The sequence below is a fragment of the Cryptomeria japonica genome, chromosome 6, assembly GCF_030272615.1.
Source record: "Cryptomeria japonica chromosome 6, Sugi_1.0, whole genome shotgun sequence".
NCBI lineage: Eukaryota > Viridiplantae > Streptophyta > Pinopsida > Cupressales > Cupressaceae > Cryptomeria > Cryptomeria japonica.
Genome location: NC_081410.1, coordinates 42,646,825 through 42,935,182, shown reverse-complemented (window position 1 = coordinate 42,935,182; position 288,358 = coordinate 42,646,825). Strand labels below are relative to the sequence as shown.

At 36.2% G+C, this 288,358-nt stretch overlaps 3 protein-coding genes across 7 annotated transcripts in view; 2 read left to right on the top strand and 1 right to left on the bottom strand.

Annotated features, from left to right (window-relative positions):
- The window catches only part of LOC131072145 (uncharacterized), a 19,113-nt gene extending 4,784 nt beyond the window's left edge, over positions 1–14,329 (top strand). The window contains exons 3-4 of one of the 3 annotated variants that reach the window (XM_058008222.2): positions 13,607–13,672; positions 13,867–14,329. In XM_058008222.2, the coding sequence (XP_057864205.2) occupies positions 13,607–13,672; positions 13,867–13,899 (99 nt within the window). In that variant the 3' untranslated portion in view covers positions 13,900–14,329. Of the gene's footprint in view, positions 1–12,395; positions 13,157–13,606 lie in introns of those variants that run through there. The other 2 variants (XM_058008221.2, XM_058008220.2) reach the window with 2 other exon arrangements.
- Positions 14,330–51,726: 37,397 nt separating this feature from the next.
- LOC131072144 (uncharacterized) lies at positions 51,727–224,922 on the top strand. 3 transcript variants are annotated; one of them, XM_058008217.2, is made up of 17 exons: positions 51,727–52,238; positions 52,352–52,567; positions 60,745–60,906; positions 80,204–80,380; positions 80,846–80,903; positions 88,170–88,220; positions 105,249–105,331; positions 143,230–143,317; positions 157,200–157,244; positions 157,374–157,448; positions 157,605–157,673; positions 175,758–175,873; positions 203,389–203,501; positions 203,615–203,694; positions 203,969–204,089; positions 224,125–224,191; positions 224,288–224,922. In XM_058008217.2, exons 1-17 carry the CDS (start codon positions 52,132–52,134, stop codon positions 224,412–224,414), a joined length of 1,755 nt encoding a protein of 584 aa, XP_057864200.2. In that variant the 5' UTR covers positions 51,727–52,131; the 3' UTR covers positions 224,415–224,922. The 3 variants fall into 3 exon arrangements, with proteins under 3 accessions (XP_057864200.2, XP_057864202.2, XP_057864201.2); XM_058008218.2 differs by having other exon boundaries at positions 51,728–52,238; positions 52,367–52,567; XM_058008219.2 differs by lacking the exon at positions 80,204–80,380.
- A 21,148-nt stretch (positions 224,923–246,070) lies between these two features.
- On the bottom strand, positions 246,071–250,383 carry LOC131072143 (bifunctional pinoresinol-lariciresinol reductase 2). The gene is made up of 5 exons (XM_058008216.2): positions 250,102–250,383; positions 249,142–249,276; positions 248,428–248,668; positions 246,483–246,689; positions 246,071–246,347 (listed from the first exon to the last, which is right to left on the bottom strand). Exons 1-5 carry the CDS (start codon positions 250,303–250,305, stop codon positions 246,175–246,177), a joined length of 960 nt encoding a protein of 319 aa, XP_057864199.1. The 5' UTR covers positions 250,306–250,383; the 3' UTR covers positions 246,071–246,174.
- Positions 250,384–288,358: the final 37,975 nt, after the last annotated feature.

The window sequence follows — 288,358 nt, the reverse complement described above, 5'->3', positions numbered from 1 at the left end:
TTTGTAATATATAATTATCATTTGTAAGTTGCTCTAGGATTTAATCATTTTCAGGCTCACCATCCCTAGCTAGACTTTTCTTTGGTGGTTTTGCATTTAATTATATATACTAAATACGAATTTAGATGTTGGAGTTCATTCTAGACTCCATGCTTTTGCAGTTGGCAATACTTGAGACCCATAGACCTGCTTTCGACAGTCAGGAAATTGATATAATTTTTTCTTTCTTTGTTTCTTTGCGTTGAAGACATTGGATTTTTGTGGCATGAAATATTTGTAACCTGTTGGCCTATGAAATAATTCTTTAATGGTGGATGTAAGTACATCAATTGGAGAATGGATGGATCACATGTTTACAATACATTAATCTGGCAACATTCTTTCAGTTATTTGAAGGTTTGGCAGTGGAGTGTATATGGTTATTTGTGGGCTTGCAAAAATAATAGAACATAATATTTTAATGCTCTATTAAATAAATAACAGGATAACTGGATAACAATATATCTCATATAGAGATTGGAGAAGAAACCACCCAAACATAAAGAAAATACTTGTCACTAAGGTGACTTTATCACAACTGTAAGCCTTATCGTCTAATAATTTAATATTAGTCTAATATCTCCCCTGAAGGTTTACTTCACTGAAAACATAACAAACTATAAACACCCTGAACCATGAACATGCCATTCCTAAGAAGCTTTTCTTTGAAAACAGACCATACACCAGTTGGAACTCCATCTAGCTGCCTCAAACCTTTGTAAAGGTGTAGCTCTCGAGCTGAATTACCAAGTTCCGGGATTACCACCTCCCAAACTCTTAAAATCAACCTCCTGAGCCATTGGACAACAATCCATGTTGAGCAACTTCATTGAGCTCCATCAAGCTATCTCATAACACTTGTGAGGGTATGATTCCCAAGATCACAAACTCGGAAGCTAACTAGGCAACCATCCATTTTGAGTTGTCTACACTGGCTTTCTATTTGTTTCAAAGTGTGGGCTTCTTGGAATTCATCATTCGTCTTGGCATAGTAATTCTTTCTTGCTCTTGTGGCAAGCGTCATGAGGATCTTTAGCATGAAGACAAAGTCTGTTGTCATTAACTTCAAGAAGTACCTCAACACATTTTATTTCATGAAGACCGTCCAACCTTCTGAGTTTGTTCCATTAGCCTCTTTTTTCCATGAGCCAATTGTGGCCCAATCAGACAAAAACATATTTGCTTCCTCGTCAAACCGTAACACATGCAAATTTTGTAAAAATAAACCCTTTATTGCTGTATCCCACAGAACATGCCAACAAACAAATCTGCAGTCTTCACGCCTTGAAAACCCCTACTTCACATGAATTCAACACTCTGCAAATTTCTTAAGGAAAATCTCTAAAAAAAATAAGGGACAAATCCTAGAATGAATGCTAGCCATGTGGGAAAAATGGTCCAAAAACATGTAACAAAAATCTGGAAAAATCCTGTGCCCTAGCTGCTTAGAAACTCTACAATTTGGTAAAAAATTGTTAAAAAACAGCTGGTAAAAAACGTTGGACGGCTTCAAAACCCAATGAATCAAATTACTTCAGAAATTTGGTCGTGGTCGGATCTGCTCTAGCTATGAGATCTTTAAAGCACAATTTTTACTTTGCAGAAAATAAGCCTAAACACGAGGAAAAACTCAATCGCAGCTTAAGAAATTTGTGAATACAAGGTGTGATTCCTTAAAAGAAATGATGCAAAAACCTCGATTTTTTTCTGTCATGATTTCACCATTGTTGTGGCTCAATTTCATCTGGAAATCAACGCAATTTGACCAAAAGTGGCATGTGATTTAACTATTAATAAACCAGTGCAATTTTTAGATGAAAATCTCCACAATTTTTGAAATAAAAAACTGTGAGATTTCAGCAGAAAGAAAATGGCAACGTCAAAACCTTGAACCTTGCAATTTCCTAAAAAAGTAGGCCGTGATTTTTATCATGCAATTAGTAAATTTACATAACCCCTGCTCTGATACCATATTGCAAAAATAATAGAACACAATTCTTTAATATTTTATTAAATAACAGGATAACAATTACAAAGAGGTTTATCTTCTTATATAGAGATTGCAGAAGAAACCACTCAAACGGAAAGTAAGCACTTGTCACTAAGGTGACTTTTTTTTGATTGGTAATCGATTTTGACTGGAGCTTTGAACCAGTGGGACCACAGAGGGGGACCCCATCCCCGAGTACATTATCTTTTTTGTATGATGAGGTATTAACACCTCCATATTTGTTCTCTGAAATTATCTCTCCTTATCACTCTGTTCACCTTTATCACTCCATGTATGTTTTGTCTCTCCACTCCTTATCACTCCATTCATTTTCCTTATCACTCCGATCCTTCTCCTTATCTCTCCATTCGATTCTTCGTTCTCACCTTATCTCTCCACTCTTCACCTCATTCCTTATCTCTCCGTACGCCACTTCCTAATCCACATCGCTTGCTTGCCACCTCGCACTGCATTGGTTTGAATACTGTGCGAAGGGAAGCCAGTGGGTACCATGACAGTCACCACAGGTCAAAGTTTCACCGGGAACGATCAACATGGCATGAACACCACGATCATCTAAACCTCCACTGGGAACAAATGTGTCAAGAGGGACTTGCTGAAATCCATGGATCACAACCTGACACACAAACAACTCACTGGGCACACAGACAAATCACCGCAACTGACACGACCAGCAAGAGATTCGAACCAGGAATGCCGTATCAACACGGCTTGCAACGTTGCTATTGCACTGCGGGGTCAACCCCCATTAAGGTGACTTTATTACAACCATAAGCTTTATCTTTTAATAATTTAATATTATTCTATTAAGGCAGACTTAAAGAACATAGAAATCAGAGATAAATATATGGTTGTTTAGTATTTGCATCTAGAAAGAAAGAAAGAAATAATATCAGTGTCCATGGATGACCAAAAGTAGGTGAGCGGGACTTAAGAGTACAGTAATTTGCAGTAGAAAGTTCTAGGCAGAGAAATCTAGAGATGAACGAAAACAAAGAAATACAAAACAGCAGGAGACCACCAACACAAGCAGTCAGAAACTTGTACAAATAGCCAAGAGGGGGCAACAAGAACTTCAAAGAGCAAAAGCTAAAGGAACACCGGAAAAATAGGGAAGTCTCATTGAGTATCACTATCCTATTTGATAATGCTCATTGGGGAGCATAGAAGGTTGGGATAGTTGTCCATCGTACTCCTAGGATGACACAGAACATCCAAGGCTGAAGTAATTCACATTATAGTGAAAATGCTTGTAGTTCCCATTATACAATTCAGGTGGTATCAGAGCAGGGTTTCCCTGTGTCCTGAAAGGGTTTGCTAACACTTTTTCAGATTTGTGTGTGTATTTGCTTCCATATCTTTTCATTGACAAGGAAGCGCAGGATTTTGGTTGCGTAGTTCAGCCTTGGGTAAAAGTTTTGAAGAGGCACAGGCTTCAAGAGATTGAAGAGATAAACCAGCATATGCAAATGGACAACACCTTGAGAATGATGTTGCAGCACTTCCAGGATGAAAATTAAGAGTTGGCAGTTAGAATGCAAGCTGTTCAAATTTTCTTGTGGTACTGCAACAAATGTTGCCCAATAAAGAACGGATGCAAGAAGAAGATAATGGTGAAGGACGAGAGAAGAGTCTACCAAGCCAAGGTGACTATCCTCTACGAAAGATGCAAAACTGTGATAGCTATGCACATGAAGCACTCCATCTATGCTCTTTCATTCTTGTCATTTGATAGTTTTGAGAAGCATACCGAGAGTAAATATGTAGGCATTGCAGCATGGGGGTATAGGCCTAATTTCATCATCAGAGATGTAGCATGCCTTTGCTGGTTTTGGTATACAAGTAACAAGTTGTCACATCTGTAACAGGAGCATAGCATGCATTTTTGAATTCTTATGTCATAGGGAGTAAAGTTTTAGTGTAGAATATTAAAGACTAATATGCTTAGGAACTTGGAGAGAAGGAAGCAGAGTACAATGAAGCCGCTTAACGCAAAACACATAAAACTCATTAACATAGCCATCATATTCATTCACTTAAGATGTCATGTCCCCTCTCTAGCGTCGCTGTAGCTCAGTAAACAACTGGCTCAGTGTAAGTTTTCCTCCAACACTTAGTCGATTTTAGTGAATAAAGAGGAGGTTGTTATCAATAAGGTGGTGGGGTCCGTGTTCAATTAAGTGACTCCTGATTTTCAGTCATGAGGATGGGGCCATGGCAATTCATTATCCAAACATTTTCTTTAGATTCCTTATCCTTTATGGAGGGGGCGCTAAATACATAGTTGATGAATACTTTAAGGGAAAAGTATTATCACTGGAATTAATTAAGAAAGCCGCCTGATTTATAGGAATTACGGTGGGTGTGGATTTTAGGTTTGATTGTCTTCTTAAGGTTGGAGAAGAGTTAAGGCGGGGATATTATTGATGATTCTGATTTTTATTATTTCTCTTTGCCTGCCCTGGGACGAAAACCCCATGATAACCAGCTTGGACGGCCACCCAAGGTCTGCATGTTAGTGTAACTGCGTGGGATCAGCATCCAGCATCCGTTGAGGATCGCTGTAGTTTAATCAGCCATGAAGTTCAGGATTTAGGATTTAGGAAGTCCACTACTCATTCCAGACTTTTAGAAGTCACCGAGTTCTCAAAGTTTCATGAAGATTTCAGGGATACAAACAGCTATCCGAGGACACTAAGTTTTGTGAGTGCTTTGGAGAATATGTAATAAGGTAGAACATGTCTTCAGACAGTAAATTTCTTAATGGTTCTGTTTATTTCATTTCCAGTTATTTCCAGAAATCTGAAAATCAATAAAAATGTATTTGCTGCATCTAGCATAGAGTTTTTGTTTGTTTTTGCTTGTCAAAGGATATTTCACAAGAAAATCAATCAATTATATAGCACAAGGTGGTTTAACCACATTTTCAACCACTAGACAAGCACCCACTAATCAATATGAGCAGGGTGTGGTTAACTAAGAATTTAAGACTAAGGAAATACAAGGATAGGGATATATTGTAATGTTATATGTGATCAATTTCCCCATGTAGTCCAAAATTAAGGTAGACTTGGGACTAAATATGAGATGTTTAAACTTAGCAACTATACTTATTGTAATCTGAAGTCTCAAATCAAGCTGCAAATGATATGGATCCATCTCACCACAATCATGTAGATTTCCAATCAAGTAACTCCAAAATTAAGAACTAGATGTTGCACAAAATTGCAGACTAATGTAGTTGTGGACCTGTTAAGAGTCCTATAACCAAACACTTTTGAACTATTAACGGCACATGTTAACACTGAAAAGTTAGCAACTTTGTCAAAAATGTGTTGATCTGCAACAAAAATATGATGATTTAGCTTATAGCATGAAAGTCAATCAATCACTCAAATAATTCCATACCTCAATCTAATGCAACCATGATTATAGATGACACATTTTTCGATGTTGCCACTCTGATTGGGCTATGTTTCAATTGGTGTATAGAGTCATCCTCCGAAACAATCAATCTGCACTCCCAATCATCAGTGTTGTCACACTCTAATCAAAGATAATCAACTCAAAGGTTTACCATCAGAGAGCCACTCTCATCTATGGTGCTCACTCAAAATATGACAGTTGAGGTATCTTAAAGTCTCTAACCATCTCCTTTCAAAAATCTTGAATCTCAATCCAACATAATTGGAATCCAGTGTCTGGGATCGATAGACTCAAAAAGTCTCATCCTTAAGATACTCAACTGGTTTATCCTATTCTCGAAGAAACCAATCATGGACGTACTATCTCATAAATATCTCAGCTACCATCAGTTTGCAGAAGTTGCAACTAATGTGATATCAAAAGTGGTTAGTGGTCACTGATGGCTACGAATCTTCAACTCTTACTATATCTGGGACAACAGCAACTCAATCATGAAAAAATTCATCAAAAAGGGCCATCTTCCAAATGTGGCCTCTTAAAATGGCCAATCAAGAAGTGAACAGTACTCTATGGTATAACTCTACATCATCATGAAAGTTATCCAAAAAAGATCTATGTTAGTCATTGTGTTGACATCCAACCAAACTTTGAAGCAACAACATTAATACTTCTTGAGGCAGGCACAAGCACTCATCGAGTGTAAATATAGGTGCAAACAACCCAAACAGGGACACAATCAAGTGAATAAGTACACGTCCAATTATCTATGCACTAGCCATCAACAGCAAGCATCAGGTGCACAATCAATGACACAACATCATCAATCTATTTATTAATTGTCTGCCAACACAAATTTCACAAGACATCCACAAGCCAGTTTTGAAAGTTATACACTCAACAAGTGCATAAACGGAGACATCCATATGCAACATCATCAAATGCAATAAATAATTGGATGCAATTGAAATACTCACAATTGTGCATTTCAGGTACATAATCGATCTTAGTCTGCAACAGAAACTTTGAAGAGAACAACAGCACAAATTATTCTCCACCACATCAACTCTGCTCTAAAGTCTCCCTTTGAAGTTGGCATACTCTCAAATTTCGCCCTTGGCATTTGAGGGAGAAGCTCAACAACATCCTCCCAATGGTGGAAAGAGTAGAGAACATATGCCCCAAAAGAGCACATGGGAATTATCATATAACACATCTTTGAAGAAGTGATCAAAAGAGCACAAAATTCAGTGATTCGGACTTTTGGAATGACAAGGTTTATTTAGTTCTTTTTACTTGTAAAGACTTATCTTAGATAATGTTGCACAGAATTTTTTTATTTTTTTTTTCATTTAACATTTGGTAATATTATTTAATTTTATTTTAGGATCTTTTTTATTGCCCTAGAGGGTTAAGGGTACCATTCTATACATTGTACCTATTGTTCTAAGTTTCCAAGCAGGGTCTCTGGTCCTGCTGCTACCTCTTATACTTGTGATTGCATTTTCTTTTTGGAAAAATAGGAATAGACCTAGCAAAACGGATAAAAAAGGGGAATAAAATTAAACAAAATCCCAGCCGTCTAGTACAAACCATTTATAATGAAGGCACACACAAAAAATGTGTACAGTTAAACACCTTTGAAATGTTCTTGAATAAGAAGTGATTTGTTGTCTCCAAATGCTGGCAAGCTTAAACACCTACTGAACTGTAAAAAAACAGAATCAAATACCATGAAGATGGATCATTTTTAGGTTTTTTGGGCTAAATAGACTTAAAAAAATGCGGCTGAGCTTTTAAATGCAAATGACGAGTTAATGTTGAGTTTCTGGCTAGTTTTTTGCAATAGCTCGCTGCTGAGTTATTCTGCAAGTAACTTGCAAGTGGCATGAGTTTTGTATCTAACGCTGTGACAATGTGTGATCCACTTTCTTAACTTTAACATCACTTCTATTGGCCAAATCCAAAGCTAAAACTTGTTTCTCTTTGTTTTGGTACTTGCAACAAAAAAAATTCCTTATGGACAGATTTTACATTGCCACTTAACCAAAAATCACTACATTTTTTGCAAAATGCACATATTTGCCAAAATTTAACAGTCTCATTGTGAAATAAAAATGGATTTCTGAATAATCAGATATACCTATGTATGGACAGATTTTACATTGCCACTTAACCAAAAATCACTACATTTTTTGCAAAATGCATATATTTGCCAAAATTTAACAGTCTTATTGTGAAATAAAAATGGATTCCTGAATAATCAGACATACTTTTGGAATTTTAAAAATTCTCTGCCACAGTGAAAATTTCTAGAGGAGATATACTGCCTTGCCACAATGCAGAATGCTAAAACAGTTCAATATTTATAGCAGATAATAAATGCACAGAGCTATAGTGGCAATCATCTAAGATCCAGGCACAAGCATCTCTTAGTAAATTGGCATCAGTGTACAGGGCTAATAAACTGATTATCCAGCCTTAGATTGTAACATAAGTTGCCAAGCTTTGTTCTGGCTTACATCAAAGCAGAGAATCCCATCTCTACAGATTTAGCTCCATGTAATGCCTCATGGCTGTACAGATATGACACATTCCACACAGGCTTGATCGGCTTTGATATTATTTGTAAGTTGGTCTTGAAGTATTATCCCATATGCATGTGCTCAATGTTACGTCCACCTGTAACAGTTGTGTTTGTCTGGAGACTGGAATGCATACATCGAGACTTTGACAATTTTCAAAGTTAGAATATCTTAATCTACTGGCCTATTTATAAACTTTGATGGGGCCAATCTGAAGAGGTTTAGTATATTGAATGACATTGGGATCAAAGCAGATGGGATGAATATGTATTGGTTAAATGGATTTTCAGCCTCGTTTCACTAAATGTTTGATTTCTTGAGCTGCGAATTTATCAGGGGATCCCCTACTTATTTTGTTTAGTGGATCAACCTTGAGAAGCTAAAAATATATGCTATATCTGTTTGAGCACTTAATTTATTCTAGGAACAAAAGAACAGAGAGGAAGCAAAAAAATGCTGGGGTTAATTTTGCCCAAATGGTGACTGTTTAGTAGTAACCACGGGTATTTGGCTGGTTTAATTGTTGAAGTTTTTGGTCACCAAAGGTACCTTCTGTTAATCTGAACCTTACAGGGATACAATCTACCAGTGATTGGCTCTGATTGATGTAACTGTTTTGCAGAATATGCTTCATTCTTTTTTTTAACGATAAAACAAGAAAGGTTTCATATTCTGCATGGTGCTGGTTTTGCTAGGGTGGTTCTTACACCAATGGTTACAAATCTGATCAAGGTTATGTCATGTAATTCCATAAATAGACTTGAATAGGATAGTCATTTGGTGCTAAAGCTCACTGGCTCAAAAAAAGAATTTAAATATTTTCCCCCAGGACTACTGGTTTCTTATGTCTGGCTTTGCAGGCTAAGCTATTGACACATTTCATACCTCAGGGAATGTATATCAAGTGTATCTCTTTGTGAACCTTTTGAAACTATATTGATAAATCTAAGTATCAAATTTCAATGTGTCCATTTACCATGCTTTTTTAATAACAATTATATTACAGAATGAGGAGGCCTAAATCCTCTGGTTCGGTTTTACTTGAAATAATTGTTAATTGTCATAAAAATATTCATCATTTCTAATGTCGTAATCATACATAGTGATAGAACATGCTGCCAGATTTTATTAGTTGGAATGATTGGTTGGAGTAAGTATTTTCCATGGACAGGCAAAACAGATAAATTAGCTTTCCTCCAAAATTTGAAACACACATTTGAAAATCATGCTTACTGCTTACTATTCTGTAAACCAGCATTTTATCAAATCTCAGTCTTTGTCCTCAATGAATTTTCTTTTTGTCCTCCACTAACACAGTTCAAACTTTCTCTAAGTTAAATTTTGATGGTGTTTCTAAAGGCAGTCCACGAAAAGGTGTCTTTGATGGTTAATGTGTCTAGTGCAGAGGTTGAGACTGACTTTTATGGATTAAAACTTTCAGTTCATCTAGTTGTACCAATTACTAGTAAACAGATGATTTTACTTACTAAGATTTACCTCTTTGGTCCAGGGTTTTCTCAAGAAATATGGAGCCAAATAGTTATTTTTATTATTCCAAATCTAAGTTGCTGGTTTGGGGTTTGGGCACCGGTTTGGGTTCGTTTGGGTTCGTTAATACAAAAACATATATATATATATGCAGCCTATAAGCATGAATTAAGATTAGCATGTCACATAGCATCATTTAAACAACAAAACTAACATAAACTTGTAATCATACCATAATAGCATCATTTACATCAAGTTTAATATCAAAATGACAAAATATTCAAGTATCATTGTTTCAACTTTCAACAATTTAAAGTTTAATCATCAAATCGGATTCTCTAATTTACCATCTGCATTCTCCTCCTCCTCATCCTCCTCATCATTGACATTGATATTAGATGAACCAATGCCAATGCCACTTATCACTATAAGTTTGCTCGCTATCCGAGTCATTTGTTGAGGAGAAATGAGCCAAGTTTATGTTTTAAAACTCACTTTTAGGGTTTTTTTTTTTTTTTTCAAGTGGCAGATTTGAAAAAAAAAACATTTGCAAAAAAACCTTGGTTTTTGGGGCTGCCAGATGCCCGGGTTCGACCTGGGTCCGCCTGGGTTCAACCTGGTCCAAACCAGACCTGTGAATCACGAACCCTGTCCGAACCACAGGTGAACCGGACCAGGACCCCGAACTAGGACTGGACCGGACCAGTACCAGGGGCCTAGGGGGACGAACCCTGCAACTTATTTCCAAATCTATACTACCTTCCTTTCAGACATGGTGTTTAAATGGCCCACAGTTTATACTGAGCCTGATGCACATTCATGTTTTTGTTACCTTGTTCACAGCTTGTGTTGGGGTCTATGGCTGGAATGTGATCTTGCATTTTTAAATGTTCATCTCTCTTTCCATAGGATCATTGGTAGAATCTTACACTGTTTTAGAACTACGGGTTTAGTTCACTTTACAGGACAAGCTTATTTTGTAAACAATATGGATAACTTTGTTTACTTCAGGGTATGGTTTGTTCCAGTATATTACAAATTTCCAAAATTTGTGTTATCAACCTACAGCAAATGATATTCCCCTCCATCCTCATTTTCCATCTGTTGGAGCTTATAAAAAACCTACTTGCTAATTTACAAAGAATAGTTTGGAGGTCTGGGCCTTGGGATGTCTTCTTAGCTCACAAATTATATCCCATACATATAAAGTTTCTACCATTATTCTTACCATGACTATTGTTACTGTAGTTAAGAGCGTCTATTTAAATTGTCTCCTTTCAACGTTGCTAACCTTCCATATTTGCATGGATGTCAAGCCATAATACTTAATTAGTTAAGATCAAGTCCTTTCCAGTTGCATGGCTATAGCCAATTGAGCATTTCCTGCCACGAATTTGGAATACGAAATTGGGGGATGCAGCCTCTCTGTTTCACAAAAGTCTTATATTGTCAATTTCTTAATATATCTCTCGTCTTTGGGACAGAGCAGCCTTGATCTCTAAGGTTTATCTGTAAATACTTTGATGGCAGACATCAATCACGATTGCTTGGTCATATATTGCAAATGAAGCTTTTCACTGCTGGATACATCAAGTAAATGGTACAAGTTTCCTTTAGTTGCAGCTGTCAGTAATGCAAACAAGTTTTGCCCATGAAATCCAAGTTTTCTGCTGTTCAAACTATTCTGAAAATATTGTTCAGTTTATTTGCCAGATCCCTAGTATGCAGCTGCTGCATAGTGTTGTTGCAACTCTGTGTGAAAATGAAACAGTGTTCTCCCTTGGGTCTTAGACTTGCAGCCATTGGTGCCTTCACACAAGGCCCTACTCCTGTGATGGTTTATGAATTCTGTATAAAAAATAGTTTACAAGTACAGCTATGACCATCACTCTCTCTATTCATTGTGTGAGAGGAATGTTTGTGAAATTGGATTCTTAAGCTCCTGGCGAGATGATGATTGTAGAGGCCATTTTACAGCACAGTTAGATTTTGACAAAGTTACTGGAGGGTACCAACAATGATATGGAACCTCAGATCTAGACCTCTCAGCTCAATTAATACTAAGCCTCATCTTTGCACACCTGTTATTAAGAACACAGGTTTACTGAATCTACCTTTGCCAATACTTACAGCATCGTTAACAGGGACAGGTGCTCAGTTATCTGCAATTGTTTGGATCTTCCTGGCACCATGGCGTCTAGGGATGCTCCCTCTGTGGCGAATCCCTTGAATCTCATTAATAGGGACTTTCTCAACTTGTTCTCTGCTATTGAATGCCATCGCTGGCCTTGACAGTTCCATATTTAGTTTCAATTTTTTATCTTCTGCCTTTCACACACTTTCAACATAGTTTCATTCAAGAAGTGGTGCTGCTTATCTCTGTTTCTTTAGATGTTAATCTATCTTTTCTAGTGTATTTTGTAAACAATGTAAATCCTGTCCAAAAGTTTTAACGGTCTATATTGTGGCTTTATTTTTCACTTTGATGCCACATTTTCTTACAGGCTATGTATGCGATGTAGTAATACAGCTTGTTGGCTGTTGCTTCTGATTATAATAATTTCTCCTCGAGCAGCAAAATGCAAGTTACGAATTGTGTAAATTTGATTCTTTCATATTTTACTTTTGGATTTAAAATGTTCCTTAGTGCTATGAGATTTCCTCCAGCTATTTTTATCATATAATGAACCTAAAAGCAAAGAAATCATGAGTCGGGTTACACTGGTTGGAAGATAAGGCATTAGTATGAAAACATAACATCTGGTATGTCAGCAATATTGTTGTTAAATGACAAGTTTGAGGGAACTGATGTTAAGTATTCTGACATTTGCCTTGACCTGAATTTACAGGTGGCGATTCCAATTGTTCCTACAATTAGAGTAGTTGTAACATTTAGTAAATTCGAGGAACTGCAATCTTCAGAAGAATTCTCAACTCCTGTGTCTAGTCCTGTGTTTTTCCAGGATTTGAAAGGGAAAGATGTCGAAGCTCCCAAATCATCAAGTTCGTGGATATCTTGGCTTAAGGGTTCTGAAAATGAATCCACTAGGGAACCCACATGCCTGGAGGATCACCTGGAAGTGGATTTAGATCCATTCCACATTCCAAGTGATTATAACTGGGTTGGCATGAATGAAAAGAAACGGCGAATGAAGTCAAAAAAGTCTAAACACAGAAAAGGTAAGAGGCCAGAAGTGGTAAGTGGGGATGGAAATGAGTAATTGTAAGGTTCAGCCATTCTAAAATGTTAACCTCGGTTTATGTGCTATTGATATTTATCAATGGGAAAAAAATGGTGTTCCCCCAATATTTTATGGGCGTTGGCACATGAGCTATTTTCCTTTTCCTGAAAGAAATCATTTTTGCAAGATAGCCAGAACGAAACGATGTAAAGGGAAAATAGTAAGCAAGTTTGTTATGTTCACTTCCGTTGAGCTCTTGCATGCCTTGTTACTGCTGCTCTTATACACGGGCAAAAGGTTTGTTTTTTTCTGATTAAGTTGGGATGCTCCAACTTTATTGTTGTTTGTATACAAAGTGCTACTTCCCATTATGTACAAGTTAATTGAAATGTATGGTCATGCTATTGCAGTGGCATCATTTATAGTCATTTTACCAAAATTCATCAATCTCTTAATATTTTTAAAAATGCGATTCATCTTTTATGGCTTGACAAGATGAAAACTGAAATACATCAAGCGTACAAACTGCTCAAGGCATCTCTGTTTGATTTGAAATAAAGTTTTCTTGTATGATTGCTTGAACCCAAAAAGAAGAGTTATGATAAATGGGGAATAGGTCACCAGGAGATTGCACATTTTTACTGCTGTTATCTATCCTTTGCATGGTTTTGGACGAAATGACCAGCTTCTGGAAATGAAGTTTAACTAGTTGTATTAAAGGTTTTTATCACAAAGAGAGTAAATTCACCTGAAGATAATGATAAACAGACTTATAATGATTTTTAATGTTTCTTTATGAGATCTATGTTTTCCAAATGCTAATGTTCTTTTGGTAAGAATATTTCCAGTGTTGCCACTAAATTCATTCACACTTACAGGAATTGGCGAAAGGGCAATCTGAAAGTAACAATATCAGCCAAAATAGTCAAAAAAATCTAATTTTGGTAGGGGATTACTCTTTAAAGATGCAACTGCATTTCTTTCTCCGGGGTTGTAGTTAGACTTTCTACACATCATTCTTTAAGGCAATTTATTTACAATTAAAGGACTATTGAGCACTTTTTTGAAGTGAAATCTAACTGTGTTGTATGGATCACTTGTGTATTACTCTGATTGTTGGATGGGCTGGCCGCAAAAGAGAAACCTTGAAGCTTGGTGCAATATGCATTGACTTTGATTTACATTGGTTTATTATCCAATGGAGCCAAATTACAGTTAGTCCCAAATCATTTATTGAGCTGTTAATTTATATGAAAGTATACACGGTTGGTGATTATGCTCGCTTCCAAGTCTCCTTGTTTATTCCCTTCAACGAATTATCGTGACACAGACCCTCAGATTGTGGATTATGTAATGTTTTTGTGAGATATACAATTGAAAGGAGAATAGTTAGCAATAGATCTTTAGCGAGTATCAAATAAAGTCTGCAACAAAGTGTGAAGATCTTCCATGAAAGCTGACTTCCTGGAATGACTACTCCCTACATTCTATGCTGTACGACTGTAACGTTACGGGTATGCAAATGATTCTTTGGGATACAAAATTCTTCTGTCACTCAACGGGGATACCTAAATAGAAATATTCAAAATTACTCTTTTTCATCTCTATTTTTAATATGGAACTAATTTGTTCAATATATTTTTTTCACTCCTCGCTCATCTTATGCATAAACACCTCTCATAAATTTTAACTCTTATTCATCAAAATATAAGATTAATGTGCGTATTATATGTCATATTTAATTCATCTCACGGAGTAATGTCACGAGATTACCCAGAAACTTGCTACATTAGGTTCCCACTCGTTGAGTTTCCAGAGATGTGCCTTGACCCTCAAATTTGGCCTTAATGTGGAAAATTAGAAAAAATGAAATAAAAAAAACTTGAAACCTTAAAAAAGAAATAAGTCACTTCTAAATGCTATTTATTTCATTTGCAAGCACAAATAAGAAGAAAACGAGAGCATTTAGAAAAAAGAAAAAAAAAAACATTGAAATAACAAGAAATTTAAATTAAATGTATGTCATGAAAGAAAAATTAGGATATGTAAATACGTTCAACAAGCATGCATGAACATTTCAAAATTTAAGAGAATTTCACTTTTAATACATAAAAAAATAAACTAAAGGTACAAAAAGGTTATTCTAGGTAAAACATACACTTAGCGTGAGATTGGGTTAGTGTTTCAATTTTAATTAATGTGCTATTTTAATGATATAATTGAAAAAAATTAAACATGTTGTGCTCTATTGAAATTGGAAGAAATTAGGGATTAGCTTGAGATTCCAAACTAATGTTGATTTTAACTTATTTAAGTTGCAACATAGACCTTTAAACTAAGATGTTAGATTCTAGAACAAAGAAATGAGATAAATGACATTTTAGAACCTCAAATCTTACGATGTAATAATGTTGTCTTGATTAATTCTAATTGATGAAGTTTCATCTTAATGAAATGATTTTGTCTTAAGTTGTAATATAGGTTTTTAATACTTTAAAAAAAATCTAGTGAGGCTCTCTATATTTTGCTATAGTTGAGGTTTGCAAATTTCTTAACCCTTAATTAGCCCCTACAAGATCAAGAATAAATAATAATAAAAGATGAACTATGAGATTGAATGGCAATGTAACTACTATAAATGAATGTCACTAAATTAATTGAACAATTGAACTTAATTTGTTGTTAAATATTGATTTAATTGGATGAAGGACTTTATTTGAACATAACTTTGTACTATAAATTGACAATGAATTTTGATTGGTAGTTGTTGTTGATGTGTGACATGAAAGTGGGCGAGGACTAATGTCTAGTTACTTTTGCATTATTAGAGGCTTTAGGGAACTACTAACTCACTCTTTGCATCTCCTTAGGACCCCTTAAGCCATCATCATACTTAGCTCCTTAAACTATCATTTAATCCCTTTAAGCCATTCTCTAAAATTCCCCTAGTCCATGATATAAAGAATAAATTAAACATATTGTGCTATATTAAAATTGGAAGAAATTAGGGATTACCACTAGATTCTAGACCAATTTTTATTTTAAATAATGTGAGTTGCAACATAGACCTATAGTTTACGATGCTAGATTTTAGAAACAAAGAAATGAGGTAAATGACATTTTAGAATTGCAATTATGTTGTCATCATTTATTCTAATCAATGAGGTTTCATCTTAGTGGTATGAATTTGTCCTAAGTTGAAATATAGATCTTTAGTACTTGTAAAAACTTCAAGCATCTAATATTTTATATCCAACTTGTAAGAAAAATCTAGTGAGGTTCTAGCCTATTTTGCTAAGGTTAATGTGTACAAATTCCTTAACCCTTAATTTGGCCCCTAGGAGATCAAGAATAAAATAATAATAAAAAGATAAATTATGAGATTGAATGATAAAGTGACTACTACAAATGAATGCCACTAAACTAATTGAACTTAATTTTTTTGTTAAAGATTGATTTAATCATATGAATGATTATTTTGAACACAAATTTGTACTATAATTTGATAATGAATGTTGATTGGCAGTTTTTGTTGATGTGTGAATAGGAAGTAGATGGGGACTAATGACTAATTCTTTCAATTTCAATTGTCGTAGTTTTTTTATACTGTGTCATATTTATATAATTGTTAAAGTTTCTTGAGATGATGTTTTTATATGCATAATTAAAGCATTTTGGTGCTCATGATAATGAGTTATAAATAGATATTACTGTAGACACCTAAAATTGTCTTGTTTAATTAAATAAATATTTTTATTTATTTAATTATTTTATCCTAAGTCTTCTATTAATTAAATGAATATTTATTTATTTAATTAATTCATTAATTCTCTTCTAAGTCTTTTTCCTCATTTAAATAGATTTATTTATCTATTTAAATTATCCTCTTCCTAAATTAAGTAAATATTTTTATTTATTTAATTGATCCCATTTCTTCTATTAATTAAATAAAGCTTTATTTATTTAATTAATTCATTAGCCTTTTCTACCTATGACACATGTCATTCACCTCTTAATTTTTACACTACCTACCCTCTTATTATTTTCTTATTTCTTCTACCTACCCTCTAATCATAGCCAACCATTTATCATTTACACCTCTTAATCTTATCTCTTCATTTCTTATAGTGTCTTCTATATAGGAGGATGTTTCTCTCATTATCAAACTCCTCAACTATGCTTTCAAACTCTCATATGCGATCAAACCTACTTGCAACCACATTTTCGTTCTTTGTTGAGCTTTTGTGCACACATAAAATCTGAGAGCAAATATATCAAGCAAGATCAATGAAGATAGGAAGAATGGAGATTCAAACCCTAATGGACATGTGATGGTATAATCTTTGTGATTTTGTTGATTTGCATTGTCTTAGGTAATCTTCATATGTTATGGTGGATCTTTGTTGTTGTTAGGCTAGGGTTTTGTGGTTGAATTCATTTAGTCTTTCAATATTGTTGTTTCCATTTTTACCATAAACATTTTGGCACGCCTGGTGGGACTCTTGTCCCTTTTGCATTTAACATCTTTTGTTGTAGATTTTGTGTTTTTGAAGTTGCAGATCTGACATTTTTTCGACAACATTTTGACTTTCCGTGTCTGCATCTTCTGGAACCACGTCTTTGTTTTTCTGTCGCATTTGTGGGCCCTTGAATAGTGTCTATATTTTCGACAATTTTACAATTTTTTTTTCAAGTTGCAGAATCCCGTCTGTGTCGTCGAACCGCGTTTGTGGTCATTTTAACCGTGTTTGTGTCTCGGAATCGTGTCTGTGTCTATGGATCGCATCTATGGGGTTTATAGTCGCGTCTGTGTCGACTATAATCATGTCTGTGTTTGGTTTTGCAGTTTTTTCGACTTTTATTTCGCCATTCAAGGTTTCATTTCGTCATTTTTTATTTCAGATCTGGTTTATTCAAGTTAATATCTTGTCATCTAGCTAACAAATTGGTGCAACTTGTCTTTGAAGTGAATCACATTGTCGTAGGCCCCTATTTCACAAAGTCTTTTGGATCTAAAATTTACCTAACTTGTGTGCTTACATGAGGGGTATTATTTCAAAACTACTAACAAATCTTTGTTGCAGGATCTTGGCAAGGGTTTTCTTTTAATTTTCATTGTGTGCCTTGTTTTCATAGATTAGCAAACACTTCAATTGGTGCACTAAAATTAAACCAGTGTCTTTTGTGTCTTGGGCAATAGGCTCTTTTGTGTTTATCTTTAGAGGGTCTACCTCCCCGTGTGGTCATTAGGACTACTAGTGAGGAGGGAACGACCCAAGTGGTAGCGAGGAAAACCCACCTTTTCCGAACCACTATAAATAATTGTATCCATGGTGAAAGCCATGGGTAACATGTGTTGATTAGTTCATACCGACACTGTGTCTCCCCATAAACCCGTTTGATCAAATTTATTTGATCAATAGTAGCATAACCCCCACCGGCTGGGAGCCTTCTGTATTTACAGAGCTGAAAGTGTCGCATGTATGGCCATACGAGCGGATGCCCTTACTAGCACCTTTTTCTTTTAGAAAGCCAAAATCCTTCTAGTTGTTGGGGCAGGAGGTCGAACCTCTGGAGTGACCCACACACATACGGTTCTTAATAGAGTTACAAAGTTCGCCACGGGGAGTTTTCGTGGGGACTGGTGCTTGGCTGCCCCAAAGAAGTGAGTGTCAAGGGTGGAGCCAGTGGGTTCAAACATCTAAGTATCCACTTTGAATAGCATAGCCTCGGAGGAAACCCCATGTGGGATCAACAACTATTGTCCTGGTCAACCATAAGAATTGTGCTTGTCTTCTTTTAAACATTCAAACATTCAAGATCAAACATCAAAACATTGTGTCTTTTGTGTCTTCAAGAGTATGCAAAACATTTTTACATCAAACAAAACACTTTTCTTTGAGTCATTTTGAGTCCAAACACTTGCAAACATAGAGTCCTCATCAACATTGTGTCCTCTTGTCACGAAAAATGGTCAAAAATTTAGATTTGGTCATAACAGCAACGTTACAAATTGAAAAAAAATTACACTCAGTTCTGGAAACGCGTTTGTGTCTGACAGAAACATGTATGTGTCCGATAACCGCGTCTGTGTAGGACAGAAAAGCGTTTGTGTTATCATAGCAAATTGCATTCACAAAATTCTCAAAAACGCGTTTGTGTAGTATCTAGTCAAGTCTGTGTTGGGTAACCACATCTGTGAGGTATACAGGCACATCTGTGTTCAGTATTGGAAAAAAACTTATAGTCCAGTAAACAAGAGGAATCAATTTCAGCATCCTTGACCTTCCTAGGTTATTTCTCTGGGTTTTCATCTAGAATTCAGCCTATTTCTAGGTCTCACAAATTTCATCATTGCTTTACACCTTGCATTACCTTCACATTTGTCTAAACTTGAGTCAGAAGGTCACTTTCTTGTCCTCATCTTGCTTTGTCAACAAAATACACACAACAACATTTTGCTAAGTGGTCCCTCATCAAGGTCTATCACCTTTGGGTCTCATTTGGTCTTATTTAGAGTCAAGGTCAACTTACCTCATCAAGAGATCTATCATCTCTCTGGAAGGCCCACCTACTCTACTACATACATACTTGGTCTTACACTTTGGACTTTGCAAGTACACCTCTTATTCATTTACATTCCATCCAACTGTTGGTCTTCCATACTCTTTCCATTTTCATCTAGTCTCACACATCTTGGGCAAGACCTAGTTCATGGTTGAAACTCACTTCCAAAAATCTAGGAGGGAAGCTAAAGAGGCTCAAGAGTCTGCAAACATGAGTGGCTATGAGTACAACAACGATATATTTTTCAATTCTGATCATACCACATTTCCTAACATGGACATTTATAGAAACATTCAAAATGTTGAGAACTTGGATAATACAAACAACAATGATGCACAAAATGACAATGTGGACAATATTTCAGTACATTCAGCAGAAGTGGAAGACTCTATCATGGATCTCCATTTTAATAGATTGGTTGAAGAGATCATGAGAAGAGATAGACAATATTTCTTACAAGTGATGGCACAAAGTGGAGCTAACATACCTCATGATTTTGACAGGTCCCAAATAGTGAAAAATCAACCTATTCAAGAAAGTCAACTCAATATGGATCAAAGGAGACCTAATAGTGGAGGTACTAGGGGACCACATTTCGTGCCTGAGTCACCATCATCCTTGTTTCAAAAAACTGAGGTCCCAAACACACATGGTCGAGCTTATGATACTCACGAAAGAACATCTCATGAACAACTCTGTCTACACAGACCTTTATGGAAGTCTTATGCAGATAAATACACTCAATCGCATACCAATGCTAAGGACCAACCTCAAAAGCAATTGGATATCCAGAGGCATACTCAAAATTTGGACACAAGGAAACCCCATGTCAAATTTGTAGGCAATACACAAGAGCAAACTCATGACATGCCTTATGACCCTATATCAAGTGGTCCCTACATGCATTATCCTTATAGACCTCCTCCATATAAACCTGTTTACGATCAATATCATCCATATATGCAGTATCCTCCTCCTCCACCCGGTGGCTCAGGCATGGGATATGGTGGACAAAAAGTCAGTCTCCACCCCAAAATAATTTGGAACAACAGATAAAGGACTTACAAAAGAAGATGGAGGACATCAATACACCAAAACCAACTTACACAATGAGAGATATATGTCCCTATCCATTTGATAAAAGCATTCCAATGCCTCCATTTCCTACACATTTCGTAACACCAAAGTTTGATAAGTACGGAGGCAAAGGAGACCCTAAGGCACATATAAGACAATTTTTCATAGCTTGCATTGAGGTAGCAGAAGAAGAAACATACTTGATGAGATTGTTTCCACAAAGCTTAGGTGAACAAGCTATGAAATGGTTCTCCCAACTTCCACTTGGAATTAAGTCATGGGGTGATCTAGCATAAGCTTTCATACAACATTTCTCATATAACATAGAGATAGGTATACTAGTTACCACTTTGTGCAACACCAAACAGAAAGATGGGGAGTCATTTTCATCATTCTTACAAAGATGGAGGAATTTAGCCAGCATATGCTCTTGTGAAATTCCACAAAAACAAATGGTAGAGATGTTTACACAGAATGTCAACAGAGAAATTGGTTATGACTTGAGGAAAGCTTGTTTGTCCACTTTCAAGGACGTCATTGAGAAAGGCTTAGCGACAAAGAAGGTCTTAATTGAGCAAGGAATCATCAAGATGCTCAAAGAAAATAAAGAGGATTTTAAAAAGGACAAGCCACGATTTTGGAACAAGAACAAGAACACAGTAAATGATGGTGTTGTTGATGCTAACACAGTGAGACCAAAAATCACTTTCAGGATCAAGTTCCTCTACAAGCAATCAAGTAAATACTCAAGCAACTTCAAAACCACAAAGGAAATAAACCCCATTGGGAGAACCACTTGAGTCAGCTTTTAGGAAGCTAGTGGCAAACAAGGTAATAACAATTCCAGACAATCCTCCATATGAGCCAAAAGTCAAACCAAATTGGTGGAATGATGATGAGTACTGCAAATGTCACAAGAGCAAGGGACATAAAGCAGGAAATTACCATCGCTTGAAGAACATTATACAGGATCTTATTGATAGAGGTGACATTGAGATCAAAGGACATACATCTAATCAATAACATGAGATGTTTAAGGAGCCATTCCCTAAACATGATGAGGGAAAAGTCAAAGCCACAGATGAGAAAGCTAACTATACCAAAGTGTCCTATAACTATGATTCAACCGTTAATCACATTTTGATGGACAACTATGTTTCTACTATTATCATAAAGGACAAAACGCCTGAAAGTTATACCCAAAGAGCCAAAGTTGTCCTAAAAGGCATTGGACCTTCTTCTGAATATACCTCCAAATGTAATGTCACAATTCATCGAGGTAAGGTCACCCTGCAAGGTGCTCCAGCTAAAAATACTGCTTCCTGAGTAGCCAAACCTGAGTACGACCTAGTAGAACAATTAGGGAAGACGCCTACGCTTATCTCCGTCCTTGAGATTTTAATGCATATCCCCCGCACATGAAGCCATCCTTGATAAAACTTTGAGAGAAACCTCTATACCCATTGGTCTAAAAGTGGACCAGTTTCAAGCCATGGTGGGATATCTTTCTTTTCCACATTCTCTTACATTCACTGAAGCTGACGAGGCATCTGTAAGCCAATCGCATAATGCACCTTTACACATTGAAGTCTTCCTACAGAAACATCGAATAAAACGAGTCCTGATAGATGGAGGAGCTGGTCTCAATATATGTACTTTAAACAGAATAATACAATTGGGATATTCAGATAAAGTTGTGAATTCTATAAACAAAATTACCATCAACGCATATGATGATGAAGAGCGTTCAGCCAAGGGCACTATCAGTTTACCTCTCAGAGTAGGGTCGGTTACAAAGGATGTGGTTTGTCAAGTCCTAGACCTCGACCTCACATACAACATATTGTTAGGACATCCATGGATTCATTAGATGAGAGCAGTCCCATCTACATACCATCAATGCATTAAGTTTCCTCGTAATGGAGTTGAAGTAACAATTAATGGTGATCCTAATCCATTTATATACTGCAATAATTTGAGGCCAAAAGTTGAGACAATAATGCCAATTAATAGAGAGGTTATCCCATCGTCTGCATATATTAACCCTGAATCATTAAAACCTTCAACATCAAAGCAAGGTGAGCTTAAAGGGAAATATTAGGATAAAGGCATGGGTGAATACACTCTAAATCAAACCATGTGCTTGCGGCAAGTTATGAATTCACTAAAAGAATATGGACGACCACATCCCTTTAAACGGGTATCTATCATTATGCTAACATGGGATCCTACTATATTCCAAAAGTGGGGTAAAATGGAAGAAGAAGACTTATACAAAATGCTTTATAGAGACCCTGAAGATGATACACAAGATCACATCAAGATACCATGTGAAAAATATGGAAAAGGATTCAAGATCCTACAAAATTTTGGGTACAATGGTAAAAGTCCTCTTGGCTTAAGAAAAGAAGGTATCACTCAACCTTTGCAACAAGAATTGACATTTAAAAATCAGTGCTCAGAAGGGCTTGGTTTCATATCTTCCAAGGTAAACACTCGAAAATCAGAAGAAGCATTGCAAATCAAAATTTCCAAAGATCAACAAGAGAGCCGCTATTCCACAGACTCTAATGAATGGGAATGGGGTTTGGACAAATCATCCAGTGATTATGAACTCAACGAGACATTCAGAGAACCAGGTGAACCCACAGAAGAAGAGGAATTTTATAGAAAATGCAAAGTTGGTCAAGAAACAACCCCTAAGGATCCCACACAGTCTTTATTTTTAGTTTCTAGGTCAAAATCATGAAGAATGAGGACACCCATTCCTGAATGTGCTTTTAGTGATGACAATTTGTTCTCGTTCACAATTGAGACAGATGAGGAGAGTGCCAGTGATGACCTCGACAACTACCTTGATATACCTGAATATAATTGTATCTTCACCCTTACTCTGGTTGACTTTGAAAACATTGAAGGCCTTCCCCTTGTTCACCACCAACTTATTGATTGGGACCATGAAGGACCTGTACAATTCGACATATTCCAAAATGATGAGGCCTTCATCGACTATTTAGGCATACGAGATGATTTTGCGCTTGGGGACCATAAGGCGGGATACACTATAAAACTCAACAACGTGGCATATTTTGGTGAGGGTGTTGGGCCTCCCAATCGCAAAAATGTAAAAATAAAAACAAATCATGGGTTTTACGATGAAAACCACATCGTGGCACTGTCTGACCCAAAAAAAGTAAAAAGAAAGGACGTATTTGAGGGTGAAAACCTCTATGAGGCGCCCAAAGATGGAAGGCTCAACATTCTCCTGACATCATATGAAGAAAAATCATCCTTGCTAGTAGAGGAGACTATCAAAACAAACATTGGTACAGAAGAGATTCCACATAACATATTCCTGGCACAATCTCTGACAGAGGGAGAAAGATCGAAGTTCATAAGTTTCTTCACAAAGTGACAAATCAATTTTGCATGGTCATATGCTAATATGCCTGGACTGGATCCGGATTTGGTAATGCATCATTTGACAGTTAGGCCAGGAGCAAAGCCAGTAAAACAGAAAATAAGAAAGATGCATCCACAAGTGGCACTATAAGTAAAGGTGGAGCTTGAAAAATTGTTGGATGTCAGATTCATACGACCAATTGATTATCCTGAATGGATCTCCAACTTAGTACCAGTCACTAAGCCAGATCGCAACATCATAATATGTACAAATTTCAGAGACATCAACAAAGTTTGTCCTAGGGATGACTTTCCATTGCCAAACATAGACCTAAAAGTGGATCTCACAACAAGTCATGCAATGTTATCTTTGATGGACGTATTTTCTAGCTATAACCAAATAAAAATTGCACTTGAGGACTAGCACAAAACAACGTTTACTTATCACTAGGGAACTTACTGCTAGAATGTCATGCCCTTCGAGCCCAAGAATGCAGGCACTACATACCAAAGAGCTATGACTACTATTTTTCATGATCTTATGCACGTAACTATAGAAGATTATGTTGATGAACTCTTAGGAAAATCATTAGACAAAGACACACATTTGGACATCCTTTCAATCGTTTTCAATCGGTTAGAAAAATACAAAGTGAGACTCAATCCCAAGAAGTGTGTCTTTGGAGTAACCTCTGGGAAGCTCCTTGGATACATTGTTTCAAAAAGAGAAATTGAAGTCGATCTAGCAAAAGTCGGAGCTATATTAGAAATGCCACCACCAAGGAATATCAGTCAACTTCGATCTTTACAGGGAAGACTTCAGTCTATATGAAGATTCATAGCACAACTTGCAGATAAATGTCATCCTTTTCGGCACTTGCTACACAAAAACATCAAATTCATATGGGATTATAATTGTCAACAGGCTTTTTAGATACTCAAAGATTATCTTTTGAATCCACCAATCTTGATGCCACCGGTTCTAGAACAACCTCTGTTACTTTACATATCAGCTACACAAACAACACTAGGGGCATTCTTAGCGCAACAAGATGTTGAAGGCAAAGAAAAGGCAGTATATTACATCAGTCATACTTTGGTCGGTTATGAACTTAACTACACACCAATTGAGTGTGTGTGTCTTGTTGTGGTTTTTGCTTCGCAAAAATTATGACATTACATGCTAACTCATAAAACTAAGTTGGTCGCAAGGATCGATCCATTGAAGTATCTTCTCAATAAGTTGACGCTTACGGGCAGACTAGCCAAATGGGTGATGATCTTGAGTGAATTTGACATTGAATATGTGGACAAAAAAGAAATAAAGGGACAAGCTATCATAGATCAGCTGGCAGATGCACCCATGATAGATGATGCTCCTCTAACTTTAGAGTTTCCAGATGAATCCATCCTGACGGTATCACACACAAAGCCTTGGCAACTATACTGTGACGGCTTGTACACGCAGCATGATGCAGGAGTTGGTATCCTCTTTATCACACCTCAAGGGGACTCTATTCCAAAATCATACCGATTGTCATTTCCTTGCACTAATAATATAGCAGAATATGAGGCATTAACAACTGGATTACGAATTGCAGTTCAATAGAAGATCCAGGAACTTCTTGTTTTTGGGGACTCTCAACTTGTAATCGTCAAGCAACCGATGACTACCAAACAAAGGATGAAAAATTAATGCCCTACAAGAAAATAGTAGATGACTTCAAGCAATATTTCATAAAGATAACCTTTGAGCAGATACCAAGAGAACAAAATCGAGCTACAGATGCCATGGCTACTATTGCCTCGCTGATTGATTTACCGCAAAATGAAACCTGCTATGAGTTCTTGGTGGATAACCTTTTGGTTCCCTCGTATGAGATCACTCCTACTGAGATGATATGTATCGTTGGTCCTGATTCCCATTTATATGGTTCCATTTTCACATACCTTTGTAACAATATCCTTCCTCTTGACTTATCCAACAACCAATGTCGTACTTTTATTTGCCAATCTTCCCGATATGTCATTTTAGCCGATATCCTATATCGTTGAGGTCTAGATGACACTCTTCTTAGATGTTTAGAAGGGGACGAAGCTCAAATTGTGTTACACGAAGTTCATGAAGGTATATGTGGTCCACATTCTGGTGGTCCTACCTTAGCCAAGAAACTCATTAGGACTGGATATTACTGGCCCAATATGGAAAAAGATTTATATCAGTTTGTCAAGAAATCTAAACAATGTCAAATTCATGGAGACCTTATTAATGCTCCAGCACAAGAACTTCAACCGATTGCGACTCCTTGGCCCTTTTGTCAGTGGGGACTCGATCTCATAGGCAAGATTCACCCTCCTTCTTCCAATGGCCACTTACACTAGTCACTGGAAAACAAATTACTACATTCATTCTTAACTATATCATTTGTTGGTACGGTATTCCTCTTTCCATCATCACCGATAACGGACGTCCCTTCAAGAACCAAGATGTTCATGAACTTTGTGATCACTTCCATATTACCCATTGTTTCTCTACTCCATACTACCCCCAAGGTAATGGTCAAGCTAAGGCGTCTAATAAAACCATTCTTAAAATCCTCAAAAAGACATTCGATGATGCTGGTTGAAATTGGCATATCCAACTAAATACCGCACTTTGGGCTTATCGCACAAGTGTTCGCACACCTACAGGAGCCACACCTTATTCACTTATCTATGGCGCCAAAGCTATTTTTCCTATTGAGGTTGAGTTACCATCTTTGCGAGTCTCTTTGCACAATACTATTAGTGATGAAGACTACAGGGTCTCTTGCTTACACGAACTAGACCTATTGGATGAACGAAGACAAACTAATTTTAATCAGCTCAAGGCTTATCAACAAAGAATGAGTCATAGTTACAATCATAAGGTTAAGCCTCATCTATTTGAGGTAGGTGACTTGGTTCTCAAGGAAAATCCCAAAAATCGGCAAGACAAAGAGAAGAAGGGCAAGTTCGAACCGAATTGGCTTGGTCCTTACATCATCACAACAGTCTACGGATTAGGTCCATATCAACTTTCAACACCAGATGGAGAACCTTTGGAGGATCCTACCAACAACATGCACCTTCATAGGTTTTACACATAGCTCTTCAAAATATCCTAATTCAAAAATACAAAAAAATACAAAAATATCAAAAAATATAAAAAATAAATTAAAAAATCATAAAAATATAAAAATCGTTACTTGGTGAAAACCTGGCAAACAGGTGCCTTGTGACACAAATTTTTTTTTTTGAAAAATCGAAAAAATTAAAGAGAAATAAATTCGTCCAACGGTGAAAACCACTTCGGTGGTGCCCTGGGCAAGTACCATGGTGAAAATTGGGTTATCGACGCCATGCGTAGAGACATTGCTCCTCCCTCCTTCAGGATTCAATTGCATCCTTTCACTTTGCACACACTCACAACCTATCTATCCATAATAAACTTACCCATTCCCATCATGGCTTGTTATTGATCTACCTAAGATTGGTTAGCCATTCATAATAATCCTTCCTTTTCACCCCTTTCCATCCATAATAAATCAACTCCTATATGTGGCTAAGGCAAATCCTAAGTCTAGTGATGGGTGTGGAACTAAGAGCATCACACGTTTTGAGGAGTGTGCACTTTCTTCCAGTTTTCTTCAGGCTATCCGCGACAATCCACAATAAAGCAACACTTGCATCATGAATCTGCAATAAAGTTCTACCTTCTTTGCAATAAAGTATCAATTTTATGGATTCAGTCAATTTCAGATGGGACACAACAGCAATGGGCTTCAACAAATCAAATCTTTCAGCAAACTCATACAACATTATGGTTCAGTGCTATCTATCCTTTTGTGAATTAAACATTGTGACCACAATCAAATAGACTTATACAAGACATAAGAGACACTAAACTTGAGGACTACAATTGATGTTGATGTCGAGTCTTGGTTTTCTTTTTATTTTATTTTTTTCTTTTTGGTGACATGTCTTTTAGCTTTTCCGGGATGTCTCTGACTAGAGATTTTATCTCCAGGATGTCTTTGACTAAAAAGGCGAGGATGGGGTATCGTCACCTATTTTTCTTTGTTGTCTATGCATTGTCTCTTAGTAATGCTACAACTTATCCAAGGATATGAGGACATTGTGAGTCTAGTGTGAACTGGGGCATTCCTTGTTTGCAACTGTCTAATCTCCATGCAAACGAGTATAATGACTTTCTAGGTCGAACATATACCTGGATTGTCATAACCTATTTGCCATAATAAATCTCAATGATGATAAAGCACAAGAATCTCTTTCACTTCCATATCTTTTATCTTCCATCCCCCTTTCTTGATTGACCTCCATCGTCCTTCTTGAGTCCATGTATCCTGTTATCACATGACTGAGTATAATGACATGCCAAAAATATCTACATTTCATATAGTTTGCACATGCATTACTACATATTAGCATTTCATACATACATATAGATATCACATCTGCACACACCACTGATTAGTATATCATATACATCATGCATTTCATCCTATACATTATAATATTCATTTGCATTTCATACATTCACATTTGCATAACATATTAAAAAGATAAAAGAACAAAAACATATTGCATTTCATCATGGACATATTTGCCTCCATATCATAAGCATCATAGAAGCAACATCACATAGGTGCACATGCATATAGCTGCCGCAAAGATGAATCATATATATATATATATATATATATATATATATATATATATATATATATATATATATATATATATATATATATATATCAAAGTGTTATGATACAATGATGTCAAAATACATATGGCTACACAATCACCCGAAGGTGTCTACATTGTTATGCAAAAATGGTACACAATTGATACATAGGGAGCCCTCTAAGGCTATGATGAACTCCCTCCCTCGAAGCTAGCTGGCCTCAACGGAGTCATAGCCTTGGAAGTCCCCGCCCCATGATCATCTCTCTTGCACCCTTTATCTAATGGTGGTGGAGGACCCATGACCCCACCACCAGATGCCTGTCTCCTGTCTCTCCCTCCAGTGGTCACCGCAGTCCACGATGGTCTCTAGAAGCTCCTAGCCCGCTGATCTGGTGGCACCACTCCATATTATAGGTCTCTCCAGTAGGCTATCTCCTCCCCTGCCCGTAGAACATAGGCATATCCGACCCTTGTGTCCTTTGTTGCTTGCTTGCCCACCCTCAATGTTGTCTCTGCCTCCATGTAGCATTGAATAGCCTAATCTCTCTCCCGCTTAGTATCCCTCAACTATCTCCTAAGCCTAGCCCCATCCCTCTCTAAGTCCTTAATCTCATTTGCCTGTCCCTGATAGATCTCTCTCAAGGATAGTAGCTCATCTTCCTCCTCTCCTCCCTCCTCCCCCTGTCCCTGTGGCTGCTCCTGTGGCTGTCCCTATCCCTCTCCCTGTGGCTGCTCCTATGGCTCTCCTTGTCCCTGTCCCTGTCCTTGTCCCTGTCCCTATACCTATCCGGGAACCTATGCTACTGGCACCTGTAAAGGCAGTCCACCTCTACCCCTAACTACATGAGCCTGCCTCTCCTCTCCGCCATCTCTCCTCTAAGCCACCCTCCTCTCTGCTACTGCCTCTGTCATCGGCCTCTGCCTCCACCATCCCCACTATCATCTCCACCATCACCCTCTATCGGCTCCCCTGGATCCGTCAGTCGCGAAAATGGATGCTCTACCCAATATGCATTGTACTCAACATCCATACCTGCATCCTCCACATCTGCCCAAATATCTCAAGGCATGGGAACCATCTCCAGCATCTTTCACTGCCTGATCATAAGAAATTAACAGACCTAAATGCACCTGATCCCTCACTATCCGTGCATACATCCCTGAGCCATAGGGCATCCGTTGTATCCTGCCAAACTGCCTGCATACTCTGTCAATCAACTGCAGCTCAATCACATATGGTGTCCGCCCAGATAGATACCTATTCCTGAACACATATGGTAGCTCGACTATGTCATCCTCCCACTCCTCACAATCTAGATAAGGCCTCCATACCACACTATCTACCTCATCGATCACTCGACGCCAAGACTCTGGCCTCCCAATCCGTGGCTGGGTAGTAATTATATCATACAAATGCACATAACTACGCCCATGTCCCCTGCCTATAAAGTGTATCGGTCGTGTAACCAAAAGATGCTCATATGCCCATACCTGCAGTAATGTCACTCTGCACCCCAATCTCGTTGATCCATGCTATACAAACTGATGCAACTCATAATACAAGTGTGTTAGCAGACACGGTCCCCATGCAAACCTGGTGTGCTTAGTCACTAATGTCTCCAAATTCCTCCCCCATCCCACAACCAACCCTCGTGTCGTCCTATCTGGACAGAGGAACCCATTGATAACTCCTGCTAGCACCGTCGGTAGAGCCAATCCTATAGCTGTCATGGTATCCCAAGCTACATGTCCTGCCCTCATCTCCAGTCCTGGATCCTGGAACACTTGTCTTAGTGCATCCCTATCTCCCTATCGGTCGTAAGGAACCAGATCCCCATCGATCAGTATCCTTAGTAGATCCTGTACACATCCTCTAAGGTGATTGTCATCTCACCCATCGATAAATGAAATGTACATGTCTCTGAGTGCCATCTCTCAGCTAATGCAGTCAACAATCCCATGTTCGCCCAAAACTCAGGCATATACATAATGTATCGCAAGCCCATGGCCTCCACTGTTGCTTTATCCTCAAATGTCAGCTTTGCTCATAACCCCTAAGTCGAAGGGAATATCTCTCGTGACTCTAGCATAGGTAGGTCCTCCTGCAGTCAAGCAACTCAATTATGTCAATCCTAGTAGTACTCCTTGTTCATCACAAAGTGTTGCTTTTTTATCCTAGTGCTTATATCTAGCATATGCCACTCTATCCTATTAGCATTCCCTATTCATCACAAAGTGTTAGTTTTTATCTTTAAGGGCACCTACTTGAGTGTATCCTTTTGAGTAGCTTATCCAATTGACAATGTATGTTTAATCACAAAATTGTCAATTTTAGCCTAATCCAATTGACAACATATGTTCTATCACAAAATTGTCGATTTCTATGGTACTCCCTGTTCATCACAAAGTGCCTTGCTCTATCCTATCCTAAGGCCTCTGCTTGAGTGTATCTTCTTGAGTAGTTTTTTGATTGGCAATGTATGTTCTATTACAAAATTGTCAATCCTAGCCCTATCTATTATCCTTGTCTTCCCTAAAAGACCTGTTTGAGTGTATCCTCACAATAGCTTATCCAATCGATAACGTATGTTTATCACAAAACTGTCGATACGACCTTGAAGACACAAACACACTTACATACTTCACAGACGCTTTTGCATTTCACAGGCGCGCCTGAAACACACAAGCGCGCCTCTATTCTGCATAGACATGCCTGCCCTGCATAGGCGCACCTGCATTTCGCAAACACACTCACATTTGCCATAGACACCTTTGAAACCATAGACGTGGTTATACTAGACACAGACACGCATGGCACCAACACAGGTGCGCCTTCCTGCTTGACATTTTTTTTCAATATACCTAATGCGCATTTATTGACCTACCTAACATGCATTTATGACAACAATTAATGCAACAAGGTGCAAGGAGGTTTTGTGGTACTCACTGACTCTCCTACATCTATCGGCCTCTGATATCGGTGAACGTGATCGAATCTATGCACCAATGCCATCGCTGCTAACTGCTCTCTTCTCTCTTTGCACTTTGATCTCTTAGGTGTGTGGATGACAATGATGATGTTTTCCCTCGTAGTCTATCTTATAGACTACCCTAGCCCTAGTCTCCTGTGTTAGTCTTCTTTATCTCGTGACTCTGTCACTTTATCCTATCTTGTCGATCCTTTCTAGTCTTTCATTCTTATCGAGAGATTGTCTGTGATATTTTCAAACATTTTCATCCAATCTCTCGAGGGGGCATATCATTCCCGTCTTGGGGCAACTTTGTATTAGTTCATCTTTTCTTCTCTGAAACAACACGACAAACTGCATTGTCTCAAAGAGGGGCAAAATGTAGACACCTAAAATTGTCCTGTTTAATTAAATAAATATTTTTTATTTATTTAATTATTTTATCCTAAGTCTTATATTAATTAAATGAATCTTTATTTATTTAATTAATTCATTAATCCTCTTCTAAGCCTTTTTCCTCATTTAAATAAATACATTTATTTATTTAAATTATCCTCTTCCTAAATTAAATAAATATATTTATAAATTTAATTGATCCCACTTCTTCTATTAATTTATTTATTTAATTAATTCATTAGCCTTTTCTACCCATGACATGTCATTCATCTCTTAATTCCTACACTACCTACCCTCTTATTATTTTCTTATTTCTTCTACCTACCCTCTAATCATAGACGACCATTTATCTTTTACACCTCTTAATCTTATCCCTTCATTTCTTATAGTGTCTTTTATATAGGAGGATGCTTCTCTCATTATCAAACTCCTCAACCATGCTTTCAAACTCTCATATGCGATCAAGCCTACTTGCAACCACATTTCCATTCTTTGTTGAGCTCTTGAGCTCTTGCGCACACATAAAATCTGAGAGCAAATATATCAAGCAAGATCAATGGAGATTCAAACCCTAGTAGACATGTGATGGCATAATCTTTGTGATTTTGTTGATTTGCATTGTCTTAGGTAATCTTCATATGTTATGGTGGATCTTTGTTGGTGTTAGGCTATGGTTTTGTGGTTGAATTCATTTAGTCTTTCAATATTGTTGTTTCCATTTTTACCATAAACAATTACAAATTAAATAACCCTTTGAACTTGTGAAAATTTAAATTTTTGAAAAGTGGATGTTTGAAACTATACCTATAATCTAATGTAGTAGACATAATTGTAGGTGTGCTAGTCCAAGATAGGAAACATGAGAGAATTGATTAAGGAAGGTTTTAAGTTGTGGCATATGACATACCATAGTCATAAGTGCTAGTTTAGGCTTGGACATAGTGAGTATGCTAAAGAAGCTCAAAAATATATTTTAAAATTATGTACATTAAATGCATCAACCCAAAGTGACATAAAAGAGTGGGGAGATTTTTAAGGGTGTTCATTATTCTTCTTTCAATTTTTTGTCCACTATGGCATATGTTAATAAGCTCTACATGAATACATTCAAATCCAATTCTATACCTATTATAAGATGCAAATAATCTAAAAATCATGTCAAGACTAATACTCCATTATGTAGGCATATCCCTGGAAAGTGGTAAAGAGTCTAACTTGGTAGGAGAGATAGGAGGTACAAACTTAACTACCTCGTGCATCCTCTTTTTCTCTTGACGGATACGAGATATGGCATGACTAATAGTCTCATTTCCACTCGACCAAATTGTGTTGTTATAATTGGTTCCCTTTGTGGTTTTGACAATGGCTTCCTTTTCCTTCTTGACCCTGAGATAGCGCTCATTTCCGATCACTAACTTCCTAGCAGTTTTCCTGAGAAGCACCATTCTAGCACAATATTTCCTAACATTAGATTCATTTAATGTTGGAGGGAATGTATAGCGAGCACAAGGTTCCAAAGTTGAACTAGGTAGCTCTAATACCACGTGTAACATGCCCATTGTTCTACCCATTCAATTTACTAAGTTTTAACCCGCATATGAAAGAAATAGATTTCCTACAAAAAAGTAATATTTTTTTTCTTTTTTCATTTCATAAACAAGATGCATATTTGAAATCAATCCTATTTCAACTTTTTCATTGTATCATAATTCATATACAATTTCATGTTCATAATCACATTAAAACATTTTCATATTCATTCTCAAAATTTTATTTTCTTTAGGAATGTGTGAGTACATACATAGATTCCATGAGCTTAATGAAACATAAGAGAAACAAATGGTCTAGATGTCCTTGCAGGCATAAATCCTAAAATTTCAACCGCCAACTGCATGAGGAAGAGCATCACTCACAATTTTCCACCCAACCAAGACTTTACAGTCCCCCATGCCTCTTCTAGCTGAAGCGGCCCAACCCTTCGACAAAGAGATTGGTTTGGTAACCTCATAATAATAGCCTTGTGATCATAGTGCTATGTCCTACATATCTAGAGCTACCATACATTGGTTACAACCTACATGTATGACGTTCCCTGTCTAGTATGTAAAACTGGATCATAGTGAACCGATAGTGTAGATGGTTGTAACCTACACTAATTTGGCCAAATAATTCATCACCCAGTAACTCAAGTGTGAGTCATATGTCCACTCACTTAATTACTCAATTTGGTATACTAACCGTTTATTGTATTTCTATTCCCATAAAGTTAATAGTAGGGTGACTAACTATCTTACTCCCATCCACGGATTATCATAACCCCAGGATTAACCAAATCAATCATTTCCACATACTAGAGATATATACCATTACACAACTTCTATTATAGATATTTTATACTTATACATATACCCAATCATAAAGAATAATAACAAGGTTCTATCAAACTCATGTATGCATATTCTACAAGTAAACATAATTTCAATCATTATGTCATTTAAGCTTCTACAACATATTTCCCTAGAATAATTGCATTCGAATATATTTCAATATTAAAGGAAAGGACAAAATCTTCATGCTTGAATTATAGCTTCCATGAAGGTACTGACTCCAAAACACAATCTCGTTGGCTTCACAACTTATCAGCAATCATAGAATCTCACAAGCTCTCAAAGATAACACCTATCCTACTTCCTCACACAAAACTTGAACTATCCTCTTCCTCTAACAAATTAAGAATACGAATAAGCATTGAGCAATTTGCAAAGTAAAAGATGTTTCAAGAAGAAAGAGAGCTCCTCTATATATACATGAATTTGAGAGACTTAATGCTATAATTCAGTTCTCAAATTCACCACCACTCTCTCTTCCAATGCCACCACTAAGACTACGCGGCTCTCAATCAACTACAAATTTGACACATATAAAGTCCAAGCTAATTCTACTATGAATCACTCATAATTTACTAAGTCAAATTATGATTAGTCATACTTACTACTTACCTAGGCAAATTGATTACTCTTAGAAAAAAAAACTATTAATATCTTTTATCATAAACAAATTCCACTTGCTATGCTTAGCAAAGTGGTTCGACTTAGTCAAGTTCTATATGATAGATTGGCCACGAGCTTGCAATTTAAAAGGGGCTTGTTATGTCGAGAGGCATCTACAATGACATCAAAACATCCATAAACAAAATCCATTTTTGAAACAATTTGACATGCAAATGACAGGTAAGTGCATGAAATACGCCATGTTTCAGTTTTTGTGGAGATGTTATTTTATTACTCCAAATAAAATACAACCCTCGCCACTTGTCTCCAACTAGATTCACAACTTTTTGCATGCATGACTTTAATGGATTTGTATTCTTGGTGTATAGTATTTTACAAATGATTCTCTTCTGTTATAAGATATATCTCGGCATATTTTACATATATTTTTAATATAGGTATACTAGTTAATACATATTAACATCCCCCCACTTGATAAGGAAAAAGGGGGTATGCCACCGTATGTGGTCGGCCCCTACCATATACGTGGTGTGCCATTGGTATTAACTACACCACCCACATGGGTAGGGTGGTGGTGTCTTACTTTCCTATGTTTTCTTGTGAATAGGGTGTGCTTACACATAAGCGCTTGCCCTATTAAGTGGGTCAATATGCACCCTCCCTACGTGGTAAGTATTGTGACAATCACCATTGAACGATTCACATGGTAATAAGTGGAGTCGATAAGAATATACCAAAGTCATTAAAACCCAATCCATATATCTGTATTTATATTAACATATGTGTGTATATATATATATATATACACACCAAATATATACATCGATCATATATATACATCAAACATATATTCGTATATAGCTATGATCATACAAATATTTAAACCTACCATAAAGATTCAATCAAACATTCCAAATCAAGGACATTCAAAACCTATCATTACAAAACATCACCAACTCAACAAAAGGCAACTTACCATTTCCCAACTAACTTAACTCAACTTAACCGACTAGGATTTGAGTGTGTGTGATATTTTAAATAGGCACATATTAAATATTACCGAACTAAGTTCTTCTCTTGAGTGATACTTTTCCTCCCGTCCAAAGGCTTGATCATTTACTGCATCCAACTTAGCACATCACAACATTAGTCATCTATTATCAACACACACACACACACACACACACACACACACACACATAGATTTTCATCTTCAAATACTCAAATAATTGCAATGATTGCACATTTATTCATCATATTTCCATTCAAGATAAATATATTAAGAACATATTCATGTGTTAAAGTATTTTAACTACACAAAGTAACAGTAAATAAGTACTATCATAATGGGGTATAATGGGGTGTAACAGTTTCATATTATGACACTTGCTACTGTATGACATGATATTCTAGTTAGCCACTATAATTTATATTTTCTTTCGAGGAATAGATATGGTAATGGAGTTGGTTGGAATGTTTCTTGCCAAAAAAGTTATGAGTGTCGTCACTATCAATCAATATCATAAGTTGTTGACATGTAAAATATCCAATGACTTTGACGTTTGGAGGGGAGAGAATACTAGAAGACCATAAATAGAGGTGAGAATCCTTTGTTGCCTCATTGTTAGGTATATTTGTTTCTCACTCCTCTTCTATTTACTCCTTAGTGTCGCTAGGCATCCTTATATAATGAATGAGATACAACCATTATTTTCTATATTTGTAGGCTTTCTCCCACTTTTGATCACAACTTAAACATACTGGGATAACCCTTTTATCAACCAACTCGGCTTGGTAACCAATGAATAGTGAGATTTTTTTCAGTCTATCTCTAATATCCTTATTTGACTTAGATGTTTGAGAAGAGGATCCTATAACTTTTTTATGAGCTACAAATTTATCCTTAGTTAAGTGAGCTATCTTGAGAGAATCCAAGAATGTGACAAATATTTAGATTTCAACCCAAATATCTTCTTTAGAGGACCATTAATAAAATAAATATTATAAAATTGTTCATCATTACCACTTGTCTAATTGGCTAATTCCTTTATGTGCTTGGTAATCATAGATTGAATGTGTGGTATAATTTAGTTGAAGCTCTAACAGTCTGCGTACACACCTATAATAAAATGGTTAAGAATATCTTTATTAAATTATACCCATGTGATTAAAGGGTGGGATTTTCCAACCATCAAATATTTCTATGCTTCAAGTGCAAAGAGGCAATAAAGATATTTTGACCTAGGTATAGTGATTTGATGGATTATAAAGTACTATTTTGCTTCATATAACCAATTGGAATGGTTTATCTCATAAAATTTATGAATGTTCATATATATGGCAATCCGAGCACCCAACCTATTATCCAGATAATCTATCTTGTCAAACTTCTTGAGATTGAATAATATCGTATCTATATCAAACTATGATTAGTGAACTTTATTTTTCATCAATTCCAAGTAAATATTTGGCTAGTCATGGGATATGCAATCATTGATCATAGCAAACACTGTGGTTATTGTAAGGGTCATTGTAGTTATATAAAAAATGATGTATAAGAGATTATTATAATGGGGTATGTGCTCGAACAAAGCAGAAAACTACCTATATTGAGAAAAGGGGTCCTTGAGTTATGTATCAAAACAATTAGCCCAAGAGAGGATTATAATAAGGTTTTTGCTCGAATAGGGTAAAAATTAGCTCCTTTTTTTTTTTTTTCTGTTTTATTTTATACATAATATCCCATGGGTTTATCATATAGATAGAACGAGCAATTTTTTATCCAATTGGGAGGATTTTGACTTGGATGTTGCAAATCAGTAGATTGTATAGGAGTTTAATTTGCTACTATGGTTGGCAGAAAAATTGTGTTGGTTAACAGATTTATCACCTAACTCTATATTCTCACACCCATAGAGGTGACAAATGTAACCACAATTGAAACCAGTCTCAATCATATATTTCTGACTGATTCTCTGCTTATTTTAAAAGGTGGCAGCTACCTTCCTCAGATATTCAATGAATAATAATTCTAATCAATATTACTTTTAACTAGAAAGCAAATTAAGGAGATGCTTTTAACCAGAAAGATTTGAAAGGCATACACAACAAGAATCAAATTTAAACTACTCAATCTTCAAAATAAATATAAGTTATCACCATGGAAGCATTATTCACAGACAAATCTTTCACAGTGATAAAACTAACCAAACATTCACCATTCCAATATCAGATAATTTACTGACAAAATATTCAACATGAATAGAATGAATCCATATTCCATAACTCAAACATTACGTATACTTGGAATCCACCATTGTCTTTTCTATATTGAAATTAACAAGAAAAACAAAAAATGCTTAAAAATAACAGAAGCATTTTTTTGCTTTAATGAGAAAAACAAAGTTTGCCCAAAAGATCCTAAACTTAGTTCACACCCCACTATTTAAAGAACATAAAAGTAACGATTTCTTGAAGGCAACCGTTTTAAAACTAAGTCTTTTGAAGTATCATAACAACCAATATTAAAGAAAGCAATTCAAACCATAAAAGTTAAACCACAACTCCATCTCCAACATCCTTGCTCTCGATCACCTCCACTTCCTGTTGGTCTCATGCCGCCTCCTGTGCCCTAATTCTTTGCCTGTACTCTTAGTATTTGGTGACAATCATAGTGATGTTTTTTCTCCCTGGTGTAGTGGTGATCTATAGCCTCGTTTTCCATTTCGAAAGCATACTATCTGCTTCAGCTAGAGTCCTATGTATACCATCAATCTTAGCTTCAAATGATACTGCATAAATTTAAAAACTACTTAAGTTCTTGAACGCATCTGAGGTGGCAGTTTGAGGATCTCTGACTTCCATATCATATACTTCATTATATTGTTCTATCATTTCTTTGAGATCTCGCACATTTTCTTTGAATCCATCCATGAGATATCCTTCCAAGGCATTAAATTTTTCCTTTATTTTCACCAGAATCTCAAAGTATTGTTCCAATATCTTATTATTGTCTTTTATATAATCATCATATATTGGCAGTTTCCATTTTAAGGCTTCAAGCTAGGTGGGATCAATCTCTTTAGGGTGCTCTACCAACTTTTCTGCAATCAACACAACATGATTCAATGCGAGGAATTCCATTGTCTCTTTAGAAAGCACATAAGTGTTGCCATGTTATTTTCTGACCTACTGAATCTCGGTGACCAATTCTCTTCTTTTATTGGTTACATTAATGTAAAACCGTCTGAATTTGGTGAGATAGAGGAGAGCACCCTGATATAGTTCTTATATCCATTCACTAGCAGCTTTGTCATATCTGAGATTCTTTTTAACCCTTTGGATAGTGTCAAGGTCAATTCCTTGAACATTTGAGCTCGAGGCTTCTTCAGTGACCGTGTTTACAATTGATGAAATCAATTTTCTTAGAGATTGAACCTGAGATTGCAATTCTAGATTTTCCTTCCTATGTTCCTTAGCTCTTTTAATCAATGCATTGACCAATAAATTAGAGTGATACGTATCTCCCTCGAGTGTAGATGGTCCCATGTCAACATGGCTGATTTTGTATTCAGTTTCTCTTATTTCATGTTCATTCGCATCCCTCACTGGGTTGGTAATTTCTAATAGTTGATGTCTAGAAACAAAATTAGAGATAATCTGAAACATTCTTTTAGCCTTTTTTGGTTTTTCAGGAGCCTTGTAGTAAAAAAGCGACAGTGTCAATCTCATCTGTCATAAGAGAAGCACTTTTTCTCTTCTTTTCTATTGCCTTCTTCAACCATACCAGAGAAGCAGTCTCAAGTTTTGTATGTTTATTGGTAACATCTACACTCCTCACAACTTCTGTCGACTAGCAGTCACAGAGAAGTGGGAATTTCTAGGAGTTGAGGAAAATAATTATCATCAATTATTTGTTGGTAAATTGCCTCAGAGTCAGTAAGCACTGGTTTCCTCTAAGTCTATAAAGATTCATCATCTTGTTTACAAATTGATTTGAGATTGATTGCAACCTCTTTAGGTTTATCACCATCTCCTCCTGACTAGGCTAAGGCTAGACAATTTTGTTATTGATTTATTTGTTGACACATTCATAGTAGTGGCAAATGTGGCTCCTTGCTCTCTCAATGAAGATTTTTGTTCTTGAGCAGGACTAAGATTTTTTCGCCACTTTCCATTTACCGATCTAAATTTCTTTTGAAAACAGGAGCAGTACGAACCATCAAATCTGAAATCTCATTTTCTGATCAATCAATTTTGAACGAGGGTTTGGTAACAAGGGTTTGATATTTCAGGTCAATAATGACCACATCTTCTTTTGCATCATCAAGAACATTGAAAGAGATGTCTAAATCTTGTATTTGCTTTAAGGTTATCCTCATGAAACCTCTTCTATGCACCTCATCGTCTTCTAAACAATCTTCCCAAAAATCTTCAATATCTGGATGGTGCATATAATTTTTGGCTCTATACAAATTTTGTTTTACATATCCCTTGCTATCGAAGTTGACCCTTGCCAGTAAATGTTGAAAATCAAATTCATTTAAGGTTTTCTCAAACCCCTTGGCAACACTATTGTTTTTGCATGAAAAGAAGGACATAGATAACGAAAATGCATACCCCTTCTTCAACACATTCAAATATTTGACATTAACTACGACCATTTGCCAACACACTTGAAGGAAGATAATGAAATCACTTGGAAATTGGGGTAACTTCAATGGAGCATTTTCAAAACCCCCAATTTTGAGTTAGGTGAACCTATCAAATTGAGTATAAAAACTCCCAACTTTCATTATTAGAGCAGCAACTTCATGCGAAACCCAAGTTCAGGGTTTCCTTTGAGCCTTTTAACAATTTCCATAAGGAATGCATCATTGACACAGGAATAAGTTTTCATCCCAACTTGGCTGGTGAGATGAGGGAATTTTCTATAAACAGGGACATTTGATGAAGGGGGACCTCGTGATTCCAATCTTGCCATACGACTTCTTGGCTGGCTAGAACGTAAATTAAATACAAACACATGTTAAAAGCTACATTTTGTTGAATATTTTTTAACTGTTCATTTAAATGATAGCTAATAATTCTAGCCCAATTGATAGAATCCTTTTCATTACAGATAACCAAGATGAAACGACACATCTAGAATTTAAAAGAGTTTGAGCGAGCACTTCCCACCAAATGATGCAATAAAGTGATAATATCTTAAATTTCTTCTCTGAAATGCAATTGTTTGAGTTTAGTAGGTAATTGAGACTTACCTCCTTTTTCAGACTTCAACCAAGTCTTGGTGATGAAATTTTTACACCAATCCTCATTGGTCTTGAAAAATTCTTCCCCCACAATCACAGACATTTCCTTAGAAGCTTCTTTCTCTGGAATGCACAATGCGCGAGAAATACTCTGAGGGATGATTCTTGCGATCACTGTTCCATCTTCAGCTCTGACTTCTTGAGTTTTTAGATTATATCTTTTTGCACATGCAATTACTAAATCAACACTTGGTATAGTGGACAGAAAACCGCCTGCATGCGCCAAGCTTCTATGTAGAATTTTATCATACACCGAGGCCCTGTTACTTTTCTCAAGATGCTCTAAAAACTTCTCGAAATCAAGATGTTCAATTTCAGTATCTCTTATGCCAGACCAGTAATTTTGAATTCCACTTTTCATGAGCGCGGACTGTCAAAGTGAAACACTGCATGGAAAAACAACAACTGAAAACAAAATGCAGATTCAAAAGTCTTTCGCCACCCCGTCCATGTACTTATCTTGACATGACATGCATTTAATGTGGTATTTAATTTTATCCCTCAAAAAATGGTCTTTTAATTTGCATGTTCCTATTTAAAAGATAGATCAAGGTTAGTCCGTACATATCACTTTACAAGGTGGAGGTGCCCCAAAATCTATGTAGCACTCATAGATTGCGTGATCGTGAGGAATTAGAATTTTTGAACCAATGATCGGAACTTTGGACTTTTTGACAATTTCTGCCCAAGCAAACAAGAGAATGGGATTTAAGGGAACAAGTTGGGCAATCGGGGACTTGTGAAATAATTGAACTCCACGACATGGTTAGAAAATGCAGGGGACTGGCGACCAGGTTCGAAAATGCATGAAAGTCGCGACTTAGGACTTTTATTATTAGAAGTGAATAATGATATTTTCAGAGAAAGAACACAAAAGCCCAAAAAGCAAAAGGAAATAAGACTTACATGCTAATGACATTATTTAGGTTTCACAGATAACAAATTGTAATCTAAATATTGGCATATGGTTTCTAAATAATGCAATGTGTTATCCCATTGATGTATTATAATACATTTATTCAAATTTATGGTGATATACTCACTTGTCTCAAAATCTAATTGTTTATGCCTAGTTTTGTATATAGCGAGGGTAAACAAATTAACGTTAGATTAGAGTGTGTTTCAATCAGGAGCTCTTAGATATACTTTTCTCATTTTTAAATAGTGAATTACCCTAGTATTTTAGAGCTCTAATTACAAAGAGTTCGACTATCCCATCTCAGAGGCATAATAATAATCTAGTGGAGCTAATCACTAACTTGTATACTAAGAATTTTAAATGAGTAATGGAAATTCCTATGGTGAATCTTCTCCTAAGCCTGAATGGTCTTCTAATATAAATAAAGGAATATGGAAGCTCAAATCCATATACAAATATTTTTTGAGGCTTAGGTATCAGAGGTAAATGCTCTTAATTCACTAGACCCATTAAAGGGAATCTCAATTAGCCAATAATGACAATTATCTCGAGGATACTTTAAAATTCTTGACACGTGTTCTATACTAAACAATCTACAAGATATTTTTTTAGGTAAAAGGGATAGTACCTCCTTACTTTAACAACTTCTTGATCACCAAGATCCTATAAGAGTGAGCTGAGAGCATATGATGGGTAGCTATAAAAATACAATAACCATTATTTCTATTACAAAATGTGACACTAGAAAGAACTCAATACCACATGCAAGGAACTTGAAAATAAAATAAACACAATACATATAGTTATAAACATGAAATACCAATAAATTGCTTATATATTGTGTTCACATTCTTTGAGGTGGTAATCCTCAATAATACATAAACTCTAATCAATATTCAAGATGCATTACACTTGAGAAATCATTACAATATACACACTTGATAAAGACAACTACTATTATCTTATTTAGATGAGATAAATACTTTTATTATAATTTATGATATAAGTGACTTGCTGTAATGTCCCCACTCGAGTCAGTATCAGTGACTGATGGGTTAGCCTATTATTTGGACTCTCGTAGGCTAACATGTTTGGATAGAGAGTCTCAGTGGCAATTCCACTTCTTCAGTTCAATCTTGGATTCAATTCCAGGCCTTTGCAGTCAGTATATGGGCTAGTTGTGGGACTTACTATTTATAGTAAGTCAATTTGGCAGTGGTACTATTTTTAGTCAGGGCATATGGACACATGGGGGTTATACAGTGTTGACCCTAGCTTTAGATGACACGTCAAAATACTGAATATTGAGGGAGATATTAATATTTTAGTGGTTAAGTTATTTAATTAACTTATATGAATATTATAGTCATAAAGTGACTTTATAAAAAATAAAAAAGCCATTTAAATGTTATAAAGTGATTTTAAATCACTTAAATCATAAAGTGCATCCAAGTTGATTTATAACAATGGAAAAACAAGTTAAATACATTTTAATGTATTTAAAATTGGAATTGGGTGTACTTTCTTGGAATTCATGCCTTTTGGGGGATATTAGGCAAAACAAGTCAAAATAATGAACATTATTGATTATTTGACATTGCTTGGTTTTTACTTTGTGGATTTTCTGAGACAAGGGTTTCAGAGGGTTTGCTATTGAAGAACGATAATTCTTCATGGATCTATCATTTTGAGTCTGTGAAAGATCAGCTGAATTATTTCAACTAAGAGGGCTTCATTTAGGAGTCTTACTGTGCTTCATAAGAGGTTTATACATTCAGTTATTTGCATATTTTTCAATAAGGAAAGGGTTTTAGCAACAATTTTCATTCAATAAAGGAGTCGTACAATTTCTCCTTGATGGTCGTACAACCTTTGCCTGACACGTGTGGACTTGAAGAAGGGCGTTTGACTTGGAGGGTTGAAACGCTTTCCCATTTTGCATTATGGTTGCCCCATCTTCAATGCCTGACATTTTTAGGCTATTTCATCTCTTTTTTGGCTTGGGGAATTAGCATTATGGACTTGTACGCCTTGTTTGGTTAGTTTCCCAGTTTTGGGTGGCAAACTCTAGAATTCTTTATTTAAAATAAGCTGAGGACCTCCAGGTATGTTATTTGTATTAGATTTATTTGCAACAATTACCAGACTCTTAATATAGTTGCAGTTGATCCTTACTTCTCATCTATTTAGTTTTATGTTCATTTCTTGCCTAACATACGTGTTATTTTTATTTAAAATTATTCAAAACCTTTGGAATACACAAAAAAACAAATCAGTAATAGCATCACATGAGAGTTAGAACCAACAAGGTTCTTACAGTGGTATCAAAGCTCTGTTCCTACCATCCTGGAGGGTTAGAAGTTCTTATGCATCAACATCAGTTTGGGCCCCACATGTTTAATGCACGTAGAAGACCTGGTTTACAAAGAAATCAACACCGATTTGAAGAGATACCATTGGAAATCATGGGAGATAGGTTTGATGGTGAACCACACATAAATCCTGGTAACAATGAGGACAATGAAGCCAGAGACATTATGAGAGGTCTAGTGGCTGGATAGGAACATGTAACAAACGTGTTGCAACAACCTGTTGTGGTTGTATAGTAGTTTACCATGCCTAGGGGTAATAACCAGAACCAGGAAGAGAATGGAAGTGTTGTTGGTCGCCCAAGGGCAAGAGTGGCACCCACACACACCTATGATAGGCCTACATGCCCAACATTTGTGAGAAATGAACCTGAATAAGAGGATGTGGCTAAGGGGGAAGGTGATGTGGTATTTGCAGATAACGTGATGACATTGCATGATGAGTGGGATAGATTACCACAAAGAGTTAACGATCATCTTAACTTTGACATGTGCGTAAGTCAAAAGAGAGAGCATAGAAGGAATTGGATTGACAAGAAACCATGTAATAAATTCAATGATCTTAGATATGCAACCAAAAAGCTTACACTTTTCACTTTTGATGGAAGTGGTAGAGTTACAACCAGAGCTTGGATTAGCAAGTTGGACACTTTATTGAACCTACGTCCAATGGTAGAGGAAGACACCATTAAGTTTGCAGTTTTTACATTTAGATGGAGTTGCCTATGACTACTGGCACCATGGAATGGTTACCTTGCAACATGACCTTATCACTACATATCAGGAGTTCACTGATAGATTAATTGAACGTTTTGGCAAAAGAGATCCAAACTTGTATTTCAAAGACTTAACTCAGATGAAATAAATGGGCAGCTTGGAATCTTATATTGGCGAATTTCAAAAGCTTTCGGTCATGGTCACAAGTATCTCAGAAAGGAGGATGGTCATACTATGTGTTGATGGTCTTTATGAGCCTATGAAGGGTTGGATTAAGGCTTTTGATCCCCCTATCTTGCAAGAAGCTACAAGGAAAGCTCATAGTATGGAACTTACAACTCCACGTAGTAAGTTCAACTCAAACAATTCAAAACCATATTCATCCTATAATGACAACAAATTATATCAAAAGAAATTAGAGAGTGCTGATCAAAAGAAGAAATTTGCAACCCCTTTGGATGGGGAAACAATTAATGATTTGCATAGGAAGAGGTTGTGTTTTTATTGCAAGGGCCCTTGTGATCAAAACCATTATTGTCCTCTCAAGCCTAAAGGTCAAAATAATCATATGGAATGGTTTTATGAGGGTGAAAACATTACCGATAGCATAGATCAACAATCTGATCATGAGGATTCAAGGATTGGAAATGCAGAAAATAAAGTTGAAAATGTAGAGGAAGTGGAGCTACAGGAAGCTCATATATCTAGCATGCAAAGGGAAGGCTCCTTTAAGTTGCGAGGACTTTTGGCTAGTCAAAGAGTCATTTCCTTACTTGATACAGGTGCATCACACAATTTCATAAATACACAATTGGTGAAAAAGCGTGGAAATCAAACTCAAGAGTTTGAAGGAATGAAGGTAAAAGTTGTTGATGGTTACGCTCTCAATTATGAGAGAATGATTTCGTATTTGCCTATGAAACTTAATAACTACGAGTTTAAAGCGGATTTTTATGTGGTTTACACTCAACCTTAGGGAAATGGAAGTGAAATTTAAGGTTTATGGGACAAATCATGTACGTAAAGCCATCAAGGACAACAACTTGAAAGTTATAACTCTTAGAAAAATGGAGAGACTTATCAAACATGATATGGTAGAGTGGGAAACAAAGTGTAAGTTGATGCTTTCATATGAGGAGCAACATAAAACACCTTATCATTTAGATGTTCAGGAGCTTAGAGTTAAGCATACAAAGGTGTTCAGTGACATACCACCTGGTAGACCTCCTGATAGAGGCATAGAGCACATCATTGAAGTGGGGGAGGGCACCAAGCCCATCACGATTACACATTACCAACACCCAAAGAGTTTGAAGGATGAGATTGAAACAACCATCAAAGAACTCCTTGCAATGGGACACATAAGGCCGAGCAATTCTCCTTTCACTTCATCAGTGGTTTTGGTGAAGAAGAAAGATGGTACACTTAGGATGTGCATTGATTACTGGATGTTGAAGAAAAGAACAATAAAGAATAGGTATCCCATCCCTCCCATTGATGAGTTGATAAGCTTCACGGAGCTTGTTATTTCTCTAAGATTGACTTGAGGACAGGATATCACCAGATCAATATCAGAGAGCAAGATATTGAGAAGACAACATTCAAATGTCATTGTGGACACTATGAGTTTTTGGTTATGGCCTTTGGCTTAACCAACTCACCAACTACTTTGCAATCCCCTATGAATATGATCTTTGAGTCTCAGTTGAGGAGATTTGTTTTGGTATTCTTAGATGATATTTTGGTTTGCAATAGATCTTGGGAGGAGCACTTGGATCACTTGGATATTGTTTTGGGCATACTTGACAGGGAGTCCTTGTATGCCAAGGAGTCCAAGTGTGCTTTGGGCATGGCAAAAATTCTATATTTGGGTCACATAATCAACAAAGAGGGAGTTCGCATGGACCCTAATAAGGTTTGTGCCATTATTGATTGGCCTACTCCTGAGACCTTGACTCAACTTAGGGGATTTGTTGGGTTATGTGCCTTCTATCGTCGGTTTGTTAGTGGTTTCTCATGACATGCTGCACCACTTACTGATTTGACAAAGAAGGGAGCATTTGTTAGGACACCACTGGCTCAGGAGTGTTTCAAGAAGTTCAAACAATTGATGACTACGCGTCTAGTTTTAGCTTTGCCAGATTTTACCAAACCTTTTGAACTTCATTGTGATGCATGTGGAGAGGGTATTGGTGTAGTGATTATGCATGATCATCATCCTATAGCTTTTAAAAGTAGAAAGCTAATGGGTCCTAAGATGAGCTACAACATTTATGACAAGCAAATGTTGGCCATCATGCATGCAATGACCAAGTTAAGGCAATACTTAGTTGGCAACAAGTTTTGTGTTAAAACTGATCACAACAGCTTGAAGCATTTCCTTGGACAACATGATCTAAATGAACATCAATAGAAGCGGGTCAACAAGTTACAGTCTTATGATTTTGACATCTCCTATGTCAAAGGGATTCAAAATGTTGTTGTTGACGCCTTATCTTATCATCCCCATTTGAGCTCCTTGGCAGAGGTTTCCAAGGATTGGAAAGACTTGATATTAGTAGAGTATACTAAGAATCTATGGGCTTCTAGCATTGTTGATGGGATAGTACAGGACAACAGGTACTCTCTTGTGAATGATCTCATCATTTACAAAGAGAGAATATTACTAGTCCCAGGTTCAAATACGAGGAATAAGGTATTGAGGTCTTTACATGATTCATCTATGGATGGTCATTCGGGATACTTTAAGACCTATATGTAGGTACAAGAGAGATTGACTTGGAAGGGTCTCAAATATGATGCTCTTCAATATGTCACAGAGTGCTTTGTTTGTCAACAGAACAAGCAAGTGCATACTTACACTGCTGGGTTGCTTCAGCCACTTCCTATTCCTGAGAGGAAGTGGCAATGCGTGTCTATGGATGTTATTACAGGTTTGCCGAAAGCTCAAGGGAGACACAACATTTATGTGGTAGTTGGTTGGTTGACCATGTATGCACATATCTTCCCTATCACGACTACTTATTCAACTACACATGTAGGAGATCTTTTTCTTTCACAAGGTATTCATATTGCATGGATTACCTTGGAGTATTGTCAGTGATAGAGACAATAGGTTCATGGATAACTTCTGGCAAGAGTTACTTAGACTATGCGAGACAAAGCTTACTTCGAGTACTAGATACCACCCGCACACTGATGGGCAGACATAGATTATCAATAAATGGGTGGAGGGATACTTACGAAACTACATTTGTGGGCAACAAAAGGCTTGGGTGAATTGGTTGCATCTTTGTGAGTATTGTTACAATTCCATTCACCACATGACTATCCAGATGACACCATTCAAAGATTTGTATGGTTATGATCTTCCTAGTTTTCTTGATTTATTGTTGAGCGATTACAAAGTACCAAGTGTTGGGGACATGTTATAGGAGAACCGAGATATCATGAGAGCTCTTCGTGAGAACATTCAAAAGGCTTGGAATAAACAAAAATAATAGGCTGATTAGAGGAGGGTTGAGCGATCATTTGAGATCGGGGATATGGTGTATTTGATGTTGCATCCCTATAGACAGTCCTCTCTTAGGAAGAAGGGCTCGGAGAAACTCAAGCCACACTATTATGGGCCATTTAGGGTTATTAGGTGAGTTAGCGAGGTGGCTTATGAGTTAGGTTTATCGATAGATAGCAAGATTAATAATGTGTTCCACGTATCTCACCTCAAAAAGGCATTGAGACAACATATAGCTCCTTCTCCAGACCAACCACTCTTAGATGATGAGGGGAAGTTGATATTAGTACCTGAGGCCGCCATAGAGACTAGAGAGCGTCATCTTCAGAGGCGGGCAGGTCATCATGTAAATTTTGGTTAAGTGGAGAGATCTCCCGATAGAGGATGCTGCTTGGGAAAGTGAGAGTTTCTTATAGCATCCAACATTGAGTTGGCTTGAGAACAAACAAATTCAGGGAGGGGGGATTGTAATGTCCCCACTCTAGTCAGTATCAGTGACTGATGGGTTAGCCTATTATTTGTACTCTCATAGGCTAACATGTTTGCATAAAGAGTCTTAGTGGTAATTCCACTTCTTCAGTTTAGTCTTGGGTTCAATTCCAAGCCTTTGCAGTCAGTATATGGCCTAGTTGTGGGACTTACTATTTATAGTAAGTCAAATTGGTAGTTGTACTATTTTTAGTCAAGGCATCTAGACACATGGGGGTTATACAGTGTTGACCCTAACTTCAGACGACACACCAAAAGACTGAATATTGAGGGAGATATTAATATTTTAGTGGTTAAGTTATTTAATTAGCTTATATGAATATTATAAAGTGACTTTATAAAAATTAAAAGCCACTTAAATGTTATAAAGTGATTTTAAATCACTTAAATCATAAAGTGTGCCCAAGTTGATTTATAACTATGGAAAAGCAAGTTAAATACATTTTAATGTATTTAAAATTGCAATTGGGTATACTTTCTTGGAATTCATGCCTTTTGGGGGATATTAGGCAAAGCAAGTCAAGATCATGAACATTTTTGATTATTTGACATTGCTTGGTTTTTTCTCTTGGATTTTTTGAGACAAGGGTTTCAGAAGGTTTGCTATTGAAGAATGATAATTATTCATGGATCTGTGATTTTGAGGCTATGAAAGATTAGTTGAATTATTGCAACTAAGAGGGCTTCATTCAGGAGTCTTACTGTGCTTCACTAGAGGTTTATTCATTCAGTTATTTGCATATTTTTCAATAAGAAAAGGGCTTTCTGGTTTAGAAGCCCTTATTAGCAACAATTTTCATTCGATAAAGCAGCCATACTATTTCTCCTTGTTGGCCGTACAACCTTTTCCTAGCACGTGTGGACCTGAAGAAGGGCGTTTGACTTGGAGGGTTGAAACACCCTCCCATTTTGCATTCTGGTTACCCCATCTTCAACGCCTAGCATATTCAGGCTATTTCATTTCTTTTCTGGCTTGGGGAATTAACATTCTAGACTTGTACAGGTCAGTTTCCTAGTTTTGGCTGGTAAACTCCAGAATTCTTTATTTAAAATAAGCTGAGGACCTCCGGGTATGTCATTTGTATTATATTTATTTGCAATAGTTACCAGACTCTTAATATAGTTGCAATTGATCCTTACTTCTTATCTATTCAGTTTTATGCGCATTTATTGCCTATCATACTTGCTATTTTTATTTAAAATTATTCAAAACCTTTGGAAAACACAATAAAACAAATCAGCAATAACATCATAGGAGAGTTAGAACCAACAAGGTTCTTACACTTACATAGCAAATGCACCCAGTCTTAGTCTTATATATATTATTAATAAATCACACAAGTACAAAATGACATCATATATATGAAAATGTCATGCAAGAAACTAATCATAGGTCATGATAGTGAAAGCTCAATAAAATGAATGACATGTGACATATTATTGTTACTTAAAAGTTATGGCCAAAGACATAGTGCATATGAAATAAATTTAGGTAAGGGAAATGACTTGATGTAAGATATATCAATAAGTAGTTTGATTTTCTTAAAGGAAGATTTGAAATTACTTGGCTTTTATGACAGTGTTTAAATTAACACCCTAGAAAGTTGCATGTTCAATTTATATTGAGCCCATCAAAGCGTGTGGAAATAAAACACAAGTTATGGTTGATTTAGAGTCTAATTAAATGAACAAACAATAAGCAACAATCAAAACCAAATCAGTGGAGGTAAGTGAAAATATAAATGGAAAGAGAGATAAAAGAGATGCCAACTTATAAATTTGTGATAGATGTGATAATCAAATGATAATCAAACAACATAACATACTATTATTGATGTTTCCTACTTTAGAAACTATGCCAAACTCATTGCATGGTCTTTTATCATTATGAACTTGCAAAATTGGCTTGCTTACAATGTTCCTATCCCTATCCCTATCTTTAAAAACTTGTCACAATGACAAGTACATCTGGAGTCTTACTTAGAACAAAAATGTTGATGGCATTGACTTATCTCAATATTGAGTCAATCCCCATTTTTGATGAATAAATTTGAAGACACATCACACATGCAATAATGTATATTGTGATAGATTACTATGATGTATTTAATAATTAAATGAAGTACCCTTTTTTGTGTTAGTAACAAACTAGGAGATGCCTGTAAATATAAGTCCGTGCTCAACTCAAATTATTTGGTGCAAGGACGATACTTGGTAATCGTTACTTTTTAGAAAATCATTCAAAAAGTAAAATCATTTGTTGAAAAAATGATATACTAAACCATTGTACAATTGAATTTGAAAAATAAGATTACACTTGTAATATAATCTTAATAAAATAATACTATAAAAAATGATTAATAAGAACCACTAAAAATTAGAATGGCAATACTTGATAGATTCAAAACTAAATATCAATTAAAACATTAAATAAATTAGAATAAAAAATCTTAAATATATAATTTAGATATATACACAAAATAATAGAAAACAAAAGTATAAAACGGATATATACCTTTATCCCTCGAACAAGGCCAAAGCAAATGAAATATTTTCAGAGAAAGAGAGGGAATGAACAAGAACCACTACCAGAGACAATTTAAATTTAGGGGAAAAACGTTCAAATATCAAACCTAAACCCAGTTTTACGTCTCCCAATCGAAGCACACCTAAGGACATTCTGTCGATCTCTCAAACCTCTGAACATGTGACAAAAAAGCAACAGCAAAAAGTTCAATAATGAGACAAAATGCAACAGGCAGCGCAATAATAAAATTGCTTTTGGTTCTCAAATCTGGCAACAAAGATTATGCAATACTATATTCAAAGTTTCAGAGTGGGTTGTATTTAAATGCAAGGAAATGAATTTTCTGTGTAAATTCATTTATCATCCGCAGAGCCCATTTCAGCTCATGCTTATCACACAACACCATGACACCCATAATGAAGATTTTGAATAAGGAGGCAATTTTAAGGCCCTTTTCCGCCTCTTTCACCACTGATGCCAAGGTTGGAGGCACCAACTTCTTGGCTAAGAGGTAAAACAATCTGAAAAAGATTCAATACTCCATCATATTTTTGTAAACCTTTGTGATAATTTTTAAATACTACATACATATGTTGCCGTTATCTTTCAGCATTTTTTTTTTAGCTGTCATCGTAACAGGAAGTGGGATGCTTTGGTGATTGGAGGAGGTCATAATGGCCTGACTGCTGCTGCTTACCTAGCTAAATCAGGCCTCCAGGTAGCTGTTCTGGAGAGGCGCCACTTGTTGGGTGGTGCAGCTGTAACAGAAGAGCTAATCCCAGGGTTCAAATTTTCCAGGGGGAGTTATTTGCAGAGTCTTCTTCGCCCTTGCGTTATACGGTATGATTTTTATTCATTGCTTATCCCAACACTGCCCTTAGTTTCAATGCATACGAATTAAGTGTAAAAGACAAAAAGGTTCTCTCATAAACTACAAAGTAAGGGCAATGAATTGTGTCAATGTTGCCGATTACCATCAGAAGGAGTTATGTTGTACTAGAGTGGGTAACATGTGTAGCAGTCTAACTCAGGGTCAAATTTCCCATCACAATGATGCAGACCAATAAGTACATGCGGTGATGTGTTGGTGTAACCAATGAAGCTCGAAAAAGTGGTTTAAATAATTAGTTTATGGGATGGCGTAAATTCAGTCCAGGCTGTTTGGAATGAATCTATATCATCCCGGGCACCAGTTATTTGATCCACTCTAGGGAGATCTGCGATAAATTTTAAGAATGTGGTCTAAAAGTTTACCCCACACTGCATCACAAGTCGACCCATAACCTCGCTCAGTTTAGAACTTAGAAGGGAATTTTTTCTCTTTCCAAATTGTCAATCCAGTCGACCATGGTTTAGTGGTATGGCAGGCGCAGTAATTGTTATAATAATGATGCCACAAGTTTAAGCTCCCACTGCAATATAAATTCCAAGCTAAATGATAATCTAAGCTTGATGATGCATTCCCCTTGCCAATCGAAACAAATTTTAACTAAGGTTACCTGAACTGTAGGTGATGGTGCTAATGATCTTCCAGTGTAGGTGTGTAAAGGACCATAAAATTTCGAATCCAGTGTTGGGCAGTTCTAAGTTGTCAAATATACAATTAGAAAGAAGAGAATCACATATTTATAGCTTGTTTATTCTCGCATAAAGAAGCTCAAGGATAGAAAGGGAAGGTTGAGCAAGAAGTTACAAAGAATCCATTCAGGCTGATGTGAGTAGGGGTAAGCAGATCCGTTGTGAAACAACATCCTCATAGGCAATATCTTGATGACATGTAATGTCCATTATAACTCAGAATGATTACAGCAGTTTGTATTTTAAATTGTAAATTACAGAAATCTTCTTAAAATAACTTAGACACAAGATTCTCTCTCTTCAAATTGGTAAAAACTAGGAGAGTTGCACCTTTATGGATATGCATTCAGACAGATATTCAAATATGTTCTAGAGATCTACATTTTCGTTAGATTATTCATGAAGACCCATTGAACATGAAAGGTTCATCATTTAAACTCTAGTGGATGAAGTCAAAGATTAGCATGAATCTTTTGGTCATTTTTTGCAATTCTTTTGCCTTCCATTTTGAATGCTAAACTTTTTATGTGTCTTAATGTGAGGCTGGATTCTGAAGCTGTTGAATCAACCTGTATTCTTCCTGCTGCAACTGGATGAATTCGGTATGTGCCAATTAGGCCTGTGTATTCAGGACCTGCCAAATTTGTCATTGTAGTTAATTCCAACAATTATTATAGGTTCCACGGTGTTTGGATCATCCTGAGGCGTTCTTGCATCTGTTTTCTGACTCTGTTCAACTTCTTCAGTTGTGTTTGTCTAATTTTTCTTTTATGGTGTATGTTTGAGCATGCCTGATAACAGTTCATTACTCATACATTTTACAAACTATGAAGTTGGTCTGGTTGTCTTATTCAAATTGAGGGACAATATCCTTCATGATCCAGTTGAAACCACACCTCAGCAATTACAAGGCTTTTGGTTCCCAAAAACTTGAGGCATCAAGAGTTGAGGAAATACAGACCCTATTGGCAAAAGCTTCACAGCATGTAAGCTCTGTTATCAACTTATCTCTTACAGTGTCTCCAACTTTGGACATAAATTTATAATAACTTAAAAAATCTTCTCACGGACATCTCAGAGAAAGAACTCTCTCTCTAGGTTTCTAAAAGAATAAAATCTAGGGGAGGCATTCAAACATGACCTATAGATCCTTTTGATTTCCTTTAGGTTATTGATGAACATCGAATGGACAAGAATGATATCTGTCAAGTAATATCCCCAAATGTAATGTTTGATATTGTATCTCCTGCCATGTGCGGGTTTCAGCAATTTTAAAACACTTCCTTTTATGTATTTAGGAAGTGAGCATCTTTTGGACATGTCAAACAATCTACAGTTGATTTCAATGTGAATAGATGATTTAGAAAATCCAAGCAGAATCAGCTGCAGGAGCAATATTCTTGTGAGAATTATCTTGTAGCACTAGGCAATACAATCTCAAACAATTTTTTTCTTTTATCTTTTTCTTATAGAATTTGTTTGATTTTGGCATTTGAAACCCTATTATGCCTTTATGAAATTCTTGTAGTGATGGCATGGTCCAAGTATTAATAAAGGGTTTTTCCTAGTTTGTAGATTTAGCAACATTCAAGGTTTTAGATCATTAAAATCTCATCAAAGTTTCAAAGTTCTTGAAACAAGTTTTGGCAATATCCTTTCTCCACCAACATTTTTAAAAAGATCATGTATCAGTATTCAATTCTTAGAGATGCCCCATTCAATTTGGTTTGTTCCATCTCTAGTTCTTAATTTTGACATTCTTAAAAAGTGTCAGTTGGGTTTCCTTGCAATACATTTGCATTGTTTAGTGAGAATATTGGAGGGTTTTGTTCTTAGATTGCAAATTCTCTATCTATGGAAACATGACCCTTAGCTTTTCTATTTTTCTTGTCAGAATATTGGAAAGTTTATTCTTTTGTACCAGTTGTTTTTAACCTTCACCACATCATTGCAATGATACTTTTAGTCATTAGTGAAAGGAAGTAGAGGTGCAGAAAATGCTGTCTAGACTAATCATCGAGTAGAGTTATGTACAAATAAATTTAATCTTTACAGTTATAGACAAGTATACACAATAAAATACACCATAACACAAGGTATATGTGGGGAAAACCCTTTCAAGAGAGAAACTGCGCACTTCGAAAGCAATATCAATTGTATTATTCAACAACAATGGTTATAATACAATATTCAGGCTATGCCTTTACAGGAGTATCACTAGAATATAAATTTGAAGTAATTCCAGTAGCATAATGGCACTTGCAAAATCAACCATACAACCCATCTCCAAGCTCTAATAATAGATGAAGCACAAACTAGAAGGCCATCAAATGGTTTTGGAACACCATGTGCAATCCCAAAGGAGGCATCGCATCCAAATCCCATGGCACAAATTCCAATGTCTTGTTTTGGTCTTCTAGGATTTTTTTGGCATATTCCTTAGACATTGTCATTACTTATCATATTTGTTCACCGAGTTCCAAGATTGTACTGTCAAGATAGATGGAAGTACATACAAAGTTCCGAGTTACCAAGAAACTGACATGATTATTTATTTTTTATAACAATTGACAAAGACTAATAATTTCAGTCTCAGTTCCTTGGCTGTTATCCTCTACGCATATAAGCAAATCTACATTATATCTCCCTTGGTATGCATCTCCAAGATGGTCACATGTTTCTAGGGCGAGAGATGAATACCAAGGGGTGGGTGCTCGTTCCCATGCTTCTATGCTCACAAGCATCCAGCTTGCATGATTCATAGGCTTTTATCTTCCAAAATGGCATCGGCTTTGCCTAATACCTGCAAAAAGTGTTAGTGCATGCCAAATGATATTGGTCAATAGTGTTGATGTGTTTTTTACACACATTCAAACACAGAATAAAATACCAAGGTATCTTATCCTCTCTTGATCAAAGTCTCTCAAATGCTGAAGATTCGCATGAGGATCACTTGAGATAACTCCAAGGTTCTTCAATGTCGGGTCATGACGTGTGGATAAGTATAGTTGGTCGTTGTGATTGCTATTTCTCCAAGGGGCCTTATGTTGTACATGAATGCTTGAATTGCTGGAACTCAAATTCTAACTACTTGCTTGGAGAATAAAAAAAAGAAAAAGAGTTGGGTTTAGGAAGACTACGCTACTCCTAAGAATGCAAGAGATAATGAATGATTTTTGGGGGAACTCCACTAAGCCTTGCTTTGACATGCAAAGCAACAACTCCACAAAGCTTAGTGCAATCTTCTAAGGAAATTAGATGATTTTCAAATCATTATCAAGCATAGACACCATTAATTGAATGCATATCAATGATTGAATAACAATTGAACTTAAGCTCATTCAAGTATTCCAGTTGACCACACAAGGCACACTTACAATCAACAAGAGGCTAGTGGTATGGATTAGGAGTTTCACCATGAATCACACACTATTCCTTCATTCATCTAATTATTTATTATCTAACATGAAGATCCAACAAGAAACCATGCACTTGTAAAGAAACAACACATTCCACCATAACTCCAATGAAAAGGAAGTTTATTTACAACTTTGGCAACAATTTCTGCCTTCTCCTCCTTCCTATTCTACTCTAGCTGCTATCTACTGTTTGCTATTAACCTCTATTAACTTTCCATTCTTCCCTTCACAAATGAGAAAACTGAGCCTTATATAGAGAGCTCATTACAATTCAAAGGCTCAGATTGATTTGAGATCGATGGCCGAGATTACAAGATAAAATCCCTAATTAGGGTTTGTTACAACAAAGTCTTCTTAGCCAATGAAATAATTGGACCATTTGGACACATGTCCTCTTTAGAATAGTTGACCAATAGGTAGTGGGGGTGGGTACATTGGAGTTCGTGCCCCCATGTATTGGCTTGGTTCATTGAATCAGGACATGTTGATGTGGAACTTTTTGATTGTTGGGATGATGACTAGGACGCCTTCTCAACTTGCTTGTAGACTTGATTCATCATCGTGATTAACTCTTCTGAAACTGTGTGTTTCCTTGATCATGTTTGATGTAGACTCTGTGATGACCTTGATTGATCCTCCCTTGTTCACGATACACTTGATGAATGGTGCACTTGGTGTACTGTCTTTGATTCTTTGATTCCTAAGGGGAATTCAAGGTTGTAAAACTTTCCTTCATTATTAAGCTGTCTCCTTCATGTTTCAGGACCTTGACTTTGATCTCTGCTTTCCATGACTCGAGCTTGATCTTGATGTTGATTTGTCCTTGATTCCTCATTTAATCACCCTTAGAGAGCCGACTCTTCATTGCTCATGTTTTTTGACTTTTAGCTTTTCAACCTTGGTGGATTTTTGAAGGATCTTTGCAACTTTGTTCTAGGCATATCTTTGCAATTCAACACTGAGGTGGATTTTAGAAGTACCTTTGCAAGTCTTGATGTGATCGACTATTTTTGATACCTTTGGAAGTCATATACCTGGGCGGCTTTTTAAGAGACCTTTGCAATCCAACATCATGGCGGTTTTTAGAGAGACCTTTGCAAGATTATGATCTAGGCGGCTTTTGGAGGTAGCTTTGCAACTTGACACTTGGTCAGTTTTTTAAACTCACCTTTGCATCTTGACATCATGGCGGCTTTGAAATTCACCTTTGCAACATTTGATGGAGGCGGCATTTTGTGACACCTTTGCAAGATTAGATGGAGGCGGCTTTCCAAGACACCTTTGCAACTCCATCATGGCGGCTTTTCATGACACCTTTGCAACTCATGGTCAAGGTGGCTTTTTGAATGACCTTTGCAACTCTTAAACTTAGGCGGCTTTTTCAAGTACCTTTGTATCTCATTGTTGATTGTAACTAGGTAGGATGCGGATTCCAATTGCCTTAAGGCAACATTGGAATCCGCCAAGGGCTGGGCCCTTCTCTCCCCTCTCACACGCCACTCTAAGGGAAACGTGTTCCCTCTAATAGGGCCGACCCTATAACCCAAAGGATATATCTCACAAAAGGGATAAAAATAAATAAAAAGAATTGGCACCAATTTAGTCCAAGCCGACCTCAAATAGGTCCCTTGCCACATACAAATAAAGAACAACTTGACCTCATTAATCATCTCATATCTTCCTTCACAAATGCGAATTAGCTTTGAAGTTGAATGTGAATTTCCAGTAAAAGAAAAAGGGCGAATTTAGTCAGTTATCTGCTGTGCATGAATGCGAACTACATCTGCTGCCAAGGTGTAAACATTAGGTGTGGATATCTCCATTGAAAGGTGCGGACTGCTGTCAAGAATAAGGTGTCAAAAGCGCAGACCAGGTTGCTGTTTGATGAAAACAAAAGTGCAGATCTGAGACTCATTTCTAATACTGATTAGCCATCTACATCAGCCCTAAGTGTGGTCATATCAGACCTCTTAAAGAGATAAGTGTTGTAATCAGAATATTGTGTATAATTCATAATCAGATCTGAGGATCTTTTCTTGCTGGGTTTTTCCTCCTAGGAGGTTTCCCAGGGTAATGTTGGCTTGCCTCATTTTTATCTATTTTGTTTGCTTTCTGTCATTCGCTAAGTTGAAAACTCTAACAGAAAATAATATAATTCTAGTTACTAAATCTGTTTTCTGAGTTTACTGTTAATCTGATAGTAAAACTAACACTCATGGTCTAGGCGGCTTTTTGAATGACCTTAGCAAGATTGAATTGAGGCGACTTTTCTTGACACCTTTGCATCTCATCCACTTGATTGGATTTTGGAGATAGCATTGCAACATAACATCAAGGCGGGTTTTTGGAGCACCTTTGCAACATTTGATTGTGGCGGCAATTCAAGGGAGCTTTGCAAGTTTGGATGGTGGCGGCTTTTCTTAGCACCTTTGCAACATAGCATCAAGGCGGATTTTCAACTCACCTTTGCAACTTTTGCTTGAAGGCAGCATTTCAAGGGAGCTTTGCAAGTCACAACTTGGACGGCTTTTTCAAGTACCTTTGCAACCTTCCTCACTTGGTGGCTAAATTGACTTGTTTTGCATCTCCTTCATTTGGGGTGGCCAAGTTGAATATCTTTGCATCTCATTGTGTGATCGGCCAAATCAACTAGTTTTGTAATCCATAAATGAATCGGCTAAATTGGAGACCTTTGCAACTTGCAAAGCTTGGGCGGATTTTTAAGGCACCTTTGCATTGGAAAGCTTGAGCGGATTTTGAAGGCTCCTTTGCAACTTCGACCTTTGCAATATTTGACCTTTGCGATTGAAGACCTTTGCAATTGAAGACCTTTGTGATTGAAGACCTTTGCAACATTTGACCTTTGCAATTCTCTTTCATTTGTAGCATCTTGACTTCATCAAAGCTTCATTTGTTCAAACCTGAAATTGTCAAGCATTTATCAAGATCGATTTTTTGAGTAAACTCATACCTTTGTCAAGTTTCACATCAAAACCCTAGCTCATGCCATCTCAAACCCCTGATGCCCTCTAACTTGCAAATGGACAATCTTTTTGCATCTTGACAATCCTAGCAACTTTGTGAGTTTGACACAACCACGTCCTTAAACTCATCTCCTCTCACAAGCAAGGGCGAACAACTACTAAACCTACCAAGCTAAACACTAAGCAAAGCAAAAAACAGTGGGGGTCCCCATTTGCAATGGGGCGATGTGTGAATACATCACAACAAATAGTAGCATTTGTAAAATGGTCTCGTTTACTAGTCCCTTCTTTCGTGCCTGAAATCTCTCTTCGCACTGCAGTGTCAACTCAAGCTTGTTTTCATTTCATTGCAAAGTGCAAACTGAAATTGTGACATGTTTCATGTATTGCCAGTAAAATCCTATGCTCATTAATTTGTAGTGGAGGATAACATTAGCAAAGAATTTTCATGAGAAGAGGCCATCTTATTGGCCAAGATCTGATTGTTTGGGATACTTTTAGACAATAGTGGTTGTAAATTTATGCTAATGCCAAATCCTAATGCTCACAATCACTCCCCCATAGATGCAGTTTAGCTATTATTTTTTTCTTACATATACCTTAGTAATGATTTCATAAATGTTTTGTGATATATTAGAACCTTCAACTGTTAGAATCACGACACATCCATAACTAGATAGGCTATTTATCAAATAATATGAAATTCCATGCTCGATTCCTTTTGGAACAATTTTTGGAGGTTTCAGTTTTTATGTGGTTGCATTTCATATATTGATATCCATTGGTCATAAATTTATCAAAATAATCTTGGTGGTTATACTTTGTTCTTGTTTTATCTTGGTTTTGTTGTCTTTCAAGGTGCTTCTGCATATTAGTATTTTACTATGCCTATATTTGTGTGCAAGGTTGGAGATATTACTCTTGAATTTTCGCAGGCTTGAACTGGATTATTTTACATTTGACTTGTTCTGTTGAGTTATAATGTTTTTAATCCTTATTGATATGATATAGTTGTTTGGTGAATGTTTATTTACAGCGAGCTTGATTTGGAGAGACATGGGTTGAAGCTTCTAGCAAGGAATCCATCATCTTTCACTCCTGCATTGGATGGGAACTATCTTCTCTTGGGCCCTGATGCAGTGTTAAACCACACAGAAATTTCCAAGTTCTCAAAACGGGATGCAGAGGCCTATTCAAGGTTGTAGGATCTGGTTCACTTGTTATGTATGGACTAGACCTATTGCTAGTTTCTCAAGGTTTCATTTCATTTAAAATATTAGTTGAATGCTGTATGTGTGTGTGTGTGTGTATGATTTGCATACTATGGTCATAGTAAGAGAATTCTCTGGGCATATTATAAAAGATTTCTGTGAATACCATTTTAAGGCTGATATGGAACCAGCAAATTTCGATGAGTCTCTTTGACCTGTAAAAGTGACTAATAAAATGTTAGTTCCATGTTATTATATAGATATGCATACTTTATTAGCATGCTATGAGAAGTCCTTACACATGACACTATGAAAGATTTTTATGGATACCATTCAAAGGTTGATATCGAACTAGAAAATTTCTGTCTCTTTGACCTGTAAAATTATATATAAAATATTTATGTTTGTATGCGTTTCTAATTTGCATTAAAAAATTAGTGCCTATTTCATTTGTCTAAAATAGCTTATAACTTATTTTTCAAGATCTAGAATAATGGCTTGAGCCACAGTTGAAAGATCACAAAGCTTTTGAGTCATTCGGGCTCATGAGATAATCACCAAATAACTCACCAAAACTCATGAAATCATGACAAAAGCTCGGCTGTGGCTTTGTAAGTTGATTTCACCTAGGAAAACCTCATTTTTCACATTGTTTTTTTGAGCATTCGAGCATGTACCACAAAGGTTTGTGTGGTCTCAAAGGCCTTAATTTAGGCTTAGCAGTGGGGGCTTTGCCCCTAGATCCTCTATGAGGGGTGCTACCTTTGGACCCCTCCCAGGGCTGCTACCTCTAGACCCTTGCTTTAGTTTTAAAAGGAAAAATAAATTTTTTTTGGGCCTATGTTTTTCTATGGATGAAATTTGTCAAATATAAATAATCACATGACATTGTGACATGAATTGAACTTGTTTTTGGATCTATAAATGAAAGAAAAACTACTTATGACCTTGTAAATTCAATTTTATGCATGTTTTTAAAGATTATTTTCAAGTATGGCTTAAACTAAAGGCATCTTGTTAGGTTCCTTATTTGGACAAAAAATCACACCTTAATTCACAGGAGTGTGTGCAACAACATAAGAACTTTCAAATGTTTTTATTTAAAAAATTCAGATGAGGGCTAAAAATTCAGAATTCAACGAATTTAAAAGAAATGCTAAAAATTTGTATGGATGAGGGCATATCATTCCTTTTTTTGGTCTATGATGTTCAATGAATAATAACTCAACGAGAACTATTGATGAGTTTTTGATGCATTTCCTTCAATCTGCACTACAAAAGATTGAAATCTGGTGTTGCAAGAGAGTTAAGGGATTTGACAAGGGAGATATTCCAAAAAACTCTTCCAGAACTTGAGTTCATTGGGCTCTTATGCAACTCGGTTGTGAAATGATGTCCATGAAACCTACAATGCGGAACTATGCCTTCACAGTTTCATGTATTGAAAACTTCATAACTTATTGGTTGCCTGCAGTAGCAAACAAGTTGTATTACAAAATATTTTATGCTATGATGAACTACAACATTTCATGTCACCTATTTCTGTGCTCACAGTGAGGCTTCATGCAGCCTTCCTCTCATTACAATGCCCTCTTAATGTTCAGGGGACTCCTTTCCTTTAACACTGCTCAATATAGTTTTGCTCCTCTTGTACAGAGTTTCCCTCTATGCTCGCTGCTCTAAAATATGTCAATGGAGAGTTGTTTTCATATCAACACAAAAAATATATAAATAAACAATGGCTAAGAAAACTCTCTAGCTCGTGTCACCTCAAACCATGAAAGGAAAGATTTGACCACACAATGTTAGTTGCCCGTACACTGAAACTGACTCAACAAGATTTTAAGTGGCCAAGAATGAAGATGGAACACCATATGTTGTCAAAAGAATAGCCAAGAAATCCCAACTCCATAGAACAAGAAAATATCCACGTACAAGTTGAATTGGCCAAAAAAAAAGGTGAACGAATTGTCATGTTTGTGCAAGATTGAACTGTCTAAAAAGATAGCCCAACTTTTTAAATCTGAAACTAGGTGGAGAAAAGTTGGCAACAATCAAATCTTTGCATTCTAACAACCAAAATAGGAAAGACGAAAGGCCCTTAACATAGGGAAACAGTAGCTGGCAGTTAGCAAGAAAAGACAACATATTGAACTAGATTGTCTTGAACAGTAGATTCAATTATTCCACCATCCAACATGTAACTTGGCATTAAAATTTGAAGATGATTCTATTTGGTAAGAGCGATAATAGTCGCTAAAGTAACTTGACCCAATGGCATGCATATTGGTAAATGACAAATAAAAGCCCTTTTTGAAATAGAAATCTACAACTAGCAGCTTTAATAACTTTCTTCAATTCCTGACTTATATTTTGTAATAAATCTTGTATGTCACGTGAATGGTCAAAATTTGAAGTAGCTATTAGCTTTTTATTTATTTTTCGTGCAGTAACTTTGTAGAAAGTATAAATGTCTTTTTCCATTAGTTTTTCCAATGGTTATTCTCATGCTTGGATAACATTTATTATGCTTATCTTGCTTATGAATGGTTATTGTGATGTCTTGTCATGTGTGCTATAGGTTAAATTGCTTCTATGAATTTGCAAGCTTTTTTGTGTAGATGAGCTTGAAGGTGTGGCTTGTGGCTTTGTAGCTAGTACTACATTTAAATTTAACCACTACATTGTGTTTATGTGGTAGCCTATTCAATTTAGTCTTTTCTTTTAACTGAACAATGTAAGCTTGTAGTCGTAGGATTTTAGTAACGGGGTTAGTCCTGTTGCTAGCTATCTAGGATGGAGTTGTAAGCCATCAACGGTTGGGCTTCCAACTAGTATCCAATTACAGTTGTAGTTGTCTTATTGCTCTGTATGTGGTCCACCAACTATAGAAGGTTCCACAATCACTCTAGGTAGTGGTTTGGGTAGGGAAGGTAGTGGCCGATGGGGTCGTCCTTGGGTGGGTATGAAGGTTGTATTTGGACTAGGAGTAGGACTAGTCATATTCCTAAATATCTAGTGCACCAACTATAAAAGGTACCGCAACTGCCACTATAGAGGTAGTTGTAGAGAATGTAGGGGCCAATGTGTGCATCCACAACCATGATCACCACAGGTAGTGGTAGAGAAGACCTCGAGGCCTTACTAGTCCTAGGGATAGGACTATCCCATTTAGTTTCCTTTTGCATTGTATCCTTTGTGTTTTTTGTTTGAGAATTGGAATCCCTCTTTGGGTGGTGTGCCAACTTTATATCGGAGTGTTTGTTCACCTTTGAGAAATATCATGTTTCCCTGTAATTGGTGTTGGTGATTTAGTAATGTTAGGGCTAGGGTTGGTGTGGTTGTTTCCTAACTAGTAGAATAAGGGCTTGGGTTAAAATTCTACCTTTATAATGGGGCATTTATCACCAAGATATTAGGGTTTTCCTCCCCTATCAATTGCTGAGATGACTTGTTTTTCTAGTGGAAAGGGGGTTGGCCTACTATGGGGGGGTTAAGGAGGATTGGGTGTGGTCTAGGAAGGGTTTTGTATTTTAGGTTGGGGTTATACTTTCCTTAAGTGTGAGTTTCCTTGGTTTTGTTGTTGTTCTCTATATAGGTGTCCTTAGTGCCCATGGCCATGGTTGTCAATTTAGAGGAAATCGAGTCATGTAAATGAATTTCTATATTTATTAATATTGTATAGAGCTGAACACACAAGGTTGGGATCTTTAGCAAGTAAAATAAAGGATACATGTTTGAGAATACAATGAGAGATAAGAGTGCCTACAAAAGCTAGACTAAAGCTCAAGTACAAGGAAATAACAAACTATGTGTGTGTGTGTATAAAAGGATACATGATTGGAAGAATACAATGAGAGATAAGAGTGCCTTCAAAAGCTAGACTAAAGCTCAAGTTCATATATATATATATAGACACACACACACACATACACATACACATACACATACACATACACATACACACACACATACACATACCACATATATACATACATAAATATACATACATACACATACATATACATATACATATACATATACATATACATATACATACATACACATACATATACATATACATATACATATACATATACACATATACACATACATATACCACATACATATATACACATACATATATACATGCATATACGCATACACATACATATACATATACATATACATATACATATACATTTATATATATGTATATGTATGTATATATGTGTTGGATATTGTTGGTCATTGCCGCTGCTAGGATATGTTGTTTTCATTGATGTCAACATATTCTTGTGTATTGCTTCGGTGATTGCGAGATTGGGAAGATCTTATGATCTGGTTTGCAGTGTTGTTTTGCTGATCACTGTTTTGTAGAGTTCGGTATTTCTTCCAGTATATTCTAGTTTGATCAGATCTTGTGTTGAGATTTTGGGATATTGCTTGGGATGGTCTTGTGTATCTTCATTTTAGATGGATCGTGATTTGGTGCTCCGCAAGTCATCTTTCTTTGTGATAGTTGTTGATTGGTTATGTTCTTGAGCTTTCAGACGTTGATAGATGAAGATTTGATAAGTGGTGTTGACGCAACTGTTTCTGATGTTTCTAACGTGCTTGTTGGTGTTTTCTAGTCGTGTTCTATTTGTTTTGTCGATCCGCATTGATCGTTGTGCGAGTTTTTGATGGTTTTCATGAACTGATGATGATTTTCGTGTTATGCGGTTTTTCTGGTGGTGTAGCGTGTTGTGGTTGATCTTGGCGTGATTTCCGGTGGAGTTGTGTGTTTGGGGATTTGATTTAGGTCCATGCTATGCTATGTAAATCATTATATTGGTCTGGTAGTCGATCTTTGTATCATGTGATGTAATTTTGTAATTGAGGGTTGAAGGTTTAGCTGACCTTGTTATCAAGGTTGATGAATTGTATATATAGGTGATAAATTCATGTAATTTAGGTGTCGATGTTATGTCTACATTATCAGAGAGTGGTGTATGTGCGAACAAGAGATTTATATTTCGGTGAAGTGTTGGGGAGAGATTGGTGTTGCAGAGCAGACAATTGTGCTTAACCGAAACTGTAATCAGGCATTTGGAGATGCTATTCTTTCAATTCATTTCTTCTAGATTGTAGTCCGAATCTTGTTGTAAGTCAGTGAGACTTCCCTGAGGGTTGTAGCCTTTCGGGTCATTATCTTTTGAGCAGTGAGCTCTAGGCAGTGTGCCTGAATGCATGTGCATTCCCCATTGTAATATTTGCACATACTATTGCAGAGTATCATCTTATTGTGGGTAGGTTCCCACCATGGTTTTTCCCTTAATCAGGTTTTCATCTGTCTTATTACTACAGTTTATCAGATCTGTTTTTGTAGTTAAATTTGCTGATCCGGTGAAGACCGATTCACCTCCCCCCCCTCAGTTTTCCTTCTTGGTTGTTGCAAACAATTGGTATTAGAGCTAGATCCTCCGGTAGAAGCTTAACCGCTTGAGGAGATCCAGGATGGCAGCTCAAGGTGTTATCTTTAAGAAGGACAGTCCGAGGTTTGATGGAAGTAACTATGCTATATGGAAGAACCGAATGGAAGTGCACTTGAAATGTCTTGGAGAAGATTACTGGAAGATTACAAAGAATGCCTATACTGTTCCTCGAAATGGACCAACTACTCCGGATGAGATCAAGGAAGCTGAACATAATATTAGAGCGAAAGAAGCATTGTTTAGTGCCCTAGCTGATTCTGAGATGACAAATGTAATGGGACTTCAGACCGCACATGAGATCTGGGAGAAGCTTGAGATCCTGTATGAAGGTGATAAATAGGTGAAAGTTGCTAAGTTGCAGAGTTTGAAAGGAAAGTATGAGATGTTGAAGATGGGAGATGATGAGAACATACACTCTTTCATGGCTAAGGTGAATGATCTTGTCCTAGGTATCAAATGTGTCGGTGGAACCATTGAGGAAGATGCAATTGTTGCTAAGGTGCTGAGATCTTTGCCTCCTGCTTATAAACATAAGGTTGCTGCTATTGATGAAATCCGGAGTGTGACTACAGTGACAAGAGATATGTTGGTTGGAAAGATTGCTGCATTTAAGCTGGGCAAATTTGGAGAATCATATGGAAAGTTTGAGACAACATTTAGAGAATCTGCATCTGTATCCGGTAAGCAGAAGTATGACCCTGATGAGTGCAGAATATTCAGATATGAAAGAGAGATAAGAGAGATGGAAGAACAAGAGAGAGAGAGCTAGATGAACTTAAAGCATTGATTGCTCGGAGATTGCCCAAAGGAGCCGGTAAGTATGATGGAAAGTTGCCTTTGAAATGTTTCTCTTGCAATAAGATAGGACATTTTGCTTTTAGATGCCCAGAGAGAATGGCTACGTTTGACAAGCACGATAAGTTTTATAAGCATGATAGGAATGATATATATGAAAACCATGAGAAGTATGATAAACCCTACAAGCCTAATCGGAAGTTTAGGAATCAGAAGAACTGTTATTATGCTGCTGATGAAGGTATTATAAATGAAGAATCAGAAGGAGATGAAGTTGTGTTTATTGCTATTAAAGAAGATAGACCTGTACCTGTTGATTCCACTAGCTGTACTATTGAGGAGAAAGCTTTAGCTGCTAAGGTTGAAGAGAAAGATGAATGGGTGATTGACAGTGGTTGTTCACATCATATGACCGGTGATAAAAGCAAATTTGTGAGCATGGAAAGATATGATGGTGGAATAGTTAGATTTGGAGATGACAAAGCCCGTGTGATCTGTGGGAGAGGTTCTATTTCCTTTAATGGTAAGCATAACATTGATGATGTCTTGTATGTTGAAGGTTTGAAGCATAGTCTTTTGAGTGTTGGATAGATGGTTGATAAAGGTTATGATCTACAATTCAAGGATGAAAAATGCAAGATCGTAAATGTCTCCGGTATAGAGATTGCATCTAGAACTAAGACTGAAGGTAACATTTTTCATTTGAATGACAATGAGAAAAGCTGTTTGATTGCTCAGATTGATGAGTTGGCTGTGGCATAGGAGAATGTGTCATGTGAATTTTGATTCAATGATTAAGATCTGTTCTACACAAGCTATTAGAGATCTGCCTAAGATTGTTAAGCCTACTAATCCGGTATGTAAGGAATGTCAGTTGGTTAAGCAATCAAGGATTTCTTTCAAGAGCAAACAATATACATTAGATGGACTGCTAGATCTTGTGCATATTGACCTATGTGGACCTACAAATGTTAGAAGTATGCAAGGCGATAGATATTTTATGTTGCTAATTGATGATTATTCCAGGATGATGTGGGTTGTGTTTTTGAAAGAGAAATCAGAAGCATTGGACAAATTCAAGATATTCAAAGCTAAGGCTGAGACTGAGTCTGGATTGAAGGTGAAGTGTCTGAGATTTGACAGAGGTGGAGAATTCTGTTCCGGTGAGTTCAATTCATTCTGTGAGAAGCATGGGATTAGAAGACAATTATCTGCTCCTAGAACCCCTCAACAAAATGGAGTTGTTGAAAGGAAGAACAAAACTGTCTTGGATGCTGCAAGGACTATGCTGATTGAAGGGAATGTTCTAAAGATCTACTGGAGAGAAGCTATTAGCATTGTTGTTTACACATTCAATAGAGTTCATATCAAAGGTTATACCGGTAAGACCCCTTATGAGCTATGGTTTGGTCACGTTCCTACTGTGAGATATTTCAAAGTATTTGGTAGCAAATGTTATACCAAGAGAGATGAGGATATAAGAAAGTTTGATGCTAGAAGTGATGAAGAAATTTTCTTGGGATATTCAACAAAGAGCAAAGCCTACCGGTGCTACAATAAGAGACTGAGAAAGATAGTGGAAAGTGCAAATGTGAAGGTGGATGAGAACCTTGGGAAAGAGATCAGAGCATGTGGGTATGATGATGGACATCATGTTATTTTAACTCCTATTCAAACTGAAGAGCCTAAGCAGAATGATCCGGTAGAGACAGTTAATTCGGATGTTGTTGCTGCCAGTGAAGAAGTGCAAGGACTTGATAATCAGAACAATTAGAAGACTCCGAGTATGTAAGACTGAATCATTCCAAAAATCAGATTATTGGCGATAAGAATAAAGGTGTAATAACTAGAATAAGGTTAGTTGCTGAAGAAGTATGTTTGATTTCTAAAGTTGAACCTAAAGATGTTACTGAAGCTTGTAAAGATGAAAGTTGGATGAAAGCTATGGAAGAAGAATTAGATCAGATTGAAAAGAATAATACATGGGAACTTGTGCCTAGACCTAAGGATAAGAATGTTATTGGTACTAAATGGGTATTCAGAAACAAATTGAATGAAGTTGGTGAAGTTGTCAGAAATAAAGCTAGACTGGTTTCCAGAGGATACTCTTTAGAAAAAAGGAATTGATTACGAGGAGACTTTTGCTCCGGTGGCTAGACTTGAAGCTGTTAGACAACAACTTGCATATGCTACTTATAAAGATCTCAAGGTATATCAGATGGATGTCAAATCTGCGTTTTTGAATGGTGATCTTGAGGAAGAAGTCTACATTGAGCAACCTGATGGATTTTCATTGTCAGATGATGGGGACATGGTATGTAAGTTGAAAAAAGCTCTTTATGGATTGAAGCAACCCCCTAGAGCCTGGTATGCTAGATTAGATAAGTATTTATTGAAATTGGGATTTAGTAAAGGTGCTGTTGATAGTAATCTGTACTTTGAGATAGAAAATGATAACATCCTGATTGTTAAAGTCTTTGTTGATGATATTATCTTTGGAGGTGATGATGACTTGAGCATGAAGTTTGCAGTGATACGCAGAAAGAATTTGAGATGTCTATGATTGGTGAGATGAAATTTTTCTTAGGTTTGCAGATTTCACAGATTGAAAAAGGTATATTCATATCTCAAACTAAGTATGTGAAGGAATTACTAAAGAAGTTTGGGTTAGATGGCTCCAAACAGTTTGGAACTCCTATGGTGATTGGTTGTAAATTGTCTAAGAATGGTGAATATCCGAAAGCAAATAAGAGCTTGTACAAATCTATGGTCGGTGGAGTGCTATATCTTACTCAGACTAGGCCGGACATTATGCATGCTGTGTGCATGGTTGCTAGATATCAAGCTGATCCGAAAGAGAGTTATGTCACTGTTGTTAAGAGGATATTCAGATATCTGAAGGGAACTGTAGATTATGGTTTGTGGTATCCGAGTAATGATGATTTCATGCTATGTGCCTACACTGATGCTGATTGGGCTGGTGATGTAGATGACCGGAAGAGCACTACCAGTGGAGCATTCTTTTTGGGTAAGAAATTGGTTTCATGGGCTAGTAAGAAACAAGATTCAGTGTCCTTATCTACTGCTGAAGCTAAGTACATTGCTGTTACCAGTAATTGCACTTAGGTAGTTTGGATGAAGCAAATGTTGAAGGATAACAGAGTTATCTATGATGAGCCTACTGTCATATACTGTGATAATTCCAGTGCTATTAACATGTCAAAGAATCCGGTGCAACATTCAAAGACCAAGTATGTGTCAATCAAATATCATTACTTGAGAGAGCAAGTTAGTGAAGAGAAGGTGAAGCTGAAGTATGTATTCACAAGGGAACAAATAGCTGATATTTTCACTAAGCCTTTGCTTGCAGATACATTTGTCTATTTGAGAGACAAGTTAGGGGTATCTACCCCTCCTGTTGAGAACTAGATGCATTGAGTTGCATCAATCCGGTGGATGTAATGCCCACCAAAATACCCTAAAGAAATATAGCTAACTACACACTAATGTTTTTTTTCGTCTATCTATCACAACACTTAGCATCACTCAAGCAATGCAGTGAGCACACATCAACATTTAAGCATCACAAACATAAAATATTTCACTTAAACTATTAGTCAATTGCACAAGCGGAATATAATAAATCATTACAACTACCTCCCTATGGTATCTCAACACCATTACTTATTCTACCTACATAAGCAATAACATTTTACTCTTCTTTAGAATATCACCTAATAGCCTTAATCGTTAATCAAACATAAGTGCAACTTATTAATTCCTATTACTCATGATATGCATCCTACTTAGTCATTCATTCAATATGAGATCCTACCTTTCCATGTAGAATTATTTCCCCTTTTACTTAGGTACATTTTACGCTCCAAGTCCAAATGTTCCTACTACCCTTAACCAACCTTCAACTATTATGATCATCATTCATAAACCAAGATTAACCTTTACCTATGCATTAACATAAGTTCCATTTACATTTAAGAGTCTCATAACTATATATAATTCTATGTTCCTAGCATGTTCATTTCCTTATTATGATCCCCAAGTGCATAATGCAACAATCATAAGGTATTCCTTAATTACTTATTTTATATACTATACTTGTCTTCTTGACTTTCCAACTCAACCATAAGTAGTGAATGCCACTAGCCATACATGATACCGTTTAGCTACCACAATCCCTACATTAGAGCAAATTCATACACTTGAACTTCTTAAACATTATAATCCATGACTCCTATAAAACTCATAGGCTTCTTTCCAAGCTATATTAATTAACTAACACATAATCTATTCCTTTCGAATAACAACTCGTTATAAATCTATTAGCTACATGAATTCAATTCAATACAAACTTAAGATATGATAGGATATGCTCTCATTCATCATCCAATTAGAGATATAATCTTAGTCCACATCAACTAACACAATCTTATTGTTTTCCTTTAATATAATCATCCATTCAACCGTCTACTTCCATGTACTATTAATAAGAATAGTAATTCTTCCATTAAGAACATTTATACAACACATTCTTACAAAACATCCATTTACAACCCAAGCATTACAAGATTTCAATCCACCATTAGATCACAAGCTACGAGGTACAATACAATAAGTCCTAATCTTTTCAATTGCAAATCATAAACATGTCCTAAGATATCTTCTACCAATATACATACATACCATCAACTTACCAAGGGCATAGCTTTTCTCCTACTTAATGCATTAACCAATAATATCATTCCTAAGCTAACACCCTTATCGGTACATTTGCATAATTTCTTTTTAACATGACTCATTGTGAATACCAATTGCATCATCAAATTCCAATCCATAACACATATCTACGTCTCATACATCCATTTCATTTAACTATAAATGCATAATATTATAACTCTATGTTTTATTATTAACCACATATGCTACATCCTGTGCTAACACTGTTATTAGAACAACATAATCTTTTCCATCAGAAAGGTTCTCTTATTACATGATTTCATTTACAGCCATTACAAGATAATTTCGTTACATACACCATGACATCATTTACATTCTTTCTGCAATAATCATCCATAGACTATATTGGAGAAGTATCCACATCCACGCAAGAAGAATCCAAAGATAGGTTTATCCCAATGGTTAAAAAGCACCAACCACCCAACCATGTGGAATCAAAGGAACCACCCCCCGTGCTAGGAGATGACACAAGGTCCCAACACACACTCTGCATCTAGGTTGACACTTCAAACCAAAGAGACTAACAATACAAAGGCTCTTAAAGCAAGGACCAATCACAAGCATACACAAGTAGAAACTCCCAGAGGTGTGCAAAACAACAAGGCATCATCTCAAGTAGGGACACATGTAGGAGTGGAGTGTCATCACATGCTATCCTCCCCATAATACTGCCAACACAACTCTTCAAGGCATAACATAAACCTGATAGACATGTGGAGCCATCTCTACCCATGAGAGAATCAAGTGAGATTTGACTTACCACCGTAGTGGTCTTCCCAAGCTTATCCTAAAACATCCTCCCTAGGACCAAGACATGGGGCTCAATTAATTAATTATCTTGTTTAGGTGAGTCCTAATTACCCAACCCATCTAATTCATTATCAATGTTATCACTTGTTTAACAATAGGAAAACTTCCAATGTGCCTTGGTGATCTAGACGAGAGGCTTATCAACTCACCGTTATCTCTCATGATCCCGGTCATCACATGGAAGCCCACTCCCCCTAACATGTTCCAAAAAAAAAAACCAGAATAATAGAAATAACTAGAGCCCCTAAATCATATACAAATCTGAAACCATAGTCATCATTATGCAACCATAAACATACAAATAAAACATGAACATCCAAAAAGCCATAATAGCAAGTAAAGCAACCTTGAGCCTCATACCTGAAAATAAACATCAAGCCATAACAAGGCAATCAAAACTATATCAACATGAAATAAAAGATAGCAACAAGGCACATCAACTTACTGGTCCAAAAGCAATAAAACAATCCTCACAATCATGACTCATCAACATGAAAGGAGAAACCTCAAAACTCATAGGTAAGGCACATCAACTTACCAAGTTGAAAAATCACATAAAAATTCCCAATTTAGATCAATACCAATACTGGAAAACATCAAAAGATCAACACAAATTGCCTCCGATACAAAGTCAAACCCAGAAAAGTACAATACAGTTGACCAAACTTGACAAACATGAAGAAAGTGCAGATTGGCGCATATACTCAATCCTGTGGCGCATATGTCCAATCCTGTAGCGCATACATGCAATTCTGTGGCGCATTTGTCATAGAGACGGAAATTGTAGAAAAGAGTCTAAGTTACGAATCCAAGTTAAAATTTGCACAAGTAGAGATAAATCTTGAAACTGACTACACTGAAGACGCCCAAAAAATACCTTTAAAAAGACATAAACGAATCGAAATAACATAAGACAAAGCAAGAGATCTTTCCAAAAACATTACTCATCCAAATGACCGAAATTTCACCCAGAACACACAAAAACAACCAATACAACTCATATAGCTTACACGAAACAATCCCAGAAGATAATAAACTCAAAAGCAAGGCTCAAAAATACCATGCAATAGGCAATACATAGAAGAAAAGGTGCAAAATGTGCATCCACAACAATAGCCATCCACAGATGCAAATTTCAAAACCCAAACTATATAGAATGCTGAATAATACAAGTCTTTCCCTAGATATTCATTGAATAAACTATATCGAACTATGTAATAGGAAATACATTTCAATCCCAAGCTGCCAAAACAATATGTAGACACAGAGCATACTTAAACCAAAAATTAAATGTAGAGAAAAAGGGAGCTCCAACCTGCACCCTGTGTGATGGAAGCAAGTCGAAGGAGAGCCCACACACACTCCAGCAAACTCCCGAAGCCAAAATCCCAAAAGCCAAAAGCCAAGAATGAAAATCGTAGAGGAAGCCAAGAGAAAGTAACCTGACAACACTCACAGGCTCGAAAATAAAAAGCCATAAAAATCAAAACCCTAGCCACAATTCTAGCCAATCAAAATATTCCATTTCGGAATATATTTTACCTACCCCTCATAGGTTATAATTTTATTTCTCATTTCAAATCCAACAAATGGGAATAAGTGGTAGGTGGGATTGATATAAAACATATTGACAATTTACAAGTGGGACATAATAATATTATTATAGGCTAAGATATTTGTACACCCAATGCAAATTAATAATCAACTTTATCAAATAAATATACCATAGGCTAGAAATATTTAATTAAATGATACAAAGGGGAAATTAATAAATAAATATATTGAAGCTCCATAAACAATTAAATGACCAAATAAAATATCAAAAACTTGGATAAATAAATTAAGTTATCAACAATTAAATAAACATAAATAAATAAACCACAAATATAAATTAAACAATAAATATTAAATAAATCACAAATCAACATTAAATAACAAATAATTAAATACTCAAAAGACAAATAATCCAATAAATTAAATTAAACATTAAATAATCAAATAATCAAATCGCTATTAATCAAATAATTAAAATAAGCATTATTAACTATTTAATCTCGCATCGATAATCAAATAATTAGTCTCAACACTAATAATCACATCATCTCACACAAATAAATAAATCGATAAACATACATCACCAAGAAGACCAAGCTTACTAACTGACATGGCCAATTACGCCAAGACGCTGACGACTCACAATGAACAACTTAGACCTAGAGGGGGAACTTGTGCCTACTCCGAACCACATGCCATTGGGATTTAAAGACACACTTAGACCCGTGGAGCTACGTGGAGTCGGTGTCTGGTACCTAGAAATTTCTGCATCCACAAAGCAACGATACAACACACACACACACACACATATAATAACAGGCAAGTGATAGATAATTGCAATGACACATCCTGCTCACAATGAGTGATGTGACATCCTCCCTGTCATGAAGACAGTTATACAACAATCAAACACACCATTAGATCAACTCATCATAGGTAATCATGAAATAGGGTTAGTACAACTAAAACATCATCAAGTGCATGATCAGTATAATCCATCAATATAGTAAGGCATGTAAAATCCATCAAGCATATGAATACATATAAGATCCATCAACACCTATACTCATCAAATCACATGATCAATAATGATAGTACCATCATCCACATAAACCATCAAAATGACATATATCCACATAAGTCATCAGAGTATCATATGTCCAAATAATGTCTAGCATCATAATGAGTATCTGAATATAAATAGAGTCACGATCACAATCTAAAACATCATAAAAAAGCATCTATGATATGAATAGAGTCATAAGCAATCATCAAAGTATCATCAATATGTCTAAATAAGTCTTATTGACGCATAAATCAAAAGATAAACTGAGGAGGGACACTATAGTGGACTTCACAGTCTTATCCTTTTATCCGGATTGGTGAGTTGATGCTGCTCCATTGGTGGAGTAGTCTGTGTTTTAGGGGAGAGAGATTCATGTTTCATATTCCACGGGGGAGAGTAAGTTTGCTTTTCCGTTTTGAGATCTTTGGCATTGCTGTCAAAGGGGGAGAGAGATCATGTGAAAAACTGCTTTATATGTCCTTATCTTAGGGGGAGTTTGCTGGAGATATCTTCTTGCTTTGCATTGATTGTTTTTCACATTCATATGTTGCCATCAATGCCAAAGGGGAAGATTGTTGGATATTGTTGGTCATTGTTGCTGCTAGGATATGTTGTTGTCATTGATGTCAACATATTCCTGCAGATGGGGAAAGTCTTATGATCCGATTTGTAGTGTTGTTTTGTTGATCACTGTTTTGCAGATTTCGGTATTTCCTTTGATATATTCCGGTGTGATCGGATCTTGTGTTGAGATTTTGGGATATTGCTTTGGTCTTGTGTATCTTTATTTCAGATGGATCGTGATTTGGTGCTCCGCAAGTTATCTTTCTTCGTGACAGTTACTGATTGGTTATGTTCTTGAGCTTTCAGACGTTGACAGATGAAGATTTGATAAGTGGTGATGGTGCAGTTGTTTTTGATGTTCCTAATGTGCTTGATGGTGTTTTCCAATGGTGTCCTATTTGTTTTGTCGATCCGCATTGATCGTTGTGCGAGTTTTTGATGGTTTTCATGAACCAGTGATGATTTTCGTGTTATGCGGTTTTTCTGGTGGTGTAGCATGTTGGCGGAGTTGTGTTTTTGGGAATTTGATTTAGGTCCATGCTATGCTATGTAAATCATTATATGGGTCTGGTAGTCGATCTTTGTATCGTGTGATGTAATTTTGTAATTGAGGGTTGAGGGTTTAGCCGACCTTGTTATCAAGGTTGATGAACTGTATATATAGATGATATATTCATGTAATTTAGGTGTCGATGTTATGTCTGCATTATCAAAGAGTGGTGTATGTGCGAACAAGAGATTTATCCTTCGGTGAAGTGTTGGGGAGAGATTGGTGTTGTAGAGCAGACGATTGTGCTTAATCGAAACTGTAATCAGGCATTTGGAGATGCTATTCTTTTAGTTTATTTCTTTCGGATTATAGTCCGAATCTTGTTGTAAGTCAGTGAGACTTCCCTGAGGGTTGTAGCCTTCCGGGTCATTATCTTTTGAGCAGTGAGCTCTAGACAGTGTGCCTGAATGCATGTGCATTCCCCATTGTAATATTTTCACATACTATTGCAGAGTATCATCTTACTGTGGGTAGGTTCCCGTTGTGGGTTTTCCCTTAACCGGGTTTTCCACGTCAAAATTTTGGTGTTGTGTATTGTGCTTTCAATTTGCTCATCTGTCTTATTACTACAGTTTATCAGATCTGTTTTTGTAGTTAAATTTGCTTATCCGGTGAAGACTGATTCACCCTCCCTTGTCAGTCTTCCTTCTTGGTTGCTGCTAACAATATGTATATGTATATATATACATACATATACATAAATATAGCACATACATATATACATACATATACCACACACACACACACACACACACACACACACATATATATATAAATTTTTGCTATCAAAGGGGATAGCTCCCATTACATCAAAGAGCACAGAACATGCTTACATCTTATCGGTTTCCTTACATAAAAAAAACAGAGACCAAATCTAACTATTCATTCAGACAGTGAGCCGTAAATCCTTGTTGGTGCCCATCGAAGCTCCACACATTTGTTTGCACCAGCAGGAGAGAGCCAATTGTATTCCGAGTCAAGTAATCTGCAGAAAGGGGACATGTTGTTGATGATGCCAATATGGTAAACTTCCCAAGCATTGTCTATGTAGCATCTTCTTCTATGCTTCTTCTTCTATATATATAGGACACATGATCAGTACAATGAGAGATAAGAGTGCTTACAAAAGTTAAGGTAAAGCCTAGGAAAAGGAAAAGTTAAGCTTATACATTTAGAAATAGGCAGGATCCATAGCAAGTAAATTAAAGGATTCATCACTAAGAATATAATTAGAGATAGGAGTGGTTACAAAAGTTAAGTTAATACCCAAGAACAAGGAAAAGTTAAACTTGTATACATACATACATGATTATATACATATATATACGTGTGTGTGTGTGTGCGTGTATGTGTGAATAGTGAACAAGAAAATGCCTTCTTGTTTGACCTGTTTCCTTCTTTTGCACCTTTTTCTGATTTTGAAGTTGTTGATGATTGTTTGCATGAGGATAGCGAAGGTGCAGCTATTCATGGAAAGAAAAAAGCAGAAAAAATTGTTTGTACAGTTGATGATATTCATTTTGTAGAGTATACACTTGAAGATTGTGAGGTGGGTGATCATGTGGAGGCATATGAGAACCTCTTCGTTTTGTGTGCAACATGTTGTATTCCTAATTTACAGTGTGCTCTAAAAGAGTCATATGGAAGTGTTGTTGCAGAGTTGAATGTGCGTGAGGAGGTGTGCCACAAGTCTGGTATTTGCAGCATATGTGTCACATCAGATTGATAAGAAAAGATTGAAATAGAGAGAATTTTAAGAGTGTAGCTCTTTGCTTGAAGTGTCTCTTGAACCAAATTGTTGTGCTGATAAAGATTACATCAACATAAGTAATCCGAGGTATGTTGGTTGCTTGTTATCCGAGAAGTTTGTGAAATTGAATCTGAGTCTTTTGTTTTTGATGGTGTAACCTGTCATAGTGTAGATGTCTTTATGCCATATGCAGCTTGTGATAGTGTTGAGCAACAATGAGTTCTCCAAGATGATGATCGACTGCTCAAATTTTTCAAATGCCCGAGCTTCAAAATTTCTAGTTTGATTTGTTAGAGGATGATCTTACTATTGCAGATCAACTTCATGAAGTGGCATGAATTTCTTTGCAGTATGAATTGGAAGGCTTTTCCTTTTGCTTTAATTCACTCGAGGAGGTCAACATGTATGAGTATACCAAAGTTCCCAGACTCGGACTCGGCAAGGTCGACTCGACTCGTGACTCGGCTGTGACTTGGCAAAATAAAAAAAACCCTTGAAATTTAGAGATTTTTAATGATTTAAAACTTGTTTCATGCACCCATTATTGAATAAAGCTTAAAGACTGCTATAACATCATCAAATAGAAGCTAATTTGATCACATACATAAACATACATCCATCACATGCGTAGAAATGTAAATTGTAGCTGAAGGAAATAGAAAACATAGATATATAGAGTTATAAATGTTGTCAAATGTATATAAAATCCACGACATCAAATGTTCTCAAACATATATGTAACTGTAAACAAAAACAAGTCTATGGCTTAGGCTCTAGCTCATCCTCAGCCTCAGCCTTAGAGTAGTTTGTCTGCCTCCTACAAAGACGTCTAAGGTAGGTCTTGGATGACTGAGTAGCCATAGTCTCCGCCTGTGAGGTGCCACAATGATCAACATCAGTTGTGCCTGTGCTAGATCGTGCTCTATCCTCCTCCTCTGCCATACCCACAGCCTCAGCCTCTCCGTCTGCCATGTTTGACATGCCACAATGCGAATCCTGGAGCTCGGACTCGGTGAGTTTTATCATAACTCGCCTGACTTGTTCGAGTCGGCAAGTTATGAGCAAAACTCGCTGAGTCCGAGTCACGAGTTGTCAAAACTCGCCGAGCTTGGCTCGACTTGCCTACTCGGCAAACTTGCCTGACTCGCGGCGAGTTTTGATACTCTGGAGTATATATATCTATATATAGAGCCTTTGTTAGTGTTTGCTAGCTATCATTAATGTTGGTAAGAGCTACATGTGTGGCTGTATACTTGGAAATTTGGAATTGAGCTTTGCTTGGAGGGTTGACATTCGGATCAGCAGGATATGGGTCATTATGGGTTCCTTTAGAGGGGATTGCTGAGCTATTATCATTTCAGCAGATTGCAAAGGGATTTGTAGATTTAAGGGTAGATGTGGTTGGGAGTAAAAACCTTAGTTTTGGGGGATGGACATTAACATTTTAATGGCACACGGCTTTTCTTAAATAAGGTTTTCAACACATAAGACTCTAGTGGCTTGTTTAAGGAAGGGAGCCATATTCACACCATAAGTTGAGAAAGCATATTTGGGGGTGTATTTACCGCATGTCTGATAAGATTGTCCACAGAAGTCTGCACATCAGCAAAATCTTTGTCAGCAAACCTGATTGTGGAGAGAGGGGTATTGTGCTCATCCTCATCCAGAATATAAGTACAAATTGTATATCCAATCAGCTCCTAAATAGGATTGTCAACAGGGTTTGGGGACTCCATTTGACCGGTTCTCTTTGTGAATTCTTTGTTCCTGTATAAGTTTTGAGAGGAGCAGATAAGACATAGAGACACTCGCCTTTGTAGTATCTTGAGAGAATTAGCTTAGTTTGATATAATTTTGTTCTTGATCTCTTTTCAATAAGGCATTCATGTGTTCTTAAAATCTCCTTTTCTTTCTGAACGAAGGTGCATTCTTTAATTAAATTTATCTGTTCATGTTTTTATAGGTATGAGCAGCAGCTGGAAAAATTTTCCGACTTCATGGATTCTCTTCTTGATATATCTCCACCAGAAGTCACAAATCAAATGTCAGCAATGGGCAGGAAGATGGATAAACTACAGAGATTAGCATTTTGGGCTCGATTAATGCAGAAATCTATTTCATTGGGTCAAAAAGATATGATGTATGTCTCTTAATTCTATGTTATGATGTCCCGTGAGTTGCATCTTTATATAATGGTGGAATAGGCATCAAGGAATGTTAAATTATGCTGGCAAATGTGGTCAGACCTTTGTGTCAGTGCTTGAGTTTCTATTCCTTGTTAGCTATTTCTCATTAATCTTTGCAACATAGTTTTCTACATTATAAACTGGGTAATTGACAATTTTGTGTAGGATAACATTGTTTGGGAATCAATCTTTTGTTGGTAACTCAATCAGGGTCAAATTTTAATTTCTTTTTCCTTTTCCTACCTTAATGTAGACTTTCTCTTTTGTTTGTCTTACAAGATCTTATAATTGTGGGCTTATAGCTGATTTTTTTTTTGAATGGTGCTTCTATCTAGATGTATTATAAATTGTCTGGTTAGAAATCAAAATCTTTCAAGTTTGTAAGAGTTTGATGCTAAATTATTGATTTTTCTTTGCAGAGAGTTCATTAATTTACTTCTTGCTCCAGCATCAAAGGTTCTCAACGAGTGGTTTGAGGTTTTTTTCTACTTATGCCTTTGTTTTGGTGGCTTGCTTCTTTTACATTCCTATTTTTGGCTTTTGATGTGTATTGTTCTCCAAGCAAACCTTCGTAAAGCAATTGTTTGTTTTACATTTTTTATTTTATACTTTTGATCTGAATGGTAATGCCAGCAATTCTTGGTAAAGTGATTATTGAAGTATTCCTTTGAAACTCATTTTCTGAGACTAGTTTATTTCGTTTATAAGTGTGTATATAAGGTAGATGATTATCGTAACCAATTACTACAACTTCTGTGAATTGGGTTTAAGGTTTGTCAATTCATCTAAAAGATATTTGGACTATTCAGTCAAGATACTAGATCGTTTGAAAAGTGATGGTAACTTTCTTCCTTGAAACTGTGTCCCCTTAAACGTTATTATATGAATGTCCTTATATGTCATTATATGGTGAATGGATCTTTAAGCCCCAACATTTTTTCACAAGAAAATAGAAATTGAACACAAAATCAATCATGACTGCACAAGTGACATGGAAGGTGTTTGAGATTCTCTAAATTTGGATGGATCCTAACTATAGGGATTCGGTTGTGGAGATAAGTCAGCATTGTGATCATAACAGGGTGATGTTGGCCTTAGGGGGAAATTGTTCAAATAAGCTCAATACTACCTTATGCTCCCAAAAATGTGTACCTCATACATGAATATCTTTAAGTCTGTGTAATGTCCCCTACTAGGAGGTTGCCAATTCCTAAACTTATTAATAGTTCTGATCTGATCTGATCGATGATCATGTCACTGGATGTGTTTGACTCCTTTCCTTTATTTCTCTCAATGTGAGGGAGAGGTCACACTTCATTATGGATGCCCTTTGGCAAGAGACACACCCTTTCACCATTAGCACCCTTTGAAAGTGTGCAACTCTTCATTACTTCTGCCCTTTGAAACACAACCTTTCACAATCAGATCTGCATTTCTTATTTAAATCAGATTTGCACTTCTGATTTCCTAATTACCCCCTTCTCAAAATGAGGTACTCTTCTCCCTTTTATATCCCATGTTTGAGGGAGTCACAACTTTCCCTTCCATGTCTTTTGACCATTCATTAAATTAATTAAATTTTAATTATATTATTTTGTATTTTAATTTTATTTTTATTCTTTTCTATTTTAATATTATTATTATTTATTATTAAATTCTATTCCAAAGTGGGGACATTACAGTCCGCCCCACTCAAGATTGCTTGTCCTCAAGCAATGATCATAGAACGTTCAAAATTTTATCCAATATGAAATGGCTTTCCAAACACTCATAGAAATAAACAAGCTGCTATTATTTTGTAAAAACTCTAGTTCTTGCCCTATATCACCATTTTATGTAAAACTCCAAATGGAACAAGATGCATACCTGATTGAGATCCTGCAATAGGTTAGGAAACCATTGGAACTAATAATATAAACCTCTGAAGAAAGATAATTAAGCATAAATTAACTTAAACAGGGTCTGGTCCAACTCCCTATAGGAGCTCAATCATAAGAAAGTGGGAGTAAGAGGAATGATGAGGTGTCCAAGAGACCCTCTACCCTAGGCCCAAGAGCGGAGTGAAAGCCAAAGCCCTCTTGGCCTCATGGGACCATCGTTCATAGTACCATGAGGTGGGCTACCTAGTGAGGTATCCTATCACCTTTCCCCTTCATCACTTCCATCCTTAGCCCCTTGTTAATAATCAATTATGATAGAGTTCAGAAAGATACAATAGGGTGTCCTGAATGTCCTTCCCCTCTAAGTCCAAGAGCGGTGGACTCCGTCTTACACCCCCTTGGCCTCATGGGACCATCGGTCAACTACCATGAGGTGGGCTACCTAGAGGAGGACCTCATCACCGTTCTCCCTCTTTGTACTTACTTATATTACTACCATGGCAGTTTGCTCTATATATGCATCATAGGGTATTCTTCATACAAATGATAATATGAATTACATATACATTTCATAATTATGTAATTTTAAGACAAGTTTTCTCTCATCCTTGTTTCGCATCACTTCTTAAATGGTTGCACAATATCATAGATATCACTTAATGTTAAGAACTTATGATTAGAAAAATACAATGTTCCTAAATAAATATGTCTATAGTAATCATGGACACTCATGGAGCAAACAAACACATCAGATATGAATCAAACACGGAGCATACACTTGAAAACATGAAGCATACACATGGATATCTGCAAACACAAAGCATACATCTGAATACACAAACTGTTAGATTCGTTTTCCTTGACTAGAATGATTCATTGATTCATCTTTAGATTCTTTACCCTGCAGGATGGCAGGATCATTGCTCTGATACCACTGTAATGTCCCCTACTAGGAGGTTGCCAATTCCTATAACTTAATAATAGTTCTGATCTGATCAATGATCATGTCACTGGATGTGTTTGACTCCTTTCCTTTATTTCTCTCAATGTGAGGGAGAGGTCACACTTCATTATGGATGCCCTTTGGCAAGAGACGCACCCTTTTACCATTAGCACCCTTTGAAAGTGTGCAACTCTTCATTACTTCTGCCCTTTGAAAGGGACACAACCTTTCACAATCAGATCTGCATTTCTTATTTAAATCAGATTTGCACTTCTGATTTCCAAATTATCCCCTTCTCAAAATGAGGTTCTCTTCTCTCTTTTATATCCCATGTTTGAGGGAGTCACAACTTTCCCTTCCATGTCTTTTGACCATTCATTAAATTAATTAAATTTTAATTATATTATTTTATATTTTAATTTTAATTTTATTTTTATTCTTTTCTATTTTAATATTATTATTATTTATTATTAAATTCTATTCCAAAGTGGGGACATTACAGTCTGCAAGAAACTATCATTGGCAGATGTACATTTCTCTTTTACAAATGGTAGATATGGCCTCTGCAATATAACTTTTTTTACAAGAGAATTACATAGCTGGTCATCAAAGAGAGCATTCTCTAGGATTTACTTTTATTGATGACTTGCAAATCTCATTCTGCAATGCAAAGCATTCTTGCTATCTCACCTTCATGTTTTTAGACAATTTTTCAACCAATATGATAATTATTGCAGGATAGGATTTCCGGTTGTGGGAATTCTGGATAAGTTTATACATGCGACATGGACAGATTTTTTCATTTCTTTTCAAGAAAATGCAGTTTGGGTCAGTGAATAAAGAGTCAGAGAAGTTTTTAAGCAATTATTTAGATACTAGAAGTAATAGTGAACTTGCTGATATATTTTTGGGGGGAGAACTTCCATTGTAACAAGTCAAACATTTGTGACATGTTTAGACAATTCTAATATTTTTTTTTAACACTTGACTTGGTCGTTCTTTCTATTGTAGACAAACTCGTCCAATGGTCAAAGGTATGGAGTGAAACACTAAATCTCAAAAGAAGTTGCTGGTTTGATTAACAATTTCTACGGATTAAGAAATTTATATCGTGTTAAGAATTTTTTATTAGATTGTATGCCTCTAAGGGCATGGCAATGCTCATGAAATTTTGCAGGTTGGTCAGCAAAATGGCCCGTGAAACATATTAGAGTAGAAACAAATTTTCTAATGGAGCAGAAGGCAAGGGGAGTGGATGTATTGGTATGAGTAATCCAAGTCAGTATGATGTGGACAAGAAGAGGCCATACAATGAGATCGCTAATCAGAAATTTGCAGTTATAAGGATGTAATGTCCCATTCTCAGACCTAGTCAATTGTTGTTTCCTGTTAGCCTATTCTTGGGTTCCCATAGTTTAATTGGTGGTGGTTAGGGGACTCAACGTTCTTGGAGAGCTTGGTTTCAATTTTCTTGGATTCCGATATCTGTGTGGGTGTTCAGTTGGTAGCGATGCTCTTTGTAGAGATTTTGACCTTCTTGGGTGTTCTCCATAGTTCTTGGAGAACACTGTTATTTTTAGTAAGTGCTCGTTTTGGCACTACATTTTTCAACTTCAGTTACACCTCGATGTGATTAGTTTCAGTTTCTGGTGCTTTGGTGGGTTCTCCACCAATTCATTGGGATTATTTTGATTATTGCACTAAAGTTATAATACAACATTTCAATATTCCCTTTAATTTTATAAAGTGATGTTATGTTCGCCAAGTTGGATGCCTAGGGAAAGGACAACTTGGACTTAAGTTGTTTTTAAATTGTTAAGTGGATTTTTTGGAGGGAAATGAATTAATTTGAATTTTTAAATTGCCCTTTTTCCACCAATTCTATATAAAGGCTGTTTAACTCTCATTTTCATTTATTCAGAAGTGCACACATATTAAGATGTTGTTGGAGTGAATGGTGATTTCTTCTCGGAGTTGATTGAGGATGAAAACCCTCATCAATATTCAATAGTTTCGATTGTGAAAGTTCCATTTTAGCTGGTTGGGTGATTTCATTGTTTCAAGGAACAATGAAAATATTCAAGGTATTCTGATAGTTGATTTAGGGGTTTGATTCTTGATCATTGTGTAAGATTTTTGGTGGTTTTGATTGTGTTTTTAGTGCATCTACCAGACTGGCTGTACAGTTACCTAGGGCATGCCGTACTTGCTTTGCTGGGAAGAGGCTGGAATTGATTGCAAACTTTTCTGGGCGATGAGGTTAGGATTGATTTTTGGGGCATTTGTTGCTGATTGGAATTATTTTGGAAGACCATCTCCTTGAGCAGGTTGTATTTGTACTAAGGAGCTGGTGTGTGAATTTGTGGTGCCTGATGATCTGATTTGGGAAGGTTATTCACCCAGCAAGGAGGCGTCTAGGCCTTAGCGTTTGATTGCATGTTTTTACACTTGGTTTCAGTTCAGTCTGAGGTGTTTTTGGAGGAATTTGTAGGTTGCCCCCACCTTGAGCCATGGATATATGACTGCCCAAAACTTTAGTTTAAGCAATTAGACCTCAAAATGATGGTTAGTTACAATCTGGAAGTCATTCTTCATGAGCTGGAAGTATATACTAAGAGTTTTTTATAGCTGGAGGTGTTAAATGACCATTGGAGGGGCTTAAAGCGTCCATGAAGGTCGATATTTGCTGCAGATTTAGGAACAGCAGAGCTGTCCTCAGATTTCTTGATTATTTGTTATTGATGGACTTCCTTGATTAATTGTAATATGAACTCAAGGTACTTCCACTTGAGTAATTTAATGTTATTGTGTTTCTTTGTTTTGGAGCTTTAAAATTGAATAATTAGAAATATGAAATATATGACAGCAGTTTATGTGTTTTGAAACTGATAATCAGAATCAGCAAGGAAATCTATTTGTTTGTGATGTTATGTCCTTTCATTTGACACAAATTCAAAAATAAAAAATAAAATTAGGGGGTGATCTTACAAAGGAGCTTTCCATCGTGTATATAGATGGTTTAAAAACAAATACACCTATTCTGATTGGTGTGGTGATTACTTTCTGGTCTGTTTAGTAATTGAAAATCTGAAGAAGGCTTCTTACAATAGTCATAAAGTATCTTTTGATTGGGTAGTGTTGAAAAAACTAGAAAATTGTGGAGACAGTTCTTTCACCTGAGAATTTTGACAAAACAGGGATGCCTGGTAGCCAATTTGGGATAGTTGGCACAAAACCTGGTCTCAAACTGGGCATATCTGAAGTTCAAACATTTTAGTTACATTTTATATGAGTCAACAAAGATCACTATTGAGTTTGACTATTAACAATTATCATCATATAGTGAGAAATTTTCAGTCCTTATTCAATATGTTTGAGTGAATATAACAATGAAAGCACCTGTAAGGTATTCTTGTAAAATGACTTATCTTTATACTTCAAATAAAAACCTTTATTTAATCAAAAAGAAAATTTGTAATGTTTGAAAGAACCATAGTTGCAGGGAGATGTGTCTCCAAAGACGAGACAAGGTTCTCATCTTTGGTACAGGTGCAGAGACATCCCCAGTTATAAGAATTGTCTTGAGCAAGGCTTTCACCATCTCCTAGTTCAGAAACCATAAGACATTGTTTTCACTGCCAAAAAGGACATAAAAATGTTTAAATTGAAAAAAACGAAAAACCATAAAACACATTATGTTGACTGTATAATTGATAGCAAACGTGGGAAAAACTTCCACAGTACTGGACAATGATTTTCATGACACTGGACATATATTTTGACAGTCGCGTCTCACTATAATATGTTCATAGAGTTGGCATTGCAATGTTTGCCAATATGAGTAAACTATAAAGCAAACAAAATTATTGCACCTGCTGAACCTACATATATACACCTCAAGTACCCATCTACGGGTACCTGTCTCCAGTACCAGTGTCCTGGCAACTATGGAAAGAATATAAAGGGATGAGTGTTACTTTAGTAGACAACTGGATAATTATTTTAGTGATTTGTAAATTAGCAAGGACAAACAGCTACAGTTTTATAGTATTTGAATAAACAAGCAATCCTAATGAAATGTAGTTAAGTGACTGTACTGAGATTAATGTATAAAATTATAAATTGTTGTTTTTGCTACATCAGGCAACTTAACAAAGTGTTTTTGAGTTCCTGATAGGTAATTGCTTACAGCGAAAAGTTAAGATGGCTTTAGAGCATGTAAATTTTGAAGTTATGAGAGTTGAGTTTAGTTTAATTTCTTTTTTGGTTGTCTTCATGGCTGAGAGATGATGGCTGATTACTTGATCAAAGAAGACACGATCAATTAATTGTGTGAGAGTGCCTTGTGCTGCGACCATTCCATGAGTGAGGCTGATCTAATATTTTCAGCATGAGTCAAACCTGCTAATGGGTAGTAGATATGCTGTTGTTTTCTCCTTTAGCTTGTAAATTGTTTTCTGAATGTCCATAGGCTACCATGGTACACTGCATTATAAATGTTTAAAAATTTGATTGTGACAGAAATTGGCTCAATATTAAAATCATTATTCTACTGTTAACTTTGACATGAAAGAAAATGGAACTGGCTGCAAATTATTCTGCTTTGGCCGGGACTTCAGACATACTGTTTTGAATATAATCTCCAAATAGTCCTTGACATTTTTTCAATGGGAAGTTATCAAACTTATTTGATGCTGTGATCATTCAACTGAGTCATATGATTTCATACCAAGGCTGATCTATAATTATTCATAGTGAAAAAGGGTTAATTTGGGGTTATAGCAAGAATGATTCCATTGGAAGTTCACTCTTACAATCTGTGGAAAATATATACCATATTTATGTTTTTGAACCTTGAATATGTGCATTTGAAAGTAATAAAATAAATGCAGAAGACTAATTATCTTCTTTATTTTGCAGTCAGAAATCTTGAAGGCAACCCTTGCAACTGATGCTGTCATTGGGGCAATGGTATTATCTTGTCACCTTTAAGTGCATGTTGCATGCCATTTTTTTCATTAGCAAAAATAATGGGGAATGAATGTAAACATTTATGACGATGATAAGTAACAGGTTACATATAACTAAATGAAATATCACTGAATTTAAAAATGTTGTAGCACAGCCAGCATTTATTAGCTTTTTAAAATATAAATCATTCGGTTTAGGGTCCTCTTACTATCTTTGTTGGTGTTGGGCCCATCACAAAGCCTTTTTTTGCAAGACTAATCACAATCTTTGTGATCTGTGAATCAACATCAACCTAGAAGAATACCTTTAGTTAAACCATGTAGATGATATAAGCTTATATTATTTCATTCATATTAGATCAAAATCATATTTATACAATATAATCTATCTTCATAAGAAAGCTGAAGTTATATGTAATCATCAACTGCTAGCTTCATCATGTTTACAAAGCGCAATACTTCATTGAGGTGTTTCAACATTACATAATGTTTCAGCAGACGTCTAGTTATGTTGTCCCATTACACCATGGTTTTTGTAAACCTATCCATTGGACCTCTATGTTTGGTTATTCACTATGAAGCTCTTTAATTATGTTTTGAATTGCTAAATCACATGATTTGCAGGTTTAACATGTGCTTGTACGTATAATACTCTATAGGACTACTTTTGAATTCCTTGGGACAAGATAACTAGTGATTACGTCAGGACATCTGTCTACATAGATTCAACCTGGTTACTTATGCTCCCAGGGATCTGTTCCAAACTTCCAGCTCACTTGCACACTTGCAGATCCATCCCACAGAGCCATAATTGATCCTGTAAATTTCCAGATTGTTTTTGTAGTTGATCTTTCCTTGAAATCACATTATTGTTCACAAAATTACATGTCTACATATTTTTTTATACATTTTTATGACCCCTTATGGATCACACCTTATTATTAGAGAGGCTTTTGGTCCCACAAAAGCTTTGTGGAACTATGATTGAAGAGAAGATCTCCCCACTTCCTCGTCCTTGGAGGGTGGAATGTTTTCTTTGCTGCCTATGTAATATGTTTGGGCACATGCTTCATCCAAGTCTTGTAGGTCAGTGGTGACTACTTTTCTTGGAACTTTAAATCCTTCCCAATACACAATTTGCTTTCTTTGTTTCTCACAATTCATAGTTATCCCAACACAGATGATCTACCCTTCCGTTTTGAGGCATGCAAAGGAGATTCTGTGTCCCATCAACTTTATGCACTCTAAAATACACTTATAATTGCTTAATACAAGAATCCAAATTTTATGCATTAATCTGTTCATCAAAAGTTTTAATTTTAATTTTAGTAATGGTTTTGGTTCTTATGCATTGAAGTGGCTCTTTGAAGAAATCATAACTTTTCATGTTTTCTTCTTCCTGTATGCCTAATTTCTTGGCTAGAGATTTTACCAATTACCTAAAGATGTTTGTTTTTTCACCATCTTCATTTGCTTTTTCTTGTTATGTGCTGTTGTTGTTGGCCCGATCATTATTGGTTCTGTGTCAATTCTTTCTTATGGTAATCCACTGCTGTTACCTGTGTATTTAATTCCTCCATTTGGACTTTTTGTGCTCTAGTTACTGTCATACACAAACACTTACACAAATCCGACAAATATCAAAACCACTATGATACCAAATATTCCTTACATTCTCTAAAATAACTAGAGTATAAGAACCATAAAGTTGCAACTTAATGTTCTACGTGAATTTTCAAATGACAATTTTAGAGGGGATTGTTGATGAAAACATATTAGAAAAAACCCTTCTTGGGAATAAATTGGCAAACCAAAAGAAAGATTCTTCAAAAGAGGAAAAAAAGGAAAATACTGGATTTTCAAAATATGCAGTGAAAGAGAATAAACTGCTGTTTTTTAAATTTAAAGTCATTTTAATTGCATAGATATGGAGATATTATGAAAAGTAAACATAGAGAATGATTACCAATATAGTCGATATTAACAAAGGAGCCAAAGTCTCCTTAAATAATAGTTACAAATCATTTATCCATAAAGGATAAGATCAACAACTAAGAAAAGTAGAGGATAAAAACTTATCTAAAAGAATAAAGAATATTCCTAAAGTCTATCCTAATGATTTAATTGATGATTATAACTAAGTTTTACAATATTATTTTAATATACTCCTGTTGACGTGGCTAAAGTCGGATTATCAACTTTCTTTGGTCGACATAGAATAGAATGTTGAGTATCCTATCCTCTCTTAAATAAGGAAATCCATAATGCTGTTTTGGATGATCAAAAGGGACAACCTCAAGGTTCCAAATGTCAGGTCTTGGCTGTGGGATAGCTCAGCGGTTGATGTATTTTGCTAGTAATACAAGGGGGATTATGTTTACAACAAGCTGGTCTACATCTGACTATGTTGCGATTCTCGGACTAGGAAATAAATAACAAAAAGAAGCGTTTAGGGATCCTAGGTACAGTGATGGTACCAACTGGTGCTACACGTAGACAGATTTCCATAAACTAATCCTTGTTTCGCCAGAGACACCCTCACAACTCAACAAGAACAGTGCAAATTCCTAGGAAATTAAAGATTTTCAGACTATGGACATTATTCCAGGCACCCAATTCTGGCGCAACCTGAAACAAATACCCACGGTTGAACTAAGCATAGTTCTGGGTTCAAACTAACCATACACAGTGACCTGCAATTAGCAGGCCCCCAATTGTATGAACTGAAAATACATCAAATACCCTCACACTTCACTATTAAAATCATTGAACTCTGATTCTAACTAGCTGAGGGGAAACCTTGCAAACAAAAGAAAACAAAAATAACAAACACCATATTTCAATGTTCATATATTGATTTCAATTGTCATTACAACAGCTTCTTCCAACAATTCTATTCTACTCCTAATCTGCTAATTGTTGAAACATCTAACTATTCTAACTATCTAAAGTCTAAACTTTCTAATGAATTCTTACCCTTTACAAGAGAGAGGCTCTGCTTTTTATAGATTTTACAATTTGAATCAAAGGCCAAGATTGACTGTATCCAAGGGCTGCAATTTGCATTGTAGAAGCTTGGCAGCTTTAGCCCATGCCTAGTAACTTCTTATAATTTCCCAATTGCCACATTCAATCACTTTCTCAGCTATTGACAACTATTTGATATCAATTTGGTCAATCAAGTAGTTGAGGAATAGTTGACTTGTGTCCCCTTGTTTTAAATGCATTAAACGGGGCCCACAGGTAGCTATTTACAATAATGCAATTCAATTTTTACAAACTGATTTTCTGGAATCCTCTGCTGTGTGATTTTTGAGTGTGTATTTTTTTGCAGCATTCTAAGTGTTCTTCTGTCTTCAATCTTGTTGGTGGAATTCAACTTGTTGTCCGGTGGTGGTGCGCATCTCTGTGCTTTGATCCTATGCGTTGCATCTTCATTTCCCGGCTTCGATTGTGATCATATTTTCAATTTGCGCCTTAGGTTTTCCCTCAGCTCTTTCCAACGATATTGATCTACAAAATTGAATTTAAATTGAATCAATCACCTTGAAAAATTAAAGGAATTTTGACAAATATTAAATGTTTTCAAGGTGAGGCTTTGAAAATGAAAGATAATTGCTTTTAAAACAACAATTTGAATCCCTTTTACTTCATTTCGCTTTTTGATTTAAAATCGCGCCACTTAAAGGGAAAAGCTAGGCTTTGAGAGGCAAAATTCGAAAAAAGTTCCCTTTTATGATTTCACTTAACATTTGCCATTTTAAAGGGAAAACTTAGGCTTTGAGAGCAAAAGTGTCGAAAGACACTTAGCAACTTTTTAAATGCCCTTTAGCTCTTTGTTGAAGAAAACTTGGCTTTGCAAGCCTAATTGCGAGTTTGAACGCCCTTTATTTTTACTTGATTTTGCCCCCTAAGATTTTTGGAATACAACTTGCCGAGTCGGTGAGGGAAGAATTTCAGCTTTTTTAGGGAAATTGTGAAAAGTCGACTCCCTCTCTCCTTTTTTACTTAGCTGATTCGAGAAGAAGGGTGAAACTAGGCTTTGTGAGGTAAACTGCAAATATAAACCCTTTGGATTTTAAAACGCCTCCCTTAGAATTTATTTTCACCCCCTTGGGGAGAAACTCAACTTTGCTAAGAAGAATGTGAAAAGACACTTAGCAGAAAACTTTAAATGCCTTTATTTGCCACTTAACCTTTGAGGGAGAAACTCGGTTTTGAAGGCTAAAGTGCAACTTTGCTTTGTAACATGGAGCTTGCAAACCTACCAAAAACCCCGAATTTTCACCTTTGGCAAGTTTGCTTTAATTGCTTCTTTCTGTTGTGCGTTGCACACGCTCCGTGTCGCCGACAAGGTCCCCCTCTTTTTTTTTTTTTTGTCTTTTCGCCTTCGCCCTATTGAGTTCTGTGCAGGGTGTCTTGTGTCCTTTTTTGAGCATGCCTGTACCAATCCAGGGGATGATGATGTCATGAGGGGAAGCTTGGGAATCCGCAAGGTGAGTTTAATGTTAGGGCGTTAAAATTCCAAGAAGATCGCTTAAAATTGTAAAATCGCCTAAGTTAGGTGAGAAATGGCAGAAGCTTGCAAAATTCCCCAAGTGATAAGGCGTCTAAAGGTCGCAAAAAGACCCAAAGTGCCGATTTTCGCCAAAAGGATATAGAAGGGAGAAAAATTGTTTAAGTGTCAAAAGCTTACAAAATGCTCTAAATCGCCGAAGTTGGCAAACCTCCCAAAACCCCGAAATTCGCATAAAAGGGTGAAAATTGCAAGAGTTTTTAGAAGTTTTCAAAACCCCCCCATTCTCCGAAATTCGCCACAAAGGGTTGTAAGTGTTAAAATTTTAAAGTTTCCAAAAGCTCTCAAAAGGCCCGAAGTTTCAACTAGGGGTAAAGTGCGAAGTCTTTAAAATTTGTGTCTAGGCTAAAATCACCGAAATTCGCAACTTGGGGAAAAGTCGCAATGTTTAAAAGTTTACAAAATGGTCGAAATGCCCGAAGTTTCAACTAAGGTGAAAATCGCGTCTTTTTTGTAAAGTTTAAAAAGACATTCCAAACCCCGATTTTCGCCATCTAAGGGAATATTGCAAGAAATGAAAGTTTGCGAACTAGTTGAAATCTTCGAAGTTCGCACTATAAGGAAATCGCGGAAGTTTTAAAGTTTGCGTAACCCTGCCAAAACCCCGATTTTCGCTGGCTAAGGGTAAATTGCAACGTTTTTTTGAAAAGAGCCTCTAAATGCCTTAAAACGCCAAATTCAGTAAAGAGGAAAATCACAATTTTTTTTTTTACTTTGCAAAGCTCTTCAAAACTTCGAAATCGCGCCACAATGGTAAATCGCGAAAAGTATAAAGCTTGTAAAAGCTCTTCAAAACTCCGAAATCACGATCCAAAGGTAAATTGCAAAGTTTAGAGTTTGAAAAAAGAGCAGGTCTTCGTCGAAATCGTGCCTCAGGGAAATCGCGAAGTTAACAGTTTGTAAAACCATCCCATTTTGCCGAAGTTCGGCAATAGCACAGAGCGAAAGGGCATTAAACATTGCAATCCCTCCAAAAACTCTCGAAGCTTGGCAATTTCGCGCGGTTTAAGAGGGTTTTCAAAAGCGCCATAAACCCATTCTCAATGCCAAAGGCAGGATCGTGGAGGAGTTTGAATTTTGTTTGCTGAGAGAGTAAAACGCCCAAGATGCCATAGAGGAGAGAAAACGCAGAGGTTAAAGTTTGAAAACATTCCAAACCCTCGAAGTTTGCCATTAAAATCGCAAAGTAAGAGCTTGCAGCAGAAGTGAAATTGCCGAATTCCAATAAAAAAAAATAAAATTGTTAAGTCTAAGTCTTTAAAACGGTATTCTTCTCCAAACTTAGGCGCGAAATAAGAGATAGGGAGTTAACCGTTAAAATTTGAAATTGCAGAAACCCTCCCATTCCAAATTTGCAAATAAAATTTGAAATTGCAGAAACCCTCCCATTCCAAATTTGCAAGCTGTGCATTTGTCTTTTCAAAAGCATAGGGCATAAGAGAGGCATTTTTATAAATTTCGAAGGAAATCATTTCTGTAGGCCAGATTTGTGTAGATTGGCACCGTATTTTGCCAGGTAAGTTTGCTTTGTCTCTCTTAGAATCGTTTAAAATGTATGCAAAATTGGATAGATGTGTTTATGCAAAATTGATTAAATGATTAAGTCATTAAACCGCATCTTTTCCCGAAAGGCATCAGACATGCAGTTAAAATCAGAGTCTGTTCCTAGGAGTTAACTAGAAATGCATTTTCGGACTTAGGGGATCTTAAAACTCATCCATTTTTGAAAATTGATCTTAAAATGTCTAAGTGCAAATTTCAGCAGTCGAAATCCCCTAAGTCCTTGAACCGCAGCCGAATAAGTAAATTTGTAATCAAAGAGCTTAGTAATGTTCATGTTCAAATTAATCAAGCTTTTTCGTTGGAGTATCATGCTTTCTTCAAAATTCGGTTTTCAATCAATCCTTGTGCGCTAACATATCCCTTTTATCTAACCCGTTTTGTTTCCTTTATCTCGTCTCGTAATCTGCGTCCGACTGTGCAGGATAGATGCCTAAATCTGCGGTAGAGTCCTCAAAGACACCTGGTGCAGCCGAAACGTCCCGAGCATCCAAATCAGACATCCCTCGTAGAGTCGAAAAGGTGAAATATCAGTATCAGAGAGGAGGACTGAGGGAATCAAAGGTTCAAAGCGTATGGGAAAATGTAGGTGATACTAACCTAGGCCACATTGATATTCAAGATTTCAGAGACAGAGTATTCTCCCCTAACGCCTATGGCAGGCCTAGGCGGATGATGGAAAGTGGTATTGCCCAGGCAGCAGGATTTCCCCCGTCAGTGCAAAATTATGAGCTGGTAGTAGAGGCTGCCCAACATTACCAACCAAACACCAGATTGGTGCTCCTTGAGAACATGGTCCTAGCTAACTTCACTCCTGAGGCCATTGGCGACGCATTTGACATCCCCTTCCCGAACAACCCCATAGGAACAACTATAGATGAAGCGCAAGTGGCTTATGATATGAACCCTGCCAAATGCAGGACATTAATAAATGAGGAGTGGTATAAGGAGAGGACCTCCCAGCATCAGAATTGAGAAAAAGACCCCCAAAAGCGATTTTCACAATGAGCATGGAGATTTGGTCACATTGCTTAGCAGGGTTACGAGACTCCCCCAATCTAACTTCTTTGAAGAGTGGATGTTCTACTTTACAGAGCAGGTCTTCGCTGGGAAATCCAAGTTTGATTGGGCCCAGATCATAAGTGACAGCATCCGTATCCAGTTGGTCGAACTTGAGGAGAAAAAGTACTTTACCATGACATCCTATCTAGTCTATATGTTCGCCCGAAACTAGCCACTGCCAGGTTTGATCATGAAGAGTGAAATTGGGAACGGGCCCAATCAGGTGAAGGTGTACGATTGCTATCCACAATTACATTATCAGGACATAGCTCAAAGGGAAAAGAACAGCTTTGCCTATGCAGTTGGTCAGTATGAGCGTGTCAATGACACCTTCACAATGCGCCTGGTCAGGCTGATGCAAGGGGGACTACACATAAGGCTCTCAGAGCAAGCTACCATTTTGGTATAGAGGTATGGCGCCTGGTTCATTCAGTTCCCAAGATTATCCTACATCCAAATAGCTGGCTTTGAAGGCGCTCCTTTCTGACTTCCACGATATCCAATCGACAAATTAGTTTTTTTGGAAGTCGCAAGGCAGGCACGTCCGGTGAACAGTTTACTCAAAGACAAGAAGCAGTCAGGATTCGCCTTCCCTATGATTATAGGTAACCTCGATGTCCATTTGAAGAATCCAGCCCATGCAGAGGAATCCCTTACTGAGTTAGCCTCCTATGGCTTACAGGTACATTTCCCAAGGAAATGTTTCGATCATGACAATCTGGCGAAGAGAGCCTACGATAAGTGCTACAGAGCAAAGGAATCAGTTGAAGATTATTGGAAGAATTGCTCTGATGACTATGAAGTCCGACAACGCGAATATTCAAGGCTAAGTTTGCAGCAAATGCGACTCTATGAATACCATCGAGTCCCGGATCAGTTAACGGATTCTGGAAATTGCTTACAAGTCCGGGAATTTGAGGCAGTAAGGCATCTCTTGCCAGGCATGGATTGGTCATAGGATCCAATCACTGATTTTGAGGTAGTCATGGCAGGCCTAGGGAGGTACACTGATCAGTGGTTACACCAACAGATTGAACGACTGATTCATGAGGGAGTCCAGTTCACCTACCACATGATGGGTAGCCTTGATTCTTAGTCCTCTGAAGATGAGGGAACCTCGAGTGCACCAAAGGAAGAGGTTGAAAAGCCCGAAAAAAGGAGGAAGACCAAAGCCAGCAGAGGGACTCGGACATCTAAAAGGACAAGAAGGGAGAAGATCCCTATTAGGAGACCGGAGGTCACTTCGTCATCAAAAGACCCCAGTTCATTTGATGATGTAATTGAACTAGATTGTATACCTACTCCGCCTTCCCAGAGCGATATTGATGCATTCAGAGCTGATGACCCTCCTGCACAAGACAGGCTAAATACAGAGGTGAGGGTCATTGAGTTTGCGGAACCTGAGAATCAAGTTGAGGAAGGAGAAATTCCGTCCACTCAAGGGCTTGAGGTGCATGAACCTACTCAGGGGAGCCGCCATGAACTACAACTGCACTGTACCAGCAAGGATGACTCCACTGTTGAAGGAGAGCAAAAGACGGATGAGACCAGCGAGCATGATAGAACTGAAAAACAACCGTCACATGAAGATACCAAACAGTTGTTCAATGAAGTAGGAGAGAATTTAGCTGCAAGCAAAGGACTTGACACTTCCTCGACTCTTGTAATAGAGTAGTTACAAATATGCAATGAGCCAGCTGAAAACATTAAAGAGCAGAGTGGGAATTTAACCATAGCATCAGGGCAGACTATACCTCAAGATTGGTTACTTGCTCGAGCTCAGCGGAAGGCATCCACCAAGCCACCCATCGACTTGGAGGACATTTTCTTGCGCATAGGCGAAGCCAATTCCAAGGGGAAGAAAAAGCCTAAAGCCTATTCCTGAATAACCAAAGATGAACAAAGGAACCGTACCCTCCATATCGCCACCCCGCCTGTCGATAAGCTAGCAGATCAAATTACACTGGCTGATTATAGCAGCACAACCGTCCCAATCAGACGAGCTACCAAGGAACAGGAAAGGGAGGAGTTCAAGGACTCTGTGCAAAACTTGCTCAGGCAACTCGAAGAGATAACTGCTGAGAAGGACATGTATCAAGTTCGTGCTGAGCAAGTCGAGGGGTACATAGATCAGCTACTGAGACCATTGCATAATGCCCCTGAATCCCATGTTCCCCCTACAGCATTGGTGCAAAGGACCACCACAGAATTTGAAGGAGTACGAGATACCGCCAAGGCCGTCAAGGAATGGATGTGAAGCATTAAAGAGAGGGGAGAGGAAATCATTGAAGAGGTAAAGGAAATGGCCCACTACCAAGAGACCATTTTGGTCATTTTGCTCAAGGTGAAGCGGGAATGCCTCAAAGTCCATGAGGTGGTTGCCACAACTCTTCCTCTCGTAAGGGCTCTTTTCTGGACCCAAGCACAGATTCCTACATTCTCCGCCATCCTGGACCCCCATGACATCAACGTTTTTAAAGAATGGTATTGGACCATCACCATGAAAAGCAAGACAAGAGAAACCATTGACAAAGAGCAGGCGGAATGCAATCAAATTTTGAAGAACATGGCGGAACTTGGCAAGACAATCCTCCGATCAATGGTTTTGGGTTGGAAAAATGATTTGTCCGATGACGTAGTGCAACTGGACTAGGAGGAAAGATTGAGAACAGATAAGATTGCCTACTTCACTGAGGACCTGGATTTTGCCGGTAAATTACATTTAGACATTTTGTGTTTTGAGGCTAATCGGTCCAGCTGGCAGGATGGTTTAAAACACGTAGATCGTTATTTGGAGGGCATGCAGTATAAAATACGTCACCCCCCTATGCCTCAGTTCACGGTGCTATTCCAATTGTGCATCAGGTTTCAAGAGTATGTTCGTGAAGAACGTGTAGCAGGTCGGGACCTTTGGAAAGAGTATTTGCATGGCGAGGATCACTTTTTAGTAAAGGGATATGCAGCTGGAAAAGAAAAAGTGCTTTCATAAAATGCATTTTTCTTTTAAATTTGAAAAAACACTTTCTGGCCAAAATTTCATATTTGACTGCCAAGTCAGTTGTAAACTTTAAACTCTGTGCATATGCACTTTTTGAGTTGTTATGGATAGTTTTTAATTACCTTTTTTAGGTAGTTATTGCTCCCCTTTGGGTGGTTGTTGATATTTACCTTCTATTTATGGGTATGGGTACCTTTTTGTACAGGTGAATCTGGGCCACTTGTTTAGTTTAAATCTTGGCCATTCATCTATTTTTGGAAATCTATTTAAAGGGACTGGTTTTCCCTTTATTTTAGAAGAAGTTCAAGATTGTTGTTGAAGCTCTGGCGAAATTTACACAAGATTAATGGAAAATTAAGGCTGTTTCATTTCTTTGTGAGTGCATGGTCCCCTTCTTCATCATTTAAATTATTCTGTTATGTCTTTTATTTTTCAATAGCATTTTTAGGATAAACATCTGATAGAATCCTCACTGTTCATACCATTAAGGACTGACTGATTGTCATTCCCTTTGCATGGTTAATTTGAACCCTCTCATATGCTTAGTTCGGTTATCAAACAGTTAGTGAATGAATGTTAAAATTCTGAATTTATGTTTAATAGCATGAAAATCTAGTTTTCCTTGAAGATCGCACTAGATTCTTACAAACATTGTGCTTAAATAGTTGATAATGTTAAAATCTGGTTATTTGGAGGTGTCTGTCTGTTTTCCCTGAACATGTTATCTTAGTTAAGTAATTAGATTTTCTGTATCTCTTTTCCCTATCCCTCTTTCTCCCCTTTTTTTACCAAGAAGAAACCACAGTCTAGCTGAGTTAAGTATCGATCCAACTGAAACCAACCGATAACAAGACTGTTAAATTTTAGGGAACTCATCCGAAAGTTGTTCACCTAACTGTAAGTCCCCTTTGTGTTTCCAGCAAAACACATCAAACCACTAAGTTATCCTGCAGTCAAGACTTGACAAAAGAAACATTGAGGTAATCCCTTTTGATCAAATAAAAAACAGCATTAGGGATTTCCTTATTTCAAGAGAGGGTAGGATGCTTAGTATTCTATTCTGCGTTGGCCGGATGGAACCATAGTGATGCGATTTCAGACACGTCAACACTTTCTTGGTAGGGAAAAACTCGGCGATTAGAGGCAAAATGAAAATAAATTGATCCCTTCCTCTATTGTTTCATTGCCTATCATTTTCGACATTTTGAAGGCGTTTTAATAGGCGAAAATGAAACAAATGAATTTCACTGGACCTGAAAATGCCGAGTTTGAAACTTACATTGTGCGTGACATTCATTAAACCTTGGCTAAGATAGATTTCGGCCTTTGAAAGTTGTTTTGAAGGGCGATTCCTATTCCACAGAGCTCTTGCGTTTTTTTCTTCTAGGTTGAATTCGGGAATTCTTCAGCGATTTGAAGGCATTAAAAAAAATGCCTCTTAGACATACTTATGAAAATGCCGAACTTTATAATCTCCAATGCCTTCATCACTTCTCAGAGGGGGGGTCTTTTTGGCGATTACAGAGACATTTTATGGCCCTAATGACCTTGCACGAAGTCTAGGGTTGCTTATGCGATTTTGCTTGATTTTTCATCGCCTACGACAGAGCTCGAGACAAAAGGCGATTCCACACGTTTGCTTGTATTTGCTGAACTTTGGCACCAAGGAGACCTTTCAAATTCCTATCGGGATTTCTAAGTGGCATGATCCTGACCACAAGCTTCTCTTTCTTCTTATCGAGTAGATTGCAAGAGGGGGTCTTGTTGTGACATTTTCACACATTGCCCGATTGCAAATGGGGACCCCCACTTTTTCTGCTTTCTAGGATAGTGGTAGAGTCTTTTGCTATTAACCTTTGTGTTGAAGAAGCCAGTGAGTGAAAAGTTAATCAAGTCAGGATTTTCTCCTTAGGATGGAATGAAGACATCCAATTATCAAGGCTTTTGGAATGGATGATTCATCTTTTGCTTGCATGGCTAGGAATGAAATGAATGACTAAGGTACTTACAGTGACTTCCTTTTCTCTTTCATGGCATTAACAGTCACTTCCTTTGCCCTTCCTTGGCATTGACTGCCTTCCTTTGCCCTTCCTGTGAGATGTGAAACAAGGTGATGTGAGATGAGGTGTCAAGTAAGGTCAATTTGAGCATGACAAGCGAGGAGGTTTGATAGATGCATCCCTTGAATGAAGTTTCAGCGACTATACAAAGTTATCCTCATCATCCAAGAGGTTTGGTCGCACTTCATTAAGAGGCAGGTTGCAAGGGCTAAATTTGGTCTCGTGTATGAAAATTACCTTTGCTCTCTTGCTGGAGCGAACCCACTTCCATTGCTCCTTCACAGGAGCGGCTGCACTTCCATTGCTCCTTCAAAGTAGCGAACTTCCTTCCCTTGCCATCTAGGAGGTCCAAGATGCCTTGAATTGCAATATTGAACGTTGGTCAAGCAAGAATTTGATCTTCAACTAGCAACCTGAAAATTTGGCTAAGTATATGAAAATTTCCATTGCTCCCTCATTGGAGCAAACTTGTTTCCTTTGCCAATGGAAGGGAGTGAACTTCCAATAACCACACCCAATAGCACAAACAAACACATTTTGGCGCCAAAATTTGGATTTAAAAAGAAAATGTCTAAATGCCAAACAAGTCGGCCACTTAGGGAAATGAAAGTAATTTTATTTAAGCCTTTAGAAGTCAGCCTATGATCCAAAAGACACATCTTTTCCTTCAAAGGCCTATAAAGGTCAAGTCAAAATTAGTCATTTAATCACAAATTCAAAGCGATTTCCCTCTCCAAACAGCGAATTTAAGAGCAAAGCAGCGATAATAATCAGCAAAGCAGCGAACCCAATCAGCAAGGGAGCAAATCTGATTATAGAAAGAACAGCGAATTTTATTAGAAATAAAGCAAATTTGATAAGGTGCAAGGCAAATTCATTCATCTACCTCCAACATCAGTGAAATTCCTAAGCACCATCAGACATATCTTTGGATCGGGTGTATCGATTCAGGGTCAAAATTGTCCAAATCAGACAAAATCAGAGCTATAAGGAATAAAAGATGGATGGAATTAACTACATGTTATGTGTGTTTAATACCTACTTGTTTGTTTTGCAGGTAGCAAAGGAGGAAATCAAAGGGGGCCAGATTGTAGGAAGATCAGAACAGTACTCCAAGGAGGAAATTTCCACATCAAGGTCAAGGTCCAAGATACAAGGAAGATTAGAATTCTACCGCATGAAGGTCTATACTATAAAGTGTATCAACAATCTTCACAACTTCAAAGTTTTAAACATGGAAATAGATGTCTTCAAGAGGAAGGATTTCATTGACAAGCACAAGGGTATCAAGGAAGGTGACTTCACAAGAAGGATTTTGAGGTATTCAAGAACTCTCATTGCATCGGGATGACATGAAAAGGGTCAAGATCCTGAAGCGCAAAGGAGAGATTATACAATCATCTGAAGGCAAGATAAGCAAGCAAAGATGGATTGGATGATTGACTTAATCATGATGAATCTTCCCATCATCACCACATTGAGCAAGCGAATAATGTTGAGTATCAAGAGATATTGTTCAAACATTTTTAATTGATATATCAAGTCAACAAGTGCAAATGGAGGTGTCATTCTAGTCATCATTCCACCAATCGAAGGATTCTACATCAGCATGTTCGGATTCGATGAACCAAGCTCATCCACGGGGACACAAACTCCAATGTACCTACGACCACTATCTACTGGTCAAATATTCAAGAGAGGACATGTGTCCGAATGCTGTAATTATTTCATTGGCTAAGAAAAGTTTGTTGTAACAAACCCTAATTAGGGTTTTCATTTTGTAATCTCTGCCATTGATCTCAAATCGATTCGAGCCTTTGAATTGTAACGAGCTCTCTATATAAGGCTCAAACTTCTCATTTGTAAAGGTTAATAACAGAAAAAGAGTGAATAGGAGGCTAACAGTTAATAGTTTGTAATCCAAGAATAGTTTAATAGTGTAAAGTTATTTCAATATCAATTAAAGAACAAGTTATGAACTGTGAATGCTATATATGGATATGAGGAATTATGTCAATGTCTAATAATTCTGATTTTTATCTGCAGATCTGAAGGAGAGAGATCATTTAATATTTTCTATGTCTCCTCCAAATGAATTCAATTGGCATATATATCATTTAGGCAACCGGTCAATTGGTGTATTGACCGGTCATGCCTTTTTAGGCATGACCGATCAATGCACCCATTGATCGGTGCCTTTACAATTATACCATTAACACAATGCTGATTATCGGTTCAAAAACCCCCGATAGCATATTGTAATATCATAATATAATGACTGATCAATATAATGAATCAGTTCATATAAACACTGATGATTTAAAGTGCACAATGTATATAATCCAACCGGTGCATTTGTTAACCAATGTTAATGCCAAATGAAGCGGTGTATTCATTAAACCCGATAACAAATATGCCCAATATAATTAAGCCCGATAACAGATGTGAATCGGTGCCAATGTTTATGCACCCGATAGCAAGTATGTATCGGCGAATCTAACCCGATAACTTATAGCATTTAATATGCTATCGGGTTAATACCCCGATAGCATATTAATGCCAATTAACAATTGACATTAATATGCTATCGGGTTGTTAGCCCGATAGCATAATGATAAGCAATGTTTGTACAATCCGATAATCATATGCAATATAAATCAGACATGAAGCATGTAGATAAATAACAGAACAAGGAAGGTTAGGAAGATCTTATCTTGCATAAGCTACCATGCATTAACAAATAGCAGATAGCAGCTAGAGTAGAATAGGAAGAGAAGAAGAAATTGTTGCTAAGACTTGTAAATGGAAGTACTCTTTTCATTGAAGATATGGTGAAATATGTTATTTCAACAAACCACATGGTTTCTACTTATCATTTGCTTTCATGTTGATTAATTGAATGATAGAGCGTTGTGCATGATTCATGGTGAAACTCCTAATCCATACCACTAGCAGTTTGTTGATTGCAAATTCGCCTTATGTGGTCAACTGGAATACTTGAATGAACTTAAGTTCAATTGTTATTCAATCATTGATATGCATTCAATTAATGGTGTCTATGCTTGATGATGATTTGAATATCATCTAATTTCCTTAGAAGATCGCACTAAGCTTTGCGGAGTTGTTGCTTTTCATGCCAAAGCAAGGCTTAGTGGGGTTTCACCAAAGATTATTCATCGTCTCTTGCATTCTTAGGAGTAGTGTAGTCTCCTCAAACCCATTTCTTTTGCTCTTTTTTTATTTTCCAAGCTAGTAGTTAGAATCTAAGTTCCAACAATTCAAGTATTTAATTATTCAATGTAAGTCCCCTTGGATTACCAGCAATCACATCAACCATTGAGCTTATCCACGATTCATGACCTGACATTAGGAACCTTGGAGTCTTCCACTTGATCACATAGTTTAGCATTTGGGAAGATTTTGCTCAAGAGAGGATAAGATACTTATGGGTATTTTATTCTGTGTTTATTGTGCCTAAAAAACACATCAACAAGTCGCTGTCAAAAGGACGGGGATGTGGTGCAATACGCACAACAACTCCCTTAATGGTCAATTTGTTAGCTACACCAACTTATCTTGAAATTTTGCGAATTGTCAGGACTCAAGGACTTAGAAAGAATGTGTGCAGTGTGGTCCTCACTTGGAACGTAGTGCGACATCTTTGATCCATCTTCTACAAGTTGCTGTATGAAGGACTGGATTATTTGATTTCATCACATTGTTGAATTGATAAAGTATTTTGGCATGATATATTTCTGACCAAGCATATGTGTTTGTATGAATGTTATTTACTTTGATATTAGTTGTGGTCAAGACTATATGCATTCATACAATTTGTTGTTTGACTGCAACACCCTTGTGGCTGATGAATGTTATGATCAGGCATGTGTTCTGTCTTGGTTTTTCTCCTTAATGTTACATTTAAGTGAATCTATCATAGATAAATGTATATTGATACACGATGAAAGTGACAAGTTCTGGTTCTATTCTGTTTTTTTCTGTTGTGCAAATTCTTATTGCTTGGTTGGACATATTTTTTTCCTTTTCTTATGCTATGGGTCACATTGTTCATAGGGGAAATATGGCACCTATATCAGAATTTAAGAGTACAAAATCTGATGTTAATGAAATGGGAGGGTATAAAGTTTGTTTATAGCTGTACTTTTTAGGTGTGGGTTGTAGATAGCCAAGTGGGCGTGAAGGAATTTTTTTTTTGTGTTTGCCTAACTTTAATGGTTCATATAACCCTTCTTGGCCCACACAATAGTTTAAAAGGTGCCATCTGACTTGGCTTAAGACTTAGTGGTGATGGCCAACTTTCTCCAGTAGTATTATTATGGCTTGTTACATATTTCTAAAAAGCTTTGAAATATACATTCCAAATTTGTAAGTTTAATGTGCTTTGAATATTGGTTATTTGCCAAAACATTTCTATACCTTAAGGCCTTAGGGTTTCCTATGACAATTACAAGGATATTATGAAATTGTATTCCATAATATAATGCTTTAAAAGATCTACGAACACTTAGCATTAGTATGCTAGATTCTACCTCAACCAAAAATGTAGAAGATATGAAGTTACATGAATGTTTAGCCCCATAAGAAATTTCAACCATGTTACTGTTTAGCATTAGTGGTTGACTTGAGACCATTTTGTTTTTCACATTAGTGTGTTAAGACTGCTACCTTTTATGATTGTAAGGAAAATGCCAACTGTTAATTTCCATTTTATTGTAATTACTTTTCTTAGGATTCTTTCTTGTGCGATTGTAGGGAAGCGTACATACACCAGGAAGTGGCTATGTTCTGTTGCATCATGTGATGGGTGAAACTAATGGAGTTAGAGGAATTTGGTCGTATGTTTCTAACACTTATATGAGCTAATTATCATTCAAAGGGAATTTTGGAAATCTTAATCATTACACATTATTTTAGTTTTTAGTGACGAGCCTTTATATCTTTGTTCAATATATGTTTTAGTTTCTATTGATTAAGTTTTTAATTTCAATTTTTTAATTAATAAATTTATTTCTATATTGAGAAGGATATGTTGATTATTGTACCAACCTAATTGTAGCTATGGGTTCGTCGATGTTATTAGTGTCATATCTAAGAATGCTGTTAAAGATTAGAAGTCAAGATTCTTGATATGATATCTGAAAGAAATTTCAGTGGACTTCCACAATAACATTTTTAGGATCACTTTCTAGGCAAAGCTTTTAAAAAGGAAAAATCTAATGTGCAAGCACATGTGATAGCAGTCAATTTTATATAGAAGAGAGGAAGCATCACCAAGTACCTAGAATACAATGAAAGTAAAATGAATATCATGCCTGAAGGATTGCCGCCTAAAGTAATTATAATAGAAGAGATGTGGTGGATCTAACAATAAGCCTTGTGAAGAGCTTTTGCTTCTACTGATCTATGTATATAATTGTACCATAACACTTGAAAAATGTTTGATCAATTTTGAGTAATTATGACCTGGTACATTTGTCGTGTTGTTTCCTGAGTTTTTAAAAAGTGGCTTGATAAATTTTTATTGTATATGTATAATTTTTGTCTTATTTATACAATTGATGCAGAAAAATACTGACTCATGTATACATTTAGATGCACAAAAATAGTGGCTCATTTTTACACTCACATGCAAACAACTACATAGCACAAGCAGAGTGGATACTTTTTGTTTAGGGTTATAGAGTATTTTAATTTTTTTTTAATGTTTTAAGTTTTCAACTATTAGAGCAGCAGATTTCAGCAATGTTCTTTTTAAGTAACATAATTGAGTGCAACATAAAATAGAACAGCATCTAAGGTAAAATTTTTCTTTGAATTATGAGAGGAAGCTCCCTTATAGTAAAGTTCATAAAATACCTGTTATGACGTTTTCACACATCGCTCCATCACAAATGGGGACCCCCTCTTTTGCTTTCAGTTTTAGGGTTGTTTAGGTTAGAATGCTAGAAGTGATCCTTTAGGATGAATAAGTTTGAGTTGATTTGTATGCTCAACATTTAGGGAATGAGTGGTTCACATCTTTTGCTCGCTTTAATGGAGATGAAATGCAAATTTGGCTAAGGCAAGTTGGTTTCAAGGGTCAATATTCTAAGGAAAGAAGGGGTAGAGTTCAAATTACCATGAGAAGCTTGGAACAAAAGGATTGAGACCGCGAATTTGCCATTTTTGGAGGACTTCCGATGAGGCCTCAAAAGCACGAACTAAGACTTCCAATGAGGCATCAAAAGCATGAACTAAGCTTTGGGACTTCCTTTGACCCCTCAAATCAGTGAACTAAGCTTTTTGCATTGCATTGATTGAAATGAGATCATGATCTTGCTAAGTGCGTTGTTCAAAAGATGTTGCAAGCTTAATTGATAGCAAGCTAGGAAGAGAAGTGACGACTTCCAATGGACCCTTCCAATGAAGGTCCAAATCCACAACCTAAGCATTTTCACTTCCGATGAGGCTTCAAAAGAGCGAACTAAGGATTTTGATTTTCAATGAAGTCTCCAATCAGTGAACTAATATTTCCTTTGATGCCTCAAATCCATGAACTAAGGAATGGGACTTCCTTTGATGCCTCAAATCCATGAACTAAGGATTGATCACTTCCGATGAAGCCTCTAAAACTCGACCGAAGGATTGATCACTTCTTATGGAGCCTTCAAAGAGTGAACTAAGGATTGGTACTTCCAGTCGTGCCTCCAATCAGCGAACTAAGGATTTTCCACTTCCAGTTGGGCTCCAAATGTGCGATCTTCTCTAATCACTTCGAATACCCTTGCAAATCAGCGAATTTCCTTTGCCTTGCCATCCATCCACTTCCACTTCCATTTCCTTCCACTTCCTTCCACTTCTATTTCCTTCCACTTCCACTTCCACTTCCACTTCCACTTCCACTTTCTTTGCCACCTGAAACCAATGCAAATCAGGCCTGTCTCAGACCTGAAACCTATCAAATCAGGCATATGAAAGTGAGAAATCAAACATAAATCAGGCTTGAGACACAAAATCAGACTCAAAATCAGATGTTTCCATGGTCAGAAAATTCATTTTCAGATTTAGAGAAGGTAGCAGGGAGCTTGATTAAGTACTTTTTACAATGTTTTGATTTAAGTTATGTTTGTTTCCAGGTTTGACTAAGTGGAATGAACATGCGAAAGAATGTGAAGAAGGTCAAGACTTCAAGGCGTGGAAGGAACATCAGCTCACATACAACATCAAGATTTCACACATAAGCAAAGACAAGGGCCCAAGGATGACATTGCAACACTTAAAGTCTCAAGCTCGTTTGAAACTATAAGGCAAGGGTGGGAGTCATCTACATCAAGGGGGACACAAGAAGACTCCAGGCTTGGGATGAAAGATTTCACAAGATCGCACAAGGAGTAAGATCAATGCATTCAAGGCAAAAAGGATGATCAAGCATAAGCATCACAAGGTCTACATTCAATGCAGCACTAAGGCAGAATTCCCAAACAAGAAGATGAAAAGTGAGATGATGCAAATTGGTAAGTATCTCCCACCATCATTCCATTCTTCACTACAAGCACTCAGATAATGTTGAGTATCAAGAGACATGCCTCCATCACCTACCTTTGTGATGAGTTACAAAGATCAAACAAGCTAAGGTGGCACCCAATCACACTAGCCAATCATATTATTTTAAGCTAAGGCATCCAAATTCAATGTGCTTGACTCATCCATTGAAGAGGATAACTACCACATGGGCACAAAGTTTGATGCACCTACCCTCACCATCAATTGATGAATAATTCAAGGAAGGACATGTGTCCATTTTATTGTAATTCTATCATTGGTCAAAGATTAAATGTTTTGTAATGGGTGTAACAAACCCTAATTAGGGTTTCTATCTTTCAATCTTGGCCATTGATTGTGAATCAATTTGAGCCACTCAATTGTAATGAGAGCACTATATAAGGCTCCACTCTTTCATTTGTAAGGGTGGAATAGAAAATAGTGAATAGATTGCATATAGAAGTTAGATAGCAAGCAAATAGTTAGAATAGAGTAGGAAGAGAAGGCAAAGATTGTTGCCTTAAACATTGTTGTAAGAAGCATGTAAACTTCATTGAAGATATGGTGAAATTCATGTTGATATAGCAATTTACATGGTCTCTACTTCTCATTTAATTTTCATGTTGTTTAGATGAATGAAAGAAATTTGTGAATGATCAATGGTGAAATTCGTACATCCATATTACTAATACCTTGTTGATTGTAAAGTGCCCTGCGTAGTCAATTGGATCCATCTTAGCCAAGCTTAACTTCAATTATCACTCCTTCATTGATATGCTTCATCTTGAAGGTATCTATGCTTGTAGTGATGATTTGAAAATCATAAAACTATGCCTATAAGATTGCACCAGCCTTGTGGAGATGTTCGTTGCATGTCAAAGCAAAACTTAGTTGAGTTTCATCAAAGATTGTCCATTGCTCTTACATTCCTAGGATTAGAGTAGCTTCCTAAACCCTATCCTTTTTTTCTTTTTTTTCAAGTTTAGTAAATTCAACGTTCCAGAGATATTCAAGCATTCAAGATTCAACGTAAGTCCACCTTGTGATTCCAGCAATATCACATCAATACATTCGGAACCTTGGAGTCATCCCATTTGATCACGCAACATAGCATTTGGGAGGGTTTTGTTCAAGAGAGGATAGAATACTTAGTATTTTATTGTGTTGCATAGTGCGTAAAAACACCATCAACAATACCTAGAACTAGTGAGGATTTTAGTATGCAATTCAAATTAACTAAAAACGTAAGTCGCTGAATCAGAATTGGGTAGAGGTATTGGTACGTGGATATGGGTATTTTGGTACGATAATTTTTTTTTGGGTGCTGGTTACCTTTGGGTAGGTCCCTACAAAAAACATGTAAAAATCATAAATATATCTGTAACTGTTGCCTAAAAACAAGGATTTAATTTAGAATACCACATATCATGCTCGTTTTCATTGATGACGGATTTCATCTTCTTAATCATTGAGTCAGTGCTATTGTATACCTTTCCCAAACATGGCTTATTTGTGTTAGTAAAATGTATCATACTTATGATGGGCTTAGTGAAACTAATGAGATGCTTGTGTTGAGTGCAATCAGGTCTTGATGAGTTTTTCAAAAATAAAAAAAACAAAGAGGAAACCATACTTGAATTATAAAATAAATTTGTAATTACTAAAATGAACTGTAAAATTAAAAATTTGAAGTGTTTCAATTACTTTTAATAACTTCAATTGTGAGAATGATCTAAAAATGGCTTGCCACATATGGTTGTTTATGATGGACATTTGGATCTCTTTAACACATTAGATTTGTTTGATCCAATTTATTTTCCCGCTCAAGTTTTATAGCATGAGAGTGAGTGAGTGAAGAGTACAAGGTGTCCAACATGCATATGAAAACTGTGTCTCAACAAACATGCTTGCCGCTCTACAATTCTTTGTGTTGTTTGTTACTACATGGACAACATTTTGAGCACCCACTTCTTGAATACATTGTATAAGGATGTAAAAAAAAATTCCCCTTTAAGGCACACTACAATCACATTGATTAATGACGATTTTTTTGCATCCCCATCTATCGGAAATAATGAAAAACCTTGTTTGTTTCCATGAATTTCTAATCCAATGAATTGTCTATATTTTTTACCTACTTTGCTGGTAAGGTGTTGTGCACCTTCTCATCACTTGGCCTTGTGTATCATTGTGGATCCTCATTTAGTTTTCTCAACATGTTTTGCCAATATATTGATCAAGCAACATTGAAAGACAAACCATTTGCATAGAAACATCAACAATTTGATTTGTACTCTCTCGAGTGTCATTTTGAAATGCTGCCTGAATGATTCCCTAATTCTTTTCACTTTAGTAGGTTCTTCTTCACCCCTAACAAAAAAAGGGCGGCTCTTTATCGCAACACTAGGGAAGATGAGATGGAGAAGCGAGGGGTATCAGTAATCCCCATTTTCTCCTTAAAGGATGGTTTGCGTTACAAACAACTCTTGCATTTTCTTCCTTTGGCTTTCTAATATATTTTTCTCTTTGATGAGGTGGCATACCTTTACCACCCTTTCCTAAAAATACTTTGATTCCCATATTGATATGACACAAAAATGGGCATTTAGTTGGTTGCATGAATTAATATATTCACATTACAAATGCTGCATATCCAAGCAAATGCTCGAGTGCCTTCCATTTGTTATATCATTTGTTCATGTGTCGATAAAGGTGAATTTGGGTTAGTTTTGACATTTGATTAACCAATATAGCTAGTATTGATTAACCAATGTAGCTAGTATTGATTACCATTAAACTCTCTACAACAAGTTCAAAAAATAACGATTGAATAATAAATTTCAAATATTTGATGTGTACTTTAAAAAAAATTTAATGTTAATATTTAAATCATTATTAAAAAATTAGAGTAATATAATATTAATCATTTTTTAGTTTAAGATTAACAATATTAATTATTTTATAAACAATTTAATAAATTAATATTTGAATAAAAAATAATTAATGTAAATCAAACTATTATATATAAGTTTTTGAGTGAACAATACAATACTTATAATTAATTATTAAACTATAGTCTATTGACAACACTTATAATATATATTGTTAAACATTTACACTTATTAAAATAATGTCTATAAATCAAACTATTAGTAGATTAATCTATTGCACTGTATATTTAATTTTTACTATTAAACATTATATATATCATAGTAGCAAAAATCGTTTGGGGAAAAAATCGGCAAACCAGAAGTATAATTTTTTTTTGAAAAAATTGGGAAAAAATGGGCAAAAAATTGGGAAAAAATAGGATTTAAATAAAACATAAAAAGTTGTAGAAAAAGAGAAAAACTATTTTTTAAGAAAACTTAAGGGCATTTCCATAGCATAGAGATATAAAGAGCAAGTAAAATAGAGTTTGACCCATGAATTGTAGAAAATAATTTTTTGTTGTTTGTATTCATATTGCTGATTACATAGGCAAATATTCAGTTAACTTTTTAAGAGGACAGTCACCAAATACACCAAATAGTTGTCTAAGTCTGAGGTCAAATATTAGCTAAGTCTAAGAAGTAATTGAGATCAAAATTCAATAGAGAAATAGTAAAAGTGGAAGCCATGTTGAAGTGATCCAAGAATTTCATTGTGATTGAGGCAAGGTGTTATGTAGGGTTAATTCAATATTTTAGAAAGCTTATCAAATCATATTCCACAATTACAATGCTTTATATCATAGCAACAAAAATCGTTTGAGAAAAAAATCGGCAAACCCAAAGTACGAGATTTTTTGAAGAAGGGGGTAAAAAATTGTAGTAAAATAGACACAAACTACTTTTTTAAAAACTTAAGGGCATTTCCATAGCATAGAGATATATAGAGTAAATAAAATAGATTTTAACCCATGATTGTAGAAATTAAATTTTTGTTGGTTATATTCATATCACTGATTACATAGGCAAATATTCATTTAACTTTTTAAAAGGGTAGTCACCAAATACACCAAATAGTTATCTAAGTCTGAGATCACAAATTAGCTAATTCTATGAGGTAGCTGAAATCAAAATTTATCAGCAGAGATCCAACTGTTGTTAGGAATTTAGTAAAAGTGGAAACCATTTTCAAGTAATCCGAGACTTTCATTGTGATTGAGGCAAGGAGTTTTCTAGGGGTAGTTCAATATTTGAGAAAGCTTATCAGATCATATTCCACATTTGCAATGCTTTATATTCCCTGATGTCAATTGGTAAGTCTTTTATACAGGGTAGAATTCAACAAAAAGGCATTTGTTTAGCTAAAGTAAAAGATTAGCAAGCCACTGGTTTTGGCAATACCTAGCTTCCAACTACTATTTTAGGTAGAGACAAATTTTAATGATTGTGTGTTGGAGGCTCTTTTATTCCAACAACGTAAGCTTGTTTGTTGTCATTCAGATTTATTTCCTGGAGCACTTTGGATATATTGCTCGTATAATGAATTGTATGTCTTTGTTTGAGCAAAAACTAACTATATCAATTATAAATTAAATATCATATATTTATATCTATATATATTATATATGTCTTCAGAAGTTTAATGTTGTGGTGGAAACACTCCATTGGTGAGGCAGTCACCAAGGTTCAAACCCCTGCTAGGCCATTGAGCTCGTGGGTTTGAACAAGTGAAGTGTGGGGAATGATGAACCCCCCCAAAATGGACAAAATAACAAACTTTTTCAACTTTGATTCCACATTGACTCTGATTTCGTCTCGGATCAACCTTATTTCTAGGCAATTCAGTAATTTCACGAGTTTTTGTAGGGTTTTGAAAGTTTTTACAATGATTTTTTTCACTTTTTTTGCCATTTTTGGGGGTTTTTAACATGATTTAAATGCAACAAATCATGGAAATTTGGGTTAATGATTGGTCAACAATTTTTTTATGAATCAAGAATTTTTTGGGGAAAAAGTCGGTTGGCGCCAGGATTCAGGATTAATCGGGATAATCGTGATTTTTTGCAGACTATTGCTTCTATGATATATATTATTACATTATCTGAGTAAATTAAAATAATATATCATAATCAACAATATTATAACTTTTAAGTATAAAAAATAAATGATCAAACTACAGTTAATAAATTTAAATCTCAAAGGAATACTTTGGAACAATTAAAATTGAAAGAAAAATAAATAAATTTTGACGGATTCTCTTTCTTGGTTTAGGGTGAAGGGAAGTAGAGTAGCAGTGGTGTGCAAATCATGTCGACCTCCATTGGAAGATATTGTGGTTAAAGATTGTTGTAGGCACAAACAAATCTATTCTGAACCTTGTTGCTTTGCTATGCCCTACAGAAAAAGATGAAAACAATATACTTAGCTCTCCATAGCATTATATTTGAAGGGTAAAAATTAAAATGTCAAAACAAAAACAATATGCTTTTTGGAATAATGGATTAGGGTTTTCACTCATATTCAAAAAAGTGAAAAATAAAATACTATGAATCTTTTTGGAAATGCCACGTTGGTAGTTGATTTATTGGGATTCCACCAAAGACAATTAGAAATGTTTTTGCCTCCCAAATCTCGAACCCTATTTGATTCTATTGAGATACTATGCAGTACTGGATTTTGGGAATTACCATACTCACAATTGTTAGAAAAAATGAGGGGTTTGCAAACTTAGCTAAAAACCTACCTTTTTGTTCTTAGGTTAGGGCTATAACAGCTAATGAACACTTTTTAAGCCAAACACAAAAAATGAAAATTGTGAAATATAGTAAATTGAGTAAAACCCACATAAAAAATGACATAAATATGAAGAACTGCATATAAAGCTACATGGCTTCTTTTAATAAAAAATACAATACAAAGCCTACAATATTTATTAAAATATATCAAATTCAAAAGCAAGAACTTTTTGAACAACATTTTAGTAGCAAGTACACATAAAATTACTATTAATTTTCCGAAAATCTAAACGCCAAAATCACTTATTTGTAACTGTTTAGAGTGATTTGCATGAAAAAAAACAAAAAATTAACTTATACTTCTATGCTTTGAATAGTTTGCTTTTGCCCAAAGTGAACTTGTTTCCATACACAAATTTTAAACTTTAAATCAGGAAATGTTAAATAGATTTTTGGGAAGGATAACTATCAACTAAAAGCATTCCTAGAATATCATTTAAAAATAGCTGACTCATAAATAACATTCTCAAAATACGGTCTCTCTTCAGAAATGGCAATAACTAAAAATATCATAGGATAGACATAGCCCGGGCTAAAAATAGTCAATTTGACCTCTTGCTTTGGCAATGATTCTGAGAAAGCTCTTCTATTCTGACCATAACAGATCCCTTGAAGAAGCCTTGAAACTTGATGACCAATCATGGTACCTTCATTATGAAAAGCCCGCCCTTCTCTAGAAGTGTTGTAACCCTTGAATACATTGCTACTATCAATGACTGAAATTGGCAATCTTTATGCGTGCTGTCTGATTACAAATCTGCAGAGATGCTTGGAAATAGAGACCAAAGATCAATGTGTTGATACTGAACTTGTACCCAAATGATGGAAAAACAGCCTCGTATAGGATCTTTTAAACTGTTATATTCTGTCCCTTTGTTGATGGAAACACAACTAATATGTAAAATTTGTGAAAATACTTGAAAACGAAGACCAACATAGGATTGCTGTGCTGAAAATGTATTTGTTTTTTGTATCTTTGAAAAATTTGCCCTCCTCTTATGAAGTGTGTGCCACTTTGAAAATTGATGTTTGTCTTCAATAGGGCATGTGCCACAATGCATAAGAGCAAGTTTTTGTTTTCAAATAAGTTGTCTAGCTTTGTAACGATGCACATTGCTTTGATAGATTCTTTTTTTTTAATATTTAGATAAATTTTGCAACTGTATAATGAGGGGCATGCTTGTGAATATGGATGATGTTTTTGAATTTCAAATTGACTTTTCTCCTTTATCAAGTGTGCTTCCTTACACTAGTGAGCAATTTTCTGAATACAAAATTTTGTAGGCTTTCATTGGGACTCACACTACAACATTGGGAAACCCTTGTAATGTTCCCTTTCTAGGCGACAGGAGATGAGCAAAGGGTTGACTTATCACTCGAGTTCCTGTAGGTCAACTAGATGCTTAGGGGACTCTTTTTGAGGGGCATTTACACAGGAGTTCTTACTTTGTAGGGAAGTCTCCTATTTTTTAGGGAGAACTGGCAGTTGACTGGATGACCACCTAGGGGACCACGGAGTAGAGCAGGAGCCTTTTGAGCAGTTTCTGGAGTTTGGAGTGTGGTTCCTTTTTTTAGGGCAGGTTCCTTTTTTTTAGGGTGAGTTCCTATTTTTTAGGAGGAAATGCCAATTAGCCTGCTGGACTTAGGTGGCATCGGTGGCCACAGTGCTTTAGACAAAATTCAAATCTGAGTCCCGGATTGTATTTATGAGTAAATAAGGAAAATATTTTAATATTTCGTAAGTTATGGATTTAAATAAATTATATTAAAGTGATATTATAATCACTTTATAATAAAATAACTTATAATGAGTTGGCCCCCTTTTTCCTAGGCGTTTGAGGCATAAAATGTTGTAATAAAAAGGGGAAAACATTATAATAATAAATATAATGCCTAAGGGGTCGAGTTTTAAAGGAAGACTTGTATTTTATTAAAAATAATAAAGTGAAATCATAGAAACCCTAAAAGTGACGACCTAGGGTTTGGAGCCTTTTAAAAGGCATTTGGAGTTCCTTTGTCATCATTCTTGGTTATTTTTCCTCATTACAAATTGAGGCAGAGCTGTGGTCACAGAGATTGCAACAGTATTTCTCTTCAAGAACGAAAACTTTTGAAGAATTTTTCAGGTTGGACGATACCCCAACCTGCTTGTGGAAGAAGTTACATTGATTTATCAGCTTTTTGAGCAGATTCGTGGTTGAATTTGTTTTGATGATTCATATTGGTAAGTGAGGAGGCAAAAATCTTATTCAGAAGATATAGATCAGATTTGTTGCAATTGAATTGGGGTTTCTTAGACCCTTCATGCCAGCCATACCTCCTTAGAGGCCCATGTGGCACCTGGAGCAGCAATCTTCAGTATTTAGGGTTGGAAAATGGTTGGAATCTCATTGTTAACAGCAACAAATAATTAAATAAAGGTTTCTTCAGTCTCTGCAAGGCATACATGAGTGGAATCAGCAAAACATTGAAGAAATTTGCTCAATTTGGTCACCTTGCTTGGCAACTTGGAGGAATTAGCTTCAGATCTACCTGTTATTGCAATAACAGTTTTTGATAATTATAGTTATATCAAATAAATAGCATTGGAGCCATTGTCTTCACTTGGAAGCTTCTGTATTGCTCAATTCATCAGTTCTGGCAATAAATAAGCCCTTCCCAGGTTAGCGCAGGACTCCTGGTATAACTGTTTTAGTGATTCTGGATGTAATAAAAATCAGAAGTCTGCAATTTATCATCAGTGTTAGGAATTGCATGCAGAAAATATCAATTATATGCAAATTAAGATTAAACAAAGGAATGAAAAACACAGAAATAATAACAATGAGGAGACAATTTTTAACGTGGTTCAACCAAACTTGGGCTACATCTACCAAACAGAGAGTCCAATATTATTATCTAACAAATCGATTAGATTACAACCAACAATCTCTTGCAACTCAATACCATTGCAAATGCTACAGAAAATTCTCTACAGAAAAAACCCAACCCTTAGCCTTTTATCAAGATTTATGTCGGTTACAAAATTAGGGTTACAACATGTCAGCCAATAGAAAAATAACACCCGACACCTTTATAAAATAATAAAAGTTGTTTGGGGCCTGTTGCCCTTGGACCCTGCAAGGGGCGTTGCCCCTTGACCCAGCCTTGGGGGTGTTGCCGCCAAACCCCTTTTAAATAATTTGGTGGGAAACTGCACCGATGGAAGTGGGGAAAATTTAACCTCCCAGTCTGATTTGGCTCCATATAACAACAACCAGTCCATTGTTGGTTTATGTTTTGCATTCAAATTCCATATTGTATTGGTAAACAACAAAAAAAATCAATCCACCTGTTTGCATATGGTGGTCAAAGACCATCATTCAAACCTAAACTCAAAATTCAGGGCAGAAATAGAGTTGGGGATCTTACAACACTTTTTTATTTTTTGATTTTCATGCCTTTCTTCATATATGTGTGCACCCTATTGGGAAACAAATTTTCACGCCTTTGTGAATTTTTGGCTTTCTCCGTTGCTGGAGCTTTGATCTTTACTTCATTTGATGTGTTTAAAAGCTCCTTTGGTTGGCCTTGCAAAGACATTGGCTAGTGACATAAAAAACAACATTAATGATCACGATAAGGATTTGAAAATGACAAGATTTTTGGCTTAAAACCTAACACAATATGAAATTTTTTGTATAGGTAGAAAAATCGATAGGAGCAAAATTCGTTCTGGTAAAAAACCGCCAAACCAAAAGTATAAGATCTTTTGAAAAAAAGGGAAAAAAATCGTGAAAAAATCGGATTTAAATTTTTTGTTAAAAATTGTTGAAAAAGAGACAAAAACTACATTTTAAAAATTTTATGGGCACTTTTATAGCATAGAGATATAGAGAGCAAATAAAATCGAGAGTTTAACCCATGGATTGTAGAAAATAGATTTTTGCTGTTTATATTCATATCATTGATGTTCTCAACTTTATAGTGTACAAAAAGACCAAACATAGGGTAATATTCAGTTAACTTTTTAAGAGGGCAGTTACCAAATAGTTGTCTAAGCCTGAGATTAAATATTAGCAAGTCTTTGAAGTAACTGAGATCAAAATTTGTTGTACAACGATGTAACAACTATTAGGAAATTAGTCCTTAACACTTTGGCTTCTTGGAAGAATCTCCTAAACTGGTTTTAAACTAAAACTGGCATCCACATTTTTCTTTTTGTGCAAGTTGTTTTTCTAGGCCTGATCTTAGGGGAAGAAAGAAAATGCAGCAGCATGGAGGCAATGGTGGAGACTCTTTGTTTAGTGTAGCAGTCTTAGATAGACCATTGAAGGGAACATTCTCCATTCGTAGCGAGAATGTTAAAATGATTGTTGGGCAACATGACATAGGAAAAATGATTATGTAGCCTTATTGGAATCTAATGTGAATTTAAAATTCTTTCAAGTAATACAAGATGCATTTCTTTCTAAAAAGTTGGAACAACAGTAATTCAACTAAATACATGGACAGTGATGCCCAGTAGAGTAGATTTTGTGAGTTTTGCAAAGCTTGAAGAACGTACATGCTGAGGATGCTACTTGGGAGGTTTCATCTTTGCTGCTCAATGCTTTCTTGAGGAGTCCTTCCTTTGCAGGACTATTTTACATTGCTCTTGTGATTTGGGATTTAAGTACTTCACTGCATTGTTTCATTTCATATTAATTTACGCTGACTCCTTAGTTACTGTTTTATAATCTAGAGCCGTTTACCATTTTACTTTTTGTTAAAACAAACTCTACTTTTGGAAATCCATGGACATGATATTGGCTGTTCAATTATGAACACAAAAAGGCAGAAATGTATATACTAAAAGGAAAATTTGCGAATTAAAATTTAGAATTATTATATCCCTGGCAAAGATATATTCCCTTTCAAAAGTAGTAGTAAAACCATTATTTACACTGTATATTGTTTTCACTGACATAAATTATCTTATCCACTTTGGTTCTATACAATGTCATCAGATGCTCCTATTATACCTTTTTGTTGGTGATTTGTTGGTAGGGTGGTTGTGAAGTAAGCTACTAGAGTGGCTGTTATTGAATAGAGGAAAATAAAGAAAAGGCTTACCTTCAAGAAAGAGAGGCAATGGTTGATCTCTTTGATCTAGACATTTCTCTTTTGGATGAAAAGTAAAATGAAACTAAGTCTAAGAAGATAAGGAAGGCTGAAGCAAGAAGGTTAAGTAGTTTTTGTAGGCCCTAGACATTTCTCTTTGATCAATGTTTTTTGTTACCCTTCTTAGTCTTTCTTTCTTTCTAATGATGTGTCTTGTTGATCTATTTCTAGTGAGGCTCCAATCTAAAACCTGCCAATATAATGAGATTGAAACCTAACATATGATTGAAACGTGAAGTCTTTGATTTTTTCAAATATGGGTATGCGCTCTTGTAACAAAAAAGGCCAGCTGAATAGATGTCTAAATCTAGAATTCATATGTGGGCAACCTCTAACTGTGTTGTAATCTGGCAAATTTAAAACTAGCAATTAATAAAATTTGATTTTGTTTCTCTGAACTTTAAGTGGACCTTTTTAAAATATCAAACACATAAAACATGAAATGGCACAACTCTAGGAGTTCAAAGAAAACAATACAAAACTTTAATTGACATCACTATAGCATTTGGAGTGTAATGTCCCCATTTTTGTGCCTTTCTTAGTGTCAAAGTTTTTAGCAAGGTTAGCCTATCAGCAGGCTTCCTGTAGGCTAATATGGTGGATTGCGAGCCCATTCAAGGGTCTTATGCCCTTTGGGGAGGTTTGTGAGGCATTTCAGGAGCTCAGAGCCAGTAACCTATTTTTTAGGAGGGTTCCTATATTTTAAGAGGGGATTGGCAGTTCACCTGACCACCCAAAGCTTGTGGAGCCTTGCAAGGGGGCTTTGTGAGCCTTCTCACATGATTAGAGAGAGTCTCCTATTTTTTAGGGGGAGACTGCGAGTTGGCTTGCTAATTATAGACATCACTCGGGGATCGGGGGCATCATTAGTTTTTAGTTGGGGATGGTCTAGTGATGGTTTTGGAATAAGACAAGTGAATGGGTGTCGCCCATAGTCATTTCATTAAAGGAGGAGGCTAACCAAATAAAGATTTGTGTGGACTTCCGGTGTCTCAATGTAGTTACGATTAAAGACCCCTTCCCGATCCCGTTTACGGACAGCATACTGGAGGAGGTGGCTGACCATGAGATGTACTCGTTTATGGATGGATTCTCTGGATATAACCAGATCTCAATTGCCAAGGAAGATAAATTGAAGACCACCTTCGTGGTCGAAGATGGTGTCTATGCATACAACCGGATGCCATTCGGCCTATGAAATGCACCTACAACATTCCAGCGAATTATACGACACATATTTGACAAGATGTCGGTAGGGAATTTTAAAGCCTTCCTCGACAACTGGTCCATCTATAGCGGGCAAGATACGCATTTGGTAGCCCTCAGAGAGTGCATGGAGAGATGTCGAAGGGCAAGGCTGGCCCTTAATCCAAAAAAAGGTCGATTTATGGTGCCACAAGGCAAATTGCTTGGGCACATTGTATGCAAAGCAGGTTTGAAGACGGACCCAGACAAAGTACGGGTGATCACGGAGATGGAGCCTCCTACGGATGTCACCGGGGTAAAGTCCTTCCTGGGCCATATCGGCTACTATAGGAGGTTCATAATAAACTTTGCACAAATATCCCACCCCTTGGACAAGCTTACTCGCAAGGGTGAGCCGTACACCTGGGGGACCCCGGAGAGTGAAGCATTTGAGGAATTGAAGACGAGGCTGGTAGTTGCCCCCATCCTCGCTTACCCCAACTGGGACAGTGATTTCCATGTCCATGTGGACGCTTCAAACTTTGCGATCGGTGCCACATTGGCCCAAGTGGGAGATCACGGGTTGGATCATCCCGTCTATTTTGCCACTAGACTGTTATCCACAACGGAGAAAAATTACAACACAACAGCCGGGAGGCATTGGGGTTGATCTATGCAGTGCAAAAATTCAGACACTACCTGTTGGCGACACCGTTCACATTCTACGTAGACCATCAAGCCCTCATGTACTTGGTCAACAAGCCGATAATTCAGGGAAGGATTAGTCGATGGCTACTCTTGCTGCAAGAGTTTACGTTCACCATTATCGTGGGGCTTGGGAAAAGCCATGTGATAGCGGACCAATTATCACGCATAAAGTCAGGAGAACCATCGGAAGGGGTGAACGACGATTTTCCAGATGCCCACTTATTCCAAATTGTTGCATTGCCACCATGGTACACGACCATTCACTTGTCTGGGTCCGTCTTCAGACCTACTTTGCATACAATGTGCCCAAGCAATTTGCCTTGTGGTACCATAAATCGACATTTTTTTGGATTAAGGGCCAGCCTTGCTCTTTGGCATCTCTCCATGCACTCTCTGAGGGCTACCAAATGCGTATCTTGCCTGCTATAGATGGACCAGTCGTCGAGGAAGGCTTTAAAATTCCCTACCGACATCTTTTCAAATATGTGTAGTATAATTCGCTGGAATGTTGCAGGTGTATTGCATAGGCCAAATGGCATCCAGTTGTATGCATAGACACCATCTTCGACCACGAAGGTGGTCTTCAGTTTATTTTCCTCGACGATTGAGATCTGGTTATATCCAAAGAATCCATCCATAAACGAGTACATCTCATGGCCGGCCACCTCCTCCAGTATGCTGTCCGTAAACGGGATTGGGAAGGGGTCTTTAATCGTAACTGCATTGAGACAGCAGAAGTCCACACAAATCCTTATTTGGAGAGCCTCCTTCTTTAGTGCTTGCTTTAAAATTTTAATTGAATAAAATAAAGTCTTATTTTAAATTACTTTATAATATTTAATAAATTAAAAGAGATCCCCATGGCATGCCTCCCTAGTAAGGACAAGCTGTTTTTAAAAAGGGGGAGAGATATAATATGTAATGAAAGCCCATGAAGAGGTATGTATAAGGAGGAAGAAGGGGGATTTAATAATAAATTATAATGTTTCAATAAAGTGAGATAAATTTAATCACTATGCAACCCTAAAAAGTTTGATTAGGGTTTGAGGAGGATAATAATGTCACATTGGGAGCCTCCATTTGGGCATTCTTGACATCATTTTTTACAGGAAGAAGTTGGTAATCAGAGCTCTGGATTTCAGGGTCAGATTCAAAGGTTGTAGGGACAAAACCCCCTTCAATTTGGAAGACCTCCCAAACGTCAGAATTTCAATTATATTTAGGAAAATCAGTAGGACGACTCATAACTAGGGTTGCAGCAGTGAAAGGGATGGAGATTCTTTGTTATTTCTGACTATAGGAGCAGATCTGAGTCGTTATTAGCACTATTATCAGCACCCTTGACAATTACTAGCCAGCTGCACTTTATTTGGAAACCAGGCAGCAAAACCCTAGTTGGGACGTGAGGGTTTGCAAAAGAGAAGATTAGACTTGATATAAATCTGTTAATGCAGATTGGACATAGGGAAAGCCTTCCTTGGTGAAATATCAGGCTCATCGTGGCAAATTTGCTGTTCTAGATTTTCTATCAGACCTGTACATACTGAATAGGGGCATGTAACCAACAAACAACTCAATAAAGGCTTATAAAAAATTATCTATTGTATGTGTTTATTTGCTGTACCATTTCCTTTCAGCATTCCTTATTTTGTATTGCATTTCTTCTTAGTGAAAACCAAGCAAAAACTCAAAAAAACTAGAAAAACTACACAAAACATAAAAAAATCTGAAAATCAGAAAATTTCCAAACACAAAAATTAGACTTGCATTAAAGATCCAGGGGTGGATCACTACATGGAGACAGTGCATGTAGTTACAATTAAATCTGTTGCAATTTCACTTTTGGAAGACATCACACAACCACCTTTTATCATTTTTTTGGCACATTTTAGGGTTATGTGGGTCGTGGGAAACGGACACAACTTTTTGCTAGATTAATCACAATTTTCGATGTGATTTTTTGTAGATTAATCACAATTGTTATAAATTGCTGACTAGAAGTAAACGATTTTTACAATTAAGCGTGGAAAAAATCATTGAGATGTTTGATTTTTTGTGTTGATTTTATGGTAGTGCTTGTTAACCACGGGCAAACATCAGATTGTTGCCTTCCCAACCATAGACGAATAAGCTCTTATCGTCACCCCCGAGCACACTACATGTCCTTCATGTTATTGAATTCATGTCTATTGATTCAATCATGACCTTGCATATATATGAATCAACACCTCCTAATAGACTTCAAGTCCGCCATATACTTTTGGCGCCAAGGATAGGGTCAGACCTATATATTACAAGTTACATATGAGTCTCCCTTAGTTGCAAGGTACATTTAACTTAATCACAAGTTACACATAAGTGGTTCGCCCAAATAGGGCCTGCCCCAAATTAGACTCATACAACTGAGATATCCAAATGCCAAGGCCAATAGGCCACTTGGCATTTTGTGCACTAGGTCGGTCCTAGAAGGGATCCGACCTAGCTACACAACAACACTCCCTCTTAGCTAGGGAGGATTCCTTTTGAATAACCAAGTCACATAATGACTACCACCATGGATACTCCCATGAATAATACGTTCACCATAGCTACTCCCAGAGGGTGAACAAGCACATCATGGGATTTCTTCCATGATACCCACCATACCTACTCGCAAAGGGTGGGCTCATCATGCGTACTCACAGAGGGTGGAAGAGGGCTTTCACCTCAACCTTCTCCTAGAGAAGGGTGCATTAGCACCATGCTTACTCATAGAGGGTGGCTCCACCATACCTACTCGCAAAGGGTGGAACCAGGGCTCTAACCTCAGACTTCTCCCAGAGAAGAATGCATCTCCACCATGCCTACTCGCAGAGGGTGGATCCACCATACCTACTCGCAGAGGATGGAACGAGGGCTTTAACCTCAGACTTCTCCCAGAGAAGAATGCATCTCTACCATGCCTACTCGCAGAGGGTGGATCCACCATACCTACTCGTAGAGGTTGGAACGAGGGCTTTAACCTCAGATTTCTTCCAGAGAAGAATGCATCAACAAGGGATTGCACCTTGAACTTCTCCCTCACAGAGAAGAACTCATTAACAATGGATTGCACCTCAATCTTCTCCCTCACAGAGAACTCATTAGCAAGGGCTTTCACCTCAAATTTCTCCATCATTGAGAAAAATGCATTGACCAAATCTTCATGATGAGGTGGCTCCCTCTGCAGATGGAATGTCAGGCTTCCTCTGAAGCTGAAATGTCAAGCTCCCTCTGAAGCTGAAATGTCATGCTCCCTCTGAAGCTGAAATGTCAAGCTCCCTCTGAAGCAGATATCAACCTTCTGATCTCTTTGTCCAAGTTTACTTCCAACGATATGTCAGACTCCCTCTGAATGTTGATTCTTCCTTTGCGAAGAAATGCAAGCAATCTTCCTTCCTTGAATGCAATCTCTAATTCATCCTTTTATAATTTTGCTCAATAGTGGAATCTCCATTCACTTGGATTGATCACATTGAAGCACCTAGTGATGATTTGATGGCTGCGTGGCTTTGGCCCTGGCCATCACTCATCATCTGTCCACAATATCTGCTCCGAGCATAGCTTAAGCATCATTTGAAGAACCGCCTTTAATACCATCCACAACAAAGTGATGGACCAACCACATAAATGCGACAAAAATCCACTTGTAGCAAGGTGTGCCAGAATGCTAAGCTACAGTACCCATCCTAGGACAAACTTCAGATGATCTTCAAGAGCAATATAAGTAAGAACTCGAATAACTGGACCTTTAGTTACAATATCATCCGATGCCTATGCAGGCTTCAGCGAAACAAATGCTTCATGTGACTCTCGAAGCTTCTAGGATGATGTGAGAGCTGTTGCAAGGCGTTATTGCACGAAGGCCTTCTCCACCATTCCTGATCGTTAGGTGCCTCCATTCGCTTTCGTCCCCATACGCACACATTTCACATTTGTGTACGGCTTAATGTGATCATCACAAAACTCGCCACTATGCTGTTGCTCGATCTCAACCTTCCATTATACTGAGTAGTCGATAGCATGCGTACCGACTCGTGTCGCTTTGTTGAATCCTCAGAATGCTTGCTGCCACCTTGTCAATGTCTCTAGCCACGAGCGTCGTGAAGCGAGCGATCTCCGTCACTTTCATTTGCTAGTAAAATGTTACGATCGCCGGAGAGAATCCTCCACAACATGTTCTCCTCCCCAAATGAAGAATTCGAATATAGAATGTTAAAACGAACAGAGATTCCCATAGCGACTCCACTTACCGTCAGCATTTCGATACCATGCTTGGTGACTTTCAACGCCAAGGCATCAGACTGAATCTGTCATTGAGCACTAACGACATATCTATGTCGATCATCAACACCTCAACAATCATTACTCACCGCGGAGCATATGCGATGCTCACAACTGAGTTGAGAGGCTCGGTTATCGACTTTTGCCTGCACTTAGATTTCTCAGTCTGCAAATTACTTTGATTGAACTCCTTCAAAAGCGCAAGATCTACCTTCAAGCGGTTAAGCTCTATAGAAGGAACCCGCTCTGATACCATGTCGATTTTATGGTAGTGCTTGTTAACCACAGGTAAACATCAGATTGTTGCCTTCCCAACTGTTAGAGTAATCTTTTATTAGCTAATAATTATTTATTTAATTATTAGTCTAATATACTCTATGCTTAAGCTTAACTTAGGAATCTTATAATTCTTTAGGGTTTTCTCCTTTAGGGTTTCGAGTATCCTCTTATAAGGATTCTCTCTTTGTATTTTCATAACAACTGTAATTATTGAATTGCATTCTTGTTGCACAATCAATATGACTCCTCTTTTCTAGATCTCTGAATTCTGGCCTCCATAGTGTTGACGTGTCTAAAGTCGCATTGCTACGACTCCATCCGGCCAACGCAGAATAGAATGCTAAGAGTCCTATCCTCTCTTGAGATAAGGAAATCGCTAATGCTGTTTTAAATTGATCAATGGGGATGACCTCAAGGTTTCGGTTGTCAGGTCTTGATTGCAGGATAGCTTAGTAGTTGATGTGTTTTGCTGGGAGCACAAGGGGACTTACGTTTTGCAACAAGCTGGTCTGTTGCGATTCTCGGACTGTGAAGTAAAATTAAAAGGGAAGGGACAGGAGATCTAAAACTAACAAGATTGGTGTGCGGGTAGACAGATTCTACATAACCAATTCCTGCTTGGCCAGAATAGCTCACAACAAAGGGACTTGGAAGATTTTCAAACTACAAATGCATGGCTAAACACCCAATTTTGGTGCAGCTCAGACGGACCCCTGCAATTGAACTAAGCACAATTCAAAGGCTCAGGTTAACCATACAAAAGGATACACAATTAGTATATCCTCAATGTTATGAGCCTGAATCTATCAAATACTTGCACACCCAAAACGTAAAGATCTATCTAAAATGCTGAAAGAAACCATGCAAACAGGATGAAAACAAGACAATAAACACCAAATCAATGTCTATATATTGATTTCAGCTGCCTATTATAACAATTTCTGTAGCATCTCTATGCTACTGCTAAAATTTAACCTTCTAACTTCTAGCCTATTCTAACTTCTAAAATCTAACTACAAAATTCTAACCAGAGTTTAACTCTTTACAAAAGAAAGGCCACTGCCTTTTATAGAATTTACAATTTTGAATCGAAGGGCAGGATGGACTGCATCCAAGGGTCCTGATCTGCCTTCTAGAAGCTGGTAGCCTTAATCCATGCCCATTAAACTCTTAGTCATCTATCCAACCACTACCTCAATTGCCTACAACTGTTTGGAATCAATTTGAGTGTATCCAGTAGTTGGACATAACTGTCCACAACTGACCTGTTTCCCCTTTGTTTCAAAATATCTTAAGTGGGGCCCACAAGCAATTTTACATTTAAAACAATTTCAGTTTTTAAAACTAAATTTCTGGAATTAAATCCAGCTGTGCACTTTTCCTGAGAATGCATACTTTGCAGTATTTAGAGTGTTCTTCGGTCTTTGGTGGTGAACTTTAACTTTGTGGTCTGGTGGCACAGTGGCACGCTTCCCAATGCCCGGTTCAGATCTTGCGCTCTTGCACCGTGTTCCTGCATCTTCTTCTTCAACATTCAGCGCTTGGCTTTGATTGCGATCCTTCTTCGATTTGTGTTTTCAGGCATTCTCCTGGTTCTCTGCGACGACGTCCTGTGAACAATCAATTGATTTCACTTTAATAAATTAATTTGAAAAATTAAATAATTTAATTTAACAAATATTAAATTTTATTTACGACGTCTGGCTTCGAGAAAGTCTTTGTGAGATGTATCTTTTAAATGCTCTCGAACGCTTCACCTAAAATGTGAGGTTTTGTAATGTCCCCATTTTGCGAGCATTAGAGTTTGTAAGAATTAGCCTATCATTTGACCCTCGTAGGCTAACAATTATTGATAGAGGGCCTCGTGTGGCAGTTACTTGGTGATTAGAGACATTACTCTTCAGCTGGATTCAGGTTTTGGCCTTTGCACAGGTTTTTTGACTCAGATTGGCACACTTACTATTTATAGTAAGTTACTATTTTGGGAGAGTCAGGGTTCCTATTAATAGAAAGACACCTGAGCAGAGCTTATTGGCAGTGTCGACCTTGATTGGGCCTTTGCAGCTATTTCTAGACTCAGTTCCACATACTTACTATTTATAGTAAGTCACTATTCAGGGTTTCTATTTTTAGACAGGCATCCAATCGCATGGAGAACAGGGAGAGTCGACTCCTGGCTCAGACGGCTTAGCAATCAGACAAGTACATCAAGAGATATTAAAGTTTAAGTGACTTAAGTGATTTATTTAATATTTTAATATTATTATAAAGTTCTAAAGTAACTTTATAATAATAAAGTCACTTTAATATAATAAAGTGCATTAAGTGAATAATTTAATGTGGGAATAAATCTTCTATCCCACATTGGCCAGGAAGGTGTTTGAGCTCTCTTAAGGAAAGAATAAAAGGAAAGGCAAGAGTTCATTCTCGGCATCCAGTTGATGAATAGTATTTTGATTGATTTTTATTGTGGAGCCTAGGGCTTTCGCAATTTTCTTCTTTGATCATAGGAAACGAAAACTTCCTATTGATAGTAATTTTGAAGGTGTGAAATAACACCTGAATTATTGCAGTTGTGGGAAAGAATACTTCAGTTCTTTCATTTGTGCAAATTGGTGAAGTTTTCTACAAGGGTTTGAAGTTTATTGTTGAAGAACATTTATAGTTGGTTGTGAATCATCCTTATTTGGCAACAAATTATTCAAGGTTTTAAGAGCAGATTGCAAGTTTGTTCTTGCTGCTACAGTGCGCATGAATAGTGCGCGTGAACAGTGCGCATGAACAGTGCCGTGAACAGTGCGATACAGTGCCGTGAACAGTGCGCGTGAACAGTGCCGTGAATAGTGCGCTACAGTGCCGTGAACAGTGCGCTACAGTAGTTGGAGTTCTATAGAAGGGGATTTAGAGAGGTTGAACAGCTATATATATGTGACAAGGGATTTGCATATGAGGAGAATCAAACCAATATATCAAGGCAGCCATTGAAATACCAGGTTTTCTATCTATGGTCATTGTATTAGAAAATCATTACTTCATTGCATCATTTTCTATTATGATTATATCATGAAATATTTGGAGGTTGCATATGTTTAATGGAGATATAATTTGCATATTCCACATTTAACATTGATCAGCCATTTAGCTTTCATGCCAATTGTTTGCTTAAATGCCTAATGGCTGTAGGTGTACTTTGGGATGCATGACAAGTGTTTGTCTTAATGTCAACTAGCTGTACTAGTTAATTTCAGTCATTACATATGTGTGGAAAGGTCTAAAACAGCTAGTATATCATTTCTATAACAACTTTGCATTGTTAGAAGCTTTCCATAACTTCATTTGCAGCCTACAAACCCAAAGAAGACAAATAAAGAATTCACTACAGCGGCTTCAAACATTGTATGCCAAATGTTTGACAATATTCCTTGGTGTTCATATAAGCAAAACAGGGTCAGATTAGCCAAGGGATATTACAGGTTTTGGCTTTCCATTTTAACGCCATCCTTGTGAAATTTCACGTGATTTCACCTTTAATCACCTAAGTCTTGGAATTTCGGGAATATTGGAGGTTTTGCAAGATTTATCTTTTAAGTTTTAACCTCCCTTTGGACTCCTTGCTTTGATTTTTCGGGTTGCTCGGATGAAATGGGAGATGATCTTTTAAGTTATGTTTTCCTGACTTCGGCCCTTGGAGCTAGAGTGAGAGATGTTTCTAAGTTTATAAAATGTCCTTGCCTTCACTTTCGACCGACTTTGACAATTCACAAAAAACTCCTGAGCGAAATTCGACGATTTAGACAGAGAGGTGCGACTTGGACTTTCCTTTTCCTCTCGGCATATAAGTTTATTCTCGCAATTTAGCCTTTTTGGCAATTTCGGGCTGAAAGGCCCTTTTGAAAGCTTTTGTGTTTTTCGGCCTAAAACCTTATTTTGCGATTTGGATTTTTCTTATCTTCGACATACATGACGATTTTGTCAGTTTCGGTGAATTTTGGCTCACTTGGGCTTTATGCACAATTTTACTTTTCACCTCTCCTCACTTTTCGGCCTATTGAGCCTCTTTTTGAGATTGTGAAGTTTATCATTTTCGACCTCAATGACCATTTCACAAAAATGTTCTTTTCTTCCTATTTCGGCCTAGAAGAGGTGTTTGCAAACTCGATTTTCTCCTTTCTTCAATTTGAACATCCAACTCACAAAAACTCGGGCATATTGGGGGGGTTTTGAAAATGTCTAAGTTAAACGCTTTTACCTTTTCCCATTTTCGGATCAAAAGGACCCTTAGAAAAAGGTTTAGTTTCAATGCTTTTCTCTCATATTGGCAATTTCGGGCTAAAAGGCCCTTTTGAAAATGTTTTAAAGCGATGCCTTCCTTGACTATTTCGCGATTTTCACTTGTTTGGTTATTTTGTGAGTCGTGGTTTTTTTTCGGGCAAATGAGATCATTTTTTGAGTTTATGTTTTCACTCCTAAAGTTTGCGATTTCCATTGTATGAAATCGCGCGACTTGGTTATTTTGCCATTTTTGGCTCATGAAGGGGTTTTTGGCCTGTGAATGCCTTTTGAAAAGTTTTTAATGTTTTAACGCTTTTCTCTCATATTTCCATTTTTGGCCCGAAAGGTGGTTTGAAATGTTTTTAGAACGCCTCACCTTCTCCCTCTGTGACTTCGGGCTTAGGAGGCCCTTTGCAAATTCGAATTGTTCTACGCCTTTCTCATGACCTTCGCGATTCTCGGGGTTGGAGTTTGCAGTTTTGCCCCAGAGGCCGAATTTGGCTTGGGGATTTTAAAGGAATGTATGCGAGCTTGCCGTGAATGGTTTCAGACGCCCTTTGTTTGAATATCCTCTCCACATGCAGGCAGATCGAAGACCAAAATGGGGGGTCCCCTGTCAATGACGGGGTGTGTGTGCTATACGCACAACACATAGCTATTTTGCTTCTCTCTTTCTGTGATAGGTTTGCATGCAAGTGATCTTTGGGAGTTGTAGAGTTGATTTTTCCTCAACTCCAATATGGTATCAAAGCTCCGGATTTGCATGCCCGTGTTCTCTTCATGAGAGATTTTTAGCCGTGTTCTTCATATCTGTGTATTCGAGGGTTTGTGCAGTTGTTTTTATCCATTTCTGGGGGTAGCTGATTTTTTGGTACATTTTGGTGCCAAAAGGACCTCACAGTTGGATTCACAAAGCTGATTCCATGAATTTTGATATATAATTTGCCTATTTTCTGTGACAGGTTTGCATGCAGGCGATCTTTGGGAGTTGTAGAGTTGATTTTTGCTCAACTCCAATACCAACCATAGACGATAAGCTCTTATCGTCAACCCTGAGAACACTACATGTCCTTCATGTTATTTAATTCATGTCTATTGATTCAGTCATGACCTTGCATATATATGAATCAATACCTCCTAATAGACCTCAAGTCGGCCATATACTTTTGGCGCCAAGGATAGGGTCAGACCTATATATTACAAGTTACATATGAGTCTCCCTTAGTTGCAAGTTACATTTAACTTAATCACAAGTTACACATAAGTGGTTTGCCCAAATAGGGCTTGCCCCAAATTAGACTCATACAATTGAGATATCCAAATGCCAAGGCTGACATGCCACTTGGCATTTTGTGCAATAGGTCGGCCCTAGAAGGGATCCGACCTAGCTACACAACAACATTTTGGACATTGCGATTAATTGGGATTTTTCCCAAATTTTTGCTTCTATTGAAGAAACAAGAGCTAGAAACAAGTGGTAGAATAACGTTGTAATTGTTGTTAAGTTTTTAGTTTGGATATAAATTTCTACACAAGTTTAGCGTGAATGTGCGGCAAAAAGTTTAAGTATTTTGAGTTAGTCAATCTTGTAATTCACTTTAGTGATTGAAGTGAAAGTCTTTTATTTAGCTACTTTACTCCTGAAGGGAACTTGCTTTATATTATACAGAGTAAATAGGAATTTAAATCATAGTATACTGCAACGAACATAACAATATCAAATACAAGAATATGGCCAATAAGATATATCATTTATTGCCAATGTGTACATAAGCATAACTCATTTTCGAGGCAACAACAAAGTACATATATAGTACTTCGTTAAGATTGCCAATCAGCGGCAACCATCAACAACTACTTGGAAGCAAATGTCATTACATCGCCAACTATAATATTATTACTTAACAACATTTTATTTATTAAGTTTGGCAAAATTACTGACTAGAGTATGATTGCAATTTTGGATGATTCTATATTTAGCTGAATTAGTATAAAGATAGGAGCAAGATAGAAGAATGCAAGCATTTCAATTACATTGTGTTTCGAAGGATTGAAAGACTAAGTTTTCTTAAGGACTCAAAATTTGAATGCAAGATACAAGTAGGTTCCTATACAGTTACATGAGTTGTGGAGGTTTCCTTGTATGTTTTTATGAAGGAATGAAAAATAGGTTATGAGGTGTAATTAGCGGTGTATGCTTCCATTTCATTTCTGCAATTTGAATATCAATGATTTGTGTGATTAATATAGTGTAAGAAATTTAAGCATTAGGCAATTAGTCATTGTGATTGGAATTTTAACATGGTAGCAAAGCTAGAAGGGTGGGAAGAAATCATAGGCATGGTTTGGATGAAGAATCATAACTAAATTTCATGATGAAATTTGCAATTTGTAAAAAATCATGCAAGCTATTCATGAGAAATTGTGAAGTTTTTTGCTAAAAATCATGAGATATGTTCTCATGCAAATCACATTTTGGTTTTAGGCTAGAACTGAGAAGCTTTGAGAAGAAACTTTGACAATTTTCTATGGAAAAATAATGGTTTATTAAGGAGTAAAATTGTGCAAGAGATTAAAAAAAATTGTAGGCTATTATTTTTCTTGAAAATTGTGGTGCAAGGGTTTTTAAAATGCATTGTGACTAGGACAAAGGATGTAAACTTCAGTGGAAGGGTTTTGTAGGGACATGAAATTTAAAGCGATCTTTGCAAAGATTAAAAATTGAAGTGAATAGGTTTTGGCATGGTTTTTTAACCAATGAAGGTTTTTTCCTTTTCTTTTGTAGATAAAAAATGACCATGACAAGGATTTTTAAAGAAACAACTAGGTAATTACCTACGACCAGGGCATTGGCTAGGTGTTTACCCCCTTTTAACTACAATCTATTAAGGTTTTCTTTTGGATCTAACTAGGGTTTTGAACAAATGAAGCAAACCAACAAGGGTGTTGCAAAAATGAACTAGGGTTTACAAGATGTAATTGAAGTTTTGATGTAGGAATAGAGTCAAATGTCAATGGCAAGCTAAAGAGTGAGGAAGCATCCTCACAGCCAAGGAAAACAGACTTGAGTAAAATCAAGTGTTTTAGTGGTCACATGTTTGGTCATTATGCATCACAATGTCCAAACGAGAAGAAGAATTTGGGAAAACAACAATAGATTGAGGTAACAATCTTTGCAAGGACTCACATGGAAGAGTTTCTGCAAAGTTTGAGAGGGAGTAATCAATGGATTATTGTTTTTTAAGGAATGTTTGGTATGTGGTCAATGGAGTTTTTGGGCATATGACATTAGCCTTGGAATATTTTACTAATTTTAGGAAACATAATTCTGGAGTTTAATTTGAAGTTGGTGATGATGCCAAGTATTCAATAGGAGTTGACACGATTCCCTTTCGACTTCAGTCAGGTATCCATTAGAATAGTTGTGTCTTTAGTTGCAGTCATGGGTTGGAAAATACATTAGATGCTTGTTAAGATAACTTTTCTTAATGGTCTCATTGAAGAAGTGTATATAGAGCTGTCTTAGGTCTTTGAGGTAAATGGGAAGGAATACCATGTTTGGAGGCTTAGAAAAGCCTTGTATGAAATCAAACAAGCACCCAATGTATGGTATTCAAGGATGGAGGATTATCTGCTAAGTATGGGTTTCAACAATAGTGAAGTAGATTTTGGTTTATACTGTAGAGTTGTTGGATCTGATTTTCTTATTTTGATTTGTACGTAGATGATTAGTTTCATTACAAGTACATAGCAACTCATTGTAGGGTGCAAGGTAGACTTATCTGCTGAGTTTGAGGTGGACATTGGCTCGATACATAACTTTTTGTGGTTACAGGTTTGGCAAAGATTTGGGGAGATTTTCCTTGTGCAAGGTATTGTTGTGCATTGCACACGCTCCCTGTCGTTGACAGGTTCCCCCCTTCTTTTTGGTATTTTCGCGTTCGCCCTATTGAATCCTGCGTAGTGGTCTCGTGTCCTTTTTTGAGCGTGCTCGGAATTGGGCCAGGAGATGATGATGTCATAAGTGGAAGCCTGGGAATCTGCAAGGTGAGTTTAACGTTCGGGCGTTAAAATTCCAAGATCACTCAAACTTGTAAGATCGCCTAAGTTAGGTAAGGAATGGCAGAAGCTTGCAAAATCCCCCAAAAGATGAAACGTCTAAAGGTCGCAGAAGGACCCAAAGTGCTGATTTTCGCCAAAGGATATAGAGGGGAGAAAAAATTGTTAAAGTGTCAAAAGTTGACAAAACCTCCCAAAATCCTGAAATTCGCACTAAGGGGGAAACTTACAAGAGTTTTTAAAAAAGTTTGCAAAACGGGTGAAAATCCCGATTTTCGCCAATCAAGGCTAAATTGCAAAGGTTTCTAGAAATTGGCAAAACCCTCCAGAAATGCCGAAGTTTGGCAACTAAAGGTAAAAGTGCGAAATATTTTAAAAGCTTTCAAAATGGTCTATTTCGCCAAAGATAAAAAACAGCCTCCAAACCCCGAAAATCGCACTATAGAGGGTAATTGCAAGAGAAAATGAAATGTTTACAAAACATCCCCAAACCCCGAAATCGCAATCCAAAGGGTAAGTGAAAGAAAATGGAACTTTGCAAACCTCTTCCAAGCGCCGAAAATCGCATTCCAAGGGTAAACCGCGTAATATAAAGTTTGCAAACGCTCTCAAATCGCCGAGTTTCAACTAAAAGGTAAAATCGCGATTCTTTGTAAAGTTTGAGAAACCCTCCATTCGCCGAAATCGCGATTCAAATGGCAAGTGCCAAAAGTTAAAAAGTTTTCAAACCCTCTCCATTTGTCGAAGTTCGCATTAAGCGCTAAAGTTTTAAAGTTTGCAAGAAGACGTTAAAATCCCGAAATCACGCCATAAGGCAAAATCGCGAAGTTAAAATTTAAAAGGACCCTCTAGAATGCCGAAGTCGCTAGCGAAGTCGGGGGTGCGAAGTCATAGTTTGCAAAAGTCATAGAATCGCCGAAGTTCGGCGACTAGGGAAAAGAGCGCAGAGTTTGAAGTTTGAAAACTCCCCCACCAAATGCCGAAGTTTGCGTAGGATTAAAATCGCGAAGTTTATGAACCCTGCGAAGTGCAAAAACGCCATAAACCCATAGTAATTGCGGAGGAGTATGAAGGTTTGAAGTTTGCTGAGAGGGGAAAAACGCCCATCTTTGACGCCATAGAAGAGAAAATGCAGAGGTTAAATTTTGAAAAGCATTGCAATAACCTCGAAGTTAACCACTAAAATTACGAAGTAAGAGCTTGCAGCAGGAGTCAAAATCGCCGAATTCCAACCAAGGTAAGTTGCTAAATCCAAGTCCTCAAAATTGCATTCTCCTCCGAACCTAGGCGCGAAATAAGAAATAGGGAGTTAACCGTTAAAATTTGAAATTGCAGAACTCTCCGATTCCAAATTTGCAAGTTGTGCATTTGTCTTTTCAAAAGCATAGGGCATAAGAGAGGCATTTTTCAAATTTCAAAGAAAATCATTCCCGCAGACCAGATTGTGCGGATTGACACCATTTATTTCGCCAGGTAAGTTTGCTTTGTCTCTCTTAGAATCGTTCAAAATGTATGCAAAATTGGATAGATGTGTTTGTGCAAAATTGATTAAGTGATTAAGTTTTTAAACCGCATCTTTTCCCGTTTGAAAGGCATCAGGCAAAACAAATTGAAATCAGAGTCTGTTCCTAGGAGTTAACCAGAATGCTTTTTCGGACTTATGAAATATTTAACCTCATCCATTTTTGAAAATTGATCCTAAATGTCTAAGTGTAAATTTAACATTTGAAATCGCCTAAGTCCTTGAACCGCAGCCGAATAAGTAAATTTTTAATCAAAGAGCTTAGTAATGTTCATGTCTAAATCAATCAAGCTCTTTAGTTGAAGTATCATGCTTTCTTCAAATTCGGTTTTCAATTAATCCTTGTGTGCTAACGTATCCCTTTTATCTAACCTGTTTTGTTTCCTTTTTCTCGTCTCGTAATCCGCATCCAGCTGTGCAGGATAGATGCCTAAATCTGCGGTAGAGTCCTCAAAGACACCTGGTGCAGCCGAAACGTCTCGAGCATCCAAATCAGACATCCCTCACAGAGTCGAAAAGATGAAATATCAGTATCAGAAAGGAGGATTGAGGGAATCAGAGGTTCAAAGCATATGGGAAAATGTAGGTGATACTGACCTTGGCCACATTGATATTCAGGATTTCAGAGAGAGTTTTCTCCCTTAACGCCTATGGCAGGCCTAGGCGGATGATGGAAAGTGGCATCGCCCAGGCAGCAGGATTTCCTCCGTCAGTGCAAAATTATGAGCTGGTAGTAGAGGCTGCCCGACATTACCAACCAAACACCAGATTGGTGCTCCTTGAGAATATGGTCCTAGTTGACTTCACTCCTGAGGCCATTAGCGACGCATTTGACATCCCCTTCTCGAACAACCCCATAGCAACAACTATAGATGAAGTGCAAGTTGCATATGATATGAACCCTGCCAAATGCAAGACATTAATAAATGAGGAGTGGTATAAGGAGAGAAGACCTCCCAACATCAGAATTGGGAAAAAGACCCCCAGAAGCGACTTTCACAATGAGCATGGAGATATGGTCACATTGCTCAGCAGGGTTATGGGACTCCCCCAATCTAACTACTTTGAAGAGTGAATGTTTTACTTTACAGAGCAGGTCTTCGCTGGGAAATCCAAGTTCGACTGGGCCCAGATCATAAGTGACAACATCCATATCCAGTTGGTCGAACTTGAGGAGAAAAAGTACTTTACCATGACATCCTATCTAGTCTATATGTTCACCCGAAACCAGCCACTGCCGGTTTTAATCATGAAGGGTGAAATTGGGAACGAGCCTAATCAAGTGAAGGTTTATGATTGCTATCCACAATTACATTATCAGGACATAGCTCAGAGGGAAAAGAACAACCTTGCCTATGCATGCAGTTGGTTAGTATGAGCGTGTCAATGACGCCTTCACAATGCGCCTGGTCAGGCTGATGCAAGGAGGACTACACATAAGGCTTTCAGAGAGAGCTACCATTCTGGTACAGAGGTATGGCGCCTGGTTCCTTCAGTTTCCAAGATTCTCCTACATCCGAATAGCTGGCTTTGAAGGCGCTCTTTTTCGACTTCCACGATATCCAATCGACAAAATAGTTCTTCTGGAAGTCGCAAGGCAGGCACGTCCGGTGAATAGTTAACTCAAAGACAAGAAGCAGTCAGGATTCGACTTCCCTATGATTATAGGTAACCTTGATGTCCATTTGAAGAATCCAGCTCATGTCGAAGAATCCCTTGCTGAGTTAGCCTCCTATGGCCTACAAGAACATTTCCCAAGGAAATGCTTTGATCACAACAATCTGGCGAAGAGAGCCTACGGCAGGCGCTACAGAGCAAAGGAATCAGTTGAAGATTATTGGAAGAATTGCTCTAATGACTATGAAGTCCGACGATGCGAATATTCAAGGCTAAGTGTGCAGCAAATGCGACTCTATGAATATGGTCGGGTCCCGGACCAGTTAATGGATTCTGGAAATTGCTTACAAGTCCGGGAATTTGAGGCAGTAAGACATCTCTTGCCAGGCATCGATTGGTCACAGGATGCAATCACTGATTTTGAGGCAGTTTTGGCAGCCCCAGGTAGGTACACTGATCAGTGGTTGCGCCAGCAGATTGAACGGCTGATACATGAGGGAGTCCATTTCACCTACCATATGATGGGTAGTCTTGATTCTCAGTCCTTTGAAGATGAGGGAACCTCGAGTGCACCAAAGGAAGAGGTTGAAAAGCCCGAAAAAAGGAAGAAGGCTAAAGCTAGCAGAGGGACTCGGACATCTAAAAGAACAAGAATGAAGAAGGCTAAAGCTAGCAGAGGGACTCGGACATCTAAAAGAACAAGAATGAAGAAGATCCCTATTAGGAGACCGGAGGTCACTTCATCATCAAATGACCCCAGTTCATTTGATGATGTAATTGAACTTGATTATATACCTGCTCCGCCTTCCCAAAGCGATGTTGATGCATTCGGAGCTGATGATCCTCCTGCACAAGTCATGCTAAATACGAAGGTGAGGGCCATTGAGGCTGTCGAACTTGAGAATCAAGTTGAGGAAGGAGAAATTCCCTGCAGTCAAGGGCTTGAGATGCATGAACCCACCTTAGGGAGCCGCCATAAATTGCAATTGCATAGTACCGCCAAGGATGACTCCACTGTTGAAGGAGAGCAAAGGACAGATGAGACTCGCGAGCCTGAAAGGACTGAAGAACAACCGTCACATGAAGATACCAGAGAGTTGTTCAGCGAAGTAGGAGAGAATTCAGCTGCAAGCAAGGGACTTGACACTTCCTTGAATCCTCCTGTAATAGAGCAGCATCAAATATGCAATGAGGTAGCTGAAAACATTAAAGAACAGAGTGGGAATTTAACCATAGCATCCGGGCAAACTATACCCCAAGATTGGTTAGTTGCTCGAGCTCAGCGAAAGGCAGCCACCAAGCCACCCATTGACTTGGAGGACATTTTCTCGTGCATAGGCAAAGCCAAGTCCAAAGGGAAGAAAAAACTCAAAGCATATTCCCGAATAACCAAGGATGAACAAAGAAACCGTACACTCGATATCGCCACCCCGACTGTCGATAAGCCAGCAGATCAAGTTACACTGGCTGATTATGGCATCACAACCGTCCCAATCGGACGAGCCACCAAGGAATAGGAAAGGGAGGAGTTCAAGGACTCCGTGCAAAACATGCTCAGGCAACTCGAAGAGATAGCGGCTGAGAAAGACATGTATCGAGTTCGTGCTGAGCAGGCCGAGGGGTACATTGATCACCTACTGAGACCATTGCATAATGCCCCTGAATCCCATGTTCCCCATCAACGTTGGCGCAAAGATCAACCACAGAGTTTGAAGGAGTACGAGATACTGCCATGGCCGTCAGGGAATGGATTCAAAACATTAAGGAAAGAGGAGAGCAAATCTTCAAGGATCTGTGCGAAATGGCCCTCCATAGGGAATCCACTATTATCAAAATGTGTAAGTTAAGGAAGGAGTGCTATAACACTCATGAGGCGATTGCCAGGGCATTGCCCCTCATTAGGGCTCTATTTTGGACCTGCTCTCAAATCTCCACTATTGATATTATCCTAAGTCCTTATGATGCCAATACCTTCAAGGAATTGTATTGGACCCTCAGCATGAACGACATGAAGGATAATATCAATAAAATGCAGGATAAGTGCGATGACACTTTATCAAATGTGAAGGATCTTGGTGAAAGGATCCTCAAATCAATGGTTCCCGGTTGGAAAAATAGTATGGAAGATAATGAGGTACAACCACAGTGGGAGGACAGGCTTAAGCCCAGGGTCACTTACTCCATGGAGGATCTAGATTTTGCGGGTGGGCTGCAAGCGAACATATCATGCTTTGAAAATCACAAGTCATACTGGAGGGAGGAACTGGAGAATTTAGATAGCCTCCTACAGGGTATTCATTACAAAATGTTTAATCCTCCTATGCCACCGACAACCAAACTATTCAAGGTATGTCTAAGATTTCAGGACTACGTTCGGGTAGAGCGTGCAGCCGATCGGGATATCTGGGGAGAGTACTTGCACGATGAGGTCGAATTCATCACAAAGGAATCTACAGCTGGAAAGGAAAAAGTGCTTTCTTAAAATGCATTTTGTTTTTGAAAAAGCACTTTTTGGCCAAAGTTCATATTTGACTGCCAAGTCAACGGTAAACTTTAAACTCTGTGCATGTGCATTTTTTGAATTGTTATGGATAGTTTTTAATTACGTTTTTTAGGTAGTTATTGCTTCCCTTTGGGTGGTTGCTGATATTTACCTTCCATTTATGGGTATGGGTACCCTTTTGTACAGATGAATCTGGGCGATTTGTTTAGTTTAAATCTTGGCCATTCATCTATTTTTGGAAATCTATTTAAAGGGACTAGTTTTCCCTTATTTTGGGAAGAAGTTCAAGGATTGTTGCTGAAGCTCTGGCGAAATTTACACAGGACTAATGGAAAATTAAGGCTGTTTTTCATTTCTTTGTGAGTGCATGTTCTCGTTCTTCACCATTTAAATTATTCTATTATGTCTTATATATTTTCAATAGCATTTTTAGGATAAACATTTGATAGAATCCTCGCTGTTCATACCTTTAAGGACTGACTGATTGTCATTCCTTTTGGATGGTTAATCTGAACCCTCTCACATGCTCAGTTCGGTTATAAAACAGTTAGGCAAGGAATGTTAAAATTTTGAATTTATGTTTAATAGCATGAAAATCTAGTTTTCCTTGAAGATCGCACCGGATTCTTACAAACATTGTGCTTAAATAGCTGATAGTGTTAAATCTGGTTATTTGGAGGTGTCTGTCTGTTTTTCTTGAACATACTATCTTAGTTAATTAGTCAGATTTTCTGTATCTCTTTTCCCTATCCCTCTTTTTTCCCTTTTTTTAACTAAGAAGAAACCCACCCTCCAACTGAATTAGTATAAATCCAACTGAAATCAACCGATAACGAGACTGTTAAATTTCAGGGAACTCACCCGAAAGTTATTCATCTCATCGTAAGTCCCCTTTGTGTTTCCAGCAACACACATCAAACCACTGAGTAATCCCGTAGTCAAGACCTAACAATCAAAACCTTGAGGTCGTCCCCTTTGATCAAAGAAACAGCATTAGGGATTTCCTTATCTCAAGAGAGGATAGGATACTCAGCGAGTACATTCTATTCAACGTTGGCCGGATGGAGTTTGCAGCGATGCGACTTTAGACACGTCAATAGGTATGTATGTAGTTGAGATCATGATGCTATGTTTGATGGAGAATTGTAGACTTTTGGTCACACCTATAGTCATGTTGACAAACTCAGACTTAGAGAGTATTTGGGCAAACCCAAAATTTTCAAGTCAGCAAAAACTTGACAACTTATAAAATACTAAACTTTCTTAAAAAAACATGTTTTTGGCAAAATTCAATTACAAAATGTATCAAATGAGTCTATAAAATCAGGAATCAGTGTTTTCTATTAAATTTAATTGTTCAACATGTATTACAAAAATCTTGAGCTTGAACTACATGTTGAGTCAAATGACATTGTGGTTATATATTAACTTACAATATAACAATTTGAGGTTGTGTTGGATGTGGAGTCAGTCTTCTTTATCCAGCATTGATTAAACATTTGATGGCAAGTCATGAGTTAAACTGTCCTTGTTGACTTGAGTTAAGCCTGTAAATAACTGTGTGGTAAAAAATTCATGAGTACTCAGCAACATGTCGAGTTTTCACAGGGTTTGTGAATTATGCCTATAAACACTAATTTCAACTGTATAACATCTTAAAATTTGGAGGTGATTGATCCCACGTTGTACAAGTAGGTGATAGGTTCCTTGATTTATTTGGTTGATAGTAGACTAGATTTATGTTTTACAGTGAATACATTGAGTGTGTTCATGGTGGACCTTGGGCAGCGACATCGGGTAGTAGTCAAACATGTGCTCAGATTTTGAGCAAAACAGGAGTATGGTCTGATATATCTTGAAGATAATGAGGTTGTAGGGATATACAGACTTTGTTTGGCCAGGTAGTGCAATAGTTAAGAAGAGCACTTCGGGGTGTTGCTTTAGCTTGCATTCAGGTTTAGCTGCTTGGTTAGAAGAAAGCAAACTTAAATAGCATTAAGCACTATAGAAGCAGAGTATATGGCAGCTAGTACTGCTAGCTGTGAGGCCATATGGCTTTGCAAGTTATTTGTAGGGTTCTTTGATCAAGAGATGGATCCCATAGTGATTTGTTGTGATAGCTAGCATTGTTTTAAACTCTCAAAGAATCCATTGTTTCATGATAGGTCCTAGCACACAAAGATCAAGTATCACTTCATCAAAGACAAGGTTCAGAAGGGAGCAATTAAGCCTGAGTGCATTTCCACAAATGCCCAAGACCTTAGCAATAGAGAATTTTTCGTCTTTTAGAGACAAACTTTGATCGGTGCAAAATTCCTTCGTTGCTAAGAGGGAGTGTTGAGTTTTTAGCTTGGATAAAAACTTCTGCATAGGTTCAACATGAACATGGAGGAGAAATTTTAAGTAGTTCGAGTTATTCTATCTTGTATTTCACTCTACCGATTAAAGTGAAAGTCCTTTATTTAGCTAATTAGGTCTAATAAAGTGTAGATAAGCACTAATTATTTAGACTTATATTCCAATTCCTCTCTTGTGTGAGATAAGATTAGATTTCTAGGTGAAATAGAATAATGATAGGAGCAAGATAGAAGAATGCAAGCATTTCATTTAGATTGTCTTTTGAAGGATTAAAAGAGTAAGTTTTTTAAAAGGATTGGAAAATTGAATGAAATATACAAGTTGCTTTTCATGGAACTGTGAGTTTATTTTTTTTCTTTTGCTAAATGAGTTGCAGCCTAGAGGCTGCGCTTTATATTGATAGAAAATAAAAAAATTACATAGAGATATGGGCCATATTGTAATGAATGCAAATATGTCCTCCTACGTTGTACAAAAAAGCATCTTGTTTCATAGAAGTTTGAGGACCATCTTCTTAGGATATTTTATTAGGCAATCTATACAACATCAAAAGAGATGTTTTGTAAAGACAGACATGAAAAATCATATTAGATATTCATTGGAATTTCTATGCAACTTAAAAGAAGAAATCTCATTATGACATTCAAAATAATCAAAGATAAAATTGTAAAGTATTGTTCAAGCCACAGAATATGGTGTTATTAATTCTAATTTCCTTCATTGATCTTGATGGTGTTGAGGGATGCCACAATATGTACCTGCTCCAACAACTTAACTCTAACTTCATTAGCAATTTAACATCCTACAAAAAAATGCTGCCAACTTCATGCAAGTCCAAGCAAGATTATAAGCTATTGTGTTTGAGTTGGTCTTTCAAGCCTAGAAGAAGATAGGTGTTTGCCCAAGTTAAGCTGTGATTATATATTTGTACAATGTCAATTAGTGATAATAAAGTCTTCTCAAAATGTTATATATGCTATTAATTTGTATTTTACAAAATCTACACAACATAAATAAGCTAAGCATATGCCTTCTTTTATCAATAGTTGTTGGGTTGTTTCAGCTAAGTTCATAAACAAAAAACTCTCAAGATTATTAAGAGTCTCCAAATATCTCATCAGTGTGAGTTAAGCATCCCTCACTTGAGTAGGTATCTCAAAATTAATGTGCATACATTGCTTATCACTAAAATGGTACACCATGCTATTGTAAAGTATCAATCTTGGGCTTATAAAAAAATGATGGTGACGTGTTTCATCGTTATTGCCTTATAGTTGAAGAGTTGTAGGGTAGAAATATCTGATAGTAGGTAAATTAGAGCTATCATTGGCTACAAATCTGTAGTAGGGAATTTTTTGGTGTGGAGCTTGTGGACCCAAGAGTGAAATTAAACTTTGAGTTATAGTAGGAGATATGAATATAGCTATTTAATCGTATAGAGTGGTTTTAAGTTAGCTTAATTGCTTTGGATAACGAATTCTATTTGTTGATGGATTGGATATTTGATAAACTAAAACAATCACATCTTGTTACTTATCAGGTATGTCGAAGGAGGAATGGGCGCTGTATCTAATGCAATAGCAAAAGCTGCAAGTGAAGCGGGAGCTAGTTTAGTGACTAATGTGGAGGTGTAGTTCCCAATATTTATGCGTTTGCTTCTTATGTTTTTCCATTCATTTATTAAGTTATTGACTGTAAAAGGAAGAATGTTGATATAATTTTGTATCATTCTTTGGTAGAGTCATCCATTTCTATAGTTAATAAATAACATGCACTTTAAAATGAATGATTGAGAAAAGCATAATGTAATTAGATTGCTTTCTTATTATGATATCAATACTTTTGTGGAAGGGTTACAAACGTCCTTTGTGGTTAACCATCTAATCTGTCATAAATTCATCCTATATGTACTGTTTGGGTTGGCACTTTCAGGGATCTCTCGTTTTTGTGCAGGCCTGCATATGTTATGACTCTTCACTAATAGTCTATGAGTAATTACTAAGGGAAATGGTTTTTTTATATATGGACCTTGTGATTTTAAAGTAAGCAAGTTTTGGAGTTGGATTTGCAGATGGAACTTTATATATTTCCTACTATATAATATTTATCTCTATGCTATCCTATCTATATGTGTTATAAGTAAATGAACATGCATGTGCTCATACACAGTTTTTCATTATTGAAACCAAGCATTAGTAAGATTGAAGAAATAGTTAGAATTGGGTTCTAGTATTAGTAATCTATAGTGATACTCTAAAGATTGTTAACAATTTAGAAGAAATGAAACAAACAAACATAGAATGACATTTTATTAATTCCTACAATTGACAAAAGACGATATATGGGACATGAACACGTTAGAATATAAGGCCTACCTTATGTAATAAAGTTGCCTTGGTGACTTAGTGGTGTGTAATAAAGTTAGCTATTAGGATGGTGATGCTATATTGTTGGGTATGTTGGTGTTGTGTTAGTTGCTGGATGGTTGAAATATGCGAAGGCTTTATAAAAGCTATATTGTAATTAATGGAAATATATCCCAATGAACAAAATAATACTACATATTATTCAGTGTTATTGATGTTAATGTTTTAGCAACACAGAAATCTGAATCAAGATACACAGAATTTATCCTGGGAAAACCCTCCACTTGAGAGTGAAAAACCCAACTCACTCAAAAATGAACTCTATTATATCTCTGAAAATGAATACAACTGTTGATAGTTTCAGATTACTATCAATCACAATAAGATAAGATAAGTTTGATTCTCCACAAATCAATCATGACTATGAAGTCAAATGATAGATCAAATATACAATTTCATTCTATAAACCTTCATAAGTCTGAAAACTCTGAACACAGAAAACATAAAATATTACTGATTTGACAGACTCCATACACATTATGCTCAACTTGCTACAAGATAAAATTGGAAGCTAGCAATATGACTATCAATCTGCCGTAGACGAAGAAGACAACGAAAATAGAAGAGCGATATACATAAAGAATCGCAAGGCAAGTGAAGAGGCTCCACGATGGAAGGGGAAGAGTCACCGACAACCACACAAGTGAAGAGGCTCCATGATGGAAGGGGAAGAGTCACCGACAGCCACACAAGTATTCCACCCATAGATGGAACACTCGCAGAGTACTCGGCGATTTTCAAAAACTCGCCGAGTGCGAGTTTCTTTAAAAAACTCGGCTAGACTAAAAAAAGAGGCCCAAACATGTCAAAAAATTATCAATTTTTGTTTTTTTAGGTCAGTTTCATTCTCTTCATCAGAATATACACATGAAATATAACATTTAAGTATAAGTGGCGATGCCCCTTAACCCCAACTTGGTGGCGCTGCCCCCAAACCCCCGTCGAAAAATATAGGGGGAAACTGCGTTGATGGAAGTAGGGAAAATTTAACCTCCGAGTCTGATTAGGCTCCATATAACAACATATTTAGCATTGAAGAAATCTTGGTATTATACATTTTAGAGTTGAAAGTTTGAAACTATGAGTATGAATGATGAAATTTCAAATATTGCGTGTTTGTAGATCTCCACCAAGATCTAGACCTATCTCTCTACCCCTCTTTTTCTCACCCTCAGACCTCGACGAGGGGTGCTACTTTCAACCTAATTTTAATTTGCACATGCTTGGTGGCAAAGTTGGGGTGGAAATACCCCAAATCTAAAAAAATTTACCCTCATAATCTTATGTCAACCTTGTAGTTCATCCAGTTGTGAGCACAATTAGAGCTTGTTTGAAGCCATCGACACGAAGAAGAGGAGCAAGCTAGCTCAAAAACACCTCAATGACCTTGTCTTTGTGCAATATAATCTTCGATTGCGCGTAAGGAAGGTAGAGGAAGTAGCGAGTGGTCCACTTGACTTGGATCATATAGATCCTGTTGTGCGTTGCACATGCTCCCTGTCGCCGACAGGGTCCCCCTTCCTGTTTTGAGTTTTCCGTCATTGCCCTGCTGGGTTTCACGTGGAGTTTCCCGCATCTCTTCGAGTGAGTCCGCGACTGGTCCGTGAAGTGATTGATGTAAGGGTAATGAGCCGATGAATCTTCCCGGCTAGTCTAGCTCTCGGGCGTGAACGCCAATAGTTTTGTTCGAAGTTTTGAAATCGCCTTAGGTAGGCATAAGGCAGTAAAGGACAGTGCGCCTAAGGGTCGCACGAAGACCAAAGCCGCCGTTTTTCGCACAACAACTCTGAAGCAGACTGCATAAGGATTGTCACAGCGATGTTTATAAGATTTGAAGAAAAGATAATTTTCGCTTGCTAATGAATGATCGAATTGCTTGGCCAAATGCCTTAGAATTTTGAAGCCTCCTAAAACCAAATTTGTGAAATCCGGCAAAAGGCTAGTCTGAGGTTTGAACAATCTCACTAAGATAATCTTGCCAAAATCGCCCAGGGGATCGAATTTCGGACCCTGGGGCGAAAATTTCAAAATCTGATGCTTTCCACTTGGTCCGAAAATAATGCGAAAGCCTTTAAGTATTGCAAAAGATGGTTCCAGGTCCGATAATCACTAAAAATGTCCAAATTCGGATCCTGGGACGAAGGATGGAGGGCGCAAAATGCAAAGTTTTCCTCAGGCCCCGAAAACGCCTCAGAACCCCCTATTTTCGGACCCCAGCTCCGAAATTTAAAAAATGGCTAACGTAAAGAGCGCACGCATATGGGCGTTCAGGTCCAAAGTTCGCCAGATGTGTTTCCAACTCCGAAAGCACTTGGGCGTTACATTTTTGGACCCCAGGGCGAATGTGTAGGTGCGAAATGTCGCAAGGGATCATCTTCTAAGTCTGAAAACCTTTAACTTGTTACTTTTTCGGACCTTGGAGTGAATTTTAAAAGGAGATAAAGTGCAAAGTATTCCGAAATCACTAAAGCGCCTCATTTTCGGACCCTAGAGCAATTTCGAAAAGGATATGCAGTGCGAAATTTTGCAAAACCTCTTCAAACTTCCAAAATACTTAAAACGCTCAAATTCGGACCTGGGAGTAAAAAATTAGATAGTGGAAAGGGCAAAATCGCGAAAACACGTTTAGGTCCGAAAATCGTTCGAAATCACTTAAGTCTTCTTTTTCGGACCCTGGAGGGCAAATGGAGAGTGTGCGAAATATTTAAAAGGGACGCACTTGGTCCGAAATTCGCCAAAGTGCCCCAGCTCCGAAAATCGTTAAACACCCATTTTCGGACCCTTGGAATTAAAAGGTATAAAACGCGAAATTTGCGAAGCTTGAAAAGAGGAAAACGTAGTTTGAAATTTGAAAACCATCCAAGGTCCGAAAATAAGAAGGTAAAGTGTTGCATTAACTCCTCCTGATCATTTAAACTCAGATTGCCAATCACCCATGGTAAGAAGAAAACCATTTAAAATGATAAGTTCTCTTTTGTCCAGTAACTGCGAAAATTTAAAACAAAGAGATAGTCGTTGGAATTCAAACTTTGAAGGATCGTCCGTTCATTTCACGCGACAAGGTTGGGTAATCTCTCGCCATCCGCTCCCATCAGGTAAGTACGCTTTGGTGCGTATGATCATTTGAAAAATGCTTAAATCAAATAGACAAATGTGTAAAATTTGATCGCAATGCTTGAATTCTTGAAATTTTCATCTCTTTTGCTCATAAACGTTGTTCAAAGCACTCGAAATTTAGAAATCCACTCTTAAGGCTTCGCCAGAAATTGCATCTCTTTTGAAACTTAGGAAAATTTTCATGCTTTGTCTCTGTTGAAAGTTAATCCAAAATCCAGAAATGATAAGTATAAATGCATAGTCAAGAATCTTCGTGAATATTCTGGTTTCGGGATTGATCAAGCTGTTAGCTAGAAATATTGCTCCATGTCCAAACTAAATTTTAAATTAATCCTAGCATGCTGGAGCATTTTGTTATCTAACCCGCATTACCTTTCTTGTATCACCTCGTAATCTGCGTCCGACTGTGCAGGATAAATGCCTAAATCGGCAGTGGAATCATAAAAAACGCCCGTAGCAACCGAAACCTCATGAGCATCCAAATGAGATATCCTGCGTAAGGTTGAAAGGATGAAGTATCAGTATCAGAGGGGAGGATTGCGAGAGTCGAAAGTTCAGAGTGTCTGGGACAACATTGGTGATACTGACCTTGGCCATATCGATATTCAGGACTTCAGGAATCGGGTCTTCTCACCCAACGCATATGGCAGGCCTAGGCAGATGGTGGAAAGTGGCATCGCCCAAGCGACGGGTTTTCCTCCAGCGATACAAAACTATGAATTAGTAGTGGAGGCTACTCGGCATTATGAACCAAAGTCCAGACTAGTGCTTTTGGAGAATATGACTATCGCCAACTTCTCCCCTGAGGCTATTGGTGATGTATTTGACATCCCCTTTCCAAATAATCCCACAGCTACAACCATAGACGAAGCACAAGGGGCATATGATATGAATTTGGCCCGATGCAAAGCACTGATCAATGAAGAATGGTTCAAGGAGAAAAGGCCTTCAAGCACCAGGATTGTGAAAAAGACCCCCAGGAGTGATTTTCATAATGAACATGGGGATATGGTCACCTTACTCAGCCGAGTCATGGGACTTCCTAAGTCCAGCTACTTTGAAGAACGGATGTTCTATTTTACAGAGCAGGTCTTCGTCGGAAAGTCTAAGTTTGACTGGGCCCAGATCATAAGCGATAACATCCACACTTAGCTGATTGAGCTCGAAACGAAGAAGTACTTCACCATGACCTCTTATTTGGTCTATATGTTCGCCAAGAACCAACCACTGCCAGGATTGATAATGAAAGGTGAAATCGGGAATGGGCCCGGTCAGGTGAAAGTCTATGATTGTTACCCACAGCTGCACTACCAGGATATAGCTCAGAGGGAAAAGAACAGCCCGGCTTACGCGGTTGGTCAGTATGAACGCGTCAATGATGCCTTCACAATGCGCCTGGTTAGGCTAATGCAGGGAGGTTTACACATAAGGCTCTCGGAGCAAGCTACTACTTTAGTGCAGAGGTATGGAGCCTGGTTCATTTAGTTCCCAAGGTTTTCCTACATCCGAATAGCTGGCTTTGATGGTGCTCCCCTCCGACTTCCATGGTATCCAATCGACAAAGTAATTCTTATGGAGGTTGCAAGGCAGTCCCGCCCGGTCGACATCTTACTCCGAGAAAGCAAGCAGGCTGGATTCACATTTCCTATGATCATAGGCAGCCATGATGTCCACTTGAAGACCCCTACCCTAGCAGAGGAGTCCCTTGCAGAGTTGACCTCTTATGGCCTACAGGACCATTTCCCAAGAAAATACTTTGATCACGATAATCTTGCTAAAAGAGCCTATGGTCGAAGGTACAGAGCAAAGGAGTTAGTTGAAGACTATTGGAAGAATTGCTCCGATGACTACGAGGTCAGGCGACGGGAATATTCTAGGTTGAGTGTGCAGCAGATTCGACTCTTTGAATACCGTCGGGTCCCAGATCAGCTCACAGACTCAGGAAATTGCCTCCAGGCCCGAGAATTTGAAGCAGTAAGGCATCTCTTGCCAGGCATTGATTGGTCCCAGGATCCAATCACAAATTTCGAGGCAGTCATGGCAGCCCCAACAAGGTACACAGATCAGTGGTTACATCAGCAGATCGAGAGGCTAGTCCATGAGGGAGTCCAGTTCACTTACCATTTGATGGGCAGTCTCGATTCTCAGTCTTCAGAAGACGAAGGAACATCTAGTGCACCCCGGGAAAGAACTGAGAAACTAGAGAAAAGAAAGAAGGCTAAGGCTTGCAGAGGAACTCGGACGTCCAAAAGAACAAGAAGGGAGAAGATTCCTATAAAGAGGCCTGAGGTCACTTCATCCTCAAAAGATCCCAGTTCGTCCGACGATGCTATAGGATTGGATTGCGTACCTGCTCCGCCCTCCCAGAGTGACATCGATGCATTTGAGGCCAATGATCCTCCTGCGCTTGATGTGCTGGACACTGAGCTAAGGGCCCTCGAATTGACCGAACTGGGTAACCAAATAGAAGAAGGAGAAATCCCATCCACCCAAGGGGTCAAAGTGCATGAACCTACCCAACAAAGCCGTCACGAGTTGCTGCTCCTCAATATAGCCAAAGACGACTCCACCGTCGAGGGAGAACAAAGAATAGACGAAACTCATGAGCTCGAGAGAACTGAAGAACAACCTTCACATGAAGATGTCAGGCAGTTGTTCAGCGAAATAGGGGAGAATTCAGCTGCAAGCAAAGAGCTTCACACCTCTTTCACTCCTCCGGTGGCAGGGCAGCTGTGAATTTGTGGTCAGTCGGTTGAGAGTGTGGGAGAGCAGAATGCTGACTTGACCCTATCATCAACCCAGACAGTGCCTCAAGAGTGGCTGATTGCCAGAGCTCAGCGCAAGGCCGCCACCAAAACACCCATCGATCTAGAGGATATCTTCTCGCGTATGGATCAAGCAAAAGCCAAAGGGAAGAAGAAACCAAGGGCGTATTCTAGAGTGACCAAGGACGAGCAAAAGAACCGCACTCTTCATATTGCCACCCTGCCCATAGACAAGCCAGCAGATCAGATAACACTGGCAGATTATAGCATCACAACTGTCCCCATCAGACGAGCTACCAAAGAGCAAGAAAAAGAAGAATTTAAGGATTCAGTGCAGAACATACTCAGACAGCTCGAAGAGATCACAGCAGAAAAGGATATGTATCGGGCTCGTGCCGAGCAAGCCGAGGAATACATCGATCAGCTCCTAAGTCCATTACACAACCCCTCCGAATCCCATATTCCCTCGACAGCGTTGGCGCAAAGGACCACAACTGAATTTGAAGGAATTTGGGATACCGCAAAGGCTGTCAAGGAGTGGATGCAAGACATCAAGAAAAGGGGAGAACAGTTCCTTAAGGAGGTGAAAGAAATGGCCCTTCATCGAGAGCTCACTCTAGTCAAGTTGTTAGAGGTAAAGAAGGAATCCCTTCACATGCACGAAGTGGCAGCCTCTACCCTTCCCCTCATGAGAGCTCTTTTCTGGACACATGCGCAAATTCCCACATTGTCTACCATCCTAAATCCTCATAGCATCAGTGTTCTCAAGGAGTGGTACTGGACCATCACCATGAAGAGTGACACCAAAGAAATTATTGACAAAGAAAGTGACACATGTGAGGTAATTCTGGGGAACATGCAAGAACTAGGTAAGACCATCCTCCGATCAATGGTTTCAGGATGGATAAATGACCTGTCCGACAGTGCAATCCAGCCGGATTGGGAAGAAAGGTTGGGGACGGATAAGATTTCCTATTCCACTAAGGACTTGAGTTTTGTTGGTCAGTTCCATTCAGATATATTATGCTTTGAGCGTAATCGCTCCAGCTGGAAGGACGGTTTAAAGCACGTGGACCAGTATCTCGAGGGCATGCAGTACAAAATTCGCCACCCTCCCATGCCTCCATTCAGTTTGCTCTTCCAGTTGTGTATCAAATTCCAGGAATACGTTCGCGAGGAACGAGCAGCAGGTCGTGATTTATGGCGGGAATACCTGCATGGCAAGGATCAGTTTCTAGAGAAAGAGTGTGAGACCGAAATAGAGAAAGTAATTTCTCAAAAGTGCTTTTTCCCCTCCAAATCTTAAAAGTACACTTTTGCCAAAAAGGTGACAGTTGACTTTTGGTCAACAAATGTAAAACTTTTTTTGATGCACCTTTTTGGATTGTTCCAAATTGTTGTAATTATCCCTTTTTGGGTAGTTATTGCCCATTTTGGGGTAGTTGTTGATATTTGCCTCTCATTTATGGGTATGGGCAGCCATGCTTTATGGATGAATCTGGGCCCCTTGTTTAGATTAAATCTAGGCCATTCATCCTTTTTGAAGCCTATTTAAGGGACTGGTTTTCCCTCTTTTTTGTAAGAAGTTCTTGGATTGTTGCAAAAGCTCTGGAGAAATTTACAGGAATTAATGCAATGAATTAAGACTGTTTTCAAGTTTCCTTGTGAGTGCATGGTCTCCTTCTTCACTTAATTTACAAAGCTTTCAGTTATGTCTATTTATTTTACATAGCATTTTTCAAATCAAGCATCTGATAGAATCCTTACAGTCCATACCATTAGAGAACAATTGATTGCTTTTCTTTCTGCATGGTTAATCTGGACCCTTTCATGCTTAGTTCGGTTATCAAATACATACTATGAATGTAGAAGTTCTAATATCGTACTTGATAATATGAAAATCTAGTTTCTCCTTTGAAGATTGCACTAGATTTATGCAAACATTGTGTCTAAATAGCTGGTGATGTTTAATCTAGTTCCCTGGAGGTGTTTGTCTGCTTGACTGAATTTGCTGCCTTAGTTAGAATTTACAGTTCATGTCTTTCTCTCCCTCTCTATCCTTCCCTCCTCTTTCCTTTTTTTATTCAGAAGATCTGCAGTCCTATCAAAACAGTATGAAATTAACCGATATCATCCGATAGAAAGATCGTAAAAGTTCCAGGGAACTTATCCATAAATTGCCAGTTAAACGTAAGTCCCCCTTGTGTTTCCAGCAAAAACACATCAAGCCACTGAAAAATCCCGCAGTCAAGACCTGACAAAAGAAACCTTGAGGTAGTCTCCTTTGATCAAACTTAGAAAACAGCATTAGAGACTTCCTTATCTCAAGAGAGAGTAGGATAATCAGTCGGCTATTCTATTCTACGTTGGCCGTATGGAGTTTGCAGCAATGCGATTCCAGACACGTCAACGGATCCTTATAGTGATTGGACATCACAGGAGCAACCTCCATTGTTTTCTTAGGATGACAACACTGATTTGGAGAGGCAAGCTATGGAGGAGGAGGGGGGTGGATTTGGTTTCACGCTGGATGACATTGAGGAGGAAGAGGATGAGGATGAGGAGTCATTGCCAGTGCCACAAGCAGGTGGAGACATAGCTTCATCCAGGATGGAGGATGAGCCAGCCATATTGAGCAAGGAGGCACAGTCACGCCCACTGCAGACTTCTAGGACTAGACCCTCTAGTTTTACCTCTCCTCTAGTTTTAGCTAGAGCTAGGAAGAGGAAGTTGTAATTGTAATTTGTAATGATGTATTTACTTTTGGTTTTACAAAAACTATTTACTACTTTGCTTCCAGCCATCAACATTCCTCATGAGGATGCGATTTTGTAGACACTTTGCATTTAAATATATCTAGAATCAGCTTGTTTCTTTCGTGTTATCATTTATTGACTCATTGGATGCATCTTCTCATTAAATTTTGCAAAAAAAAATGCATTGTTTATTAAAATTAAGCGTGTTTTTACGCTGCCGAGCTTTTCGCCGAGTTTTTCCGAGTTTTTGCCGAGTTTTTTTCTCAAGGGCTTGGCAAGTCGAGCCAAGTCGCGAGTAGTCCAACTATGACTCCACCGACATCCACATAGACATCTCGCCGACAACAGTCAAAGCAATGCAAGAAAGAAAACAGTGACTGAAGCCACGAAATAAATAAGAGACGTTGGAGAGGAGAATAAATATCATTTTAGATCTCTATCGCAGCTATAACTTCAACACTCCCTCTTAGCAAGAGAGAGATCTTCATTTCATCATCTCATGATAGGTACATACAACTGCAATCAAAGAAAGTCAACAGAGTCGCATCACAGATTTTATTCAGTAAAGTTGTTATCTCAGCGTAATAATATTCACCTTAACTACTCCTAGAGGGTGAATGAAAACATAAATAAAAATTATAAAGTCATACACATGACTTCCACCATAGCTACTCCCAGAGGGTGGATCAAGGGATTTCACTTGGAACTTCTCTCGCAGAGAAGAACTCATTAATCTAGGGATTTCACCTCGAACTTCTCTCGCAGAGAAGAACTCATTAATCAAGGGATTTAACCTCGAACTTCTCTCGTAGAGAAGAACTCATTAATCAGGGATTTCACCTCGAACTTCTCCCTCACAGAGAAGATCTCATTAGCAAGGGATCGCACCTCGAACTTTTTCGTCACAGAGAAGAACTCATTAACAAGGGCTTTCACCTCAAATTTCTCCATCACAGAGAAAAATGCTTTAACCAAATCTTCATGACAATGTAGCTTCCTCTGAAGCTTAAATCAATCTTCTGACCTCCTTGTGCAAGGTTACTTCTGACGATATGTCAGACTCCCTCTGAATGTTGATTCTTCCTCTGCGAAGAAATGCAAGCAATCTTCCTTCCTTGAATGCAATCTCTGATTCGTCCTTTTATAATTTTGCTCAACAATGGAGTTTCCATTCACTTGGATTGATCACACCGAAGCACCTAGTGATGATCGGATGGCTGTGTGGCCTTTGGCCCTCGGCATCAGTCATCATCTGTCCACAATATTTGCCCCGTGCATAGTTTAAGCATCATCTAAAGAACTTTCTTTAATACCATCCACAGCAAAGTGATGGACCAACCACATAAATGCGACAAAAATCCACCTGTAGCAGGATGTGCCAGAATGCTAAACTGCAGTGCCCATCCTAGGACAAAAGCACATGATCTACCCTCAAGCGGTTAGACTCTATAGGAGGAACCCGCTCTGATACCATGTTAATGTTTTAGCAACACAGAAATCTGAAACAAGATACACAAAATTTATCCTGGGAAAACCCTCCCTTTGAGGGTGAAAAACCCAGCCCACTCAAAAATGAACTTTATTATATCTCTGAAAATGAATACAATTGTTGATAGTTTCAGATTACTATCAATCACAATAAGATAAGATAAGTTTGATTCTCTACAAATCAATCATAACAATGAAGTCAAATGATAGATCAAATATACATTCTTTAAACCTTCATAAGTCTGAAAACTCTGAACACAGAAAACATAAAATATTACTGATCTGACAGACTTCATACATATTATTCTCAACTTGCTACGAGACAAAATTGGAAGCCAGCAATATGACTATCAATCTGCCGTAGAAGAAGAAGACCACGGAAATAGAAGAGCGATATACATAAAGAATCGCAAGGCAAGTGAAGAGGCTCCACGATGGAAGGGGAAGAGTCACCGACAGCCACACAAGTATTCCACCGACATCCACATAGACATCTCACCGACAGCAGTCAAAGCGATGCAATAAAGAAAACAGTAACTGAAGCCACAAAATAAATAAGAGACGTTGGAGAGGAGAATAGATCTCATTTTAGATCTCTATCGCAGCTATAACTTCAACAATTGGAATTATGGTTTAGTATTTTCATCATTCAGTATGCTCTATCATTTTTTTCAATATGGTACTAGAGCTCGTCTTCAGAAGCATTATTTTAATTTTTTCTTTCATGGAAGAATCTTTCCAACAAAAGGAGTAAAATAAACTTGTGGTTCACTTTTTTCTCATTGATTGCTCTTTACGGTGATTTTGATTGCCAATTTTCTTTCTTTCAGATCAATGGTGACTGTTGGAGGGGGATCCATGTGTTGGAATATTGAAGAAGACAAATTATACTAGAATTTTACAAATTGTGCATTAAGTAGTCGTGTGTGGATATAATATCTCTAGTTTGGAGCAGTTCCTTTGGTCTCATGAGGATGCGACTTATCCCATCCGATACTCACGAGGTAGTAGCTCAAATTGTGGTAGTGGCACTATAACAGGTGATGCTAATAATATAAAATTCTTGAATGTTCAAGCTTCTAGCTGCCTTGCCACCCTATTCAACATGGTAATCATCAGACTGATATATTATTTGAAATCATTTTGAAATCATCAGACTTGTGTGCAAGCTCCTTTTGACAATGTGGCAATTTATTATTTGATTGGGCTTCAGAATCCTCAAGATTGACAAGTTGAATCTCCTCAAAGGGCTGCAAATGCAGGGCTACGTCCAATGTTTCTGCATCAAACTTGCAGATCACCTGATTATTTGAAGACTTGATATCTTTAGTTCTTGAATTGTAATGCTAAGCACATGCTATAGCCAATTCCAAAGACTGAATCGTAATTGGAAAGAATGCAGCCTGAATGAAAGTACTTTCCATCAACTTATTGAGCAGTGTGTCCAACGACATTGTGTGTATTGTTTAATAACAGTCTTAGGCTTGATCGCATGTTCTTGCAGCTCCATTTTTGAAGAAATTGTTCCTTGTGCTGTTTGAGGGTTTAAATGATTGAAGTGGTGAAAGTAGCCTCCTAAATTATTTGATTTTTTTGTTATAGGTGAAAGTGAATTATATTAAGAAATCAAATACAGAAATTACATTAAAACATAAATTTAAAAGATACATATAGAACTACAACAGAAGTTTATTAATTGGAATGTTTTGTACATCACAATCTCTTGGAGGAGATGAACAAGTATCTATTTTCTCAATATAACTCACTCTATGTATCTACACATGTAAATCGCAATGCTGAAGCACAGGAACCATTGTGGAAGATTAATGTTTCCCCTTCCACATGTGATCCTTTCTCTTTTATTGGTTATGGATGAGCTGTTTCAAGAAGCACTGGACAGTTCTGGTCACGTAAGGGAAGGGGACAAAGTTGAGTTTGAGGAGATCTAGATTGTGCAGAATTGTGTACCGATGAAATGTGGGTGCTGCAATTGATGCACAAATATGGTCCTTGACCAAGTATGAGACTGGTTTTAGCATTGCTATTGACTGTAGAATTAGAGCTGCTAGCTAAAGGACATTTTCCATTGCATTTGTCAGGAAATAGTTGTAGTCACTTTCTGTGAACACTGTTATTCTTTATTAGTATATAAGCATAGAAGTATACTTCTTTTCCTTGCATTTTATGTCTTATCTAAATTTTTCTAAAACGAACATGTCTGGCATGTTTATTGATAAACAAGAGGTAATATTAGATTTCATGAAAACATGGCTTTATGCTACCATTTTCAATAACATCATAATGGCTTTTGGCTCGTTAAAACATTCTAGTCATATGTTATAGAATTCTGTTTTCTTGTCACGTAAGGTAAAGGGACAAAGTTGAGTTTGAGGAGATCTAGATTGTGCAGAATTGTGTACCAATGGAAATGTTGGTGCTGCAATTGATGCACAAATGTATGGTCCTTGACCAAGTATGAGACTGGTTTTAGCATTGCTATTGACTGTAGAATTAGAGATGTCACCTAGAGGACATTTTCCATCGCATTCGTCAGGAAATAGTTGTAGTCTTTTTCTGTGAATACTCTTATTCTTTATTAGTATATAAGCATAGAAGTATGCTTCTTTTCCTTGCATTTTATGTCTTATCTAAAATTCGCTAAACTGAACATGGCTGGCATGTTTATTGATAATCAAGAGGTAATATTAGATTTCATGAAAACATGGCTTTATGCTACCATTTTCAATAACATCATAATGGCTTTTGGCTCATTAAAACAGTCTAGTCATATGTTGTAGATTTCTGTATTCTCTTTTGACTTTGTTAGTATTGATTCCTATGCTCATTCTCTTTCATCTTTCGTACCCCACAGTATTATTTCATCATGTTTGATATTGAACATGCATTTCCTAGAAACAAGAGGACTTTTCTGATGAAAGTACTTTCCCATTCTTGCAGGTTAGACAACTGATGGTAGATGAGCAAACAAAGGTTGTTAGTGGGGTGAGTTACTTAAATTTGTAATGTGGTAAAATTTTATAAGAGAATATTTGTACCAATTACGACTATGTAGAAACTAGATTATGATGATAAATTTTTAGTTTTAATTTGCTTGAATGATCTTATATTCAGGTTTTATTATCTGATGGAACCCAAATAAATGCTCCTGTTGTCCTCTCAAATGCAACGCCATGGGTTACTTTTATGGTAAAGAGAGCTTAAAAACGTTTGCCCCTTTGTTGTTATTACCATGATGAATAGTTCCAATCAACTTCAAAAACTCAGCATGCTATATGCCCATTCAAAGCATTGAGTAAGTTCTTTTTGAAGACACTTTATTCATGAGACAGTTGACTGCTGCAGAAATTAACACCTGCCAATGTTTTATCTGAAGGCTTTCTAAATGCTGTTAAGGGCTTGGACTACTCCTCGGTAAAGTTTCTTATACCAATAATGTTACTTTTCAGTCGGTGAAGACTCACTTTAGCAACTACTTGTAGAATAGTCTGAAGAAGAAAATGTATTTCAATGCATATTTTTAAGATTCAAGACAAAATATCTGTTGCATATGCCATTTCTCCCGATGAAGGAATTCATCGTAATATGAAACAATGTATGGATTCGGTCATTGTTTAATTATAGTATATGTTAATATTTAGTTCGCTATCTTTATGTTTAAGAGAGACAATTGCGATAGGTAGGAAATGAGCAACTTTCACTTGGCAAATGCTAAATGTGAGACATGTCATTGTGATCATCTTGATAAATTTTCTATTGTTATCTTTTATATGAAAAATTGGCGAATAATCCAAAGCTGATAAAGAAGACGATCTGGATGTATGCTTAAGCATATGACAATAGCTCTTCCTAATCAAACAACACTATGGATGGAAGCTATGATTCCCTTTATCCAACCTTTTATAGGTAAGCATATCATCAATGTTAATCATTGCCTCATCTTGCTACGTTTTTGAATGAGGCTATTGACTATAATAGGATAAAGAATACATCATGTCATAGAAATCTTGAGGCCTTTTATTTGAAGTAATATTGTAATATTTAGCTTATACTGGTTATTTAAGGCATTTAGTTAGTCATTACTAACTTTCTATTCAGTTAGTATTCAAAATCTTTCTATTCTGTCTTTAGTTCTCAATCATTTCCATTATGGAAAGATCTTCTGTAATTGCTTATATAAGGAGTATTCCTCTCCTTTGTTAGTAACAATCAATTATTATTTCATGGTATCAGGGCATATGTTGTTTTTTGGGGTGCATTTACTTAGAAATATAATTTGTAGAAGGTTTCTGATCAGTTTTTTAAAAACAAAAATTGTGGGGTTTTTGTGGCTGATATTTTATAAAATAAAATTCGTGGTTTTTTCTGCTAGAGATCAAGGCTTTTAACCAGCAAAGTTTTTGAATGATTTTTTGATAAAAAATATGGTAATTTGGTGCACGTTTTTTGGTTGAAGGTTTTTTTTTGTTGAAAATTGTGGATTTTTCACAGTGAAAATTATGGATTTTTCATGTTGAAAATCGTGAGTACTTTCAGTTTCGGCTAGGGTTTTCAGGGAGCTTGGGGATCTACTGTTGTTTTTGGTCGAGGGTTTTTGCAAATCTTGCATCTAGGGTGATTATTTTTCCACAAAATTGTGGTGCTCTTTTGCAGTAACTTTTTGATGATTTTTGGACAAAATCGTGGCTTTCCGTCTTTGACAAATCTTTTTGACAATTTCTGGATAAAATTGTGGTTTCTTCTTGTTCATTTTTTTGCAAATTTTTAAAACAAGTTGTGGGTTTTTGTTTTTTTGCCGATTTTTTATCAACAAAAATCGAAGTTTTTAAAGAAGCTGCATTTTATTTCATTTTCTATGTCTCTAGATAGCGGGAGGGATGGTTGAACATCTATCACATGTCTTTATTGTGGTAAACATGGTCATATGAAGAAGTTTTGCAGAAAGCGATTGGCTGATAAACAATCCAACTAGGGAGGGTCTTAACAATAGGCTCATGTCGTAGAGCATTTAGAGGAGGAGTCGGCCTTCTATGCATTCATGGCCAAAAGACAAGTAGATCATGGATAGTAGTTAGTAGAATGACCATTAAGGGAGGATAGTAAAGTAATATTGTAATATTTAGCTTATAATGGTCATTTATGTTGTTTAGTTAGTTTTTAGTAACTTTCTATTTTGTAAGCTAGTTAGCATTTAGAATCCTTCTATTTTGTCTTTCGTTCTTGACCGTTTCCATTATGGATTGGCTTATATAAGGAGTATTCTTGTCCTTTGTTAATAACAATCAATTATTATTTCATTTTATGTGTCGGTCCTTTTGTTATTGTATCTATATTATTATCAACAAATGTTTAGTGAAATAAGGCATTAACTCTTGCCCCCTAAAATATCCATTGTTTAAAAACTAAATAATTTTGATTGATAAGAAAATTCTCTATAACCCATAAAACCAAAAAACCTGAATGATGGTGAGATTATTCATTTTAGAAACCTGTTAACATAATTATATATCTACTTAAAACCTGTTGTGACCATTTCACACATCGCCCCATTGCAAATGGGGACCCCCTCTTTTTGCTCGTTTTTGCTCGCCTTTCGCTTTGCTTTTTAGGGTTTTGGTAGTTTGTCAGTTGTCTGGATTTAGGGTCAAGCCTTAGGGTTTCCGTTACTATCTTTTTAGGCCAGAGTCCAGTCAGTCTTGAGAGCTTTTTAAGCTTCCTTTTGTAGGATGCAATTTTGAATGGAATGAATTCGCCAGAATGGTCTATTTTCAATTGGAATTTTGAAGTGCAGAGTCTTAATTTGTCTTAATGTTGATGATGAAAATGTGAATTTTATTTAATTGAGTAATTTTGACCTAAATTTTGAGTTTTTTGATATTTGATCCTGGGCATGGGGAATGATTTGTTTTTGCCTTGAGAAGTGATTAAACTTGTGAAATCATGATATTTTGGCCTGTAGGAGCAAAATCGCTCCTGTCCCTCAGTCAAGGACCGGAGCTCGTTTTCAAAAATCTTACTGTCCTCGCAGGACCAACATGAATTTCGAATTGGAAGTGGTAAAGAAAGGCGTGATCTTTCCGTTGAATATAAATTGAAGAATTTCACGAACACAGAAATGCCTCAGGAAGCAAAATCGCTCCTGTCCCTCAGTGAAGGACCGGAGCTTAAAATCAAATATTGCTTTGTCCTTGCAGGATTTTGACAACTTGACGATTTGGAGAGATCCAAAGGAGTGCATTTTACCAGATGAATATAATTTGAAGGCACAAACATGAAGAAAGTGGACCAAATTGCAAAAATCGCTCCTGTCCCTCAGTCAGGGACCAGGGCGAAATCCATTGTAGCTCTCGTCCCTCTCCCAGGGACCATAGCGAAATTTTTCATAAGGCATGTTTTAAACAAAGATCAAGCAAATTTTAAGTTTGATGGCAAGAAAAGAGGTGAATTGAACCCGTTGAAGACAAATTGGAGATTACAAAACATCTACAAAGGACCCAAATGCCCAAGTTCGCTCCTGTCCCTCAGTCAGGGACCAGAGCGATTTTTACCTTAGACAGATTTCTTGCCAAGTAAGAGAAAACTCCAAGGCATGGATGAATGAAACGGAGCACTACAAGGCCATTGAAGATAATTTTTGAAGTTGGCAAAGTGAGATGAGGCCTACAAGTACAGGTTCGCTCCTGTCCCTCAGTCAGGGACCAGGGCGATATGATGATTATGTTGCCTTTCCGCTAAGTTTAAACCTCTCCAAGTCAAGATGAAGGGTGGCAAGGGCGTTTCGAAGCGTCTCAATGAAGAACGAAGTATCCAAGGTCGCCAATGTTGAAGGAATTACACCAAGACACCCAGTTCGCTCCTGTCCCTCAGGCAGGGACCAGAGCGAAAGTATTCAAATGAGGCTAAATTTGGGTTGCTATTCACATTTTGAATGTTTGAAAGAGAGTAAAGGATATTGTGTTGCACTTTGAAGGTAACTGCAAGTTAGTATGATGAAGATTTTGCACTAGATACCCTAGTTCGCTCCTGTCCCTCAGGCAGGGACTAGAGCGAAATTTTCATGAGGGCTTAGATTTTGAAAGTTGATCGCGTATCAAGTGGCCAAGAAGGATCAAAGGACTTCATTTTACACGATGAAGGTAATGGCAAGTTGTTAAAAGCAAGCATGAGCCCGGGACATTGAAGATCGCTCCTGTCCCTCAGGCAGGGACCAGAGTGATATTTATCATATTGGCCAAATCCTTCCAAAATCACGTTAAGTCAAGATCATGCGAGATGGTAAAGGGTCTAAGGCATCTTAAGAAGGTGATATACAAAGGTTTCAAATGTCAAAAGCCTATCAATCGAGCCAAGGAAGCTATATCGCTCCTGTCCTTCAGGCAAGGACCAGGGCGATTTTCACAAAATCATTCATTTTCCTTCAAAAGCATGTCAAAACAAGGTCGCACAAGATCAAGATCGTCGTTTGGAAGGCAATGAACGAGAAGTTAAAGGTTAAGTACGAAGAATGTTGGCTAGAGCACTAAGATCGCTCCTGTCCCTCATCAAGGGACCAGGGCGATAATCTTCGAAATAACGAATATGCCTTGTAGAAGTCAAGTGAAATGAGAGTGGAATGAAAGAATAACATTGTTTATCCCTCACAATGAAGATTGAAGTTCGAAGTTACAAAGATGAAGGAGAGAAACACCAGGATCGCTCCTGTCCCTCACCAAGGGACCAGGGCGATATTTGCTAAAACACTTGTTATCCTTCAAAGATCATGTCAAAGCAAAGTTACAAAGGGTTTAAAACGTCGTTTGGAAGGCAATGAACGAAGAGTTAAAATCAAGAACGAAGAATTTCAAGTAAGAACATAGGGATTGCTCCTGTCCCTCTCCAAGGGACCAGGGCGATATCACATCTAAAGGACACTCATTTGCAAGGTCAAGTCACCCAAGTTTGAAATTCCTAGTAAAAATGCCAATTCCAACGTAAGGATGGAGATTTTAAATGTCAAAAAAGCAAGAGTCAAGACCAAGTTGAAATTTCGCTCCTGTCCCTCAGTCAGGGACCAGGGCGATGAGGTTTGCACTTTTCCATTTTCAAATTTTGGCGCTAACAAACATTTTTTAATTTATTTTAAATGCTAAATTCGATAAATTAAAAAATTCAATTAAATTAGCATTTAAAATTTGCGCTAAATATTAATTAATTATTCTTGCCTTGTAAAAAAAAATCGAATTTGTTAAATTAAAAAACAAAGGCATTTAATAATTAATTATTAATTAATTAAAAATTAAATGGAGCGCTTGGATTGGGTTTATTTTATCAAAGTCGGCTTTATTATTTATTTAAAAATCGTTTTAATTGCTATATTTTGCAAAAAGTCGGCCTAAGGTAATTGTGGTGAGCGCTTATAAAAGGGAGGTGAAAGATTTCATTTTCACATTGTCATTTAATCATCTTTACATGCGATTTGAGGAAGACAAAGGAGAAATGCGAGTTGTGTTTTAAGGTGCGAATTTCATCAAAGGAAGGCGTAAACATCAATCTAAGGGGTGCGAACCTTAGTTTCATTTGTGCGAACTTGTCAAAGACATTGGAAGATCACGTCAAGGACATCCCAAAGGTGGCGAAGTTGCTATTTTGAAGAGGAGATCACGTTGAAACCATCTAATATCAATTTTGCCTAGGCGAATCCATTTGTTTTGCATTCTAGAGTTAGCTCTCAAGTGAGGTATGGCGATATGGTTTTATCGTTTTAATTTTGAATTGTTGATCGTCATAGCTTCACATTTTGAATTTTGAATTTTTGAATTCCAGTTGCTCAATCGTTATTTAGGAAATGATAACTCAAAGACTTATCATGATGTTTCCTAAAATTTACTCTCTAATTTATGATATATATTGCAATATCCAGTTACTTATTGTGAAATGTTGTGTAGGTATGGCGACCCCTAAGGCGGGAGCATCCACCAGTCGTCCAGCTCTCATGAAAGAAGATCAGAAGACCGAAGAAGTGGAGACCAAGATTGTGTCGAAGTGGAGCAACATTGGAGATACTAACTTGGGCAACTTCAGCACGAAGAAATTTCGAGATGTCCCTTACATTGGCAAGCCATCACCTGTCGCCTGGAGGATAATTGAAAGTGGCATCATTAAGGCGGCCGGCTTCCCTCCAGCAGTACAGTGCCATGAGTTGATGATCGAGTGTGCTCGTCATTATGATCCTCAATCCAGAACGATCGTGTCCAAGGAAGGAAACACTTTAGCTTATCTTTCAGAGGAAGCTATAAGTGAGGCTTTCCATCTTCCAGAACACAGAGATATGGTCTACAAGAGCATAGAAGGAGCCAGGTCAATGTACGAAGATGATCCAGATGCTTGCCTAAGCATCATTAACAAGAACTGGTTACTCAAGAGTCGTCCTCGCCTGAGCAAGGTACCGAACACCCCACACAGGATTGATTTCCAGGAGGAGTACAGAGATTTGATTACAATGCTCAACCGAGTCACAGGAGCCCCTCAGGCTTTTTACTTTGAGAAGTGGATGTTCTACTTCATCCAGGTGATAGTTCAGGGTAAAGGAACAATTCATTGGGCTAGAATGATTAGCCATTGCTTGGACGTACAGTTGAGGAGACTCAAAGCTACCAAGTCCTTCCACATGAGTTCATACGTCATCTATGCCTTGATCAGGAGCTTCGAGTATGCAGGACTACCTCACAGAGGAGTGATTGGAAGAGGACCCGGCGAGGTCAGAGTTTGTGATTCCTATGTTCGCTTGCATCATCCGCCAGGAAGCAACTACAGGTTAGTTAATGATACCTTCACTATGAACATCACAAGGACGTTGCAAGGCGGGATTCACAACAGATTATCTCAGGATGCACAGGAACTAGTAAAGAGGTACGGTGCTTGGTTTATCCAATTTCCGAAGTTTACTTATATTAGAGTTCATGGGTGTCCTTCACCTCCATACATGTTGCCAAGATATCCGACAGACAGAATTGTGTTACTTGAGGTAACAAGACAGTTGGCAGCTTATGCGAAGGCATTCAGACACAGACATGGAAATGGAGTTCCGGTACCTATCATATTGGGCAATTCAGTCGAGGTATGTCCTAATGCTTTAGCTATGGATGACGCAGAGAAGGAGTTAGCTTTGTATTCTTTTCCATTCTTTGCTTTGAGGGAAAGCTTTGATCCACATGGGTATATAGAGGAGACAGTCGGTAGGAAGTTTAAGCATGAGTTTCAGATTGAAGATTTTATGATGAATCTCTTGGATGATCTTGAAGTAAAAAGAAAGATGCATTCTAGAATGCCTTTGGATTTCATCAGGAAATGCAAGATTTACAGAGTGGCCGACCAAGCACAGGACAGTGGCAGACATCTCCAATCATCTTATGACCGAGAAAGCAAAGCAGTGAAGCTAGATTGGAATGAACTTGAAATTTTGGATCTAGATGCCTTGATGGCTCCAGTTTTGTCTTGTACTCGCAGATGGGTTGATGTGCAGCATCAGAAGTTGAGAGAGCAAGGCATAGCTATGACTTTCACTTTGGAAGAGAAGCCAGCCGAAGGTGGGGCTAGTGTAAGCGAAGGTAATCCTAATCCCAGAAATGCAAATGAAGGCAACCTTCGAAGTGCAAGTGAAGGTGATCTCCATCCAAGAGGCTCGAAGAGGAAAGAGAGACCTAGAAAGAGAGAATCTTCCAAGAAGAAACAAGAGGCCAACCGAGATCGTTCATCCGGTACATCTTCTCGACAAGAGAAAAGGACACTTGAAGTAGAAGAGTCTATGGAGTCGATGGTTCAGAATGATAAAGAAGGACCAGTACCTCAAGGGTCGCCAAGTGGATCTCTCCAAGATTATGAGTTACATGAAGACAAGAATAATGACGAAGTAACATCTCCTCACAAAGAAGAAGAAATATTGCATAAGGAGATACAGGTTAAAGAGACAAGATCAGTCATCCCAGATTGGTTGAAGGAAAGATTAACAAAGGTGATTGTGATCGAGGACGAAGACAATGTGATTGATTTAGAGAGCCTTGTTGGACATTCCCAGGAAGTGACAGAAAAGAGAAAGGCCACCAAGATGTCCAAGTTGATTAGAGATGAGACTAGATCCAGAAAATTACAGATAGCTACACCGGCAGTAGACAAGTATGAAGGTGAGATTCTAGCAGAGGAATATGATGTAGAGACATTTGAGCTAGGTCCATCCACAGCTGAGCAGACACTAGATGATGCCACAGATTCCTTTGAAGCATTGAAGGACAAGCTTAGAGAAGAAATGGAGAAGAGTAGAAAGCTTGAGAGGGAGGTCGGTGCATGGAGAACATATTTCAGCCATCTCAATCAGCCTTTGGGACGTCAGGATCCAGCAAGATCACCTATACAGGCACTTCCCCTTCAATCAATTGGTGAAGCAGAGAGATTCAGGAGTATGGTCCAGCGTATGAGTACTTGGATGGATAAATCTCATACAGTTGCCGTAGAATTTGCAACAAGGATGATGAAGACTATTCATAGGGCTATTCAGGTTCTTGAGATCATCCACAATTTGATGATAACGGTAGCCGCTTTTGCTCATACCAAGGACGTTATCATTCCTGTCTTGAAAGTAATTAGACAAACATCGAGGAAGGTCCTAGCGCAGGAAAAGATTATGGATGGAGGACCTCACAGTTTACTTCAGTGGTCAACCTTACTCCAGATGAAGGAAGTTCTCTTTGAGGACATCAGTACTAGGTGCAGTCATGTTGAGGAGGTGATCAACCCGATCCAGGACAGAGTATTTGAGGTACTACGTACCATTCTTGGCAGGAGGATCGAAGTTGAGACAGATGTGGATTTGCAAGAATTGGAAGATAGAATTAAGGTCATCTTTTGCAAGGACGTCAATATCACAGATGAGCAACAGGACCAGATGTTTGCTACCATGCTCCTGATTGAAAAGACTAAGGAACTTGAACTTACATGGGACGCAGCTCTTCTAGATGCATTTGATCAAGTCATCCACTTGGAAGAAAGAATGAAGAATCTTCCCGAAATTCCAATTGCTGAGATCGAGGGAATCTTATCAAGATTCATTGCATATGCTAAAAAGGAGCATTGGAAAGGGAATAAGATTCTAGATGAGAGGTTGTTATAGATGACATGGCATCCTAATTGTCATTGGTCTATGTCTCCTAGATTTTCGTGCCAAATTTATAATTGGCTATGCATTTAATGTTGTGCAATAAAAGGAGGCTATTTGTAACAAACCCTAATTAGGGTTTAGGTGTCATGATCTTGACCGTTGATCTGCTTTCAATCTGGACCATTCATTGTAATTGAGGATGCTATTTATACCCTCATTTTCATTTCATTTAGAATAGAGATAGTTAAGAGATTAGAGAGAAAGTTTGATGTATTAGAGAGATTAGAGTTTAGAAGCAATTTTACTTTTGTAGCAAGATTGAGTTTGAGGAAAGGAATTCAAACAATTGTTGTATATGATGACTTTGAAATCAATGAAATATTGAAGTTATGGTGTTTTGTTGCAACTTTCTTGGTTATCTTCATGGTTGTTCAATTTACTTGAATCATGCTCAATCAAAGTAGTGTGTTAATTCGAAGGACATAGTGTGAGACTTGATCTTTGGTAGGATTCGTAATCCAAACCACTAGCTTCTTGCTGATTGTAGGAACGCCTTGCGTGGTCAACTGGAGATATTTGAATCACTTAACCTTCAATCATTATTGTATCTTGGATATGTACCTTCGTGGTAGTGTCTTTGATCTTTGATGTGTTGAAAATCATTTGTTACCTTAGAAGATCGCATCAATTTCAATTGAGTTGTTATTTTATGGCAAAATTGAAGTTGGTAGAATCTTGCCAAGTCTTGTCCACATGAAGTCATTCTTAGGGTTAGATTAGATTAGACCTCTTGCAAACCCTATCCTTTTGTTATTTTTTGAAAAGCTTCTTTAGTTTAGTAAGACTTTCGGAGTGTAAGGCCCCTTGAGAACACAACAAATCACATCATACCGTTGGAGCTTATCCACACGTAGAGACCCTACTAACCAGAACATTGGAGTCATCCTAACTGATCCTTCATGCGAATCTTCAGCAGTTAGAGACTTTATTCAAGAGAGGATAAGATGCCTTTAGGTATTTTATTCTGTGTATGATGGTGTACAAAATACACGTCAACAAAACCATGAAAAATCCAATGTTTTAAAGAGCAAGTGTTGTCTTTCCTTGAATCACACTCAATAGGAAGAAAATCCAAAATCAATCAAGACAAATGACAAAAGAAATTTTTGTACAATGATATTTAGCAAATGTGGTGTCCCCTACTAGGAGGCTGCGTGTATAATTAACACACATCATTATGGCTTAAATCGGAACACTAAACTAGGGAACAATTAACATTCGCAATACAATTGATAGTTACTATACTAAAGCCCCAATCCTTACTTCTTTCCTAATTATCAACCCTAATGGAGGATGGGGAAATACTTATTAGGGAGCTAGGAAAACCATTCTCCACAAATAGGCCCTAGGGTTTCAGGAAGACCCATCCATACTACCTCTTGGACTCCCTAAGGGTCTCAAGAACACCTGTCCATACCACCTCTTGGGGCTCACCTATTTTGGGAGGTACTACAACCACTTTTCCCTAACAAAACCAACCTATCCTCATGAGGGGCAATAGAGAGTGATTAAGGATTAGGCTATGAGTATACTATTCTCTCATGTATTATGAATATATATGTAAACAAATGAAATTAAGCATAATTGTTATATAAGTCGATCTCCCTATTATTAACAAATATAAATCTTATTGATTATCTCTACTATATGTATATATATGAATTAATGAAACAGTTTATATTATAGGCCACATATTTGTCCCTTATTCCTAATAGAACTCAAATATAATATTCTGTAATAAGCATTTAGTTTATAGGAGAGATACAGCATACCAATCTGCTGTCGCAACAATGATTGCAGTAATATAGATGATCTGCCAGTAAATTAATACTCTGTTCATTTGATATATATATTAATATGTCTGTTGTTCTTTAATACCTTCCATCAGTGGTGTCTCCTTCAAATGGAACCCGTTTGTAAAGGATCTGCCTCTTGGCCATCGTATTTCCTTTCATAACTAATTTGTCCCTTCAAGATGTTATTAGCAGTGCTAACTAATGCTTAACTGCTGTCTTGGATTAAGGAATGAAATCACACATCATTAAGGATTGAAACCGCATATAATTAGGGAATTATCAGCTAACTAATATCAGATATCATCCTATACTTCTGTCCTTAAAGTAGTCGATTGTAATCATGCTCACCGATTGATGAAATTGTTATTCACTTGTTGATTTGACTGTCATGGGGGATGGTTAGATTTCTTGCTTGCTGCAGGGTGCTTGGCATTTTCTTTATGCTAACTGATTTGCGAATGGACTAATAATATATGTAATACGATCTGCTGTATGACTGGGGCAAGATGCATGATTACTGAAATTGTGAAGTCTTACATTTGTAAGAATTTCATAGCATGGTTCTGCTGTCAGATCAGGGGCATGACAACAAACTTAGATCATAAAGTGCTTTAAAGCATTCTCAATTTGTTTGATTTCACATCCATTTTGTCTTCATTACCTGCATGAAGGGCAAAATGAAATTTGAGCTATGTGGATGAATTAAATTAATTATCATTGATTAATAAGTCACAATAAATGTTAAGTTGAATTTATAATTATTATCATAGAACAAAGCTACTAGCTCTCTAGTCCTCCAGGTTGGCGCCTAGTGGTAGATGTTTTCACTTAGGTTGAAAACTGTTGGGCTTATTTTCATTACATGCATGAGTGGCAAAAGAAAATTAGAGCTACGTCATTCAATTAAATTAATTAGCTCTGTAATCCACCAGGCTGGGGCCTAGTAATAGATGGGAGCACCTATCTCCAAAACTGTTGGGTTTATACTTATAATAATGTAGGGTGTGTAAGGTGACCTGCAAAAAGGAGTTTTGTGCCCTTTCCAGTTAATATTTGTCATGCCTCGTCAGGATTACGTCCTTCCCATCATGACCCCAGCTATAGCACAAAAACTTATTGAGTGCAGCGACCCATATAACAATACAACAATTAGTATAGTAATCAATGAACAGGTGCGATAATTAGCAGCCATTTCATTAGTTATGTTGGGCAAAAGTTAGTTTAAGGGACACCACCTTAACGGAGGTCACAACCCGTGGAAGAGACATAACGTTTATGGCAATTGAAGGATATAAAGATGAGAACTCTAAGCAAGCAATCTGCATATAAGAAGAGAGAATATTCAGCAATCAAGCAAGAGACCTGCAGTCTCACTGTCAATAATTTAGACAGCAGTTGACATACTCGTCAATATTTTGGTATGGTATAATGCAGGGCATTCTAACTGACTGAATTGTTATTTGTCTGCTATTTGATAGGAAGTAGAATATTACATAGACAATATATTGCTACAGTTATATATATATTTCTATATAGTGTATTCTTGCTATGATTATGCGTATGCATAATAAAATAGACATAACGATTACCTTAAAGCGCTCATCTAATCTGCCATCCCATTATGGAGGGGAGATAGTGCATATGTGGAAAGCAAGTAGCTAGGAAGCCATTTTGGTAGAGACACCCTAAGTGGGGCTGGGAGGCAAATGATGAATGCCATTCTGTGCTCTTGGACTAGAAGGAATGGCTCAAGGCGCCTTGTATGATCTCCCAAGTGGTGCTTCATAATGACGATGGGTTGTTGGGGAGAACCTTAAAGGAGTCCCACATGTATATTATCATTATGTAATTTACAATAATGATTAAGATAATGTCCCTAACCCTAGTAGGAATGATCAAATCTATATCTAACATAATTGAGGGGTCTCAATCGGGATCTAATTGTTAAATGATATTTGTATGTCATTCCTTAGTTCATTTGGGATTGTGAATTTAGGGCAAAATCTAGGGCATTGGAAAAGGGGACATTACAAATGGTATCAAAGCCTTGAGCCTGCAGGGTAAAGCTAAATTGATAAGATGCATTCTATTCAAAGATATTTTAAGGTCTGAGAAAGGGGTTGTAATGTCCCCTACTAGGTTTAGACATGTTTTAACCATAATCAATCTATTTCAATATACTTATGACTCAAACTAAATATATTAGGAGACATTTCCCCTTAGCATGAATCCAATCCATGATATTCCATTGCTCATTCAATTAACTATTAATAAATAAATGGTTCATCTATCATACATCCATAATTCTTATGAGCTCTTTCTGATTTACAATCTGATATCGTTATTTGTGTAATTAAGACATTATATATATATATAATTACATTTGTGTAATTAAGACATTATTACAACATTACATTACACATATATAGAGTAATGTTGTAATATTAATAAGGTTATATACATATACATATACATATACATACATACATACATATATATATATATATGTATGTATGTATGTATATGTATATGTATATGTATATATATGTATGTATGTATGTATGTATATGTATATGTATATAACCTTATTAATATTACAAAATTACTCTATATATGTGTATATATATATATATATATTAATAATATAACCAATTATGAATGTATTTGTTAATTACATTTTAGATATTTTATTGATACTACCACTGCTTTAAACATTGGTTTTTACTATATTTAGGTGCTGGTAAAAGGGCAGACAGATCTGACGCATAGCAGATCTGGTCTGGCACCGTTATGGAATTCAGTATTACTGTTATACAATATTGCAGTCTTGGTTATATTGTTATCAAATTCTATATACAAAGATTATCGGGCTACATATATGAAACTTACCTATTAAACACATACCCTATGCATACCACTCGAAACAAGGATGTTGCTGTGGGTAAACTTTATGACAGTTCTGGATTAGTCATCTTGTCTCCCTTATTCTTCCCTTGATCCAATAAGGTTGTAAAAGAATCCGAAAGTAATTGATGATTTTTTTGAGAATTGGATTGATCCTCCATATATATCATATAAACCCGAAAGACTACATCCTTTGGATGTGAAGCGATATACCTCTTCCTTAATCGTCTCTTTTCATAAACAATGGTTAATGCCTTAATCGCTCCTTTTGCAAGTAATTGTTGCCCATACTAATCGCTATTCTCATAGCTATTAACGACTGCCATTTAGGAGTCTTAATTGTTTTAGACCATTTCTTATATTGAATCGATGCTCTCTTGATAAGCATATTTCTTAATATAATTGTTGTTGTTTATAGAGTGGAACAGTTTTCAATATCACAACGAATCAATTCCTAACTCCTGTGTTACTATTGTTGCGTTACTTTATTCTGTGGCTATCTTCCATTAGCTAATCAACACGTTTAGGCAATGGTGATTACTGTATAGTAGTTGTACATTAGCACTCCAATATTAGAGTAGAAACTAAGTGGTTGATGTCCGCTAATGTTCATCAGTAATTAGCAATACTGAATGCTCTTGTCTTTTTGAACCATCGATGAATATTACATGATGGCCGATTGTAATATTTGTTTGTTTAAATATTTCAAGGATATTATTATTGATAAATAAATATTAATAAAAAAAAGTAATAAAATTTCAAATAATCATTCGTTGATAAATATTATATTAATTAATAAATAATGATTATTATTTTTAGGTTTTTTATATATATAATGATCAGGGAGGGGACATGACAGGGATCTACTAACTCAGTCCAAATAAGACATTGGCAAGACAATATGAGAGATTGTTGAATATGACAATGCGTTTATTTATTAGTATGCTTTGCGTTTGCATATATTCATGTGTATGCTCGGTGTTTTTATATATTTGCTTCGTGTTTGGTTCATACCTGATGTGTTTTTTAATGAGTGTCTATGATTACTGTAAACATATTTCTATCAGCATGAGATTTCTATTTTTGTTTGATCTAGAATATGAGAATAAATAGAGTAAACCAACAAGATATGAATTTATTGCATTTGACATCATAAATATCTTCCCAATATAGTTGGCCCTTGCCTTGTCTCGAAGAGATATCCATAAGACCAAACAATAGAGTTTCCTACGATTACAATTGATGGGAGAAAACTTGTCTTAAAATTACAAACCTTGCAAATTTTCAAATTACCAATATAATGTGAGAGTTGCGTTGTAGAAGCCAATTATATTACAAAGAGGATCTAAGGATTATTTTAGGGATCCTCATATTGATAGATGACTCGGTTTGAGAAAATAAAAATCAACATTGCTTGAGGACAAACACTCTTGGGAAGGGTAGACTTGTAATGTCCCCACTTCTGTAGTTGCTATCCAGATGCATAAATTCACCTGTCACCCATCTCCACAGGTGAAGTTTAGTGTTGGGAGATGATGGGTTAGCCAAAGGGGACCAATACTTAGACAAATTTTACTTTGGTGAGCCATTTATAATAAAACTTTATAATATTGTGTTATAAAGTTACTTTTTCTAAATTTAGAAAAGGTTAATAAAAGTGACTTTATAAGTTACATCTTTTTGGAATAAGTAACTTTATGTTAAAAGTTACATTGCACTTTTTCCTAGGAGAGTTAATAGCTTTAAGAGTGGTTATAATTTCATGATGAAGACCCCCCTCAAGATGGCGCCACTTTATGGAAGAGGAAGACTCCAAGGAATTTTCAAAAGATGCCTCTAAGAAGTTCGATTTGGGCTTGGAGAGTTAAGAAGGCTTTGTGCGTTCATTTTGGGCATTATTGGTGTATGTTTAATTTTGAAGAAAAATACTTTTCAGGTCTGCAACGATTTTTGCAGAGAGCTGGAGCAAGATTGGGGACGAAATCCTCCAATCTCTTGATGATAGGACAAAAACCCTTCATCAATCATCAACCGATTTGCATAGAAGCTTATATTTGGTCCTCAAGGGTTCGAACCAGGCATTTGATGGGTAACAGCAGCATCATAGAGTTTTGATTGTCAGATCTGAGTGGAAAGGAGACCGAATTTGATGAAATTTGTGCATTCTTTGGCCATCCGTACTCCCTAGACTTGGCCGTGCCATTCCATTTTGCCTATGGAAGCCAAAGAAATAATTAGAAGGGTTTCAGCTCAGGTTTATTGCTCAGAATTCATTGTCAGCAGCCTATAAGAGGAAGCCAAGGGTTTGTTTGGAGGAATTACACCATACTGGAGCTATATCAGCGAATTAGAGGGGCAAACAGGGTCAAAATCGGTGATCTCTCCTGGCAAGGTTTGAGAATAGGCTTTAGAATTGTCAGTTGTTCATTCAATTGTTTTTGATAATTATTGTTTAGAAGAATAAAACATGCTGGAGCAGTTGGAACACTTTGGAAGCTCCTGTAGCAGAATCTTCATTCAGTAAAGTCAATAAAGAAGTCCTCCAAGCAAGGCGTTGGACTTCTGGTAGGCCAATTTGACATGTTAGTGTTGAAATTCAATTATTCATTGCATTTATTAGTTGCTGTTAATAAATCAGATATTCTGAAATTTAGTTTCAGTAGTTGTAATTTGTTCTTAACTGGAATTCCAAATTGCATTATTCAATCTATCATTCAAAAACCTTCAAAACGCATAGAAACCAAAAAACCCTCTTCAAAACCAAAAATTACATTGCTGGTCAAACATTCAGTTGAGACAAACCAAATCAGATTGTGCCAATATTTTAGTTGGCATCTTTCATGACTGTCATGCCTTGTCAGGATTACATCCTTCCTATCATGACCCCGGCTATAACACATTAAATGAACTCATAAAATTGTCTAACTCCGTAAGACTTGACAATTTTCTGAAGAGACCAAAACAAGGCCAACCCCCTCATGACTATGCAAGATACACTTCATGATACTTTTCCTATGCTGGCTGACTCTTAATTAAGGACAAAGGTGCAGCGAATTTACAATTAAATTAATTCTGTCCTGGCCGACTTCCCTTGGTGGATATGTATGCCGATTATGAAATTAATTCTGTCTGAGCAACCATAGTGTAATATTGATAAATCGCCCAAGACGGAGATATGAATTGATAAGTATGAAAAGCAGCACTGAAAGTGAGGAATGTAATGTTATCAACACACAAACTTATTGATTGCAGCTATCCATTTAACGATACAACAATTAGTATAGTAATCAATGAACAGGGGTGATAATCAACAGCCATTTCATTAGTTAAGTTGGTCAAAAGTTAGTTGAAGGGGCACTACCTCTAGGGAGGTTACAACCCGTGGAAGAGACATAACCTTTATTGCCAATTAAAGGATATAAAAAGGAGAACTCTAAGCAAGCAATCAGAATGGAAGAAGAGAGAATAAGCAGGGAGCAAGCCAGAGACCTGTAGTCTGACTGTTAATACATTAGACAGCAGTTGAAATACTGGTCAATATTTTGGTATGAAGTATGATGCAGGACATTCTAATTGACTGAATTGTTATTTGTCTTCCATTTGATAGTAAGTAGAATTTTACATGATAACATATTGCTACTGTTATATACATTTCTGTGTATTGTATTCTTGCTATGATTCTGCCTATGCATAATAAAATAGATATGACGATTCCCTTAAAGCTCTCATCCAATCTGCCTTCCCATTATGGATCAGAGATAGTGCATATGTGGAATGCAAGTAGCTAGGAAGCCATTCTGGTAGAGACACCCCAAGTGGGGCTGGGAGGCGAATGATAGATGCCATTCCGTGGTCCTGGGCTGGATAGAACAGCTCAAAGTGCCTTGTATGATCTCCCAAGTGGTGCTCCATAATGACGATGGGTTGTTGTTTAGAACCTTAAAGGAATCCCATATGTGTATTTTTTAATTTACAATAACGAGTAAGATAATGTCCCTAACCCTAGTAGGAATGATCAAATTTCTATCTAACATGATTGAGGGGGCTCAGTCAGGATCTAATCGGTAAATGATATCTCTATTTCATTCCTTACTTTACTTGGGATTGTGAATTTAGGGCAAAAACTAGGGCATTGGAAAAGGGGACATTACAATATTATATATGGACAATTATAACAGAAAAATATTCCCATTTCAACTTATGTTTGACTATAAGCAATTGCTATAAAATATGTTGTTCCAATTGCTGGAGGAACAAATTTATCATCAAGTAAAATCATGTCACATGAACAACCCATGTCTCAAAGATCTTGAAATATATATATGTGTGTGTGTATGGACACACATATGGATACACACATACACCACATCTCACTAAAATTGACTTCCAATGTTTCAACTTTAGCTGATTTCGATCTTACATTTATGTCTCTGCAGGATATAACACTTTGGTATTAGCCATCTCCCATTTGATAGACAACTAATTGTTGTGGTCTCTGTAGAATTGATTTTTTCTTTTGCTTGACAGGCTTTACTTATCATTATGTTCTATTTCTCTCCTATGTGGCACAGCTATTTGCACTGGAACTGATTATTATATATGAAACAGGGGACCACAAAAATAAATCTAGCAGTAGATAGATTACCACAATTCCGCTCATGTAAACCTTGCAGTACTGAAGGTGGACCTGAGCATCGTGGTACTATTCACCTTGGTGCTGACAGGTAAATATTGCTAAAAGCATGCTTTAAAAGAGTATTTCTCTTTATTATTTTTTCAGTATGCATTCTAATTACATTTTTGATCTCAAATAAGAAATGTGTGGCATCTGTGGATATTCCATTTAAGTGCAATTTCTCAGTGCCATATGCCAAGCAACATAAATTAGATTAATGCTAGAAGCATGAAATATGCAAAAGAAATTTAAAGAACTAGTTATTAGAATGGTACTATTGCAGCTTTATCTCAATTTTAAAACATAACAAAAAAAGAGTAGCACGGTCTGTGGGACTTATCTGTTTAAGAAGTTGCAATTAACCATGAAAGGCAATGGATAACAGGAACACTGATATTTAATACTGTGGTTTTAATGGCGAAAAATGATTGCACATTTTTCTTCTTCACCTTCCTGCATGCCCTTGGATCTATCTTGAGGACTTTACCAAATACCTAATGGGGCGTAATGTCCTGTTTTGGCTTAAGATATAATTAAATAATTAAAAAGCATGTTTAATTATTTAATAAGCCATTAATGCAATTATTTAATACAATTCCTTTTACAAAAGTACATCATAAGGATAGTATTATATAATTACTTAAGTGATAATAAAGTGAGAAATCAAACAAAGTCACTTTAACTCAAAAGTGAAATAAAAGGAAAGAAAATGAAAAGGCAAGAGGAAAAGGAAGGCCAAGGGACATTCAGAAAATTATAAAAGAGGATTGAGAGGATTGTTTGAGCATGTTGGGTTTATTCATTTCTTGGTTGTAACCTATCTGGGTTTGGAGATTTGGACTTGGTCCATATCAGCCTTCTTGAGGACGAAATCCCTCTTGAGGAAGACTAGCTACGGTGGTGAAAGATCTACTCTGGCTAGTGTTTGGTGAAGATATCAAACATATCTGCTGTTGGTATGTGGATTTCCAATCCTTTTGTACATGCTGTAAATGTGATTGGGAGGCTACCTGTGCATCCAATCATTCTGTAAATTCTGTGGCTATGATTGGGAAGATAATCTTGTTGTTTTTTCTGCTAAAGGTTATAATGATTTATCTTATTGTTGATAATATTCAGATCTCTATTTCAGTCTGTTATTATTTGGAATATAATATAATCAGCTGAATGAATTAAATCAGTTTTCAAGCAAACTGTTTGTTTAAATTTCTGTGGGACATATGGTAAAATTTGGAGCAAAAATCCATGGGGGATATTTCAGTGGTATCGGAGCTGGTTTTCCTGCCAGCCTGTGAGGTTTCATGAGTGATAGATGAGACAAATTTGCAAATCAGTTTATTTAGAAAAGATATTTGCAGATATTCAGGTTTTACATTGACTAATTCTTTCATATTATCATGTTCCCAAATTAAGGGGCCTTTAAATTGTGGAGATCTGGTTGTCTGTGTGCTTAATTGAATTACAAATACGATATTGGTCGGAAATTTTATTAATATTTCCTATTGTGTATTTGTTTTGAGCCGCTTCCCTTGTATTATTTGGATGGCAACTGGGAATTAAAATTCTCTCTATTGGCGTGGCGTATTAAGCTAAGCGGCTTATTCATCATGTGCGAGAGGTGTGTGGGTGCTAGCTAAGTGGAAAAAACGATACACATTTGACAATTCACTAAATCATTCATTAGGGAGATTGGATAATACATAAAACGGACTTCTTTCTTACAATGTTTGGCATTGAAGGTCATGTTTTGCACAACATGAATAAGGAGTCATAAAATTATCGACTATTCATATATGTGCTGAAGCAGTTATAGTTTCATCTGTTTGTGGGTTCTCTGGAGGCCGTTATTTCCTTGATTGGCACGGTTGCTTCATGGTTGGTGGTGTGGCATTTTTTCTCAATTGAGAAAGGATTCTTTGAATTCTTGAGTTGTTGTATCCGTTCACACAATTATAACTGTTTGGTGGCATGGCATTTTCTGTGGGTGCTTTCTTTGACTCCTTGCACACTTGGAACCTGAAATGCCTGGGTAAAGATAATATTGGGATATTTCAGAAAGAAGTGCAGCTATATTGTTATTGTGGCACATGGAAAGATAATGAATACAAATATTATTAAAATATTTCTTGAGCCGATTCTTTGAAAGAGGCATCAATTATAGTCGGGTGATTTACAAAGTTATTATTTCTTGGTGAAGGAGCGATTCATATTTTGGGCGATTATTAAAGAAATATTATGCTGTATCTTGGTTGGGGCGATATTATATGTAATCGGGTCATCTACTTGGGCAATTTTAATGTCAAGGCAATAATAATAATATTTGATGTGTAAATCGTGGGCCATCTCCTCTGGCACATGAATTCATTCCTTCACTTTGGCGTGGTCTTTGACTTGCCTTGGTCATGTTAGTTTATTTCATGGGCACAATTAGCTTGCCGAAGACCTTGGGAAAGCGTGGAACAACATATTGAAGCGGAATCAATATATGGGGAAGTCTGCCAATGTTACCTGTTTGATTATTGAGCATTTGATGAATGGAGAAGCTAAAATACCAAAGGCCAAGGTTTAAATATTATCGTGGAACATTATTGGAATGAAATCTCAGTTGAATGAGTGGCGAATAATGTATTGCTAATATATTTTGTTGGTGTTGGAAATAAGCCACACCCGGACCGACGATGGACTGGTCCAAGAGGGGCCAGTAGCTCAGTGGTAGAGCACTCCAGCATCGTATGGAAGGTCCTAGGTTCGAGTCCTAGCTGGTACATGTCTCAACATGGTATCAGAGCTAGGTCTAGGCTAGGAGCCCCAAGCACACGAGAGGTGTGGCTTAAGGGGGGGTGTTGTTGTTGGAAATAAGCCACACCCGGACCGACGATGGACTGGTCCAAGAGGGGCCAGCAGCTCAGTGGTAAAGCACTCCAGCAGCGTATGGAAGGTCCTAGGTTCGAATCCTAGGTGGTCCATGTCTCAACATATTTAGCGCTGGAATTAAAGACTTCAGTGTAAATCTGGAAATCTGTTGTCTGAAACAAATACTCTATTCCAACATTGTTGTGGTGTATATTTATGCACCAATATTTTGGAATTGACTCTGGTAATCAGGAGAGTTCTGCCACTGGTTGTGGTTGTATTTCGATATTTCTGTGCGTGGCTAGTGCTGGGTGATGCTCTCCATTCTTTGAAGACAGCCAACATTTCATCATCAACAAACATTGAGTCGTTTCATATGTACAGGAGGAGATAATCATTACCGTAAATATTCAAGAAGGTTGTGGTTCGATTCTGAGCATTGAGGTGGACTGTTGCTAAATAGAGAACAATGGTATAGTTTGGGAATTCTGAAGACAAAAGACTGTATTGAGATTGGCCTGAAATTATTTCCTGAATTTGAAAAAAGCCCTTCCAAGTATTATTGCATCCCTCAGCTTCTAGCAAGAATTCCTTTAATAAATATCAACATTTGAGACTTCAATGGTTACGGATGGCACTGGTTAACTCTGTCCAGGAAGTAATCTCAGGTGAAGGCGTATGGAAGTACAAATGTGGCCTTTCTGAGAATTTGCATTACTTATATTAGCAACTGATGGTATAAAGAATTTTGAGAATTGCATTCCTATGTATATCATTGGGTAGTAGGTTCGTGAGCAGGGTTTCAGGTCAGAATTCCATTGAATGTTCCTATTACAGTCTGTTGTTCATTACATAAATCTTCCTAGTGCAATTTGTAATAAATTGTTAATGTTGTACACTTAACTGAGGCATTATGATTTTGCAGTAAAAGGGCAGATGTTTGCTGTACTATTTAATTCATGAGTTCTATGTTTGTATGTTGATACAAGTGTTTGTATCTGTTGTTATGATTAGTCATGTTAGCTTTTGAAAATTCTATATAAATTGGAACATCAATTGTTTGAGAAAATGCTTTTGAAAGAGAGGTCAATCTCATGATGAATCCAAACTATTTGCGAAAATGATGAGTGGTTTATTGAGTACATGACAATTGTTTGACAAAAATACCTACATAGCTGAGTGGGTAAAGAAGAGCAAAAAAAAATTGGTCTAGAACAGGGGGTGCTCTTACAGTGCTATCAATTGAGGTAAAGGTAAGCAAATTGTTTTAAGTAAAGCTGAGTTGATTGAAAAGTACAACAAACTGGGCGAGATTCGATACAGCTCTGCCAATTTGTTGAGAGAAAATTCAGAGTTTTATAGATTAAAGTATGGCTTCAATCTTAGCAAAGGCTTTAAGTGATGCTGGTATCAAACTCAATACACAAACTAAATCAGGAGATGTTTTCATTACTCTGAATCAATTGGAGGGATATTTAGGCTTAGTGGGGCAGTCACCTTCAAATTTGTTGGAAAAAGCTCTTTTTCCAACAATGACTTTTCTATGTCAGCCAATATGGTTGAGCCATTCAGATGATGATATAAGAATTATGGTTGCAATTTGTTTGAGTGAAATCATGATGATTCTGGCACCTCAAGTTCCATATGATGACGAGACAATGAAGGAGGTATTGCACTTGGTTGTACATAGTTTTCAATATCTTGATGATTTCAGAAATGTTCACTATTCAAGAAGAATTGCTATACTAAAAATATTTGCAAGAATCAAAATTAGCAATCTTTTAATAGATTTGGAAATGCATGATTTGATCTATGATATGTTTCATCATTTCTTGGCCACAGCCAATGGAAGACATGACAAAGAAACTATTGCAGCTATGAAGACCATTATGGTCTTGTGTGTAAATGAGAGTGATGTTATATCTCAGCCCCTATTATCCATGCTAATGGCTGTTCAAAAAAAAGAGTGGGCTGTCTCTTCCACTGCATGTGAGTCAAAGGTGTGTTCAGTTCTTGTGAGGGAAGCAAAAAACAGAAGATGAAAGATTCAATTCGGAGAAAAAAGAAAATGCCTTCCGTAAAGATGGAACTGTATCAATTCTCCCAGATGTTTTTCCCGATGTTCATGCATCGATACCAGCTGAAAATGAAAACAATGAAGTGGTTAAACTAGAAGTTTTGATTGCCCAAGAAGTTGATATATATTCTGAAATATTGATTGCACTGCCGGAGGTTAAAGATGTTGGTGATTCATCCTTTCATTTCAGTGACATAGGAGGTTTTTGGTTTGATTTCCAAAACAAGTCTTTAGCTATGCAAAATGAAATTTCTTTCCCTCATGATCCATGTAGTAGGACTAATATTGGAAGTGTTGATTGTATTGAATGCAAATCTGATTTTCCCTTGCATGCATCTGATTTAGAGCAAAGTCCTAGTGTCTCTAATGTTTCAGATTTTGAAGTTCTTGTTGCAAAGATTAAGGAATAGACACATCAGATTGGGAACAACTCTATGGTTGAGAAGAATTCTGATTTTCTCATGCAGCATGTCAGCAGTACATCATCCTTGAGTGATCAAGATTGCGAAAGATACCTCTTGGCATCAGCTGAAAAAGAAGTTCAGATTCTATCTACAGTGGATGGCACACATAGGTATGTGGAAAATTTAATTCATAACATACCAAGAAATCAAAATAAGGTTACCATCTCCCTTGCTGATTTACGATCAATTAAGAATGATATGGAAGAAATCAAGGCAACTTTCTTGCATGTAATTCATGATAGAGATATGGCTACTAAGGTTGTAGAAGAGGCTACAAATTTATACAAGGAAACTGAGAAGAAGTTGAAGATTGTTCAAAGGACCATTCAAGAAACAAAAAATTAGTTTATTACTACTAAACAATTTTGGGAACAAAAGAATAAGGGAATGGTCAAGGAGATCCAGGAGACAATTGAAGAGGTTGACAACATACGTGAAACCTTTTGTTCAGACCAGCATTTTCCAAAGTCAAAAATTAGAAATTTAGATCAGCAGGAACAATGGTTTGAAATTATTGATTCGTGACAATCCACTTTTTGAGTTAGATGATGGAATTCCATCCAATTCTAGCGATGAAGACGAAGCTAAGCACAACAAAATAGTGTTGAGACAGGATGGGAGTTGTGAGCTTTATTCTAGTAATGTTGTTGTTCCTATAGTTCTTCATCATATTGCAATCCATGAGATGCAAATGAATAGATTTCTCTTTGAGCAACAATCAAGTTTGGTTTGGGTTGATTTTGGGCAGATCAATGGTGAGTTCTCACAGGGTTTAATGTGGATGGTGGAGAGAATTATACAAAATACTATTCCTATAGTGGTTGATTTCAATTTTGATGGTGACATAGACTCCATTGAGATGTTGGCACAATATTTGTTCCTTAGCATTGAATTCAGATATTCCAGTTTGGGTTATGGTGATGGGCACTTCTTGGAATCTTGGGAGTTGAGGATACAACTCGACAACACAAGTCAGTTTGTTTTAATCAGAGTGGTGCAACATCAACATGGTGGCTCTTTCCTAAGACTAACTTGGAATCCTAGAATCACATGTGGCTCATCAATTGTTAAAGATGAGTTTGCAGATCTGTTACAGATAATCATCAACATGTTTTTGGGGAGAAATGAGGAGCTGACAGTAGTATGTAGTGCTCCTAATAGAAGATCATGGCAGTTTCCAATATTAGTATGGGATCCTGGTGCTCATTGCTTGAGGACAAGCAATTTTGGGCATGAGGACTAGTAATGTCCCCTTTTGGCTTAAGATATAATTAAATAATTAAAAAGCATGTTTAATTATTTAATAAGCCATTAATGTAATTATTTAATATTATTCCTTTTATAAAAGTACATCATAAGGATCAAAGAAACGGGACTCGAACTCGGGAAGGCCGAATCGGACTTGGACTTGGGACTCGGCGTCAGACTCGGCTCTAGACTTAGCTGGACTCGGGAAAGTGAAAAGCTCAATAAATTTAGAGATTTTTAAAGATTTAAAACTTGTTTCAGACACCCTTTGTTGAATACACCTTAAAGACACAATAACATTATCAAACTCGGCTCATTTGATTACATGCACAAGTATACATCAATCACATAAGCATAAACGCAAATTGTAGCTGAAGAAAATAACAAACATAGATATATAAATATTGTCAAATGTATACAATATTACAAAACTCATGGAATAAAAAATCCATGTCATCATATGATCATCATCAAATGTTTCATACAAATACCAAAGGTAAATACAACTACAAGCCTATGTCTCAGAGGAGCGTGCACCCTCTCGCCCTGGCCCCCTGCGAAGGCGTTTAAGGTAGGTCCTGGATGATTCAACAGCCATAGTCGCTCCCCGTGACACCATGCCATGCTCACCAACATCAGGAACAACTGTGTCACTCTGAGTCTCAGTATTTCCTGTCTCTGCTCGTGCTCTCTGCTCCTCCTCTGCCATGGCTACAACCTCAGCCTCTATATCTACTTGGTCGATCCAATCAGTGTCATCATCACTAAAGACAGTTGCAGGAATCTTAGGATTTGTCTGACTCTCATTGGCCCACTCTGCTTCAAGATCAACCTCATCTAGAATGATAGGAGAGATGTCAACTAATGCATTCTTTCTCATTCTCAGGCGGAGGTTGTAGTGAACAAAGACGAGATCATTCATCTTCTCCACAGATAATCTATTGCGCCTCTTGGAGTGTATGTGCTCAAACATACTCCAATTGCGCTCACAACCTGATGCGCTGCATGGTTGGCTCAAGATGCGAATGGCCAACTTCTGAATATTTGGTGTCGTTGGGCCAAAAAAGCTCCACCAATGATTTGAGTTTGAAATGAGAAATATAAATAAAATCAATCTCACTCATGAAATCATTTAACAAGTTACAATACACAATAAAACTAAAATTAAGCCTTACAATTTATTTTTACCTGGCATCATAGTTGTCCTATCGTCTTTGGCAACAGGACGAGAGAAGGTCTCCCCTTGTGCATCTGAGAACAACTGTAGCTCTCTCGAATAAGCTCTATCTGAGAAGTACCATCAGGTCCCATCTTCTCCATGATTGAGTATAGCCCATTAAGGACCTCCACATCAGCCTTGAAAGAAGGGATAAAACGGAATGCCGGATTCAGATAATAGGCTGCTGCATGGATGGGCCTATGAAGCTGATGATGGCATCTCCTATCAATGATCTCCCAAATGGGACCATACTTGCTCTCATCTCCTCCATAGATGGATCTGATGCCCTCCTTCGCCCTATCCATGCCCTCATATATATAGCCCATTGCGGGCTTATCTCCATCCGCAACTCGCAACAAAACCACCAAGGGCTTAACAAACTGCAAAATTGAAAATATTGTGTAATTTAGAAAAATGAGCAAAAAAGAGAATACATATAATCTAAGTTACCGGTTCGGGTTCGGGTACCAGTTCGGGTTCGAAGAACTCGGTACGCCGGTACGGCAAAATTTTGAAAAGGGGTTTGGGTTCGTTAGTACAAAAACATGTAAATTATATATATATGCAACCTATAAGCATGAATTAAGATTAGCATGTCACATAGCATCATATAAACAAGAAAACCAACATAAACTTGTAATCATAGCATCATGATCATACCATAACAGCATCATATACATCAAGTCTAATATCAAAATGATAAAATATTCAATTATCATTGTTTCAACTTTCAACAATTTAAAGTTTGATCATTAAATGGATTCAAACTAAGAACATCCAAGTTTAATTTTTCAAACTGAGGACCTGGATTTTGCCGACATCGCCCCCAATGGGGTCAAGGGGCAGCGCCCCTTGCGGGGGTTTGGGGGTAGTGCCCCCAACGGGGTCAAGGGGCAGTGCCCCTTGCGGGGGTCTGGGGGCAGCGCCCCCAGCGGGGTCAAGGGGCAGAGCCCCTTGCGGGGTCGAGGGGCAGCGCCCCTCGCAGGGTCCCGGGGCAGCGCCCAGGGCGCGCTCCCTGTCGCGGTACAGGGCGGGGTCGAGGGGCAGCGCCCCCGCCGCCAACACCAAATCACAACCTTCAAACCCACACGGAACTCCATGGCGTGCATCAGTTTTCTGTTTTTTTAAGACGTCTAATTTTCTGCTTTTTAAGGTTATAACTTTCACTTTTTACAAGGCGGAATTGAAAAAAAAATTAAATTTGCATTGTTTTTTGACTTTACGGGCCGCCTAGCTGCCCAGGTTCGACTGGGTCCACCCGGGTTCGACTGGGTTCGACCCTGGGTTCGACTGGGTTCGACCAGGGTCGAACCCACTCTGGGTTTTTCGAACCCTGGTCGAACCCAGGTCGAACCGGACCCGTACCACGGACCCGGTCGAACCCGGACCCGTACCAGGGGGGCCCAGAGGCGAACCCGGTAACCTAGCATATAATAAGTTATAAAACATGAAGTTAAATTGTAGAATTTAAAAAAAAATTACCTTCACTATCTCATCACAAGGGACCCAAAAGTCTTGCTCATCAAAAATGCAGCTGCCATATCTTTCCCTGTAGGGGTGGTAGCATAGGATGAGGAAGACCACTCCTCACCAACAATCATACGTCTCAAGGAAGACTTAGAACTAAGCATGGACTGCAATGTGAGGAAGTTTGTGGCAAATCTTGTGATTCCTAGATGATGCAACTCCTTCTGCTCTGTGTATTGTCTCATAAGAGCCAACACCCATGAATGATTATATACAAATTTGCAGGCATTTCTTGCCCTTTCTACACATCTCTTGGCCCATGGGATTTTTCCAATATCCTCCAACATGAGGTCAATGCAATGAGCAACACATGGAGTCCAAACTATAGATGGTTGCCTCTCCATCAATAGTCTACCTGCAGCAAAATAATTTGTTGCATTGTAAATTGTAATTAATGGAGGTACAAACTACAAGATAGTAATTAATTTGCAAACAAAATTAGTTTGTAATCAAAAGTTTACCCGTAACAACATAATTTGCTGCATTGTCGATCACCACCTGTACCATGTTCTCCTCACCCAACTCATCAATCATCTCCTCTATCTGCTCACATAGGTAGGTGTCATTCTTGCAATGGGCGGAGGCATCAATGGAGTTGATGAAAACGGTGCCCACTGAAATAAAAAAATAAAGCTAGGTCAATGATCATTCAATAAACCATTAGATAAAAAATAAAAAATTAAAGACTATATGAAACTAAAATTAATCAATCACCTGCAAAAGAAACAAGAAAATTAAGGAGAGTTCTATTTCTTCTATCCGTCCAACCATTAGTCATGATGGTGCAACATTTAGTGCTCCATATTTGGTGTTGTTCATCTAAATCCTTCGTCACATCATCCACCATTTGAGACAAAATGGGTCCCCTCAAATCACTCTCACTAGGGGCTTTGAACCCCGCCTCGCATATGCTAAGGGCATCAACCATTTCTTGCCAATAAGGAGACCTGTCGCAAATAAACTCAATGAGATATGTTAAGTATAAAAATTCAATGAGATAAGTTAAGTATAAAAATTAAAACAATCAAACATAAAAGTTATAAAACATTCACCTGGCTAAAAAGAATGGAATACTGCTGTAGGTCCAAAACCTGCCAACTGCCATTTTAGCAGCATCATGGACCTCCTTGTTCCAACCCATGCCCTCAAGCGACTGTTGGGACCCAGGAGTAGTGCGAGGCACAAAGAAGGAATCCAACCTAGATTTACGAATCCTAGGTCCAATGCTAACACTCCCACTACAACTATTAGTTCTAGGAGCATGAGAAGTGGCGGTGGCACTGCCACTTGTAGAAGTAGAAGCGGAAGCACCAACAATAGCAAACTGAGTGGGGCGATATGAAGGTAAGGAAGAAGGGCCTCCAACACAACCTAACTGTGTCCCTCTTCCTAAATTTGCCTCTCTCCCAATGGCCGCTTGATCCTCCTTTTGTTTCTTTTTCCTTTCAATTTCCTCAACCATTACGTAACATTCACATACGGCCTCAGGGAGTGCTTTTAGGCATGGTTCAACATCATGTCCACACACACTAGCAATATGGTATTTCAGTCTATATATACCTCCATGGAATATTGTTTTGCAAAATGTAAATTTTGTTTGCCCCTTTCCTTGCCCTAGAAAATCCTCATGATATTTCCAAGCAGGGTCCTTTCTAATGGGGGGTCTAGAAGTTGAAGTAGACATTTTAGGATAGTTTTGTAAAACTTGAAGTTGAGGCAAATAATAAAGTGAAGTTTGCTGCAATAAAACATTACAAATACAAAATAAAATTAATACATACATTCAAAAAAACTAGAGTAGGGTTTGTCAAACCCTACTTTTAAAAAAAAGAAATTTACAAACCGTACATAGTACAACACTACAACTACATACTACATGCTAGATACAAACATACAAAAGATTTTGAATGAAAATGTAAAACTTTCAAAATAAATGAATAGAAAATGGAATTTTTGCATACAAGAAACAAAATAATCTTCAAAAAAACAATCTTACCTCTTACAACAAGCTTGAAATGAGCTGCAAACTCTTCCTATCCAACTCTTGATGCACCAAATCCAAACACAATGCAGCTCCAATGTGACAAATTGAAGAAAACTTGAGCTTCCTCCTTGGTGGTTTTTCTTCTATGCACCCTTGTTTTTCTTCCCAACTCACTTTACTCCTCCTATTTTTGCAAGTGAATGAAATGAAGGTCACTTTTAGGGATACGAGATAATTAACAAAAAAAAACGGATTTGAAAAAGCATTGCAAACTAATTTTTTTTTGGTCTTTACTTTAGCTTGACGCCGGCCGAGTTTGGGGCTCGGGACTCGTCGAGTTTGGCGAGTTTGAGCCAAACTCGCCAACTCAGCGAGTCAGACTTGGACGAGTCCGAGTCCGAGTCCTAGGGACTCGATGAGCATGGCTTGGACTCGGACTCGCCGAGTTCAGGCGATTCTCGGCGAGTCCCGTTTCTCTGGTCATAACCTCCCATTCCAACTCCGAAGAAAGAATATCTACAACATATTGCAAATTGCCAATACCAAGAAAGAAACTCCAATGCTAGCTTGCCTGTTAGCTGTGGCCAGAAACATTTATTAAATGTGGCCTTTATTAATAAATTTATTTAACCTACAACATTTGAAACTAGACAAAAGCAAAAATTAAATAAAAAGCTCATTTTGGTTGACGTTGGACAACTTGTCCACCATGGGTGCTCCTGCATTAGAATTGTTTGACATAACGCCATGACAGTCGCTTGCACACCAAATTTCAATGGAGATTTAATATTTTATTATACACACATTTCTATAATGTTTGTAATTAAATATTTATAATGCTCATTTATGGGAATTATTGTATTTTATTGTAAAACACATTTGAAAATTCAAGAAGGGAAGTTGAATTGTTATGTAAGTGATGGAGATATTTCACTTATTTATTGTAAAGCCTTATCATTGTACAATGACTATTTTCCTCCACATAACAAACATACAAGGATTGAGGAGAGACTTTGTGCCCTTATTTTGCAAGATTGAGAAAAAACTTTGCAGAACTTTGTCTCTTGTTCTTCATGGAGTTTGGTACTGGTCTTGTGTCTTTTGTAAAATCTATTTCTCCATTTATCCTTGTGTCTTTATGTTAAATGTATGGTGTTGAATATTCATTCATCTATTAATGTTCTATAGGTAGTATTGTATTGTGTTTTCCATTCAAGGTTATGTATACTTTTTCTGTATTTTTTTGGTTTAATTTTAAGGTACCCATATACGAATTTCCTTGCATTTCTTGTCTAGGGTTTCCCCCTTTCATCTCTTTTATCATTTCTTTTTTGTGCCCTTTCATACTGTTTGGTAAAAAGTACACAAAAATTTATAGGCATGTAATGTTCCCTTTTTTGGCATTGGTGAGCGAGAAGGAGATAATTTAACTAAGTAAACTTGTCTTCAATTAACATTTAGTCAACTTGTGTTGAAATAATTAATATCATGAATATTTAATTAAAATGATTTAGATTGGGGACCAAAAATAAAATAATACAAAAGTTATGTTTGTGGGTGAAAAACTCATTAATTATTATTTAAAAGTGACTTTTTCTAGAAAGTTCTTGTGAAGATTATAAAAGGAGGATGAAGGGAGTCATTTGGGCATTGGATATTTTGTAGAAACCCCAATTATCGACTTGAGCAAAGTTTTATTGCCTTAGGATGAAAACCATATGACGAAGACTGGTTTTGGGATTAAAATATCTTCCATCGCTAGTTGTAGAGGTGGGCTTATTAAGAGTTCACATTGGAGCAAATTGATTTTTTCATATCTTTGAAGCTTCAAGATACTTTGATGTGTGTGTAGGAAAAGGTCATAGTCTGCGTAGGCTCCAATAAGACAATTACAACTTTGGCAAGGGTAAGAAGGGTTCATGGGACTTAATAACTTTAGTGCTACCTTTCGAGGATTGCCATACCAAAGGTGTGGACTCATCTAAGATGACGTGGCACCCATTATGTAATTCATTTCAAGTCAAAATTGCCTCAACATTAGTCAAAGAGAGAAATCGCTGCCTTATGTTAGTCGCAACACATGTAAGACAAGGAATCTCCTGAAAAAGAAGAATTGTATTAGATTATATGAGCTAAAGTGACACATGGGACCTTGGAAAAAAGGTCTTACAATAGAAAAATCCCATCATTGTCAATAGGGATCAAGTTATGGTCATTTAAAGACATTGCCCATGTAAAAAAAGCTGTCATACAAATTTTATATCTTTTGTACCACATTTTGGGTGCGTTGGGGTGATCGGCGTTTAGGGAAAAAATTTCCTGTTGGCTGCTACGTGTTGTGAGGTATTCACATATCGCCCCATTGCAAATGGGGCCCTGTTGTGACGTTTTCACACATCGCCCCATTGCAAATGGGGACCCTTGCTTTTTTTTGCTTTTTAGGGTTTGTTTTTTTTAGGTTTTTTAGGGTTTTGTCAGTTGGCCTTTGCATTTTGAGTGTCGCCTAGGGGATCACATGGATAGGCAAGTCCGGCTTGAGTGAGGTCCTGATCCTGAAATTTGGCTAAGTCTGAAGTCCTGATCCTGAAATTTGGCTAAGTCTGGAATGTCCTGATCCTGAAATTTGACTAAGTCTGGAAACTGAAAAACCTCAAAAAACTAGATTTTGCAATATAACTCCTGGAGGTCTAAAACCACTCTCAAACATCCTGAAAGTATATATGGAATATAACTTAAAGTATAACTTATACTTAAATGTTATATTCCATAAAAGTTATCCTGATAGAGAGTTCGAAAAGTCAAATTTCGCTCCTGTCCTTCACTGAGGATCCAGAGCGAATTTCGCTCCTGTCCCTCTCAGGAGGACCAAAGCGAAGCGCTCCTGTCCCTCACCAAGGGACCAGGGCGATAATACTTATTTGAGCCATTCCTGACCTTGTTTGGACGAATTGAGACATCAAAGGCATGGTGAAGGGCAAAATGAGCATGATGGAGCATACAGACTTGATCAAAAGCAATGAAATGATGAAGTTTTTGCCTAGAAGGTCAAATTCGCTCCTGTCCCTCATTGAAGGACCAGAGCGCTTTTCTTTATATGCACAATTTTAGACTTTTTTTTGGACATTAACTTTTATTCATAGCATGAAGCAGGATGATATCTTCCCTAGCAAAGACATTTCATGGTGAAAAGTGAAGCATTTGGGCCTGGAGGACAAAAATCGCTCCTGTCCCTCATTGAAGGACCAGAGCTTGAAATCCAAAATTGCCTTGTCCTTGAAAGATTTGAACGATTTCGTGAATTGAGAAGATCAAAGGAGATACATTTTATCAGTTGAATATAACTTGAAAGCGCAATCATGAGGAAAATTGACCCTAGAAGCAAAATCGCTCCTGTCCCTCTGCCAGGGACCAGGGCGAATTTAAGTGATAGCTCCCGTCCCTCTCTCAGGGACCAGGGTGATTCCTCCACAAGACAGGTTTTGAGCGAAGATCAAGTAAGTGTTAAGTTTGAGGCAAGCAAAGGAGGCGTAACGAGTCCGTTGAAGATAATTTGAAGATTGTAAAAACGCCAAGTGAAGCCCATATTGTCCTAGGCGCTCCTGTCCCTCTCCTAGGGACCAGAGCGATTTCTTCCTTAGACAAATCTCTCGCCAAGATGAAGCAAATTACATGTCAAGGATGAGTGAAGGGGAGCATAGCGGATCCATTGAAGATGGTTTTAAAAGTTAGCAAAGCATGATTGAACCTACAAGTGAAAGTTCGCTCTTGTCCCTCAGCCAGGGACCAGGGTGAACTCAAGGTTATTTAATATTCCCTCCAAGCTTAAATCACTCCAAGCTAAGACACAAAGGGGCAATGATGTTTGGAACGCCTCGGAGAGAAAGTAAAGTATCAAAGACCGCAAAGGTGATGGAAATGCCCAAATTCGCTCCTGTCCCTCTCCCAGGGACCAGAGTGATGTGGTTAGTGTCCCTTATTCCTCCCATGCTTAGGCGCCAATATTTTCGAATTACATTAAAATGCCAAATTCGATAAAAATGTGAAAGATTTAATTAAATTGGTATTTAAAAATAGGGCATGGACATTCAATAATTAATTTAAAGCCTTTAAAAAATCGAAGTTTTTAATTACAAAGGCATTTAATTAATTATTATTAAATTAAATTTTAAAAAAAAGGGAGCGCTTGGGGTATTATTTTGCAAGGTCGGCCCCCTCTTTTATTAAATTTTATTTGTTTTTTGGGCCTATTTTCCAAGTCGGCCTAGGGGCAATTATCAAGATGAGCGCCTATATAAGAGGGGTGTGTTGAGCATGTTAATCCATCATTCAATCATTTGTCCAAGTGCGATTTTGAAGGAGCAATAAGGAAGGCGAAATTCATCTTGAAGGCTATTGGAGAGGCATATTTCTTGCTAGTTTGGAGGATAATTTCCAGATTTTTGAAGACATTTGGAGGATAATTTCCAGATTTTTGAAGACATTTGAAGGCGAATTTCCAGATTTTTGAAGAGGAAGGTGGAGTTCTTTTCCAAGCTAAAGGAGGTGCATTTTATCCAAGGGAGGTCTTGATCTACATTTTGCCTAGCGAATTCTCCTATTTTTGCATCATTTTTTAGAATTAATTCCCAAGTGGGGGTATGGCGTAATCACCTTGGCACCATTTTTGAAGATTTAAATTTTGCTTTGAAAATCCTAAATTAGGAAATGATAACTCAAGATTTATCATGAAGTTTCCTAATTAAAATCTTGAATCTTCCTTTTAAAGTTTAATTTTTAGATTTCAAGATATATTACTAATTTTAATATTTTGTGTAGGCATCAAATGGAGATCCCGGAGTTGTAAAATCTAGCCAGATCAAGGACGGTCTCCTCCAAGGACGATCAAGCAAGGACAAGGGCGACCTTCTTCGATCCAGCCTAGCATTGACAAGGGCGACCTCCTCCAGCCTAGCATCGACAAGGATGGCTTTCTTTGGACTAACGTCATCAAGGGCGACTTCTCCAATCCAGTATTCCAAGGCAAGGTACAACAATCATCCTGCACATCAAGGACACAAGAAGTTAGAACAAGGGTTCGTTGAAGAAGCAAATAGTTCCAGATGAATTAATTAAAGCTAGCTTCTCAACAGCATCAAGTTGAATATCTACCAAGTTACAAGTGTCAGATGAGGTGGCATCCCAGTCATCACTCCTCCAGTCAGTGTGGTCCACCTCAACATGTCCAGATTCAATGTACCTAACTCATGGAAGGTGGCACAAATTCCGATGTACCTACCCCGGCTATCCATTGGTGGAATTTTCCAGAGAGGACATGTGTCCAAGCAATACAATTTTATCATTGGTCAAGCATTAAATGTTATGTAATGGTTGTAACAAACCCTAATTAGGGTTTTCATTGTTGAATCTTGGCCATTGATCTCGAATTGATCTAAGCCATCGAATTGTATTGAGGGCACTATATAAGCCCTAGCATTTCATTTTGTAAAGGCAATTAGCAATAGTTAGAGAGAGTTAGAAGATAGTTGGAAGAGTTAGAATATAGTTGATAGAATAGCAATTAGAGTAGAGTAGGGAGAGAAGGCAAAGATTGTTGCCAAGATGTTGTTGTAAAAGACTTGTAACTTCATTGAAGAAATGGTGAAATTTATGGGTCGATTCGACGATTTGCATGGTCTTTATACTTCTCATATTTGATTTTATGTTATTAGATGAGTGGAAGAAATGTGCTTGATTGATGGTGGAATTCGTATATCCATACTACTAGCAGTTTGTTGATTGCAGACTTGCCTTGCGTAGTCAACTGGAATCATTCAGCTTAAGCTTAACTTCAATTGTCGCTTCTTCATTGATATGCATCAACCTGATGGTGTCTATGCCTGCAGTGATGATTTGAACATCATAAAGCTTTCCTTCGAAGATCGCACTAGCCTTGTGGAGATTGTCCTGCGATGTCAAAACAAGACGTAGTTAGAATTTCATCAAAGATCAATCATTGCTCCTACATTCCTTAGTATTAGGATTAGATTCTTTCCTCACCCTCGTCTTTTTTCCTTTTTTTTCAAATCTAAGCTAGTGAAAATCCTGTGTCCAGCAATATTCAAAGCAAATCAGAAGTTCAGGCATCAAGTGTAAGTCCCCTTGTGATTCCAGCAAATCACATCATACCACAAAGAGCTTATCCACACGTAGAGACCCTACACACAAGAACCTTGAAGTCATCCCGATTGATCCTTTTCGCGACATCTTCAGCATTCGGAGGCTTTACTCAAGAGAGGATAAGGTACCCTTGGGTATTTTATTCTGTGTTTGATTGTGTACAAAATACATGTCAACAGGACCCCCACTTTTTTGCTTTCTAGGTTAGTCGTCGTAGCTTAGTTGTTAGTTGTTGTCGAGTCTTAGCTATTAACCTTTGCATTAGAGGGTATAGACGCTTGAAATGGCTAGGAGTCAAGTGAATAGCCTTGTGTGAAATGTGAAATGAGTAAGTTTGTAGGGTTTGGGTCTAGCTAAAAGATCTAAAGAAGTTGCTAGTAGCAACAATCCCAAGAGTTGAAGGTTGAAGGTAAACTCCAATTGCTTTAAATACCCTTGGCCGAAGTTGTTTCCAAGAGTCTTCATCTCACAAGCTTGAAGGGAGAGAATGAATCAAGGTGATATGCAAAGGAGCAATTTTAAGATGTCAAATCACCTTAGTCTCCAAGCCTCAAAACCACACTTCATGTTGAGTGATAGATGAGCGAATTTTCCCTTGAATGCATTGATTGATAATTGGTGTAAGTATGAGTTTGAGTGTTTGAATGAGTTATTCCAAGGGTTGAATTCTTGTGCAATGAAATAACTAATAGGCTCATTTGTGATCCGCCTCATCTCTAAGTCTTCTCTATGTTTTAACTTCATGACTTCACAATTTGAAGCGAACTTCATGAGTGAGAGATTTGGAGCAAACTTCATGTTTGAAGGATATGAAGCGAACTTCATGAATGAGGAGATTGGAGCAAACTTCACTTTCAAGCATTCATAAACGAGGTTGGCAATAAAGGAATGAAGTGAAGGATTTGAGAACACGAACTTCATGAGTTGCCATCTTGGAGCGAACTTCATGACTTGCCACCTTGGAGCGAACTTCATGACTTGCCACCTTGGAGCGAACTTCATGAGTTATACTTTTGGAGCGAACTTCATGCTCGAGAGATTTGGAGCGAACTTCTTCATTTCGAAAGTCGAAGAATGAGGGAAATTTAAAAAGCGCCTACTTCATGATCAAACACTCAAGAGCGAACTTCATGATCTCACAATTTGGAGCGAACTTAATGACTTGCCACCTTGGAGCGAATTTGATCAATGAGCATACATAAGCAAGCCTACATGAGCGAAGTTGAATGAGAAATGAAAGATGTTTGATAGTAATCGCCTTGAATGGATTCAATGCCAAGTGAGCTTCATGACTTCATGTTTTGAAGTGAACTTCCTGAGTTGCTATCTTGGAGCGAAATTCCAACTTCATGAGTTGCCTTCTTGGAGCGAACTTTCCAACTTCATGAGTTGCCTTCTTGGAGTGAACTTTCCAACTTCATGAGTTGCCTTCTTGGAGCGAATTTTCCAACTTAATGAGTTGCCTTATTGGAGCAAAATTTCCTACTTCATGAGTTGAGCAATTGGAGTGAAATTTCCTACTTCTTGAGTTGAGCAATTGGAGCGAAATTTCCTACTTCATGAGTTGAGCAATTGGAGCGAAATTTTCTACTTCATGAGTTGAGCAATTGGAGTGAAATTTCCTACTTCATGAGTTGAGCAATTGGAGTGAAATTCCTACTTCATGAGTTGAACAATTAGAGCGAATTTCCTACTTCATGACTTCACCTTTTAGAGCGAACTTTACAAAATGCAGTTCATGAATTTGGATATTAAAGCGAACTTCATGAGTTGGTGATTAGGAGCGAATTTTATATAAAGTGCACTTCATGAGCTAAGGAAATGGAGCAAAATTCATGATCAAAGGTAGAAGAGTGAATTCGAGTGTATTGAGAAGCATGAGTGCACTTCATGAGTTAGAAGTTGAGAGCAAACTTCATAAGTTGACAAAATGGAGCGAATTTTACACAAAATGCACTTCATGAGTTCAAGGTTTGGAGCGAACTTCAGGAGTTGAGGATTTGGAGCGAATTTCTACAAAGATGAACTTCATGACTTAGAAGATTGGAGCGAATTTCATGAGTTGAGAAAGACAAGAGAACTTAATAAGCAAGGTGATTGAAACACGCTTCACATGCACACCATCTAGAGCAATCTTCATCCTCAAATATACATAAGCGAATCTCAACTTCATGTTCAAACCTACATGAGCGAACTTCATGGTTTGACCTACATAAACGAACCTCACAATTTGAAGGATATGAGTGAATTCCAAAAAATGAGCTTCTAGAGCGAATTTCAAATGAGTGAACTCTACTCCATGTATTCTTAATAGAAGGCTAAAGTTGCAAGATTTGGAAGAGCCATTTTGAGTCGAGGGAAAATGAAGGAGAGCAAGTTCAAAAGAGAAGGACAACTTCATGAACATCTAGGGTGGAGTAAACATCAAGAGCTCCTCTCCAAGAGTGAAAAAAACAACTTCAAGTGTCCCTTCATGAAGGCGAATTCTCTTTATATGTTCTTATTAAATCTATATATCAAGTGTATTTGATACTCGCTTGTTTGTTATGCAGGAGATGAAGCAAGATACTGGAGAACCTCTTCAAGAAGCTAAATCAGCAAACACAAGAACATCAAGGGGGAGAAGATCTCAAAGTGTTCTCACCACCTCAATTGCATGAAGAAGACTCAAAATGCTACTAGATTGAGAGACTTCAAATGTTCAATAGCTGCAAGCAATAGAGCGGGATATCTTCAAGGTTCTCATTCTATCACATTGACATGGAAAGATCACAGGAGTGCAAAGGAAAAATCATCTAACTACCTCAAGGCACTAGAAGGAAAGATAACCTACATGATGGAAGGATGTTTTACAATCTTGAATTCCCTTCGGGAATCCAAGAATTGAAGTCAGTACGATGAAGAGCTACATTCAACCAGTTGCATCATTCATCAAGTATGTCAAAAATCGAAGGAGGATCAACCAAAGTCATCACAAGACCTACATCGAACATGATTGAAGAAGCAGATAGTTTCAGAAGAGTTAATCAAAGTTTGCTTCTCATCATCATCATCACATTGAGCAACTGAATAATGTTGAGTATCAAGAGATATCTCTCAACATCCCTTCATGATGATGAATCAAATCAAGTTTACAAGTGCAAGATTGAGGTGGCAGCCTAGTCATCCCTTCCACCAATCAATGAAGTTCACATTAGCATGTCGTGATTCTATGTACCTGACTCACCAGTGATGGCACAAACTCCAAGGCACCTACCCTTGTTATCTATTGGTCCTGCCAAAGTGTTGTAATCATTGCATTGGCCAAGTTGAGTTTGTTGTAACAATCCCTAATTAGGGTCTCCATTGTAAAATCTTGGCCATTGATGGAGATTCAATCCTGGCCATTCATTGTAAATGAACTCTCTATAAAAGACTCAAGTCTCTCATTTGTAAAGGTTAATAGTTAATAGTGCTAGAATAGTTAGCTAATAGTTAATAGCAATAGAAGGATAGATAGTTTTGAAGAATAGAATAGCAATTCGAGTAGAGTAGGAGGAGAAGGTAGAAATTTTTGCCTAAGTTGTAAATGAACTCTTTTTTCATTGAAGTTATGGTGAAGTGTGTTGTTTCTTTACAATGTGCAAGGTTTCTTGTTGGATCTTCATGTTAGATGATAAATAAATTAGATTGAATGGAGCAATTTGTTGACTGTATTCATGTGGAATCCGTCTAGTCCATACCACTAGCCTCTTATTGATTGTAAGCGTGCCTTGTGTGTTCAATTGGAACGATATGAGCTTAACTTCGAATCGTTCTACATTCATTGCTTATGCATTAACTTGAATGGTGATCGATGTTTGGGTATTGATTCGAACATCTTTGAAATATCCTTAGAAGATTGCACTGAGCTTGTGTCAAATTGTTCAAATTGATGGTGAGACCTTGCTGAGTAGGATTCCATCTAATCAGTCACTCATCTTCCTGCATTCTTGGGATTAGAATAGACTCTCTTAACCCTTCATCTTTTGCCATTTTTTTCAAACTCTAGCTAGTTTAGGATCAAAGAGCATCACCATATTGTAACATCAGATGATCTAAGTCCAGCAAATCGAGCATTCAAATGTAAGTCCCCTTGTGATTCCAACATAATCACATCAACCAATTGAGCTTATCCACACGTAGTGACCCTACATTCATGAACCTTGGAGTCTTCTCAAGTGATCCTTAAGCTAATCTTCAGCATTTGAGAGATTTTATTCAAGAGAGGATAAGATACCTTGGTGTTTTATTCTATGTTCGATAGTGCGTAAAAAACACATCAACACTACGCATACTAACAATAAAGGCACAATGTTTAAGAGGAAGTCATGATTCTTAGACTCCATTTGTTGGCCGCCATCAGTTACCAATGGAGGTGTGGTGTTTATGTAGGGTGGTAACCATCTTTTGAGGGTAATGTGGGCTTGTAAAGGTATCCAATTAACTTGGAATTGGGTGAATCAAGATCAACAATCATCAAAATATTTATACATGCTATTAAGAGGTTAGAAATTGATTGTATCTTGTATTTGTACAAGAAGTTGCTTTTAATGTCAAACTTGCTTGTTAGGAAGAGCTCTTCTCAAGTGCATTTGGGATGGTTAATGATAAAGCTCTTGGTTGTGATGGCTTTCCTTGTTAATTTTGCAAAGTCCTTTGAGATGATGTTGGGCATGATGTGCTTCAATTCTATCATTAAGCATTTCATGGTAGTTCTTTAGGCCCCATAGCTTACCAATGAAACATTAAGTTCATACCTAAAGTTGCTGATACCGAGTTGATTTGCAACTAGAGGTTCATGACCATTTTTAATCGCTTACAAAATCATTGCCAAAGCTCTAGCCATGCATATTAGACATCTCTTAATGGTTGTTTGTCCTGAGTTGGTTTATTTAAAGCAAATACATCCTTTACATAGATCCAATCAATAGGTTCCTTTCATCAAAATTGAGTTTGAAAAGGCGTATGACAAGCTTGGATGCTATTTTATTTGTGCCATGCTTAGAGCTCTAATCCCAACCAACGGGTTGTCAATGATTAGTCTAGAACTAGTGTTGTGGTTCCTTTGAAGATGAAGATTCTAGTTCTACTTTTTCTCGATCACAATCACTAGTGTATGACATTTGATTGATGTTTATCCTATACCACTAGCATATTTGAGATGGAAGAGCTAAGTTGACTTAAATTCAAAATATGGCTGCTACATGAGTGGAGTCTCAAGTCACACAACAAAAAGGATTAAAACAAGGTATTACTACCCTATTTAGGATGTGCATGAAGTTGACCTGCTTACTTGAACTCGACAATTAGGGAAATAGATTCTTGCTTCAAAGGAGCATGTTTATTTTGCTCTTCGTTTTGACCTTTACAAGGTTCTTGAACCACAATGCTATGCAAAAGAGGGAGGTAAACATGAATTGTAGGCTGCCAATTAAGTTGATTATATGCTTTGATGAAAAATCATGGTTAGGAGTTGACTAAATTGTCTCTAGGTAAAAATTCCATTGGATGTATATGGTTTGCTTTGTTGGAGAAGGCTATTCACAATAAGAGAGGATATACTATAAGGATAAATTCCCCCCTACCATAGAGATTGTCACTTTTGGTTCCCTCTCTACTCCCATTTTGGTTAAAAGGTATCAAATTGATATGCAGAGCACCTCCTTGAGTGAAAATTCAAATGAGGAGGTTTACATGGTGCAGCCTTATGTATTTTAAGGACTTGGGAGTGATCATTTGGTTTGTCATCTTCATAAGTCTCTACATGGGTTTAAAGAAGCTCCATAATCATAGTACATTAATATTGGTTAACAACATAATGATTATGGATTTAGAATATATCTTCTTAATCCAAATCTTTCTATCAAAGCGATGGTAATAACGTTACGATTCTTGTCGTCTATGTTGATGTTGTCTCTATCATAGGTTGCAAGGCCACTACATTGTGCAAGTGAAATTTAATATATTTTATGCTTTTGATGTGAATGATCTAGGCTTCCTACAACACTGATTAGGTGTAGATTTTTTGGAACATGACCATTTCAATTTTTGTGGCTGAGGACTAGTGCTACAAATCTCGTAGAACACTTTCACTTGCTTGATTATAATCCTTCCATTACACCTATGAAGTTTGGTTGAAGCTGTCAGCCATTGATGATTCATCACTAGAGAATGAATTATTGTATTGACAATTGGTGTATAGTTTGATATATCTTACATCCACATGGACGGATCTTTTTTTTTGTGCTAGTTGTTTCCCTTGTTTAGGCCCAACCGAAGATTTTTCATTTGCAAGTATCAAAATTGATTTAAGGTTGAGAGGGTATACAAAATTGTTTTGTTTCTCCTTTGGATTGGGTATTGTTTTAGTGTAGGGTAAGCTTCAACAATTGCAGATTTATCTTCCTCTAAAGTAGAGTACAAAGCAGCTGTTAGTATAAATTGCAGAGCGATATGGTTATGCCAAATTTGGGTAATCTACAATTTCCTCAAAGTACAAAGGGTCAACTTTTCTGTGACAGTTAGGGAGTCTTGAATTCAGGGAAAAAAACAATTTATCATGCTTTTACTAAGCACATTGAGGTTCCTCATCACTACATTCAACAATTAATTGACATCAATGATAATTCTCTCCACTGGTATACATTTTGGAACAATGTACTAATCTAATGCCTAAACCTCTTGGTACTATTCTCATTGTCAAATTTGGTACAAAATTCAAGTGTCTCAGGTTTAGTTGTTAAGGGGGTGTTAGGTGTAATATAATGTTAAAAGTATACATTGCAAACATATGATCTAAATAATACCACATTAATTATGTATAAAATATAACTTTTTAATAAACTTATAAACACTAATGTAATATCCACATATAGTAATAAATACACACATACACTCATCGAACTGTGTGCCATCAAATTCTCTCAAACAGATGAATTTATTCTTCCAACAGTTTTTAATATATATTCTTAGAATATGTAATAGTGTAAGGCAGTTTATAGTATTATGAGATAAGGTTCAAATATAATATAAAGAACAAACAACTACTCTAATGACTAGACGTCATGGTACTATACTCATTGTCAAATTTTGGGACAAAATTGAAGTTGTCTCTGGTTTCGTCATTAAGGTGGTGTTAGATATGATACAATGTTAAACAATAATTGTAAACATATGCATTTATTACTTATGTTAGTCATGTAAATGACAGCACATTAGCTATGTCTAATGAACTTACTGTGTAAATCACAACACCAATGTAACATCTCCATACAATGATAATTACAACCATACATTCATTGAAGTGTGTGCCATCCAATTCTCTTAAATTCATGCATTTATTCTTCCAGCATCCTTTGATATATATTATTAGAATATGCGATAATAGTAGGCAGGTTATAATATTATGATAATGATGACTTTGCATTTTGAGTTTTTAATGTCACAATCATCTATCATGCATATAAGAAATACCCTACCAACGAGCAATTGAGTGGGCATGTGTAGTGAATCACATTCAACAATACATAACAAGGGTTAGCACTTCGACAGAATCGAATCTATTCACTTGTTTGACCAATGTAAAGAGGATGATCCTAGTTGTATTTTAAATTTTCTTCATTCAAACATCTCTATTTCATTATAAATTCATTATTTTCATTTTAACTAAGATTCTTCTTGCTGATACGAGTGAAGCGCAAGGTCAATTCTAGCCTATCCTCAAATTTTGAGATTTGACTAATACCTGATCAAGTTCCAAATATTTGAATTTTGAACAGATTAGGTTCACAAATTCTAGTTCTAGACACTTCATGCTTGTGGCAGTGGTGAGGCCGCACAAAGTTTCACACTCAACTCCCTTGATTTAAATTTCTTCTTCATTGACCTTACCTCTATTGTATGCCAAGTGCCTCTCATGAGACATCTCCTTCGCCACATACATCAGAATCCCTAGCATAGCCTTGGTCACTACTTCACTCAGCTATTTCATCTTTACTGCAATACAAATACTTGTTGCCTCCTTTTGCCACACACTTGCCCAAATTTGAAATCTATGTTATTAGCATGTGGGCTTACAGCTTGTTGCACGTTGTCTTTGCCTATTAAATCCTATAGTGATAAAGGCTCACAAATTCTAGTTCTAGACACTTCATGCTTGTGGCAGTGGTGAGGCTGCACAAAGTTTCACACTCACCTCCCTTGATTTAAATTTCTTCTTCATTGACGTTACCTCTATTGTATGCCAAGTGCCTCTCATGAGACATCTCCTTCGCCACATACATCAGCATCCCTAGCATATCCTTGGTCACTACTTCACTCAGCTATTTCATTTTTACTGCAATACAAATACTTGTTGCCTCCTTTTGCCACACACTTGCCCAAATTTGAAATCTATGTTATTAGCATGTGGGCTTACAGCTTGTTGCACAATGTCTTTGCCTATTAAATCCTATAGGTTCACTATTGTTTTCTCTAGCTTAGATTGCTTAGTCCTTGCCTCCTATACTTGCTACCAAGGTCGTCTTTGCCATTACCATAACGAACACCAAACTGACAATGACAATAATGAACAATAGCATCATAGTTGACAAACTCACAATCTAATCACAAAAGTCACAAGTACTTGCAAGCCAAAATGCTTGATGTGTTACTTGCCTAAAAACTCGTAGGCGATTTTTCGAAGAACTTGTGGCAGTTTTGATAAAAAGTCACCAAAAAAGGCCAAAAACTCGTGATTTTTTTGTGAAAAACCTGCCTAAATGAGTATAAATTTGGTTTTTCACCTAATATTAAAAAATTATATGATTTTTAACACATTTTTATAAACAAATAAGTGTCGAACACCTAGTTTTTCTCTTAAGTGATAAAATTGTGAAGATGGCACGCACCATGAAGGTTTGTGTGTTTGCTGCCCCTCAACCTCATTGGGGTTGTTGCCCCCAAACCCGCATGAGGGGCGCTGCCCTGAATCCCATTGGAGGATTCGCCCCTAGACCCCCATGAGGGGCACTGCCCTCAAGCCCATTGGGGTGTATGATATGTACTAAACTCTAATTTTGATTTATATATGATGGAAATCAATAATATGTTCTACAAATTAAGTAAAATGCTTTTTAAGAGTATTTAAATTTTTTTATGTATTTTAAATTGTTCGATAAAATTACCGATTATTGTAAAGTTTTTCCTCAAGTTTTTTGTCGAGTCCCAAGTTTTAACTTTCTTTAGCATGTCAAGTAATTGCCAAGTTTGAGTTTTAAAACTATGATGTACATAATGATGACTCTTGATATACTCGCAGTAAGCCTCCCCTTCGTGTTTCTTAGATCCTTCTTTCCCATATAGGTCTTTTATATGAGATTGGCCATGGCCAATGTAGTCCTTCCGTAGTTTTATCCCTTATTAGAAACCCTTGAATGCATTTTTGGAATAAAATTTAACAAATTATCTTTGCTTTTGCAAAGTACAATATACCTACCTATGGCTTATTAATTTTGTTAAGAGGGTAAAAAGAATTAATTAAAGGAACACACAAGTACAAAGGAGTTGAAGACTTGGAGTTGAGGATTTAATATAGGCCAAGATCAAAGACATGCAATCCCTTGATAGGTACAGTCCAATCAAAGAGGGAGATCATTTTGATGATAGGTTTGTATTTAGTATGTGTTCCTTTGTCTTCATCTTGTTAATTTTTGTTATATACATTTTTTGATCTCTTATTGCCTTATAGTCGTAATTCAATCTATTGCTTGTATATGATAGATACAATTTTCATCATTCATAACATAATCACTTTACACTATCCTTTTCCTTATAGGTTTGCTATAGTTTTCTTTGAAAGTATATGGTCTTTGTTTTGCAAAAGTGGGTGATAATTATTAGTTTTATTTTGTGTGTGTGGGTTCCATTTTCCAATAATTTCTAATTCAATAGGCTTTATCATGGAAATTGTTTTATGATGATTTAGGATTGTGAACTCCGAGTTGACATCATTATTCATTGTTTCCATGTGACACAGTATGGAAGAAATTGATATGGCGTATCGTGATGCATTGAATGGCCATCCTTCACGACGACCTCTAATTGAGATGACAATACCATCAGTTTTAGACAAAACAATCTCTCCGCCTGGTGTCATAACATTTCTCCATTTTTCTCATGTTTAGAAATTTCCTATGAGAATAGTTCAAAGAATGCATAGAATTCTTTTTTTTTTTTTGATATTGTTGATTATTGATTGACAGGGAAACATGTTATTAATCTTTTCATACAATATACACCTTATAAGCTCCAAAGTGGTGATTGGCAAGACCCAACTACAAGGGTGTGTATATTCACTTCATTACAGTTGGTCTTATCATATTCAAACAAAAGGCATAATGAAACAATTGAATATCATGGAAAAAAACCTAGAAATAATACCAAGAATTTGGTTTTATTAACATTATTCTATTTATATTTTTATTATTTTTTGAGCCATACATTAAATATGTATTCTATCATTGACAATTTCATCTTGTTTCAATCCTAGCGAATATAGTCTCTAAAAGTTGTGGGTTCCTCGTCCATGAGTACTTACCTTCTTTGGCCTAATGCAGGATGCATTTTCTAAACAATGTTTCAACTTAATTGATGAATATGCTCCCGGTTTTAGTTCATCTATAATTGGTTACGATATGTTGACACCTCCAGACTTGGAAAAGACGTTTGGACTTACAGGTAATACCAGTAAAACTTAATAGGAATGTGTTTTCAGTCTTTGATACAATGAGAAGATTGAACTTACCTTTTAATTTTGTGCGCTCAATATTTTGTATGTAGTTTCAAATGCTATGAGAAGATTGATCTGGCCTCTATTCCTAGATTTGGATATTTTTCAAGATAGAGTTACATAACTTTTATGAGCTTTACATTTGCTATATTATATAATTATCTACAGAGTGAAGTGAAAAACCCCTATAATTCCTAGATAATGCTTTTATTCAACTTTTGAATTTGAAGTCATTTTGGTATTTATTTAATCTCAATAAAATGCCTTTTCTTATGGATACAATTCTTCTACATTATCTGTCTATTTGTTGAGTTGTATTCTGATTAGTGTGTCACTTAATGGATTTGACCTCATTGAGCTTGGGAATAAGGCCCTTGGGCTTCAAGAAGCTTACCATGTATAATTTCTTACAATTTTTCCAAATTTGAGAAGCTATGATCCAAAGTGCTCATTTTCTCTTTTTCCTCCCAAGGAAAAATGAGACATAGATGTAAGGAACTTTTTCCTTTGTCAAAGCTAGTAAGTTGTGAAAGGAGATGTAGATATGATGAAACTTTTGCTACGTCTAACATAATAACTAGTGCATTGTAACAAAAGGCAATGATAAGCATGTAGTAGTAGATACTTAACAAAATCACATCATTATTATAAATGAACTACAATAAGTGTAATGTCCCCTGCTAGGAGTAAGTCTGTTTCCCATAATTAAATATACATCATCATCACTTATCATGCCTTTAATCAGATTATTTAAACTGGAGAACAATTAATTATTCATAATGCAATCAATAATTATTATATTTAGTCCCCATCCTTACTTCTTTCCTAACCCTAATGGAGGATGGGGATTTACAGTCATAGGGCACTTGGAAACCAATGTACAAGTAGGCTCCCTCAAGCTTTCAGGATTCCGTACATACCCCATCTTGGGCTTACCTATCTTGTGAGGAATTACTCCGCATCACCCTACACACACCAACCTATCCTCTCGAAGGCAATAGCAAATCATTAAAGACGAGGCCATTAATATAACAATCTTTCATGTATTATGAATGTATATGTACAGAAATGAAATTAAGTATAAATCTGATCTCCCTATTATTATCAACTGAAAATATTACTGACAACACTCCTTTATATGTATTGATACCAGATCTTATATTATATATGCTGGCTCATTATTCCTAATAGGATGCAGACATAACATAACATAAATGTAAACAAGCATATGATCCAAGTAAGATACAGCATACCAATTACGTGTCAAGTTATAAGCCTCCTATCTGCAGTTTCTAAACTTAAAAGTTAATTTGCTGTTACTGGTCATCCATCAATGATCTGATCGAATGTCTTTCTTGTTCTCCTTTGATGACTTCATTTGGAGATTGATATTGGAACTTATATCTTCTCATTGTGATGGGAATGAGGTATGTCTCTTCCCATGTATGTGTATTTGCAAACGGGATGCCCCTTGGCTTCGTGTCCCTAACCCTTAACTAACCTTTGTTGGATTGCACCACTTGGGAGATTAAACTAACTTTTCACTATCCTTATTATTTCGAGCCCACCTGATTTCTGGTTGGAATTGCTGCCTTAAGGAAATCATCTGTCTCTTAATTTAACGTGTCCCTTGGAAACCATTTGTTTAGTGATCTGTCAAGGTATGCAAGTTGCCGATTAGGGAAAGGAATTCTTTTATGTGGAGGTCAGCCTAGATAGCATAAAATTGCGAAGTCTTATGGATAAGGCAATTTTCTGCCACTAGCTAATTTTATGTATTATTTCTTTTTAAGGATGGTGTGGGAAGTTCTGACAGCAGGGGCATGGCAGTCCGCCCTTCAAAAATTTGCTTGTCCTCAAGCAAGTAGTGTCTACTGAAACCACATCAACCCTTAGAGCTTGATTGGTGTAATTATCTTCTGCTGCATGTCTTTGATATTACCTGAATTACATGTAAATGTAAGGAGGTGATTAGGTTGTTTCACTAGTGCCCGCTATCATAGATTAAGGAAAGGATTTGTATATCAAGATGAGGATTAGAAACTTGACACACATCTATGACCTTAATTACGATGTTCTCATCAGGAGGAATGAATTTATATCTCTTTTTGGTCCCTCATATTTTGTAGCTAGTTGAATTGTAAGTTTCTTCTCTTTTACATGTATGGTATTAGATTTCAACCCTAAAATAAAAGATTGTTTTGCCTTATGTTTATTGTGAGCAAACGTTTCCAAGTCCTAAACTTTCAGATTATAATTTCTTCTTATTCTTTTTGACATCCATAGTGTATTAGGATTTTTCGTAATCAAGAATCACCTTCATGCTTGAATGGATTGGTTATGTGGATATTTCAAATAATCTTAGCTGACTATCAAAAGTATAACTGACAATTGTTATAATTGAAGGCATGGTTTGTTATGCTCAAGTGTCACTTAGAAGTGTCTGGCAAAGGATTTGAGCTTGTCAAATAGATCTGTGTACAACCTTGATAGAGAATTTTCTTTCTGAATTAAGTAATGTTAATATGGACATTGAACTATCCTTGGTCTTGAGCATACTAAAGAGATTGATATTTATATAACTCATCCTTGAGGTCCCTATTGAGTTGAGAAGTTCATTATTCTATCTCGTCTGACTGTGTTGAGGAGCTAGATCTTTGTTGAAGTAAACTCTTATTAATGAGTCCCTTCCAATTGTGTTCACTTGGTTTCAGAAATTTGATTTATGGGAGCTGTTACCCTAAGTTTTCTATTTAGACTAATCAATATTTTCAACTTAAAACACTTAGAAAGGTTTTACGTCTTAATAAACTATCGTGAAATCTTGATGGATAATTATTGCATGTGAAAAGGATTCAAGTTTACTCGAGAGTCTTTATGAAAACTCACTCCTTTAGCATTTTCATTAATGTGAAGCAAACGTATGAATACACATAGATTCAATGCATGCATACACGAGATATAAATAAGTTTTGAAGCATATGATACAAGTGGTACTGGAGAAGCACATATGTGGAAAACATCTTTGGCATGAATCCAACACGTGAAGAACAAAGCATATGCAAGAAGACATAAGACATGATTCAAATACATGAAGTGTAAGGCGAGAAGCATAATAAAGTATACATATAAGGCATGATTCATACATATGATTAGACATAGAGCATGAGGTATGCATCTGAATACACGTATGGTGTAAAGTACACAAATACACATAAGGCATGAATCATACACATGAAGCATATATATGAATACACATAGCACATAAGCATGAATTCACTTAAGTTATGGAGCACATAAAGTATGAAGCATACACATGAATTCACTTAAGTTATGAGAAAGGAACTAATGCAAAACACACATGCAGTAGGCACGTTAGAGAGGAAGCAATCGCATGTAAGTCAAAAAGCATACATGATACAGGCACTTAGAGAACACACATGGAGTAAGCACTCTGAAAACAGTTCAGTCCTGAAGTAAATATACTTAAGATATGAAGCATTTGAGAAAGGCATATAGAATGCAAATGGAATTAACACATTGAAAGCACACCAATCATGATGCGAAGCATATTCAGACATAAGGCATACATTAGGAAGGTGCATGATGTAATCATGCTGAAAACATGACAACATGGAGCAATCACATAAGCATACATACAATACAAAGCCTACATGCTAAAAGTACATGTATAAAAAATACAATGGAGCAATCATGTTGAAGACACATCAGACATATAGCAAACACTTAAATGTCCGCAAGCTATGAGGTATATATGCATGAAACATACATTTGAGAGAAAAATACATGGGGCATGTGAATACACTTAAAAAATGAAGTTTACACTTAAGGCAAGAAGCATACACATAAAGCATAAATTATACACTTTTAATATACTTAAGGCAAGAAATATTCACATGAATACACATGAAGTATGATGTATACACCTAGGGCACATAAATATGAGCAAGGCATAAAGCTTTTACGTAAGACAAAGCATTCACATAAATAGACTTTAAGACATGAAGCATTTACATAAATACACGTAGAACATGAAGCATATACATTGGAAGGCATGAAACTTGTATTAAGGCATGAATATATGTATGACACGAGTCATACATATGAATACACATAAGTTGTGAAACACCTATTTGAATACACATAAGGCATAAGGTACACACATGAGTATACATAAGGCGTAAGGAACATCAATACAATTACATGTTCCTCTTCCCAGCTCTAAGAAAAAATAGGGGAGAGGTAGAACTGGAGGGTGTACTCCTAGGAGTCCGTTGTGGCTATGCCTCCTCGCTCGACACGACTGGTTGTGGCTTGACTTCCATCTTGGTTGTAGCTCTAGCTGCTCTTGGCACTGGCAATGACTCCTCATCTTCCTCTTCCTCATAAATGTCATCCAATGATCCTCCTTGCTTAGTACGTTTGGTTGTGGCTTGACTTCCATCTTGGTTGTAGCTCTAGCTGCTCTTGGCACTAGCAATGACTCCTCATCATCCTCATCCTCATCCTCCTCAATGTCATCCAATGTGAATCCAATCCACCCCTCCTCCTCCATAGCCTGCCTCTCCCAATTATAGATGTCATCCTCGGTAAACAATGGAGGTTGCTCCTGCGATGTCTAATCATTGTAAGGATCTATATCATGCAAATCAATTGGACCAGCTGGTGTTTCCTCTACCTTCCTTGTGCGCAACCAAAGATTATTTGCACAAAGACAAGGTCATTGAGGTGTTTTTGAGCTAACTTGCTCCTCTTCTTCATGTGGATGGCCTTAAACAAGTTCTAGTTGCACTCACAACTGGATGAACTACAAGCTCAACATCAGAAAGTAAGGGCAAATTTTTGGAGATTTGGGGTATTTCAACCCCAACTTCACCACCAAGCATTTGCAAAATAAACTATTGAAGAGTTATAAAGCAAAGTGAAAACATATTTTATTAAATTATCAATAGGTGTAAGTTACAACTTGTAAATTTGAAATTGGTAGCTTGTAAGATACATGTGAAAGACCCCAAATATTATGCTTGGGGTTTGAGTGGTTCTTCTTCTCTTGGCTAGCTCTAAAGATAATAGCTTACCACTTGCTTCCTCGTAAATTTGGAATTCGGCCACAATGAAGTCTCTCACCTCAACCTCAGGTATCATCCTTTGAATGCATATAGTGAGGCCCTCCATGACCTTGCCATTGGGATCTGAGTAGGAATCCTCAAAGTTAAAATGAGGGTTGAGGAAGTATCCCGCTGCATGAATGGGTTGGTGGAGCTGATTGTTCTGTTGTTGTATAGCGGCTGGAGAGTATCTCCGCGCAGAAAATAATATTTAACAATTACTAATATGCATTGATTATTTTTGTTATGATGAACTGAACTTAGTATTTATTTATTTTGTCTAACTAACAAGCATCGAGTGCCTTAAGGGCAGTGACTTTTCAAGGAGTCATCGCAACTACTCACTCCACGTAAGGACCTGTCTCTCCGGCATGGACGTGGAGAGGAATAAAAGGAAGACTTCCACCATATGGAAGATATGAAAAAGAAAGGAGTTTGAATCTGTGTTCAAAGAAACATAGAGATAATACACGCAATTGGAATCTATAAAATCAACATGTTCCACCTTCTATCAATAATTTCCCAGATGGGAACAAATTTGAGGCTGTCCCCCTTGTAGTAATTTTTGATAGACTCCTTGGCCCTATCCATGGCCTCATAAACATACCCCATTGGGGTTTGATCCTCATTTACCAAGCAAAGAACTTTAACCAATGGCTCCAACACCTAACTATTGAAAAATCCAAATTACAAAAAGATTAATCTTTAAAATTGCAATTTAATAATGAGACTTGAATCAAAAGAAACTAAATATTCAAGTTTTGAAGTTACCTTCACAATCTCTGCAATTCTTTGTAAAAATAGGTTTTCCAAGACTATGCATTCAACACCCTCTCCTTTAGGTTTCTGTGAATAAGGTGTGTCTAGCCATGCTTGACTCACAAACTGAAATGATAATTGGATGTTGTCTTAAGAAAGGAGATGAAGGCTCCTTAAATAAACAATTACAAACAAAGTTTTTCAAACAAAAGCGAAAGATCGAAAAGAAACATTCTAAATAAGAACAAACTACAAAAAATAAATATCCTAAACTAACTAACCAAATGACCATTATAGAAAGTTAGAAACATTACATAATTACTTTAAGAGCCTCCCTTAATGGTCATTCTACTAAGTACCCTACAAAACACTTGACATAATCCGCAGATCATTTGGCCACAAATGAATAGAAGGCTGCCCCCTTCTCCTTAGAATGCTCTGCGACATGAGCTTGCTGTTGAGATCCTCCCTGGTTTTGCAGAACTTCTTGATACGACCAAGTTTACCACAATCATTCCAACTTGATGTTGGGTAACAAAGCTATCTCCTTATCCAGAGACGCCAAGATCAGCTTCTCAAAAAACTTCGATTTTTGTTGACAAAAAAAATCGTCAAAAAACTGAAACCACGATTTTGTGGAAAAATCTGCAAGCCCTCCACCATAATTTTTTTTGGAAAAAATCAGAAAACCACCACCATTATTTTTTATGGAAAAAAAATCTGAAAACCCACCACCATGATTTTTTATGGAAAAAAAAAACCCAGAAAACAAAAACACCCTTCATGATTTTTTGTGGAAAAAAAACAAACCAAGAAAATAGCAATACCCTTCATGATTTTTTGTGGCAAAAATTAAAAAACCCTCCAGCAGAGAAATAACCCACAATTTTTGCATGAAAAAATCATGCAAAAAACAAATAGAGAAACTATGATTTTTGAAGAGAAAATTGTGCAAAACTCTCCATGATTTTTCGTGTTGAAAAATCAAAAAACACATCCACGATTTTTTAGGAGAAAATTGTACAACCCCCCCCCCAAAAAATTTGTTCAAAAACTTTACTTGCAGCCATAACGAGCAGTTTTCAGGAATAAAAACTCTTTTATTTTTGTGGAAAAAATCAAGCACTATCCTTCCATGATTTTTTGTGGAAAAAAACAAACCCATGAATTTTTTTACTAAAAAAATTTGCCAAAAAAGAACCTAAGCTTTGATACTATGAAATGATAATTTGATGTTTTAACAAAGGAGATGAAGGCTACTTAAATCAGCAATTGCAAACAAAGTTTCTAAAACATAAACGAAAGACCGAATAGAAACATTCTAAATAAGAACAAACTATGTAAAGGAAATATCTTAAACCAATAAACCGAATGACCATCATAGAAACATTACATGATTACTTTAACACATTTTTTTCAAAGTTGTCAATGCACCAAGAATGCTTTGCCACGTTAAGAAAATGGTTGCAAACCTTGTGACACCCTTTCTTACTAACTCTTTCCTTTGGGCGTGTTCTCTTATCAAGTGAAGAACCCAAGGGTGATTGTAGATGCATTTTGTGATCCTCCTTGCATCTTCTACAACTGGTGTCACCCATTCAAGTTTTCCTATGTCCTCCAAAACAAGGTTAAGGACCTATGTTGCACAAGGTGTCCAAAAAAGAGGGGTGATTCTCTTGGAGGATTCTACTTGCTGCCACATATGTTGCTGCATTATCGGTTATTATTTGCACCACATTTTCAACTCCCACCAACATGACAATTTGCTCCAACATTTGAGCCAAAGTTTCAACATTTTTCATCTTGTTGGAGGCATCCACTGATTTCAGAAACACCACAATCCATCGATTTCAAAAACGCCACATTATTCTTGCAAGCAACCAAAATATTAATGATGGTGCGATTTTGCCATCTGTCCACCCATCGGAAAGAATAGTGCAGCCATATTTTTTCCATTCTTTTTTTGGGTCTTCCACCACTTCTTTTTTTTTTGATCAGTAAAGGCAGAGCTGAATCCATATATTCATTTTGGATAATTACAGTGTATACATACATGAGTGAGGAAGGATCATAAACCTAATGTATGCGAATGAAACCATTCTCTGCATTTTCTGGAAGATAATAAATTTCAAAGCAAAGCAAAGCAAAATACCCTATACAGTATCTTCATTCATTCCAAAAAACTATCATAGTTTATGGCATTGAAGATCAAAATTATCTTTCAAATATAAGTTTTAGTAGAGGATTTTTAACAAGTTTAGCAGAGATTAACTGACATATCTTATAGCTAAAAAACATTCACAAAAAACCAGTAGCCAGCTATAGGCATCGAAATGTCAACAAACAAAACCAGAATAATAAAACCTATCTTTCAATTTCCTCAAGAGGCTTGGCAGGGGGAGTCGGAGTTCTGCCTCTTCCTCGGCCTCTGCACAAAGGCCGGCCTCGACCGCGACCAGACCCACGGCCCACTCTTCTGGCACCTCCTATCCTACCCTGTTCAGCCTGGGGTTCCTCTTCTTCAACTTTTGGTGGTAGGATTCCGTTTAACCTTGCAAATAAGAGGAGTTCCTCCTCCCTGCCCAGATCTTTTGGATTCTCACCCATGAAACGCCACTTGAGGTATCTAAGCCCCATCCCAGCAAATGCTCTGTGTTTGTCCAGGTCCTTGCATTTCAGGTCTAGCAGAAGAGGATAATACTTAATTAGCTCCCTAGGAACGTTGTACAAAATTCTGTCACTTGGCCGAGGGGCTCCTTAGTCATGAAGCGCCTTGTTGAGAATTTCTTGGAATTCTTGCAAGATTTCATTTGGGAATAACTTCTTTGTAAGACTCCAAACAACTTGTTTGGCCAGTTTCAAATCCAACAGAGAGGCGACAAACTTGGATGATATGTTTGTATTGTTGCGAGGATATTCCTCCTTGTTCAAATGCCCGCTACCCAGGATCATTTTTACCACCAAGATGATCGTTGGCTCTGAGTGAAGTAAAAGTCGCTTCAATCTTAAATCTGTTATTCTTCTAAAAGATACTTGATGCGTCGAGGCTGAGAGAGAAATAGGAGTGTCTGCTCCAAAGCATGAGATAGGCCTTGGATAGATGCTCATGATAAACCCATATGGTTTCTCACCAGACATGACTGACGATTCTAGAGGCTTCAGTTGGGAGAAAGGAATGAATCAGGTTAATCTTCAATGAGGTTTTTGGCAGATTAGGAAATATTAAAGGCTTGCAGTGTATGCGAAGCAGAACCTAGCCGACACTCTCTTTAACGCCTATTAATGAGGAGTTGCTTGCATTAAATTCGCCTGCAAAGGTGGCGAAGGATATTTGTCCCAGAATGTGCCAAATCTCCCTGACTTTGAAATGATGTCTACCTTGTTGACAACGCATGCCTTGAACTAGAAATGACAGCTATCACCAGCTAGTTTTTGGGAAGCGGAAAAGGTAAGGCTTGTTTTGAAGAGCATTGAGTGATGTCACTGTGACTGGGCCCTCTTTATTGCCGAAAGAAGGTTAAGATTTGAATTCAAAAAAAGAATAGCCGTTCCCCAACTTGCGCGCCATAGTTGAACCTTAACATTGATTAAGGAAAGAAGCATCTATAGGAACTGCTCGCTTGCTATTGGGGCCCTACCTTGCACTCATCAAACCCAAGGGACACCTTTCTGCAATTTTAACTTGTCCTAATTATCCTTGCTACTTGAATCCCTGATCCCACCAATGAATAAAAGTGCCCTGTGCTGCTGTTTTTGAGAGGGCATCTGCTACTGTGTTCACTTCTCTGAAGATATGTTTTGCTTCATATTGCTCCAATTTTGCCAAGTTTTCTGATATACTGTCTAGAATTGCCTGTAGCCGCCAATTTGGGGTTTTTTGCCTTTTGATTGCATTGATTGCTATCTCTGAGTCTCCCTCCACTGTGATGTTTCTTAATCCATGCTTAATGCAATCTATTAGTCCTAGCTGTAAGGCTTTAAATTCTGCTATATTGTTAGTGTTCGGTGGCATTGGCTTTGCCATTTTCCCTATGATTGATCTTGAGTGATCTCTAATCACATATCCTATGCCTGAAGGACCTGGGTTGCCTTTGGAAGCACCATCAAAATTTAATTTTAACCAGCCAAGCTTTGGAGGGGTCCAGATAGTTTCTTTTCTAGACTTGGATTTTTGCCCAAAGGAGGGAGGAATCTTAATACCCAGCCAATTTTTTCTTATGCTTTCATCCCAAGAAGAGAAAATTTTGGGCGATTCCATTGAGAAAGCTATTTTGTAGTTTACTGTATCCATAATTGTTGTTTCTATTGAGTTTAGGATTGATTCAAACCTTCTGGCTTTGTTTTCAAAGAGCCTACGATTCCTTTCTTTCCAAATTTCCCAGACAAGGCATGATGGAGACACTTCCATAATTTGGCTCAAAGTGCTTTCCTTCGATGGGAGAGACCAACATTGAAAAAGAGAAATAATGTCATTAGGCAGAGCTATGATCCACCCCAATTTAGCACAGAGCCATCGCCAGCATTTTGAAGCAAAAGAGCAATTCAAGAGGAGGTGATCCATTGTCTCTGTCTAAGCTTTACACATAATGCACCTAGATGGTCCTTCATACCCCGTTTTGGTGAACTTTTCTGCAGTTAGGATTTTTTTTTGAAAGGCTAACCACACAAAAATCCCTGCTTTTGGAATAATCTTACTGCTCCAGAACAACTTAATTGGAATGTCCTGTTTTTCTTGGTTTGAAGCACTCGCTAGGACTCTGTAGCCATCTTTAGAATTATACTGCCCTGTTTTGGAGGATGCCCAAATTAGAGTATCTTTCCCTCTTCTAGGGTTGATATTTCTGGGATAGGCAATCCAACCATAGGTTTCCACCTCCAGCTTTGAATATTCAAAGTGCTATCCACTTCTATGTAGTCACTAACTCGGACTCCCCATTGCTGTTTAAACCAGTGCTCTGTTATTGGAATGTTGAGAGAATTTGCAATGGAGGGATATCCTCCCCATGAGTCATCCCGGAAAAGGCTAGAAGTTCCATCATGGATATCCCAAGAGATGGAATCTAAAATCAACTTTCTGCAACAGATAATGAAGTTCCAAGTTCTAGATCCCTTCAGGTGATTATTTGTCCTCAGCAGATTATGAGGATCCCGATCTGGGAAATATTTAGTTGCCAACATTCTGACCCATGTTGTATTAGGGTTTTTGTTTTACAGTTTTAGATCTTTGATACCTAAAACCCCCGTTGTCTTGGGTTTGATTATTTTATCCCAAGCAATTAAGACAATCCTGTGCTTTTCCTCAGTGTTTTGCCAAAAAAAGTTTCTCATCTTCTTGATTATGAAGGAATTTGCACTAGCTATTAGAGATAAAATGGATAATAAGTAGATAGGTAGGGCCGAGATCACTGCTTGAATCATTACTAGCCTTCCAACCCATGAGAGCCACTTCCCCTTCTAGGAGTTTGAGTTCTGCTCCATCTTTATCTTTAGAGGATCCCAGAATTTGCTGTTACTTAGTCCTCTATCTATTGGAATGCCCAGATGAATACATGGAAGAGTTCCTGCTCTGCATTTGAGGATTCTTAGAATCTTAGCCTGTAAGAGGTTTGGAGTGGAAAAAAAGAAAACTTTGGATTTTTCTTTGTTACTTATTTGTCCTGAGGCCTTCCAAAGGATTCTAATCGCAGGTTTAGATGAGTTGCTTCCTTGACTTTTGCTGCACCCAAGAGGAGGTTGTCATCTGCAAATTGCTGATGTGTGACCACAAAATTTGTGGTTACTTTGATTCCCTCTAGTAGGTTATTGGTTTGTCTTGTTTTAATTGCCCTCCCTAAAGCTTCCCCCATTATGATGTAGAGGAATGGAGATATAGGATCTCCTTGCCGAATGCCCCTAGAGGAAGGAAAGAAGCCCGTTGGCTTTCCATTTATCAGAATTGAAAATTTTGGTGTAGAAATGCATTCATAAACCCAGTTGATCCACTGTTTGGCAAAGCCGAAGGCTTGCATAATTTTACAAAGGAATCGCCAATCTACATTATCATAAGCTTTTGAGATGTCTAACTTAATTATCATACCTGGTCTATTCGTGCTTTGAAGAGTATGGATTGTTTCTTGTGCCACAATGACCCCATCAAGAATTGAGCGGCCTGGAACAAAACGAGTCTGTTCTTCTGATATAATGCTATCCATGAGAGGCTTCATTCTGTTTTCATGACTTTTGAAAGGATTTTATAAACTGTGTTGCATAGAGAGATGGGTTTGAAATCTCCTAGATTTGTTGCTTTCTCCTTTTTTGGAATGAGGGCAATAAACGTATTATTGATTTCTTTGAGTATTTTACCTGATCTTCTTGTGCATTCTAAAGCTTCTGTAAGTTCCTAACCCAATATATGCCAACACTTGAAAAAATCTGCAGGGAAGCCATCCGTACCGGGAACCTTTCCAGAGGGAAACTGGTTTAGAGCTTGAGATACTTCTTCCAGATTGAGTTTCTCATTTACTTTCTGATTCTGCTCATCTGATATGATCTTAGCGATCACATCCAAAAACTTTTTCTGTTCAGTCAGGTGAGAGCCTTCAACATTGTTTAAGAGGTTGAAATAGTAAGTGATGATCTCTTTCTTAATCTCTTCAAGGTCCTCTATGGTTTGATTTTGATTTGTCTCCAATTTTGAAATCCAATTCTTGCTCCTGCGAAGCTTTGTAACATTACGGAAGAACTTAGTGTTTTTATCCCCCATTCTGAGCCAATTCTCTCTAGACTTTTGCTTCCAAAAAATTTCTTCTTTTGAAAGGATATCCTCATATTCCAAAAGGAGGTTCTTTTCTTGTTCAAAGGATTCTTTATCCATACCCACCGAGATAATCTTGTCATTTAGAGCTGCCAATTGCTCTTCTAATGATTTTTTGGTTGAAAAAATATTTTTAAAATGCTGAGCATTCCATTGTAGCAATTTCCACTTTACTAATTTCAATTTTGAAATAAAGCAAAAAAGTTTTGATCCTTCAAATAATTCTTCCTTCCACCAATTTTCAATCATGGTTAGAAAATTTGGATCTTTCATCCACATATTCTCGAATCTAAATGGAGATCTAGAGGTATCTTGGATTCCTTGAAGCGAAAGCATTATAGGGAAGTGGTTTGAACCTGAGCAGGGGAGGACAACATAGACAAAGGCAAAGGGAAAGGATCTAAAGTAATCCTGCCAGAAGAATCTATCAATTTTTTCTGCAATATTGCTAAAGCCTTTTCTTCTGTTTGTCCATGTGAAGGAGTCCCCTGAGTCTATTTCTAATAATCCATTACTTTCAATCCAATCATTAAAATCTTGTTGAGATCCGCCTAAGCTGATGATGCCTCCCCTTTTGTCTGATGCTTTCCTAATGGCATTGAAGTCACCACCTATGATGAGTTGTTTATCGGCCAATTGAGATATGACTCCATCTAAAGAAAGCCATAAAAGTCGCTTTTTGAGTGGGGACATTGGGCCATAAGTGTTGATAACAAAAAAGGAAGAGTTTGATTGAAGATGAGTGATTTTGGCTAGCAGCCAATTTCTGGTAGAAGCAATACCCTCAACTCGGACTTGAGAAGGCTTCTAGATTATCATTAGACCCTCGGATGCCCCTTTTGAGGCCACTGTCAATTGCAGGGATGCATGAAACAAGGAACTAATTCCAATACCAAATGAGATTGCTTGCTGACAATCCAATTTAGTTTCTTGTAGGAGGATGATGTCTGCTCTAACCAAAAGAATCCTTCTTTTGATCACCCTCTGTTTGTTAGGGGCATTGAGTCCCCTAACATTCCAGGATAGGATTTTCAGTGTTGTTCAAGAAGGGGGTTTCCCTTCCCTACTTTCCAAAGGTCTGGTAATTTTGATTGATTCTCCGTAGCCCCATCTTGAGCTCTAGCTTCAATGAGTGATCTGCGACCCTTCTTAGGGGGGGAAGATCCAAAGTTCGGTTTCTCCATACCCTCTAGGTTCTGTTGCAGCCCTAGTTTCCTTTTCTCCTTAATCTGAGAATACAATACTGCTAGAGGAGTATCTAGGACTGAGTCCAAATCTTCATCCTCTTTCATGAATTCCTGGAAGATTTTCTGGGCATTTTGATCCATAGACATATCCAAACCTTGTGGAATAAATGAGGGTGACAACAGGAGTGGACAAGGGATCTCCGCCGATAGATTAAAATGTTGCTTTGTTGGTAAGAGTTCTGAAGAAGGGGGAATCTCACCTTCATAGAAGTGTGGGTCATCTACCTCCTCCATATCAGCTTTAATGTCTTTTGCAATGACTTCCTCTTCCTATAAGATATTAGCAAGATGCATGGGTTTACCTTTGCTAGATTCTATATGTGCTGGAGCTCCCCTTGGTTGCTTTTGCCTGAGTTTATTCTTCCTTTTGGAGACCTTTACAGGGTGTTGGGAGAGAATGTTGAAGGCACCTCTACTCAGAGAAGGAGTTTTCTTTTGACCAAACAAACTCCTAGCTGTCTTATGAGGTTGGATCTTAACAATCCGAGATAAAATGAGAGGGGGACAACTTAAAGGAGGGAGAGGGAGGGGCTGAGATCCCCGACCTGAAAGAGATTGAATTGAACTACCTGGCTTCTCACTTTGATGCCGATATATTCTTGGGGTGTGAAGGTGTTGGGAGTCTATAGGAACAAGAGATACAGGCGGAGGAGCCAAGCCTCTGTTTTCCATCTGCAGAGTAGCATCCTTGTTTACAGGAGCAACATCTAATACAGGTGAGTCTGTTAGGCTTTCCATTCCCTTGTCCACCCTCTGAAGATCGAGTCCATCAATGCTTGGCTTTGTTGTTGGTTGTATTGGATTCAAAGCTCCCTTAGCTGCTGCCAGTGAACAATTTTTAACTATTTGGTTTCAGAGGACACATTTGCCAAGAATTTCCTTTCCCAATCTCAGCACTTTCTGTTTCCATCTACCCACTTTTGAAATAATTTCTATTTCACTATAAAAACCTTGTTTTAGGTCAATCTCAATATATATGTTCGCTGCATCCCCTTTGAGACCATTTAGGAAATCCGCCTCAATCCCCACTAAAGATCCTAATGCATCACCAATCTTCAACAGAGCCTCCGAGCACTAGAACTCAGATGGGAGACCCACTAAAGAAAGTCATACTGGAGATTTCTCAAATCTATGCTTCACCGGATTAAAGCCTGGTTTCCAGTCTAGGAAATGGAAGGTCGAGCCTTGAAAGAATAACGGACTGCCATTAATGATTGCATTTTTCAGTGTTGAGTCCACACATTCTAGGAAGAAAAAATCATTTTGTAATTGTCTGGCTGAGATCAATCCTGGAAAGGAAGAAGTCCACTAGGCTATTATCTCTTTGCTATTCCTTCCACAACCACACCATTGCGCAAAACAGGCATTTTCTTTAAAGCGGGCAATCGTAGGATTTAAAGAGTCTGAAGGTAGCACAAACAACTTGCTCCCCATGGATTTCCTGTTCCATTTTTGAGGCTTATGGTGAAAGGGAGGGATTTGCCACGGGGGAAAAGGCTTTTTGAATCCCGAAGCCCTCTGACCCTTGAAGAAGTGCAGCGTTCTTGAAGCTGGAAGGCGGGCTTGCAAGGCCTGAGACTGAGTCTGTTGTTGATATGACGAAGCTTGCTTGGGTGGAGCGAATTTCAGTTTCCTTGACGGAATAGTGATACTATCTGAGCCTGTTGCTACTTTCCTTTCCCAAGAATCTAAGCTTTGATACTTAGAAACCTCATTAATCATACGATTTTGATTACTGGCTTGCTGGTTAACATCAGAGCAATGAGGAGAGGTTGAACTTTTTTGTGGGAGACGTGAATGGAATCCAATCTAGTAATGGTTCTAATTGTTCTGGTTCTTATGAAACCCTTGAACTCTGTGTTGATTCTGAAAGCGCGTGGTTTTCTGGAAACTTGTCCGGTTATTCTGATTCCTATGAAACCCCTAAACTATGTGTTGGTTCTGGAAGCGCATGAAGTTTTGAAAACTCTAGTTTCTCTGAGTTTTCTGAAATCTTGAGGAGTTTCTTTGAAGTGCCCACTTGCTCTGAATCCTTTGGTTTGTACAGTGGAATGCATTTGGCATCAGTGCAAACCTCTCCATTAGAGAATTTCCATCTTTACAAAATCCTTACATTTTAAGTTAGTGAAACTTTTAAATGAGAGAGGTTGAATGTACTACAGCTCACCGAGAGCTTAAAATCCATGTGTAGATATTAGCAAAGAAAGCAATTGTGAGCAATCTACAAGTACGTAGTGAAATTAAGTCTTAGTATAAAATTTTGATAAAAAAACAAGAACATTTAAAAATTAAAACAAATGGGCTAAGTTACTAACCTCCCACCCAAGTCCTTGTGAGAAGGGGCATTGTATCCTTTTCTCGAAATTGTCAATGCGGTAACCAAATTAAGCCAATAAGGATTGTCTACCACATTGAATGGGATGTTGTTGAAGTACCAAAAATTGGCACATGCAATGTCTGTTTGCTCATGCACCTCTCTATTCCACCAAATTGTCTCTAATGATGGTTGTGCTCCAGGTGTGTTCCCGTGCACAAAATAATCATCTATAAATTGCAACATTGATGGTAGTGTAGTTGGTGCTCTACTAGAAGTAGATGAAGTGGTGGCCGAGGTGGTGTTGTATTTGCGGATATGTGGGCCACGAAGAGAGCCCACTATGCTCTGAAGTGCTACTTTTTTAGGGTAGATTGGAGCACCTTGACATTCAGTTATGGATGCTCTCATGGCTAGTTTTGCCCTCTCCCTTTGCAACTTTTTCTCTTCCCTGGTTGCAAGTAAGGCATTAATCTCTCTTTTTATTTCCTTTGTGCCCCCAAGACAACCTCTAGTATCATGCTTACTGATGCTTACAAGGTGGTATTTGAGGCGGTTTATGCCTCCATGAAATAGTTTTTCACATTTCATGCATATAATTGACCCAGGTTCGGGTCCTTCAAAGGCATACTTTAAAGCCTTGTCTCTAACACCTTTAGGATGAGTGCCTACACATATAAGTGAAAACACAAAGTTAATATTTTAATAAAAAAAATTTAGCAAACAAACTAAATTAATTTAAATAATTTTAGACATCATTGAAAGTTGAAAAACAAAAAAAAAGTGTTAGGGCTTGAATTTCTTTGGAAAAGTAGAGATTCTTGAAAAACAGTGAAAAAATTAGTAAAAATTGTCAAAAATTGGTGTTAAATCTTGTTCATTGGATTCTAAATCAATTTAGACTACTTAGGAAAGGCCATTGTTGATTTTCTATTAACTTGGATGCAACAAAAAATAAATAAAATGTTTTTAAAAAAACATAGAAAAAAAAATCAGAAAACCTACCTGGGAATCCGATTTTGCTTCGAAATCCACTTCAAATCCGCTCCAAAATTGATGCAAATCACGTTGAAGAGGCTTGGGAGGTTGTTTTTCCTCTTGAGCAGCAAAAGAGAACACTAAAAATGAAATTATAACTTGATTTTTGATGCCACTGCCCTTCTACACCTGCACAGTCAAGTTTTTGGCATGGACCCACCAAGGTTTTGCCAAAAAAATGTCAAAAATTCTGCGAGTTTTTGGGTGAGTAAATGGCAAGTTTACCCGCTAGTCCAAAAAACATGATTGTTTTACTACTTGCTGAGTACTCGGCAAGTAGTCCATCTATGATTATTATAGGTTCTATGTAATGTTGTAATGTGTTTATACACTTTATTTAAAATGCATTTTGAAAGGGGCTTTTGGATGTAATTTAAAAGTATTTTTAAATACTTGGGGGGAAGTAAATAAAAATAAAAACAAAATAAATAGGGGGCGCAAAGTAAATGCCTATAAAAGAGAAGTCAAGGTTCACATTAAAGGATCCATTATGCAAAAATATGCTTGGTAAATGTCATTAGCACATGGGAACTGATGACTGTATTTAATTCAAGCGACTCTTTTTTTTTTGTCATTGCATACATGTTGAATGTCTATTTTATCCAACAACATAATTCACATGCTGAATAATTTTTTCAAACATTAATCTTATATTTTATGGCTTCTTGAAATTGGAGGCAAGCATTTGTTAGACATTTCAGAGATTTGCTTTATACTTTCATATCTCCAATCCGGTGAGTGGATGATAAGAATTGATACAAAATCTGAGACACAGTTGTAATCCAAATGCCAAATTGTGTGGTTAAAAATTCATTGGTACTGTAAATACATTATTTTTGTGTGTCCAGCAGTCCAAGAGATGGATTTTTGTGTTTTGCTTCTTAAGTTGAGTGGTCATGCTTTAGCTTCTCAAATTATTTAAAGCAAACAATAATTGTGTATACTCACGTTTATCAGAGCATAACTAATCTTGCTAATTATTTTGAGGAAAATTGTTAAGATCGAGCATTCTCATGATATCATTCAAGTAAAAGATGTTTTCCATTTTTCTCTCAAATGATGTATATTCTATAAGATATGGAAGAAAGGCCTTTATATTATCAATAAGATTTTGAGGAAATGTCCTTTTAATCCTCAAAATACTATTATATGCTATGCTACCCCGAGTTTATGGGACGAGGAGACCGGAGGATGGGGAAATGGGGGAAAATTTAAAATATATAAGGAAATTTCAAATATTCATATGATAACATTGATAAATCATTCATCATATACATTATACATAGCAATTGAGTTGAATTGAGAGTTCAAATGAGAGTTGAAATTCATAAATTCATATACATGATGTAATGTAATAGTTAATACATGAGGAGGTGTCCCCTGCCGTCCCCCTGTCCCCAGGATGTTTCTGTTCCCGGGATGCTTGATTTTTCCCAGGAAACGTATCCCCGGGTAACACTAATTATATGTTACATGATTGTGATTCACTGGCAGAGATGCTTTACTCATGTAGAGCACACCAGGGTTCTATTATTGTAGTACGTATTTTGGCCTAGACTTTTTCAAAAGGTACAAGTTCAGGTGTAAAAACTTAGCAGATGTTGGCAGAATGGTATCCCACAAACCTTTGTAGCTTATCCCAGTGTTCCACGGGCATTGGGGACGGGGGGACGCGTTTCCGGGACGGGGGGACCAAGGGCCTAAATTTGGGGACGGCGGGGGGACGGTGGCGCTCATATACTTGTACATATACATATAGTACTTGAAAAACTAGTTTTGAAAAGATGTATGACAGTATTACAGTGTAAGAATTACATTTCAAATGAGACTATAGGAAATTTGAAATACTAAATCTAAATACCAAGATTTCTAAGTTGTGTTGTTATATGGAGCCTAATCAAACTCGGAGGTTAGATTTTCCCTACTTCTATCGGCGCGGTTTCCCCCTATATTTTTCATCTAAGGCGTTGGGTGTTATTTTTCTATTGGTCCACGTCCAATTAGAGTTACCCCTTAACCCTCAAAAAACTTAAAAACTCACCTTTTTTTAAAATTTTAATTTTAAATATTGCATATAAGTGGGGGTGACAGGAGACGTCTGGGCGTCTCCCTGTCCTTGGAGAGACGTCTGCACGTCTCTTGAAGGATGGGGAGGCGCCCAAACGTCTCCCAAGGAGACGTGGAGGCGTCTCCATGTCTCTTTGGGAGACGCCCAAACGTCTCCCAAGGAGACGTCTCCACGTCTCCACATCTCCCTGGGAGACGCGGGGATGCGGGGACGTCTCCGCGTCCCAGCGGCGCTTGGGTGGCGGTGGCGGGATGGCGGGGGACGTCGTGTCCCCGTCCCCCCGTCCCTGAGACGTTTCTGACGGGGGGACGCGTCCCCGTGGAACACTGGCTTATCCAAAGGAGGCTGGTCGCTCTTGTGAAAGCTTATGGGTTCTGAAAAGTGTTATTTTTATGTAGAGATATTTATCCCTTACTCTACAGACTTCATATTTACTTCCAGTAACTTCTCTTAACTATTGTAATTTTGCACATACAATAAAATTCATCAGCTTTGTAGATTTTAAATTTATCCTTTGTTTCAAATAAATTCTCAACGCTTCCATGAAGGAGATAAATCACGTAAAACAATTGAGTCCCCGACATTGCTTTTATATGGTGTGCGAAAACTTACACATTGTCTTAAAAACTTCATAGGTGGTAATATCTTCCATGGCGCAATGGGTCTTGATTCACTCTTCCTTCTACGACCAGTTAAAGGGTGGTATGCACTGCACACTCTCTCATTCTAGTTAAACATTCAAAATATACATTCTTCTTAAAACATAATCTGTAACGTGATTGGATGTTTAAATTGCAGTTCAGGATATAAGACACCCTTAAAAGGCCTCTACTTGTGTGGTGCTGGCTCGCATCCCGGTGGTGGTGTGATGGGAGCACCTGGACGAAATGCTGCTAAAGTAGTTCTTCAAGATAAATCAACGTAGTCCAAAAATCAATTTGTTCCTGAACAGTGAAAAAGTATTAACACAGTTTTAGTTAAAACAATGATATTTTCATCTTGATACCAGTGATGAAACGAGTGTACTGAACATTCAACTTTTTTGTCCATAAAAGATGGAGCTCTATAAAAGGTCAAGTAGAACATAGTAATGATAATTAATTTTGCAATAATCAATGATTGGTTGCTAGATTTAGGATACAGTTTAATTTAATCCATAAAGTTGTCCAGGTCAAGCTGGATATATGTTAAAAGGGATTGTAATGTAATGTTAATGGAGGGTACTTGAAAGAACTGAGATAGCTTTAAATCTCCCACATTGCAATAGCAGGGGGTCCATAACTCCATCGATATTTGATGAGGTTATGGAATAGTGTAGCCTAGTTTTTCTAGGTATCATAATGATGGGGTCTAAGCTTTATTCTAGTTCGCAATCTTTGGTGCAGAACAATAAATTGAGGTAATAGATGCAACAAGTTTATTTTTGGGAAGCAGACTATATTTTTGTTGACATATTTATATTTATATTTGTTGTGAAATAACGTTTTGGTAAGATGCTCTAGGCAACCGAAGAACCGATATTTGCAAAATCTAGTAGTGAAGTCTATTAATTCTGCTGCTCATGGATAACCCTTATCATGAAACAGAGATGACTATTATCAAAGAACTTCACTATATTGTGTAGATATTTATTATCATTACATGTGGACACATCCTTTCCGCTTCAAGCTGAACCAAATACATCAGATGCCTCCACGATCGTTTTGCGAAGCTTATTTTCACAGATTTTACAAATTTGTCAAAAAAAAAACAATACTCACTTTTTTGATTACGAAATTGGAAGTACAATTGTTTTTGCTAGTTGTTTCTTTCAGATTTTATCCATGTTCAAACGAGAAATTAATATTATACAATTAATAATGGCTATGGTGCAACAGAGTGTAATACAGTTGTATTGTGGTTAGTATTAAGCCCCATCATTGAAGCCAATACAAACTCTTTTAGTGCGGTCTTTCAAATATGTTGTTGAAGAGTAGTAACTCGGTTTATCTTATTATTTAGATTGAAGCAAATAAAATGGCCAAATTTGGGGAGGTAGATTGTGATATTTCTAGAAAATATCAGTTTCTTTAATTGTTCGTAGAGTTGAATAAGGTAGATATTCTAAATTGATGAAGACTTGTGGAATTTTGAAGAAAATTTAATTTTTTTATAATCTGATATTAACTAGTCTTGGACACATAAAAGGTAAAATGGCATCAGATATATTTGACTGATTTTGAAAATCATTTTAAAACCAATACCATGAGGTTTCCTACCACTCATCACAAAAGGTCTTCAATATTCACCATAGTAGTTCATATTATTTTGTGTTCTCATCTTGCACATCTTCTGAACTCTTTGAACCCTCTTCTTCTTCTTCTCCATCCTCATATCCATCTAATTGTTCTTTCACATGTGTATCTTCCCGCTTCTTAATATTTGTCTCGAAGTTAACTATATTTGTCTTATCTTTCTCCTTTGGCATTTCTTCACTTTATTAAGCTCTAAACTCCCTAAAAATAACATCTCTAGAAAATATCATTTTATGAGTTAGAGGAATCTAAATCTTATAACCTTCTACATTCTTACCATAACCAACAAAGATGCTTTTATGATTTATTAATCCAATTTAGATTGAGTCTTTTTAGAAACATGAATACAAGCATCACAACCATAGACCCTTAAGTGTGAAACCAAATGATTTCTGCGCTCGACACTTCATAAAGAGTTTTATCAACAAAAGTTGAACAAAGATCTATTAATCAAATAACAATCACAACCTACAATTTTTTCCTTAAAATATTTATCAAGCTTAACACCACTCAACATGCTTCCAACTGTTTCCATCAAGATTTGGCTCATGCTTTTTGTTATCCCATTTTTGTTATGGTGTCTAAGGAGTAGTATTTTGTTGAACAGTATTTGCATGCTTACAAAACTCATTAAGTTCCCTAAAATAATATTCCCCTCCATTGTTAGATCTAAACAATTTTATCTTACTTTTTGATTGCTTCTCAACTAATGCCTTAAATTCCTTAAACTTAGCGAAAACTTTAGATTTAAAATTTATAAAATAAATCAATGTGCATCTTGAGACATTATCAATGAAACATAAAATGAGATTTACCCAAAGAGTCAACTTCCACTAGACAATATACATCTCAATGAACAATATCTATTGGTCTCTTTTCCTTATAAGTTCCTTTAGGAAATGATGATCTATTCTATGTTGCAAACATATAATTCTCACATAAATCATTTTTACCAACAAAATAATTAGAAATATTGTCAATGTTGACTAGAGACTTGTTGGTCTTTCGGTGTATGAATGCTATCTCTCGATTGACCTAAAGCCTATATTACTTTCACACTTGGAAATTTTGTCGTTGACCCTATTCGTGTTCCTATGATGGCCTAGGAACATGCTTATTCTTCACCCATAGCGAAACTTTAAACTTTTTATTATGAATGATCCTAAGAACTTTTTCACCAATGTGGCCCAATCTATGGTTCCACAACATACATTTATTTTTAGGGCTAGTTACATTGTTAGAGGTACAAAAATTAGAGGCATTTAGCCTAAACAAATTTGATAAACAAGATCTTTTAGCTATCACCAAACTCCCTCTTACCAACTTGCAACCAGGCTTGCCAAATGTCACATGCATTCTAGAAACATTCAACTTAAATAATTAAAAATAATTTATCACAAGTCCTAGAATATGTAGAACATTATCAAGATTTCTAATCTTCCCATCGTTAAAACAAAACTTTATCTTTCCCCTACCAATAATCTTCTTTATGTTTTTATCATCAAATAAAAAATCTGCCCCATCATATGCTTTGTATGTAGCAAACAAATCTTTGTGAGGATTCATGTGGTTGGAGCATCTTGAATAAATAAGCCAAGCATCATTACCAATATTATTAGTTAAAATAAACAAACCATCAAAATTATCGTAAAAGGAATTTCCCATGGAGGAATCAACATGATTTTTCTTGTTCTTACACTCCTTCACATGTCCTCTTTTACTGCAATTCCAACACTTTTCTTTACTCTTTTTTGGGCTTTTAGAGCATGCTTTAGACTTTTCTGTCAATTATTTATTTAGTCTATATTTCAATGATGTTGACTATCTTTGGCTCTATTAATAACAAAAATTAGATTTTCTGAAGAGGGTGAAGAACAAAGAAATAAGATATACTTATTGCCATCTCCTTACATAACATCCATTGATTTAAGATGACCTATAATCAAGTTAAGTACATTTGAATGATCTACAATTGAGTTACCATCTTTCATCTTTAAAGAATACAACCATTTTTTGAGATATAGTTTACTGGATACCATTTTAGTTTTATAAATATCATTTATCCTATTCAACAAGTTGTATGCAAAGTATTCTATGAAGACATTCAAGAGGATAGAATCCGTAGGACACAACAAAATGGCTCCCTATGACTTTTTATCAATATTCTTCTAATCTACATCTAACATTGTAGATGACTCCGTTTCATGTGAAATTGGTAACCATTGATCCGTCTCTTCCAAGAGATCCTCCATATTCAATTTTCACATTTCATAACCAATGTCCTTGAATTTCTCAATATGAGAAGTAGTGGAAATAGTTTACATAATTCTTCACAAATTTTCAAAATACCACAATACAAAAGCTCACTACAACTAATAAACCTTCAACAACTAAGATAAAGGTGTCACCCTCTCAAAAGACTTGTTGGCTCTAATACCAAATGTTAAAAACAGGGTAAATTAATCATATAACAATAACTCATGAATGTGTATGAAAATATGATTATTATATTACCAAAATGAGATTATGTGATTGCACATTCAACATTAATATAAAAATTAAAAAACCATCAGTAGCACTAAATTTATGTTGAGAAACTCTTTGAAGAAAAATCTCCACATGAGATGTAGACAAAATATATTATTAATCTTTAATGAAGAGTTGTGCAATAATGAAAATCAATACTATCCTTTAATAGACTTGGTAGATCCTTGTTACCTATGAAAACTCAACATAAAACTATCATCTCATGTCTCCAATTTATAAAAACTTGTGTGAGGAAGAACCACTCTGATAACTATAAATAAGAGGCAAGAAACCACCTACCAAAACCCACACCTTGAATAATGGAAAGCCAACATACATGATAATAAAATAAATTCACATGACTCCAACATGGGCACCTATCCCATTATCAATCAACTCAGCTTCTTGGGTGTTGGACATAACTTTCCGATGACTCTTCTGGTCACACAAAAAAAACCTTTCATGTTTTGTAATGTTCCGTTTTAGAAACAATGCAATATAACCCCCAAAGTGTAATGCTCATACCACTGTAATGTCTCGTTATATTATTCCTTATAAAATTAGGAAACAATCGACTTGCAAATCAATTGCAAGAGACTTATTTCTATAAAATTCCTTATAAAATTAGGAAACAATCGACTTGCAAATCAATTGCAAGAGACTTATTTCTATAAAAGTTCAATTACAAGAGACTCCTTATAAGAGTCTCTAAATCCCTATGAATGTTAATAATGAATACTAATATAATGATGATATATTAATTTAGAAATATAAGATCTATATATGAGAGTACAAGTATTTTATAATCTGCATTTCATAACTTGAGAGATTTAATGGAGTATCACTACTGTCTCTGATATAAACTTGAGAAATTATGCAAAGTAAGATGTTCCAATCTGCTCTTCCTAATGGATCAATGTAACCTGATTTAGTGCCAAAGGTAGATCGTCGATTTGAGTAGATCCAATATTGGATACAAAATAGAAATAAAAGACAAGTTTGATGATTATCAATTGCTTATAAACTTTAATTTTACTTTCTTATCCAATATGATCATTGTTTCTTATTGTACAATAGCTTGCCTCGAATCGATATGAATGATCATACATGCAGATCATGCAGATCATGTTAGCTTCAAGGTTGATGCTCTATATATTACACAAACATTTGGCCCTCCAAACCAATTTCCACAAGTGATGATATGGAGGTAGTTGTGTATGAAGTATAGGTTATTATAATGTTGCCACTGTATGGAACCTGGTCCCATTATAGTTTGCCAAACCAAATATTTGCTTGATAGTTTCTTAACTCTAACCTTGAGGAATACAATAAAGTCTTCTAATTATTGTTCATAATGGTGATTTGGTTTAGAGATTGACTAGGGATATTGCATAGGGATATTGCACCTTTCAATCTTGGGCACGCAATTCATGACTCTTCACATTTTCAAAAGTGGATTTGCAGGAGGTATTTTATCTTATTCTGATTTCTAACATTCACTGACACATGTTTATTTTTTTGAAATGTAATTAAAATTTGTCATAAGAAACAATTATTAAATATTTTTCCTCTCATACCTCTTAGAACACTTTCCAAGGAACATGGAGACACATGAATGACATAGGAATGCAAGTTTAATGTCATCTATCTTAACAAGAGGGAGATAATCATAAATAAATGGTGAGAGACATAGAAGAGAGGAGATGATAGGCAAATGGGGATAGAGGATAGAGATATAGAGAGGGGTGAAGGAAGAAAGAGGAGAGGGAGAGCGATATCAACGTGTGTGTGTGTACATATATGTGTATCTACACACACACACACGCGCGCGCACACGCACACGCACACGCACACGCACACACACACACACTGTGTGTGTGTAAGCATCTAAAAATGGTCAGTGCTTGTGGTGTCACACTTTAACATGTCCGTGTTACCGTATATTAGTTTTTCGCATTTTACTAACACTTCCTCTATATAACACATTTGGGCTTTATCATTTGTCAACATCGCATCATTCTTCTACTTTCTCTTCCTATTCGATCTTATTTAACGTTTCAATTTGGGTTTTATCGATGTCAATCTCAATTGTCATTTCATGATCATGGTTAATTATCAATTTTATATAATCATCTTTTTTAATCCTAATCAATTCCAATCAATTCTCAATGTTATGTCACCAACCATTATCAATCAATTTTCATTTATCAATCATCAATCGATTTTCCATCAATCATTATCTTCATCAATTGTCCTTGTCATTTTAATCATTAAGATCAATCTTGAGCATTGATTTCAATAAATTTTGGTTGATTTGTCAATCATTATATCAATCAATCAATTCAATCATTAAATCCTTATCTTGATCATGTTAATTATTTCACGACATCATCTTGATTTATGTCTCTCTCTTAGGGTTTAATAAATTTTTAATTATTAATCCTTTACTTATATTTCTCTTAGGATAAATGAATTTATTTATTTACCCTATGTCTTGTGTCACAATTAAATACTTCATTTAATTGGCTAATTAGTCTTTTATGAATTAATTAATAAATGAAAATTAATTAACTAATGTCATCTAATTCCTGATTTCAACCTCATTTTCTAATTTGCTAAATTCAATTTCTACCTAATTATCCTCTTCTAGTTGCTCCTACTTTTGTGTTTCCTTTGTCATAAGTTGGAAGCATGATTCTCTCAATTTGTCATAAATGTTAAAATAACAACATGTCATAACTCTTGACATAGCAACTTGTCCTCACACCTTGCATGGGAAATTTGTCATAGTCATGACATAGAAAGTGTCATAAGCCTTCTCTTTTCGAATCAATTTGCCATTTTCGAATCAAATTTCTTTTCTCATCCTCTTTCATACTAATTTCATGATTTATTCAATTTGTCTATAAATTGGTCTCTCATCATTGGGGGAATCAACCACATTTTCAAGTATCCTCGCGTTGTCAAAATCAATCTTGCTTCATGCTTTTGCACTTGTAGGTGAGATCCACACAAGCCCAATTTGGAGGAGAAAGAAAGCCAACAAAGAGACATGGAGGAGATGCTTTGATGTCTTATGGTTTGCATTTGTTTTTGAGCATCTTGTCTTCACACCTTTGTGTGTATTAGGTGTTCTTTTCATAAGCTTTTAGGTTTGTGGTTGCCTAATTGTAGATACATACATATAATACACACACACACACACACACACACACACACACACACACACACATACACACACACACACACACACATATATGTATATATGTATACATATATCTATACATATATATGTCTCTGTGTGTGTGTGTGTGTGTGTGTGTGTGTGTGTGTGTGTGTGTGTGTGTGTGTGTGTGTGTGTGTGTGTGTGTGTGTGTTGCCTAATTGTAGATACATACATATAATTAATACACACACACACACACACACACACACACACACACACACACACATAGACACACACACACACACACACACACACACACACATATGTATATATGTATACATATATCATATATCTATACATATATATGTCTCTGTGTCTGTCTCTCTGTCTGTGTGTGTGTGTGTGTGTGTGTGTGTGTGTGTGTGTGTGTGTGTGTGTGTGTACATACATACATACATGTATATATATATACACACACATGCACACACACACATATATGTATGTATGTATGTATATAGGTATATGTTTGTGTGTGTGTATACATATATGTATATATAAAAACATATATATGTATACATATGTGTGTGTGTGTGTGTGTGAGAGAGAGAGAGAGAGAGAGAGAGAGAGAGAGAGAGAGAGAGAGAGAGAGAGAGAGAGAGAGAGAGAGAGAGATGGATGGATGTCACGATTTATAATGTCAATGTTGGAAAATAGTGCATAGATTGTCACAAGGTTTTTGAATTTCATTTCATGTTCTAAATTGAGGAACATGAACATGTTCAAAATTGTTATCTATCTCCAATGACATTATAAAGTTAGAACATGAACATGTTCAAAATTGTTATCTATCTCCAATGACATTATAAAGTTTGAAAGACACTTGTGAGAATAGATAAATATTCTCCTTTCTTCAATGTTATCCATTCAATTGCATCTTTGTAATTGTTCTGGTTTATGTTGTCGACCATGCAAACTATCTACAGATTGTATGTGCTTATTCTAAACAATGACTAATTTTTCCTCTTTAAGATAAAGCTTATGTTGTTGACCATGCAAACTATCTACAGATTGTATGTGCTTATTCTAAACAATGACTAATTTTTCCTCTTTAAGATAAAGCTAGACCCCACTTATAATATATTAAACATGAAGGGGATTTAGTGGCATTTACTATTGAACAACCCATTCTATGAGAAGTAAAAAAATCGTTACCTTTTATGAAGCTCATTTGAAACAATCAAATAACCACTTCAAGAAAAGAGAGAGAAGGTAATAATCCCCTTAGCAATTGTAGAACAATCTTTAATGGTATTCAAAGATTATAAAATGAGAAACCATAACAACAAAATAAGAATGGTGAGTACATGTTTGACTTGAGTAGATGAGGTTTACGGGAAATGAGTGAAAATAGTGGAGGATTGCAAAGAGCCATGTGGAATTATGAGAGAAGATTGAGACAATACTTATGTTGTGTTAGACTAATTCTTCAATTAGATTGGGTGATCTTGATGTTGAGGAAAGTAATGTAGAAAGATCTAGCTCTATTCTTATGATGTTAAGGCCACTATCCTTTATAACTAAAATTAGATGTGTATTATCCTACTATAGGATATAGGCATTTGGATTTGAGTGTCATCAAGAAAACCTTTTTGAAAGAATAAAGGAACCCATTTTCCCATAATAATCATGAGGGCATTATTTGAGACCATAGAGAGAATTTTTTAAGTTTACTTAATAAAGAATAATCTTGAATTGAATCCTTCTTCTAGGTTTGTGTAATCCCTTCTTGAAGATTTGTATGCAAAACAACATTCTTCAATGCCCATTTAATGTATTGTCTAGTAACTGGCGATGGTAATGGTAATAGTGAATCAAATGTAGTTCATTTTAGTTATATAATAAAGGCCCTCGTGTAAGTAATGCATAGAACGTAGCAAAATTCTTTTTTCTACAAGTTATACTTTGAACTTATCAGTTCAAATATTCGTGCAACATGCATGATTTGATAGATCCAAATAATGAACTTATTTTATTCCTTTAGGAAGTGGGAACAAATATCAAGTGTGATTCCTTAGTAATGATGCATCCTTCATCACAATTCTAGATGCTTTGGGAAAATATTGTGGATCAAAAAATTGGTAGAATATATGCACGAGGATCATGTTAATGTTGCGATTATGTCCTTTGAGTGTCAAGAGCATCCCCAAGTAGTGAGTTCAAAGCTAGTATAGTCTAGTGGACGTATAGTGGAAGAGAATAACAGGAGGAAAGTTGTTTATCTGAATAGTATGAGTCAAAAAAAGAGGAAGACTTCTCTATCTTAGACTTATAAATCAAGGAGGAAAGTCATTTGTCTTTGACTTAACAAGTTAGAGAGGTAGGATGAGGGGTTCTCAAAGCACCACCAAGAAGAAAGGACTACAAAGTAAAGGACGAAGGCAAAGTGATTCTAATCTTAGAGAATTTCCTTGAATCTTACATTCCTTTCAATGATAAGCTCATGAGTACTGGTATGAAACAACTAATACCTTTTGATGTAAGGTCCTACCATGGACCCCATGGAAATTTAGCTAAGAAAACACTTTTTGGTATAAAACAAAATTACACAATACCTACAACATACTAATGCAAATGCATACAATAAGACAAACCATGATGTCATTGTTACAATGTGACATTGCACAAGCATAAGACTTTGACACTACAACATACCCTATCATAAGAGGAATGTTGGTGACACCATATTTGATATCGACAAAGGGTGAAGAATTTTTCAAGATCACACAAGACAAGGAGAACATTTTGGCCAAGCGCAGGTATAAGAACAATACACGTTTTTGGGAAGGTATGTATCCCAATGCAAATATAGGCATAAATTCTCAGCAATGCCACATATAGACATGTTGTAAATTTCCTAGACTCACAAGGCCATGGGGAACAAATTCCATTCACAAAGTTTTCTTGATCAAGACTTGAAAGCACTTGTTGTTCATTGTATGGGAGGGCTACAGTGCTCTTCAAGGACTATAATGCCTAGACTAGACACTAGCACCTAGGTAGGACTTCAACTCCCAAATAGGACTCTAGCGCCTAGGTGGGACATTGGTGTCCTATTTTGGCGCCAAAGTCCAATCCTTGTGCTATAGTCCTTCCCAAGCATTTTAGTCCAATCTAAGCATTGGTGTCTTGGTTAGTTGGCAATCCAAGATTAGGGATTGACCTCTAAGACATGTTGAGAACATAGGGACCATGTTGGAGGGTCTACAACACTAATTGAACTCTGAAACATCAAACAAAGGCTTGGTGCAACGGAGAATTTGATGTCCTAAAGTATTAGACACCCCAAGCATGCAAAGAAGGCAATGGGGAGTATTGTGATATCCTCAATGCTCCTACATGTCACACTAAGAAAGAAAACACAATGAAAGATGGATACACCACTTTTTGAATTTTTCAAGATTTCACAAGAGAGCTTAAAACTTCTCGACATGAATCAACTCAATATGGGCAAACAACTTGGGACTTTACAACTCCAAGAAAATGTTACAATACCATCCAAAACTATTCTAGCATGCATTATGTTCATTTTAAGCCCAAATAAAAATTTGCTAAGTCCATTTTGTCATTTCACAATTGAGCATAAAAGCATAAAATAGAACAAGCATTCTCGACCCCAACACCAAGTCACATAAACCATGGATCACTATCACTATCATTTTGTGTTTCCATTTACATTCCATCTCAATTACGACTTTAGGAATCAAATATCTTTAAAACATAATAATTATATTCAAACAAAGTAGAAATAAAACATAAAATAAAATTGTATCAATGAGGGCCCAATCCTCAATCTCTATCCACAATCCCTCTCTCCCCAATGGTGGTTTTCATGCCACCCAATTATGTGATACGTATGGGTTCTCCTTGTCATGCTAGGAGATGGTCATGAGGTGCAACCACACTCTAGTGGGCAAACACACACATTAGAAATGATGAATACATGATATCCCAAGCATGTAAGACATACAAACACCATCATGGAATGAGGTACAACCCTTTCTAGGTCCTATAGCTTAAGGTAATAGAGAAAAACTGAGTGCGCCCCTCATAAGATACTAGGAGACCTAAACATACAAGGCCCAACACTCACCAAGTGGGCAATGACATCCACACTCATCTTGATCCTATAAGAGAAATCCACACATGAAGGGGCCTCAATTATCTTGGTTGATTTATTACCTATGCGATTCATTATTTATCACTTGTTTATGAGACTTCCCAATGAGATATCCAATGGGCCACTTTGAGTTAAGCAAAAATTGGGAGTTACTCATGTATCTACTCTCTAACACCTAAGTCATAGGATCACGTTCTCCAACTATGAACGTGGCACAAAAAACAATAAAAAATTATTCATCATTCAATAATAATTGAACATGATCTAATTGAATATATCTCGACAATTCACAAAGGAGACACTCATTACCCCATCCAAATTCATCATAATTCAATAAAGGAGTTCAAATTTTCACGCATTTCATTCAACACTAAAACGAGGAATTTTTCAATTCCACCATTAAAATAGCTTTGAAAAATATACTTTTCAAAAATTGAAAGATATCTTTTGGATTCAACCATGGGGGCTTCACTTAGTGAACCTGGGTTATATCATGTGCGTTCATGGCATACTAAAGAATCCCCCTATTTTCATTGCCCTAAACTACTTTTTTGTGCCCTCTCCCAATACAACCTGAATTAAAACCCCTATTTTCACCAAATATTGTATTTTTCTTAGAATAAATTGAAAACCACCCTATTTTCATTGATAGGCAATATATTGTACCTTCATTTTTGGGATATTAAACCCCCCAATATTAACGCACATGATATAACATTGCCTAGTTAGTGAAGCCCCCATGGATTCAACAACAACCGTTCCACACTATCAATTTCGAATTTATAAATGTTGCTTAAAATTTGGGCATTATGAGGATGTATTTTGGAATTAAAACTAAATAAAATCACAAAATAATTAAAATACACTCAAATTTCCAAATGTGACAAATTTTGGCAACATTTGATTCTCCCTAATCCTATTTGTATCATTCAAAATGAGAAACAATGAAATGGAGGGGAATTTGATTACTTACATTAAATTTTTTAATAAAACAAATGTCCAAAGCTTTTCACATATGCCAAGAAGGAGAAATATTCCAATCCATGAATGATCACACACTCATTTCTAATCTAATGCTTTGAATCCCACACAATTTTACTCAAATATGCACTCCCAATCCACAAAACAATATTTTCTTGGAGGAGGGTTTTTGAACACCTATTTTATTTCAAAAAACAAGAATGAACAAATGTCTTTTCCCCTTTTAGAAATTTCTATTTTCCACAGAATGATATATTTTAAATTTCTCAAAATATTTAGAAATCTATTTAACCACCAGTTCCACACAAATCATTTAAAACATTTGAATACACTTCTTAATGAATTTCAACATTTAATTTATGATATAGTTCCATAAATAACATGATACTTATATTAGTTTACATAAAACATGAAATTAGCCAAAACATTGAATCATGCACTCATTGGTGTATTCATAATGATTACGATTTCACTAACACTATCTAGGTCAACATAGGGTAATATGATAAGGAATTAGACTCAAATTGAGTACAACAAGAAGGATTGTAGGTAATGATCAATGTGACATATCCCATATAACCACTGTTAGGGGTAGCTTGGACCTAAAAATTAGGTGGAGGAATACCTTGTACCTGCACATCAATGCCCATGTCAAGTATGTTTGTAACATGTATAATAGATAAAGCACAATATAATTTCATTGAAAGGAGTACATCATAAGCATGGAAACAATCATTCAAACACAAACATGCATAATTGAAGGAATGATAAAAAGAATGGTCCAACATAACATAAGCATAATAATAATATAATTATCTCATAAAGTGCACCCAATCTTCATTCCAATACAAAAATAATGGGAATACGAAGCATATTGAATCAAAATTTATAGGTATCAATATAGGAATCTAGTCCAAAATATAACAAATAGAATGCAAACGTGAGAGACACTACATTTGACACTATCTGGATTGATAAACCTGCAATGCTTTCTTTCTGGTTCCAAATGCTTGCATTTGTCCAAGTGAATATGTGCGTATGCATGAGATCCAAAAACTCTAAAATGCTTAACCAAAGGCATTCTAATGCTCCATGATTGTAAAGTAGTGATCCCTTTTAAATACTTATTAGGAATATAATTTTGGACAATGCATAGTTTATGGCCTAAGCATAGTGTTTTGGTGCAAGTGATTGAGAGTGGATCATGCAACTAAGTGCATGTAAATGGGTGGCCAAAAGGGGGTCAAATGTGTTCACTTTTTTTTTAATTCAACAAAAAATGAGTTTTTGACAAGTAATTCAAGACACCTACACTCAAAATTTTAAGATATAATAAGAACAAGATTAGTAATGCTTGGAGTCTAGTTTATAATCTACTTTTTTGCTTTTAAATAGTGGAGACTAAGAGGATCAAATAGGAAAAGCACACAAAGTAGTCTTGTTTTTGTTACAAAAATATAACCTAGTGTTAGGTGTGCATCTCCTATAATGTTGACTTTTAAAATAATTTTGATGAAAAGTTGGCCACCATCATGTATTTTATGCTTGATTTTTTGCTAAATTTTAAATGAATATAATTTTTTAAAACTAATTTCCAAACTTGACACATTGAAGAAACAAAAAATTGAGTGTGCTTGCCCTTTAATTTTGAGAAAAATAGTCAATTTTTAAAATGTGAACCAAATTTTTCTGGGATACAAAACCCACTTATAGAACACTGCTAAAATATAGAGCACATGAAAACAACAACCAAATAATAATAAAGTCTTAATGAAATTGAACTAAAATGCAACAACTATTAGATTGTCAAGGCCACAACCATTAAACAAACATGCTCAGAAAAAAAGAAAAAAAATTATGAGCCCAAGAAACACCAGGAAAAACATATATCAGAATACGACCTTAGAAACTTGCTTTCCTTCTATTCAAACACAAGGTCCCTTCACAATCCATAAGCTCCACCACAATAATAGTAGCAAGACCAGATCAAAGAAACCACCCTTAATCTACCTCAATGGGATAAAAGGAGTGAAGTAAAACATAAGGGTAGCAACAATCCCCTTGCAGTTATTGTTTGCTATAATGGTAATAGAGACAAAATTTGAATTGACATGAATATTAACTAGACCAAATTGTTGTCTAGACTCATCATAGTCCATTAATAAGACAATGGAAAAGTTTGTCTATCTTGTTTCTTTATTAATCTAAAACATATAAAATTACAAATGAAAAGCTACAAATCTTTGTAAAATCTATTGAATTGATTTTTATTGCAAATCCTCCTTCATTCCTTCAATTTCTAAATATTTTAGATTTTTGGATTTTGGTTATATTTTCTTTTTAAACTTGTTAAGTTACTAATTTTGAGCTCTAGAAGGACTTCTAGATTATTTTTCTAAAACTTATTATAAATTTGTAGCGTCTAAAGGGAAAAAATTAAAAAATACTATTAAATTATACATCATTGGCACAAATTATAGCACTCATATTTTTTCGTATACATCAAGGTCATCGAGAAATTCCATGCTAATTTATGAATAATCTACAATGCATTTTGTTGAATGCCATATTTCATCATAGGTTGCAAAAAAAATTATTTGACTTGTAAGACATTGATTTGGTTTTATTATACTTTGGGTATGGGGCATATTGATTGTGGCACATCTAAGGTGTGTATGCTTGAATATTGCAATGAGAAGGTGAATTCAATAACCAATCACATTTTCTTTTTTTCTTTTCACCCTTGTAAACTATAGTAATGCGAATTTTTTTTGACACGTCATAGATCATTTGGAGTAGTTGTATGTTGATTTATGAATAAATCTACATCCATCACCATAGGTTACAATCAACATTATTTAACTTATATGACATTGATTTGATTTTGGGTATGAGATATAAGATTATAGTATTTGATGTATGCACACAAAGTCCACAAACTCAAAAACTAATCACATTTTTTTCAACATTATGAAAATGTCAATAATTAATTGACACTTGATAAAATATTTGAAAAAATGCATATCATAAACTACAATATCTCCATAACATGTACTAATAATAACAATACAATGCAAATCTAATTGATTTTAAAAAACAATACAATGCAAATCTAAAAAAATGAAATTTAAAAAAATCGGATTCATTTTTTATGAAAAAGTTTAAACAATCCACAATAAAATGTAAATCTCAAAATTGAGATTTAAAAAATTAAAATTTATTTTCTACTAAATAATTGAAAAATCCACACTTTTTAACCATACATAAACAACAAAGATATTGTGGACATATTGTTTTGTCAAGATTTGCCCTTAAAATTAGACCTAGTTAATAGGTCAAACAAAACGACTCAAATAGCCTTCCACAAATGTGTACTCAACTTGAGGATATAGTTGATTTTCTTCTAATTGTTCCTTTCCATCAACATCAAAGTTGGTGAGCTCTCCCTAAAAAAATATATGATAGAAGAGATAGTCATGACCACTTTTGTTTCAAAAAGCATTAATTTATCTGATTTTTAAAAGAAAATAAATTATTTTTTAAATAATAAAAATAATAATGTTAGAAAATTGTATGATGATTAAATTTTAAAAAAGTTAAAATTAGAAAAAAATTATTTCATTTGATAATTTATCTTGTTGCATTGTGATTAATCAATCTTCTTCATGTATAGTATGCTTGTCAAGATTTGTCTTTTGTATAAGATACAAAAGTGAAAATGTGATTTGATTTGACTTTTGGTATGGGGCATATTGATTGTGGTATCCAAGGTGTGCAAACTTGAAGATCACAACAAGAGTGTGAATTCAATAGCCAATCACATGTTATTATCACCTTTGAAAATTATATTAATGAGAAAAGTGGTGCAGTCACGGTTAGGAGGGACCTTCTCATTGAGGTCCCTCCTAACCGTGACTGCACCAAAAAGTTTACATCACATCAAGATCATGTGGAGTAGTTGTATGTTGATTCATGAATAAATCTACACCTTGACATTTGTTCAATATTATACATCACTATAGGTTGTAATCAACATTATTTAACTTATAAGACATTGATTTGATTTTGGGTATAATATATAGGATTATAGTATTTGATTTGTGCACCTCAAAGTCCAAAAATACAATAATTAATCCCATTTTTTCAAGATTAAGAAAAATGTCAATAATTATTTGACACTTGATTAAATAATTGAAAAAAATTGCATATCAAATACTACAATAATTAGATACCGTGTACATCAAATAACAATAAAATGTAAATCTCAAAAATAAAATTTTAAAAAATCAAAATGATTTTCTACAAAATAATTTAAACAATTCACAAGAAAATACAAATCTCCAAATTGAGATTTAAAAAATCAAATTGATTTTTTATGAAATAATTTAAGTAGTCCACACTTTTTAATTCCACATAAACAACAAAGTAAGATATTACAAACATTTTTATTTTTATTTTTATTTGTCGTTAAAATTAGATCAATTTAAAATGTCAAACAAAACAAATCAAATACGCTTCCACAAATGGTATTCAACTTGGGGATATAGTTGAGTTGCTTTCAATTGGTTCTTTCCATCAACATCAAAGTTGGTGAGATTCTAAAAGTAATGTCAAGAGTTGGCAAAGTTTTCCTAACCTTGTCAAATCCTGATGGACCTTTTGATATTCTTGGAAGAGAAGAGAAGTGACGTGCGATGGAGGAAATAAAGAGGTGATAAAACAAAAAAAATTGGCTCTCAAACCACCCTAAGCTGTAGAAATTGGCTCAACCTTCGATAGGTTTCGTGAACAATCAAGGAAACGAAATTTTTTGACTAAGTTTGTGTTATCGGTGCATGGAATAGGTTTCAAAACTCATACCAACTCGTGACAAGGTTTCAAAAATTTGCATGTTGATTCATGAATAAATCTACACCTCGACATTTCTTCAATATTATACATCACCATAGGTTGCAATCAACATTATTTAACTTATAAGACATTTATTTGATTTGGGGTATAATATATAAGATTATAGTGTTTAATGTATACTCCTCAAGGTCCAAAAAATAATAGTTAATCACATTTTTTCAACATTATGAAAAAATGTCAATAATTATTTGACACTTTGATTAAATAATTGAAAAAAATTGCATATGAAATACTATAATATTTCCATACCATGTACTAAAAATAACAATAAAATTTAAATCTCAAAAATGAAATTTAAGAAAATCAAAATGATTTTCTAGAAAATAATTTAAACAATTCATAATAAAATGTAAATCTCCAAATTGATATTTTATGAAATAATTTAAACAATCCACACTTTTTAATTCCACATAAACAACAAAGTAAGATATTGCAAACATATTGTTTTTTAGAAATTTATCGTTAAAATTAGATCAATTTAAAAGGTCAAACAAAACAAATCAAATAGCCTTCTACAAATGTGTACTCAACTTGGGGATATAGTTGAGTTGCTTCCAATTGGTTCTTTCCATCAACATCAAAGTTGGTGAGATTCTAAAAATAATGTCAAGAGTTGGCAACGTTTTCCTAAAATTGTCAAATCCCAATGGACCTTTTGATATTTTTGGAAGAGAAGATAAGTGACGTGCGATAGAGGATATAAAGAGAGGATAAAAAAAAAAAATTTGTGAAGGTTGGGGTGGTTCTCAAACCATCCTAAGTTTTAGAAATTGGTTCAACCTTCGATAGGTTTCGTGAACAATCAAGAAGATGAAGAATTTGACTAAGTTTGTGTTATCAGCGCATGGAATAGGTTTGAAAACTCATACCAACTCTTGACAAGGTTTTCCTAACCTCGTCAAATCTCAACAAGTTTTTAAAAAAAAATTAAAGGGTGAAAGAAAGCAATGTTCAAATATACATCAACAAAGTAAGGAGGTTTTGAAACCTTTATTGGCTCCTAATAAGGTTTTGATAACCTTGTCAAAGCTTAATGATTTTTCTATAACTTTTTAGAAAAGCATACAAGGGTTTCTTTGTGATGAGTCTTAATTGATTATACAACTACTATCAAACATTGATGGTTGTTACTGAATCATCGCTATTTTAAAAAGGTAAGACTTGTGCATATGTTTCTATGTGGTTCTATAATTGTAGGTGAGAGAAAACGTGGTTTCTAGAACCCATCTAATCTTTGATAAAATGGTAAAGTAAAGAAATGTTTTATATAGGGTGAGTATTTTAAGTGTTTTAGAATAACTTATGGTTTTATTAAATGCTCCAATTGTCGGCAAAGAGCACATAAGCTCACGATTTTCTATTAGGTGTTTGAAGTAGTTTTAAAACCTGCCCCAAGTGTTGACAATTTTGATGGCTCTATAGTGCCCAAATGATAATGAGGTGAGCTTTTTATTAGTAAAAGTGCATTTTAAAAGGGATTTTGAGTGCCACCCTATAGAGATAAACTCGTATCTCTCTTATATTAATTTCTCAATATACTTTACTGAAAATGGATAGATTAAATGATAACGACTTTCTCAATACAATTTACTAGAAATGGATAGATTTACTAATAATGACTTTCTCAATACACTTTACTAAAAATGGATAGATTAAATGATAACGACTTTCTCAATACAATTTACTAGAAATGGATAGATATACTAATAATGACTTTCTCAATACACTTTATTGAAAATGGATAGATTTGCTAATAAGAGCTTTTTAAGTGCAACCTTATAGAGATAAATTATTTAATATCTAGGTGAAATCATTAATATAACTTATTGAAAAATGGTATATTTACTATTAATGGCTTCTCAAAGGGTCAAAAGAGACTTTAATACCAGTTAGAACAAAGAACGGATTAGATCAAATAACAATGGAGGCCAGAGGCCAAAAGGTTATGGCTTTTCGATATTACTTCAAAAACAATATTTACCAATTTTAATCATAGAACCATGCAAGATATCTTTAAAATATTCTCAGTTTGTAACTATGCACAAAGATAGAGCATACTCAATATTTATGCACACTTAATAGACTCCCTAAGACTCAAAATTTAAAACAAGACTCAAATAACTTACATTGCAAGTAAATGGATAAAATACCAACTCTACTAGGTAAGCCAATTTCTAATAAAGGAGGTTTATCGTGTGCACTAAATTAAAGTGGACGACGTTAACAATCCTTTGTACAATTATATTTCAACTAAATTACTCCCACTAGACCTGCTGCCAGAAGATGGGGCCCTTGGCTCAAAATCCAAGTCATTATAAACATCTTTCCACTCTAGTTGTTTCCACTTGGTACATAAATAGAATTTATGGAGAATATTCCATTCTTTTTAATGTTGATTGTATATCATGCGTGGCAAAAATAAGATTCCCATTTTAGGTAATATTGATTATTATACCATAATAATCACTATAATAATTAGGAGTGGTAATGCATCCAAGATGTTCTAAAATCTGAATATTAGCTAATGCACTTTGAATGTACTTTTTGCTAAATCCTTTCATTAAGATGTCTCTTTAATTAGGCTAGCTGATTTATACTTTTGAAATAAACATTGAATTCTTTCGTTGTATCTAAACATGGGTTATTGGAACCGGTAGGTGGATTTTGCATCTATAGAGACACTGGGGTGCTATTTGTTGAGATAATTTGCAAGAATGTTTGATTTTGTAAGAATAAACTGACATTCACAATGGAATTGATTTAAATATTCTTACCATTTGAGATACTTTCCTTTGTTATCTTTTCAACCATGATCCTTTTCTTTAGAGTTTAAGAATTATCTACAATCTATTTTGATGATAACGCGTTTAAGATGCATTAATTTTAATGAAAACTTCTTCATATTTTTAACAAATTCCATAATATTGATAATTTATTAAAGTATGTGTGTTCAAACTGTGTAAGTTTTTTTAGACCAATCTTGTTATAGCTTGATCCATGGTGTACAAAACACTATTAGTTAGAGTTATGAGTGCATCTTGTCATATAGTAATCTTGTATTGTAATCAACACATTTATGGTCATACGTTTGGGTATGCAAAATATTCTTTAAAATATAAGTATGGCTAGCAGATACCACAACAATGATTGTTTCTATGGAAACTCTATTTTCTAATACCATCTCATTTTGGTCATTGCATGATTTAATGAATACTACTTTGGACCTTTACTAGAAATTGAAATCATGTTACAATTTTATTGCTTTATTTACATTATACTCGCCTCTACCCAACTAGTATAGATGTTTAAACATTCAAATTGTCCATGAATACAAGCGAGCTATCTTAAATAAAACAAATAAGCATAAAATGAAAAGTGATCTCATGTAAATCTATATGTCTCTTACCACCAAAAAAATCCATTCATTATGTGAAAATTCATGGCATATAGGTATTATTGACTGTAGAAATCAAAATGGTTATTGTTTGTTATAATAGTAATACATACAAAATTTGAATTGACATTAATATTGGTTACATCAAACTATTATTTGGACTCATCTTAGCCCATTAGTATAACAATGAAAAAGTTTGTGTATCTTGTTTATTTCTTAGTCTAAAACATATAAAATTACAAATGAAAAGTTACAAATTTTTATGAAATCTCTTTAATTGATTATTACTGGAAATCCTCCAAATGATTTGTAGTTTTGGATGTGACTTGTGTTTACTTTTTAAATTTTTTAAATCACTAATTTTGGGCACTAGGAGGACTTCTAGATTAATTCTATGAAACTTATTATGAATTTGTAGAGTTTTAAGGGAAAATTGTTTTAAATAGGTATTAAACTATGGATCATTAGAACATATTGTAGAGATCATAAATTTTGGTATACATCAAGATTATTGAGAGGTTCCATGCTAATTTACGAATAGTGTAAAATATAGCTTTTGTTGAATGCCATATTTTACCATAGATTGAAAAGAATATCATTCAACATTGATTTTATTTTATTTGACTTTGGGTAGGGGTATATTGATTGTGGTATCTAAGGTGTGGATATGTGAAGATTGCAATAAGTGAGTGAATATACTTTGTTTAATAAAAAATGGAGGGGTGAATTTAATAATCAATCACTTTTTCTTTTTCTTTTCACCTTTGTAAACTATATTAATGAGAAAAATTGGATACATCAAGATCATCATGTGGAATAATTGCATGTTGATTTATGAATAAATCTACACCCATCACCATAGATTGCAATCAACATTATTTAATTTATAAGAAATTGATTTTATTTTAGGTATGGAATATAAGATTATAGTATTTGATTTATGCACACAAAGTCAACAAACTCAATAATTGATCACATTTTTTTAAACAAAAAAAGTGGCACTTGACAAAATAATTTAAAAAATTACATATCAAATAGTATAATATCTCCATAACATGTACTAGTAATCATAACAATAAAATGTAAATCTTAAAATTTAAATTTTAAAAAATCAAATTGATTTTCAACAAAATAATTTAAACAATCCACACTTTTTAAGCCCACATAAACAACAAATTTATTATGAACATATTGTTTTGTCGAAGTTTTCTCTTAAAATTAGACCAATTTAATAGGTCAAACAAAACGACTCAAATAGCGTTCCACGGATGTGTACTCAACTTGAGGATATAGTTGAGTTGCTTCCAATTGCTCCTTTCCATCGACATCAAAGTTTGTGAGCTCTCCCTTGAAAAATATATGATAGAAGATAGCCATAGCCACTCTTGTTTCAAAAGTCATTGATTTATCTGATATCATAAGAATTTTTTTTTATTTTTTTTAAATAACGAAAAAAACTAATCATTTTTAGATATTACTATTTTGATTAAATATAACAAAATTTAAAAAATAAAAATAAAAATGATTTCAATGTGATAGTTTACCTTGTTGCATTGTGATTAACCAATCTTCTTCATGTATAGTAGGCTTGTCAAGAACCCTTCCACAGAGCTTTTCCCACATTCCAACAACTTCTCGCAATGATAAAATATTAAGGGGTGGCCTTATATAAATAGTTTTATTTATTGTCCTTGGATCCTCAATTGTTTTAATTGCATACTTAGCAATATCTCCTTCATCTACCCAGATAACTACATTAAAAAAATAAAAATTCATTAATATTTCACATGCTAATAGTTTTCTTTTTATTGTATTTTAAATCTATTAAATATCAAAATATATTAGTTATTTGATAGAATGTTTAAATATTTTCACTAATTTTATTTTAATTTAATTGAATAGTTATTAGATTTTTTTTTGTTGTATATTAAATTTTAAAATTTTAATAATACATTGAAAAATAATCTATAAAGATCTAGAAGTGAAAGATAAATTTAAGTTGGTAAAAGGTGTAAAATAAATTTAAATTTTTAGTCTCTATGTTAATATATATTTATTAAAATATTAATTTAATTAAAATTTAAAATAGTGAAGATTTGAAAAGTATTTATTTTATTTTTTAATGATTTTATGTAATGATGTTTGGATTTGAGAGGTATAATTCTTTTTATGGCTTTTTATTAGTGAATACGTGTAACACTATTTTATAAATGATAATATAGATAATTATTCATAAAAAAAGAAATAACATATTTGTTTAGGCTTAATGTTAAAGTTTAGTTTGACAAATTTCAATACTAGCAAAAATCCAAAAAATATCTTCTAATCCAACCTTAACTTTTATGGATTTTAGACACTTCAACATTCACAAGAAATGGTCTTAATAATCTCTTTGCAAGTCATGACGTTGGGAATAAAAAAAAATCAACTTTCTATAATTTTAACTCTTTAAAGAACTTCAAGTTTTAGTGTAAAATAAATAAATGGTAGGTGGATTATAGCCAAATGACCATACACCTTTTTCTCTTTAAATAGAATATGTCTAAAAAATCACATCTTAAAATATTCCTATAATTAAATATTTTTTATATCTACATCCAAGTTGGTTAGGTTTTTTGGTTTGAACAACTATATAATCCAAATTGTACTATGTACTAGATATTGATAGTTAGAAGTTTTTTCTAGAATTAAATATTTTTATATCTACATCCAAATTGGTTGGATTTTTTTGTTGAACAACTATATAGTCCGATTATACTATGTCCCAAATATTGATAGTTAGAAGTTTTGTTTTGAATAACTTTAATACTCCAAACTATAACATATCTCTGACATCAATATTCCTAGTATACTTTATATCTATATCAAAAGTTAATATTGCATTAGTTGGAAGATCTAAGATCAACATATATATAGAGTCCAAAATCTAATGAAGGTAAGTCTACAATAAAAATGACTCTTTATTGACATAATAATGATTGATTGATAACTAAATAATACTTTCCTTACAACGACCTACAAACTTTTTGGAAAAAAAACTTTTTTCTTAATTTATTGTACTATTTTCCCTTCCAAATTTCAAACCTACAAAAATTCCTACCAAACATGTGAAATCATCCAATAGTCAATATTCACGACACAAAGAGGTCACTTATATACACATTTGACTTTATTTATTGATAGTTAATCTGAACTGTATTTAATCTGACCTGTATTTATTAATTGAAATCCAGATTAATTATTAATAAGTATAGTCAAATGAGCATCAGTGAGCTGGTTGGATCCCAAAGGCTACCTGTTCAGCCACCTGACAGAATCTGGCAGGCAGGGCAGCTTTAATTAAAAATGGATCTATGACAAATTCAGGCAAATTTATTTCAGGGGTAAGACATTAATTGGTTTGTCCTTGTTCACCTATTTTTTCAAACCATTGGAATCAACATAAAATAAAATAAAATCAATGAGATTTAGGAATGGAGTTTTGAATACCTTTGTGATTGCCTTCTCCATAGATAACTGCTTTGTCCAGAGGAGGCACAAATTGATTGTACTGTGCAAGGCCTGCAAGAAAGTAGCCTGCAAAACAATTTGCAGAGATGTATGTGTAGGGTATTCCTGCTGCCTCAGTTGCATGCCTCACTGCCATCTTTTGCTGGAATATTACATTGGCAGGCTCCTTTGCATGTTCCATTCTAGCTGGATCCATTCCAAATTCTGATGGAAGAAAACGCTACATCCGTAACATAACAAATCAGAAATATGAAAAAAAAGAAGAACATGATCTAAAATTGAATGAATGAAAGATTTTAATAACATTCACAAGATCAAAATAACCTATGAAATTCAGACAGAAATCTGGGATGTCCTAAATTCCTAATGGATGTTCTTGGGTGTTCATGGTTCAGAGAATCACTGAAATCTAGTTTAGTGAATCTTCTCACAACTTAACAATGGGTGAAATTGAGATCTATTTTGTTATACCTGCCTGATGAAGTTGGAAAGTATCTCCCATAATGCTACTGAAAAAACAAAATATGATTCTTCTTTGATCTTTAAGATTTCCACATGTTAAAATTTTAGTTACTTTATTGGGAATCAAAAGTGTTTTTTTGGGGGGTTTCTTCTGAAAAAGTAGAGCATATTGTGTTAACCAAGTACAAAAACGAAACAGAGAACTTTCTCATTGACCTTTGAAATCTTTACCTTAATAGTGCCAGCTTCCTTGATAGCTCTGACTAATTTAAGCTGCTGAAGCAGTTGGTTTTCTGCCATTGTAGATATTACAACATCCACTTTTTTTACAGCATTTATCAAGCTATCATGATCATCAAATGAACCCTGCTATTTGCATACACATACACCATCAGAAATTATATAGCTGATCAAAATTCAAAGAACACAATACTGAAGATATAAATTAACTTGTCCTATAATACGATTATGACATGCACTGAGTTTTACAGAATCTATCAAATGAACCGTGTTATATGTTCACCCATAAATTTTATGATTTGTAGTCTGAATTGCTTCTAGATTGACTGCAAGTTTTTTCAACAATCAAATTTAAAAACAATTCATGCTAATATTGTGTATTATATAAATTATATATCTGCAATATATCAATATATAATTGAACAATGCTAAGAGATTTCCACAATCTATCATATAAAGAGAAAGCTGTTTCCTTTGGCTCTCCTCATCCTGATGATGAATAGAGTGTGATCCGAAATCTGAAAATTTGAGGCAAAAAATCTTGAACACAATTGAATTCAAAAACAGATTTCTCTTACTACATGATTGATTATAATTAATAATAGAATACCAGAAACAAATTATGGATTAACTTCTCCTCTCTTTGTAATTCAACTGCATAGGCATTTGCCATCACAAAAAGGTATTTTTACTAGCAATCTTATAGACAAATAAACACTGTTTCATGGATCTCAGAAACCAATTTATTATAATTTCTACAAATAATCTTCTAAAAGAGATTTTTTTACTTCTGATTTAAACTGTGTGATACTTTTTCATCATCAATATTTTCGATCATACTACAAGATCCAAGTTAGAAAGCGGAAATCAGATATATAGATCCTACAAACTAAATGACTTATATAGATCCTAAAAACCAACCAGTTTTAAAGGACATCACCCCATGTTTACCTCAACAAGGTGTGCACCAGCCTGTTTGAAGGAAATAAGGAGCTGTGCTTTGTGGATGTTTGAAACAAAATCGGGCCTGACAAGAACAAAGGTGGGGTGGCCTTGAGCTAAGCTAGCTTTTACCAGATTTTTTCCCAAGTATCCAGTGCCTCCAGCTATCAACACTCTGCTAGGCTTTCTCATCTCTTCTGATGGGTATGTCATGGCTTTCCTAGATTGTATAGCTCTGAAATCTATCTAACAAACTGCAAACACTTTTCTTTTTGGTTTGCAGGGTTACAAAAGATCTTATATAGAATTATTTTAATGAAATGCGGTAACAACCATCCTTTTCTTTTGATTTTTTGTTTTCCAAGTGACTGATCAACCACCTCCACTTGAACAGAAAGTGAGGAATATTATCTCTTAAGTTGCTTAGTCTCCACAGTAATTAATGATTGTGGTTCTCATGATTTCTTCTGTTTCAATGCCTTCGACATATTTTGAAAAAAAATTGTGGGGCAGATATTCAAGAAAATGTGAGACGACTTATTGCATTTAAGTGTGCATTGGGGAGTGCATAAAATATGTGGAGTGACGCCACCATTTAAAGGTTTAGAAGAGAGAAGGCATATTAAACTTCACATTTATGTTTTAGATGTTTTTTTTATATGTTTTCGTATTACGACGTTGAGTTTCAAATCTACAAGCATAATGGATCAGTCTACAATCACAATGGTCCAGCAGTGGTTTGAATCTTCATCAGCATAACAACACCGTCACCACATAACAAAACACGGTATGAGAAGAACCCTGCATTTTGAATTAGTTATTTTATATATATGCTTATATTTTTAACAAGTTTTTAGTTTTCAAGTTAAATATATGTTTAGGGTCAGTACTTAAAGATATTATTTTAGTTGAATATTTCAATTATAAAAAAAGACAAGAGGGTCTTATCAATTCTTATTCAAAAGTTCCATCACAAATAGTTTAGTTTTGATTTGCATTATATGTAATTTATATTAGGACATGAACATTTAACTTTTTTGTTTCTTTACTGAATCAAATTCTAAACGCTTTATTGTTATCATCGAAGATTTACATTTCCCTCTATACATGGTAGACTTCCAAAAGCACTTCTTGGCACCACCCAATTTTCCTCACATATGTTACCTAGATGAACATTCTCTATAGATGTTGAAGATCAAGTTCTACAAATGTCAAAATCATACCACCATGATTAGATCATAGAGTGATCATATTCCAATGTCTAGAAATCTCGAGTTTCATTAGCCCTAGGCTCTTGTACCAAATTACATCCTAGGTCCTTGTTGCAATGTATTAATAGGCAAAGTCAATATTACATAAATTTCAAGGTAAGCCATAATCCATCTCAATCATTTTCATTGTTTGATGTTTTGAATTACTAAGTATTTTTATTTTTCAATTTATTAGTCTTAAATAAAATTAAGAATATAATTACATTGATTGCATATCAACCCCTTATTTCTATCATATTAAATTAGCGTAAGGTGTGTTTTAGTTTTTTTTAAATAGGAGGACTTGTGACATTAGATAAGATGGGATCCCCAAACTATGTTTAGGGTCAGTGCAAGAAGATGAGTCCACTTTTTGGTCAAAAAGTGGAAGTGTTTTCCTCGATTTTCAGGTTTTGTCTCATTTGAGCTTAAATTTTGAAACACTTGGAGATTGAATCTTAGAAAAAGTCAGTACTATAAAAGATATCCCTCTGAGTCTACTTTCCAAATATGTAATTTCTTTTAATACCCACATAATAAAAAATAACTTTTTGAATGGATTTCTAAAAACCATGTTTTAAAAATGCCTATTTCAGGACCATACCATGCATGTGTACGACCCACACTTTTTGACACAATGAAAATTATTTTCTCAAACCATTTTGGGAAATGGTTTGTAACACACTGAAGATTGATGAACATATTTTTCTGTATTTTTTTTCAAAATATATATTTTTAAATTAATTTTTTAATGACCATAATTATCTTTTTTAAAATTTGACGTGTACAACCCACATAATTTCACGTAAACTTAACATTTTTATTTATTTATTTTTTAAATAGAAAAGAGTTTTGTGTAGATTGATGACATATAATTTCTTTTTCAAAATTCATTAAAATAATTTTTTTTATTAAATTAACAAAATTAGTTAATATTTCAAGTTCATGGACCCGATTTAGTATAAATTAAATGAAAAATAGTTAAAATAATCAATTTTTAAATAAATTTACATATTTAGAATCTAGACAGTATAATCTGAAATGGGTTTTAGTTTCATATAAAAAAATTCTAATTAGAGACACATAAACTATTTCAAAAGTTCATATTTTGTGCTTTCATTCATGTAGATTTGAATTTGCAGGTCCATGTCTCAGGTGTGGCCATCCCAGGCCTATCCCAGACCTAATCCCAAGGCAAGTGGTGGGTTGTGGAATCAACTTCCACAAAATGGGGGCTCGTTATTTATAAAACGGGGGCTCATTCCTAAAATTACCGTTACTGTCCAAAAATGACAAAATGCGCCCCAAAAAAATACGAGTCCATTTAGTTTCGCCTCGGGCCCCTGTTACTTTTTGCCTCGGGGGCCTGAAGCAAATACGAGTCCCCGTTTTTTCAAAACTGGCCCCCGTTTCTAAGAGTGCGTTTTCCAATGTGCGGACTTCCGCCAATTTGTGACCCATTACCTTGCACTTACCCTTTAGTTAATTAAAATGATTATAATGGTGAAAAAATGCATGTCCATGCCTTTTCCTTTATGTTTTGGACTTACTTTGATTACTAGCTATTGTGAGATGATCTAGAGAATGCTTGTGTGGTACATTGTTGTATTTAAAAAAATCATTTATTCATTTGAAATTATGCACTAAGGTAACCTAGGTGTCATTTAGAAGAGCACTGGCTTGAGAGGATCATAATAAAGCCATAGTTCAACTTAATTACAACATCAACTTGTATCATCATCCTGGGAAAATTAATGGTTGTTCTATTTGATTTTGGTTCATCATTGTTGAATTGATGCACCTTGGAGCTTGAATAAGGAGAACACAATCCTCACTTAGCAAGTTTCTAGAAGTTGTCTACAAACACCACCCCACTTCATGCACATGTATAACAAATTAAGGTGAAAGTTATCTAGTCATGCATTCTCTATTAACTCACTTCTACTAGATCTAGGTTATCTTCCACATATCAAATTAGCTTCACAATAAAGTATCTAAACCACAACATAGAGAAAACATTTATTCTAGAACGTTGGGAAATCATTACTTGGCATCTTTAGTGAGACATTCCACCATAATAAATCTTAGTAAGTATTATATTCAATTTGTTAAAATTTATAGTTAATTTTATATTTATTATTCAAATTCCATCTCTTAAATATAGGCTAGTTGTTAATTTAATTACTATATTTATTCAATTAGTCTATAGATATTTTGTTAAATGTAATTTATTCCCTTGCATAAAATGGCGAACTTGATTATCTTACACCCCTTAGGGTTTATTCCTTCTCTATTAGGATTTTAGATTTGATGGTTTTGACTATACACCTTTCATTTCAAATCTAATTAGGGTTTGGATACATTCTAATGTTTTATTGTTCTACTTTGATTAGTTTTTGATTTTTTATTATTTCACATCTTTTCAATCCCCACCTTCCCACATTTGAATTTAGGGTTTGGTTTTTGATTTTTAGATTTGTTTATTTCTTTATTTTGATCTCATTTAATATTTGACTCTTATCATGTAATCCTCATTGTACTTTGATCATAATTATTTTTCTCTCCTTCATGATGACACCATAAACAATGATTATAATTCTATGTTAATTTCTCATATTATATGATGCTTAGATTTCCTTATTATGTGTATGGTATTAATAATGCATATACTCATTGTGACCCTAACGAGGATGTGTTATCATGAGGACTCTTTAATTTTCTTTTATATCTTGTTAAATCACTAATTACCTATGTGTGATTTTGTTATTATGCTACGATATGCTATTCCACATTTATTCTTATTTGTATCAATGTATATCACTTAGGATGATGCACACTAGTACCTCATTGTTTTATACTTTTAGTTGTCATAAATTTGAATGCCTTAGGGATTCACATGTTTCATTAGATGGTGTCATTTGTTTTAATACTCCTCTCTTTTTTCATGCTATTTTACCTTTGAGTGCTATTCTTAAATATCATGAGAACACATTTTCTATATACCTTTAAATTTGTAGTCCTTCAATGATCCTTTTTTTGAGGAGTCTAGAGATAGTTCCTTTTTGTGAGCTAGCTTATTTCATACATAATGATATGTTATCTTATGAGCAATACTTTCATACCTCTCTTGCTAGATTTATTTCTTCACTCATGAGTTCACCCACTTATTTTTCTTTTTCTTCATCTTTCCTTGATGATATTGGTGATTTAGATATACCTAATTCACCTTCACGTGCATTTTTTTTGTCCTCCTTCCATTTCTCATGTGGTTCTTGGTCAATTCATGATATGTTAAGCAAGGATCATAATGATAGTTCTTTATCTTCTTTGAATGATATTAATGAGTCTTTGTTTCATGATGAATTTGTGTATGTTGCACAATATTTTATCGCACTCATGATAGATTCATTTAGTGGCAGTGAATACACACATTTACATGTTAAATATTTCTCATATTCTTATGATGCTTATATGTATTTTGGTACTACTTTAGTTGATGAGCTAAATAATGGTATAATCCATGTCATGCTTCTTATACATAATTCCATATTTTTTCATGTCATTTATCAATTACTTTACTATTGAAAGGAGAAAATAGATACCCATGATAATTGTTAATTAGCGGCTTCCTTTCAATGAATTAGGTTTTCAACGGACATGATAAAATTACCATAGACAAACTAGTGATAAAAAGGAATTGAAGAAACAATCCACTAAGAGAAAGGGTTATGGAAATTGACCAAATGAAGGCTAGGATTATGTTGAACGTCAAAGATGAACAAGGGTAGGTTAAAACCCTAGATTAGTGGAATCATGCTAGAAATCCTTTTTTGGTTCTTTTAAGTGGTTGATTCTTCTCCTTCTTTTCTCTTTGACCTTCTAATTGTGTTTCTACAAATTTTTGATATCCTATCTTTTTGGATAATTTGTAAAGATGATTGTTAAATGAAAATGAGACACTTGTACATTTGGTTTGAATCTTGTTCACTCCCTTGTTCTTATAAAAGGGAAATCATAGCCATTGTATGCTTCTTCTTAATCCTCTGAGTTTTGGAGAGATTAGTTTTATATTGTGTCATAGCTAGGAGTACCATGACAAAAAGACAAAAGTTTAGTATTTTGCAATTGTTAAACAAATTCCAAAGCTAATAATGTAATGAAGTTCTAAATCAATTTTGAGTGATCACCTTCATCGTACTATGTTCAAATCTTTTGAAATGTAATAAGTGTCTTACGTTCATCTCTATGACTTTATCATAGTGTATGTCTTGATTATGACTTCTTTTTTAGGAAAATATTAAATTGCACTAATTTGGAGATAAGGATTTTGAATGTGGTATCAAGGATTTAAAGAAGAACTACAGAAAAATTATAGTGGGGAGATTAATGCAATGCATTAATTTTATCAATAAGGTTTTCAATTATATATGTTGAGCAAGTGTGGGTATTAGATTTTTTATTTGACTCTATTGCCTTGATGAGGCATTGGCCTGAAAGTGAGTGTTTAGAATCAGAGTTAAATCCTTAAAATAAAAAAAAGTTTGCTTTATGTTTTGTAATTTTAGTCAGGGTTTCAATATTCTTTAAATTTGAAAGTCAACATCCAAGAAAATAGCCAAAATCATGGATCAACACATGTCATCTTGGTTAAATAAAAGAGAATATCTATGTTAAACAATACTATACAAAGTTGTTAGGATTAAATAGTATTTTAATATGGTTACCCCCTTGGTCTTGTAGAACCAAAAGTGCAGAAGGTATTAGCCTTAGGATTAAACCTTGTTTGTTGGCAATTGATCTATAGGTCTTAAAAATAAGAAATGGCTAACCTTTAAAGAGTTTTGGGTTAATTAAGTGAAAAGCACCAACAAATTAGCAACTCTGCTAAGGAGAAAAATAAATTGACATGCGTGCCATTATCCTAGGACCTAGAGGTTTTGTCCAAGGAATTATAGAGGAAAATATTATTCTATAATCACATATTATTAAATTTTATGAGACAAAGAGTTATTGTTTCTCATATTCAAATACAAACACAATTTGTTCTAAAATTTGTTTCCTATTCTTTGGGTGGCAACTTTGAGTGTCTCAAAAACCAATAATTGTTAAAAGATCAAAGAAGATCCTTATCATGGAAGGAAGAAGATCACTATAGTAGAAGGATCCATAGAATACATTGCAAGGAGAACTTCCAAATCAAAAATGGAAAGCAAAAGCTATTGGTAAGTCAATTTCTCAACTAAGGAATAATCTTTTTGCCAGGGATGTGGAGGTTACCATCACTACTTCACTTTTGAATAATGGTAAAGGTTTTTCCCATGGTGGATTGGATTGAAGTAGATTTGGTCATTTCTATAGTGAGCCCCATGTTAAACTTGTATTTGAAATAAATTATGATGGTGATGAGGTTTTATATTGTAACCAACTATGAAAAATTTCTCAACCTCTACTAAGGTCAAATAATCAACTAACATTAGATATAACAAACTCTTATCCTTATGTGAGATTAGATTCTATTGTATCTTCAAAGCCTATGTTTACATATGCAAATCATTTCTCTATATCGAACCATGCCTCATCATCTAGTTCACAAAATCGCTAATGAATAATTGCAAAGAGAGGTTAAGAGTTTGAAGGCTCATGTGGCAAGGATGCAAGCCTTGAAGGAAAAGGAAATGCTCCTATAACAATTACATTCCCTCAATATTCCTCATTTTTCCAACTTTGTAAGTTATTCAAATGCATTTGCACAAGTATTTACAACTACTAGTATTCCTCAAATGTCATATTCTACATCGACAATTACATAGCCTCCTTAGTTAGCATAAATACATCATATCCCTATCAGAGAATTATTCCAACTTCAACTATAGCAAGGACAATACCAGCAAAGACATGTGCAATGTCAATGCCTATTTTAGGGCATCAAGTGACATCACAACCTATTAATGCGAATATGGGTGTGGTGGGACAATATTATGGCTACAACCCTTTTGCGGGGTATAATAATGTGCAAACCATAATGTTCAAGGTGGTCAAAATTTGAACAATTAGAATCTACATGCTAGCCATCAAAATATGCAAGGTCAGAATAATTAGGGAGCATATCAAAATGCTCAAAGTGGTCAAGGAACTATTAATAAGTTTGTCAGAAGACTAGCGCAAGCTGAAAGGTATAGACATCTGGGTTTCAATGGGATCCAAGGTTATCCAAACCCTATGGATAATGAGGTGAGAAAGGTATTACCAAAGTTTATTGAAAAAAATGCATTGTCAAGTGAAGATCATCTAAAATCTTTTGTCAATTTGATTGATGATTATGATATTCACAATGAAGATGCGATCATGAAATTGTTCATGCAATCTCTAGCTGAAGATGCTAGAGATTGGTATACAGGATTTCCTAATGTCAACATATCTTCATGCAAGGAATTTAGGAAATTTTTTTGAGAGAAATATGGTGACAATTTAGATCCCAAGTTTGTCTTAAATGAATTCACTAGCATTCATAGAGGCTTAAATGGATATGTATTAGACTTAAATACTATATTTATGGGCTTGACCTAGTTTAAAGTTGGTGTAGCATTGACCTAGTTTATATTTTAGGAGCAACCTTGATCCAATTTAAGACTATAAATGTGGCATTAATCTACTTTTTAAAATCATAAAATTAACTTGAGATATTGATTGAGTCAAATCAAACCATCGTTGTTTGTCAATTCTCATGACAAAGGGTTCAAGTAATAAGACATTAACACTAAGTCATTATTTTTTATTTAGGGTCACACCCATCATCCATAAACCACACATTAAAATAATGTTTTACTAATAGCGATTCACATCCCTATCATAGTACTATTCTATATTATACATTTCAATTATATTAGCCTTTTCTACTTTTAACGATCGCATGCTTAAATTTGTATGATCTTTATCATATTTATATCTTATTTTTTACATGTTTATGATTTTTAGCATTCTTATATCTTACATATTATCTATGCTTATATGGTTGTTATCTAGTATTTTGGCTATCATAAACTTGTTATAATTTGCCTTCAATGGTGACAAGAGTGCTTATTAACTTGCTTTATCTTGATACCATGTAAAAGATGTTCAATTTACATTCAATATGCAAGTTATATTTCTATTTTCTAATATGTATTATTACGTTCTTATTGTATATGTCTAACTATCTTCTTGCTTGTGGCAGATGAGAGGAGCATTTAATATTTTCTATGTCCTATCTCAAGAATGCCACTTACTATAAGTATATGACAAAGGAGGCATGATCAAGCAATGCCTTGATCGGTCATGACCGATCAAGACATTACTTGATCGTACCTTTTTGTTTATACTAACAAAGGCATGTTACGGTAAATGCAAATCGATGATCACAACCGAAGTTTATCAGTGTATTTAACCCAACGCTAATGACCGATAGTATATCGGTGGCTGTCAATGCTAACAGCTGATAGTTATCGGTGTGTCAGCCTTGACAACCGATAATCGGTGTAGACTAACACAAAGATAACTATCGGTGATTAATTCATTGCCACCCGATATATATTATGGTATAGTTTATATGCAACCTGATATAATATAACATGCAACCCAATATAATATATATTCAATTCGATATATATTAATCGGTGTGATCATTATTTCATATTACTTATGGTCTTACATTCTTATCACATGATGTGATATTTTACCATGTTTACATGTTTTAACATGATCACATAATTTAAATATTTTTGAAATAACTAGAAGGAGCAAAGATGGTGAGAACTAGGGCATCCACGCACAAGATGAAGCATTGAGTCCCGACCCCCTGATTGGAGAAAACCTGATTCCGCTTAGAACCCAAAGGAATAAGGCTACAATGAGAGGAACACTAGGCTGGTGGTTGGAGTAGACAGATATCGATATCCTAATCCTAGAACCTAGGTTTTATCAACCCTAGAAAGGAAGGGGAATGTGTCAGCAACAAGGGAAAGTAAGAGGTCATGACAACTTGCATAACACTAGGATCCCAAACCGAGGGAGAAGACAAAATTAGAGAGCTAGGTATAAACACAAATACAAATAGAGATCGCTGCCTAGGGTAAACATAGGAAGAATTAGGGCTTGGCAAAACATATGGAAAGTCCGATACTTCTGAGAATTGGAGATCCAACAATAGATTCAATTGGCATGATTCAAATAGGACCAAAAGAAGCAAATTTGGAAATGGAAAGGAAAGATCTACCAAGAAGATCTCCCCCAACACCCTCTAAAAAATGAGAGTTAAGTCTCAAGGCCTGAATAGACCCCTCAAAAATGCATTCCATTTTTTTTAGATGATGATCTAATAGGAGACTCAATAGAGAAACTCAAAGAAGTAGGTTTATTTATCAAATGGGGTGGAGGGTGGCTGACTTTTGGGAAAATGAGTGAATGGTGCATCAAAAATTGGGGCCCCAACATATCACTAAAAGATCTACCAAATGACTTATTTTTAGTGGAATTCCCCTTAGAAAGGGAGAGATAGGATGTGTCGAATCAAGGGCCATATATGATGGATGGAACAAGCATATTCATGAAGGAATGAGAACCAAAATTTGACCCTTGGATTCAACACATTAAGGTAGGACTGATATGAATTAGATTATATAATATGCCTACAAAATACTGGAAGGAAGAGATTTTGAAGGGTATTGGGAAGAAATTAGGGCCTTTTATGCAAGTTGACAAGAAGCTGGAGGACATATGCAAGAATATGTCTTAACCTAATGTTATTTTTGCCATTGCCATAGGAGGTTGAATTGCATACAAAGTGGGGATTATGGAGACAAAAGATTGAGAGGGAGGATAGTCTCACACTCTAGCCTAAATGAAAATTAAAGGGGCACAAACAACTAAAGATGTTGGGTCTCAGTGACAATCGACAAGGCTAGGATAGTAGTAGAAGAAAATCAATGAATCTAGAGAGAAAAATGTGTAGATTTTCTATTAGGGAACCCTCTAGTAGCCAAGATCAAGAGCCCAAGAAGTAGGTGAGAAAATAAGAAGGAGCACAAGAAATTGATGATCTCTTTGGACAACAAGATTGAGGATCCTAAAAAATGACACCAATTGAGAAAAAAATGAAAATCACTCACCAAAGACAAATATAGAATAAGGTGGATTCTCCAAAGGACCAAAAGGAGAAGAACCAAAATTGAGCATAGAAACTAGGGAAACCAAAAATACCACAAGCCCAAATGAGGGAGAGGAAATGGGCATGGCCTTACTCATAACAACAACAGAGAATTGAGAAAATGAGATTGAGGAAAGATACTTTGTTAGGGTTGCTGGATCTTCAGGGGGTTTGGGAATAATATGGAACCCCTTCATACTTAAAGGTGATTTGATTGAGGAGAACTAAAACTGGATCATGCTGAGATGCAAGCTACTTCAGAAGAATCATAACTGCTTTGTCATCAATATATATGGTCCCACATCCACATCAGGAAAAAGAGATATATGGATGCAATTAATAGAGAATCTTAGAGGAATGAGAGAGTAGTAAGGTATAATTACAGGGAATTTCAATGCTAGTCTTAACAATATTAAAAGTGGAAGGGATCAAAAGTACAACAAGAATTTCAATCCTTTGTTCATCTAAACATTTTGGAAGATATTTAACAAAAAATCAACACCTATACATGGAAAAACATGAGGAAAGGATTCACAAACATTGCAGAGAGGTTGGATGATTCTACCTATTCGAGGAATGGGAATGTTTGCCAAACACTCAAGATCCTACCAATAATGGGTTTGGATCACTTTCTAGTTTAGCTAATCATTAGACTCGAGGATTTCCTAGTTGGAAGTCCCTTCAAATTTGAAAATATGTGGCTGAGGGATGCTAACCTCAAAAACTTGATTTTGAGCTAGTGGATGAGGTAAATGTGGGAAATAACTCCAAACTTTTTTATATGAGAAAGAAGTTAAATCGTGTAAATAATAGATATTAAAAACTTGGAATAAGAAAAATTTCAAGAACAAAAAGGAGAGAATAGAGCATGAATTGGTAACTCTCAATGAGGAAATCATGAGCAGGAGGATGAATGCAGATGACAATGAGAAAGAAAGAGCATTGAACCTAGAACTCTTAAAGATTCTCAGTAGGGAAGAATGTTTTTGAACATAGAAATCGAGGGAGAAATGGATAAAAGAAGGAGATCAAAACACAATTTTCTACAACACATCTATTGCCAACAAAAATAGAAAATGGATAGTGAAAATATAAAAGGAAGATGGAACCAACACCCAATCTTTGGAAGAAGTAAACCAAGAGGATGTGAGATACTTCTAAACAAAGAGATACATGAATACATGGAAGAAATGGACAATATCTTGAGCTTATTCTAAATCTGATCACTGAAAATTGGAACAATTTATTGACAAAAGCAATCACAAAGGAGGAAGTGAAGAAAGAAATATTCCAACTTAATCCTTACAAATCTTTAGGTCTATATGGATTCTTGACCAGTTTCTTTCAACATTTTTTTGCATATCATTGGGGTAGATCTTACTAGGGCCACAAAGAAATCAAGATGGAAGGCCACTATGCTCAGTGCCACGAATCATACCTTCATGGCCGTCATTCCCAAAAAGAAGGAAGAAACCACAATGAATGACTTTAAACCAATCGCCCTCTGCAAAACAATATAAAAGATAATCACAAGAATTATGGCGTGCAGAATGAAAGAGTTGCTGAAATTGTTATCTTAGAGGTACAGAGTGGCTTTTCCTTGGGAAGATCAATAGTAGTAGGCATAATTATAACACACAAGGCAATACACTCTGCGAGGAGAGAAAGAGAAACAAGCATGTTTCTCAAACTAGACATACTAAAGGCCTATAATTTGTTGGACAAATGCTTCCTACTTAGGGTCCTTGAAAGGTTTGGATTTGATACCAAATGGATCGAGTGGGCAGAAAGCTACATAAATACCCCAAAATTTTCAGTTTAAGTGAATGGAGACTCTCAAGTATTTTTGTGACTTCTAGGGGGATTCACCAAGGTGATCCACTTTCAAATTTTCTATTTATAATCATGACAGAGGCATTAGGGAGAGGCATTGGAAAACTTAGAATAGAGAGGAGATGGAAAGGTATGGAGATTTGCCTAGGAATTGAATTAGTGACTTCATTAACAATTTTTTGATGATACGATGCTATTTGGGGAAGCAAGCAGGGTGGAGGCAAGAGTCATCATATCCTTCTTAGATAGATATTGCAAAGCTTCAATACAAAATGCCAATTGGAGAAAATTAGAGGTTTTCTTTTTGAATACACAACCTAGTTTGCAGAGGGATATTTCAAGAATTTAGAATTGAGAATTGTTAACTTTCTAGGGATATTTTTGGGTATGCCTTTGTTTGTAGGAATAAATAGAAAAAGCTATTGGGAGAGTCTTGTTAATGGATGTAAGAACAAGATGGAAACATGGAAGGGCAAATGGCTAATTTATGTTGGTAGAATACCAATGCTCAAATCTATTCTATTAGTAATTCTGGTGTATTCAATGTCATGTATGAAGATTCCAAAAGCAATAGAAGACATTCTAACTCAAATCATGAGAAGATTATTTTGGAGTGGTATTAGGGACTATGTAATAACCCACCATAATTAACTCAACAAAATTGACCATTCTTTTTTTTTTGTTTAATTTAATCATTGTGTTTGTTTCAATTGCATACTTTGGGCATCCATCCATTTGAATTAGGCAATCATCCATCCGGGATGAGCATATAACCATACGGGTTAGGCATCGGTCCATACGGGACATAAGATTTCATCTATCCAATATGTGATAGGCATCTACCCATACGGGGTAGGCATTGGTCCATATGGGACATGAGATTTCATCTATCCAATACGGGATAGGCATCTACCCATATGGGGTAGGCATCCATCCAATCAGGATAGGAGGTGCTCTGGCCAGAGACTTAGACTCATCGGGACCATTCGGGTCCTGAACCACTCACTAAGTACCACACTCTTCTAACAGAAGTGCACCGAGGTCACCGTCCTTAGGAGTAATTAAATAACATAATACAAGCTTGAATTCTGCCTCGGAATTTGGCTTAAAGCCTTGGGAAGTCAAGCGAATCCATACGGGATTCCTTTCGAGTATGCATTGAATTACTTTTTCCAATTTAATTATCTTATCTTTCAAATTAGGATTCTTACTCAACCTTTATTTTACCAAGCCTAGACCCCACCCACGAACGCCTGAGTACGAGGGACAACTCCATCCCAAGACTACCTACATACCTGCTTCGGCATGGGATCAAGGCGTAAAGTATGTAGTTCTATTTTCTATTCTATGGTTTGATGTAAACTGATTAGTGGGTACGCAACCCTTTCTAGGGTCAATGTCCTAGACAGTTTCTCTGCGGTTGCTACCCACAGTGGTAGCACTTAAACAAAGGCTCAAGATGGCCTATTGTTTGTGGTCTAACAACTACATCCTAACACCTATCATGAGCATCACCCTTGACCAAATTGTTAATTGACAACAATTCTTCGAGATTAAGTCAATTTTATAAAAGCATTTCACTCATCATCCCTCTAGGGGTTTACTATAGTTTAACTTAGCGAATGAAAGATCGTTTTAGAATTATCTTATTAAATTATCGATCTAAGGGGGATTACCCGCCCCTTGGATTTTAACTTCCAAGTGTCCCTTATTACTCCTCGATGATTTATAGGGACGATGCCACAGACATCGTTGATGTAGCTTTATTAGGCGTTAAGTGCAGCAGTTCAACACGACGACATTAACCGTGAGCGTGACCCAAAGACACTGTATATACTGAACGCTACTAGGTTTTGGTTTCCATCTTCCTTTATTTAGTTTTCTAACTAAGAGCTATGAAAACATCATACTTGAAAACAATTACTAATTGAACGTGTATAATTTAATAATTGAAATAACTACTTGATGAATTACATGGAATAAAAAAAAAACCATAACTAAAATTATTTATTATTCAAACTTGAAATATAACTTGCATAATAATGACAATTAGGAAACTTGCATAATAATAATTAACGTATAACTTGCATGAAGATGAAGAAAATGTAACTTTGTCATTAATAAATGCAATTAAGTAATTCGCATGAAGCAAGGATAGAGTAAGTTATATGCAAGGTTGAGGAATGTGTTGGTTTCTATCATGAGAATAATCAATTATAGGGTCACTGGACCCGAAAATAGTAATTAGCTTAGACATTTGGTTCAAATCATATTAATATGAATTAATTGCCAAAAAGCTAACTAAGTGCCCCAATGGATCTTAATGGATTGAACAACTTTAATTATATAATATACAAATATAAAGTTTACTTAAGATAAATTAATTATGAATATACTACACATTAATCCCCGATATTTATAAATTTTTTCTAAGTTAAATTTAATAACTTAAAACTTTATTCTAAGAAAAGAATGTAACAATTCCTAAATGGAAATTTATATATTTATATTTATATTATTCACACGAAGAGAATTATATTCTATTTTTCAACTAATATTCACAAAGAGAGATTTATTTCCAACATTCATAGGGAAAGAATTTATATTTCCTTCAAATTTCAACTATTATTCACAGATAGAATATATATAAAGATTTATTTATAGGGATGAATATCACAAAGGATTATTCACAGGGAAATATATTCTTCAAATTTCAACTAATATTCACAGAGAAATTTTCTTTCAAATTTTCGTTCGAAGAGCCAGAGAAATAAATTTGAGGGAATAAATATTAAGATTCATATCATTTAATCACACAGCGAAGATTTTTAATCTCAGAAAAAAGAATTTTAAATAAGGGGAAATATGATTTTTGGATAGATCTAAAATCTTTGGAAAAGCAAAAAGCAAGATCATATGCATATTTTCTAAATAAAATAAATAATAGAGCTGCATTTTATTCCTAAATAAGAAGAAGAGATTTATTTATTCATTATTTATTTTTATATTCAATATCATCTCTAGTTTTCAAGAGAAAACAGAAAAGCAAAAATCTAATTTTCTACCTTTTAAATAGATTAAATAAAATATGCAAGAGAAATCTGCATTTGTATTTAAAAAGAGAAAGAATTATATCACTGCATTTCTTTAAAGAAAACAAAATAGATTTTCTTCCTATCTAGCAATTTAAAAAAAATGATTCTTTCAGAAAACTATATTCAACTAAAGAATCTAGAAACTATATATTTTTTTTTTGATAAATACAAATTCCTCATATGACAAAAGGAGAGAACCTGGTTTATTGAAGCTTGATGTTGAATCCTCTAGCTATCCTTTGATCCTTCCTCGCAACTTGAGAGAGATCCTTCAAACAACCACTTAAAAATCCTGCAACAAAAATGAGACTACCAAAGAGATCCTACTACTAAAACTTGGGAAATTTTCTTCAAAACATAATCAACTCCCTTCTTTGAAACTTGCATATAATTTTATAAGAAAATTCCCTCTATTCCACTATCTAGGAAATTTAATTGAAAAGGAGATTCTTTCCCAATTTTGGATTTCATGCAAATTGATTAGACTTAGTGGGGGAGTTACATGCAAGGTGGTGGAGAATCCTCTAGAAGCTTCTTATTCTTCCTACAACATGTGCCATAATTGGATGTGGAAAATAAATAAATAAAAATAATGTATATTTTCCATGTGTGTGTGTGTGTGTGTGTATTATTATTTTATCCTTTTATAATATTCATTCAATCATTTAAATAGCTTATCCAAAAATATAATAGAATTGTAATTAAATCAAAAGGTGATAAAGGAGGGTTGTGACGGACTAGAAAAATTCCCTCTCATATCATGGGATAAAATATGCACACTTAAAGAGTCAAATGAAACAAGCATCAAACAACTGAACATCATGAATTATGCTATAGGGGTAAAGTTGGTATGACATCTCTACACCAATGGAGAATGAAAATGAGTTAGACTTACTAGGGAGAAATATGTAGATTCTCATGAGCCCACCAAAATTCTAATAGTGAGAAACCCCAAAAGGGTATGCAATTTGGAATTATATCTTGGAGTGTAGAGTCATTATCACAAAACAAGTCACATGGGATACTAGAGATGGCAGAAGTGCATCCTTTTGGACAATCTCTTGGGAGGGCTAGGAGGCTTTAATCAACAAACCCAATCTAGAAGACATTAGAAGAGATACCATAAGTTAGTGGGGCAACTAAATATATAACTATAAAATTATGTATAGAAATGGGTTAAGGTAGTGGAAGTGGAAATCCTTTCATACATTAGATGTCCCAATGGAACAAAAAGAAGCCCTATAAGAGATTCTAACGAGAAGACCCTTCTATCCAACCAATGAAGTGATTGATCTCCACTATGTTCAACTGGTTTGGAACAATTTACCATGTACTCAACTCGGTTGAAGTGCTCAAGGGGTAGCCAAATGACTTAAATAGAGGCTCATTTAAATTATTGACCAAGGACGTATCTCAAAGATGGCACTGGCACTGTATGTGTAGTGAAGGGTTATAGCTCTTATCGTTGCATAAAGAAAGTACATCACCTATAAACATGTTGGCCCATTTTTTAACCTGACCAAATTTTAACTTTTAAATCCTAGTTCATAGCTTGCCTTTTTCAAGTTTTTTTAGTTCCAAACTTCCAAAAATGGCAGACTTCCCGACTTTCAAAAATTCTCAATTTCCCGACGTCATTGTCTAAATATGCATCTGAAAAATGTTGCAAATTTCTTAAATCTAAAAGCAACCCACCTAATATTTTGGTCTCAAATGCCCCCAACTTTAAATTTATGGTCATACAAGCTCATATGATATGTTATTTTAATATTTTCTCTATGGAGTGATATAGTTGGCAAGGTCAGTTTACAAATGAAGTATCTCAATTTTGTGGGTTGTTCAAAAATGGTTAAAAACCCATGTTTTATTTTAATTATCATAACTGCTCACAAACTTTTATGGCCCCAAGATGCTTGGTTAATCCGCATTGAATTTACTCAAAAGTAGCTGTAGGAGAAATTAAAAATTTCTCAATTTCTCTATTGTTTGTGTACAATAATTTTAAACATTTTAAGATGTTTTAAATCATTTTGCCAGCAGCAATTTCATGTGAATATGAAAGGGTTATTTCATTCTTTAAAAAAAAAAGCGGTTACAGAAACTAAAAACGCTGATTGGAGAGTCTTTAAATATGTAACTAACAGAATTATGGAAGGAGAAAAAAAAGAAGGGGGAAAGGTAGCATAGTTTTCTTTTCAGCATAGTTTTATTGTACATGGGTGTGGAGTCTGTGAACTCACATTTTGACATTGAAGGAATAAAGAGGATATTTCCGAGTCTTTGCATTTATTAACATTTTCTTTAAATTGCAATGAACTATGCTTCTTTGTAATTCCTTTCCGTGTCATTATGTTATATCGGATTGTGTATGTATTTAATTATGAACCTTTGAATTTAGATTAAATCATCTGTTGAAAATGGTTTGATGCTCTTTCTTTCCCTGGATATCATTTGAGTGTGGGATAAGTAAACTTTGTGTTGTTTGTCTACATTCACTTCATTCTAAAATCAATCTTTTGCATCTAATTTCATGGTTATGGGTAGGTGTTAGTTTGTCTTTTTTGCTTTCTGGTGAAAAGTATACCTTGTGTTTTCATTCATTAGATATCATTGGAAAGTAGTGCACCTTGTAAAATAAGCAGAGAGCATTTGCAAATACAATTGCAAGTGACTCAATTGTTGGTCAAAGTATCATTGACATGGGCAAAAGCGTATAAAACTAAAGTGACAAATCTGTTAACCAACAAAACAGGATTAAAGTAATTGTAACTAACTGACCAATGATGGTTCTAGGTCCTTCTATAGCAACATAGTAGTGGTTGCAGGTGCATAAATCCTCTTAAAACTAAACAACTATACAGCTAACGATGGTTGCAACCGAATTAACTAACTATATTGGCTTCATTATCAACAAACTTAAAGTAATAATAATTGTAAATCAATGTGAATTAATCCTTTTATGCATGCAAATGAACAAATGAAAATAAAAAGGAGAATTTCATGTTACCTCAAGTGGTTTGCTTGAGTAATGTGGTCCCTCTGCGAGATAACAATACTACTTATGAAATATTCACCAATTGTTCATTATAACATGTGTGTAAAGTAACATCAAAGTAGTTGTAGAGAATTTAGATTAATATATTTTATTCATTCTCATAGATCTAGTACTAATTGAGTACAAAACAAACTGAAAACTGACATAATAAGTCCTCTTCCTTTCTTATCAACTAGTTGTTTACATAGAACATCAAATCTCTATTTATACACTGAGGAGGAAATTAATTATTAAATATATCATTTATTTACTACTAACTACCTGGTTCTCTCGTATTGAAGACTCAAGTGACTTATTCAATAGAAAGAACAAATTTAACTATGAGAGTTTTCTACAAAAGAAACTGTTGGTGTAATTAATTATTCATCATGTATATTATTACACTTTACTTAAGTTTACTTAGGTACATGTATTTCATAGTAGTTTGGGTATGAGACACTTGGGTGTTTGTGCCACATTGGGATAGTGTGTGTAGGAGAATTTCCACCTTTTATGGTGTTGATCTTATCTTATTGTTACATTCCACCTCATGTGGAATATTTTATTGTTTCTCCTACCTACCCACACCTATTTCCTACCTACCCTTGTTTCTTATTGAGCCACATGTCATGTTTGCGTGCTCACATATCCATATAGCCTTGCCTATATAGCAGGCTCATCTACATTGTTTGTACAGGAAATCATTGAACATCTTTTAATGATCCAGTTGATCACATTTTGCATCTTGATAGAATACAGTTTATTCCTATCATTTATTTTTCTTTCTCTTATTTGTGCTTTTCATTGCCTCTAGATCTTGGCAAAATCTCATAGAAACTCTTTTATTAAATGATTACAACAGAAGATAAATGAATCCTTCCCATCACTCTAGAAGTGATGGTGCATAACAAAAGACTGATTCAAACAACAATTACATTTAGACATAGACACAGTCTGCAAACACTTCTCTTCTCCTACTTTGACTAATTCTGCTCCTAGCTATCCCATGTGCATGTGCATTCAATTCCTTCCCTCCACCTAAGGATGACTAGTGCAACAAAACTCTCCCTTCCTTCATTCGGCTTCATGTTCCTGTGCCACGTTAGTACCAAAGATAAAAATAACACACACCCAAACCATTATTCACAATCATTTAGTGCCAAGCATTCATCAAACACACAATATATGTAGACCATTATGCCAAATGGTATATATATTATAATTAAAAATAATTGTAGTCTTTTAAATGCATAGAGTATAAACAAGTATTAACTAAAGTCTGAAAGTGGTATAAACTGGAGACATCAAACTACAAAACCTAGGACATTAGATAGGCTCATCATGAAGTAGATATTGTTAGATGGTGCAGTTCAAAGTTAGGGGATTACAGGGTGAAATTCAGATATAAGGTCAAAGAGATAGGGATATCTAAACAAGATTGTCCTACCAAGTTATGATGGGACAAATATTGTCTCCCAAAAGTGGATGTTTTTACATGGATGGCCCCACAAGGGAAAAATTCAGATTGGAGATAGATTCAATAAACTGGGGATTTTAGGGCCTAGTAGGTGTGTGTTATGTAAATTGTGAGAAGAAATAGTGAATCATCTCCTATTGACCTGCCCCTATGTGGAATACTATTGGAAACACTTTCTAAGACAACTATGCTTTCAAAGCCCATTACCTTGGGCTATAAAAGATTGGATGGTATCATAGCCTATTTGGAAAGGGAAATCATTATTTGGTAGCTTTATGGTGTGTTCTCCCCTCAACTCCTTATATGGGAACTCTGGAAGGAGAGAAATCAGAGGATTTTTCAAGACAAAGCAATGGATTGTGAGACATTGGTTGGGGAGATAGAGGGACAAGTTGTGGAGTTGGTTAACAATGCAATTAGAAATATGACATTTCAAAAGAATGCATTCAATCTTTGGGATGGTAGGGTGACTAAAATAATCAAGGATCTTAAAGTCCTTCTTGTTAATGGGGCTAGGAAGGCTAATCTTCATGTCAACCTTAGGATGGGTGTAAAACAACACCCACTGAAGCCGGGATGGATTAAGGTGAACTTTGGTGGCACCTCCCAAGGGAATCTTATAAGCACTAGTGGCACGAGATGTATTGCCAAGGATCATGAGCACAAAATCCTCTAGGAAAAATCTAAATTTGTGGGAAAAACTATAATTAATATGGTGGAAATTTGAGCAACCCTCCTTGGACTATCTCTGAGATTAGATCTACAGGCTAGTCGTATACATCTTGAAGAATATTCTCTAATCACCATCAATTCTATTCGTCAAAATGATACACCTAATTTGAGGTTGGTGAGATGGTTGAAACCCATAAGAGATGTTATTAGCAAGTTCGGCGACTTCAAAGTATCACATGTTTTTGGTGAAGCGAATGAGAAGGCAAATGAGATCTCTAAAAAATTATTTGGTGGGGTCTCTTAACACAATGGATACAATAATTGAAGCTAACTGGGGTTCAAGGTAGATTTTAAGTGGTGACTAGGAACATTTCCACGACCAATCTGGAATGATTATTGCATTAGAAATAACCTTTTACTAGTATCAACCACACATGATTATTGTGGATGGTAAAGTACTCAGGTTGCATCAAACTTGATTAATTAGGTGGTGGATGTAAGGCACATAAAATTGGGAGGATACATGGAAAAAAATGGTATCAATTGCCATATTGAACCATCAATCTATGGCAAGGAAATTGAGGCATTCAAGATGTGGAATGTGTAATATTTTGATCAAAGGATTGTTGAAGGACTTGTGGCGATACGAGGTGACCAAAACCACCCTGGATGCAATGATAACTTGACCCTTGAAGAAGGCAATTTGGTGAATGACAAATGTAGTTGGCTATTTAACACTTTGGGCGTATGAGGATGACTCGTAGTTCTAGAAATATTTTTATGAATAGGTTGTCCACATGGATACCCCTATTCAATTTTTTTTTAAAAAGTGTCAAATGTCATTTATTAGTGACATAACTGAGAAATGACTCAAGACCATCCTAATGTCTTGGCATGAGCTGGTCATTCATGGTATGAAGACTAATACTAGGTGAGGAGTTCTTGTGGGCATATCATAGGCAAGCAAGTTCACAATAATGGTTCCCACTTTCACCCACGAAGGAAAAACACGATGGTGAGAAAAGAAATTTGGAGGGTGTTCGTTCGAACTAGGGGTGTTCGTACAAACTACCCTTTGGGGTTCGAGCGAACCTCCCACTTCACTCGAACCTACCTTTTCGAGTGAAACCCCTTCAATCGTTGTTTTTGTCACTTTTTAATTATATTGGGGAGGGGGGATTCGCTCGAACCCCCCTTTGCTCGAACCCCTTCATTCAAACCCCTATTCGTACGAACTACCTTTTTTGAGATCTCTCCCCAAATTCTTTAGAATTCTGAGAAATTTTGGCCTTCAAACCTCTGGTTCAAGGCTCAAATGAAAGAATCTTAATAACCCAAAAATATAAGATGGTAGTGCTCGGAGCAATCTTCAAAAAATTTGAAAAAAATATATTTAGAATCCACAGACAAAATGATAAAAATCACTAATTTACATCATCTTCAAATTCTTAATAGTTTAAAAGTTATAGTTGTCAGAAGTTGAAGATTATTTTAAAAATGTTCATCTCAGTGTCAAAAGTGGCAAAAAAGTGGAAACCATTATTGTGAGTTCACCCAGGCATCAAGTGGTTCGAATGTTCTAGCTATGTTTTTGGTGGTCCTATTGATAATGGGTGAGACAAAGGATGGTGCAAAATCTCTCTGCCAAAAGGTTTTCAAGAGCAATATTCTAATAAAGATTGTCGATGTCTTGAAAAATGTTAATGGAGCTAAGATGATTTATTTTCCTTAGGATTATAATATAATCTAAAAGCATGGAAGGGAGATTAAAACATTCCCTTTGATAAGATCATTGGAACTATAGTTGTTTGAGGGAACAAATCCTTTGATTCACATAAATACTATCTTTCTGAAAAAACTAATGGGAGTTAGTTTTCATGAGAGAGAAGGTTGGATGGAAAACTATCTATTGTGTGAGGGCCCAGAGTATGTGGAGGAGGAGGCATTGGGGAAAAAAGGTATAATCAAGGAAGGGCCAAAAGAGCAAATTGTTAAGAAGGACATTCTTCATGAAGCAGAGCTGGCGTGCCATGAAGACTGTGGGCCTAGGTGCCCAGTGAAAATCGGGGCAATGAAGAAGATTAAGGCAAGGGTTGCATAATGTCAATGTTGTCTACCTTCTGATTGTGAATATAGGTTAATATCTAGTAATGGATTACTACTACTAGTAGTAGGAAAGGTAGTATATGTCACCATTTTGTATACTGGTGTCAATTTTGTATTACAAGGTATGCCACCCTCTTGTTATTTGGTAAAAATTTTGGTGTTTTGGGTGTGTCTCTGGGTGCTAATTAGTCACAATGTTGTTGCATAGTCAAAACATGGCACTCCCTCTAGTATCCTCTGAAGGTTAGGTGTTAGGCATGGGAGTTGCACAGATGGTTTCAGATGTACAAGTAATTAAAGGTGTGATGTAATATTTTCTGACTATCAATAGAATGGGTGTTGCCCCTTAGCAACTATTAACTTACCAAAAAACAAACATGATCACATAATTTTCTCTTACCTTCAATTTCTTGCATCACTTGTACAAGTCCAATTTAAGAGAGAATATATGCTACTAATATTCCTTTTATGGATTATTCTTTTTAGTAACATGAGCACATAGTCATTCTTGTGTGAAGTCTTACAATTTTTCCACTTAGTCAAGCTTTACTACTTCCTCTTAGACATAATTTATTACCCTAAAAAAAATAAAAATATTTTCAGATAATTTTAAGTAACTTGTAGTTAATGCCTATTTTTAAAGCATGATAGATACTACTCATTACATTTTTATTTTTTTTGGTCTATTTTAAGGTTTCTAATAGAGAACTCATTGTAGTGAGTATAAGAATAATCAACTACATCAATATCTTTTGAAGCATATTTATAGTCTTTGAGTCTTTGAAAACTATTTAATTGTCGTGTAATTATTTGTTTTACTTTGACATGCATTATTCTATTGGTTAATACAAATATCAAAGTAAGAAAAAGTCTAATGGTAAAAAATGCATATCCAAAACCCTTTTCCATTATGTTTGAAAAATTAATTTTTATGTTGATTGTTTGTTTTACTTTAATATGCATCCTCATAGTAATTTCCAGGCACATCAAAGTGGAAGCAAAATATATTAGTTAGTATCTCATTTCTTTGTATTTCTCTAATTTTAAAGAAGAAGAGGTCAAAACCAACTAAAAGTAATAAAGATAAATGGTGGTTGAATTCAAAACAAAAGTTGAGGCTTAAAAATAGATATTTCAAAGGATTATAAAAAGATATATAATAAGAACAAATTCTAACTCTAATGCATCTATTTGTAGTGTATATTTGATCTATATTTGTGACTATTATGGATATAATTTTAAAAAGTAATTAATTGTAAAAAATATATCTAATAAAACATTGTAAGTTAAATGTATCCATTTTTAGACCTTATTCTATGTAAATAAAACTGATAAATAAAAATATATCATCTAATTTATTCTACGATTTTTAGTTAAGAGATTAGTACGCTTATTCATAAAAAAATTGGTGTGTTAAGGTAGATAGCGCATCTAATTTTAGAATAAAGCTAAACATATAGATAATGACATATATCATAAACATGCAATAATTATCATAAATAAATTTTTTTACATAAAATAAATTGAAGTAGATTTAATATAAACAAAAAATAAAATAAAATAAAATTGGTAAAAACAGACAAAATCTAATCTAATATAAACACATTGCCAATCTTTATCGTTCTATTATAAAAAAGTTAAAATAGAATATCTAAATTTGATTTTAAATCAAAATTATTAAAAATTAACTTGAAATGTCAAAACTGAATTTATACTTAAAAATGATTAATTTAATAGAATTTTAAAAAATTGTCCAACTATAATTTTATATTCTTATTTTTTTTAAATAAAAGATATTTCGTACTCATGTCATTTATTTTAAAACTCAAACCTATGACCTAAGTTTGCTAGCCAAATGCCTCGCTAGTCTTAATAAATGTATAATATTCAAACATTTCAAATTCTATTAAATATTAAAATCTGGGTACCTTGATAATACATACCATAAATGATATATATATATATATATATATATATATATATATATATATATATATATATATATAGGTACCAACCTATCATTTATACACATTTAAAATAAAATAAAGACATGGTGTAAATAATTGAATGTTTATTTATTTATTGTTTTTAAAGTTTTAGTGGAAATGTAAAAAATATATTTATTATATCATTTATAAGTGTGTTTAAAATAAATTGATCTAATATATAATTTTGATTGATTTGACACTTTCATTAATTTTATATTCAAGTTTATATATAAAAATAAAATCATATCATCTAATGATATTTTTAGATATTAGAATATTCTTTCTTATGATTAGTTTATGGTTATAAATATGACCTTGATCTAGTTCAAGATTATAAGTGCAAGCTTCACCTCATTCAAGATTATAAATTTACCTCGTTTACAATAATAGGATAAATTTACCTCGTTTACAATAATAGGAGCAACCTTAACTCAATTTATGTCATAAATGTGGCACTGACACACTTTTTTAATTCAAAAATTAACTATGCCCGTAAATTGAACCAAGCCAAATTAACATTATGTGTCAACTTTCTTTCCAAATTGTTCAAATAATAAGACATTAACCCTAAGTCATTCTTCATCATTAAGGATCATACCCATCATCCAAGAACCACTCGTTAAAATGATTTTTTGTACTCATTATCACTTGTATCTCTATAATAGCTTTATTACATATCATACGTTTCAATTATATTAACTTGTGCATCGATAAATACCAAAACACCAGTTCTTGCACTAGAAAATTGAATCACTCATTATTCCTTTTCTAATGTTTTAAATGTGTCAGTAGTATAACCACATTATATTTAGTTGTAGTTGTTGCTTAGTGTGTCTTCCAACTCTTTTATCAAAATCATTGAATTAACCAATGGGATTTGACTAGAGGCAAGGAGGGAAGCAACTTGACTTTCATTTCCTAATATTAAAAATTTCAATAGTGTTAATTTTTGATGTAAATGGTTATGCACCTCATTTGTCTAATATTAGATAATTTAGTTTAGTCTTGCAAAGTTCTTATTTGTACATTTTCTTAGAAGTCAACAAGTGGTTGGAAGTTGTAACTTTCAACCACCCATTTTTGGTGTCACCAACCTCTGATTATCCAATTATATTTGATAACTTCCACTTCTAGCTATCAACATGGACTTGATAACCTTTATTTATCAAGTTAGAATTGATCATTTATACCTTTATTTTATTTAGGCATACATATAAAGGATGGGCCTAAGAGTAAATGAGGATGAGAAGAATGAATGGAGTAGCAATTATTATTTTCTCATTGTTATGTAATTTTCTCTCTCTTTCTCTAAAACAAATATGATACATAATTAGTTCTTATGTGTTTGGTTCTTAGATAGATTATGCATAACTAAAATGTATATAATATTATAACTATGGGGTAGATCCATAATAGTGTGTCTCACTTGTGGGACACCAAAAATTTGCATGGCTAGAGAGGAAAACTTTAGCAAACACTTTGTTTGAAGGTATCTTCATTCACATGTCATTTTCAAATGATTTGAGGTTTTAAAGATTTTTAATATTTAAATAATTTTTAAGTCATGGAAAGGACCTTCGTTTAAAGGTACCCTTGAATGAAGGTCCTTGGATACGTTCATTTCAAGGTCCTTCAAATGAAGACCCTTGGATGGATCTTTCTAGTCTAGTGCTCAAATTTTCCTCAATTTTTTTGCTTCAAACCTTTAGCTAGATGAGAAAATATAATTAACATGATAGGAGGTTGTAATAATTTTGTCGCTCTTGGAGTAAGATTTCAAAACAACATAATTTGAATATATTCAATTTGATCATTATATTTATTTTATATTTTCTAGTGAACATAGGTTTTTCACGAAACATTAAGGTCTTTATTCTAAACAAATAAAAATAGGAGATAGAACAATTATGAAAAATATCCGTGCACTAGGTATTGATGTCCTTGTTTCAACAAAAAACAAATTATGCAATATGAAGTAAACCTATGTCTGCATTATAATTAATCTCACTTCACAAATAATTAAAAAAATAAAATATGCAATACAAAATTACATAAAAAAACTATGCACTAGTTACTAATCTATGCTTATAAATTTACAATTTAATATTTTTTATTAAATAAGTTATGTGATATGGAATAAATGCCACTTTTTAAAATATTGTTAACTATTAAAAAGATTAAAATTTACATTATAAAAAAATTCAAAAATCAATTTTAATATATGTATGTGTATGTGTGTATGTATCTATTTGTATGCATGTATATGTGTGTATATGTATATCTATATATACATACACATGTATATGTATATATATGCATGCATATGTCTATATATGTATATCTATACATATAGACATGTACATATACATATATACATATACATGCATGTGTATATATACAAACACAATTTTAAAATTTATTAGTTCAAATTACTTTCATGTTTTTAATGATTTAGTTGGGCCATGAGGTGATATAAGGTGAAACTTTGGCTTAAAATGTTGGTTTCAATGTTCCACTTGAAGAAGTTGATGATCAACCACAAGAGCCAAGAATCATCTGCAAGCAAAACACCTATCACATAAAAGAGATCAAACAAATATAATATGCTCTATAACAACTAGAGAATTCTATATTATGCACAAAACAATATTGGAGGTACAACTACAATGAATGAATGAATCCTTATAGAGGATGAATGAAACCTTAGGTGCAAACCCTAATGCTAAAATTAGGAGAACTAAAGAAATGCAATGTAGGAGCTAAATTAAGCTCAACTACATCTAGAACTAATGTTATAAAAGAAAACTCTAAATAATAAGAAGCACCTAAGTTTAGCTTAAATGAAAAAAACAATTTAAGGATCTAATTAATAAATAATTAGATAATTGTCCTAAAATTACTCTAACACCTCCTCTTAAGATTAACTTAGTGATGAGCTAAAGAGATAATGATGAATGCAAAATGCGTGCATGAATGAGTCCCGACAATGAGGATAATCATGTACAAACTAATGCAAAGGAATGCAACTCAAACCAATGAGGTCTTTCTAAATGGAGAAAAGGAGAAAAAAACACATGGGAAAAAACCCCTCCAAAAGTGAGAGATGCAAAGAAATGAAAAAGGTACTACATGTGACTAAGATGAAGGACGCCAAGTGGCCCCCGAGTATTGAATTAGTCACATAAGTACAAGAAATAATCTCCCCATAGGAGAGAAAAGAAGAGACAATGTTTCCTCCCCATAAGAGAGAAGCTCTAATGCTAAGATTGAAGGCATGAGGATGAATGCTGATGAAGATCCAAGAGTAGAAAACCATGTTCCTTCCTTTAGGAAGAAACAAATCAAGTGGCCAAGGTTGAAACAACCCCATGAAAGGTAATGGAAAGAAAAGTCTCATGATGTGTGCCATGAAAAATTGCTCAACTATCCAGTTGTCTGAATCATGATATGCCAAATCAATTGAAGCAAATCCAAATTCTTGTGAAGATACTTGTTGAACAAACTCTGGAGGCACTAAAGATGAGATGACATGAATGCTCAAATTGCCATCAAGGAGGAATGTAATATCCTCAATCATGTCCCTAATGTCCAGAGTGTGATGTATCAAATGACCCTGCAATATCTAGATGTATACACTAAAAATTGGTCTGGAAAATTGAATTAATTAAATACGAAAAAATATTTCATTAATGACCTTTATTCTTCTACTATATAAATGAATTAAATAATTTTTTTATATGGTTCATTTTCTTAATTCATCCCACCAAAATCAATTTCTTCTATTTCCTAATTAAATAAATGAATTTGGTTAAATTGTTTATTTAATTATTCCCTCCCCCATTAAATTTATTTTAAATTCAAATTTAAGCACGTGTCCTAATTACTCCTAACCACTCCCTAACCAAACCTTCTTCTAACCAACCCCTAGCCTAACCATAGGTTAACTAATCTTATCCTAACTATTTTTGGAATGTCTACCCTTTCTTGGAGACACGTGACACCTATGTCACATGTCTCTCATCTCCATGCCACTTGCCCCTTTGTTGGCATATGGTTGGAGATTCTTTGCCACTTGTCTCCTTAGGAATGACAAGTGTCCATCTTCTCAACCTCTTTCCAAATTCTTCAATCTTGATCGTCGATTTATCCAAACTGAATCTACACTGTTGATTCTTTCCACCTCACCTCTGGTCATGAAAATCCTAAAAATACCCCCCTCTTTTGGCTATGAGAGGAACCTTAGCATCATTATCAGCATTCTAACAATATTCTATCAGCATTTTCAGCAATCATAACATAGCTACCATAGCATTAGAATAGCATAGTATCATTGTAAGAACGACTTTCATGGTAGCTTAATCATCATAATGTATATTTGCATAGAAATAGATTAGCTTTTTGCATCTTAGCTTGCATATCAATTTTCATTTCTTGGGTTGTCACTTTGTCAAAGATCATGCATCTAAGAGCCACCAAATGAACCGGCAAAGTCCTCAAGACAGGGGAGCAATGAGATGACATTGGGGAGTGTTCTAATTGTTTCCTTTCATTTTCCTCAATTTAATGTTTCATTGAGTATGTGTGATTTAAATGCTTTTAATGGATTAATCACAATAATTTTGCACACACTAGCAAGTACTCATCTTACTCTATTGATACTAAAAGGGAACAATCAACCTATTGAACTGAACTGATCTTTGAAGAAGCGGGAGGTGGAGGAGGATCAAAACAAGTCTCAGGAACCACTGTGGATGACTAAAGTATGCATAGATTCAAGTAACCAAACCTCTCCTCAAAATTTTAATCTACTTTTAATGCATGAGAGATAGGAACAGATGAATTCTCAATGGGAGCAAAATTAGAGAACAAAATGCATGATCAACATTGGCAACTACAACAAGCTCTCTACTATGCAGATCTTTGATGAGCACTGAATTAGGGGTGAATTCAATTGTCTTGCCTATTCCACTATGAGTAATCTGGTAAATAGAAAGGAGATTGAAAGATAATGCAAGGATGCAAAGAACATTATTGAATGTGCCACCATCAACTTTAATATAACCACTCCCATTAATACTCATGTAAGATTTATTACCAATCAATATCTAGTGAAATGAAAGATGCTCAAAAGAAGAGAACATACCCTTTGATGATGCCATATCATAGTGAAGCTCCTGAATCAAGAATCCATATGGAGGATTGAGAATATGTCAATTCAAAGAAATCATGGCCTTTCATCTTATCTTCACCATGTGCCATAGATGAAGACCCATAATGTCTAGGTCCTAAAGTGGTGGAAGAGGATGCACTAGATGAATGCAACTGAATATTATTATTTTGAAGAAGTTCTTTTAGCTCATCAATCGACTTTACACAACATCGATTCTCATCACGTCTTGTCTTGGTGCAATAAGCAGACTTAGGCTTCCTCTTCCTGGATGAAGACCTCTTAGAAGAGGTGGAATAATATGAATCATGTGCACGAGACTCCGAAGCTAGAGGAGTAGATTGTGTACCTTTATTCTTTTGCTTCTTCTTCTTTTGTTTCCTTGTAGATGCAGGAATTTGAGAAAACAAGGACTAAGATTTTGAACCAAAAATTGAATCAAGCTATGATAGCTTGGCCTACTTCCTTGTCAAATGCACTCGCAAAACACCTCAAATGAAGGCATAGTGAATTCAATACCTAAATAATCCATGGTGGAATAGAATTATGAAGCAAAGAATTGAAATTGGCCTCAAAGATTAGACAGGATCGGGAAGATGCACTCCTTATCATTCTTCTTCTTGCCACAAGACTGTAATTGTGATCTAATGGATTTAAAATTCTATAAAAGGTCATCATTGGAAGAAAATTAATTAGGTGTCAATGATGTCAAATTTGTCTCAAGTTGAAGTGCACAAAACTCATCAATACTCCCAAAAAATTTCTCAGTGGATCAGTATTTTCATCTTGATAGAATACAGTTTATTCCTATCATTATTTTGTCTCTCTATTATATTTTTCATTGAGCTCTTGATCTTGGCAAAATCTCACATGGTATTAGAGATGATAGGGCTTCATTGATTAGTCTTTTGGAGAGATTTTGAAGGCTTCAATTTTTGGATTTGGGGATCTTCATTTTTTGGGGGCATCATACAGCGATTTGGACATCATGGTTGAGACTGGGAGGCCGTTTCCATAAATTTCGACTATAAAGTCGAGTATATTTGGTGAGAATTTTTTTTTGCCTATTTTGGGGGGTCCGCAGACCCCCCCCCCCCCCCCCCCCCCCGAGATCTTGCAGGTTGTTCCGTGTGTGCTGTTGTGCCCTGACCTACAACTATCACCACCGACGCCCCTACTTCGTCCGGCCAGGGCCCCGCCGATTCTCTGTCACCGCCACCGCTGCTGCAGACCCAGCCACCGACCGTCACAGCAGTCCCGCTGACGCTTCCCTACCCGACCACCGACATCTCTTTGCATTGCCGACAACTCTCTCCCCACTGCCAATAGCTCTCTGCCCCGCCGGACCGGCCCCAACCTCCCACAACTCTTCGGTAGGCATTAAACTTGGTGAGACACACATCTGCCACATGGCAGGCGGCCACTGGCCCATGGTCAATCTTTCGTACAGACACCTAGCAGGACAAGTAGGCATCCGTACGCCAAGTCAGCAGTGCCACCTGTGCGCCATGTGGCATTCTCCGTACAGTTGGCAGGAAGGAACGATGGTTTGATGATGGTCATATGACCGTCAATTTTAAGCTCATGATTTGTTGACATCAACACCAGATCTTCATGACTGTACTTGTCTAATCCCAGATTTCGCAACTTCAAAGGCTTCGTTTGGGGTCATATGACCTCCTTTTCAAGTTTTTTTTTTAAAGTGCATAATTTTTTCTCTACTTTCATAATCTGCCATTTGTTTGCAGTGATTTTAAGTAGAAATTGTACTTTCAGTATTTGGTCGTTCTTGGCATATTTGGTGCTTGTATTTTGCTTGGATCTCAGTTAGATCACTAGTAGTATTTGTTGAAGTCTCTTATATCTCATTTTCAGAAGTTGTAAATTGAAATCAGAAGTCCACTTTGCCTTGTTTTGCAAGTGGCCCATTGTATACGTACTAAATATAAAATGCCAAATCATCATTTTGGGGGGGGGGGTTTCTTGATTGAGTATTTTGGGGGGGTGTCTTGTGTGATTGTGTCTCTCTCTATCTTGTGTTTTTTCATTTTGGTGCTATGGGTTCACCTAAATTTTCACTTTTAACTCCTCATAATTATGCATCATGGAAGATTAAGGCATGGAATAAACTAATGGAAAAAGGACTCATTCATTATGTAAATGGAACTATTACAACACCACCTGATTCTAATGCTCAAATTGAATGGCTTACTAAGAATGATATGGCACTTGGAACTCTTAGAAAGTATGTATTAGATGACCTCATTTTTCACATTGATAAGTGTACCACAATTAAAGAGGCTTGGGATATTTTTCAGAAATTGTATGGTCAAGTTGATGAGATTAAGGGCTACAAGCTTGATAGTGAGCTCACAACTTTGGATCCCAAGGATTTTGATACAATCCAAGATTATGTCACAAAAGCAATTGAGCTAAGAGCAAAGCTAAAGGATTGTGGAATTGACAAAAAGGATGCTCAATTGGTTTATAACTTGTTGGACAAGATTCCTTCAAAGTATGCAGCCTTTGTATCTAGCTTTCACACCCATAGGTTAGCTCAAGGTTCCTCATACACTTCTCCCTCATTTGATTCATTCACGGAGATGTTGATACTTGAGCAATCTAAGTTGACCACCATGGGGATTCTCAAATCTTCAAAGTCACAAGCTTTGGTGGCTAATAAAGTGAATCAAAGCAATCAAGGAAAAGGCAAGAATCAAAAGAAACCTAAGTCAAAACCACAACAAGATGGAGCACAATCTTCCTCTCCACAACAAGGTGATTCACCATTCTCACCTAAGAGGAAATCATTTAAGAACAATATTTTTGTGGATATTGCAAGAAGTCAGGACATGATGAACATCATTGTTATAAGAGGATATTGATGAGTTGAAGAATGTTCTTGAGAAGAACAAAATCAACCTACCTTCTAGAATGTCCATGTTGGCTTCTTCTTCCAAGGATAAAGGAAAGGATCACTCTTTTGGGATAGATAAAGGAAAGGGACAAGCTCTTTGTGCTACTACAAGTCATGATTCAGGGAGATGGCTTTTAGATTTAGGGGCTTCTCATCATATGGCATCTTCGCAGTCTATGTTTTCTACATTTGAGGCTTGTCACATGCCACAAATTTTGATGGGCAATCATACATACATGGATGTGATTGGGAAAGGATCTATTGCCATTGGGGATAACTCCTTCAATGATGTGTTGTGTGTACCCCACTTGACAAACAATCTTCTTTCCATCTATCAAATCACACATGGGGCAACTAGGAAAACTATGGAGTTCACACCTGACTCAATTATCATTAGAGACTTGGAGAGTGGAGCTATCATTGCGACTGGGGTGGTTGATCATTCATCTTGGTAGTACTCTTTTTCACATTTTGGTCCTATTGATGAGGTTGATTCTTCCTATGTTGATGATTCAAATTTTGAGGAGAACATTGGGCACTTGAACTTGGGTATTCTCACATGTGACCCCGTTCTTGAATCTTGCATTTCATCTCCTTCTCTTGATATCACACCACCTATTGCACCTAATGATGCAGCTAGTGCGATAGTTTTGCCTTCTTATGATTCAATGCAACAGGATATTCCATGTCTTCTAGCTTCAGTTGATTGGGATGCCTACTTGACAAACATTGTAGGTTTGTTTGTGGAGTCCTACATTGCAGATTTGGGAGACACCATTGATGATATTCATCTTCTCTTTGATGAAGATGATCCTTATTCGATTGTTGCGAGAGATCACTCTGAACCTCTTGTGCATTCTCTACATGATCAATCTTTAGAGGTTGCCATGATTGTGGATAATTTTGTCCAGCAGTTGGAGGAGGTCTCTTTATACTTAGAGGAGACATGTGAGTCTTTGGATATTGTTCTACATTCTTCTCCACTAGATCTTGGAGTGCCTTTTTCAGCAATGTGGCACAGTTTACCACCTTTGGAGGGGGTAACTTTCAGTATCGACATGGGGACACTTGAGTAGTTTTCAGAGATTCCATTCATCATGAGTTATTTTCCTACATCTTCCCTTCATGGTTGGGGAGACTTCATGGATACACCTTGGGTTTTGTTTCTTACTAAGGGGAGGAATGTGGTTCGACATTCGTGGAACAGTTTCTTCATTCATCATCGAGCTTCTATCATTGGTGCAGATTCCACATTGGGGGGGGGATTCCTAGTCTCTCTTCTTCTTCTCTCATATGGGGGGGAATTTTTCCTCACATGGGGTTTTATTCCTCACACACTCCTATGAGAGTTCTTTGTATCTAGTTTTCATCTCTCTTTTGTGGGAGGGTTTTTTTACATTGGGTTTTTCTCTCTTTCTCCACTTTGTGAGAGATTTCATTGCATTTGTACATGGGTACCTAACATGGCCTAGTAGTCGGGACCCATCTTGCATTACTTAGTTGTATTGTAGACTTAAGTGCATTCCCCTAAGTTTCACTTAGGGGGGGGGGTGGTGTTGGTGTAAATAATTATTCATCATGGATATTATTACACCTTACTTAAGTTTACTTAGGAAATGCATTTCATAGTAGTTTGGGTATGAGACACTTGGGTGTTTGTGCCACATTGGGATAGTGTGTGTAGGAGAATTATAGGAGTTGAGAAAATACAACACCACAAGAGCCCAAATAATCTCTGCAAGTTGAAAAACCTGTTACAAGTAGAAGTAATGAAGCAAATCACAGAAGGAAAGAATACATAGGAAAAATATGCTCCAAAAGTTGAGAGCTCAATAATCTCCAAAATGTATTGTCAATAATAATCCTTCTTCATACAATGAAAAGAAAGAACTCAACCTTTAATAGGTCAAGAAACCCTAAAGGGAAAACCTAGGTTTGCACATAATAATTAATTAAAATGATTAATTATATGCACCTAAAGTTAGCTTAAGTGTAAAAGAGATAAAGAGAACTTAAATAATTAAACAAATAATGTTTGATTAATCAAGTAAATACCCGAATACTCAAACACCCCCCCTTAAGCTAGACTTAGGGAGAAGTTAAAACCTAGAACAACTATTGAAAGCAATAAAGATGGGTCCCGGCAACAAGGCCTGATCAGGTACCCAAATACAATGAAATCTCTATGAACTGGAGAAATAGAGAAAACCACGTGGAAACAAAACTCTACTCCAAAAAGAGATGAAAAAGAATATCACTGAAGCATGAAGAACCTGCAAACTCTGTCGAAGAATAACTGCTGATCTGAAGAACATCCACTGAACTAGAACATGACTAGGTAGAGAAGACTGTAATCTGCATGAGTGCCCTCAAATGACACTACTCGAATCAGGAGGCAAACAAGGCAAAAACAACTAAAATCGAAGATACAGATGGAATGAGAAACCAAAGCCTAAAGAGCTGATCAATCGAACCACGAAAGTAGTAGAACCAATAGGATAAACCTCCCCATAATGTGGAAGTGGGAGAGGGACAAGAACACTGAAAAGGACTGCCAAAAACAACTGCATGACAAAGAACCAAGAACATCAAAGGTGCTGAGACACATCATCATGAAGCGAATGTCGTGGAAGGAACACTCACTGGACAAAGGAAGATGGAAAACAACAGGCAAACATCAACCCCCTCATGGCACTTGATCAATAGTGCATGTACAACAAGACACAAGATATGCAAGATTCCAAGTAAACAATGCATGATGGCACTTTATCTCAGTGTGTTTGCATAAATACAAGCTACAATGATAAGAAGACTGGAAATAGAAACGTGAACCAAAATAGAGACATCCTACTTAGAGAAGAGATCCTAGGACCTGAAACAACCACGATATCCACCAGAGTGCTGAAAAGCAAAAAAATGAATAAAATATGCATGGAGTAGAATCTAGAAATAAATTTAGATGGCTAGAAATTACACAACACACGCTTTCTGAAAATATAATTTTTTTGAAAAATGGAGGTCGGATGCTCATTCTATGGCTCCCGAAGTGCAAAACCTAGACCTCACTTTGACTGGAAAAAAACACAGTCAAACAAGAAAAATGGAAAAAATTACCAACACCATGAGGTCGGCCTCGGAACCAGCTTTTCGATGCCTATTCGTTTTTGAAAAAATGACTCCGTATGCCCAAGATAGAGTCAATAAACCAAACCCCCCCTGAAAAAGGTCAAGAAAGGAGGTCTTGTGGCCAGTGGGTGGTCCAGTGGCTAGGGAGCGGCGCTCTGATGGCGGCCGAGTGGCGGCCCGGTGGTGGTCTGGTGGTCGGGTGTAGCCTCCCCAGGGGCTAGGCGGAGCGGAGCCAGGGTCGGGCGGCGCAGGGAGGTTGCGAGCGGCACCAGGGGGCCGGGTGGAGTGGCGGCCGGGGAGTGGAGCGGAGGCCGGGTGTGGGCGGTGGGCTGAGGAGCTGAGCGACGGCTAGGAGGAGCAGGGGTCTGGCGGCGGGAGCAGGGCGGTCGGTGGAGGGAGCTGAGCATGACGACGCTAGGGGAGCCGGTAGGCAACGGGGGCCACAGGGAGGCGGAGGCCAAGGGCTGTAGGTGGCGATGGGCCGGTCGGGCGGCGGGAGGTCGGGGAGCTGGGGGCCACCGGAGAACGCAGGGGTGGGGAGCCGGTGGCTGACAATGAGCCGGAGGCCAGTGCCGGCGAGGGCCGGGCCAACGAAGGGAGCCGGAGGCCGGAGGAAGGAGGTGCAGAGCCCAAGCTAATAGCAATGATGTCGTACAAAAGTCTGCAAGGCCTGCAACAACACAAGGGCCCCACGGTTCCCTGCATACCCTGGGGACCCCCAAAAAAAAAAAAAATTTCTTAAAAAGAAACAAAACCTCCTTTTTTTTTTGCTTTTTTTAAGAGATTTTTTTTTAAAAGCAAATTTCGGCCTGCATGCCATAAAAGACAAATTTTTTTATTTTTATTTTTTTAAAAAAATTTCTCGGTCTGCGTGCCAAGGCCGAATGACCTGGATCTGAGAAAAAAATTCACCCAGAGGCTTAAGAACCAAAATAGGTCAAATTTTATATGACCATAGGGGTTTTCGGGCCTTCTGAGCATGATGGTGAGGTCCATTTAGGCCCAAAGTGCTTAGAAAAAATCTCAAACCCTAGGTACATAAAAAATTCCTAAAACCCCAGATCTGCTTCCAAACCCAAAAATTCTCAAAACAAGAACAGGTAGCTGTAGATCTGAAGTTCTGATACCATATAGGAGTTGAGAAAATACAACACCACAGGAGCCCAAATAATCTCTGCAAGCTGAAAAACCTGTTACAAGGAGAAGCAATGAAGCAAATCACAGAAGGAAAGAATACACAAGAAAAATATGCTCCAAAAGATGAGAGCTCAATAATCTCCAAAATTTATTGTCAATAATAATCCTTCTTCATACAATGAAAAGAAAGAACTCAACCTTTAATAGGTCAAGAAACCCTAAAAGGGAAAACCTAGGTTTGCACATAATAATTAATTATATGCACCTAAAGTTAGCTTAAGTGTAAAAGAGATAGAGGGAACTTAAATAATTAAACAAATAATGTTTAATTAATCAAGTAAATACCCGAATACTCTAACAAGAATTTCCACCTTTTGTGGACTTATCTTGTTGTTACACTCCACATTGAGTGGGTGATCCACCTCATGTGGAATATTATATTGTTTCTCCTACCTACCCTTGTTTCTTATTGAGCCACATGTCATGTTTGTGTGCTCACATATCCATATAGCCTTGCCTATATAAGCAGGCTCATATTCATTGTATGTAATGCTTGATGATCCAATTGATCAGTATTTTCATCTTGATAGAATACAGTTTATTCCTATCATTATTTTGTCTCTCTATTGTATTTTTCATTGAGCCCTTGATCTTGGCAAAATCTCACAAAAGGGAATATGAAAAATGTAGAGAGGATGTAAAGCTACAATGAGAATGTAAATAAAAGTGGCTAAACATCAATAATAGTCAATTGAATGATAACAAAATTGAGGTAACAAGTACATATTTGAGAGGGGAATTATGTTGTGCACCCGTGAGAAAAAACCTGAGCTTGAATTGATAGGACGAGGGCATTGTATGCCTTGGCTTGAGAAACAATGAAGATCTGCAAACTAGGAATCTGGTTTCTGAGACTATCTGAGTAGTGCCTATGAAATCTAAAGTAGATCAAGGAGGATAGGGCATGAGGCACCTTGGCATTGGAGGACTATGATATGGGCCGCCCTGGGCCTTGAAATGTAGGACCAATTTCTAATTGAGAACCTATGCTTGTCTATTAAGACTTCTCATAAATTGTCCGCTCTGACGAAAACTTGAAACTGCACTTGCAATAAATGGTGTGTTTTTGGAAGATCTTCACTGTTTGACAATATTGTAGCTATTTGGAGCTATAAATCATCAATATTGACTATTGACTATTTGGAGCTATAAATCATCAATATTGACTATAGACTATTTGGAGTCAAACCCCTTGTTTTGATGATTTATAGATCCAAATATTC

Bases quoted from the DNA above. Each gene is read 5' to 3' on its own strand.
- LOC131072144 (XM_058008217.2), top strand. From the start codon at position 52,132: ATGACACCCATAATGAAGATTTTGAATAAGGAGGCAATTTTAAGGCCC. The intron at 157,674-175,757 runs GTAAAGTTTCTT...TATATGAAACAG, and splicing joins AGGGCTTGGACTACTCCTCG to GGGACCACAAAAATAAATCT. The intron at 203,502-203,614 runs GTGTCATAACAT...ATTGATTGACAG, and splicing joins CAAAACAATCTCTCCGCCTG to GGAAACATGTTATTAATCTT.
- LOC131072143 (XM_058008216.2), bottom strand. From the start codon at position 250,305: ATGACATACCCATCAGAAGAGATGAGAAAGCCTAGCAGAGTGTTGATA. The intron at 249,277-250,101 runs GTAAACATGGGG...TGCAAATAGCAG, and splicing joins CTGGTGCACACCTTGTTGAG to GGTTCATTTGATGATCATGA. The intron at 246,348-246,482 runs GTAAACTATCAC...TTATGATATCAG, and splicing joins GTTAATCACAATGCAACAAG to ATAAATCAATGACTTTTGAA.